General features: G+C 43.0%; 7 protein-coding genes and 3 long non-coding RNA genes across 28 annotated transcripts in view; 7 read left to right on the top strand and 3 right to left on the bottom strand.

The window, feature by feature from the left end:
- The window catches only part of LOC110498769 (rho GTPase-activating protein 44), a 117,334-nt gene extending 20,478 nt beyond the window's left edge, over positions 1-96,856 (top strand). The window contains exons 2-22 of one of the 3 annotated variants that reach the window (XM_036955936.1): positions 77,824-77,863; positions 79,283-79,402; positions 79,509-79,585; positions 80,015-80,126; positions 80,327-80,403; positions 81,345-81,456; positions 81,568-81,636; positions 81,900-81,981; positions 82,435-82,562; positions 82,657-82,768; positions 85,360-85,441; positions 85,605-85,685; positions 86,305-86,418; positions 86,676-86,767; positions 87,016-87,196; positions 88,597-88,617; positions 89,162-89,350; positions 93,057-93,175; positions 93,360-93,731; positions 94,016-94,067; positions 94,803-94,940. In XM_036955936.1, coding sequence (XP_036811831.1) covers positions 77,824-77,863; positions 79,283-79,402; positions 79,509-79,585; positions 80,015-80,126; positions 80,327-80,403; positions 81,345-81,456; positions 81,568-81,636; positions 81,900-81,981; positions 82,435-82,562; positions 82,657-82,768; positions 85,360-85,441; positions 85,605-85,685; positions 86,305-86,418; positions 86,676-86,767; positions 87,016-87,196; positions 88,597-88,617; positions 89,162-89,350; positions 93,057-93,175; positions 93,360-93,731; positions 94,016-94,023 — 2,188 coding nt within the window. In that variant the 3' untranslated portion in view covers positions 94,024-94,067; positions 94,803-94,940. Of the gene's footprint in view, positions 1-77,823; positions 77,864-79,282; positions 79,403-79,508; positions 79,586-80,014; positions 80,127-80,326; positions 80,404-81,344; positions 81,457-81,567; positions 81,637-81,899; positions 81,982-82,434; positions 82,563-82,656; positions 82,769-85,359; positions 85,442-85,604; positions 85,686-86,304; positions 86,419-86,675; positions 86,768-87,015; positions 87,197-88,596; positions 88,618-89,161; positions 89,351-93,056; positions 93,176-93,359; positions 93,732-94,015; positions 94,068-94,802 lie in introns of all 3 variants that reach the window. The other 2 variants (XM_036955934.1, XM_036955935.1) reach the window with 2 other exon arrangements.
- A 15,645-nt stretch (positions 96,857-112,501) lies between these two features.
- LOC110499142 (nuclear distribution protein nudE-like 1-A) lies at positions 112,502-133,958 on the top strand. Of its 7 annotated transcripts, XM_021576082.2 has the most exons (11): positions 112,844-113,045; positions 119,196-119,296; positions 122,066-122,219; positions 123,428-123,576; positions 126,673-126,809; positions 127,033-127,209; positions 131,401-131,489; positions 131,631-131,785; positions 132,163-132,197; positions 132,640-132,684; positions 133,403-133,958. In XM_021576082.2, the coding sequence occupies exons 2-11, from the start codon at positions 119,202-119,204 to the stop codon at positions 133,411-133,413; spliced, it is 1,047 nt and encodes a 348-aa protein (XP_021431757.2). In that variant the 5' UTR covers positions 112,844-113,045; positions 119,196-119,201; the 3' UTR covers positions 133,414-133,958. The 7 variants fall into 7 exon arrangements, with proteins under 7 accessions (XP_036811826.1, XP_036811827.1, XP_036811825.1 ...); XM_036955933.1 differs by lacking the exon at positions 132,640-132,684 and having other exon boundaries at positions 112,845-113,045; positions 133,406-133,958; XM_021576084.2 differs by lacking the exon at positions 132,640-132,684 and having other exon boundaries at positions 112,846-113,045.
- A 22,897-nt stretch (positions 133,959-156,855) lies between these two features.
- On the bottom strand, positions 156,856-159,208 carry LOC118942048. Of its 2 annotated transcripts, none has more exons than XR_005037953.1 (3): positions 159,070-159,208; positions 157,699-157,804; positions 156,856-157,421 (listed from the first exon to the last, which is right to left on the bottom strand). It is a non-coding gene; the product is annotated as an uncharacterized LOC118942048 (long non-coding RNA). The 2 variants fall into 2 exon arrangements; XR_005037954.1 differs by having other exon boundaries at positions 159,047-159,165.
- A 6-nt stretch (positions 159,209-159,214) lies between these two features.
- On the top strand, positions 159,215-173,831 carry LOC110499144 (chondroadherin). 2 transcript variants are annotated; one of them, XM_036955929.1, is made up of 4 exons: positions 159,215-160,263; positions 166,022-166,185; positions 166,324-166,470; positions 172,355-173,831. In XM_036955929.1, the coding sequence occupies exons 1-3, from the start codon at positions 159,478-159,480 to the stop codon at positions 166,463-166,465; spliced, it is 1,092 nt and encodes a 363-aa protein (XP_036811824.1). In that variant the 5' UTR covers positions 159,215-159,477; the 3' UTR covers positions 166,466-166,470; positions 172,355-173,831. The 2 variants fall into 2 exon arrangements, with proteins under 2 accessions (XP_036811824.1, XP_021431760.1); XM_021576085.2 differs by having other exon boundaries at positions 159,216-160,263; positions 172,512-173,831.
- Positions 173,832-184,456: 10,625 nt separating this feature from the next.
- On the bottom strand, positions 184,457-224,077 carry LOC110499145 (monocarboxylate transporter 6). 5 transcript variants are annotated; one of them, XM_036955927.1, is made up of 7 exons: positions 216,472-216,600; positions 216,283-216,369; positions 215,407-215,503; positions 208,186-208,640; positions 192,162-192,305; positions 187,096-187,926; positions 184,457-186,373 (listed from the first exon to the last, which is right to left on the bottom strand). In XM_036955927.1, the coding sequence occupies exons 4-7, from the start codon at positions 208,544-208,546 to the stop codon at positions 186,096-186,098; spliced, it is 1,614 nt and encodes a 537-aa protein (XP_036811822.1). In that variant the 5' UTR covers positions 208,547-208,640; positions 215,407-215,503; positions 216,283-216,369; positions 216,472-216,600; the 3' UTR covers positions 184,457-186,095. The 5 variants fall into 5 exon arrangements, with proteins under 5 accessions (XP_036811822.1, XP_021431762.1, XP_021431761.1 ...); XM_021576087.2 differs by lacking the exons at positions 216,283-216,369; positions 216,472-216,600 and adding an exon at positions 223,899-224,077; XM_021576086.2 differs by lacking the exons at positions 215,407-215,503; positions 216,283-216,369; positions 216,472-216,600 and adding an exon at positions 223,899-224,056.
- On the top strand, positions 223,146-229,797 carry LOC110499146. Of its 2 annotated transcripts, none has more exons than XR_002469922.2 (3): positions 223,146-223,609; positions 228,452-228,606; positions 228,717-229,797. It is a non-coding gene; the product is annotated as an uncharacterized LOC110499146 (long non-coding RNA). The 2 variants fall into 2 exon arrangements; XR_005037952.1 differs by lacking the exon at positions 223,146-223,609 and adding an exon at positions 226,971-227,047.
- A 50-nt stretch (positions 229,798-229,847) lies between these two features.
- On the top strand, positions 229,848-231,332 carry LOC110499150. The gene is made up of 3 exons (XR_002469923.2): positions 229,848-230,356; positions 230,527-230,586; positions 230,831-231,332. It is a non-coding gene; the product is annotated as an uncharacterized LOC110499150 (long non-coding RNA).
- A 445-nt stretch (positions 231,333-231,777) lies between these two features.
- On the bottom strand, positions 231,778-240,324 carry LOC110499149 (BTB/POZ domain-containing protein KCTD5). Its single transcript, XM_021576095.2, has 6 exons — positions 239,663-240,324; positions 239,275-239,383; positions 236,709-236,800; positions 236,362-236,457; positions 236,073-236,198; positions 231,778-235,499 (listed from the first exon to the last, which is right to left on the bottom strand). The coding sequence occupies exons 1-6, from the start codon at positions 240,014-240,016 to the stop codon at positions 235,470-235,472; spliced, it is 807 nt and encodes a 268-aa protein (XP_021431770.1). The 5' UTR covers positions 240,017-240,324; the 3' UTR covers positions 231,778-235,469.
- Positions 240,325-240,497: 173 nt separating this feature from the next.
- Positions 240,498-258,176, top strand: LOC110499147 (gamma-tubulin complex component 2). Of its 2 annotated transcripts, none has more exons than XM_021576091.2 (18): positions 240,498-240,603; positions 241,185-241,345; positions 241,464-241,592; positions 241,718-241,888; positions 242,153-242,312; positions 242,501-242,708; positions 242,879-243,078; positions 243,521-243,710; positions 243,874-244,019; positions 244,188-244,368; positions 244,466-244,646; positions 250,811-250,983; positions 252,786-252,914; positions 253,021-253,141; positions 253,456-253,599; positions 255,130-255,258; positions 255,529-255,692; positions 257,754-258,176. In XM_021576091.2, the coding sequence occupies exons 2-18, from the start codon at positions 241,196-241,198 to the stop codon at positions 257,827-257,829; spliced, it is 2,652 nt and encodes an 883-aa protein (XP_021431766.2). In that variant the 5' UTR covers positions 240,498-240,603; positions 241,185-241,195; the 3' UTR covers positions 257,830-258,176. The 2 variants fall into 2 exon arrangements, with proteins under 2 accessions (XP_021431766.2, XP_036811821.1); XM_036955926.1 differs by lacking the exon at positions 240,498-240,603 and adding an exon at positions 240,830-241,044.
- Positions 258,177-258,323: 147 nt separating this feature from the next.
- Positions 258,324-272,456, top strand: LOC110499148 (zinc metalloproteinase-disintegrin-like batroxstatin-2). Of its 3 annotated transcripts, none has more exons than XM_021576093.2 (23): positions 258,324-258,480; positions 258,790-258,896; positions 259,017-259,090; positions 259,176-259,254; positions 259,360-259,436; positions 259,857-260,055; positions 260,213-260,278; positions 261,017-261,079; positions 261,310-261,479; positions 261,707-261,931; positions 264,730-264,907; positions 266,551-266,640; positions 267,170-267,365; positions 267,660-267,762; positions 267,955-268,120; positions 268,221-268,301; positions 268,395-268,479; positions 268,618-268,738; positions 268,863-269,037; positions 270,899-270,946; positions 271,070-271,120; positions 271,248-271,319; positions 271,490-272,456. In XM_021576093.2, the coding sequence occupies exons 1-23, from the start codon at positions 258,435-258,437 to the stop codon at positions 271,547-271,549; spliced, it is 2,532 nt and encodes an 843-aa protein (XP_021431768.2). In that variant the 5' UTR covers positions 258,324-258,434; the 3' UTR covers positions 271,550-272,456. The 3 variants fall into 3 exon arrangements, with proteins under 3 accessions (XP_021431768.2, XP_021431767.2, XP_036811820.1); XM_021576092.2 differs by having other exon boundaries at positions 271,487-272,456; XM_036955925.1 differs by lacking the exons at positions 258,790-258,896; positions 259,017-259,090 and having other exon boundaries at positions 258,344-258,480; positions 271,487-272,456.
- Positions 272,457-288,358: the final 15,902 nt, after the last annotated feature.

Here is a 288,358-nt window from a genome sequence, read left to right as displayed (position 1 = left end):
TCAGCCATGAATGGTTGTGTAATACAGTGAGTGGATGTGCGGCAGAATCAAAATGACTTTACTTAAATATAGCAATTATGCAGAGGCAGTAGATTGCTATTACGAAACCATGATATGTCAACCTGTCTCTATTTTGTTGACATTCTATATTCACCACTGCTGCTTTATCTCTGAGAACCCTGAGGTAGGTCTAAACACTGTCTGGTAGTTGCAGTATTTTGGAAGTGGCTTCCTTTAGAACTTTTACTTATGGCTATCTCAGACCAGCATCACTCTTGAGTGGTAAATTGCTGCCAGTCAGTGACCCAGTGTAGAGTGCCTCAAAGGTAAGGGCTACTGAGCTGTTCCCTTGTGGCTGGAATGACTGTCTTGATAGTGGCCTGTAGGGAGAGAGAGAGAGAGAGAGAGAGATAGAGAGGCAGAGAAAGTTGGAGGGAGAGCGCGAGAGAGAGGGAATAAAGATATCAGTGTGAAAAGTGGCATTCTGGGAAGGGGAGTCCACTACAAAAGGCTGGCTAAGGGGGATGAAGCCTTGGCTCTCTGGTGGGAGTTACACTATCACAACACTTTTATTTATTTTATTTGACCTTTTATTTAACTAGGAAAGTCAGTTAAGAACAAATTCGTATTTACAATGATGACACTAGGGATGAGCAATAGAGGAGAGCGAGATAGAGAGGGATGGGAAATAGAGAGAGAGGGATCGTCTGAGGATGCCTGAAGGAAAACAGCAGTGGGCTGAAAGAAATCCTCCCCTTCATTTCCTGCCTCCCTCTCTGGAGCGTATGTCTCCCCTCAGTGCAGCATTAATTAACCCCTTCAATGAGTCGCTAGGTTTTGCTGTCGTATATCACTTTAATAGGCCCCAGAACACTCGCTCTCATTTCCGGACAGGAATTCCATGGCAACAGTTGATTCATTCGCATAGGAGGCCTCAGTAATGATGTAAAAATGTTGCATTCATGCGATATTTCGCATATTTTAACAACATTATCGACAGTATCAGCTGGGGGAAATCATCATCTATGAGCATACTTCTGATTTTTTTAGCATTTTTAGACAGCAGATGTTATCATCTTTCCTACCACAACAGATTATGTTCTTTAATGTAGGATATCATTTGAACAACAAAGTGGCTATTGTCTCTGTGTGAAATAGGCTGTTATGGACCTTGGAATATCTCTATTTTATATTCCATAATTTAAATCAATGCAGAATTTGATTTAAATAATGCTGGAATTGCGTTGAGGGGAGCAATGTGCAGGACTGGACTGTGTCTTTCCAGGCCTGCGAGTGAGTGTGCTAGCTGTGTTTTGCTGTGCAGAGATAGAAAACTTCTTCCTGAAATTAATCAGAGACTTACCTTCCCGGCAGGGGCTTCACACACCTTGTAAAGAACAGCATCATAGCTAATGCGCTAACTGAGCTCAGTTCTGCAACACAAAGTACTTCTTCATAATTAACTAACATAATTGGACAGCGCTGAGCGAGCAGAGCTAAGTGCCCCTTTAAAAAAAAAAATGCTAATCGACTCTTTTATTTTTTGGATTGTAATGCTATTAGATTGGACGCGGAGACACTGAAAACTAGGTCACCGACACCCTTTCAGACTCCACTGTCTCAGCTTTTCTTTTATTTCTCTTCCCTCCACTTTTTAATAACTCTGGGTCGAATACTAAAATAACTGCTCTTGTTTTGTCCTTTTTTTTATACATCCTCATCAGCATTGTATATTGCCCCACACAGAGTGAACTTCCAATTAGTGTCTTTAAATCAACATGGTGGCTAACTCCACACTGAATCCTGCAACAAGACAGGATAATTAATTGTCCATATTATAGCAACACTTTAGGCCATTTCCTTCAGTCTTATGACCAATACGCCCTCTAGTGGCCTCATGGGTGGAATGTTATTAGTATTTTTCATAATTTCATAATTAATCAACATTATAATTCTATGTCAAACAGTTTTGTTATATTTCAGTCTTTTGTGATGTATATAAAGTGCAATATTGGGATGCATATCTGACATGATACAGGTATCTTTGTTTTTAAAACCCATAACCATGTGTGTGAGGTGTGTACTTTTGTTTCAAAGACTACCAAGAAGCACTTTGTGACCCTGATTTAGCCGACTGCAGTAAAAGGCTAAAGAACCTAATTAGAACCTATTGTCTGTGACACTGTGTGCACCATGTTAATGACTTTCCTGTGTAAGAAACTGCCACCTCCTGTATTGTATTGGAGGAACAATGCAGTGGGTGACACTGACAGCCAGACAGACAGTTCAGGAGTGGGCGTGGCACACACACACCTACACACCCGTGACAAGTGACGACACCCACATCCTCTTACACTATCACAAGTAAACAGGTGTGCTCTTACAGGTAACCAGAGAGAGAGCAACATGACTTGGCTAAACCCTCACAGCCACCCTCGGTGTTTGTGAATTGTTGATGTTCCCTGCACCAGCAAGGCTCATGGACTTCAGTTGCCCTCTTTCTCTCTCTCCAAAAGTTTGTCTGCGAGCATCGCACAGCACCAATCATCCCTGCAACTCAGAGATTAAAGTCTTTGATGAAACATAAAGATGTTGCTCATGAAGTGATATGACATGATATGTCATTATAATGAGCCAGCGCACAACAGGAGCAATGTTAGCCCAGATTCGGGCTTCTTTCAAGCTCTAAAAGCCGTCTTCTACCCCGCTCAACAGCTTTTTACAAGGAGTGTGGGTCTTTGTTGCATCCCACTGCGAACAGTTTCAGATCAGATAGAGGTAGATGCAGGTTGAAGGGGAGATTTAACTCTTGCACTAACAGAGCTACCTGTTACCGCTCTATGTGATAGACTGGGTCATGGGTTAAAGGATGTCTTTGCACCCTAAGTGAACAAACAGGAACATACCAACAACAAAGCGTCAAATGAGACATATAGAGCGGTGAATGACGAACCTGGTGTGTGTGTGTGTGTGTTTGTGTGTGTGAATAACTAATTGCAGTGATGATCTCTGCCAGCTAAATCCCTGGTTCATTGATCTCTGGATAGCTAGCTGGTTGGAAATTGATACATGCCTTTTCCCCTGTGTCCACACTGGTTTTATAGCGGTGAATATCTTTGTCACAGAGTGATGATTTTAGCATGTACATCTTGGTGGGGCAAACTCCCCCAAAAATGTTTAGATGCATGCCAGCAAAGCCACTACACAACAACACTAAACAATACATTAATTGCACTATAACGCCGAAAGCGGTGCCCAAAAACTTTTATGGCCTACATAAAGCTGTCCCAACAGCAGAGCATTCTTTTCAGCACAAGAGTGAATCCTTACCACCACTACACCTGGTTATCAGCGGAGCCTTGTCTGGCAGCGAAACTATTTATTCAGCCTCATTTACTGCCTTTTTAAAAAACATAGCTGATATGGCTGACATGCTTAAACAAAGGAAGGCACATGGGCTACTAACAGCTTACTACACAACATACACTTAGTATTACTTTCTTAGCTACAGCATACATATCTCCCTGGCATATTACATAATTTATTCAGCAGCATATAATACATTCTTGGACTCACCTTGTTGTAATGTGCTCACTTGAACAGGAAGGTGGCGCGGCGGTCCTTCGTGGGCAAATTATGTCATCAGAGAAAGATTTATAATTCCGAGTTGGATGACTGTTCAAAATGTATATTCCCAGTCTGAGCTTGTTTATTCCCCGACTTCCCAGTTGCAATGCTTGCAGTTAGCCACTGTCACCGATTCCTTCCAAACCACTCATTGTTGAATTTGCGATTTCCAACTTGTTGTGTAATGTTTATGTCCAATGGCCGATGAGCACTGATACATTTTATCTATAATTTATCTTCATTATTTCTCTTCATGTGACAAGGATTAAAAAGGATTTGCCAGTAGATTGTCAACATGATTCATGATGATGACTGCTAGCTAAGATTTTGAAAGTAAGATGTTGTCATGATCCATCCAATCAAAGCTACTGTACATTTAACGTGATTTGACGTCATTTCATCTGTGGCTAATGACCTTGAGCCTTCTTGGAAGGGCACTACTAATGTAACTATATGGCAGGACCCAGAGAGGGCTAAAAAATGTTATGTCTACCCTTACTAAGGACTGGTGACGTAGTTTCCCCATGAGTGGCAGAACACTGAGCCAATCACAGCGCAACTCCTATTTTCTGATTTGTTTAACACTTTTTTGGTTACTACATGACTCCATATGTGTTAATTCATTGTTTTGATGTCTTCACTATTATTCTACAATGTAGAAAATAGTAAAAATTAAGAAAAGCCTTGACTGAGTAGGTGAGTCAACTTTTGACTATTACTGTACATGACACTGTCATAGATGTCCCAGTGTTTGTCAACAGGTATGCCGTGTGGTGTATATTTCTGCCTCAATATACAGTATTTGTGTAGCCTACATGTGTGCATAATGTGCCAAATCTTGATTTAGTGCATTATTATAGGGTAAGTGTTAGAATAAGCCGCCTCAATATTTGTAGCAAAAGGTGATAATATCTCATAGGAACTGATCCGTCATCAGTATTGAGGATACCAGTGTTTGAGAGACACCACACAGGATACCTGTTGACAATCTGTTGTAGGTACAATATTTAAGGGTATTTAAGGATAGGCCTTTCCGTGGTTTGTGCTGCAGACATTCTGCTCCCACTGAAGAAACCTGGGCCCAGTTTCCCAAAAATATCTTAAGGCTAAGTTCATCGTTATAACCTTCATAAGAGCATTGTCAAACCTCCAACCTCTTTCCCAAAACCATCATTACTAAAGTTGCACTTGAAAAATCTTGTTATTTAACGACAGCCTCAGACCACTCATAGAACAGTTACGTGCATCGTTAGATGCTTTTTTGCCCTATCATGTCACTTTATATACAGAAGATCTCCGCTAAACACAAACTCAAGATGCTTCTGTCTTTCTGTACTACCGATAACTTCATAATGAATCTGACAACAAATACAATGCCTTTGCAATTGTTACAAACAAGTGAAGGATATAAAGATGATTGTATTAAAGATAAATACAGTATAGGCTATATAGACCTACAGTTGAAGTCGGAAGTTTACATACACCTTAGCCGAATACATTTAAACTCAGTTGTTCACAATTCCTGACATAATAATTCCCTGTCTTAGGTCAGTTAGGAACACCACTTTATTTTAAGAATGTGAAATGTCAGAATAATAGTAGAGAGAAGGATTTATATCAGCTTTTATTTCTGTCATCACATTCCCAGTGGGTCAGAAGTTTACATACACTCAATTAGTATTTGGTAGCATTGCCTTAAAGTTGTTTAACTTGGGTCAATTTTTTGGGTAGCCTTCCACAAGCTTCCCACAATAAGTAGGGTGAATTTTGGCCCATTCCTCCTGACAGAGTTGATGTAACTGAGTCAGGTTTGTAAGCCTCGCACATACTTTTTCGGTTCTGCCCACAAATGTTCTATAGGATTGAGGTCAGGGCTTTATGATGGCCACTCCAATTCCTTGACTTTGTTGTCCTTAAGCCATTTTGCCACAACTTTGGAAGTATGCTTGGGGTTATTGTCTATTTGGAAGACCCATTTGTGACCAAGCTTTAACTTCCTGGCTGATGTTTTCAATATATCCACATCATTTTCCATTCTCATGACGCCATCTATTTTGTGAAGTGTACCAGTCCCTCCTGCAGCAAAGCACCCCCACAACATGATGCTGCCACACCCGTGCTTCACGGTTGGGATGGTGTTCTTCGGCTTGCAAGCCTCCCCCTTTTTCCTCCAAAAATAACGATGGTCATTATGGCTAAACAGTTCTATTTTTGTTTCATCAGACCAGAGGACATTTCTCAAATAAGTACAATCTTTGTCCCCATGTGCAGTTGCAAACCGTAGTCTGTTTTTCTATGGTGGTTTTCGAGCAGTGGCTTCTTCCTTGTGGAGTTATGTCGATATATGACTCGTTTTACTGTGGATATAGATACTTTTGTACCTGTTTCCTCCAGCATCTTCACAAGGTCATTTGCTGTTGTTCTGGGATTGATTTGCACTTTTCGCACCAAAGTACGTTCATCTCTAGGAGATAGAACGCGTCTCCTTCTTGAGTGGTATGACGGCTGATCCGTGATGCCATGATGTTTATACTTGCATACTATTGTTTGTACAGATGAACGTGGTACCTTCAGGCGTTTGAAAACCAGACTTGTGGAGGTCTACAATTTTCTTTCTGAGGTTGAAGGTAGGCCTTGAAATACATCCACAGGTACATCTCCTTATTTACTCAAATTATTTCAATTAGCCTATCAGAAGCTTCTAAAGCCATGACATAATTTTCTGGAATTTTCCGGAATTTTCCAAGCTGTTTAAAGGCACAGTCTACTTAGTGTATTTTACATTCTGACCCATTGGAATTGTGATACACTGAATTATACGTTAAATAATCTGTCTGTCAACAATTGTTGGAAAAATGTATTGTCATGCACAAAGTAGATTGCCAAAACTAGTTTGCTAACAAGAAATTTGTGGAGTGGTTGAAAAATGAGTTTTAATGACCTAAGTGTATGTAAACTTCCGACTTCAACTGTATATATTTAAATTATATTGTAAATAATTGACACATCCATATATCCTCAGTTTATTAGGTACACCACCCCGTTCACCACGCTCCTACAGACAAGTGGCCGTGGCTTGCTAAATAAAGCAGCCAGAAAGAAATAGAGTTATTCAGTTAATGTTCAATTGAATGTTAGAATTGGCAAAATGAATGACTTAAGAAACTGAGTGTGGTATGATTGTCGGTACCAATAGTGCCGGTTCCAGTATCTGAGAAACGGCTGGCCCCCTGGGCTTTTCACGCACAAGTGTCATGATGTTGCCCTCTTTGGGTACAGCGAGCACCATCCCCCTCTCTCTGACTTCTACACTCAGGCTGCTGCGACCTCAGGTCGTAAATTCCTGGAGGAGATTATCTCCTCATGGCCACAGTATAGAGAGAGTGAGTTTTCATTGAGAGAACAAAGGAATTTCTTCCACCTCACAGAACTTGAGATCCGAAAAATGTTTGTTCTGGAGAAGGTATAAAAGATTGGTGAAGAAACCAGCTACAAACTGATCCGTTTGGTACAATTTTGTGAAACTCATGGGAGACAATACGGCCACATTACCATAACGCTGTTTATACAATAACCTCAGATATGAGGCTTCCATCTAATTGTTGTACATGAATGATGAATGAGTGAGGATGATACTGTTTGTGAAATTGTGTAATGTTTTGAGTAGATGGCTGAATCTTTTAACCATACCATGTGGTTAAACTCTTAGACTATCAATACCGACAGAATAAGAACTTTGATATTAATTACTAGTCTGCAGCTAGGAATTCGGTATCATTGAACGCGAAGACCGACAACCACCGAAACATCTATCCTATAACGACATGAATGAATGTCACTCTGAACTATCGATTCTAACCACGACAGAGGGCAGACAGACTCTCCAACAGTAACAAACTTTTCAACAGAGATCCTGACCACACACTGAGCTTAAAAATATACTCTGCTCAAAAAAATAAAGGGAACACTTAAACAACACAATGTAACTCCAAGTCAATCACACTTCTGTGAAATCAAACTGTCCACTTAGGAAGCAACACTGATTGACAATACATTTCACATGCTGTTGTGCAAATGGAATAGACAACAGGTGGAAATTATAGGCAATTAGTAAGACACCCCCAATAAAGTGTGGTGACCACAGACCACTTCTCAGTTCCTATGCTTCCTGGCTGATGTTTTGGTCACTTTTGAATGCTGGCTGTTCTTTCATTCTGGTGGTAGCATGAGACGGAGTCTACAACCCACACAAGTGGCTCAGGTAGTGCAGCTCATCCAGGATGACACATCAATGCGAGCTGTGGCAAGAAGGTTTGCTGTGTCTGTCAGCGTAGTGTCCAGAGCATGGAGGCGCTACCAGGAGACAGGCCAGTACATCAGGAGACGTGGAGGAGGCCGTAGGAGGGGAACAACCCAGCAGCAGTACCACTACCTCCGCCTTTGTGCAAGGAGGAGCAGGAGGAGCACCGCCAGAGACCTGCAAAATGACCTCCAGCAGGCCTCAAATGTGCATGTGTCTGCTCAAACGGTCAGAAACAGACTCCATGAGGGTGGTATGAGGGCCCGACGTCCACAGGTGGGGGTTGTGCTTACAGCCCAACACCGTGCAGGACGTTTGGCATTTGCCAGAGAACACCAAGACTGGTAAATTCGTCACTGGCACCCTGTGCTCTTCACAGATGAAAGCAGGTTCACACTGAGCACATGTGACAGACGTGACAGTCTGGAGACGCCATGGAGAACGTTCTGCTGCCTGCAACATCCTCCAGCATGACCGGTTTGGTGGTGGGTCAGTCATGGTGTGGGGTGGCACTTCTTTGGGGGGCCGCACAGCCCTCCATGTGCTCACCAGAGGTAGCCTGACTGCCATTAGGTACCGAGATGAGATCCTCAGACCCCTTGTGAGACCATATGCTGGTGTGGTTGGCCCTGGGTTCCTCCTAATGCAAGACAATGCTAGACCTCATGTGGCTGGAGTGTGTCAGCAGTTCCTGCAAGAGGAAGGCATTGATGCTATGGACCGCCCGTTCCCCAGACCTGAATCCAATTGAGCACATCTGGGACATCATGTCTCGCTCCATCCACCAACGCCACGTTGCCCCACAGACTGTCCAGGAGTTGGCGGATGCTTTAGTCCAGGTCTGGGAGGAGATCCCTCAGGAGACCATCCGCCACCTCATCAGGAGCATGCCCAGGCGTTGTAGGGAGGTCATACAGGCACATGGAGGCCACACACACTACTGAGCCTCATTTTGACTTGTTTTAAGGACATTACATCAAAGTTGGATCAGCCTGTAGTGTGGTTTTCCACTTTAATTTTGAGTGTGACTCCAAATCCAGACCTCCATGGGTTGATAAATTTGATTACCATTGATCATTTTTGTGTGATTTTGTTGTCAGCACATTCAACTATGTAAAGAAAAAAGTATTTAATAAGAATATTTAATTCATTCAGATCTAGGATGTGTTATTTTAGTGTTCCCGTCATTTTTTTGGAGCAGTGTATATTGATTGCAATTGTTCCCGAATGAGTGAGCGTTCATGTCCAAAGGAATAGCATTTCAATTGTTATAATTATCAACTTTGTAGTGTCTCATCTCAGTTGACCCCCACTTCCCTTTTTGTCCACCAAGCCGCAATACCGGTTTATACCGATAGTAGAATACATTTGGTCTGTTGCCGAGATTTACGAAATCACTCCTAAGAGCCTGGACCCTCTCTTCATATTTCAAGACTGCATTAAGATATTGACTCAGAGATGGACCAAGTCCCGCTCAGGTTATACTTCCCATCCTTTCTGAGCGTTGTCGTCTTACTGTTGTCTATACTGGCAGCAGTGGTGGCAGTTGGTGCCATTTAAGATGAGGGAGGATAATCCTTTTTTTTATGAGCATGGGCTTAGTTCTATTACAGCATATTGGATGACGGTCATTCATATTCCATTCACCCAGCTCAATGTAACATCGAATGGTTTAGGCTACTCAAATTTTCCCTATACCCATAATTGGAGGCTCCTCAGAGGAGGAAGGGGAGGACCATCCTCCTCAGTGAAGTTCATAAAAATAAAAATGGTAAAACATTAAAGTTATCCTTTTTAGATTAAACTATTGTAAATATATTCACGTCACCAAATAATATGGTGTAGCCGGAGGACAGCTAGCTTCCATCCACCTCTCGGTAAATTGACTTCAATACAAAACCTAGGAGGCTCATGTTTCTCACCCGTTCCATAGACTTTACACAGTAATTATGACAACTTCCGGAGGACGTCTTCCAACCTATCAGAGCTCTTGCAGCATGAACTGACATGTTGCCCACCCAATCAAAGGATCAAAGAATGAATCTAGTACTGAAAGCATGAGTGCATAAAATGTGGTGAGTAGACAATAGTTGAACAGTTTTTAACAAATACATTTCTTCAACAATGAAGGAGAAGCAAATGAGAGACAGTGTCTTTTTTTCCACTTTCAGTTTCACTTAGCTAGCAAAGGCAGCCTTTAGCTTACTCAAACATCCTGCTCAAAGAGAGGGATGCTTTGTTAGCTAGCTGGCTATGACTATCCAACACAACACTGGAACTCTTCCAAGTCAAGGTAAGCTTTTGGTTTTACAAATCTATTGCCACCTGGGCCCGCCGTTGTAACTGCTAAACTGCTTACTGACTATACACTATACACTGTAACGTTACTGCATGATTGTAGCGGGTTTGCTAACACGTTAGTTCTATTAGCTATGTTGACTAGGTTATAACTTTACTTTAGCTAATATGGTGATAACGATGTAGGATGTGTGTAGCATTTATGATATCGTTTGGCTTGGAAAGTTTTTTTTGCCTATCACATACAGCTGATTGTGTTGTGCATTGAAGTCCACAAATTAAGGGAAAATGTGAGAAGGAGAGACCGCATAGATGCGAGTAAGAATACAACGTGGCTGCTATGAAAGTGAACTGTGTATACGGGTGATCGGGTGTATTCATTCCACCGATTCTGTTAAAATGTTTTTTTAACGGAATCAAAACAGAACGAAACGGGGATAAACATATCTGAATTTGTCCAATAGAAACTTGTTTGCAACTGTTGGACTAATGATTACAGTCAAGATTAGCTTGATGCAGGCAAGAGTGTGCAATTGAATGTGTTGAATGTGTCACTCTGTCCATGTGACACTGTCACCTCAAATTTCTCTCGACCTGTGTGCACCTAGGTTTTAAACTTTCGTACATAGGCTTGGTTGTATCAACCTCATGATGGGTATAGGGAAAATTTGAGTGTCATATAGTAGCCTAAACCTATCGATGTTACATTGTACTAGGTGAATGGAATATGAATTACAGTCTTCCAATATGTTATACTAGAAATAAGGTCATGCTCATGAAAATAAATTGTCCTACCTCATCTTTTTTTTCAAATCAAATCAAATTTTATTGGTTACATACACATATTTAGCAGATGTTATTGCGGGTGTAGCAGAATGCTTGTGTTCCTAGTTCCAACAGTGCATTAGTGTCTAACATTTCACAACAATACACAAATCTAAAAGTAAAAGGAATGGAATTAAAGAATATATAAATATTAGGATGAGCAATGTCGGAGTGGCATTGACTAAAATACAGTGGAATAGAATACAGTATATACATATGAGATAAGTAAAGCACTATGTAAACATTATTAGTGACTAGTGTTCCATTATTAATGTGGCCAGTGATTCCATGTCTATGTATATACACGGCAGCAGCCTCTAAGGTACAGGGTGGAGTAACCGGGTGGTACCCGGCTAGTGATGGCTGTTTAACAGTCTGATGGCCTTGAGATAGAAGCTGTTTTCAGTCTCTCGGTCCCAGCATTGATGCACCTGTACTGACCTCGCCTTCTGGATGATAGTGGGGTGAACAGGCTGTGGCTTGGTTGATATCCTTGATGATCTTTTTGACCTTCCTGTGACTGTGCTGTAGGTGTCCTGGAGGGCAGGCAGTGTGCCCCCGGTGATGCGTTGGGCCCTCTGGAGAGCCCTGTGGTTGCGGGTGGTGTTGTTGCCATGCCGTGATACAGCCTGACAGGATGCTCTCAGTTGTGCATCTGTAAAAGTTTGTGAGGATCTTAAGGGCCTGTAACGGCTTTCTTCTATCTCCTCCTCTGACGAAGAGGTGGAACAAGGATCGGACCAAAATGCAGCGTGTAGATTTCGATTCATGTTTAATGACAAAACACACTAAACACAAACACTACCAAAACAATAAACGTAACAAAAACTGAAACAGCCTATACTTGTGTAAACTAACAAAGACAGGAACAATGACACTAAGGACAATCACCCACCACAAACTCAAAGAATATGGCTGCCTAAATATGGTTCCCAATCAGAGACAACGATAAACACCTGCCTCTGATTGAGAACCACTTCAGACAGCCATAGACTTAACTAGAACACCCCACTAGCTACAATCCCCATATATACACACCACATACAAAATCCCATGCCACACCCTGGCCTGACCAAATAAATAAAGATAAACACAAAATACTTTGACCAGGGCGTGACAGAACCCCCCTACCCCTAAGGTGCGGACTCCCGAACGCACCTCAAAACCATAGGGAGGGTCCGGGTGGGCGTCTGTCCATGGTGGTGGCTCCGGCGCGGGACGTGGACCCCACTCAATCAATGTCTTAGTCCCCTCTCCTCGCGTCCTTGGATAGTCCACCCTCGCCGCCGACCATGGCCTAGTAGTCCTCACCCAGAACCCCACTGGACTGAGGGGCAGCTCGGGACTGAGGGGCAGCTCGGGACTGAGGGGCAGCTCGGGACTGAGGGGCAGCTCGGGACTGAGGGGCAGCTCGGGACTGAGGGGCAGCTCGGGAGTGAGAGGAAGCTCAGGCAGGTTGATGAATCTACCAGATCCTGGCTGGCTGGTGGTTTCGGCAGATCCTGGCTGACTGGCAGATCCTGGCTGACTGGCGGATCTGGCAGATCCTGGCCGACTGGCGGATCCTGGCCGACTGGTGGATCCTGGCCGACTGGCGGATCCTGGCCGACTGGCGGATCCTGGCCGACTGGCAGTTCTGGCAGATCCCGGCCGACTGGCGGATCTGGAAGAGTCTGGTTGACTGGCAGATCTGGAAGAGTCTGGTTGACTGGCAGATCTGGAAGAGTCTGGTTGACTGGCAGATCTGGAAGAGTCTGGTTGACTGGCAGATCTGGAAGAGTCTGGTTGACTGGCAGATCTGGAAGAGTCTGGTTGACTGGCAGATCTGGAAGAGTCTGGTTGACTGGCAGATCTGGAAGAGTCTGGTTGACTGGCAGATCTGGAAGAGTCTGGTTGACTGGCAGATCTGGAAGAGTCTGGTTGACTGGCAGATCTGGAAGAGTCTGGTTGACTGGCAGATCTGGAAGAGTCTGGTTGACTGGAAGAGTCTGGTTGACTGGCAGATCTGGAAGAGTCTGGTTGACTGGAAGAGTCTGGTCGACTGGCAGATCTGGAAGAGTCTGGTCGACTGGCAGATCTGGAAGAGTCTGGTCGACTGGCAGATCTGGAAGAGTCTGGTCGACTGGCAGATCTGGAAGAGTCTGGTCGACTGGCAGATCTGGAAGAGTCTGGTCGACTGGCAGATCTGGAAGAGTCTGGTCGACTGGCAGATCTGGAAGAGTCTGGTCGACTGGCAGATCTGGAAGAGTCTGGTCGACTGGCAGATCTGGAAGAGTCTGGTCGACTGGCAGATCTGGAAGAGTCTGGTCGACTGGCAGATCTGGAAGAGTCTGGTTGACTGGCAGATCTGGAAGCTCCATGCTGACTGGCTGCTCTGGTTGCTCCATGTTGACTGGCGGCTCTGGCTGCTCCATGCTGACTGGCGGCCCTGGCTGCTCCATGCTGACTGGCGGCCCTGGCTGCTCCATGCTGACTGGCGGCTCTGGCTGCTCCATGCTGACTGGCGGCTCTGGCTGCTCCATGCTGACTGGCGGCTCTGGCTGCTCCATGCAGACTGGCAGCTCCTTGCAGACTGGCAGCTCTGGCAGCTCCTTGCAGACTGGCAGCTTTGGCGGCATCCTTCAGACTGGCAGCTCTGGCGGCTCCTTGCAGACTGGCAGCTCCTTGCAGACTGGCAGCTCTGAACAGGCGGGAGACTCCGGCAGCGCTGTAGAGGAGGAAGGCTCTAACAGCACTAGACAGGCGGGAGACTCCGACAGCGCTGGAGAGTAGGAAGGCTCTGGAAGCGCTGGACAGGAAAGGCTCACTGTATGCCTGATGCGTGGTGCTGGCACTGGTGGTACTGGGCCGAGGACACGCACAGGAAGCCTGGTGCGGGGAGCTGCTACCGGAGGGCTGGGGTGTGGAGGTGGTACTGGGTAGACCGGACCGTGCAGGCGCACTGGAGCTCTTGAGCACCGAGCCTGCCCAACCTTACCTGGTTGAATGCTCACGGTCGCCCTGCCAGTGCGGCGAGGTGGAATAGCCCGCACTGGGCTATGCAGGCGAACCGGAGACACCGAGCGCAAGGCTGGTGCCATGTAAGCCGGCCCAAGGAGACGCACTGGGGACCAGATGCGTAGAGCCGGCTTCATGGCACTTGGCTCGATGCTCACTCTAGCCCGGCCGATACGCGGAGCTGGAATGTACCGCACCGGGCTATGCACCCGCACTGGAGACACCGTGCGCACCACAGCATAACATGGTGCCTGCCCGGTCTCTCTAGCCCCCCGGTAAGTACAGGGAGTTTGCGCAGGTCTCCTACTTGGCGTAGCCATACTCCCTGTTAGCCCCCCCCCCCCCCCCCCCCCAAGACATTTTTGGGGCTGACTCTCGGGCTTCCGTCCGCGCCGCCGTGCTTGCTTTGCCAACTCCATTCTCCGATAACCTTCCGCGCACTGCTCCATCGAATCCCAGGCGGGCTCCGGCACTCTCCCTGGGTCGACCGCCCACCTGTCTATCTCCTCCCAAGAAGTATAGTCCATACTGTCCTCCTCTTTGGGCTGCTCCTGTTGCCTCTTCTCCTGCTGCACCTTTGGGCGGCTACACTCCCCTGGTTTAGCCCAGGGTCCTCTCCCGTCAAGGATTTCCTCCCATGTCCAAAAATCCTTATTGCGCATCTCCTCTTTGGGCTGCTCCTGCCTGTTGACACGCTGCTTGGTCCTTTTGTGGTGGGTGATTCTGTAACTGCTTTCTTCTATCTCCTCCTCTGACGAAGAGGTGGAACAAGGATCGGACCAAAATGCAGCGTGTAGATTTCGATTCATGTTTAATGACAAAACACACTAAACACAAACACTACCAAAACAATAAACGTAACAAAAACTGAAACAGCCTATACTTGTGTAAACTAACAAAGACAGGAACAAGGACACTAAGGACAATCACCCACCACAAACTCAAAGAATATGGCTGCCTAAATATGGTTCCCAATCAGAGACAACGATAAACACCTGCCTCTGATTGAGAACCACTTCAGACAGCCATAGACTTAACTAGAACACCCCACTAGCTACAATCCCCATATATACACACCACATACACAAACCCATGCCACACCCTGGCCTGACCAAATAAATAAAGATAAACACAAAATACTTCGACCAGGGTGTGACAGGGCCAAGCCGAATTCCTTCAGCCTTCACCACATTGTCTGTGTTGGTGGACCATTTCAGATTGACAGTGACGTGTACGCCGAGGCACCTGAAGCTTTCCACCTTCTCAACTGCGGTCCCGTCGATGTGGATAGGGGCGTGCTCCCACTTCCTGAAGTCCGCGATCAGCTCCTTCATTTTGTTGAGGGAGAGGTTATTTGCCTGGCACCACTCCTCCAGGGCTCTCACCTCCTCCCTGTAGGCTGTCTTGTCATTGTTGGTAATGAGTCCTACTACTGTTGTGTCATCAAACTTGATGATTGAGTTGGAGGCGTGCGTGGCCACGCAGTCATGGTTGAACAGCGAGTAAAGGGGTCTGATCACGCACCCTTGTGGGGCCCCTGTGTTGAGGTTCAGTGAAGTGGAGGTGTTGTTTCCTACCTTCACCACCTGGGGACGGCCCGTCAGTTGCACAGGGCAGTGTTCAGACCCAGGGCCCCGAGCTTAATGATAACCTTGGAGGGTACTATAGTGTAGAAGGCTGAGCTCTAGTCAATTAACAGCATTCTTACGTAGGTATTCCTCTTGTCCGAAAGGGATAGGGCAGTGTGCAGTGAGATGGCGATTGCATCGTCTGTGGATCAATTGGTGTGGTAAGCAAATGGAAGTGGGTCTAGGGCAGTGGTCACCAACCACCATGCATGCCGAGACCTACCGCTCTGATTAACATGACAAAAAAATGTAAGCCTATGCAACAATAACCAATTAAAAACAGTACTGTAGCAATGAGGTTTGTGCAGAAAGCTATAGGCCCAATACATTATCACCGCATACTGGCTTTGTTTGAATTTGTCTGCCAATGCATTGTTGTTCGGGACATTTTTAAAAATTATATTTCAAAATTTGAGGTAAGCTATATGATCACACCCGTAATAGATCCATTGTTGTATTACTTGTGAGGCACAGGTGAGTATACTTTTAAATAATTAGCTTTTTATTTTACTGGGCTGATGGTGCCTGCATCTGATGGTCAGTCTCAGCAGAGGGAGAGAGCAGCAGACTGAGGGTCCGACTCTCAAAATCCCTTCGCTCTACCTTTCCTCCACTGACACTGACCAAAAAGGGACACCGTCTTCCAGCTGATGGTGAAACTCTAGTCACACCGCATTATTTCTGCTTCATGCACAAATTCATGTTGTTACTCTGAACAGAGAAAGAAAGTGAAATATTCCTTGATATTAAAAAAGACCCAAGACGCTATTAATGACAACAATGCAAGCCTATAGTTACACTTTCCTACTTATTCATTACTGCTGCACTGCTTGTTGTAGCGCTGTGTGGAAATAGGAAGAACGTGCATTTTATAGGTTATAAAAGTGTTGAATACAAAGTGTTGACAGTGCTGAGTAAGAACTTAAACATGAACTCACTCGTAAAAACAGCAGCTCTTTGCTGTATTCATGACAGTCTCTCTCTAGTTGCGGTTTTAAACATTTTGAAATCTCACAGTATCAATTTTGACGTAGCTTTCTTTTATGCCTGCTAAGTTACTGCAGACTCGGTCATCTGTGCCACCGGTGGCATAGTGCACTTAATTTCCTCTCCAGGCAGAGTTTGTACCTTCAGACACATGAAATGGCAACAGTTTGCCTACCCAGCGCAAAGGGCAGCTGAATTGGCTGCACCTACCACCAACAGTTCGAGACTAATAAAAAAAAATAGGAACACAAGCCTTTATCGTTGTTTTTTTTGGCGTTTGGCGATCGACTAGAAATTCCTTGGAGATCGACAAGTCGATCGCGATCAAGCGGTTGGTGACCACTGGTCTAGGTACGGTAGAGGTGATATGATTCTTAACTAGCCTCTCAAAGCATGATGACAGAAGTAAGTGCTGATAGTAATTTAGTTCAGTTACCTTTGCATTCTTGGGTACAGGAACAATGGTGGACATCTTGAAGCAAGTGGAGACAGCAGACTGGGATAGGGAGAGATTGAATATGTCCGTAAACACTCCAGCCAGCTGGTCTGCGGATGCTCTGAGGATGCGGCTAGGGATGCCGTCTGGGCCGGAAGCCTTACAAGGGATAACACTCTTAAATGTCGGCCACGGAGAAAGAGAGCCCACAGTCCTTAGGAGCGGGCCGTGTCGGTGGCACTGTGTTATTCTCAAAGCGGTCAAAGGTGTTTAGCTTGTCCGGGAGCAAGACGTCGGTGTCCGCGACGTGGCTGGTTTTAGCTTCATAATCCATGATTGTCTGTAGACTCTGCCACATATAGTACCAGTGTCTGTGTTCTTATGCCCGTCTTAATATTACATTTTTATTGGCCAGTCTGAGATATGGCTTTTTCTTTCCAACTCTGCCTAAAAGGCCAGCGTCCTGGAGTCTCTTCCCTGTTGACATTGAGTGTTTTGCGGGTATAACTGGTGTTTTGCGGGTACTATTTAATGAAGCTTCCAGTTAAGGACTTGTGAGGCATCTGTTTCTCAAACTAGACACTCTAATATACTTGTACTTTTGCTCAGTAATCGAACCCACAAATGCTGATGCTCCAGATACTCAACTAGTCCAAAGAAGACCAGTTTTATTGCTTCTTTAATCAGAACAACAGTTTTCAGCTGTGCTAACATAATTGCAAAAGGGTTTTCTAATGATAAATAAGTCTTTTAAAATGATCAACTTGGATTAGCCAATACAACGTGCCCTGGAACACAGGAGTGATGGTTGCTGATAATGGGCCTCTATACGCCTGCAGATATTCCATAAAAAATCTGCTGTTTCCAGCTACAATACTCATTTACAACATCAACAATGTCTACACTGTATTTCTGATCAATTTAATGTTATTCTAATGGGCAAGAAATGTGCTTTTCTTTCAAAAACAAGTTAATTTCTAAGTGACTTTTGAATGGTAGTGTATATGTATATTTTGTGTATATTTGTGTGGTATCGTACAGGGCGCATTTGAAAAATAGACCTTGGACTCAATATGTCTTCCCTAGTAAAATAAAAATATAAACAGTGGGGCCAAAAAGTATTTAGTCAGCCACCAATTGTGCAAGTTCTCCCACTTAAAAAGATGAGAGAGGCCTGTAATTTTCATCATATGTACACTTCAAGTATGACAGACATAATGAGGGAAAAAAATCCAGAAAATCACATGTAGGATTTTCTATGAATTTATTTGCAAATGATGGTGGAAAATAAGTATTTGGTCACCTACAAACAAGCAAGATTTCTGGCTCTCACAGACCTGTAACTTCTTCTTTAAGAGGCTCCTCTGTCCTCCACTCGTTACCTGTATTAATGGCACCTGTTTGAAGTTGTTATCAGTATAAAAGACACCTGTCCACAACCTCAAAACAGTCACACTCCAAACTCCACTATGGCCAAGACCAACGAGCTGTCAAAGGACACCAGAAACAAAATTGTAGACCTGCACCAGGCTGGGAAGACTGAATCTGCAATAGGTAAGCAGCTTGGTTTGAAGAAATCAACTGTAGGAGCAATTTATTAGGAAATGGAAGACATACAAGACCACTGATAATCTCCCTCGATTTGGGGCTCCACGCAAGAGCACAATTGGTGGCTGACAAAATACTTTTTTGCCCCACTGTATGTATATATATATATTGCGGCTTTCACCCAATCCCTGTTTATGTGACTGAATGATATCCCAAGGTGTAATTGGAAACGATCAATCGTGGCATGAAGCCATTGTCATTCCTTTGCTGAGCTGGCTGACCTTTCCAGATTGTAAATGGCATATTGTGGCGCTCTGGAAGAGGGAATGACGAGGAACAACATCTATGAAGTCACATATTAAAGGACCCCTATAGGAACTCTAAGAGAGGGTCATTGTAAAAGATGACTCCTACACACACGATTACCTCTGCGTGTTTACTGTTGATGTTTTGTTACATTGGTGACCTTTCCCAAGACAAGATGCAGTATTATTTTTACAATGGTGGAGGAAGAGTGACACTTGGCTAGTCTATAGTTATCAAGACCCTTCCTCACTCAGTTCCATCACACAAAGCAAGGATATGATGAGAGAACCAGGAATTCACTGTGATCTGATCTGATAAAGACACAGTGTGTGTCCAAAATGGCACCCTATTCCCTATAAAGTGCACTATGTTTGACCAGAACATTATGGAACCATATATAGGGAATAGGGTGCCATTTCAAACACAACCACAGTAACAATGCACACTGCTTTCCCATGCTATTGTGGAGGCAGAAAGGAATCATGATCAGCAGTGATACAATGAATATTTCAGCGTGATAGGATGGAATGTGGGTCGGAATGAGGTAGAGGCCTTGCAGGCAGCCAGAGCAGTGCAGCAGAGACTGTGTGCCATAAATATCCCTACTGTTTAACTGGTTCTGCTGTGCTTCATTAGAACTGTGTGTGTCTGCAGGGCTTGTGGTATAACGGGTACAAGTAAACCCAGAGGACCTCCACATTGCCTGGAGGGACCTTCTCTCTCTTCATCTGCAGTCTGTGCAGCAGCAACAAGGAATTCCTCTATGCCTGTATTCCTCTACTTCAGGCTTTGTGGGTTGCTGACTGATAAAGGAATACGTGTGCAGAGGAAGGGTGCGTGTGTGTGTGCGTGTGTGTGCTTGTTTGTGTGTGCGAATGCACAGAAAGAGTGTTCTTTGTACATAATGGCACATTTCGCCGCACTTTGTGGTTTGTGTGTGTCAGTCTCCTGCTCTAGTATATGCATGATGAGGCAATGTGCTTTTTTCAGTGTGAGTAATATAGATATGTGTTGTATCCATATGTGGGATTATGGGATAACAGCTCTCTGTTTGTGACCCATGTGGGTGGTGTGTTATACCAACACCTGTATCAGGGGAGTAACAGTGATGCTGGTCCCTGCAGACTGTGATATGAGAGAGGGAAAAAAGCTATGCACAAAATATTATAGATCTGCACACAAGAAGATGTAGCAAAGATATTTGTCACTGACAGGAGATGGTTTACACAGACATTTTGGCTTAGCTGAACACACATATTTTTAAAGTCTCAATACATCCCATTTATGTGTCTTACCTGTGTTAGTAGCCATTGTCTTGGCTGTCATGTACGACGGCAGCTATTATAACTCTCTGCCGGCTGTATTATCACAGAATGTAAGGCTGGATTCCCTTCCTGAGAATGTTGCCTGGTTGTTTCTCTGGAGGGCTTTCACAGTGGGCGTCACTCTCACCTGTCACAATGTTGTCCCTTTTTTTAAAGGCATGCATGTAGGAAAGTGCCTTGGTAACCAGACACACCTATAGTGAAGAGTACAACGAGTTGTTGCTACTTTATTGTGACCTTGACGCTGGTTGGTTCTCGTGTCACTTAACATTCACTGTTAGGCTCGGTCACTCACTTCATATATGCTTGTATACTCTGTGTGTGGTTTTGTCTATGTTATATGGTATTGTACATCTATCGTCAAAGACCCATTGTACCATAGTAAAGACATCCTCTGAGTCTCACGTCAACTGCAAATAAACAGCTGACGTTTTGTCCCAGTGCTTTTTATATTACTATTTTACAATCAGAGTGCACATTCCTCTGCACATTCCTCTGAACCTCCCAGTTCGTCTGTCTGTGTCGTTCCTCCTTGAGGTATTCCCCCCACCTCAATGAGGATCCAAGCTGTGTCTGATAGGAAGACCGGAGCCATTCCTGGACTACACACACACACATACACACACACACACACAAACTCTTGCTGAGTCAGGATAGAGAAACTCCCAGGATAGCCAGCTGTACACCATTATCCATCTGATCCCGTATTCTGAACATATTCTATACAGCCCTCCTAGAGATCTGTTAAAATGCAGGTTGTGTGTTTTTGTGTGGAGCCTGGCCACATAAAACAGACGTTTGCTATTTTACATAAATTGTTCTACCTGCATTTAGTATGATTTGTTATGTTACGTTAGAAATGGAATAATGGTCTGGTTCCTTAAGACAGAAATGAAAGTAGGGTGTTGGTCGGGGGAGATGGGTGGCATATACCACAACTGTCTAGTAATTTAGCTAACCCTTTTCCTAATTATCCTAACCTTTTACTTAAATTATCTTAACCTTTGTCGTTAGTTCTCTTAACCGTCAATGTAAATTATCCTAACCTTTGTCGTTATGACGCACAAGCAGCCTGGTCTCAGAAAATATACTATACGTCCTCCATGATGCATGATAAGTTTGTATGATGTTGTCAAATCAAATCAAAATGTTAACATTTTGTTACATTACAGCCTTATCCTGAAATGTGTTAAATCGTTTTTTCACATCATAAATCTACACACAATACCCCATAATGACAAAACAAAAACTGTTTTTATTTTATTTTTACCCTGTTTTCTCCCCAATTTCGTGGTATCCAATTGTTTTTTAGTAGCTACTATCTTGTCTCATCGCTACAACTCCCGTACGGGCTCGGGAGAGACGAAGGTTGAAAGTCATGCGTCCTCCGATACACAACCCAACCAAGCCGCACTGCTTCTTAACACTGCGAGCATCCAACCCGTAAGCCAGCCGCACCAATGTGTCGGAGGAAACACCGTGCACCTGGCAACCTTGGTTAGCGCGCACTGTGCCCGGCCCGCCACAGGAGTCGCTGGTGCGCGATGAGACAAGGACATCCCTACCGGCCAACCCCTCCCTAACCCAGGCGACGCTAGGCCAATTGTGCGTCGCCCCACGGACCTCCCGGTCGCGGCCGGTTACGACAGAGCCTGGGCACGAACCCAGAGTCTCTGATAGCACAGCTGGCGCTGCAGTACAGCGCCCTTAACCACTGCGCCACCCGGGATGCCCAAAAACATTTTTTTAAACAGAAATATCACATTGACATAAGTATTCAGACCCTTTACTCAGTACTTTGTTGAAGCACCTTTGGCAGTGATTACAGCCTCTAGTCTTTTTTAGGAATGAAGCTAAAAGCTTGGCACACCTGTATTTGGGGAGTTTCTCCCATTGTGCTCTGCAGGTCCTCAAGCTCTGTTAGGTTGGATGGGGAGCGTCGCTGCACAGCTATTTTCAGGTCTCTCCAGAGATGTTCGATCGGGTTCAAGTCCGGGCTCTGACTCGGCCACTCAAGGACATTCAAAGACTTTCCTCAAGGATCTCTCTGTACTTTGCTCCGTTCAGCTTTCCCTTGATCCTGACTAGTCTCCCAGTCCCTGCCACCAAAAAACATCCCCACAGCATGATGCTGCCACCACCATGCTACACCGTAGGGATGGTGCCAGGTTTCCTCCAGACATTCAGGCCAATCTTGGTTTCATCAGACCAGAGAATATTGTTTCTCATGGTCAGAGTCCTTTAGGTGCCTTTTGGCAAACTCCAAGTGAGCTGTCAAATGCCTTTACTGAGGACTTGTTTCCGTCTGGCCACTCTACCATAAAGGCCTGATTGGTGGAGTGCTGGTTGAGAGAATGCCAAGAGGCAAAAGGTGGCTATTTGAAGAACCTCAAATATAAAATATATTTAGATTTGTTTAACACTTTGTTGGTGACTACATACAGTTGTGATGTCTTATTATTATTATTATTATTATTATTATTATTATTATTATTATTATTATTATTATTCTACAATGTAAAAGATAGTAATAAAATAAAGAAAATCCCTTGAATGAGTAGGTGTTCTAAAATGTTTGACCAGTGGTGTATTTAGCAGATGTTATTGCGGGTATAGCGAAATACTTGTGTTCCTATCTCCTCCAACAGTGCAGTATTATCTAACAATTCACAACAATACACAAATCTAAGAGTAAAAGAATGGAATTAAGAAATATATAAATAGTAGGACGAACAATGTCAGAGTGGCATTTACTAAAATACAGTAGAATAGGATACATGTGCAATGAGTAAAGCAGTATGTAAACATTATTAAAGTGACTAGTGTTCCATTATTAAAGTGACCAGCGATTCCATGGAAACGTATGTACAGTCGTGGCCAAAAGTTTTGAGAATGATACAAATATTAATTTCCACAAAGTTTGCTGCTTTAGTCTTTAGTTATTTTTGTCAGGTGTTACTATGGAATTCTGAAGTATAATTACAAGCATTTCATGAGTGTCAAAGGCTTTTATTGACAATTACATGAAGTTGATGCAAAGAGTCAATATTTGCAGTGTTGACCCTTCTTTTTCAAGACCTCTGGAATCTGCCCTGGCATGCTGTCAATTAACTTCTGGGCGGGCAACATCCTGACTGATGGCAGCCCATTCTTGCATAATCAATGCTTAGAGTTTGTCAGAATTTGTGGGTGTTTGTTTATCCACCCGCCTCTTGAGGATTGACCACAAGTTCTCAATGGGATTAAAGTCTGGGGAGTTTCCTGGCCATGGACCCAAAATATCAATGTTTTGTTCCCCGAGCCACTTAGTTATCACTTTTGCCTTGTGGCAAGGTGCTCCATCATGCTGGAAAAGGCATTGTTCGTCACCAAACTGTTTCTGGATGGTTGGGAGAAGTTGCTCTCGGAGGATGTGTTGGTACCATTCTTTATTCATGGCTGTGTTCTTAGGCAAAATTGTGAGTGAGCCCACTCCCTTGGCTGAGAAGCAACCCCACACATGAATGGTCTCAGGATGCTTTACTGTTAGCATGACACAGGACTGACGGTAGGGCTCACCGTGTCTTCTCTGGACAAGCTTTTTTCCGGATGCCCCAAACAATCGGAAAGGGGATTCATCAGAGAAAATGACTTTACCCCAGTCCTCAGGAGTCCAATCCGTGTACCTTTTGCAGAATATCAGTCTGTCCCTGATGTTTTTCCAGGAGAGAAGTGGCTTCGTTGCTGCCCTTCTTGACACCAGGCCATCCTCCAAAAGTCTTCGCCTCACTGTGCGTGCAGATGCACTCGCACCTGCCTGCTGCCATTCCTGAGCAAGCTCTGTACGGGTGGTGCCCCGATCCCGCAGCTGAATCAACTTTAGGAGACGGTCCTGGCGCTTGCTGGACTTTCTTGGGTGCCCTGAAGCCTTCTTCACAACAATTGAACCGCTCTCCTTGAAGTTCTTGATGATCCGATAAATGGTTGATTTAGGTGCAATCTTACTGGCAGTAATATCCTTGCCTGTGAAGCCTTTTTGTGCAAAGCAATGATGATGGCACGTGTTTCCTTGCAGGTAACCATGATTGACAGAGGAAGAACAATGATTCCAAGCACCACCCTCCTTTTGAAGCTTCCAGTCAGTTATTCGAACTCAATCAGCATGACAGAGTGATCTCCAGCCTTGTCCTCGTCAACACTCACACCTGTGTTAACGAGAGAATCACTGACATGATGTCAGCTGGTCCTTTTGTGGCAGGGCTGCAATTCAGTGGAAATGTTTTTTGGGGATTCAGTTCATTTACATGGCAAAGAGGGACTTTGCAATTAATTAAAATTCATCTGATCACTCTTCATAACATTCTGGAGTATATGCAAATTAGCATCATACAAACTGAGGCAGCAGACTTTGTGAAAATTAATATTTGTGTCATTCTCAAAACTTTTGGCCAAGACTGTATATGGGGCAGCAGACTCTAAGGTGCAGGGTTGAGTAAGCGGATTCAGATAGAAGCTGTTTTTCAGTCTCTCGGTCCCAGCTTTAATGCACATATACTGACCCTGCCTTCTGGATGATAGCAGGGTGAACAGGCTGTGGCTCGGGTGGTTGATGACCTTGATGATCCTTTTGACCTTCCTGTGACATCGGGTGCTGTAAGTGTCCTGGAGGGCAGGCAGTGTGCCCCCGGTGATGCGTTGGGCAGACCGCACCACCCTCTGGAGAGCCCTGTGGTTGCGGGCAGTGCAGTTGCCGTACCAGGCGGTGATACAGCCTGACAGGATGTTCTCAATTGTGCAGCTGTTTCTTCAGCCTTCTTAGGTTGAAGAGGCTCTGTTGAGCCTTGTTCACCACCTTGTCTGTGTGGGTGGACCATTTCAGATTGTCAGTGATGTGTACGCTGAGGAACTTGAAGCTTTCCACCTTCTTCACTGCGGTCTCGTCAATGTAGATAGAGGAGTGCTCCCTCTGCTGTTTCCTGAAGTCCACAATCAGCTCCTTTGTTTTGTTGACGTTGAGGGAAAGGTTATATTCCTGGCACCACTCCGCCAGGGCCCTCATCTCCTCCCTGTAGGCTGTCTCGTCATTGTTGGTAATCAGGCCTACTACTGTTGTGTCGTCATCAAACTTGATGATTGAGTTGGAGGCGCGCGTGGCCACGCAGTCATGGGTGAACAGGGAGTACAGGAGGGGGCTGAACACGCACCCTTGTGGGGCCCAGCAAAGTGGTGTTTCCTACCTTCACCACTTGGGGGTGGCCCGTCAGGTTGTCCAGGACCCAGCTGCTCAGGTCGGGGTTCAGACCCAGGGCCCAGAGCTTAACTTCTTGCTCCTACTTGAGACGTCTGCGTCTCAAGTAGGCACCTACGCTAAATGCTAAATGTACTCGTTAAAACTCAAACGTTCATTAAAATATACATGTAGGGTATTGAATTAAAGCTACACTCGTTGTGAATCTAGCCAACAAGTCAGATTTTTAAAATGCTTTTCGGCGAAAGCATGAGAAGCTATTATCTGATAGCATGCAACACCCCAAAATGCCTGAAGGCGACGTAAACAAAAGAATTAGCGTAGCCGGCGCTACACAAAAACGCAGAAATAAAATATAAAACATTCATTACCTTTGATGATATTCTTTGTTGGCACTCCTATATGTCCCATAAACATCACAAATTGGTATTTTTCCCGATTAAATCCGTCCATGAATGCCCAAAATATCCATTTGTATCGAAAAAGGAGGGGGTAGGATAAAGAGGTTAATGGAGGGTACTATGGTGTTGTACGACCACTATTCCGTTTGCAATGTAATGTAACATATCATACTAAAATAGATAAGATTTTGCAACCATGGAGAGGGAAATACTTGTCTATTTATGGAAAAATGACATTGATGAACTCTTTGGTCCTATCACATTTTACTTACTTACTAATGGCATTGCCTACTCCAGATAATTTGTTTTTAAAATCATATGAGCAAAAAATATTTCATTTTATTTGGAATGCTAAGCAAGACAAAATTTATCGTGCCTATTTATATAATGTTGTTGAGTTTGGGGGGCTAAAATTATTAGATATTTAAACCTCTCACTAAAAGCTTCACTCAAACATAAATTATGCTTAAACCCAAAATGGTTCTCCAGTAGATTCTTAAGAAAAGCTCATCCTGTAAGACTGACAGCTCAGGACAGACTGGCGGCTCTGGCAGCTCAGGACAGACTGGTGGCTCTGGCAGCTCAGGACAGACGGGAGACTCTGGCAGCTCAGGACAGACGGGAGACTCTGGCAGCTCAGGACAGACGGGAGACTCTGGCAGCTCAGGACAGACGGGAGACTCTGGCAGCTCAGGACAGACGGGAGACTCTGGCAGCTCAGGACAGACGGGAGACTCTGGCAGCGCTGGAGAGGAGGAAGGCTCTGACAGCACTGGACAGGCGGGAGCACCTGTAGGGAGAAGACGGAGAGACAGCCTGGTGCGGGGGGCTGCCACCAGAGGGCTGGTACGTGGAGGTGGCACCGGACAGACCGGACCGTGAAGGCGCACTGGAGCGCTTGAGCACCGAGCCTGCCCAACCTTACCTGGTTGAATGCTCCCCGTAGTGTAAGGCTGGTACCATGTACACTGGCCCGAGGAGACGCACTGGAGACTAGAGCCGGCTTCATGGCACCTGGCTCGATGCCCACTCTAGCCCGGCCGATACGAGGAGCTGGAATGTACCGCACCGGGCTATGCACACGCACCGGAGACACCTTTCTTTAACAAGCCATACAAAGCTGGTTACAATTTCAGTTTTGTCCTCCAGAAAGAAAATATTACAGCAAATGTTATGGTTAAACTCAAATATATTGATTATTTAAAAACAATTCTTCATGGAAAAAATGTTTAAAAATTGTATTATATTTATTAATGATATTATGACTAGAAATGGAGGAGTTATGTCACATATGCAGTTATCAAAAATATATGGGAATATCTGCTCAATCCAAATTTACAACCCAAAAATGTAGGCGGCAGGTGGAAAAGGGATAAGGTAGGGAACTTGTTAAAGACACAAATTGGCTGAAAGGAACGGGCATAGTTTCATCTGAGGACAAAAATGTTGACAGCTGCGCCATACAGGTTGCAAAATAAATTTTCGATGCTATATATATATATATATATATATATATATATATATATATATATATATATGGGGCATACAACAATCTCAGCTCTGTAGATTTTATTGCGAAGAGATAATAGATCATTTATTCTGGTATTGTACCTATGTAGCTTGTTTCTGGTCACAGGTTCAGGAATGGTTAAAAAAAATCACAACATGCAGTTAAAATTAACCTTACAAATAGCAGTGTTGGGTGATTTGGAAAGCCATAGTCAGTCAATAAATAATATAATAATACTCGTAGGAAAGGTTTTCATCTTTAGCTCACAATCTGTGGATAATATTCAAGCTTTTCTGAAGGCTGTATGGATTACAGTGGGATTGTATCATTCCATCATCTAGTTTCCCAACCACCTCCCTGTGTAGTCTGTTATATATATATATTTTTTTTTTGTCACTGATCATATATATATAAATATAAATGTTTTTTTTTGTATTTTATTAGGATCCCCATTAGCTGTGGCAAAAGCAGCAGCTACTCTTCCTGGGGTCCACACAAAACATGAAACATAATACAGATTGACATAATACAGAACATCAATAGACAAGAACAGCTCAAGGACAGAACTACATAAAAAAAAAATTAAAGGCACACAAACTATCTAGGTCAAATAGGGGAGAGGCGTTGTGCTGCGAGGTGTTGCTTTATCTGTTTTTTGAAACCAGGTTTGCTGTTTATTTGAGCAATATGAGATGGAAGGACGTTCCATGCAATATGGGCTCTATATAATACTGTACGTTTTCTTGAACTAGTTCTGGATTTGGGGACTATGATACCCCTGTTGGCATGTCTGGTGGGATAAGTGTGTGTGTCAGAGCTGTGTTTAAGTTGACTATGCAAACAATTTGGGATTTTCAACACATTAACGTTTCTTATAAAAATAAGAAATTGTCTACCTCTAACCTAATCTCTCGTGGACAACGCACATAACATAAATAGTGATGTCGACAGACTGTGGGCATCAGGAATCTAGGAAAGACCCAGGTGCAGACTGTCGCGGGAACAATGTTTATTGTAGCAACAGGGGCAGGCAAAGACCGGTCAAGGCGGGCAGGGGTCGAAGATCCAGGGTAAGGTACAGGACAGCAGGCGGACTCAGGGTCAGGGGCAGGCAGAGGTCAAAAACCAGGACGAGGAAAACGAGGCTGGGAAACGAGAGGAGCTGACAGGAAAACGCTGGTTAGCTTGAACGAACAAGACGAACTGGCAACAAACAGACAGAGAACACAGGTATAAATACACAGGGTATAATTGGGAAGAGGTGCGACACCTGGAGGGGGGTGGAGACAAGCACAAGGATAGGTGAAGCAGATCAGGGCGTGACAGTCGGATGCGACAACAAATGAGGAACTTTGTTCCGTACACATTTTTTGTCACTGATCATTTGGACAAATCACGATTTTGCAGGTGCTTGCATCTTTTGGGACATTTGGCCCATAGACTTGCCCGAAACTGGCTGAGAATTTTCATTTAGAGGGGTGGAGACTTCGCTAGTCTCGTTAGTGTCTTTTCTTATGTGTGTCCAAGATTACCTGTAGCCTAGTCCCGTTTGTGCTCCCGTTTCTTGTCAACTCCTAATGGGCATTGTCACGCCAATTTGTTTTTTAACTAGGTTTGTTTCCCTCTACCTAGCCAACCGTATTCATGGGTCGCACCTCCGTCACTCGGTCACGTCACAACATTGTTATGAACGTTCTCAAGCCGCTCTCCACGATTCTAATGCGATTCTAATGATGATTTGAAAAAAGTTGCATGAAAGGCATGAGCTCTGCTTTGTTTTTTGCGCAGGCTCCACACACTTCTTCAGTCTCTCATTCACAATTTGACATGCACTTGATAATGCCTCGAATTTCCCGGTGGCATTCCCTTTGTGTGGCCGTAATGCCACCTAAAAAAATCCATACCTTTTACGTGCAGTGGCCGCTGTGCCCTTGGGCTGAATATAATAATTATAATTATCTTCTCTCGGCTGCGCGCTCAGAAGCACCTCTCACTCACATGACTCTCTCAGATAGCTCAATTCTTATTAGCCAATGCCCGCCACATGATCGGGTCTATCTCACAGGCTACAAGTGAAGACAGACACATCGGGGACACAACTGCGCGCATATTGAAATGCTGTATTTGGCATACCCCGACGGTATGTGTGAAATTCGATTTGATTTAAAATGGAACATTGTCATGCACCTGTCTTGAAACATGGGCAGAAGAAAAAAATACACTGCTGCTACTCCCTGTTTGTTTGTTATCTATGCATAGTCACTTCTCCCCCACCTACATGTACAGATTACCTCAACTAGCCTGTACCCCCGCACACTGACTCTGTACCGGTACCCCCTGTATATAGCCTCATTATTCTTATTGTGTTACTTTTTATTATTACTTTTTATTTTAGTCTACTTGGTAAATAGTTTCTTCGTCTTGAACTGCACTGTTGGTTAAGGGCTTGTAAGTAAGCATTTCACAGTAAATTCTACACTTGTTGAATTCGGCGCATGTGACAAATAAAGTTTGATTTGATTTTTTCCGTGGTTCATTTTCATAGCAGTCAGGTAGGCTATACTCCTGTTGTAAAGAGAAGCAATGTGCTTAATATTAGGAACGTTGAGAAATAAATATAGTAGACCTAGTCTATAGAAAGCTGAGCACATGGGCTCTCATGAAGTGTTTGATTAGATTTGCAATTACATTTGCATTGATGTCAGAGTGATTAGTGGGACAATAGTGCTGAGTACCAGGCAGTTTGGTTGGCTACTAATGACCAAGAACAGAATCAGAACTTGGAGAAGCCTAATTACTGTGGCTAAATGGTCACGTGGAATTTGACTGCCGTCATGACTCGTGACCGCCGGTGTGGCAGTAATACCGTCAACGTAACAGCCCTAGTCTCCCCTCAATCTTAGCTAGCTAGCTAATGTTATACTGCATCTAAAGTCAATCATGCAATATCACAATGATGACAAACGGTGTTCGCAACTAATTATTTACCTTCTTTAGAAAGGGCATTGTATTTCCAATCCACTGTAATGCACTTTTGATGAAATCATCTTCTGCGACAAATGGCAATGCATTGATGCATCTTGTGATGAAACGTGCAACCCATAAATAGGCTAGTGTTGGTTAGAATATATTACAAAATCAATATGTTTTTAAATGTAAGATTGTCATTCACTAGCTGTATGAGTATTCATCCAGGAATGTGAGCTGTGTTTGTTTGAGTAACAGTCTGGGGCCCAGAACTGACTCTCCAGCCTCAGATTTTAGAAAAACAACAAATGTCGGTATATACACTGCTCAAAAAAATAAAGGGAACACTAAAATAACACATCCTAGATCTGAATGAATGAAATATTCTTATTAAATATTTTTTTCTTTACATAGTTGAATGTGCTGACAACAAAATCACACAAAAATGATCAATGGAAATCAAATGTATCAACCCATGGAGGTCTGGATTTGGAGTCACACTCAAAATTAAAGTGGAAAACCACACTACAGGCTGATCCAACTTTGATGTAATGTCCTTAAAACAAGTCAAAATGAGGCTCAGTAGTGTGTGTGGCCTCCCTACAACGCCTGGGCATGCTCCTGATGAGGTGGCGGATGGTCTCCTGAGGGATCTCCTCCCAGACCTGGACTAAAGCATCCGCCAACTCCTGGACAGTCTGTGGTGCAACGTGGCGTTGGTGGATGGAGCGAGACATGACGTCCCAGATGTGCTCAATTGGATTCAGGTCTGGAGAACGGGCGGGCCAGTCCATAGCATCAATGCCTTCCTCTTGTAGGAACTGCTGACACACTCTAGCCACATGAGGTCTAGCATTGTCTTGCATTAGGAGGAACCCAGGGCCAACCGCACCAGCATATGGTCTCACAAGGGGTCTGAGGATCTCATCTCGGTACCTAATAGCAGTCAGGCTACCTCTGGCGAGCACATGGAGGGCTGTGCTGCCCCCCAAAGAAATGCCACCCCACACCATGACTGACCCACCGCCAAACCGGTCATGCTATAGGATGTTGCAGGCAGCAGAACGTTCTCCACGGTGTCTCCAGACTCTGTCACGTCTGTCACATGTGCTCAGTGTGAACCTGCTTTCATCTGTGAAGAGCACAGGGTGCCAGTGGCAAATTTGCCAATCTTGGTGTTCTCTGGCAAATGCCAAACGTCCTGCACGGTGTTGGGCTGTAAGCACAACCCCCACCTGTGGACGTCGGGCCCTCATGGAGTCAGTTTCTGACCGTTTGAGCAGACACATGCACATTTGTGGCCTGCTGGAGGTCATTTTGCAGGGCTCTGGCAGTGCTCCTCCTGCTCCTCCTTGCACAAAGGCAGAGGTAGCGGTCCTGCTGCTTGGTTGTTGCCCTCCTACGGCCTCCTCCACGTCTTCTGATGTACTGGCCTGTCTCCTGGTAGCGCCTCCATGCTCTGGACACTACGCTGACAGACACAGCAAACCTTCTTGCCACAGCTCGCATTGATGTGCCATCCTGGATGAACTGCACTACCTGAGCCACTTTTGTGGGTTGTAGACTCCGTCTCATGCTACTACTAGAGTGAAAGCACTGCCAGCATTCAAAAGTGACCAAAACATCAGCCAGGAAGCATAGGAACTGAGAAGTGGTCTGTGGTCACCACCCTTTATTGGGGGTGTCTTGCTAATTGCCTATAATTTCCACCTGTTGTCTATTCCATTTGCACAACAGCATGTGAAATTTATTGTCAATCAGTGTTGCTTCCTAAGTGGACAGTTTGATTTCACAGAAGTGTGATTGACTTGGAGTTACATTGTTTAAGTGTTCCCTTTATTTTTTTGAGCAGTGTATAAGTAAGTGTCTTATACAGTGGGGCAAAAAAGTATTTAGTCAGCCACCAATTGTGCAAGTTCTCCCACTTAAAAAGATGAGAGAGGCCTGTAATTTTCATCATAGGTACAACTTCAACTATGACAGACAAAATGAGAAAAAAAATCCAGAAAATCACATTTGTAGGATTTTTAATGAATTTATTTGCAAATTATGGTGGAAAATAAGTATTTGGTCAATAAAAAAAGTTTATCTCATTACTTTGTTATATACCCTTTGTTGGCAATGACAGAGGTCAAACATTTTCTGTAAGTCTTCACAAGGTTTTCACACACTGTTGCTGGTATTTTGGCCCATTCCTCCATGCAGATCTCCTCTTAGAGCAGTGATGTTTTGGGGCTGTTGCTGGGCAACATGGACTTTCAACTCCCTCCAAAGATTTTCTATGGGGTTGAGATTTGGAGACTGGCTAGGCCACTCCAGGACCTTGAAATGCTTCTTACGAAGCCACTCCTTCAATGCCCTTGCTGATGGAAGGTTTTCACTCAAAATCTCACGATACATGGTCCCATTCATTCTTTCCTTTACACGGATCAGTTGTCCTGGCCCCTTTGCAGAAAAACAGCCCCAAAGCATGATGTTTCCACCCCCATGCTTGACAGTAGGTATGGTGTTCTTTGGATGCAACTCAGCATTCTTTGTCCTCCAAACACGACGAGTTGAGTTTTTACCAAAAAGTTATATTTTGGTTTCATCTGACCACCTCTGCAGGTCATTCAGTAGGTCCCCCCGTGTGGTTCTGGGATTTTTGCTCACCGTTCTTGTGATCATTTTGACCCTACGGGGTGAGATCTGGGAGCCCCAGATTGAGGGAGATTATCAGTGGTCTCTCAGGCCTCTCATCTTTTTAAGTGGGAGAACTTGCACAATTGGTGGCTGACTAAATACTTTTTTGCCCCACTGTATCGGCTGAAAGCTTAAATTCTTGTTAATATAACTGTACTGTCCAATTTACAGTAGCCATTACTGCGAAAAAATGCCATGCTATTGTTTGAGGAGAGCTCCTAACAACAAAACACTTTTTCACCCCGATAGGTTTGATAAATTCACCTCTGAAGGTGAAATGTGTACTTACATTCTGAAATCTCGCTCTGATTTATCATCCAAAGGGTCCCAGAGATAACATGAAGTGTCGTTTTGTTAGATAAAATCCTTTTTCGTATCCTAAAAAGATCCATATAGCATGCACAATCAATTTTTTTATTTCCACTCGTTCAATTTGCAAAGAAAGAAATCTGTGAAAATGTCACCCTAAACATTGTTTCAACCAGTCAAATCGCATTCCTCAGAGATCCTAGAACGTAACAAGACTTCACTATATCATTAGGGGTGTAGTATATCCTATAGGACACCATATTTGATCAGAGAGCAACGTCTTCATGGCACGCCGAAGCCACGGGCGGTCTTCATTTGATCGGCTGTCTCTTTGTCAAATAAGCACCAATCGGTGTCAAACAAAGCTAGCTAGGGCTTTATGGGAGTGAACCCTGTGTCTGTCACAAATTGTAGGTGTTAAAGTGGCAAAGAGGATGGACTTGTCCTGATTGACATATTTCAGATGTGTTATACTCCCACGCCTCCCTCTTCCTCCATGTTCTCTCCCAGAGTGTGTAAGGTATCACCATGTATGGGAGTTAGGCTAGGTTCAGAGTTTTTGTGAGAGACAGAGACTGCAATGGTCTTTGTTCAGTGTTGGTCTATAGCTTCTGGATCCTAGCACAATGTGCTAACTCCTCGCTAACCACAGAGCACTGGTAGTGTGGGATCTACCCCTGCAGCCATAGCACCCAACTCACTTGAGCTGCAGGTGGGTGAGTGACAGCCAACAGCCTGGCAGGTTATATAAGCCTGCTGGGGCAGAGCACCATACAAATGCATCACTGTAAACCTGTCAGTAGTATGTCATACAAATCAGAGTACAGATGCCTGCAGCATTGAAGGTCCACAAGAACACAGTGGCCTCCATTATTGAATGGAAGAAGTTTGGAACCACCAAGACTCTTCCTAGAGCTGGCCGCCCGGCCAAACCGAGCAATCGGGGGAGTAGGGCCTTGGTCAGGGAGGTGACCAAGAACTTGATGGTCACTCTGACAGAGCTATAGAGTTCCTCTGTGGAGATGGGAGAACCTTCCAGAAGGACAACCATCTCTGCAGCACTCCACCAATCAGGCCTTTATGGTAGAGTGGCCAGACTGAAGCCACTCCTCAGTAAAAGGACCAAGAACTGTCTGCACATGACAGCCCACTTGATGTTTGCCAAAAGGCACCTAAAGACTCTCAGGCAATGAGAAACAATCATCTCTGGTCTGAAGAAATTAAGATTGAACTCTTTGGCCTGAATGCCAAGCGTAACAACTGGAGGAAACCTGGCGCCATTCGTACGGTGATTCATGGTAGTGGCAGCATCATGCTGTGGGTATGTTTTTCAACAGCGGGGACTGTGAGACTAGTCATGATCGAGGGAAAGATGAACAGAGCAAAGTACAGAGAGATCCTTGTTGAAAACATGCTTCAGAGTGCTCAGGACCTCAGACTGGGGTTAAGGTTCACCTTCCAACAGGACAACGACCCTAAGCAGACAGCCAAGACAAAGCAGGAATGGCTTCGTGACAAGTCTCTGAATGTCCTTGAGTGGCCCAGCCAGATCCCGGACTTAAACCCAATCAAACATCTCTGGAGAGACCTGAAAATACCTGTGCAGCGACACTTCCCATCCAACCTGACAGAACTTGAGAGGATCTGCAGAGAAGAATGGGAGAAACTTCCCAAATACAGGTGTGCCAAGCTTGTAGCATCATACCCAAGAAGACTCAGGGCTGTAATTACTGCCAAAGGTGCTTCAACAAAGTACTGAGTAAAGGGTGTGAATACTTATGTAAATGTGATATTTAAGTTTTTTATATATAATAAATTAGCAAAAATGTCTAACAACCTGTTTTTGCTTCATCATGATGGGGTATTGTATGTAGATTGATGATAATTTTTTTTTATTTTTAATACATTTTAGAATAAGGCTGTAACGTAACAAAATGTGGAAAAAGTCAAGGGGTCTGAATACTTTCTTAAGGCATTGTATACTGTGATCAGTGTCCCGACCTTCCAGCGGCCTGCAACATTTTCTCTGTCCCTCTTATCGTTCTCAGGAGCACAACAAACAAGAACCCTCCCTTAGAAACAGCACAAGTTGATACATTTCCCGTCATTTCAATCCTGTCTGCATAATTGTTTGCTCTGACCTATCCACTTTCATTACTATGCACTGAAATATGTCCATGTAGATTTGAAGACGCTTTGGTGCCGCATTCTCAGTCTGCACTGTAGTGAACTCTTGTAACTTGGGATGGGTTTTTAGGGTGTTCATCTCCTCTTACTTTCCTCCTCTTCCTCCCGGCACAGCTATTAGTCATTCTTTCTGCTCAGTCTCTTGTTCTGTATGAGAACTTGGCAGTGTCTGAGCCTCCCCATGCTCCTGCTGTGAAGAGTCCAAATAACTGTCCCCACACAGGGTGCCAGAGTTCCTCTCTCTGTCAACAAAAGACAACACAACACTGGGGGGAGAGTTGGAGAAACAGGGGATGAGAGAGAAAGGAAGAAAAAGGGAGAGACATAAATAGGGAAGGAGAGAGAGAAAGGAAAAGACAAGGAATGGAGAAAAAAAGAGAGGGAGTGTGTGAGAGAGTGACGTAGGATAGAGGAGAGAAACAAAGGGAAAGAGTATAGGTCCATTTGCCAAATGTGTGATTCTTCAGAATAACACCATTGGCTCTGGTTCAGGCCTGATTGGGGAGTGAGAATTGAGTAGTAGCGAATCTGTAAAAACTGTCCAATGAACCATTGGTGTTGTTAGATGCAAAACAGTCCTCTGACCAGACGTTCACTACTCTGGGGAAGCATTCCCTGTTTTTATGCTCCTTGTACCATATTGACATATGGTAGTTAATAGCAGTTACGTCCTTACACTCTGCCCTCCATCACAACTACACAGTACCAAACATACCCACCAATATGCTACTGTGGGCCTCTGCTATGTTTTATCAGTGTTGAAATATTGATGCTACAAGAGCATGAAGCATTAATGTTTCAGCGACACTCATCTTGTAGCAGCATAGCAACGCTACCTCCTGAGACCTCTGTTGCCCGTCTCATCATGGCTCTGGGCTAACCTTTGAACCATAATTGTGAGTTACTGTAGGTAAACCACTTTCATTGTTTTGAGTAGCTCTCTGTAAAATGGCGACCCCCTTGGAGAGTGAAGTACGCCAGTAGACTTTTCCGATGTTGCTCATCTTTCGGGTTAACACAAGAGGCTTTAAGTTTGGCTTGGCTATGAGTGCCGCATGTGTTTATCAAGCTTTTTGAAATGGGGGGGGTACATTATTGTGATATACAGTTGAAGTCGGAAGTTTACATACACTTAGGTTGGAGTCATTAAAACTTGTTTTTCAAGCACTCTACAAATTTCTTGTTAACAAACTATAGTTTTGGCAGCTCAGTTAGGACATCTACTTTGTGCATGATAAGTAATTTTTCCAACAATTGTTTACAGATATGTTATTTTTCTTATAATTCACTGTATCACAATTTCAATGGGTCAGAAGTTTACACACACTAAGTTGCCTGTGTCACGCACTGACCTTAGTTCCTTTTTATGTCTCTATTTTGGTTTGGTCGGGGCGTGAGTTGGGGTGGGCATTCTATGTTGTGTTTCTATGTTTTCTGTTCTATGTGTTTGGCCTGGTATGGTTCCCAATCAGAGGCAGCTGTCTATCGTTGTCTCTGATTGAGTACCGTACTTAGGTAGCCTTTTCCCACCTGGTGTTTGTGGGTAGTTGTTTTGTGTTTTCACCTTTCAGGACTGTTTCGATTTTCATTTCTTACGTTCACTTTGCTATTTGGAATTTTTGTGTTCTGTTATAATAAATAATCATGGACACTTACCACGCTGCTTTTTGGTCCGATCCTTCCTACTCCTCATCCGATAAAGATGAAGATCGTTACAGCCTGTGCCTTTACACAGCTTGGAAAATTCTATGAAATGATCTCGTGGCTTTAGAAGCTTCTGATAGGCTAATTGACATAATTTGAGTCAATTGGAGGTGTACCTGTGGATGTATTTCAAGGCCTACCTTCAAACTCGGTGCCTCTTTGCCTCGACATCATGGGAAAATCAAAAGAAATCAGCCAAGACAATAGAAAAATAATTGTAGACCTCCACAAGTCTGGTTAATACATGGGAGCAATTTCCAAACGCCTGAAGTTACCACGTTCAAAGTATCTATTTCCACAGTAAAACGAGTCCTATATCGACATAACCTGAAAGGCCACTCAGCAAGGAAGAAGCAATTGCTCCAAAACCGCCAATAAAAAGCAAGACTTCGGTTTGCAACTGCACATAGGGACAAAGATCGTACTTTTTGGAGAAATGTCCTCTGGTCTGATGAAACAAAAATAGAACTGTTTGGCCATAATGACTATCGTTATGTTTGGAGGAAAAGGGTGAGGCTTGCAAGCCGAAGAACACCATCCCAACCGTGAAGCATGGGGGTGGCAGCATCATGTTGTGGGGGCTTTGCTGCAGGAGGGACTGGTGCACTTCACAAAATAGATGCTATCATGAGGATAAAATTATGTGGATATATTGAAGCAACATCTCAAGATATCAGTCAGGACATTAAAGCTTGGTCGCAAATGGGTCTTCCAAATGGACAATGACCCCAAGCATACTTCCAAAGTTCTGGCTAAATGGCTTAAGGACAACAAAGTCAAGGTATTGGAGTGGCTATCTCAAAGCCCTGACCTCAATCCCATTGAAAATTTGTGGGCAGAACTGAAAAAGCGTGTGCGAGCAAGGAGGCCTACAAACCTGACTCAGTTACACCAGCTCTGTCAGGAGGAATGGGCCAAAATTCACCCAATTTATTGTGGGAAGCTTGTGGAAGGCTACCTGAAACGTTTGACCCAAGTTAAACAATTTTAAGGCAATGCTACCAAATACTAATTGAGTGAATGTAAACTTCTGACCACTGGGAATGTGATGAAAGAAATAAAAGCTGAAATGAATCATTCTCTCTTGCTATTATTCTGACATTTCACATTCTTCAAATGAAGTGGTGATCCTAGCTGACCTAAGACAGGGAATTTTTACAAGGATTAAATGTCAGGAATTGTGAAAAACTGAGACTAAATGTATTTGGCTAAGGTGTATGTAAACTTCCGACTTCAACTGTAGTTGTTGGAATGAAGGTTTTGTTTACAAAGCTTATCCCATAAATTTGAGGACAGCAAGTGACTTTTTCCAGCCATGTTATTATCAAAGGATTTTCAGTGTCTCAGACTACTTTAGAAGACATCTGCTAGTGACAGCCTGCAGTTTATGTATCTGATTATTTATCCAGTTGTGTGTTTGTTGAAATAGAAAGTACAGCCAGGCCCAAAGGACATCCACTGAGATTAACACTAACACACACTGCAGCACACACACACAGACTTACATATACTTAGATTTCAGCATACAAAGACACCTAGTACAAGTATGAAGACTCAATTAAGATTTTTTTATTCCTCCCACTCACACACATACACACATTGCAGCACATAACCTTGAAGTTAGTGAAGAGATGTATTTTGTATTTTATTCTGGATACTTAAACAGACAGCTCAGGGATTTCAACATGTCAATACCTCTCACAAAGACAAGCAGTGACACAGTCACTGCTTTGAGCCAGGAGAGATTGACATGCATATTATTAATATTGGCTCTCCGTGTATATTTAAGAGCCAGCTGTACTGCTCTGTTCTGGGCCAATTGTATTTTTTTATGTCTGTCCTTTTTGGGGGAGGGGGGGGGATTTCTAGCTGCCCTATATTTTCCCACTGTGCTATAAAATATCAGAATATTTCTATTCTCAAATTCTTTACAGATTGTAAATAGAGACCGACCAGCTCGATTCGGTCATGTCACGCCCTGACCTTAGAGATCCTTATTATTCTCTGTTTGGTTAGTCAGGGTGTGACTCGGGTGGGAAATTCTATGTTTTCTGTTTCTTTGTTTTTGGCCGAGTGTGGTTCCCAATCAGAGGCAGCTTGTATTCCTCTTTGATTTAGGGTTGCACAAACAACATGCTGATTTAGGTCTACACCATCACTGGCATTATGGTCAATGCAGCACATGCATTGATCATAACAGGCTGTATAACTAATTATGTTTGCTCTGACTCTGTACATTTATTAGCTAGCTACCTGGCGATTAGCATTATCGGCTAACAAGATTTAGGCCCAACTTGCTCAGAAAAGACAAACTAGCTGTTTGCGGATGTAAGCAACACAAACTAATAGTGTAATTATAGAACACTACTGGATTTATATGAAGAAGCCAAGTGAAAACAGCATTGTTATCATCAACATTGTTGCATGTGCTGCATTGACCATGTAGACTGAACACACACACACACACACAACCACAAGCTCATATGTTCAACGTTTGTTCCATCCCCGAGCCCAACTCAGGAGAAGACTTGATATGTGAATGCGTATACAGTTTGGCTGTTTAAGAAGGAATGTGAAATTGAGCAGGAATGGGAAGATTTGATTGACCAATATCTAGTACTAGCTGAGGGACTTCAGATACCCCCCTCACCCCCAACACCCACACAGGCTGGCCCCTCATTAAGGCCAATCTTCCGAAGCACCTCTGTGAAGTCATACCATTTAATTATTCTGTGACTCCCTCCCCATGGGTTACTGCAGCCAGTGTTGCCAGCACTGCCGCGCCCTGAGTGGGGGTACTCCACCTGTATGCCCACCGACTAGGTACGAGGTCGTCAAGGTTCTCATTAGCAGCTTTGAGAAAATCCTTGTATATTATGCTTACCCATCCGGGGGCTATGGCTTTTGGACCTAGCCTGCCAGGCAGGCTCAGACTCTTGAGGGGGCGGTGCTGCTTTAGTGGGTCTCTAACCACGTTCACCTTTCTGTCATGGCTGTGTAGGCTACTTGCCTATAACGGATAAGGACTTCTCCTTTGTGGGTGGGTCACTCATGTGGGTGTCTAGGATATAGGGTTGGCACTGTTCCATCATGATAGGACAAAAATAAACAAACAATGTATATTGTTCTGTCAGGCAACAGTAACTAAACAGAAAACAAGATCCCACAACCTAATGGTGGGAAAAAGGGCTACCTAAGTATGATCCCCAATCAGAGACAACGATAGACAGCTGTCTCTGATTGGGAACCACACTCGGCCAAAAACAAAGAAACAGAAAACATAGAATTTCCCACCCGAGTCACACCCTGACTAACCAAACAGAGAATAATAAGGATCTCTAAGGTCAGGGCGTGACATGACCGAATCGAGCTGGTCGGTCTCTATTTACAATCTGTAAAGAATTTGAGAATAGAAATATTCTGATCTTTTATAGCACAGTGGGAAAATATAGGGCAGCTAGAAATCCCCCCCCCCCCCAAAAGGACAGACATAAGCAAAATACAATTGGCCCAGAACAATTTTTTTAAATGTAAATCTTTATCCGTCTTTGTGCTACTTGACCATATGACTGGGCAGTAGTCCAGGTGTGACAAAACTAGGGTCTGTAGTACTTGTTTTGTTGATAGCGATCTCAAGAAAGCAGAGGGGCACTTTATTATGGACAGACCTTTCCTGATCTTAGCTACCGTTGCAATATGTTTTGACCATGACAGTTTACAATCCAGGGTTACACCAAGCAGTTTAGTCTCCTCAACTTGCTCAATTTCCATATTATTCAATTCAATATTTAGTTGAGGTTTAGGGTTTAGTGAATGATTTGTCCCAAGTACAATGCTTTTAGTTTGTGAAATATTTAGGACTATCTTATTTCTTGCCACCCATTCTGAAACTGACTGCCGCTCTTTGTTAAGTGTTGCAGTGATTTCACTTGCTGTGGTAGCTGACGTGTACAAGTGTTGAGTCATCAGCATACATAGACACACATGCTTTACTCAGTGCCAGGTCATTAGTAAAGATTGAAAAAAGTAAGGGGCCTGGACAGCTGCCCTTGGGAATGCTTGACTCTACCTGAATTATGTTGGAGAGGCTTCCATTAAAGAACACCCTCTGTGTTCTGTCAGACAGTTAACTCTTGATCCACTATATAGCAGGGGATGTAAAGCCATAACACATACGTTTTTCCAGCGATAATGTCAAAAGCTGCACTGAAGTCAAAACAGCTCCCACAATGTTATCATCAATTTCTCTCAGCTGATCATCAGTCATTTGTGTAAGTGCCATAAATGTTGAATGCAATTCCCTATAAGCGTGCTGTAAGTCTGTTGTTAATTTGTTTACTGTGAAATAGCATTTTATCTGGTCAAAGTTTACTAAGGGTTGATAACAGGTGGATTGGTTGGCTGTTTGAGCCAGCAAAGGTTGTTTTTCTTTTCATGGGTAGTGGAATGACTTTTGCTTCCCTTCACACCTGAGGGCGCATGCTTTCCTGTAGGCTTATATTTAAGAGATGGCAAATATGAGTGGCAATATAGTCCGATATCTTCATCAGTAATTTTCCACCCAAGTTGTCAGACCCAGGTGTGTGTTCTGTATGTGTGTGTGTGTGTGTGTGTGTGTGTTTGTGTGACAGATCTCAGCTCAGTAGGTGTTGACAAATGAATGCTTGGCCTCCATCTAGCTCTACCACCACCGTGTTCCTCCAACAGAGGAGGAAGAGTTAACTCTTGTTAACTTTAAAACTGCATTCATCATCAGATGACATCTACACATTACAGTTTTATCCACCCCGACCGTTGTGGAACATTGTGCTACCATGGCAACCCATCCCCCACATCCCACCTCCATTGCTGCAGAGTGAAGCATGCTGGGTAATCTACATTCACCTGGAAGGACTCTCTTGGGGGAAGCTTCAGTCCTTGAACCAATGGCCCTCCTCCTCAATAGACCATACTTTAATGTAAGAAGCAGAGTTACAAGGGGAAACACAAATCTACTAGCGTGAATAACAGTTTAGCTAACATTTCACTCCTTTACTCCGAGTGGAATGTTGGCTAAACAGCCTGGTACACGGCTACAAATCTACAGCGTGATGACATTTACAGTTACGTTTACCAGTGTGGGGCATGAACAAATGCATGACTATCTGTCTCTTATATCAGTCCTTAGGCCTAGCAGAGTCACTGATTTTTGTCATTGCCTGCTGCTTGTTCAAGCTACAGGGAGCACACATGACATGATTACTGCTTTATTGAGTGCTGTGTGCCTGTGGCAGGCAGGTGGGGGAAATCCAGTGTGTAATTGAATGGTGTTATGAAGAGCCATTTTATTTGGCTCAATGTGACTCTTCTCAAACAGGGCTTTTATTGGTTGAGTCATGCCATGATGTCATGAAGCAAAAGGGCGGTGGCTTGTGATATCAGACCATGCAGTGCGTACATAAATCTAGAGAAAGAAAGTTGTTTTTGGAGACTGCTAATACTATCCTCCCATTTTGATTTTCATTTTGATAGGAAAATCACTCCATAAACTGTTGTAAACTGTCTCTCAATTTGTTATTGTGATGTGGCAGCCTGAGTTGCTCTTGGAATTGTGCTGTTATGTCAAATTTTGTAACTCTTCAGCTTTCGACCAACCAGGTTGTTAATGTAAAAGTGTCTGTTACCAGTGACTTACAGTTGAAGTCAGAAGTTTACATACACTTAACTCGTTTTTCAACCACTCCGCAAATGTCTTGTTAACAAACTATAGTTTTGGCAAGTTGGTTAGAACATCTACTTTGTGCATGACACAAGTAATTTTTCCAACAATTGGTTACAGACAAATTATTTCACTGTATCACAATTCCAGTGGGTCAGAAGTTTACATACACTAAGTTGACTGTGCCTTTAAACAGCTTGGAAAATTCCAGAAAAGGATGTCATGGCTTTAGAAGCTTCTGATAGGCTAATTTAGATAATTTGAGTCAATTGGAGGGGTACCTGTGGATGTATTTCAAGGCCTACCTCCAAACTCCATGCCTCTTTGCTTGACATCATGGGAAAATCAAAAGAAATCATCGTAGACCTCAGAAAAAATGGTAGACCTCCAAGTCTGGTTCATCCTTGGGAGCAATTTCCAAACGCCTAAAGGTACCACGTTCATCTGTACAAACAATAGTACGCAAGTATAAACACCATGGGACCACACAGCCATCATACCGCTCAGGAAGGAGACGCGTTCTGTCTCCTAGAGATGAATGTACTTTGGTGCGAAAAGTGCAAATCAAACCCAGAACAACAGCAAAGGACCTTGTGAAGATTCTGGAGGAAACAGGTACAAAAGTATCTATATCCTCAGTAAAACGAGGACCTGAAAGGCCGTTCAGCAAGGAAGAAGCCACTGCTCCAAAACCGCCAGAAAAAAAGCCAGACTACAGTTTGCAACTGCACATGGGGACAAAGATCGTGCTTTTTGGAGAAATGTCCTCTGGTCTGATGAAACAAAAATAGAACTGTTTGTCCAAAATGACCATCGTTATGTTTGGAGGAAAAAGGGCGAGGCTTGCAAGCCGAAGAACACCATCCCAACGGTGAAGCACACAAGTGGCAGCATTATGTTGTTGGGGTGCTTTGCTGCAGGAGGGACTGGTGCACTTCACAAAATAGATGGCATCATCGGGCTGGAAAATTGTGGATATGTTGAAGCAACATATCAAAACATCAGTCAGGAAGTTAAAGCTTGGTCGCAAATGGGTCTTCCAAATGGACAATGACCCCAAGCATACTTCCAAAGTTGTGGCAAAATGGCTTAAGGACAACAAAGTCAAGGTATTGGAGTGGTCATCACAAAGCCCTGAGCTCAATCCTATAGAAAATTTGTGGGCAGAACTGAAAAAGAGTGAGAGCAAGGAGGCCTACAAACCTGTCTCAGTTACACTAGCTCTGTCAGGAGGAATGGGCCAAAATTCACCCAATTTATTGTTGAAAGCTTGTGGAAGGCTACCTGAAACGTTTGACCCAAGTTAAACAATTTAAAGGCAATGCTACCAAATACTAATTGAGTGTATGTAAACTTCTGACCCACTGGGAATGTGATGAATGAAATAAAGCTGAAATAAATCATTCTCTCTACTATTTTTCTGACATTTCACATTCTTAAAATAAAGTGGTGATCCTATCTGACCTAAGACAGGGATTTTTTACTTGGATTAAATGTAAGGAAAAACTGAGTTTACATGTATTTGGCTAAGGTGTATGTAAACTTCCGACTTCAACTGTGGTCTGTGGTACGCCTGTGAGCGTACCACAGAGGCTAACCAGGGACCAGAGAGGAAATGGAATTATGGGAGCCCTGGCTGGGCTGACTTGGCCTTGGGCCTTATCCGGTACCCACTGTATCCTACACACACACACATACACATACATACCCCTCTAGAGGTAAGCAGTACCTTAAATACGCCATAGTGCTTATCTGCTTTTTTTTTTAAATCGCAATAAAGAAAGCCAGGATTTATCCCCCCACACACCATACTGCCGTAGGGGTCCCGGCGCTTAACAACGTTAGTAACGGATTTATCTCCCATTCATAGCTGACCTGTCCCTATTTAATGCTGAGGAAAGCCATTAACTAGTGATTTGATGTGATCCTGACAGCACGCTAGCAAGCTTCAATTAATTCATTAAGAGCTGCTACTTAGCTTTTAGCATCCTCCCATAGGCATGCACTGCACAAAGGGCATCACCATCCACGATCAGTAGCCTTTAGCCACTGTAGCCAAGGATAGGACATCCCTTGGTCCTTGAGGCTGATTGAGATGAAGTACTTGGCAGATTAATTAATATTTGATGAGGGTAGTCATCTTCTGTGTGTGATGTGTTTAAAGGGCCATTTAAGGTGGCTGGTCCACCGCCTGAACGAGAGATGGAGGGTCAGGGACCCATGTAGGGTTGAATGGCGGGAACCCAGTTACCATTTACCGGGATTTGCCGCCCAAAACCACTCCCTTTTGCCGGGATAAATAACTGAGAGAAACTGGTAAATTACAATCAATTATTTATATAAACAGCATGGCGTGAAATGGAACTGATAAATTATATGCAACGTCTAAATCTGGCTTCTCTACGGCCTCTGCGTGATGAATCAACTCTCAGGGTGGGGACAGACAGCTCATCTCAGTATGGAGCGCAGATCACAATGCATGTAGACCTATCATCTCATAATGATCATTTGTTTTTCTTTGACAGGTAGGCCTAGATTTGCTGTAGAATATCCTGTGCTACAGTAGCCTAATATAAAGACTTAATGTGTGTCTAATGTACCCATCTCCATCTGGCTTTCAGGGGTCACCTTGTTTTTAATTGTAAAGATGATTTAATATTTTATTGCAGCTGCAGAGTTTTAAAACTGCTTATCTGCAACGCACTGGGCGTAGTGGGTGCGGAATCAGGTGCAGGAGGCAGAAGGTACAGAATAGCGCATTATTACGCACAGGAAAAATAGTACTCGCCAAGATACTGGGCGCACATGCACAAATGCCCAAAACCAGGACCTAACCAGTCCGGAGGGAAAACCCAAAAAACAACAAGCACTACCACACAATAACACAGTGGGAAAGAAATAAGCCTGCACAAAGACCAGGCGGGCCTACCGGCTTAAATAGCCCAACTAAAACCTAAACCAGAAACAGGTGTTACTAATCAGACATAAACAACAGAAAAGGGAAAAAGGATTGGTGGCAACTACTAGGCCGGTGACAACGACCGCCGAGCGCCATCCGAACAGGAAGAGGAGCCACCTTCGTTAGGAGTCGTGACACTATCACTCGAATATCATTACTTTAAATCTGTGCACGCATGAGCAGTCTCTCGCAGTCTTTCTCTCTCTCCATCAACTCCATTCAAATTGCATCCAAAATAGATTATCCTGTTCTAGATTGATATATAGTCCTATATGTAGATGTCCTAGCAGTATTAGGCTTTTATTTAGCTAATTAATAATGGGTTATGCATAATAAGCTTCTAATTTATAGCCTGTGTCTCTTGCAAGCACCTGTGCTCCGCTGGCCTCTCCTTACAAAATGCTCCTTGGCTAGAATAGCTTGCTGGACATTATTATTTATTTTTGCATGTCTTATACCAATAGACTTCGAAGAGGGACGCAAGCTATTTTTTCCTGAATGTTAAATACAGCAGCCAATAGAACTCACAGGTAGTTTGAAAGAAGAGTGAACGCATGATGGCGGTAGACTATAGCAGTTATTATTATAACTATGTATTTAAATAAAAACACATTTAAGGGGTAGATTAGCTGTGAAGGTTTTCCTCCTCTTTGTCTGAAGAGGAGAGGCGAGAAGGATCGGAGGACCAATATGCGGCGTGATAAGTGTCCATGGTTCTTTTAATAAGAAATACTCAACATGAACACAGCTGATACAAAAACAATACACCAAAACAGTACCGTGTGGTGAAAAACACAGACACGGAAACAAACACCCACAAACAAACAGTGAAAGCCAGGCTACCTAAGTATGATTCTCAATCAGAGACAACTAATGACACCTGCCTCTGAGAACCATACTAGGCCGAAACATAGAAATCCCAAAATCATAGAAAAACAAACATAGACTGCCCACCCCAACTCACGCCCTGACCATATTAATAATGACAAAACAAAGGAAATAAAGGTCAGAACGTGACAGTACCCCCCATCTAGCAGCGCTGGAGAGTAGTAAGGCTCTGGCAGCGCTGGACAGGCGGGAGCACCTCTAGGGCTGAGACGGAGAGACAGCCTGGTGCGGGGAGCTGCCACCGGAGGGCTGGTGCGTGGAGGTGGTACTGGATAGACCGGACCGTGCAGGCGCTCTGGAGCTCTTGAGCAACGAGCCTGCCCAACATTACCTGGTTGAATGCTCCTGGTTGCCCTGCCAGTGCGGCGAGGTGGAATAGCCCGCACTGGGCTGTGCTGGCGAACCGGGGACACCATGCGTAAGGCTGGTGCCATGTACGCCGGCCCAAGGAGACGCACTGGAGACCAGATGCGTAGAGCCGGCTTCATGGCACCTGGCTCGATGCCCACTCTAGCCCGGCCGATACGAGGAGCTGGTATGTACCGCACTGGGCTATGCACCCGCACTGGGGACAAAAGCATAGACTGCCCACCCCAACTCACACCCTGATCATACTAAATAATGACAAAACAAAGGAAATAAAGGTCAGAATGTGACATTCGCTGTAATATTGCAAATAGATTGTAGCTTCCATCAATGTATTTGCCTGCGTCATTTCCAATCCCACACATATATATATATATATATATATGTATGTATGTATGTATGTATGTATTTATCCTCTTTATTGATATTTTACTGCTGCTCTTTAATTATTTGTTACTTTTATTTGAGATTTTTTTACTTATCTATTTTTTTACTTATTTTTATTTATTTTTTACTTTATTTTTCTTAAAACTGCATTGTTGGTTAAGGGCTTGTAAGTAAGCATTTCACTGTAAGGTTGTATTCGGCGTATGTGACAAATCAAATTTGATTTGATTTACTGAATATAGTATATATACACATCTAAAATATATTTTCCTTTATTATTTTCCACCAACCCTACCACCCCTTCCCTAATTGGAGTAAACTAATGAACAACAACACTTAGGCTCCTACTTCCAGCTTATACGTACTACATACATTTTACGGACACAGTCAAGAGATGGAAATGGTCGCCTCGCTTCGAGTCTTTAGCAAACTATGAAGTATTTTGTTTTTTTATCTATTATTTCTTGTTGTTACCCCAGGAAATCTTAAGTCTTATTACATACAGCCGGGTAGAATTATTGGATATAAGAGCCATGTCAACTTACCAACATTACGACCAGGAATATGATTTTCCCGAAGTGGATCCTCTGTTTGGATCACCACCCAGGACAATGGATCTAATCCCAGAAGCCGACCCAAAACAACGGTGCCGCAGAAAGGGCAGACGGAGCGGCCTCCTGGTCAGGCTCCGTAGACGTGCACATCGCCCACCGCTCCAGAGTACACTACTCGCCAATATCCAGTCTCTTGACCACAAGGTAGACGAAATTCGAGCATCAGAGATTGTAACATCCTCTGTCTCACGGAAACATGGCTCTCTCGGGTTATGTTGTCGGAATCGGTTCAGCCACCTTTCCTTCTCCATGCATCGCGCGACAGAAATAAACACCTCTCTGGGAAGAGGAAGGGTGGGGGTGTATGCTTCATGATTAATGACTCGTGTTGTAATCATAACAAGATGCAGGAACTCAAGTCCTTCTGCTCACCCAACCTAGAATTCCTTACAATCAAATGCCGACCATATTACCTCCCAAGAGAATTCTTATCAGTTATCTTTACAGCTTTGTACATTCCCCCTCAAGCAGACGCCCTCAAGGAACTTCAATGGATGTACCAGTGACTAGAACCATTCAACCAATGCTGGTCTGACCAATCGGAATCCACACTTCAAGATTGTTTTGATCACGTGGACTGGGATATGTTCTGGTCAGCCTCAGAGAACAACATCGATCTATACACTGACTCGGTGAGTGAGTTTATAAGGAAGTGCATTGGAGATGTTGTACCCTCTGTGACTATTAAAACCTAACCTAACCAGAAACCGTGGATGGATGGCGACATTTGTGCAAAACTGAAAGCGCAAACCACCGCATTTAACCATGGACAGAGGTCTGGGAATATGGCTGAATATAATCAGTGTAGTTATTCCCTCCGCAAGGCAATCAAACAAGCGAAATGCCGGTACAAGGACAAAGTGGAGTCGCAACGGCTCAGACACGAGACATATGTGGCAGGGTCTACAGGAAATCATGGACTACAAAACGAAACCAGCCACGTCATGGACACCGACGTCACACTTCCAGACAAACTAAACACCTTCTTTGCCCACTTTGAGGATTATACAGTGCACCCCCCCCCCCCCCCCCTCCTTCTCCGTGGCTGACATGAGTAGAACATTTAAACGTGTTAACCCTGTCTGGGCTGCAGGCCCAGACGGCATCCCTAGCCGCGTCCTCAGAGCAGAGCAACCAGGCTGGTGTGTTTACGGACATATTCAATCGCTCCCTATCCCAGTCTGCTGTCCCCACATGCTTCAAGATGGCCACCATTGTTCCTGTACCCAAGGATGCAAAGATAACTGAACTAAATGACTAACGGGGCATAGCACTCACTTCTGTCATCATCAAGTGCTTTGAGAGACTAGTCAAGGATCATATCACCTCCACCTTACCGGCCACCTTAGACCCACTCCAGTTTGCATACCGCATACAGGTCCACAGACAATGCAATCGCCATCACACTGCACACTGACCTATCCCATTCGGACAAGAGGAATACTTATGTAAGAATGCTGTTCATTGACTACAGCTCAGCATTCAACACCATAGTACCCTCCAAGCTCATCATCAAGCTGGAGGCCCTGGGTCTCAACCCCACCCTGTGCAATTTGGTCCCGGACTTTCTGACAGGCCGCCCCCAGGTGGTGAAGGTAGGAAACAACATCTCCGCTTCGCTGACCCTCAACACTGGGGCCCCACAAGGGTGCGTGCTCAGCCCCCTCCTGTACTCCCTGTTCAGCCAAGACTGCCTGGCCATGCACGCCTCCAACTCAATCATCAAGTTTGTAGATGACACGACAGTAGTGGGCTTGACTACCAACGAGACAGCCTACAGGGAGGAGGTGAGGGCACTTGGAGTGTGGTGTCAGGAAAACAACCTCTCACTCAACGTCAACAAATCAAAGGAGATGATCGTGGACTTCAGGAAACATCAGAGGGAGCACCCCCCTATCCACATCAAAGGGACAGCAGTGGAGAAGGTGGAACGTTTTAAGTTCCTCAGGGTACACATCACAGATAAACTGAAATGGTGGGTGGTACGGGTGGAGGGTGGTGGAGGGTGGTACGGTCTTCCCAAAAAATACCTGCCCTCCAGGACACCTACAGCACCCGATGTCACAGGAAAACCAAAACGATCATTAAGGACAACAATCACCCGAGCCACTGTCTGTTCGCACCGTTACCATCCAGAAGGCGAGGTCAGTACAGGTGCATCAAAGCTGGGACCGAGAGACTGAAAAACAGCTTCTGTCTCAAGGCCATCAGGCTAAACAGCAATCACTAACTCAGAGAGGCTGCTGCCTACATTGAGACCCAATCACTGGCCACTTTAATAAATGGATCACAAGTCACTTTAAACAATGCCACTTTAAATAATGCCACTTTAATAGTGATTTACATATCTTACATTACTTATATCATATGTATATACTGTCTTTTATACCATCTATTGCACCTTGCCTATGCCGTTAGGCCATCTCTCATCCATATATTTAAATGGACATATTCTCATTCACCCTTTTTAGATTTGTGTGTATTATGTAGTTGTTGGGGAATTGTTAGATTTACTTGTTAGATATTACTGCACTGTCGGAACAAGAAGCACAAGCACTTTGCTACACTTGCATTAACATCTGCTAACCATTTGTATGTGACCAATAAAATTTGATTTGATTTATCTGTTTTACAATAGTTATCTTTTGCTTGTTTTTACTCATATCCTTCCACTACCCTCAACCCCTCCCACCTGTTTCTAAAGACCATTCTATTTGCCATATATTTTTAACTGTGCTGTTTCAGAAAAGTTCTGAACCTATGTTAATTTTACAGACACAGTATATTTGACATTAGTTGTCTTGTTATTGTTCCCACCCTTCAGCTACACTCAACCCCTCCCATCTATCTCAACACTATCCATATTGGATTTCCGTTTTGCCATATATTTTTCAACTGTGCTTGATGTTTCACAAATATCTGAACCTTTCTTTCAGATTGTAAATTAAAGATAAACAATTTTGCTGAAAGTATTGTTATATTATTGATCGATTGACTATGACTTTTCAAATCACCCAGTATTGCTATCTGTATCCAGGTAAATGTTGCAATTCTTCAGCCATTCCTGGATCTGGTACCAAAAACAAGCTACATATGAACAGTAACAAAACAAATGATCAAATTATTTTTTTCTCTTAGCAGAATCTAAAAGAGCTGGGATGGTTTTTGTATAATAATTTAAATTGAAACATTTTAAGTTTTAAATCCAGCGTCGCTTTGCTTATCAGTTCATAAACCATGTGCCATGGAATCGGTAGATCGAAAATCTCTTCCCAACTATTTTGCAATCTCTATGGCACAGCTGTAGATGCTTTGGTCCTTAAATTAAACGGGTATACTTTTTTAGTTATCAATCTTTTCTTTAACCAATTTTGGTCTTTAAACATTTTTTCACAAGATAATTTTTTAAAATCAATTAGTATATTTGAGTTTAACCACAATATATATTGTATTATTTGTTCTGTATTTTCTGCTGGATTACACCGAAATTGCAACCAAATTTCTGTAGCTTGTTTTAAAAATAGCGATATTTCATTTTTGAATAACGGAAAGTGGGAGGTTGTAATCTGAATAGAGGGGAAAATGCCAGTCTTGAACATTCTATCGCAGTTCTTTATTCAGACCCATAAACATTCAATCTTCGTGAAGAGAAGGGAATGCCTTCTGCATCTAATTCTAGTCCTATGTTATTCAAGGATGTCATTAGAGTGATTTAAGATATAGTCAACAAAACGCATTTAATTTTACTGTTGAAAGCAAGGAAGGAATGAAGTAACAAGAGAGAGAAAGAGGAGGTAGGCTAATAACATTAGCGGAAATATTATGAAAGGTACATCTGCGTCAGCCTACTAATTATAGTAGGCCCTATTATATTTCTATATTAAAATACAATTCACTATCCTATTCTTGTAACTTTGTAGGCCGCATGTGCTGCTCCAGAATCACATGTTCTCTTCTGCTTTATCATGGTTTGAACGATGTGCGTATTTCCAGTCCATATAATACAGTACAATACAGTACAGTAATACAGTTAACATTCAAAAGGATTAACCTACTGGAGCTGGTTTCATTTATTCACCCTAGAGAACATATAGCTAGCTACATCTATGCTTAGGGTGACCAGACGTCCCCGTTTCCCAAGGACAGTCCCTGTTTTTGGTGGCCTGTCCCCGGATGGATCTGTCCACGGAAATGTCCCCATTTTTAACTGTGCGCAAAGTGAAATAATATTATACGTGACAAGACCGGGCAGCAGAGCCTACCGGTTGATGTCTCAATCGTGTTGTGCTTGTTTTGTCCAGCAGAGGGGGCTGTTCGCTATATCAGCTTCATTCACTCTTCTTCTAACTACTTGCTCGCGCTAGTTTTAAAGAAAACTCAGCCAGAAGCTAGCAAGTGTCAAGTGAATCCACAACATCACCACAAACAAACAAACAAACTTACACTTGTTTGAGATACTAGCTAATGATGTTATAATGTCACAATTTATTATATAGATAGATGCTCTAAGGTTTTAAATAGGTTATGCTAGCTAATATTAGCTATGTCTACTAGGTTAGCCAGCTACTGTCATGGTAGCTAGTTAAAAAAATGTTCACATGTAAACATGCAGTGGACTGGCTATTTTGAAAATATGATTATATTAAATTAATAGAAGGAATGAAGCAACAATGCTAGCTAATATTAGCAATATCGACTAAGTTATCTAGCTAGGTTAGCCAGCTACTGTCATGGTAGCTAGGTTAAAAAACGTTCACATGTAAACATGCAGTGGGCGGGCTATTTTGAAAATATGATTATATTAAATTAATGCACAATTAATTATGAGAATATTTATTTGTAGATTACAATTTTAATGGTTTGGCATTATAAGTAGTGTGAAAATATATTGACATTTTCATGGATAACATTAGCATAATGAAGAGTGAAAGAGATAGAGGAGGAAAGGTAAAGATATGATTACAGAGCCTGCCAATTTATTATTGCAAACCATTTTTTTAAATATATAAATAAAAATACAAAAATGAGGCAAGCAATGGGAATCTGTTAACCAAAGTATTTTATCTAATAGTGTACTATTTATTATTAAAGATTGGAGAAGGAGAAAAAAAAATAAGGGAGTAAAGAGTGAAGCGAGGAGAGTGGAAGAGTGAGGTGGAAAGGTAAAGAGAAGGAAAGGAATAAAGAGCAGGAAGATGAGTGGAGAAAGATTGGAGGAGAAGAAAAAGTTAAGAGAGTAAGAAGAGTGACACAAGGAGAGGGGAAGAAGAGCAGAGAGAGGAGGTGCAATGGCTCTTTCCAAGAAACGGAAATGCCATTTTAATGACAACGTGATGAGAGAATTTCCATTTATACGCTCAGGTCAAGACGATAGAATGGTTAACTGCACCCTTTGTAATTCCTCTTTTTCAATTGGCAGTGGGGGAAGAACGGCAGTGGTAGAACATCAACAGACGAAAAAGCATAAAGTCTGTCTGATTGCCCGTGTTGGTATGCCCTCTGTCACCACATTCTTCAAAAAGGTAGAGCCTTCCCAAGAAGAATATGATTTAGGTGTGCAGTCTTTGCATACCACACTATGCGACACAATCATAGTTACAGATCTGTGGACTGCACAGCACAACTGACACAAAAGCTTTATGAGCCGAAGTTTACATGTGCTAGGACAAAATGTGAAGCCACAGTGAGTAACGTGTTAGCACTATGGGCAACTACTTTGGTAACACAGGACCAAGACCAGGTTGAATTTGTGTCCCTGTCCATTGATGCGTCCAATCATGGACATGTAAAGCTGCTGCCAGTAGTAGTCAGATATTGTAAGATACAGTATATGGTGGCAACACATCTGTGGAAACAATACTGCATGATTTTGTTGAATTGAAAGGAGAAACAGCAGAGGAGATTGCAGCTGAGGTCCTGGTGGTCATCCAAAAATGTAACCTGCAAAACAAAGTCGTGACATTCTCTGCCGACAACACAAATACCAACTTTGGAGGACTGAATAGGCTGGGGAGGGTCAATGTCCATACCAAAGTTAAAAATGCTCTGCAGCGGGAGGTGATTGGCTTAGGTTGTCCTGCCCACATCATTCATAACACGGCCAGAACAGCTTTGGATATGACTCCCCTTGATGTTGAGTACCTGCTCACAGGATATTTTCATATTTTCACCGTCAGAATAGAAGACTGAAGAGCTTTTGTGAGTTTGTTGGCCAGGAGTACCATAACATTTTAGGACACAGCAATGTTCGCTGGCTGTCCATGCTCCCTGCTCTAGAAAGAGTGCTGAAAAGGTATGTGCCATTGTAATCCTTTTTTTTTTCTAAAGATAAATGCCCTGTTGTCCTGTGAGCAATGTTCAAAGATCCACTGACTGAACTTTGGCTGGCCTTTGTCCATGGAAACTTGACCATATTCAGTGGCATGAGCAAGATGCTTGAATGCCAGGACCGCTGTGCTGTGGAGTCAGCTGCTATTCTGAGAAACATTGAAGCAAAATTAACTGCAAGATGTGATGACAACTTCATTCCAGTTTTAGTCAGAGGACTTCTGAGAGAGCTAGAGAAAATGGAGCATTGTCTAAAGGGAGCTTTCTCAAAACATCCCAATCATTCTTCACTACGGCTGTGAACTACTTGCAAGCATGGGGAAAGCACACAGATAATCTAAAATATTTACATTGACTCCTTTTAAAAAGGCAACCTCTCTCTCACTCACTCACTCACTCACTCACTCACTCACTCACTCACTCACTCACACACTCTCACACACACACACACACACACACACGGAATTCCAGCAGTGATGTCAGAAACTGCTGCAGTGTTCAGTGTTTGATGCTAGTCCCTAACTGCTGTAATGGAACCTATGCAGATCTCGCTGACTGACGCCCTGATGCAGCGCTTTAATTGTACAGCATTCCAGTTTTTTTAAACACCTGTAATTGCCATTTCCTGCAATCTAGAGCAAAAAATTGCCTTATATAATAACAAAAAGTTATATATAGTGCGGAAAGTATTCAGACTCTTTGACTTTTTCCACATTGTGTTACGTTATAAAATTTAGGGGGGGGGAAATCCTCAGCGGGTTGAGAGTTTCAAGTTCCTTGGTGTCCACGTCACCAACGAACTATCATGGTCCAAACACACCAAACAGTCGTGAAGAGGGCACGACAATACCTTTTCCCCCTCAGGAGACTGAAAAGATTTGGCATGGGTCCCCAGATCCAGAAGACAGCACTATTTGGTAAAAGACCAAGTCCATATATTGGCATGAACAGCTCAAATAAGCAAAGAGAAACGATAGTCCGTCATTACTTTAAGACATGAAGGTCAGTCAATCCGGAACATTTCAAGAACTTTGAAAGTTTCTTCAAGTGCAGTTGCAAAAACCATCAAGCGCTATGATGAAACTGGCTCTCATGAGGACCGCCACAGGAAAGGAAGACCCAGAGTAACCTCTGCTGCAGAGGATAAGTTCATTAGAGTTAAATGCATCTCAGAAATTGCAGCCGAAATGAATGCTTCACAGAGTTCAAGTAAAAGACACATCTCAACATCAACTGTTCAGAGGAGACTGTGTGAATCAGGCCTTCATGGCCGAATTGCTGCAAAGAAACTACCACTAAAGGACACCAATAAGAAGAAGAGATTTCCTTGGGCCAGAAACACGAGCAATGGACATTAAACTGGTGGAAATTTGTTCTTTGGTCTGATGAGTCAAAATTAGAATTTTTTGGTCGATCTCTGCATGTGTAGTTCCAACCGTGAAGGAGGAGGCGGTGCGATGGTGTGGGGGTGCTTTGCTGGTGACACTGTCTGTGATTTATTTACAATTCAAGGCACACTTAATCAGCATGGCTACCACAGCATTCTGCAGCGATATGCCATCCCATCTGGTTTGCGTTTAGTTGGACTATCATTTGTTTTCAACAGGACAATGGCCCAACACACCTCCAGGCTGTGTAAGAGCTATTTGATCAAGAAGGAGAGTGATGGAGTGCTGCATCAAATGACCTGGCCTCCACAATCACCCGACCTCAACCCAATTGAGATGGTTTGGGATGAGTTGGCCCGCAGAGTGAAGAAAAAGCAGCCAACAAGTGCTCAGCATATGTGGGAACTCCTTCAAGACTTGGAAAAGCATTCCAGGTGATGCTGGTTGAGAGAATGCCAAGACTGTGCAAAGCTGTCATCCAAGCAAAGGGTGGCTACTTTGTAGAAAATAAAGAATAACCCCTGAAGGTGTGTCCAAATTCTTGACTGGTACTGCATATATAATTTGTAAAAATGTATTATTATTTTTATTGTGGCGCAACCAATCCACAAGGTGGCCCAGCTCCTCTCTTACATTCTTTAGCGAGAACCCTGGTATTAACTAACAGATTAAAAAGTACAAAAGCCTATATGGCCAAGACCAGAGTCATATAACCTGAGTTTACAAAACATTTAGGAACACTTTCCTAATATTGAGTTGCACCCCTTTTTTGTCCTCAGAACAGCCTCAATTCGTCTGGGCATGGACTCTACAAGTTGTCGACAGCGTTCCCCAGGGTGGCCCATGTTGACTCGAATGTTTTCAATTGGTGGACAATTCTTGATATACACAGGAAACTGTTGTGTGTGAAAAACACAGCAGCGTTGCAGTTCTTGACACACTCAAACCAGTGCGCCTGATACCTACTACCATACCCCGTTCAAAGACGCTTAAATATTTAGTCTTGCCCATTCACCCTCTGACTGGCATACATACACAATCCATGTCTCAATTGTCTTAAGGCTTAAAAATTCTTCTTTAACCTGTCTCCTCCCCTACATCTACACTGATTGAAGTGGATTTAACAAGTGACATCAGTAAGGGATCATAGCTTTCTCCTGGATTCACCTGGTCAGTCTATGTCATGGAAAGATGTTTCGTATACTCAGTGTGTACAGGGCCAATGCGATTTCTGTCTGATCGTTCCGAGAGCGCTACTTTCTCCTCCGTAGCCGTTGCTAAGTGAAAATCAACACTGTTTATTTCGGATAGTTTTCAAAACTTATGAAGATACCACGAGAAAGCAGATATGCAATTTGTTGACACCACAACACAGTACATACATGGATACACATACAGTGCCTTGCGAAAGTATTCGGCCCCCTTGAACTTTGCGACCTTTTGCCACATTTCAGGCTTCAAACATAAAGATATAAAACTGTATTTGTTTGTGAAGAATCAACAACAAGTGGGACACAATCATGAAGTGGAACGACATTTATTGGATATTTCAAACTTTTTTAACAAATCAAAAACTGAACAATTGGGCGTGCAAAATTATTCAGCCCCCTTAAGTTAATACTTTGTAGCGCCACCTTTTGCTGCGATTACAGCTGTAAGTCACTTGGGGTATGTCTCTATCAGTTTTGTACATCGAGAGACTGACATTTTTTCCCATTCCTCCTTGCAAAACAGCTCGAGCTCAGTGAGGTTGGATGGAGAGCATTTGTGAACAGCAGTTTTCAGTTCTTTCCACAGATTCTCGATTGGATTCAGGTCTGGACTTTGACTTGGCCATTCTAACACCTGGATATGTTTATTTTTGAACCATTCCATTGTAGATTTTGCTTTATGTTCTGGATCATTGTCTTGTTGGAAGACAAATCTCCGTCCCAGTCTCAGGTCTTTTGCAGACTCCATCAGGTTTTCTTCCAGAATGGTCCTGTATTTGGCTCCATCCATCTTCCCATCAATTTTAACCATCTTCCCTGTCCCTGCTGAAGAAAAGCAGGCCCAAACCATGATGCTGCCACCACCATGTTTGACAGTGGGGATGGTGTGTTGCTTTTACGCCAAACATAACGTTTTGCATTGTTGCCAAAAAGTTCAATTTTGGTTTCATCTGACCAGAGCACCTTCTTCCACGTTTGGTGTGTCTCCCAGGTGGCTTGTGGCAAACTTTAACCAACACTTTTTATGGACATCTTTAAGAAATGGCTTTCTTCTTGCCACTCCTCCATAAAGGCCAGATATATACGACTGATTGTTGTCCTATGGACAGAGTCTCCCACCTCAGCTGTAGATCTCTGCAGTTCATCCAGAGTGATCATGGGCCTCTTGGCTGCATCTCTGATCAGTCTTCTCCTTGTATGAGCTGAAAGTTTAGAGGGACGGCCAGGTCTTGGTAGATTTGCAGTGGTCTGATACTCCTTCCATTTTATTATCGCTTGCACAGTGCTCCTTGGGATGTTTAAAGCTTGGGAAATCTTTTTGTATCCAAATCCGGCTTTAAACTTCTTCACAACAGTATCTCGGACCTGCCTGGTGTGTTCCTTGTTCTTCATGATGCTCTCTGCGCTTTTAACGGACCTCTGAGACTATCACAGTGCAGGTGCATTTATACGGAGACTTGATTACACACAGGTGGATTGTATTTATCATCATTAGTCATTTAGGTCAACATTGGATCATTCAGAGATCCTCACTGAACCTCTGGAGAGAGTTTGCTGCACTGAAAGTAAAGGGGCTGAATAATTTTGCACGCCCAATTTTTCAGTTTTTGATTTGTTAAAAAAGTTTGAAATATCCAATAAATGTCGTTCCACTTCATGATCGTGTCCCACTTGTTGTTGATTCTTCACAAAAAATACAGTTTTTATATCTTTATGTTTGAAGCCTGAAATGTGGCAAAAGGTCGCAAAGTTCAAGGGGGCCGAATACTTTCGCAAGGCACTGTATATCCATAATGCCAATCAATAAAAATGTCTGTTAAATTCGCTGTGTTGTTTTGCTTGTTTTACAGCGGGACATTTCATAGGGAAGTGTTGGAGGCACTCTCGTATTGTTACATCACCAACATTTTGAGAATAAGGCGCTAACATGGTAGTCATTCTAAAACCTGGCCAAACTCTCTCTATGGCTCTAGTCAAGACTAGGCTGATTCTCTTTTTCTTTTTGATAAACTCTATAGTATACAGTCTTTATATTCTTACAACTGGAATAGTTCTATTAGTTACTGGCTACTTCCAAATGTAATCGAACCACCTGTCTCCACCTGAAATGGTCAGAGCTGTCAGTCTCTGTAACAAAAGTGTTGGTACTGTAACAATAATTGATGAAAAAGTCAATTCAGGTTTCCATAGAGAAGCCTACATGTTCCTCCCCAGCCTCTCACGCCTCAGCTGTGATCCCCATACTACACTAACTATAAGGGCCAAGTCCCCATAAAACGAACGTCAGCAAAATAGACACCCGATATTCTGCTTTCTCTACTCCATCCTGTCTCTATATCCCCTTCTCTCTCAGCCCTCTCTCTATTCTTTCTCCTTCCTTCCTCGTTCAATTCCACCTGGAACCACCTTATGACTGGTGTTTTTTCAATGATGACCATTCTCTTTGCACATCTGTAGTGTGTGTGTGTGTGTGTGTGTGTGTGTGTGTGTGTGTGTGTTGGCTGGCTAAATATGTGCTAGGGAACAAAAAACATGTCTGCAGAGAGAACTAGAGCTCAGACGATAACAAAGCAGCAGCCATGTGGAATCTGTTGCTCTGAGGAGGCGGTGTTGGATTTCTCAGCCTCTATCCCTCTGTGTCATGTATGTGTAGGCCATGCAGGTGTACAGTAGTATTTCAAGTAGTTTTTGGCCTACAGATGGACATTTTGGCCCCATTTTATTTTCTCTGTAAGTCTTTGTGTGCCTGTTGCATGATCCCACAGGGCACACACTGGTTGAATCAACGTTGTTTCAGTGTAATTTTATCAACATATTGTGACGTGGAATCAACTTGGAATATACATAGGATTTTTGTTTAGAGTCATCAACCAGTACTGTTTTCATCTAATTTCAAGCAGCATTGTAAACATTGAAATTAGGGGTAAAACTTCAACTTAAATACTGTACATTGACTTGACATGATTAATAGGTTGTTACATCAATCTAATTTCAAAATAATCATCAGAACTATGTATACATTAAAATTGCGTTACAAATTCCACATAGAAAGATTTTTTTTTTTAAATATCATTTTTATTCAACGTACTATGTATTGGGGTGGTTGGAATTATGTTGAATTTCTGATTTGATTAGACTGAGTGTTTTATTTGACCTTGTTTCAATGTTGATAGTAAAATGGTATGTTTGAATCAACGTCATTGTTTCAACATCATGCTATCAACCTAAATAAAGAGGTGTATCGAAATAAAATGTGAAGCCACAGTCTAATGATTCTGCCTGAACAGTGACTCCTACTGGTGTCTGAAATGTAATGCACATCAGTGAGAATGAGTCTACCATCCAAATGCCTTCCTCTACTGTCTGCGCTCTGCTTAGCTTTGGAAACAAGCTGTGTTTGTTTCAGCTGAGTTATCATGTCAACACATTTAGACATTGATCAGCTTCCATACTCATGTGTAAATTACCTAAATTATATTGAATAGTTGAAAGTAACTCCTCTGACTTTTCTTACACAAGCTGTATGTGAAAGTAAATTCGGAGTGAGGTTGGTTTATGTAGGCTACATTGACATCTGATTTGCCCAACAAAGGGCAACATCATTTCAACGTGTAGCTAGGCATACTATCATTCACCCATGGTTGATTGGATCATTGAAAGTATCTACCATTAGCCCTATAAATTGGATATTGTCTTGTATATGAAGGATGGTCAGTGGATTTTAAATGTTATTAATATGTTGGATTCACATCTCATCTCAACTACAAATCTTTCAAGTTTGATTTGATTTAGTGCTATTCTTTAACTTAGATTTTTGGTTGAGATGGAGAAGTGAATTCAACATATCAATTAATCATTTGTAAAAAAATAAATAAAAAAAAACTGGATATTGAATTGTGAACACAACCAAACATTTGAAGGAGATGTGTCTTCTGCTTCGATAGTATACAGTGCCTTCAGAAAGTTCACACCCCTTGACTTTTTCCACATTTTATTGTGTTACAGCCCAAATGTAAAATATATATTTTTTGTCACTGGCCTACACACAATCCCGCCTAATGTAAAAGTGGAATTATGTTTTTTGACATATTTACCAATTAATAAAAAATGAAAAGCTGAAATGTCTTGAGTCAACAAGTATTCAACCGCTATGTTATGGCAAGCCTAAATAAGTTCAGGAGTAAACATTTGCTTAACAAGTCACATAATAAACTCAGCAAAAAAAGAAACTTTTTTCAGGACCCTGTCTTTCAAAGATAATTCGTAAAAATCCAAATATCTTCATTGTAAAGGGTTTCCCAACACTGTTTCCCATGCTTGTTCAACGAACCATAAACAATTAATGAACATGCACCTATGGAACGGTCATTAAGACACTAACAGCTTACAGACGGTAGGCAATTAAGGTCACAGTTATGAAAACTTAAGACACTAAAGAGGCCTTTCTACTGACTCTGAAAAACACCAAAATAAAGATGCCCAGGACCCCTGCTCATCTGCGTGAATGTGCCTTAGGCATGCTGCAAGGAGGCATGAGTGTTACTGTGAGACACCTAAGACGACACTACAGGGAAACAGGACGGACAGCTGATCGTCCTGGCAGTGGCAGACTACGTGTAACAACACCTGCACAGGATCGGTACATCCGAACATCACACCTGCAGGACAGGTACAGGATGGAAACAACTGCCCGAGTTACACCAGGAATGCACAATCCCTCCATCAGTGCTCAGACTGTCTGCAATAGGCGGAGAGAAGCTGGACTGAGGGCTTGGAGGCCTGTTGTAAGGGCAGGTCCTCACCAGACATCAAAGGCAACAATGTCGCCTATGGGCACAAACCCATCGTTACTGGACCAGGCAGGACTGGCAAAAAGTGCTCTTCACTGACGAGTCGCGGTTTTGTCTCACCGGGGGTGATGGTCGGATTCATGTTTATCGTCGAAGGAATGAGCGTTACACTGAGGCCTGTTCTCTGGAGTGGGATCGATTTGGAGGTGGAGGGTCCGTCATGGAGCGGTGTGTCACAGTATCATCAGACTGAGCTTGTTGTCATTGCAGGCAATCTCAATGCTGTGCGTTAGAGGGAAGACATCCTCCTCCCTCATGTGGTACCCATCCTGACATGACCCTCCAGCATGACAATGCCACCAGCCATACTGCTCGTTCTGTGTGTGATTTCCTGCAAGACAGGAATGTCAGTGTTCTGCCATGGCCAGCGAAGATCTCAATCCCACTGAGCACGCCTGGGACCTGTTGGATCGGAGGGTGAGGGCTAGGGCCATTCCCCCCAGAAATGACTGGGAACTTGCAGGTGCCTTGGTGGAAGAGTGGGGTAACATCTCACGGCAAGAACGGGCAATTCTGGTGCAGTCCTTGAGGAGGAGATGCACTAAAGTACTTAATGCAGCTGGTGGCCACATCAGATACTGACTGTTACTTTTGATTTTGACCCCCCCTTTGTTCAGGAACACATTATTCAATTTCTGTTAGTCACATGTCTGTGGAACTTGTTCAGTTTATGTCTCAGTTGTTGAATCTTGTTATGTTCATACAAATATTTACACATGTTAAGTTTGCTGAAAATAAACGCAGTTGACAGTGAGAGGACGTTTCTTTTTTTGCTGAGTTTAGGTTCCATGGACTCACTCTTGCATGGACTCACATAATTTTTTGAATGACTACCTCATCTCTGTACCCCACACATACAATTGTCAGTAAGGTCCCTCAGTCGAGCAGTGAATTTCAAACACTGATTCAACCACAAAACCAGGGTTTTCCAATGCCTTGCAAAAAAAGGGCAGCTATTGGAAGAAGCAAACATTGAATATCCCTTTGAGCATAGTGAAGGTAGTAATTATACTTTGGATGGTGTATCAATACGCCCAGTCACAAAAATATAAAAGAGTCTTTCCTAACGCTGTTGCCAGAGAGGAAGGAAACCGCTCAGGGATTTTACCGTGAGGCCAATGTTGACTTTAAAACAGTTACAGGATTTATTGGCTGTGATAGGAGAAAACTGAGGATGAGTCAACAATATCGTAGTTACTCCACAATACTAACCTAATTGACAGAGTGAAAAGAAGGAAGTCTGTATAGCAGGGGTGTGGAACTCATTCCACGGAGGGCCTAGTGCAGGATTTGCCAACTAGGTTTGGCCCCGGGCCAAATTTTTTCTGAGCTAATAGTCAGTGGGCCAGAACATAATTAGTATATAATATAGCACAATGAATTGGCCTACACTACAAATTAAACATGTTTTTAACACATCTGATTAGTACATAATAAACTCAGTGACAATAACATAATAATAACATAAAATCACCATGTCTCAATTATTATTTTTGTCTATTTCTATGTGCATTGATCGGTGGGGAAAAACAGGTCTACGTAGCTTACTGTAGGCTACACTATTGTTTTTAACATCAACATTCGTTCAGAACAATTAGCCTGATAGCAAGAGAAAATGTTGTATCAAAAGAAAGGTGGATAATGAAAATCGAAGTTTCAGGGAAGAATATACAGAGAGGTGTGTGTTCATCTTACCATCTTTTCCCAATGCCAAGCCAGTGTGTCTTATGACTCTAAGCATGGAACTTTCAAAGTGGACTTCCCGCCCCAGAGAGGCCAGACACAGAAACATTGAAGCGTTAGCTGCAAGCTACACACAGTTTTTTGGGCTGACAAATTCTGTCACTTAAACAGGTTAAATTTGCAGTTACAAGGAAGAAGGAAAACAGTTGTGGACATGGTGGAAAAACTTGAGGCCTTTACTAGGAAGCTTGAGTTGTTTGGTTTGGACTTGTCATCTGGAAGGCTACTGCACACTGAAGAACGACAGGCAGAGGGATCAGACAACTTCTCCACCAGATCTGAATACTACAGCATGCCCAAGGATATCATTGTGTTTGTACATGATCCTCTCACAGTCCACCTAGGTGGAGAATTATCCTCCCTTGCCAAGAAAACAATACCCTCGCTGGATGAGGCTGCAATTCAAACTGAGCTGATTGAATTCCAGACATCGAGCCACTTCAAATCAAACTTTATTTGTCACATGCGCCGAAAACCACAAGTGTAGACTTTACCATGAAATGCTTACTTACAAGCCCTTAACCAACAGTGCAGTTCAAGAAGAGTTAAGAACATGTTTACCAAGTAGACTAAAATAAAAAGTAATGATAAAAAGTAACACAATCAAAATAATGAGGCTATATACAGGGGGCACCAGTACCGAGTCAGTGTGCGGGGGTACAGGTTAGTTGAGGCAATTTGTACATGTAGGTAGGGGTGAAGTGACTATGCATAGATAATAAAAAGCGAGTAGCAGCAGTGTACAAAAGGGAGGGCGGGGGGGTCAGTGTAAATTGTCCAGTGGCGATTTTATTAATTGTTCAACAGTCTTATGGCTTGGGGCTAGAAGCTGTTGAGGAGCCTTTTGGTCCTCCGGTATCGCTTGCCGTGCGGTAGCAGAGAAAACAGCCCATAAAATTGTGACTGGAGTCTCTGACAATTTTATGGGCTTTCTTCTGACACCGCCTATTATATAGGTCCTGGATGGCAGGAAGCTTGGCCCCAGTAATGTACTGGGCTGTTCGCACTACCCTCTGTAGCGTCAGATGCCGAGCAGTTGCTCTTGGCCATGGTCTTGGCCAAGAGGTCTTGGTCATTGTGGGGAGGTTGGGGTCTGTTTGATTGAGTGTGTGGACAGGTGTCTTTTATACAGGTAACGAGTTCAAACAGGTGCAGTTACAGTGCCTTGCAAAAGTATTCGGCCCCCTTGAACTTTGCGACCTTTTGCCACATTTCAGGCTTCAAACATAAAGATATAAAACTGTATTTTTTTGTGAAGAATCAACAACAAGTGGGACACAATCATGAAGTGGAACGACATTTATTGGATATTTAAAACTTTTTTAACAAATCAAAAACTGAAAAATTGGGCGTGCAAAATTATTCAGCCCCTTTACTTTCAGTGCAGCAAACTCTCTCCAGAAGTTCAGTGAGGATCTCTGAATGATCCAATGTTGACCTAAATGACTAATGATGATAAATACAATCCACCTGTGTGTAATCAAGTCTCCGTATAAATGCACCTGCACTGTGATAGTCTCAGAGGTCCGTTAACAGCGCAGAGAGCATCATGAAGAACAAGGAACACACCAGGTAGGTCCGAGATACTGTTGTGAAGAAGTGTAAAGCCGGATTTGGATACAAAAAGATTTCCCAAGCTTTAAACATCCCAAGAAGCACTGTGCAAGCGATAATATTGAAATGGAAGGAGTATCAGACCACTGCAAATCTACCAAGACCTGGCTGTCCCTCTAAACTTTCAGCTCATACAAGGAGAAGACTGATCAGAGATGCAGCCAAGAGGCCCATGATCACTCTGGATGAACTGCAGAGATCTACAGCTGAGGTGGGAGACTCTGTCCATAGGACAACAATCAGTCGTATATTGCACAAATCTGGCCTTTATGGAAGAGTGGCAAGAAGAAAGCCATTTCTTAAAGATATCCATAGAAAGTGTTGTTTAAAGTTTGCCACAAGCCACCTGGGAGACACACCAAACATGTGTAAGAAAGTGCTCTGGTCAGATGAAACCAAAATTGAACTTTTTGGCAACAATGCAAAACGTTATGTTTGGCGTAAAAGCAACACAGCTCATCACCCTGAACACACCATCCCCACTGTCAAACCTGGTGGTGGCAGCATCATGGTTTGGGCCTGCTTTTCTTCAGCAGGGACAGGGAAGATGGTTAAAATTGATGGGAAGATGGATGGAGCCAAATACAGGACCATTCTGGAAGAAAACCTGATGGAGTCTGCAAAAGACCTGAGACTGGGACGGAGATTTGTCTTCCAACAAGACAATGATCCAAAACATAAAGCAAAATCTACAATGGAATGGTTCAAAAATAAACATATCCAGGTGTTAGAATGGCCAAGTCAAAGTCCAGACCTGAATCCAATCGAGAATCTGTGGAAAGAACTGAAAACTGCTGTTCACAAATGCTCTCCATCCAACCTCACTGAGCTCGAGCTGTTTTGTAAGGAGGAATGGGAAAAAAATTCAGTCTCTCGATGTGCAAAACTGATAGAGACATACCCCAAGCGACTTACAGCTGTAATCGCAGCAAAAGGTGGCGCTACAAGGTATTAACTTAAGGGTGCTGAATAATTTTGCACGCCCAATTTTTCAGTTTTTGATTTGTTAAAAAAGTTTGAAATATCCAATAAATGTTGTTCCACTTCATGATTGTGTCCCACTTGTTGTTGATTCTTCACAAAAAAATACAGTTTTATATCTTTATGTTTGAAGTCTGAAATGTGGCAAAAGGTCGCAAAGTTCAAGGGGGCCGAATACTTTCGCAAGGCACTGTAATACAGGTAATGAGTGGAGAACAGGAGGGCTTCTTAAAGAAAAACTAACAGGTCTGTGAGAGCCGGAATTCTTACTGGTTGGTAGGTGATCAAATACTTATGGCATGCAATAAAATGCAAATTAATTACTTAAAAATCATACAATGTTACAGACCTCTACATGCTTTGTAAGTAGGAAAATCTGCAAAATCGGTAGTGTATCAAATACTTGTTCTCCCCACTGTAGGTGTTCCTTTTCTCCAAGTGAGAAAGGGCAGTGTGGAGTGCAATTGAGATTGCGTCATCTGTGGATCTGTTGGGGCGGTATGCGAATTGGAGTGGGTCTAGGGTGTCCGGGAGGCTGCTATTGTTGTGAGCCATGACCAGCCATGCCGGAGTCGCTTCTTCACTGTTGACGTTGAGACTGGTGTTTTGCGGGTACTATTTAATGAAGCTGCCAGTTGAGGACTTGTGAGGTGTCTGTTTCTCAAATTAGACACTCTAATGACACTCTACTTGTCCTCTTGCTCAGTTGTGCAATTCTGGTTAGAGCCAGTTTGCGCTGTTCTGTGAAGGGAGTAGTACGAGATCTTCAGTTTCTTGGCAATTTCTCGCATGGAATAGCCTTAATTTCTCAGAACAAGAATAGACTGATGAGTTTTAGAAGAAAGTTTTTCTGGACGTTTTGATTCTGTAATCGAACCCACAAATGCTGATGCTCCAGATACTCAACTAGTCTAAAGAAGGCCAGTTTTATTGCTTCTTTAATCGGAACAACAGTTTTCAGTTGTGCTAACATAATTGCTAAAGGGTTTTCTAATGATCAATTAGCTTTATAAAATGATCAACTTGGACTAGCTAACACAACGTGCCATTGGAACACAGGAGTAATGGTTGCTGATAATGAGCCTGTGTATGCCTATGTCAATATTCTATTAAAAATCAGCTGTTTCCAGCTACAATAGTCATTTACAACATTAACAATGTCTACACTGTATTTCTGATCAATTTTATGTTATTTTAATGGACAAAAAATTGCTTTTCTTTCAAAAACAAGGACATTTCTAAGTGAACCCAAACTTTTGAATGGTAGTGTATATTTTGTTATTGTGAAGGATGCTGTTAAGCCTCATAGCCTACCTCAGCCAGTTAAGTTAAGTAAATTTTTAGCCTGAATACAAAGTGTTATGTTTGGGGAAAATCCAATGCTACCCATTAATGAGTACCACTCTCCATATTTTCAAGCATATTGGTGGCTGCATCATGTCATGGGTATGTTTGTAATTGTTAAGGACTGAGGAGTTTTTCAAGATAAAAATAATAAATTAAATGGAGCTAAGTATAGGCAAAATCCTAGAGGATAACCTGGTTCAGTCTGCTTTCCACCAGACACTGGGAAATGAATTCACCTTTCAGCAGGACAATTTGCTTACCAAGAAGTTGCTTACCAAGTTGCTTACCAAGAAGACAGTGAATGTTCCTGAGTGGCCCAGTCACAGTTTTGACTTAAATCATCTTAAAAATCAATGGCAAGACCTGGAAATGGGTGTCTAGCAATGATCAGCAACCAATTTGACAGAGCTTGAAGAATTTTGAAAAGAATATTGGGCAAATGTTGCACAATCCAGGTGCGGAAAAATAATATTTAATACATTTTGAATTCAGACTGTAACACAACAACATTTGGATACAGTGGAGGCTGCTGAGGGGACGATGGCTCATAATAATGGCTAGAATGGTGTTAATGGAATGGTATCAAACACATCAAAGATGTGGTTTCCATGTGGTTGGTAGCACTCCATGGACTCCATTCCAGCCATTATTATGAGCCGTCCTCCCACCAGCAACCTCCTTTTCAAAGAGTATCTTAAATATCCCACTCCCCCCTCCTAGCTCTGAATTTGCTGATAGCTACTTTACTGAGGAAAATGTACTTACTATGCCTGTGATATGTGGTTGTCCCACCTAGCTATCTTAAGATGAATGCACTAACTGTAAGTCGCTCAGCATAAGAGCATCTGTTAAATTACTAAAATGTAAAATGTATGAATAATTTCTGAAGGAACTGTATATACTGTAGCTTATATTATGAATAACATATACATGTATAAAAGACAATATCCAAAGGTAAAAGTTTATTATAAATATCATGAATTTTGCATCCTATTTATAGGGGGAATGGTAACTACTGCTCAACTTCCAAAGGTCCAATCAACCATAGACGAATGATAGTATACCTAGCTTCACGTTGAAATTAGGTCCTTCACATATCAGCTTGTGTAAGAGAAGTTAAAAGAGTTACTTTCAACTATTCAATGTTATTTAGGGGTCCTACGCAAATGAGTGTGGAAGCTGATCAATGTCTAAATGTGTTGACATGACACCTCAGCTGAAAACAAACACAGCTTGTCTCCAAAGTTAATGAGGGGTACATAGAGGTAGGCATCTGGACGGTAGACTTGTTCTCATTGAAGTGCATTACCCCTAATACACCAGTAGGAGTCACTGTTCAAGCAGGAATCATTGGACTGTGGCTTCACATTTTTTTTAATATACCTCTTATTTCAGGTTGATAGCATGGCATTGAAACAATGACGTTGATTCAGACCATTTTCATATTAACATTGGAACAAGGTCAAATAAAATATATCTAATCAAATATGAAATTCAACATAATTTCAACCACCCAGTAAATATTGAATTTATATTCATCTTATGATGAAATTAGATTGATGTAACAGCCTAGTCTGGTTAAGTTAATTAAGTTTTACCCTAATTTCAATATTTACCATGATGCTAGAAATGAGATGAAAACAGTACTGGATGGTGACTTTTTTTTTTTTTGTTCTTTCCATGTTGATTCCAGAGAGGGGCACGTCTGTCAGGATAACTCAACTCCTATTTCTCTTATGCAGTGGTTCGCCTGTAGACTGAAAGGAATCTACCTGACACCAAATTATTAAAAGTGTCCTCTTATGGGGACAGCCGAAGAATAACCCTTTTTTGAATAACCCTTTTTGGTTCCAGGTAGAAGATATGCACCATATCCTGACAAATTCTTAATCTTTTAGACATACAGTGCCTTGCGAAAGTATTCGGCCCCCTTGAACTTTGCGACCTTTGCCACATTTCAGGCTTCAAACATAAAGATATAAAACTGTATTTTTTTGTGAAGAATCAACTTTAACCATCTTCCCTGTCCCTGCTGAAGAAAAGCAGGCCCAAACCATGATGCTGCCACAACCATGTTTGACAGTGGGGATGGTGTGTTCAGGGTGATGAGCTGTGTTGCTTTTACGCCAAACATAACGTTTTGCATTGTTGCCAAAAAGTTCAATTTTGGTTTCATCTGACCAGAGCACCTTCTTCCACATGTTTGGTGTGTCTCCCAGGTGGCTTGTGGCAAACTTTAAACAACACTTTTTATGGATATCTTTAAGAAATGGCTTTCTTCTTGCCACTCTTCCAGATTTGTGCAATATACGACTGATTGTTGTCCTATGGACAGAGTCTCCCACCTCAGCTGTAGATCTCTGCAGTTCATCCAGAGTGATCATGGGCCTCTTGGCTGCATCTCTGATCAGTCTTCTCCTTGTATGAGCTGAAAGTTTAGAGGGACGGCCAGGTCTTGGTAGATTTGCAGTGGTCTGATACTCCTTCCATTTCAATATTATTGCTTGCATAGTGCTCCTTGGGATGTTTAAAGCTTGGGAAATCTTTTTGTATCCAAATCCGGCTTTAAACTTCTTCACAACAGTATATCGGACCTGCCTGGTGTGTTCCTTGTTCTTCATGATGCTCTCTGCGCTTTTAACGGACCTCTGAGACTATCACAGTGCAGGTGCATTTATACGGAGACTTGATTACACACAGGTGGATTGTATTTATCATCATTAGTCATTTAGGTCAACATTGTATCATTCAGAGATCCTCACTGAACTTTTGGAGAGAGTTTGCTGCACTGAAAGTAAAGGGGCTGAATAATTTTGCACGCCCAATTTTTCAGTTTTTGATTTGTTAAAAAAGTTTGAAATATCCAATAAATGTCGTTCCACTTCATGATTGTGTCCCACTTGTTGTTGATTCTTCACAAAAAAATACAGTTTTATATCTTTATGTTTGAAGCCTGAAATGTGGCAAAAGGTCGCAAAGTTCAAGGGGGCCGAATACTTTCGCAAGGCACTGTATTTTTGACGCTTGACGCATTGCAAGTCCCGCCTTTCCCATCTCCTCATTGGTTTTTAGGAGCAAATACCCACGTGGGTGATTGAAAATGAATTGAGGTCCACACTCCAGTCAAGAGAACTGTAGCCTTCTGTTCAGACCTACACTGACTGTAGGTCTATAACCTCTCACCTAGCCTTAATATTAACTCATGCACAATTAAGCATTTCTTGCTGTAAAATTATACACCAAATGTAGGCTAAATTTTGACTCGGGAACAGGAGAAATATAATTTATTTCTTTCAGCATCTTGAGAGAATGCCAATGCACAGTTAGATGCCATCTGTAGAGGTGCTATCTTTATCAGCATCATAAAAGCTGATAGACTGATAGTAGCTGAAAGCTGATAGGATTTAAACCACGTAAAATATGCATCCAAGCCAAACTGGAATCTTATCAGAAACATGTTGGGTCTTTTTCACAGCTTTCTATTTTCTTACAACCGGTCAAACTGATGTCATTTGGACATTTTGCGCAGAAAATCTCCCATTCTTTCAGAGGTAGGCTATTACATTTTCTCCCCGGTCCCTAAAAGTCTTTGCTCCGCAAAAGATGCAGAGATGACAGAGAACTTTTACCAATGTCAACTAGATTGAAGCATTCATTCGATTTATGACATTACTCTGGTGAGCAAGGGTTAATTTAGGCTTCCAGGGAAACATCACGACAGAAGAGAAGCTGCATGTATCTAATTATAGACAAGTTGACTAACAAATAGCCTACCAAAATCTTGGAAATTCTGAGCAAACGTATCTAAATCAGGCCAAAATAAATCCTGCACCCCCTGTCAAAAAGTCGTTCCTCCGTCTGACTGTAGCCTACTGTGCATTTTCTATTAGAGTATTTAGAGCAGCCTCAGACCCTACCTGGAAAATGACTGTCAGTGTGTGTAACTGTGTGAGCAAAAGAGAGAGAGAGTTCCAATGTTGGCCGTCACAACAATTTACTTATTTGTAATGCACTCATTAAACCGTTCCTGTGTTTGTATGAGGGAGTCATTAACTCACGGTTTAATTAATACGCTGGAGTAAATCTCATTCAAAATCCCGTCCGTCTAATGGCTCAGGGATTGAATCCAAGAATAGAGGGACCCCGCCAGATCCATATATATACCGTTCTGGTACCCACTGATATGCCCTCAGGTTTACATCCAAGAAGAAGTACAGAAATGATTGAGGATTGTTTATAAATGGAGTTACATTGACACTGTACTATAATGTACTCTTCACGCACCCACTCACCCTACCCCTACACACCTTCACCCACTAACACACAGCTTTATTTGCTAAGTGTTGAAGTGTATACTGCAGAAGACCTAAGCAGAAGACATAGGGAGCTACACGCTGCTACTCTTAGCCAGAGGTGGGACCAAGTCATTGTTTTAAGTCACAAGTAATTCTCAAGTCTTAACACTCAAGTCCCAAATCAAGACAGGCAAGTCCGAGTCAAGTCTCAAGTCAAGACCGTCAAGTATCAAGTCAAGTCTCAAGTCCTAAACTTTGAGTTTCGAGTCCTAATCAAATCATAATGTGCTTTTCACCAAATGTAATACAATTTCATATTTTTAACAAGAGTAATAGTTAGTATGTTACATTTATGCAAATCATGAATGCTTTAAAAAATATCTCTATATTTATTACTTTCCAAATAAATGTTATATTTCCATGGAAAAACATGGGTAGCCATGAGAAAGACCCCCCCCCAATAGTGATCGACTATCGAGGATCGCTATGGGGCGCACTGTGTGTGTGGTTACAGTAGGCTAACATATGTCAATGGCTTTAGGAACAGCAGTAACATCAGGCAGGATTTAGGCTACCAACTGCCTAGCCAGTTGTAGCTCAATCTTGGGTGCAATGATCATGTTCCCGCACTGACTGACTGTGTGGAGGCTCATTGATTTAACGTTATGTTGCCTACATGCTACACTAGTAAAGTTATAAATTATATAGCTGTCGGCTATATTAGCCACGACTTACCGTTCTTTGTGCAGCTTCAAATGTTGAACAAAGTTGGAAATTGTTGCAAGTTGCAATCCATCTTCTGTTGATACAGCATCGTCTTTATATCCGAAAATAATATTTTTTTCTTTCCAAGGGCTCCATCTGAATTCACCCACCGACGTTCCTTTGCACTGCCACTTTTTCTCAGCTGGCACAATTTGATTGGCTGCTGTTCGACTCATACTGTAATCCGTTAAAAAAAGAGTTGATGCGCTGCACACTTGTTAATAGCATAATTTTTTATATTTGGGCTTGGTGAGGGTATCAAGTGAGGTTGAGTCAAAAGGCTCAAGTCCAAGTCAAGTCATGAGTCATTGGTGTTAAAGTCAAAGTCGAGTTGCAAGTCGAGTTATGTGACTCGAGTCCACACCTCTGCTCTTAGCACAGAAAGGCTGCTGAAGATGGAATAAAGACCAAGTCTCCGCTCCAGCCTCTCCTGTTAGTCATCACCTAGATCAGTGCTTCCAAAATCCAGTCCTCAAGTACCCCCAACAGTACGCATTTTTGTTGTAGCCCCGGACAAACACATCTGATTCAACTTGTCAACTAATCATCAAGCCCTCAATTAGTTCAATCAGGTGAGTTTGTCTGGGGCTACAACAAAAATGTGTGCTGTTGGGGCTACTCGAGAACTGTTGTTGGGAAACACTGATCAAGATCAATACCCAGGGCCTGGCGAGCTAAGAATAGAAACAGCCTAAGTTATAGAACCGCTGCCATAGGAGTTGAACAATATAAATGAGCAGTAGTCCCATCCATCAGATCTAGATCTATGCTTGGCCTCTCATCACCCTCATTGTGAGTTGCAGCTGATCCCTCTGCAGAAATACAAGGCCTTTCTGTTTTTCTCTGCCTGTTCTCTACTATTATGTTCTATTCCTGTCAAGGCACGGATACAGAGAGCCAGAGAGAGGAGCTGTTAGAGGGGGTGGAAGTGAGGGAATAGGTGAGAGAGTGAAAGGAACTGACAGTCAGGTCTCATTCTTGCCCCCCCCCCCCCCTTCCTTCTGACTCTCTCGCTCTCTCTTTCCCAATCTCTGTCTCGTTTCTGTCATTGCCCGAAACCAGTCAGTGTGCTGTCACGGCCGTCCTCCTCTTCATCCGAAGAGGAGAGACGAGATGGATCTGAGGACCAATACGCGGCGTGGTAAGTGTCCATGGCAAATCTTTAATCAAGAAAAACTGAACACTATACAAACGAGTAACAAAAACAATAAACCAAATACGACCGTGAAGCTACAAAATGAGACCTGTGCTGAAACAAGCCATCAACATAGACAATCACCCACAAACAAACAGTGCAACCCAGGCTACCTAAGTATGATTCTCAATCAGAGACAACTAATGACACCTGCCTCTGATTGAGAACCATACTAGGCCGAAAACATAGAAATGCCCCAAAACATAGAAAAACAAACATAGACTGCCCACCCAACTCACGCCCTGACCATACTAAATAAATACAAAACAACGGAAATAAAGGTCAGAACGTGACAGTACCCCCCCCCCCAAAGGTGCGGACTCCGGCCGCAAAACCTTGACCTATAGGGGAGGGTCTGGGTGGGCGTCTGTCCGCGGCTCTGGCGCGGGACGCGGACCCCACCTCATCATTGTCTTAGTCCGCCTTATTGTCCGCCTCCGTGGCTTTCTCAGCATGACCACCCCTCTCAATGACCCCACTGGACAGAGGGGCAGCTCGGGACAGAGGGACAGCTGCTCGGGACAGAGGGACAGCTGCTCGGGACAGAGAGACAGCTGCTCGGGACAGAGAGACAGCTGCTCGGGACAGAGAGACAGCTGCTCGGGACAGAGAGACAGCTGCTCGGGACAGAGAGACAGCTGCTCTGGGCAGAGGGGCTCCGGCAGCGGCGCCGGACAGGCGGGAGGCTCCGGCAGCGGCGCCGGACAGGCGGGAGGCTCCGGCAGAGGCGTCGGACAGGCGGGAGGCTCCGGCAGAGGCGCCGGACAGGCGGGAGGCTCCGGCAGAGGCGCCGGACAGGCGGGAGGCTCCGGCAGAGGCGCCGGACAGGCGGGAGGCTCCGGCAGAGGCGCCGGACAGGCGGGAGGCTCCGGCAGAGGCGCCGGACAGGCGGGAGGCTCCGGCAGAGGCGCCGGACAGGCGGGAGGCTCCGGCAGCGGCGCCGGACAGGCGGGAGGCTCCGGCAGCGGCGCCGGACAGGCGGGAGACTCCGGCAGCGGCGCCGGACAGGCGGGAGACTCCGGCAGCGGCGCCGGACAGGCGGGAGACTCCGGCAGCGGCGCCGGACAGGCGGGAGACTCCGGCAGCGGCGCCGGACAGGCGGGAGACTCCGGCAGCGGCGCCGGACAGGCGGGAGACTCCGGCAGCGGCGCCGGACAGGCGGGAGACTCCGGCAGCGGCGCCGGACCGGCGGGAGACTCCGGCAGCGGCGCCGGACAGACAGGACCACCTGCAGGGAGGAGACAGAGAGACAGCCTGGTGCGTGGGGCTGCCACAGGTACCACCAGGCTGGGGAGCCCTTCAGGAGGCTTGGGGTTAGGAGGAGGCACCTGAAGGACCGGGCTGTGGGGGAGCACTGGAGCTCTGGTGCGCAACCTTGGCACCACCTCCCCAGGCTGGATAACCACTCTAGCCCGGACCGTCCAGAGTGCAGGCACAGGTTGAACCGGGCTGTGGGTAAGCACGGGAGATCTAGTGCTTACTACACGCACCTCTCCCTTCGGCTCCATTCCCACATTCGCCCGGCACGAGCGGAGCGCAGGCAGAGGACGCACTGCACCCTCCCAGCGCCCCGGAGACACAGCACGCAGAGCCGGCGCAGGATACCCTGGACCAAAACTGCGTACCGGCGACCAGACCCGCTGAGCAGGCACCATACGCCCTGGCTCGATGCCCGCACTCGCATGACACTCTCGGGGGGCTGTCCTATAGCGCACCGGGCTATGGACACGTACTGGCGACACCGTGCGCTTAACCGCATAACACGGTGCCTGCCCAGTATCGCGCTGCTTATAATAAGCACGAGGGGTGAGCGCAGGTCTGCTACCTGGCTTAGCTCCACCCCTCGTGTGCCCCCCCCCAAAAAATTTTTTGGGGCTGTCTCTCGTACCTGTCGCACTGCCGTGCTGCCTCCTCATATCGCCGCCGCTCAGCTTTCGCTGCCTCCAGCTCTGCTTTGGGGCGGCGATATTCCCCAGCCTGTGCCCAGGGTCCCTCTCCGTTCAGTATCTCCTCCCATGTCCAGGAGTCCTGTGATACCGGCCGCTGTTGTTGTTGCTGCTGCTGCTGCTGTCGTCGCTGTTTTCTACCACGCCGCTTGGTCCTTGGTTGGTGGGTGATTCTGTCACGGCCGTCCTCCTCTTCATCCGAAGAGGAGAGACGAGATGGATCTGAGAACCATACTTAGGTAGCCTGGGTTTCACTGTGTGTTTGTGGGTGATTGTTCCTGTCACTGTGTTTGGTGTCACAGGATAGGACTGTTTTGCGTTTTCACATTTCTTGTTTTTGTTAGTTTGTTCATGTGTAGCGATTTATTAAAACATGAATAACCACCACGCTGCGCTTTGGTCCGCTTCTCTTCCTCCTACAGACGAACGCCCTTACATGTGCACATGTTTCCTCCCACACTCTGTGGGTATGTGGAAGAAAAGGCTGCAGGTATCTAGGAGCAGGGCTTCACGCAGGAAATGCAATTCTCAGTAAGTTTCTATAGCCACTGGCATTCAAGGGTTAGGATGGAGTGCTTTCTCAATTGCTTGTTGGAGAAGGTAGGGGTTGATAGTGACATAGTTAACATGATCTGTGCGGTTTGGAGTGAACTAGAGTTAACTGTGATTTTGTATTAGTTAGCCTTTGCACGAATGATATCTGTGAGACCAATACATCACTTGTATTGATAGTAACAAAAATGTATTTGTAAAGCGCGTACATTACACATAATGTGTCCATTTTGGGCAAATAATACCTCAGTGCTTTACCCTAACTGCCATGTTACTAGTGTTTACTTTTACATTAAGTACGACTCTGCTGTTAAACCGTTTTGGACAAGAGTAGGCAGGGGTCAAGATCCTATCTCCATCCATTCTATTGTTTTTGGAGTCTCTCCCTTTTCACACATGTATTTGGGTTTTATGAGATACCCCGTGAGAGCCTTCGTGCCCAAACCCATGCAGCGTGATAAATGCAAAATATTTGGTCATGTGTCAAGTGGATGTAGACGGGAGGGGTATTATATGCCAGCTGAACCTAAATGCTGGAATTGTGGTGGTGAACAAGCACCCGAATCTCTGAAGTGTCCTGTTAGGGTGAAGGAGACGGAGGTGGTAAGAATAAGGGGTGTCCAGTATGTCTCCTATACGGAGGTGGTGAGAAGAGTGGCAGAAAGGAGTGAAGTTGAAAAAGAATGGCAGTAGGGCGTATAGACACCAGATGATATTCCTTGTCAACAGAGGGATCCTGACATTTTGCATGTAAAGAAGGCGGACTTTGTAGCGTTTACTGTATTGGTTATCAACTGCACAGCACAAACGGAGAATCAGCACAAACAAGGAATCCTGTCGATGAATGCTCCGTCCTCACAGGCATCTTAGCCTGTTCAGGAATGTAATTTGAACTGTGAGTGACTGAAGGAGTGGGATGGTTTTCATATTATTTTGTATGATAAAGTATACATTCATGCTCATCCTAGTGATCTTAGCAACCTCATTCTACCAAAGTAACTGACAAAATGGCAACTTAGCTAAAGTAAACCAAAGAACTATGTTTGTTGTACAGTATTGAGCAATATTCTGTGACAGTGAGTGATGAGGGAGTGGGTGACGTAATATGTCAGATTTCTATTCACTACACACCATAAATGTCCCAAATGGAGCTTGGCCTAGTTTGTTCTATAAGGCAGCCAAATGGCTGTTACTCAGAAGAATGTTACATTTTTTTCTTTAGCACACTCTTTAGTAAAGTTAACCTTCCTGTTATATGGTCAGGTCAAGGGATTATCAGGGAAATGAATTTTCCAAATGAAAATGTTCTCTAATTACGTTGATTCATCGGTACGTGCATACATTTACCAATTCCCACGATAACTTGTAATATAATGTCTCCCCAAATTCCCCATTCCACCCTAATCGTCTCTGTTTCTTCATCTTCATCGCAGAGCTGAAAAAACAGAAGTATTAAGCGAAGACCTTCTACAAGTAAGAAATGAGTAAAAATGTAATTTTGTGTGTGTGCATTTATGTGTGTGTTTGTATGCTTATAAAGGCCTAATATACAGTACCTGTCAAAAGTTTGGACACACCTACTCATTCAATGGTTTTTCTTTATTTGTACTATTTTCTACATTGTAGAATAATAGTGAAGACATCAAAATGACATAACATGACATAACACATATGGAATCATGTAGTAACCAAAAAAGTGTTAAACAAATGTTATATTTATATATTTTATATTTGAGATTCTTCAAAGTAGCCACCCTTTGCCTTGGTGACAGCTTTGCACAGTCTTTGCATTCTCTAAACCAACTTCACCTGGAATGCTTTTCCAACGGTCTTGAAGGAGTTCCCACATATGCTGAGCACTTGTTGGCTGCTTTTCCTTCACTCTGCCGTCCAAATCATCCCCAACCATCTCAATTGGGTTGAGGTTGGGTGATTGTGGAGGCAGATCATCTGATGCAGCACTCCATCACTCTCCTTCTTGGTCAAATAGCCCTTACATAGCCTGGAGGTGTGATGGGTCATTGTCCTGTTAAAAAACAAATGATAGTCCCACTAAGCGATAACCAGATGGGATGGCGTATCGCTGCAGAAAGCTGTGGTAGCCATGCTGGTTAAGTGTGCCTTGAATTCTAAATAAATCACAGACAGTGTCACCAGCAAAACACCCCCACACCATCATACCTCCTCCTTCGTGCTTCACGGTGGGAACCACACATGCAGAGATCATCGCATCACCTACTCTGCATCTCTACAACGTAGAAATAGTAAAAATAAAGACAAGTCTTGAATGAGTAGTTTTGTCCAAACATTTGCTGATACTGTAGGTCTAGGACATGCCTGTTTGCTGTGTGTGTGTGTGTGTGTGTGTGTGTGTGTGTGTGTGTGTGTGTGTGTGTGTGTGTGTGTGTGTGAACTGCAAGTAGGTCATACCTCTATCCTGAATGTGAAACTCTATCCCTAAGAGTATGCTATGTGTGAAATGAGTGTTGAATTCCCCAAGGCAAAATTCATCAGCAATGGGAGACAAAGTCTGAACATCCCCTCTGATTTACTGAGGGAGCCTGGTTGCCGTCTCTGTTCAGCTATTTCATTCCAGTTCTTGCCACTCCTGTCATTTGGCAAACGGCAGGATTGGAATGTTATGTTAGCTAAAAAGGCTGGTGCCCAGACTAGGCTACTGGCTATAATTGCTACAGATGAATAAAGTTGTCAAGGGATGTGACATCGGTTCCACTGGATGTATTTCGGGTGAGTGTAGGTGTGTAGGGAACACTTAAGTCTCAAAGAGCACACTTACTTGGCACACTTCAGATTACCTGTATGTGTGTGTGTGTGTGTGTCTGTAGAGAGATGCCCAGCTTACTGAGCCCTATCCTACTGTCTGTCCATCAGGTGGAGAAGCGGCTGGAGCTGGTCAAGCAGGTGTCCCACAGCACCCACAAGAAGCTGACCGCCTGTCTGCAGGGCCAACAGGGGGTGGATGTGGAGAAGAGATCTGTCAGATCGCCCTCTGTGAGTCTGCCTGTCTGCCTGTATTTTTCCCTTTCCTTCTTGTAATGCTGACATTGATATGACAGTAGAGTGTGGTACATGTTCTCCTGTTCTATTTTCTGTGTAGAAAAAGCTACCCCTCACAACACTAGCACAATGTCTGGTGGAGGGAGCAGCAGTGTTGGGCGACGACTCGCTACTGGGGTGAGTGCACACACAAACAGACACAAATACACTAACACACATACATTAATCTCCTTAATTACAGAATGATCATCTGCCACACCCGTCATGGGATTTTTTTTAAGTGTGCTGACATGGAAAACGTGGCAGTGTCACCCAGTGAACCAGGCCCGATTCATGATCATGACACATGATCAACAGCAGAGCGATTATTACGGTCATTGCTAGTGAAGACTGAGCTCTTGTCAAATGAATGACTTTATTGTATTGCATCAGCAAATTTTAACAGCATATAACACTTTTATCCATTATTGTGAAGGTGTGGACTTTGCCATAGTGATAGCACATACAGTAATACCACACAATTTCTAGTGAAATTAGGTCTGGTCTCGTTTTGTGTTCTAATTGGCTATGTGCTATTTTCTCTGGCCTCTCATTGGCCGGTTGCAGGAAGATGCTGAAGCTGTGTGGTGAGACACAGGAGAAGATGGCTCTGGAGCTCATCCTGTTTGAGTTCACCATTGAGAGAGACGTGGTGGAACCCCTATACGAACTGGCAGAGGTACTTACTGTAGACCATAACAACCATCATCTGTACCACGGTCATGAACGTCACCACTGCAAATATATCTCACCTACAAAGCTACACAAGCTGTGAGAACATGATTCCTATGACAATGCCCGTGTGTCTCTATCCAATCTCTCACACTATAGAACAAACCAGAGTAAAGTGTCTTTGTTTTGTGATGTGATTTTACTCAGGTGGAAATCCCCAACATCCAGAAACAAAGGAAACATTTAGCAAAACTGGTTTTGGACATGGACTCGGCACGCACAAGGTACGAGCTGCTGACTGACAGTGTGTCTGTGTCAGTATGTGAGGAGTCTCTGTGTGATTTTCAAGGTGCTTTTGTTGTGTGTATCTGTGTGTAAAAAAGGATTTGTGATTTGCCCGTCGTTTCCAAAACAGAGAGAAACTCAGTCCTCTGTGAACGGACCTCTATACAGCGTTCCACATGAACGTCACTGTTTGATCGGCCATATTTTACAGTGAGGATCTAGGCGTGGCCACATTCTCCACCCTTCAAATACTCACCTCATCATACCCCTTCACCTTATTAATATACACCTCACATTGGCTCTCCACCTCACCATGGCTCTCCACCTCACCTTGGCTCTCCACCTCACCTTGGCTCTCCACCTCACCTTGGCTCTCCACCTCACCTTGGCTCTCCATGGATCTTCTTTCCTTTACCAGGATTTCCTTTTACAGTCACACTTCCAGCATAACTCAGTATCTCTCCAATGCCCTTCCCGTATTCAGGACTGTGGCTCAAGGATAGACTGCAACCACAGGGCCTCTGTGCTGAGTCTGACCCATACACATTACACACACATTAGGGGCCAAGACATTGGGGAAATGTAATGCATTTTCCTCACAGAGCTCCTGCAGTTTCTTCTGCTGACCCAAATGTGTGTCAAGTTTTTTCCCCATCACCCTGCTGTGTGCATTGAGCTCCCCTGGCAGCAGTGGACATTATCTCTGCTCTGTGACTCAGACCTCTCAGACACATACAAATAAACCAGAGAGAGAGGGGGAGAGATACTATGGACAAGTGGGTAGTATAGAGAGGAGAGAGAGGAAGGCAGACAGATAGACAGACACAGACAGACTGGAAAGTGAACAAGTGCATAACGATAGAGAATTGGGAAGCAGCGGATGTCTATATGTTTGCATAGGATGTGTAACCCCCCCTCTTTCTTCCCCTCCACCCCTCAGGTTCCACCAGTCCTCCAAGTCTGGTATGTCCAGCAACGTGCAGCCAGGGGCCAAGGGCGAGCACCTCAGGGAAGAGATGGAAGAGGCAGCCAATCGAATGGAGATCTGTCGAGTCAGTCTACATCTCCTTTTCCTCGCTCTCGTTCTCTTTCTAACGCTCCTCAATATGTTTTCTCTGAAATTGCTGTTTATTTTCTGAAGTTATTCTTTTGTATTTTTCCAGGATCAATTATCAGCAGACATGTACAATTTTGTGGCCAAAGAAATTGACTATGCAAGCTACTTTCAGACAGTAAGGACTGAACGGTCTCTCTAATAGCACTCACTATGTCTTCATTGAGGTACAAACAGGGACATAGAAAATACACTAATCTCTCTATTTCCCGTCTCTCTCTCTCTCTTTCTCTCTCTCTCTTTCTCTCTCTCTCTTTCTCTCTCTCTCTTACTCTCTATATCTCTCTTACTCTCTTACTCTCTCTCTCTCTCTCTCTTACTCTCTCTCTCTCTCTCTCTCTCTCTCTCTCTCTCTCTCTCTCTTTCTCTCTCTCTGTGTAGTTGATAGAGGTGCAGGCAGAGTACCACAGGAAGTCGTTAGAGCTCCTTCAGAATATTCTGCCTCAGATCAAAGCCCACCAGGGTGAGTCTGTCTGCCCAGTGCCCACCCGGCCCTCACTCATTATTACACACACATTATGCCATCTCTGTCCTCATTCAACCCTGCAGTAGGAGCACTGATGCACATCTTCTCTCTATTCATCATGGTTGGTCAATTCCGTTTAAATTTAGTCAGTTCTGGAGATGAATAGAAATTACATTTGTGAATTTGAATTTGAAAAGGGCAATTTTGTTTTTTTAATGAAGACGTATCAATTCATGAATGGAATTTCTGTAGTTTAAATAGAACTGAACCCAACACCGATATTCACAATGCACCCATATCTGTGGTTGCAGTATGCTTTTCGTAAACTTTTTATGTATAATTTAAAGTCAATAGGGACTGCTCAGAAGCTATATATGTATGAGGCAACCTTAATAATAATCCGATTAACCTGCTGTGTAACCTTGGTGCTGTGTGTGTTGGGGTTGACAGAGACCTGGGTGGAGAAGCCGTGCTATGGGAAACCCTTAGAGGAGCACCTTGCCCTCAGCGGGCGGGACATTGCCTTCCCCGTCGAAGCCTGTGTCACCATGCTGCTGGAGTGTGGCATGCAGGAAGAGGTCAGTGTGTATTCCACACTATCAGTATGTCTTCCCATTACCAAGTGACAACATACTGATTAGCCTAATCTCCTGTGTCCCTGTCCCATTCCAGGGCCTGTTCAGAGTGGCGCCCTCGGCCTCCAAACTGAAGAAGCTCAAGGCGTCTCTAGACTGTGGGGTGATGGACGTGCAGGAGTACTCTGCAGACCCTCACGCCATCGCAGGTGAGTTGGCAACCCAACACCCCCAAATACCTCACTTAATTTCACTCTGCACTGTATTATCATGGCCCCTGACATTGTCACGGAGATCGTTCCGAATCCTGCCCCTAGTCCGTTCGGGTTATCAAGGGCTCCATGTCAACCTAAGAACTTAGACTTAGGTCTTGTCTTATACACAGCCTTCTTATGATCCTGGCTGTGTGAGTACCTGTGAATACACAGACCCTGAGTTAGCCTTGAAAAGAATCCTCTCTGAATCCTTTTCCATGTTCATTTCTATTGATTCCATGTCAACCAGGTTGATACACAGAACCAGCACCAAAAGGAAAGCCCATTTGCAACCCTCTCCTGAGGGGAGAGTAGTACCAAGGCGGATTCATGTCCCACGTCACCCAGTTTAAACACAGCAGAATCAAGTCAACAGCATAGCGCTTTCTAACAAAGTGAATAACATTTTTTAAATGTTTTATTGTCACATACACCGGATAGGTGCAGTGACATCTATTGTTTTACAGGGTCAGCAATAGTAAAGATGCTCCCTGGGAGGGATTCAAACTGCTTTGCATTTAATGTGTTTATCGAGTGCAGATAGACACACACTGCCATGCCTACACATAAAGTTGAAGTCGGAAGTTTACATACACTTAGTCATTAAAACCCGTTTTTCAACCACTCCACACATTTCTTGTTAACAAACTATAGTTTTGGCAAGTTGGTTAGGACATCTACTTTGTGCATGACACAAGTAATTTTTCCAACAATTGTTTACAGACAGATTATTTCACTTATAATTCACTGTATCACAATTCCAGTGGGTCTGAAGTTTACATACACTAAGTTGACTGTGCCTTTAAACAGCTTGGAAAATTCCAGAAAATTATGTCATGGCTTTAGAAGCTTCTGATAGCTCAAATGATGTCAATTAGCCTAATTGGAGGTGTACCTGTGGATGTATTTCAAGGCCTAGCTTCAAACGCAGTGCCTCTTTGCTTGACATCATGGGAAAATCAAAAGAAATCAGCCAAGACCTCCGAAAAAAATGGTAGACCTCCACAAGTCTGGTTCATCCTTGGGAGCAATTTCCAAACGCCTGAAGGTACCACGTTGATCTGTACAAACAATAGTACGCAAGTATAAACACCATGAGACCACGCAGCCGTCATACCGCTCAGGAAGGAGACTGTTCTGTCTCCTAGAGATGAACATAGCAAAAGACCTTGTGACGATGCTGGAGGAAACAGGTTCAAAAGTATCTATATCCACAGTAAAACGAGTCCTATATCAACATAACCTGAAAGGCCGCTCAGCAAGGAAGAAGCCACTGCTCCAAAACCGCCATAAAAAAGCCAGACTACGGTTTGCAACTGCACATGGGGACAACGATCATACTTTTTGGAGAAATGCCTTCTGGTCTGATGAAACAAAAATCTAACTGTTTGGCCATAATGACCATCGTTATGCTTGGAGAAAAAAGGGTGAGGCTTGCAAGCCGAGGAACACCATCCTAACTGTGAAGCATGGGGGTGGCAGCATCATGTTGTGGGGGTGCTTTGCTGCAGGAGGGACTGGTGCACTTCACAAAATAGTTGGCATCATGAAGATGAAAAATTATGTGGTTATATTGAAGCAACATCTCAAGACATCAGGAAGTTAAAGCTTGGTCGCAAATGGGTCTTCCAAATTGGACAATGATCCCAAGCATACATCCAAAGTTGTGGCAAAATGGCTTAAGGACAACAAAGTCAAGGTATTGGAGTGGTCATCACGAAACCCTGACCTCAAGCCTATATACAATTTCTGGACAGAACTGAAAATGCATGTGCGAGCAAGGAGGCCTACAAACCTGACTCAGTTATACCAGCTCTGTCAGGAGGAATGGGCCAAAATTCACCCAATTTATTGTGGGAAGCTTATGGAAGGCTACCTGAAATGTTTGACCCAAGTTAAACAATTTAAAGGCAATGCTACCAAATACTAATTGAGTGTATGTAAACTTCTGACCCACTGGGAATGTGATGAAAGAAGTAAAAGCTGAAATAAATCATTCTCCCTACTATTATTCTGACATTTCACATTCTTAAAATAAAGTGGTCATCTAACTGACCACCACTGAACTGACACCACCACTGACACCACTGAACTGGCACAACATTTTTACTATGATTAAATGTCAGGAATTGTGAAAAACTGAGTTTAAATGTATTTGGCTCAGGTGTATGTAGTCTTCTGACTTTAACTATACACTCTACAGACAGAATGGTGGCACAGCTGTTGTGGTTTCCTCTGTACCGTCAGAATGCAAGGGACATCCTGAAGTCCTGGTCCATCCTTCACATAAAATACATCCCCAGGAGAAATAGTTGCATTAGAGACCTACATCCCCCCCCTCTCCATCTTTCTGTGTCTGTGTGTTTTATGAAGTGTTTCATCCTTTGGCACTGACGTCTTTAGGCCTGACGTCTTTAGGCCCATTTTACAATTTCTTACTCTATTACTCCAAGCTCTCCCTCTCATTTTCAAAATACACACCACCCTCAACCTCTCTGTTTATCCATCTAACTTTCACTCACCCTCCTATTGTCTCATCCCAACAGGTGCTTTGAAATCCTACCTACGGGAACTCCCTGAGCCACTGATGACCTTTGAACTTTATGATGAATGGATCCAAGCTTCTAAGTCCGTATCAGTTTGTAATGGTGCCGCCATTAGTTGATGTTTATTCATTGTGTTTGATTCCTACTCTATGCTGCTGATTCTTTATTTACTTGAAAAGTATGAGATCATTGGATGTGGGGTTTCTCTTTCACGCTAAGCTGTTATTTTATGGTTTGTCTGGCAGCATTCAAGACCAGGACAAGAGACTCCAAGCCCTCCTCACAGCCTGCGAGAAGCTACCCCTGGCCAATGGCAACAACTTCAAGTGAGTCGCCCTATCTGTGTTTAGCTTTTTCTCTGTCCCGCACCCATTTCACTCTCTGGTCTTTCTTGGCACTTGCCTGACCATTAAATGATTTCCGTTTCAATCACCTTTCACTGTTTCTATCCTTCGCTACTCATTTCACATCAGCAGTTGCACTGAACTGGTGAAGAGTTCATCATAGCCTTCAAGCAGCCAGAACTGGGTGTGCTTTCTGTGTTTTTCTGTGTTGGCTGCTTGATCAAGGATAGCATCATGGAATATTGGTTGCAGGAGCTTGACGTATGATCAAAAGGAGGGAGTAGAGGGTGTACGTACGGGTGAAACAGAAATCCAAAGGCTGACAGACTCCGGTGCTTGTCAGTGTCATCATTGAATCTCACTTAATGGGCTTATTTTTAGGTTGTCTTCTTTTTCGAACACCTGTCAAACCTGTCCTTGTCATAGCCCAATTGAAATGAGCTGCCTGGGGTTCTGTCTGAACAATCGGCTCATCTTAGATGAGCCAGAAAACAACAATCTGTAGGATTCTGAGATTTGTCAGCCAATGCAGTATACAGTACATGAATGATCATGATCGAAAAAAACAAACGTATTGTTAGTTTAATTGTTTCTTTTTCAGGTATTTAATCAAATTCCTCGCCAAGTTAGATGACTACCAGGATGACAATAAAATGACTCCTGGGAATATTGCAATAGTCTTGGGTCCCAACCTGCTGTGGACAACGCAGGAAGGGTAGGACTTTACCTATCTTTAACACACTATTTAATCATACCATTGAGACTATACATCAAGTACCTTTTTTAAAAAGCATTTCCTGGCCATTGATAGTGACTTAAAGAGATAAAACGGTCCAAATTAAATAATACTCATATCTCCAAGGTTCAAGTTGATAATTGCCAGTGCTGAACAATTGCATTGAATTCACTGTCTGGCAATCGCTCTTCATCAAATTAAAACTCCACCATATCTCTTCCTCTCCCTCCATCCAGGAACATTACAGAGATGATGACCACTGTGTCCCTGCAGATTGTAGGCATCATTGAGCCCATCATCCAGCACGCTGACTGGTTCTTCCCTGGAGGTGAGAGAGGACACTGTCTGTTCAGCCTCTGTAAGCCACGACCGCCTATAATGTAATGTCCCTGTATCACCCTCTGTATGTGGGTAAATGAAAACCGGCACCTGCTCGTACATATACAGTATGACAGTCAGTCATCTTAAGGGGCCGTAAGGGACCTATTCACAATTTTAAGAATCAGTTCTTATAACGGGATACATGTTTATTGTCACAAAAGTAATCGCCTCACCTATCGCTTTCCTCTCTCTCAGAGATTGAGTTTAATGTCACAGGAAACTACGGCAGCCCGGTCCACACCAACCACAACGCCAACTACAGCTCCATGCCCTCTCCGGATATGGACCATTCCGATCGCAAGCACAATGACCAGAGCCGACGTCCGCTCAGTGTGGCCACTGACAATATGATGCTAGAGTTCTATAAGAAGGATGGGTAAGAAGAACCGACTCGTGTTGTACCTGTCTTGCCCTACCTTTTCCATCTCTCTTAAATCCCTCTTTCTGAAGTCAACTACCTAACCGCCTGTCTTCCCTTCATGTTCTTGCTGAACATTCTTAACTGGAACATGAACCATTGGACAACAAAGATTACTAGTGGTATTGGTTATTGCTGTAGAGTTCAGAATTAAGGATAGTTACAACAATGGGACTTTTGAGGTATGGATGAGCCGATGAAAGCTGATGGCTTGATCGACTAGTGAGAGGTTTGAGTGTTTTGTGAAAGCTATATGCCTTTAGTTATAGCATCATGCCACCTTTCCATGTCAATAGTTTTTGTTTCTATAATAATATAACTCTGTACACCCAGTGAAAAGGAGAGCTTAGTAAAGAGTTCAGTCTGGGTGTGAGAGGGGTGGAGAGAATGTCACTCAATTATTCTTCATCTTGGGTGAGAGCGACAGATAGAAATGCACTAAGACAGACAGACAGAACAGGGAGCTCAGAGAAATATGTTGGTCTATGGTGGTGCAGTAAGCAGTCTTGTGCTGTACGGAGGATTTGTTTCAAGTCAATCATGTTTTCTCTCTCTCTTTTCAAATTACCTCCCTGTTCAGCAGACGTCTGAGCCCCTCAGCTCATGGGCCACGTAAACCCAGCTAATTAAACTTGGCGAGGACTGTGTTGGGACCAATCAATAGAGCGCTGCTCTCATTAGAAACACACGCCCCTCCAGATAGAGCAGGAAGATCAGGACAAGGAGCATTCGGCCCCCTAGTACAAACTGAGACCAATGAGGAAGTAGCATTCCCAGATTTGATGTCCAAATTCAAATCCATACCTCTGTTATGGTTTTATTCATTCTGGACCTTTCTCTAAAGCACTGTGGGAGATGTCATGCCATGCCCTTGACTGTTTCTTTGCTTGGTGTGTGAGATTGTCATTGATTCCAAAAATATCTGAATATTACCTAGCCTTTAACCATCAATGGTTGTACATTGTTTTTTAAAGTAAACAAGCACATTGACCACTGCTGCAAGTAACTTCCTGTATGTTGGTGTTATTTTGGGGTATTTATTACGTCGGTGGGGAAACGTTGCCCTAATTGGTTAACTGGCTCACTTGTAGGACATGATTGGAGCTCATTTGGGAAGGAATATCTTCACCCCTCAAATCCCTCACCTCATTACTCTCAGCATGACTTCCATCCCGCATAACCTCCTGCAATCCAAGCCTGAAGGCTCGACCTGGTGATCCTCCATCTTGGGATCCGAACCCTGACCCGACTGCTCCCCCAGTTGCTTTGATATACACTACATGTCGTGATGCTTTGAATCAATTAACAGAGGTTCTCATGATCCTTACCTTTTATTGTGATGTTTTTGTCCTACCAAGCAGCGTTAGGAAAATTCAAAGGTACTGTACTTACTCTGTTCTTCTCTCTGTTTACTCTTGTCTGAACTGCCTGTGCAAAGAAAGCCTCTCTCTGTCGTCATGTGTCTGTCAGTATTCCAGTATTCCAGTCATGATTATTCTATCGTCCAAATGACACACTTGTAATCCTATAGTTCAGCGTTCCCTACAGAGTGCTGTTGACAGACAGTGCTGTCAACTATCTGTTGTCAAGTTTCTGTGTGTACAATGTTATCACACAGTGCGGTTTATTTACTTAAAATGCATCTTTGCAATTGCTGGCATTAGATGTACTCGTCTGATTTGCTTTGACAAGTACTAATGGCAATAACAGGTGCCAACAGTTGTTTGTCACACAGTGACCAACCATACATACACCCACACTGTGACACATTATTACAAATGTCTCCTTTCCCTAGTGTTTCTATGCATATTGTTCGGTAAGGAGTGTCCTGACGATTGTGAGTACTACAGGATGAGGCTCCCCGGGCTTGGCTGACCTCTGACCACTGTATTTGATTGACTGTGTGTCTCTGTCCCACTGCAGCATGGGGGTCAGGGTGATGGACACTTCTTGGGTGTCGCGCAGGGGCTCGTCGTCAGTGCGTAAAACCTCCTCCACGCCCCCGAGTATGCAACCCCCCCTCCCTCCCTCAGACGCTCTCATACCTGAGCAGGGGGAGCTCTCTGCGTCCCCCTCACCAACACCTCCTCCCGCTGGCAGCGACCGTGCCAGGTAAGGCTGTTGTGCCCCCCCTCTCCAATTTACCCCAATCCTCGCGTCCTGAAACTGACATCGACAAGGTGTTGTCTACTTTTTCTGTTTACGTCTTCTAATTCTCTTTCCCATGCATCGTCTTCACCTTTCTGTGAACCAACGCCCAGTTTCATCTCAAACTTGGTTTGACCTTGTGTGATGTTGTTTTCATTGTGGTTGATTGTCCTTGTGTTTGATCTTCAGAGTTTCTAGAGCCCTTTGAAGAAACTTTTGTGCTTGTTTAGTTTCATATACAGGTTGTACCAGAGGGTTGTTTTTCGGTAGAAGGACATAAAGTATTTGTTTTTTAGTTTTTCAGATAGCACTTTTTTTATCCATTACTCATAAAATTGTAACAATGTGAGCAAGAAAAGGCTCACCTCATCACAGAGGTAGCTTGCCATGTACATGTTTTTCCTTTCTAACTATCAGAACAGGTTTCATTAACACTGATCATGGACTAAAGGAGCCAAACGGTACTCCTTATAGTCCAAGGGCAATTACACGTTCTGCTTAAAGACGATTTGTCTCTGGAAGCCAAAACAGCCAAAAACTCCATCTAAACTTGAATCGATTCTCAATTGCGGAACGGTCTTAGAAACATAAATCCCTCTACTTTCATGTCACATCAAAATAATTTCACAAATGCAAAATACATACTGTTTTAACTGGTTTTAACACAGTTGCAGCCCGACAGTATTTTTCAGTGACAACACGTTTGTGGCTTCAGTCTTCCGTTTACACACAAGTGTTCGGAGATGCAGAAAGCTTATTAGCACACCCCTCTGTCTTTCGTCTGTTTTCCGTAAACAAGCGATGTCACATGGAAATATGGCAGTGTGGGAACTCTAACCCTATAAAGGTGTAATTTAACCTTTTGTTTTTTGAAAAACTTTCTTTCTGATATGTTTCCTGAACCGTACCACGAGTGATGCGTGTCAATGTTTAGAGCAACCATTGGGGGCTCGTAACAAAAATTCCCCGGTCACGGCCTCCCGAGTGGCGCAGAGGTCTAAGGCACTGGTGCTTGAGGCATCACTACAGACCCTAGTTCAATCGCAGGCTGTGTCACACCCGGCCGAGACCGGGAGACCCATGAGGCGGTGCACAATAGGCCCAGCGTCGTCCGGGTTAGGGGAGGGTTTGGCCGGCCGAGATTTCCTTGTCCCATCGTGCTCTAGCGACTCCTTGTGGCGGGCCGGGCGCCTGCAAGCTGATTTAGTTCGCCAGCTGGATGGTGCTTCCTCCGACACATTGGTGCGGTTTGCTTCTGGGTTAAGCGAGCAGTGTTTCAAGAAGCAGTGCGGCTTGGCAGGGTGGTGTTTCGGAGGATGCATTGCTCTCGATCTTCACCTCTCCTGAGTCCGTAGGGGAGTTGCAGCGATGGGACAATTGGATTACACGAAATGGGGAGAAAAAGGGGTAAAAATATATATAATAATAAAAAATATATATAATAGTAATAATTCCTGTTCAGAAGATACGATCGTCAATAGGCGCTAAGGCAGTTAGCGTCTATGAATGGGGTATGCTCATGTAAGATGGGGGAAAAAAAATCTTGCATTTGTCAAGCAGTTTTAGGATTTGTGCTGAATGAATATACTGTATGGCATGGCCTGTATTAATGTTTTTCCTTTGCTCTTTTTTCTTTTCAATTTTTGTATTTCCTTAGACCACTCTCCTCACCCTCTTAATACGTCTCTGTTCAACGTTGGTTGACTAATTCCTTCCCTGATACAAAAACCCGCACTTGTTCTCCTTCACACTTAACTGCACTGGTTATTGAGTGTTCACGAACATGCCAGAATGGCCCACTGGACTTCCTCACATACAGTATAATTCTTTATACAATGCTTTTCGTTCCACAACAAGAACGTGCCAATATTGGCCTCTTCCTGACTCAGAACAATTCAATTCCCTGTGAAATCATTTACATTTTTATCATTGCAGCTCCGATGATGCGTCATCCACTTGGTCGGACTCCTGTTATGCCTACCCCTCTCCGGAGGAGGAGAGGCCCCCTCCCCCTTACCCCTCTTCTTCCTCTTCTTCCTATTGCTACCCACCTCCTCACCATTTCTACCCCCGAGCACCGCAGTGCGCGCGCCCTGTCGCCCCCGGTCCCGAGTCCGTGCCCCCCGGGCCGTCTCCCCCACCTCCCCCACGCTGGTCTAACTACAGCCCTCACCCACTGCCCCTCTCCTCGTGCCCCTCTCCCTCTCCCTCCCCACAGCAGCTTGATATTAACTCTAACCCCAAGCCCAGCTCCCTGCACCTGCCCAAACAGAATTCCCTGGCCGAAGCTCTGCATGCGTCCCCACCGTCAGAAACTAACGTCTCCCCCCTCTACATCAAAACCCCCCTCGTGCTAACCCGACACGACCCGTCCCTCGTTCCCCAGACCCCTAACTTTCCCCTGTCCACACCTCTACCGTGGGCCGCCTGTGCCTGTAGCCGAGAGAGAGGAGCCAAGCTGACTGGGTAAATACTATGCCACATCGTCCGGCCACTCCTAGAACCTGGATACAAACTCAGTCTTCGTAACACACACAAGCCTGAGTGGCTCATAATGACAAGATGAGAGAGGGATATTGGGAGACAAACGGGAGAGTGAGAGAGAGGGAGCTGCCTCCAATATGCCAACATCTTGTTTTATACATTTTGTTAATTTTCTCATTCTGTTCTATTGGAGCGTTTTAGTACCTTATTTTATAGGAGGATGTTGCCAAGCAACAAACAATATTCAAAGCTCTCAGCGATAGCAGAATATAGTGGGTGTTAATGAGTCATTTTAGTGGGCCCAGTTGGCCTTGGAAGGTAGTTGGCTAGTTTGGTTTTTGAATAGGAATTGGATTTAGAGTGACTAAGTGAAAAATATGGATGGGCTGGGCATGATTCCTAACCAATCATTGGCTTTACATCAACAGCCATAAGGAATGCCTCATTGGATAGCTCCACCCCAACTCCAAATCCCTCCAGTCCCGATCACCCATCCTCATCTGCTGTCAATAGGAGGGGGAATTTGGGGCTGGGAGAGCTGTCACTCCCATCCTATTATAATCTGGTTAGGTTTTTTCCTTCAAGCTCTGTACCCATTGGCATTCTGGCTGCATAGTGCCATAAAAGGCAACAAAAATCTATTAAGCCTACAGGCTTGGGCTTGGATTTTGGGGGGTTTATGCTCCACTGCAATATAGCTGGTAGTGCGTATACTTGCAGTTGTGAAAGTGGTCACTCAGATTATTTGACGTTGAACTACAGGGATTTTCATTCCTATGGATGTCATGACATGTGCAGGAATAAGGTCAATATATTCATCCTGATTGGCAATTGTTAGCTACATGGCGTTCACTGCTTACTGACAGGCAGTGAACACGGACACACACAGTCTCACACACACAGTCTCACACACACACACACACACACACACACACACACACACAGTCTCACACACACACACACACACACACACACACACACACACACACACACAGCCTCTCACACACACACACACACACACACACACACACGCACACACACACACACACACACACACACACACACACACACACACACACACACACACACACACACACACACACACACACACACACACACACAACCTGAAGAAGATGCTATGAAAAAATGACATATTGTTGTTCATATATCCTTTTCGCCTCCCCAGTACTCTGATGAACAAGGAGCTCTCTCCAGTGATTGGACAGAAGGGCTTCCAGGGAACAGCACCCTCTGGTGGGCCATCACAGCCCTCTTCTGAACATAGCCCTCACACCCTGAGAAGAGGTACTGATGGAAGAAGGTTGTGTGTGTGTCTGTGTGTGCGTGCGGGCGGGCGTGCGTATGCATGTTGAGAGAGACTGTGCTATGTACAAAGCAGCCAGAGTGTTTTGTTTTGGCTTGTCACCTCTCAATTACAATCTGTGTTGCTTTTCTCTCACACTTGGCATTCTGTCTGGTCTCTCCACAGCTAAAAAGCTGGCCCCCATCCCACCTAAGCACTACTCTCAGTCTGGGGGAATGTCTGACCAGTCCACAGGTCAGCCCTCTCCAGTCAGCCTGTCCCCCACCCCTCCTAGTACCCCTTCCCCGTATGGCTTTGGCTACCCTCAGGGCTACGCCACCATCGGCTCTCCTGGACAGGCCCAGACCGCCACCCTCTCCTCCCCTCCCTCGCTAGCCGGCACCCTCACCAAGGCCAGGCCCACTCCCAAGCCTCCCAGGCAGAGGCCCAGCCTGCCCCCACCGCAGCCCCCCAGCACCCCTGGCTCCAGCCCCCAACCCCTGGAGCACAGTGGTGTCCTGCTGGATGGATTGTCTCCTGGGGAGAGCATGTCCACAGGTAAATGCTTCAATGCAGTTTCTACACACTAGGAGCCCGCTTATACACTCTCATCTCTGGTAAAGGTGGAGCGTCTCATTCTCCAGTGTGCCTGACAACATTTTAATCATAGAAGGAATTTAATAGGATCTCTGTGGTTTTAATGTGAACTCTTTTCTGTCATTTTTTAAATGACTGATACTTTTTGTGTAAAACTGCAGGGAACAGGTTCAAAGATTCTAATCAATATCTCTTGTTCTTCCATATTTTTCATTATTTTGTCTACTATTATCGTCTGCCTACAGCGGTATGAGGCGAATGGTTCAATATGGGCTAAATGTGAAAGGGCCTTTTAGGGTAAGCAGGAATTCCAGTACTGTACTCACCCTCCCGCCCCTCCAACCAACAAACCGTCCGCCATCCTGGCTCACTGTGGAGCTGCATGGCTCCAGCTCTCTGTATATACCTGTATACATGACGTCTCATATGTATATATCTATATATCTCTGAATTGTCCAGTCCACCACTAACCAATTTCGTTGCCCTTTGCATGGTGGCTGAGACTGGCGCGATGCATGGCTTGTGGATATGTCTGAAAGACCGTCCACTGACTCCACTTCACACAGAAGATTGACGTCATTTTACTATCCCAAGAAGCTTTCTTTACTGTTCTTCTCCCGAAACCATGCCACATCCCACCGCTGTCCCCTTGCTTACACTCTGCAAAGTCACCCCCCCCCACACACACACACTTCCTGTTGTCCACTCACTGGTTGTTGTCCATTTCAAGTGTTACACAATGGATGTCATCATTCTCACATGACTGTGAGATCAAAGACAAAGTATTAATGTTTGTGGTGACTGCACTGGACACTGTTGGGGAATTGTTGTTATCCACACCTCGAACAAGTGTTCTTTCTTCACATGAAATTTTCAGTATTACAAACCTACCCCGAGCACCTCCCTGCTGTGTGTAATGCATCATTCAGCATTGACTTAATCATGTCTGGGAACAGACTTATTCTAAGCAACCCTTATTTTCTCTATCTCTTATTTTCTTTTCTCTTCTCATGTTGATCTTTGACCACTCAGACTCTTTCTGCAACCTGGATATCCCCATCATCAACGTGGAACTGGATGGCATCTTCGATGAGCCTAAGATGGTCCCCTACGGGAACTCAGTGGCGGTGGTCCAGCCTACCCCCAAGACAGAGTCAGAGGAAGAGTCTGAGAGCACGATACTATGACATCACAAGTTTTCACCCCCAGCCCTACTATTCCAGCCTGTTCCCAGGACCCGTTCTCTGACCTTTGACCCAATGGGACTCACTCCAGACCACACCTCCACCCATAGAGACCAAACACCGGGTTCAGCCCTGTAAAACAAAGTTAATCTTATAACCTGAAATATATATGAATACAGAAAATACATACAGTATATCCACATCCAGAGAGTTTCTCTCTGAGACTGTGGGGGGAGGAACTTTTGATACACAGAATCGGACACAATGCTTTGTTTTTATGTTGACTGGATTCCTTTGATTCTGTCTGTGGTGCATTCAATTTTAAGAATTTTCTTTTTCAACAATAGTGTTTATTTTTCTTTCCTTTTGGCTTATTTGAGTCATTTGTAATATTGCCTCTAACTTCACATACAAGACATGAAAACGATTTGCTCGGTGGAATGGATTCTACTCTTGTGAGTGTAGTAGTAAAGGAAAGGGACAGTAGATTTCTGATTTCCTCTCCCTGTCACCAAGTCTATAGCATTCCTTTTGATGCCATCCTAAACCATTCCTCGTACTTTGAGATCACTGGCAACCCCTTGTTCCTTCCTGGCTGAATGTGTGTTTGTGAATTGTGTGATGTGTTTGGAAATGCGCTGCATCATTAAGTGGCGAGTTCTGCCATAGAAAATATATATGGTACTGCAAGACCAGTTTGAGTTTGAATCCCCAATCACACTCTTCAAAGGGAGATTAAGATTGCATTTGGCTGTTAGACGGGAAGTTAAATCTGGGTAATATAGTATTTACTATTTAAAATGACTGTTTATACTGTCCATTTCAGAGTATATTATATTAACAGTGAGATATTATATGTGTCATATAATATAAGAATACAACCATAGGTATACAGATATAGAATTATAAATACGGTATACAGATATTCTATAGTATAGCATGTACTTAATTGTACATTATCATAGGAGAGGCTGTAGGGAATGGGACATAGAAACATAACAAACAGAATAATTCTATATAAAAGGAATGGAATGCTGAAAAGTGAGTATGATTGGAATGTGCAGGGTGGGACTATACCTCCTCTCTGCACTCAGCCTCAGCTTCTTTAACGAGCGCCCTGAGAGCCTTATCTGGCAAGAGCCTGTCACTGGGGAGCCTGCTCAGCTGTTTGAAAGCCAATATTGAAAACTTTTTTGTTAGAGCAAGTGTGTATATGAGTGCGGTCCTGTATGTGTGGGTGTTATCCGGAATATAGATACATTTCTAGAACGTGCTAGATACACGCTAGATACACGCTAGAACGTGTGTTTATATTCTATCACACAGGGAATAAGAATAGGCTCTCATTGAAAATATACGCCGGTTGCTGTTTCAGTCCCCTATACCCCATCTTTAGTAAGAGGAATCCACCATATAAAGGATTTGATGATGAGGAATGTGATACTTTGTGCTGAAAGTATTTATACCGATGATTACGGTGCAGAGGAGTATGATTGACATCCACAACACATAATAGCAATGTTCCAAACTGATGATCCAGTGATGAGGTTCAAAGGTGAGGGGCCCGCCCATGACCAACACAAACCTATGGTCTCCTTAGAAACTTTCCATCCATAACACTGATTAGTGTTTGGAAGCCACAACAAACGCTGCTCTTTCATGCACTTACGTTCAAGTGCTATATATTTTATCCATCACAACACTATTGTAAATACTGAAGCCTCTGTGTATGTGTGTATATAAAAAGGCGAGAGGATGAAATATATACAGTACCATGTAAACGTTTGGACAAATCACTCATTCAAGGGCTTTTCTTTATTTGACTATTTTCTACATTGTAGAATAATAGTGAAGACCTCAAAACTATGAAATAGCACATATGGAATAATGTAGTAACCAAAAAAGTGTTAAACAAATCAAATTATCCTCCCTTTGCCTTGATGACAGCTTTGCACACTCTTGGAAAGAATGTAAAATCTAAAATGTATTTTGATTTGTTTAACACTTTATTGGTTACTACATGATTACAAAGTAGGTAGTAGGAGTAGGCTGGTACTGTATATATTTCATCCTCTCGCCTTTTTATATACACACATGTATACAGTTGAAGTCAGAAGTTTACATACACCTTAGCCAAATACATTTAAACTCAGTTTTTCACAATTCCTGACATTTAATCCTAGTGAAAATTCCCTGTCTTAGGTCGGTTAGGATCACCACTTTATTTTAAGAATGTGAAATGTCAGAATAATAGTAGAGAATGATTTATTTCAGCTTTTATTTCTTTCATCACATTCCCAGTGGGTCAGAAGTTTACATACACTCAATTGGTCAATTTAAATTGTTTAACTTGGGTCAAACGTTTCAGGTAGCCTTCCACAAGCTTCCCACAATAGTTTGGGTGAATTTTGGCCCATTCCTCCTGACAGAGCTGAGTCAGGTTTGTAGGCCTCCTTGCTCGCACACACTTTTTCAGTTCTGCCCACAAATTGCACTGTATATAGGCTTGAGGTCAGGGCTTTGTGATGGCCACTCCAATACCTTGACTTTGTTGTCCTTAAGCCATTTTGCCGCAACTTTGGAAGTATGCTTGCGGTCATTGTCCATTTGGAAGACCCATTTGCGACCAAGCTTTAACTTCCTGACTGATGTCTTGAGATGTTGCTTCAATATATCCACATAATTTTCTACCTCATGATGCCATCTAGTTTGTGAAGTGCACCAGTCCCTCCTGCAGCAAAGCACCCCCACAACATGATGCTGCCACCCCGTGCTTCATGGTTGGGATGGTGTTCTTCGGCTTGCAAGCCTCCCCCTTTTTCCTCCAAACATAACGATGGTCATTATGGCCAAACAGTTCTATTTTTGCTTCATCAGACCAGGGGACATTTCTCCAAAAAGCATGATCTTTCTTTGTCCCCATATGCACTTGCAAACCGTAGTCTGGCTTTTTTGCTCCCAAGGATGAATCAGACTTGTGGAGATGAATCAGACTTGTGGAGATGAATCAGACTTGTGGAGGTCAATTAGCCTATCAGAAGCTTCTATAGTTATGACTTAATTTTCTTGAATTTTCCAAGCTGTTTAAAGGCACAGTCAACTTAGTGTATGTAAAGTTCTGACCCACTGGAATTGTGATACAGTGTATTTATTATAAGTGAAATTATCTGTCTGTAAACAATTGTTGGAAAAATTACTTGTGTCATGTACAAAGTAGATGTCCTAACCGACTTGTCAAAACTATAGTTTGTTAACAAGAAATTTGGGGAGTGGTTGAAAAATGAGTTTTGATGACTCCAACCTAAGTCTATGTAAACTTCGGACTTCAACTGTATATATGAAGATGTGAAAAATATAAATATTTATTTAAAGTATGTGTATACAGTGGGGCAAAAAAGTATTTAGTCAGCCACCAATTGTGCAAGTTCTCCCACTTACAAAGATGAGAGAGGCCTGTAATTTTCATCATAGGTACACTTCAACTATGACAGACAAAAGAAAATAAAATCCAGAAAATCACATTGTAGGATTTTTAATGAATTTATTTGCAAATTATGGTGGAAAATAAGTATTTGGTCACCTATAAACAAGCAAGATTTCTGGCTCTCACAGACCTGTAACTTCTTCTTTAAGGGGCTCCTCTGTCCTCCACTCGTTACCTGTATTAATGGCACCTGTTTGAAGTTGTTATCAGTATAAAAGACACCTGTCCACAACCTCAAACAGTAACACTCCAAACTCCACTATGGCCAAGACCAAAGAGCTGTCAAAGGACACCAGAAACAAAATTGTAGACCTGCACCAGACTGGGAAGACTGAATCTGCAATAGGAAAGCAGTTTGGTTTGAAGAAATCAACTGTGGGAGCAATTATTAGGAAATGGAAGACATACAAGACCACTGATAATCTCCCTCGATCTGGGGCTCCACGCAAGATCTCACCCCGTGGGGTCAAAATTATCACAAGAACGGTGAGCAAAAATCCCAGAACCACACGGGGGGACCTAGTGAATGACCTGCAGAGAGCTGGGACCAAAGTAACAAAGCCTACCATCAGTAACACACTACGCCGCCAGGGACTCAAATCCTGCAGTGCAAGACGTGTCCCCCTGTTTAAGCCAGTACATGTCCAGGCCCGTCTGAAGTTTGCTAGAGAGCATTTGGATGAGCCAGAAGAAGATTGGGAGAATGTCATATGGTCAGATGATACCAAAATATAACTTTTTGGTAAAAACTCAACTCATCGTGTTTGGAGGACAAAGAATGCTGAGTTGCATCCAAAGAACACCATAGCTACTGTGAAGCATGGGGGTGGAAACATCATGCTTTGGGGCTGTTTTTCTGCAAAGGGACCAGGACAACTAATCCGTGTAAAGGAAAAAATGAATGGGGCCATGTATCGTGAGATTTTGAGTGAAACCCTCCTTCCATCAGCAAGGGCATTGAAGATGAAACGTGGCTGGGTCTTTCAGCATGACAATGATCCCAAACACACCGCCCGGGCAACGAAGAAGTGGCTTCGTAAGAAGCATTTCAAGGTCCTGGAGTGGCCTAGCCAGTCTCCAGATCTCAACCCCATAGAAAATCTTTGGAGGGAGTTGAAAGTCCGTGTTGCCCAGCAACAGCCCCAAAACGTCACTGCTCTAGAGGAGATCTGCATGGAGGAATGGGCCAAAATACTAGCAACAGTGTGTGAAAACCTTGTGAAGACTTACAGAAAACATTTGACCTCTGTCATTGCCAACAAAGGGTATATAACAAAGTATTGAGATAAACTTTTGTTATTGACCAAATACTTTTTTTTGTTTCTCATTTTGTCTGTCATAGTTGAAGTGTACCTATGATGAAAATTACAGGCCTCTCTCATCTTTTTAAGTGGGAGAACTTGCACAATTGGTGGCTGACTAAATACTTTTTTGCCCCACTGTATATACACAGTGAAGGAAAAAAGTATTTGATCCCCTGCTGATTTTGTACGTTTGCCCACTGACAAAGAAATGATCAGTCTATAATTTTAATGGTAGGTTTATTTGAACAGTGAGAGATAGAATAACAAAAAACAGAAAAACAAATGTCAAATATGTTATAAATTGATTTGCATTTTAATGAGGGAAATAAGTATTTGACCCCCTCTCAATCAGAAATATTTCTGGCTAACAGGTGTCTTTTATACAGGTAACGAGATGAGATTAGGAGCACACTCTTAAAACTTCTTGACGCTACCCATCCCTGTCGCGGGATCATTTTCGTCAGCAACCGCTGAATAGCATAGCGCCACAGTCAAATAATATTACTAAAAAATATTCATATTCATGAAATCACAAGTGCAATATTGCAAAACACAGTTTAGCCTTTTGTTAATCCAACTGTCGTCTCAGATTTTGAAATTATGCATTACAGCGAAAGCAATCCAAGCGTTTGTAAGTTTATCGATAGCCTAGCATGCTTGGTGAGAAGGTGACAACAGTTGGTGCGATTATTCGCAAATGGAAGAAACACAAAAGAACTGTCAATCTACCTCGGCCTGGGGCTCCATGCAAGATCTCACCTCGTGGAGTTGCAATGATCATGAGAACTGTGAGGAATCAGCCCAGAACTACATCTTGCAATGGAGGATCTTGTCAATGATCTCAAGGCAGCTGGGACCATAGTCACCAAGAAAACAATTAGTAACACACCGTGAAGGACTGAAATCCTGCAGCGCCCGCAAGGAATCCCCCTGCTCAAGAAAGCACATATACATGCCCGTCTAAAGTTTGCCAATGAACATCTGAATGATTCAGAGGACAAACTGGGTGAAAGTGTTGTCAGATGAGACCAAAATAGAGCTCTTTGATATCAACTCAACTCGCCGTGTTTGGAGGAGGAGGAATGCTGCCTATGACCCCAAGAACACAATCCCCACCGTCAAACATGGAGGTGGAAACATTATACTTTGGGCGGGGTTTTCTGCTAAGGGGACAGGATAACTTCACCGCATCAAAGGGACGATGGACGGGACCATGTACCGTCAAATCTTGGGTGAGGACCTCCTTCCCTCAGCCAGGGCATTGAAAATGGGTCGTGGATGGGTATTCCAGCATGACAATGACACAAAACACACGGCCAAGGCAACAAAGGAGTGGCTCAAGAAGAAGCACATTAAGGTCCTGGAGTGGCCTAGCCAGTCTCCAGACCTTAATCCCATAGAAAATCTGTGGAGGGAGCTGAAGGTTCGAGTTGCCAAACGTCAGCCTCCAAACCTTAATGACTTGGAGAAGATCTGCAAAGAGGAGTGGGACAAAGTCCCTCCTGAGATGTGTGCAAACCTGGTGGCCAACTACAAGAAACGTCTGACCTCTGTGATTGCCAACAAGGGTTTTGCCACCAAGTACTAAGTCATGTTTTGCAGAGGGGTCAAATACTTATTTCCCTCATTAAAATGCAAATCAATTTATAACATTTTTTACATGCGTCTTTCTGGATTTTTTTGTTGTTATTCTGTCTCTCACTCAAATAAACCTACCATTAAAAATTATAGACGGATAATTTCTTTGTCAGTGGGCAAACATACAAAATCAGCAGGGGATCAAATACTCACAAGCTTTATACAGTACAGTAATTGTACTAGCAGTGACATAGTTTCAAGGTTAAATCTATTTTAGAGGAATGTTAGATTAAAAGTGCCGAGTCATCAGCCTAGAGCTTAATGATACAGTATGTCTAAACGGAAAGTGCTGCATCACAGTGTGCAGCAAGTCTCCACTAGTCCATAAGCCTGACCAGTAGAGCTATTATAAGGGATGTTCTCATGATTGTCAATTGGTAAGTAAAACGAGGACCGCCATCCCTCGAGGCTAAAACCAGTTGAGTCAACATAGTTTCCTAGTTATTCCAACCTTACAGTACAGAGTATATTCCCCAGTGGAGAATACTAATATTATCCGCTGAAAGTAATACAGTTCACCCAATGCTTACTAGACAGTTCCAGAACAAAAAGTTTGAATTTCTAAACGATAAAACAAAGTGCAATTACAGTATTTATGAACAGAGAAACCTCAAAGATTAAGAGGGTCCCATGTTTTTTTTACTGTTTATACTGATGTTTTTTTGCTTTTGTCTTAATTCTGCCTGTAGTGATGCAACAAATGCTAATCATGCCATATTATTTTGAGGAATTCAAAAAATATATAATATAGACAAAATTGCATTTACATTATTGAAAGCTGTTCTTACAATTTGGATGTGCTGAAGTGAATGGCCAGTTCTGTGTCTATCTAGACGTTTGTCGGTGGTGATAATATGCTGTTCTGTGGCTGTTCTGTTCATGAGTAATGGTTTGTACATATTGATTGAAAACACAACTTTATTAACATCGGAAATCCTGTCTATCAAGGGCAGTAGTTGGTGAGAGAGATTCCACAGAATATTTCCACTGTTACATTTTTTTTTAAAACATGCCCTTTGAGTTACTGTAAGATAAAAACATGTTTTTTCAATGAATAGGAGGAATGTACTAGTGACTATTTGGACTGTTTGCCTCAGGTTGCTTTAAGGGGGAATTCTCTGTGTTGTGGATGTAGTTTTAACAGGGTGGACAGGTGTTTGGCCGTGATGTGAACAGGCTTGGGGATTATGACTAGACATTGTTCTATGTGTGAAAATCAGCAGCATGATTTTTCATCATGCTTGTGAAATTTGTCTTATCTTTGGTCCTATTTACCTGTGCGTGTCATATTTATTTTTATATGTGAAAAGAAAAAAGAGCCTTGCAATGCAGGTAGAATTGTTCCGTTTTGCCCTATGATCAGTTTATCAGTCCACAGTTCTTGTATTGCATTTTGCTCCTACTTCCATCCTGTCAATCAACTATTCACTCAGCAGAGTCAAATAAATATGATGGAGGCTACTGTACATCTAAGCATGACTTAATAATTGCCAAACTGAATTACTTTATGCAACTTGGAGACAATATAGCATCTAACTTTTAGCTTTTTTGCCTAATGAGTCAAGACAGAATGACACTGAATGGATGACTTGTATTTATTTTTGTCTGTAAACATGGAATGTTATTCTCTGAGGATAACCTTTATATCGGCATAAATCAATCCAATTATCCATCAGATGAACAAATCCTGATTTATATTAGGCAAAACAAAGATAGACCTTTTTTATTGGTCAATCAGGCAAGCCTGAAAAAGTGTGAGATATAACACACCTGGTTTGCCTGTATAAACATTTGCAAATGATGACACAGTGGTGCATGCAGCTATTGTTTGGTAAGCAAGTACATCTTCATGAATGTGTTTGCATAGTTATGTTCAAATAATACATTTATACAAGGGGGCCAAAATAAAAGGGAAGGTTTGATGATCCAGAGACATTGTTTTTAGATATAAAAAGGCCCTAATGTACTGCGGTGACATTGGGGACACTGAAATATGACATGCCCTCTCCCAGTCAGAGCAGAACACTTGCTGTGGACAGGTACTGTAAGATTGGAAACAATCCTCGTCAGAATGTTAAAACTATTAAAAACATTTTTTTGTATGATTTGGGTTTGGTGTGTATTTAATCATGCCTTGTGAGTATGGTGTGTGTGGCAGTATGTTAACAGGAAAGAAAATGCATCCATAAGCCTGACCAGTAGAGCTACAGTGCCTTGCGAAAGTATTCGGCCCCCTTGAACTTTGCGAGCTTTTGCCACATTTCAGGCTTCAAACATAAAGATATAAAACTGTATTTTTTTTGTGAAGAATCAATAACAAGTGGGACACAATCATGAAGTGGAACGACATTTATTGGATATTTCAAACTTTTTTAACAAATCAAAAACGGAAAAATTGGGCGTGCAAAATTATTCAGCCCCCTTAAGTTAATACTTTGTAGCGCCACCTTTTGCTGCGATTACAGCTGTAAGTCGCTTGGGGTATGTCTCTATCAGTTTTGCACATCGAGAGACTGAATTTTTTTCCCATTCCTCCTTGCAAAACAGCTCGAGCTCAGTGAGGTTGGATGGAGAGCATTTGTGAACAGCAGTTTTCAGTTCTTTCCACAGATTCTCGATTGGATTCAGGTCTGGACTTTGACTTGGCCATTCTAACACCTTGATATGTTTATTTTTGAACCATTCCATTGTAGATTTTGCTTAATGTTTTGGATCATTGTCTTGTTGGAAGACAAATCTCCGTCCCAGTCTCAGGTCTTTTGCAGACTCCATCAGGTTTTCTTCCAGAATGGTCCTGTATTTGGCTCCATCCATCTTCCCATCAATTTTAACCATCTTCCCTGTCCCTGCTGAAGAAAAGCAGGCCCAAACCATGATGCTGCCACCACCATGTTTGACAGTGGGGATGGTGTGTTCAGCTGTGTTGCTTTTACGCCAAACATAACGTTTTGCATTGTTGCCAAAAAGTTCAATTTTGGTTTCATCTGACCAGAGCAGATGAGAGTTTGCTGGAGAGTTTCTCTGGAGAGAGTTTGCTGCACTGAAAGTAAAGGGGCTGAATAATTTTGCACGCCCAATTTTTCATTTTTTGATTTGTTAAAAAAGTTTGAAATATCCAATAAATGTCGTTCCACTTCATGATTGTGTCCCACTTGTTGTTGATTCTTCACAAAAAATACAGTTTTATATCTTTATGTTTGAAGCCTGAAATGTGGCAAAAGGTCGCAAAGTTCAAGGGGGTCGAATACTTTCGCAAGGCACTGTAGTTAAGACATGTACAATGTGCCTGCATTCCACATTTCGTGTAAATTGGTCCTTCATGGGAAGATTTTTGAAGTATTTTTAGCATATTTTAGCATATTAGCATATGTTATTTTCTCACATTCTTTAGTGACTATTGTGATGAGTCCAAAGTCCAAATTTGGAGTGAATCTGACTTTCATGAGGAGAAGATTTTTCATTATTATTTTAATTAGACTTGGGTATGTAATTTTAGGCGGAAATTGAAAAACATCCGATCCTTAAGAGGTTGCATTAGCATTACATAGTCAAAAAAGGGAATTGTTAACACTTTCCTTATATCACTTTCCTTAACATGGTTCAACCAATCTATGCTTGAGTTATTTGACCATGTCAAATAATAATAATAACTCAGACAATAACAACAGGTATTCACAGGTACGCTGTGAACCCCAAATTATATGCACAGCATAACCTCAGAATCTCTGTGGTACACAGCAATATATTGTGCCGGAATCAAAATATCCTTCATTCAGAGAGAATCCTTTCAAAGTCATTCAGGTCAAAAGTGAGATGATGCATGCAATGTTAGACTTGTGCATTGGTTTGATGTGACATGCTGACAGACCCATACCTTTGACCTTTTGGGCCAAACACTAAACCGCTTCCAAACACGTGCCCTTTGAACAATCACAGAACATACAGCATGTGGTAATGTATAGGTATCAAAGTTATCAGGTAATGTGACCCATGTAACAATCTGAGAGCCATTGACTTTCATTGGCAATTTGTTCAATTAATTAATGTACTGGAACTTCATATAACTTATTAAATTCACTGAATTCAAATGGAGTTAACCAGCCCTGTTGATGAGTGTGTAAAGTCCTGCTCACCAGAGTCCATGAGGATGTGGCAAAGGGTGTGTTAGGCCCGCAGGTACACTCTTAGAAAAAAAGGTGCTATCTAGAACCCTAAAAGGGTTATTCTGCTGCCCCATAGGAGAACCCTTTGAATATTTTTTGGTTCCATTTTAGAACCCTTTCCACAAATGGTTCTACATGGAACCCAAAACGGTTCTACCTGGAACCAAAAAGGGTTATCCTATGGGGACAGCCAGAGAACCCTTTTGGAACCCTTTTTTCTAAGAGTGTACTGCTTGGGGCTTAGAAGTTCTCCTCTGGACAGGTGCTGGACCAGAACGTCCGGAGGAACTATCATCTCTGGTATCTCAACCAACACAAACCCGGGGGCATCTTTGAACCCTGTACCCATAGAGAGATGATGGAGGCACCAAAACAAGTGGTCAGTCAGTGATAAGGGATTCCAAATTTAAATCTATAGTAGGCCTAATTTCTTCCAAAATTAGCATGTGGCTGATAACTATCTATCATTAGATCTTCCCCACAATGAACCCAAGACGGGATTGGATAAGTCTGTCTCTATAGTTTGACCACCAGTGGCAATGTTGCAATTGATGACTCACCTTGGTTGCTTTGAGGAGGTGGTTTCCCAGTGCTGACCAGTGTTTCTGTGTCCTCCTCCTCGTCATCAGCCTGTCCCTACTCGAAGCCCCTCCCACCCTGGGCTGCACGTTCAGCACCTTGCAGCTCTACTGCTGAAACATCCTGTTGGGAATGTAATGTGACATCACCAGGACCCTGGGCGCCTCGATCAAGACGCTGCATGACGATGACAGGGACCATGACAACATCAAGACAGCATGTCAAACACTGTTTATGGCCAAGTTTTAGTCAAGCTATAATGACTTTGGTTGGTCTGTCAACAGAATGCACATGCTTGACCCTCTGAATTTAGTGCCAGAACAGATATAACTATGATATATTGATTCAAATTTGCATGAAGTAAGATACTATGCCAGTGTGGCCGTTCCTGCATGTTTCTCAGATCCTGCAGCAGAGACACACGAATCTCGCTGGAAGACTAGAAGAGAAACAAAAAGAATGGTAATGATTGAAAATCCCATATCATTATCCTAATCAATGGTAAGATGGGCCATAGAGGTTTTACTTGTATTCAAGTAATTGACAGATTTGCATATAATTATTGCTATGGGTTTCATTAAAAGGTATTACTGGCTAATCTTGGCTACCTCAATGATATGAAGCATGTTGGGTACAGCAAAAGCAGGCTTGTGATAGTGTCACCTTGGTAATACCTCTGCAAGCACTGGCTCAGCTCCTTGTAGTCTACTGCACAACCAAAGGAGAAAGAATGTAAGGTTAATTGCGTAACCCTGGTTCTACGATAACAGAGTCAATAAGCTTTATTGCATGCATTATATTCCGTTTTTTAGTTTAGAGTGTCTTCAATCTGTGGGAGACAAAAGGCCTACCCCATAATGTCCTTTCTTCTCATTTGCAGACTTAGGTGTGACAGCCATAAAGTGGCCCATAACAAGGAACTTGTTAGAGTAACCCCAATAAGGATCATTCAAATTGGAGTAACTGTTGAAGGCTTTTTCTAACAAGAGGAAGTTGTAGAGGAAGTATGTCTCAACCTCAGAGACTCATAAACACATTATAAAGAATTTTGAACATTGATTTTGATTTGACATATCAGCTATAAACAAAACCGTGCTTATGAGGAGGAAGAGAAACCTGCAGCAATGTACAGGGAAGACTTCTATCAGTGAAAGAGTGATGCCTTCTAATCTGCCCTGGGATGCACACCCTCTTTGTCCTAAAAGCTCTTAAATGTGTTCTACAGTAGCGTTTGGCTGACCTCCCAGGTCTCTCCTGTCGGTGAGTTGCTGGGGGAGGCTGGCAACGACCATCAACCGGTGTAACAGGAACTTCTGGAGAGGCAGAAAATAATGGTATTAAGGTATCTGATGAGTGGGAGAACAGGTGTCAAGAAATTAGAAATAGCAGTAGGTCTATTGGCCCTACTTAAAGACTTAAGGCTACAAGCCTAGCTAACTCTAGATTGCGTGGGTTGGATTGGGAATGTGCTAATGATAGGTAAATCCATCTGTTGATTTAGGTATGTTCTTTTGTCTCAACTGATTAAATAAACCATTTATATATTTTTTTAAGAATGGTGACATCAACATCCACCCACTGACCCATCACACAAACAATCAAAGAACAATCACTGACATATTCAAATACTGTCACAGAATAGTCCAATATTATTTAGAAATGTAACCTGAGAGGTTATGACAAATCATATAATACCTTTGTAAATGGCATGCACACACATGGTCAACCAATAAACATCCTATAGTTCTCAGACACTCTTTATGGAGTTTATAAGCTGTTCAAATCTTATACATCAGTTTAAATTGCAGTACATTGCAAACAAATTGGACTCTCAGATAGCATTGAACCTGACTATTGAATATAGTTCCTGTTGTCCTACCAGACAATAAACCCCCTGCCAAAAAACTGTTCAGCCAACTCTGACTTTAGCCTACAGCGCATTGCTATATTTGCGGGTTAGGGTCAGGTGCCGGCCTCAGATTTTCACTTTATCACATATAGTTGGGCGGTTGCAAATGGGCTATTAGCAATTGCGGGTGGGTGTGGGTGAACCCATGCACCACTACTATGGCTCACAACAGTGTGCTATGAGTTTGTATGGAGAACACCCATTTCATGCACTGAAAAGTTCATTTTTCCAGCACTGCAGCACAATCTGCCAGCACAAACCTTTCTAAGGGCCCTCTAGCCCTGTGGGATTACTCCAATTTTGCAAACAGCAATTTTTGACATTAGTTGTTTGGACTTGTTACTAAGCAACATTTGTGTGGACTGGGGATTTGGAAAGAGGGGGAGTGAGTGAAAAGAGGCAGGGATATGCACCTGTGTGTGAGCTGGATGCAAGAGTTTTTATTTTTTTAACATTTTATTTAAGCTTTATTTAACTAGGCAAGTCAGTTATTAAGAACAAATTCTTATTTACAATGACGGCATACCCCGGCCAAACCCGGATGACGCTGGGCCAATTGTGCACTGCCCTATGGGACTCCCAATCACAGCCGGATGTGATCCAGCCTGGATTCGAACCAGGGACTGTAGTGACACCTCTTGCACAAGCCGAAGGCACTTGCTTATAATACAGTATTTAACAATAAAGCATATAATACAGTCTATAATAAACAGCCTATAATAAACAGACGTGTCCAGTGAATAAGTTAGCACAAAAAAATCCCCCAGAATGTTATACATGAATAGGAGAGTATATGACTAGATCACCCCCAAAAATCAACCAATTAATTCACCACTCAACAACAATATATAATTCTGGTTCGAGATAGGTTATTGTTACGTTCTCAGTCAAACACTGTAGTAGCTTAAACATAATGTCACACCCTGACCATAGTTTACTTTGTATATTTCTATGTTGTGGTTGGTCAGGGTGTGATCTGAGTGGGCATTCTATGTTTCATGTCTAGTTTGTCTAGTTCTATGTTCGGCCTGATATGGTTCTCAATCAGAGGCAGGTGTTCGTCATTGTCTCTGATTGGGAACCATATTTAGGTAGCCTGGGTTTCACTGTGTGTTTGTGGGTGATTGTTCCTGTTTTTTGTGTTTGCACCAGACAGGGCTGTTTTGAGTTCTCACGTTTCTTGTTTTTTTCCCGTTAGTTTGTTCATGTATAGTGTCGTCAATAAATACAATGAACAACCACCACGCTGCGCTTTGGTCCGCCTCTACTTCACAGGAAGAGAATCGTTACAGAATCACCCACCACAACAGGACCAAGCGGTGTGGTAATGGGCAAAGGAAAAAGCAGCAGCAGGAGCAGCGCGAGGAGGTATGGACATGGGAGGACGAATTAGACGGTAAAGGACCTTGGGCTCAGCCAGGAGAGTATCGCCGCCCCAAGGAAGAACGGGAGGTGGCGAAAGCGGAGAGGCGCTGGTATGAGGAGGCAGCGCGGCGTCGTGGATGGAAGCCCGGGAGTCAGCCCCAAAAATTTCTTGGGGGGGGGGCTAACAGGGAGTATGGCTACGCCAGGTAGGAGACCTGAGCCAACTTCCTGTGGTTACCGGTGGGCTAGAGAGACCGGGCAGGCACCGTGTTATGCTGTGGAGCGCACGGTGTCCCCAGTGCGGGTGCACAGCCCGGTGCGGTACATTCCAGCTCCGCGTATCGGCCGGGCTAGAGTGGGCATCGAGCCAAGTGCCATGAAGCCGGCTCTACGCATCTGGTCTCCAGTGCGTCTCCTTGGGCCGGCTTACATGGCACCAGCCTTGCGCACGATGTCCCCGGTTCGCCTGCATAGCCCAGTGCGGGCTATTCCACCTCGCCGCACTGGCAGGGCGACCGGGACCATTCAACCGGGTAAGGTTGGGCAGGCTCGGTGCTCAAGAGCTCCAGTGCGCCTGCACGGCCCGGTCTATCCGTCACCACCTCCACACCCCAGCCCTCCGGTGGCAGCTCCCCGTACCAGGCTGTCTCTCCGGCCCATCCGTCCAGAGCCTTCCTCCTCTCCAGCGCTGCCGGAGCCTCCCGCCTGTCCGGCGCCTCTGCCGGAGCCTCCCGCCTGTCCGGCGCCTCTGCCGGAGCCTCCCGCCTGTCCGGCGCCTCTGCCGGAGCCTCCCGCCTGTCCGGCGCCTCTGCCGGAGCCTCCCGCCTGTCCGCCTCCCGCCTGTCCGGCGCCTCTGCCGGAGCCTCCCGCCTGTCCGGCGCCTCTGCCGGAGCCTCCCGCCTGTCCGGCGCCTCTGCCGGAGCCTCCCGCCTGTCCGGCGCCTCTGCCGGAGCCTCCCGCCTGCCCGGCGCCTCTGCCGGAGCCTCCCGCCTGCCCGGCGCCTCTGCCGGAGCCTCCCGCCTGCCCGGCGCCTCTGCCGGAGCCTCCCGCCTGCCCGGCGCCTCTGCCGGAGCCTCCCGCCTGTCCGGCGCCTCTGCCGGAGCCTCCCGCCTGTCCGGCGCCTCTGCCGGAGCCTCCCGCCTGCCCGGCGCCTCTGCCGGAGCCTCCCGCCTGCCCGGCGCCTCTGCCGGAGCCTCCCGCCTGCCCGGCGCCTCTGCCGGAGCCTCCCGCCTGCCCGGCGCCTCTGCCGGAGCCTCCCGCCTGCCCGGCGCCTCTGCCGGAGCCTCCCGCCTGCCCGGCGCCTCTGCCGGAGCCTCCCGCCTGCCCGGCGCCTCTGCCGGAGCCTCCCGCCTGCCCGGCGCCTCTGCCGGAGCCTCCCGCCTGCCCGGCGCCTCTGCCGGAGCCTCCCGCCTGCCCGGCGCCTCTGCCGGAGCCTCCCGCCTGCCCGGCGCCTCTGCCGGAGCCTCCCGCCTGCCCGGCGCCTCTGCCGGAGCCTCCCGCCTGCCCGGCGCCTCTGCCGGAGCCTCCCGTCTGCCCGGCGCCGCCAGCGCCGCCCGTCTGCCCGGCGCCGCCCGTCTGCCCAGCGCCGCCAGCGCCGCCCGTCTGCCAGGGGCCGCCAGCGCCGCCCGCCTGCCAGGGGCCGCCAGCGCCGCCAGTCAGCCAGGGGCCGCCAGCGCCGCCAGTCAGCCAGGGGCCGCCAGCGACGCCAGTCAGCCAGGGGCCGCCAGTGCCGCCAGTCAGCCCAGCGCCAGCGCCGCCAGTCAACCAGGGGCCGCCAGTCAGCCAGGGGCCGCCAGTCAGCCAGGGGCCGCCAGTGCCGCCAGTCAGCCAGGGGCCGCTAGAGCCCCTCTGTCCCGAGCAGCTGTCCCTCTGTCCCGAGCAGCTGTCCCTCTGTCCCGAGCTGTCTCTTAGGAGGGTCACCTATCTAGGGACGCTAAGGAGGTGGACAAAGACTATTATGGAGTGGGGTCCACGTCCAGCGCCAGAGCCGCCTCCGCGGACAGATGCCCACCCAGACCCTCCCCTATAGGTTCAGGTTTTGCGGCCGGAGTCCGCACCTTGGGGGGGGGGGTACTGTCACACCCTGACCATAGTTTACTTTGTATATTTCTATGTTGTGGTTGGTCAGGGTGTGATCTGAGTGGGCATTCTATGTTTCATGTCTAGTTTGTCTAGTTCTATGTTCGGCCTGATATGGTTCTCAATCAGAGGCAGGTGTTCGTCATTGTCTCTGATTGGGAACCATATTTAGGTAGCCTGGGTTTCACTGTGTGTTTGTGGGTGATTGTTCCTGTTTTTTGTGTTTGCACCAGACAGGGCTGTTTTGAGTTCTCACGTTTCTTGTTTTTTTCCCGTTAGTTTGTTCATGTATAGTGTCGTCAATAAATACAATGAACAACCACCACGCTGCGCTTTGGTCCGCCTCTACTTCACAGGAAGAGAATCGTTACACATAATCAATCATATAGAACACTGAGCTATATATTAACTGGTAGGCTATAGAACCGTGTAATTCGAAAAACTATTAAAAAAAAAACACTCTCTGCGATTTAAAATGACCATAAAAGCAGGCTAGCATAAGGAGAGTAAATAAATAATAATAAAGTAACTGGATAGATGGGCCAATATATTATCAAATTTGGAGCAGCTTTTGACCACCAGATGATGCTAAAAATCTATTTTGATGCACTTGCTCTGCTCTAGTGCGTGTCTTGTCCTTGAATGATGAAGGCTGCGCGTGTGTACCAGCCTACACGTAGCATCAACAGTTTCTTCCCAACAGAGTAGTGATGGAAAGTTCTATGGAGGTAAAATATTGACTTCATTACACAATCATGTAAAGTATGAGTTGCACCTGTAGACTGAGTTTTGTAGTTATTTTGAGAATAAATGCAACACTTGGAAGCGTGATGTGTGAATAAATACAACACTTGCAAACATGTATAAATGTATAAACATGTATAAATACAACACTTGCAAACATATGTGAATAAATTCAATATGATTTGCAAGCACGCAACTACATTTCAGAATGAATACAACTCATTGAGTAAACTTGCGACTCGTGAATCTTCTTCTGTGAATCAAAACTACATTTGCCGATGTCGAATCTGTGCACTCAAGAGTTTTGGCACACATTTTGCGACTAATCTGTGCCAAAAGTTTAGCAGTTAAAAACAAAAATCTGCAAGCAAGCACCGAAGGAAAGACATGAGCTCTGGTGGACAGGACATTTTCTTCTGACCAATCAGGTGAGGTGTTGACATTTTTTAACGTGCTTTCACGTTTTACTCGTGTTCTGTTTTTAATCATAATATTCAATAATCAATTATCAGGTGTAAACGTGTATTTTTCTTCTCTATGCTCATGATCTATTTCCCTGCGCGCATATGACAGAGGAGCGTGTATTAATCCTGCTGTAGGACTGACTCATTGCTGCCAGCACTTAACAGTTACAATAGGTCAAACAACCCCCTAATATGAACGAGTCACTCAGAAAAACGAATCAGGACTCTCGAGTCAGAAAAAAAGAGTCGTTCAAAAAGAACGAATCGTTAGGGAACTGCAAATCACTACAGAGAACCACCGAGAGGACAGCTATGGACTGAAAACCATCGAAAGGGGCAATACACCGACTGGAAATGTTCAAGTACGTCGCAATATGTATGTATGTATGACATTGTGTTGGAATTTTACACAATGTAATCGTTGTCTTTATTATCGCAAAATGCAAGAAAATACAATTCCTTCGAATTGATGCGGGTAGCTACCAGTAAGTAGCTAGCTAGTTAACGTTAGCCAAGCGTCGCCCCGTGTGGCTATAGCGACTCGAGACCGGGCATGTTTGACAGCTGACAGTTTGGTTTTGACAGTTCGTTTTGGCGTACTATCTTGTGACTAATGACAGCAAACTAAATGGCAATGCTGTACTTTATTTGTTATAGATGGATAGATTTGTGAAGTATTATTTTTCCACATGCCAGATGGCCTTGAAATGGGCTTGTCATGTCAGTGTTTTTTTCTGGCAGCAGATGTTCTTCACGTTAAGGATTCCTGTTAGAGATGATGATGATGCAACAATGAGATCATGATGTAGCTAGCTAACGCGTTACCTTCAGTACGAGCCAGTATATTATTCTTTACTATTCTTCTGCACCACATTTTGTGATATCATTTTTGCCAGAGAGGAGAATTTCTCCTTTTCCCACCTAAATAATTCAGTGGTAATCGAAAACGTGTCAGGCACTGCATGCATCTTTCTGTCATGTGGGCTTAATATTATAATGAGTAGTGGCCTTAAAGTAAAAGCTACATTACCTCTTTCTTTCCTCTCCAACTCCCTTCTCTCAGTCCTAGGGTTGCAAAGGTTCAGAAACTTTTATGGTAAATTCTGGAAAATGTCCATGGGAAGTTAAGCCCTGGAATTTGGGGAATTGTGCATACATTCATCAAAAGTTAGCTTATAAGAGTGAATCTTTTTTGTGGGATACACATAAGGCAATTCTAGGTCTTGTGGCATATTTTGGTTAAACTATCCCCATTTCCAATGGAATTGCTACCCTCTGCATGCACAGTGCATTCTTCCATCACATGTGCAGTGCACTCATCCATCATATGTACAGCTGATACTCAAGATCTTGCACACTAAGGAGATGCTATTGAGCTCACGCTACTACACTGTCTGAGCCAAGGACTACATGCTTTCTGGTAAGTTTTGATGGTAATACTGGGAGGGGCGAATATATTTTATGACATAATGTTTTGCTAATTAGTAAATAGTAGCCTACAGCAAGTGTTTTAAATAATTTCTAACTTAACCAATCTCTGCTAGTTAGTTTTTGCTACCATGTGGGTTTTAGCTTGCTTGAGTCTGCCAACTGAGGAGTATTAATTCACCAGTTTCCAAACATGTTTCATTTTAAAACATTTATCTTACAAAGGAGTTGTTTAATCTAACTGCTTAACTATTTATCTGTACATGGAATTGTGTTAGTTTTTTTTTACTCATTTGTTTTCTCATCTTTACAGGAAAATGCCACGGGCACTATCTAATGTGTGGAGACATGTCACTGCAGCTCATGTAGAAGGAAAAGCTGTGTACATTTGCAAATACTGTGCCAAATCATATGTGAAGAATGCAACAAAGAGTCCCTCTACTTCTATTCGAGGGGAAAATGATGAATCAGACACCTTATCGATAGCAACAGCACATGGTCCTCCTGAAATCTGAAGTGTTTTTGACTCAATGGAGGAACGTAGTCAGAGAAATACTGATGAATGTCTTGCTCAAGCTGTGTATGCAACTGGTTCACCTCTGATGCTCACAGGGAATTTGTATTGGAAGATATTTCTTAATGTTCTTCGCCCAGCATACACCCCTCCAACCAGACATTCTTTATCTTCTCATTTGCTGGATGCAGAGTTCCGGTGAAGGTCAAGCAAATCATAGAGAAAGCAGACTGTATTGCAATCATCTCTGATGGTGATCGAATGTTTGTGGGCAAGGAATAATTAACTACATCCATCCCTCAACCAGTATTCTACAAGAGCACAGACACAAGGGACAACAGAAGCACCGGTTTCTACATTGCAGATGAGCTAAAGGCAGTCATCAATGACCATGAACCACAGAAGGTATTTGCAATGGCGACAGACAATGCTGCGAACTTGAAGGCTGCTTGGTCTGAAGTGGAGGAGTCCTACCCTCACATCACACCCATTGGCTGTGCTGCTCATGCATTGAATCTGCTCCTCAAGGACATTATGGCACTGAAAATAAGAGAGCCAAGGAATTGGTTAGGTACAGTGCCTTGCGAAAGTATTCGGCCCCCTTGAACTTTACGACCTTTTGCCACATTTCAGGCTTCAAACATAAAGATATAAAACTGTATTTTTTTGTGAAGAATCAACAACAAGTGGGACACAATCATGAAGTGGAACAACATTTATTGGATATTTCAAACTTTTTTAACAAATCAAAAACTGAAAAATTGGGCGTGCAAAATTATTCAGCCCCCTTAAGTTAATACCTTGTAGCGCCACCTTTTGCTGCGATTACAGCTGTAAGTCGCTTGGGGTATGTCTCTATCAGTTTTGCACATCGAGAGACTGAATTTTTTTCCCATTCCTCCTTGCAAAACAGCTCGAGCTCAGTGAGGTTGGATGGAGAGCATTTGTGAACAGCAGTTTTCAGTTCTTTCCACAGATTCTCGATTGGATTCAGGTCTGGACTTTGACTTGGCCATTCTAACACCTGGATATGTTTATTTTTGAACCATTCCATTGTAGATTTTGCTTTATGTTTTGGATCATTGTCTTGTTGGAAGACAAATCTCAGTCCCAGTCTCAGGTCTTTTGCAGACTCCATCAGGTTTTCTTCCAGAATGGTCCTGTATTTGGCTCCATCCATCTTCCCATCAATTTTAACCATCTTCCCTGTCCCTGCTGAAGAAAAGCAGGCCCAAACCATGATGCTGACACCACCATGTTTGACAGTGGGGATGGTGTGTTCAGCTGTGTTGCTTTTACGCCAAACATAACGTTTTGCATTGTTGCCAAAAAGTTCAATTTTGGTTTCATCTGACCTGAGCTCCTTCTTCCACATGTTTGGTGTGTCTCCCAGGTGGCTTGTGGCAAACTTTAAACAACATTTTTTATGGATATCTTTAAGAAATGGCTTTCTTCTTGCCACTCTTCCATAAAGGCCAGATTTGAGCAATATACGACTGATTGTTGTCCTATGGACAGAGTCTCCCACCTCAGCTGTAGATCTCTGCAGTTCATCCAGAGTGATCATGGGCCTCTTGGCTGCATCTCTGATCAGTCTTCTCCTTGTATGAGCTGAAAGTTTAGAGGGACGGCCAGGTCTTGGTAGATTTACAGTGGTCTGATACTCCTTCCATTTCAATATTATCCCTTGCACAGTGCTCCTTGGGATGTTTAAAGCTTGGGAAATCTTTTTGTATCCAAATCCGGCTTTAAACTTCGTCACAACAGTATCTCGGACCTGCCTGGTGTGTTCCTTGTTCTTCATGATGCTCTCTGCGCTTTTAACGGACCTCTGAGACTATCACAGTGCAGGTGCATTTATACGGAGACTTGATTACACACAGGTGGATTGTATTTATCATCATTAGTCATTTAGGTCAACATTGGATCATTCAGAGATCCTCACTGAACTTCTGGAGAGAGTTTGCTGCACTGAAAGTAAAGGGGCTGAATAATTTTGCACGCCCAATTTTTCAGTTTTTGATTTGTTAAAAAAGTTTGAAATATCCAATAAATGTCGTTCCACTTCATGATTGTGTCCCACTTGTTGTTGATTCTTCACAAAAAAATACAGTTTTATATCTTTATGTTTGAAGCCTGAAATGTGGCAAAAGGTCGCAAAGTTCAAGGGGGCCGAATACTTTCGCAAGGCACTGTATGTGAAGGGTCAAGCGTCATGTCTGGAGGAATCTTGGCACCATCATGCTGTGGGGATGTTTTTCTGTGGCAGGGACTGGAGATTAGTCAGGATTGAGTGAAAGATGAACGGAGCAAAGTACAGAGATCCTTGATGAAAACCTGCTCCAGAGCACTCAGGACTTCAGACTGGGACGAAGGTTCATCTTCCGACAGGACAATGACCCTAAGTACACAGCCAAGACAACGCAGGAGTAGCTTTTTCTGAATGTCCTTGAGTGGCACAGCCAGAGCCCAGATTTGAACCCAATCGAACATATCTGGAGAGACATGAAAGTAGCTGGGCAGAGACGTTCCCCATCCAACCTGACAGAGGTTGAGAGGATCTGCAGAGAAGAATGGGAGAAACTCCCTAAATACAGATGTGCTTCAAGAAAGTACTTCAAGAAAGTACTGTCTTCACTTGTAGCCTGTGAGAAAGATCTGATCACGTGATGGAGAGCCATGTGAGTGAGAGGCGCTTCGGAGCACGCAGCACTTAGGAAGAATGGAACAACCGGCCGCTGGCCGCAAAAGGCATAGATTTTTTTTAGGGTGCCGCACACAGGGGATGCCGCCTGGAAATTCCAGTCATTATTAAGTGCTTGTCAAATTGTGAATGAGAGACTGATGAAGTGTTTACATACAGCCTGCACAAAAAACTAAGCAGAGCTCATGCCTTTCAAATCATGATTACTCGCATCATACAGCCTTACAATGTATTCAATTCTAAACATATAGCCCAACGTTTGTAGAACTCTAAATGAAGCACATAGGAGTACCTATTTCTTTGTTAACCGCTCAACACAGAATAGCCGCATGTGCGCACTCCCTCAAATTATTTGAAGAAAATATCCTTTCTTTTTTATTCAGCTTTGTTCAATTGTATTCTACATTATAAAATAATGCCACAGAATTCTAACCAAATCTTGTCTGCTAAATGAACTAGTGTAGCCCACAGCCATATGACATAGCCAGATCAGGACCTTAAATAAAGGACAACTCAGAGTATGCTATTCTGTTCTTCTGAAATAGACTACATTTTCTTCATTAATGTTTCTTTAGACCTGTCTAAAATAAACAATGTATTTATTGTGAAGGTGTAGGCTTTATTACATGGATTTATTAGACTTGTAGATGTTCCAAAGGTCTGTATCAGTAGGTTGTGTGTGGAAGCCAGGAGATGCTAAATGTGTTTGTAAGTTACCGTGAGACCGACGGTTATTTACTTGATAATCACCGGCTGACGAAATTTCATGACCGCCACAGCCCTACTCCTGGCCACACTTCTTTTTTTTTTTTTTTTTTCTTCCTCCAGGGAAATTAGAATGTCTCGTTTTTTACTGCAACCTATTTCCAATTTTTTACATTTGAATCTAGAGAGTTATCTGGAACTTAATACTGCAACAGCAGTTGACACAGCAGATCTCTATGTATAGGCTAACACATCGCTTTTTAATTTCTGTTTCCTCTTTCCAGGAAACTCAAATATGCGTTGTTACATCCCTTTTTTCTGTGCTAGGGGAAATGAATACAGTTATTTTAATAATCGACCCTGTTTGAGGCTATGGACTCAGACGTGCCCTTTGATTAGTTCCCAGAAAAATAATTGATCTACAGATTTCTGCGTCCTGATGGGACCTGATGCTACAGCCCAGGAGTTGATGTCGGTCTTATTAGGCGATAGATCTAAGCTAGATAGGCTAACGCTTGCAGTCCTGGGAGTCCAACACTAACTGGCCTGGAAAGTTCAAGAGCTAGGCAACCTGCGGAAGAGCCAACTGCTGTGGCTTTGGCATACAGTGCATAATAAATTATTACTAGATAAGAGTTGAAATTGCTGAGTTGAAAATCATTCCAGTGTGTTTTGTGACTATACAGAAGAGAGGGCTCGAGAGAGGACGAGCGGGGGCACACATCCATTACGCATAAATACACCCTATGGCACTCTGCTGCAACTGTACAAAAATAGCTTGAGAGGATGTTGAGAAGGTATTGATTGGAGAGGACAGAGGACAGGTCATTCTGTCATTATGTTCATTATGTTTCTAATGAAGAATGTCCTGTGTCACTGATGGATGCCCTGTGTACTCTACTGTGGTCCTATTCCTTTTTGGAAACATGTTTAATGTACCATATTTGCTCTGGTGGTTGTTCGTCTATATGAAGATAATGTATTTCCACTCAACTTTTTCAACCCAACAGTGCTACTGATAATTGTTTGTTTGTACAGTGCTTCTGTTTGGGGTTTTAGGCTGGGTTTCTGTACAGCACTTTGAGATATCAGCTGATGTAAGAAGGGCTATATAAATACATTTGATCTGTGTAATATAAATTGTTTCTGTTGATTTTCCAGATCTAAATGTATATCATGAACACAGATATGATTCCAAAATTCACCTCGAAAGACGAGGAGATTGACTTCTGGAAGACTCTTTCCCTCAAGTACCAGAAAAAGTAAGATATGCACAAATCATGCCTTTTATGGTACATTCATGCTATATCTAAGATCATCAGGCTTCTTTTACTTGAATTTACCAGAAACTCAAAGTATGACAATATGTTGGAATCCTGTGGTTTCACTGTGTGCATGGTAACCGAGCAGCACTATATATATATATATATATATATATATATATATATATATATATATATATATATATATATATATATATATATATATATATCTGTACTTTAAAATCCTGAGTACTTCTGAAAGGAAATTCCCCAGCCAGAATTGTTACATTGACCTCATAGCCTAGCTCTCCTCACTCTTTCGTTTTTAAGAGCATTAATGAATGACCGATATAGTTTAACCTGTGAAAGTCCTTTATGTAAGACCATGTTAGGAATGTCCTTCAATACTCCTTTATACTTCCAAAGGGACAGATCTGGTTTCACATTATAAAGTTTCTTAAGGCCTCCCCGAGTGGCGCAGCGATTTAAGGCACTGCATCGCAGTGCTCGAGGCGGCACTACAGACCCGGGTTCTATCCCAGGCTGTGTCACAACCGGCCGTGAACGGGAGTCCCATAGGCGGAGCACAATTGGCCCAACGTCATCCTGGTTAGGGGAGGGTTTGGCCGGGGAGACTTTACTTGGCTCATTGCGCTCTAGCAACTCCTTGTGGTGGGCTGAGCACCTGCCGGCTGATTTCGGTCATCAGTTGAACAGTGTTTTCTCCGACACTTTGGTGCAGCTGGCTTCCGGGTTAAGCAGGCAGGTGTTAAGAAGCGCGGTTTGATGGGTTATGTTTCGGAGGACGTATTACTTGACCTTCGCCTCTCCCGAGCCTGTTGGGGAGTTGCAGCGATGAGACAAGATCGCTATTGGGTATGACGAAATTGGGGAGAAAAAGGGGGAAAAATACCAAAAAATATACCTGAAGTCTACACTGAATGGGGGAAAAATACCAAAAAATATACCTGAAGTCTACACTGAATTTAATAGCGGTCTTAGATTTATGTTTTCTTTTCCCATCTGTGCGAGACTGGCAGTGGGCGACAGACTCTATTTCTCTCAATGAACATCGTCATCGCACGGCACAGGCGCACTGCTATTTTGATACAAAAGACTGCTGATAAGATCGCAGTGGACAACAGATTCCCCTAGCGCTGGGTGTAACTACACACTGTTATATGAGGCTCTTTGGACATTTACACCCAATGGGAATCAAAGCCACTCCCCTTTGTATCGCTCAATAAATGTGTGTTTAAGATTGTCATGAATTTGGTAGTGAAGCAGCTCCTTAATATCAACAATAGATGCTCTTGCTTGAGGATTCCCCTAAACACTGTTGCAAAAATAGTTTGCCAATAAAAGGATGCTCGGGTTCCCTGACAGCTCAGGGATATCCGAAAGGGACATTCACCTCTTGGGCAAAACAAGCAGTTCAAAGACCGCCGAGGGTGCTGATGCTGCGTTTGGAACTAACCACAGATGGAGGAAGTGGTGACCTGCTGGGGTTTTAAAGTTAAAGAGCCCACTTGGCTTTCCCCTTCAAAACACCACTGCCCCCAGGGTAGCAACACAGGACAGACAGCCCATAGCAGGAAGGTAGGTGCTGTTTCCAGGCCCCCCTTCCACCATGTCCCACCGGTCACATGCCTGTAGCGTGCAATGCCGATGGCCCCTGGACACATTTTTAGAGCAGCTGTGTGTCCATGGCTTTAGCGGGCGGCAGACACTTACTTACATAACCCCATTCAACCCAACCCCCACCCTGAAACGCTACCCTGTCCTGGCCACATGCCCACAGTAAACAACCCAACCTTTTGGTTGTTTATATAATATCTACTTTTGCTCTGGGTAGCAGACAGACAGTCTGTTGCCGTTTGAGAGGCCAGGGTGGACAAGTGATGCAATGTGGTGTTAGGAAAGTCAGAGGGTTCTTTGATTGGCTGGATCACGATCAAGCGTAACCGTGCAAATCCTGTGTGGGCTTTGTGAAGCGGCCAGGATCGGCGCTTTCAATTTCCACTGTTTAAATGGCCTGAAGACAGTGTATGTTTAAGTACCTACTGTATGTCATGTAGGATTTTCATGTTATTAGATAAACAAAGATTGGTCATCTATGGGTTGCTAGTTCCTGTTACTGTCTACAAAACAGGATACGCTTTGACTTTAAGAAGTCTTGTAGATCGTAGATACCATTCATCATAGAAGGCTGTAACAACATGATTTTGTGATTTCTATTTTTAAAGATATGCTCCGGAACTTTGGTGAATACTGAGTATGTTTTAAACCTCCCAATATGAGCAGAATTACTGTCTTACTGCAATTAGCCTAGCCACAAAATCCCTAGTTTGAAAGCGACTGTTTCTCTGGAAGCTGTGCGGCGCCATTTTCCCCCATGTGGTCCTAACCATGTCCTCCGGTGGTATCTGCCCTGTCCTAGCAATTTGAGTTCAACCAATGAGCTTCAGCCCCTCACCATATGAGTGACAGCTAGCAAAAGTCACATCATGCACCCGCAGCAGAGCGAGAGGGCAATGATGTGGTGCACATAGCTGCACATGTGTGACGTTGTACTCAATTTTCAGGGACCACTTTTGGCTCGTGAGCTCTACTTTCAGAACTACTGGTTAAAAAGTATACAAAAGTACAGGAGAGTTTCTTTAAGTCTTATATACTTAACCTGGGTACTTTCATTTCATAGTAAAAACCAAATAAATACTAATGGACTGTTGTACTAACCATGTCCTCCGGTGGTATCTGCCCTGTCAGTTGCCAGGAGGCCCAGGAGGAGCTGCTGGAGTTTCAGGAGGGCAGCAGAGAGCTGGAGGTAGAGCTGGAGACCCAGCTGGGCCAGGCCGAGCACCGCACGAGAGTCCTGCACTCTGAAAACAGCAGGCTCAAGAAAGAGGTGGACTCACTCAAGGTACACAAGAGGGACACAATACACTAGATCGGCTCAAGTAAAAAAAATACGTATTGTTATTGGAATGTGAGTTTACTGCATGAAGAAAATATTTTAGAGGCGCCTTTAGCATTCATGCTCCTCTTTTGACAACCTAAGAAACACTCCATACCCTTGACATGATAAACTATTGATGACTATTTGAAGCTGCCTTATATCATCATGGCTTGTTTTTTATTGCGGTCTCCAGGGAGGAGGCACGTTTCGTTAGCATGTGTCAGTATTCCAACCTAATAGAAGTTCTTAATGACGTATCAGGCATGTTCAACAGTAAAGGAGACAGAGTTCTTAGACAGAAATCGTATCAGTCAGGCAGACAAGGAACTCTCTTTCCCAATCTTGCTCTGATCACTACTATGGGGAATCGGCACCTATGTTTTACTGCCCCTCGACATCCTGTTATATCCAGCTGTGGTTAATTTGCATGAAACTCATCATTCTCATACACAATGCATCAGCAGCACATTCATTCTCATGCCGTAATTAGCGCTGGGATGAGTGTGGCTCCCTTGTCCATGTTCACATTACGACTCGAGCCATGCGAGTCACCCCACCGGTGATGGTGAGATTGTCTTCTGTTCTGCTTTTTTTTCAACTGTCTGGTGTTTATTCCAGGCAATAAACAATTATTGCTTTCATGCATTTGTTTATGGAAAATACCACAGCAATGACTGGTTCTCTCATTCTGATGCCAGAGACTGTGTCTGAGACTGTGTCTGAGACTGTGTCTGTCACCTTGAGTAACGCCTTGTTATGAGCTACTTGACGTAGGCTAGATTGTATGTGCTGATGAATATGTAGTTAATGTAAAATGGCATTTCAGGACAAAGCAGGATTTGTCTGGCCCAGGTTAGTGGTTAATTGATTCAGACGTGACATATCCAGAAGATATAGGTCAGAAAGACTGGCAGACCCAGACAAATTTTGGAGCTGACCTCCAGGAGAAGATAAAGGCTCACATCATCATCCCATACCCTGAGAACGCTGGAGTAAACGGATCACAACGGAGTGCTCTGTAAAATAGATGACCGAATGTAGGTTACCACGGTGGTTCCCTCCACTTGTTTGGGTATGCGTGTGACTGCGAGGTCTTAGGAAAATAAAGCTTTAACGTCCTATTTAAAATGGTCCCCCCCTCCTCTTCTCTCTCCATCTCTTGACCCCCCCAGGAAAAACTGGAGCAGCAGTATGCCCAGAGCTACAAACAGATCAACATGCTGGAGGATGACCTGGGACAGACCAGGGGCATAAAGGAGAAGCTCCACAAATACGTGCGGGAGCTAGAGCAGTCCAACGACGACCTAGAAAGAGCTAAGAGGTCAGCTAAGAGACCAGACCACTAAACAGTATCTAACAGACAGATACTGGATACAGCATTAGAAGAGGAGCTGTAGAAGTCGTCATAACATGATATTTACTGTATACTTCAGGATTTTTGTTTTGGATGAAAAAGGCAATAGTAGAGACAATATCTACCAGTAGTACTAATTTAACAGTTGATGGAAAAGTATTCATCCTCTTTCAGAACACAAACTCATACATTAACACCATGCAGAGAGGTGCTGATGAATGCTGGAGGCTGAGATGCTTGTTGCATGTTTTCTAATTCATTCCCCACTGTGCTCTTCATTGGGAGTAATCAGATGACTGATGGAAAATCCCCATTCCAATTAAAACATGCCTCTGGCCCAAATGGGTCTGATTGCTGTAAATTCCCCGACCAGTTTATTAGGTACACCACCCCGTTCACGAAATTGGATCGCTCCTACAGACAGTGAGTCTCGTGGCCGTGGCTTGCTATATAAAGCAGGCAGACGGGCATCAAGGCATTAGTTTACTGTTTGATTAAACGTTAGAATGGGCAAACGAGTGACCTAAGCAACTGAGCGTGCTATGATCGTCAGTGCCAGACGCGCCGGATCCAGTATCTCAGAAACGGCCACCCTCCTGGGCATTTCACGCACTACATTGTCTATGGTTTACCGAGAAACAACCAGTCAGCGGCAGTCCTGTGGGCAAAAGGAGCTTGTTAATGAGAGTAGTGTTGTCACGAAACCAACATTTTACTAACGATACCAGGCCAAGTATTACAATGCCAAGTAATTTCGTAATACCACAGGGGGAAAATTCAGTGGCCTCATGTCCTGTTCGACAATTGTTCCCGTTTTCTAAACGTTATGTGCATGTGCTACACAAAAAAACCTGTCACTGATATTCACACTTCTACTCATTACAACACATATAGCATTTAACTTCACACTGTATAATTCAATACTGCATAGAATGGCATGGACCCATGCCAAATCTTTTTAGTTTCCTGAGGGGGAATAGGCTTTGTCGTGCCCTCTTCACAACTGTCTTGGTGTGTTTAGACCATTCTAGTTTGTTGGTGACGTGGACACCAAGGAACTTGACGCTCTCAACCTGCTCCACTACAGCCCCGTTGATGAGAATGGGGGCGTGCTCGGTCCTCCTTTTCCTGTAGTCCACAATCATCTCCTTAGTCTTGGTTACATTGAGGGATAGGATGTTATTCTGGCACCACCCGGCCAAGTCTCTGACCTCCTCCCTAAAGGCTGTCTCGTCGTTGTCGGTGATCAGGCCTACCATTTTTGTGTCGTCTGCAAACTTAATGATGGTGTTGGAGTCGTGCCTGGCCATGCAGTCGTAAGGTGAACAGGGAGTACAGGAGAGGACTGAGCACGCACCTCTGAGGGGCTCCAGTGCTGAGGATCAGCGTGGCACCTAATGATCTGCATGTCATTGTGGCAATAAGTGGAAAACGCTGCATGAAATCTTCTTTACTCTTCAGTTGGAACACACACACTCCCTTCCTTACACACTCTCTCTTATAAACACACACACACCACACTTTGATATAGTTTAGGCTTACATTAGGCCTATATGAATCCTTTGAAATACATCTCATGAGTAGCAGACCCTTTTCCTTTCTTCCAGTGCCAATCAAATTAGCCTAGACCTACTGTCAAGTTACCAGGTTGTTCCCCAGCTAGGTAAAATTACTGATTTACTGTTGTTCTTTATCAAACCAGTAATTATCACCTCAGGGTTGGTTTTAAAATGATATCGCGCAGGAAGAAAAAAAGGTAGCTCCGGTTGTATGGCTCATATTTCTTAAATAATTTGAACTAGGGAAGAGCTGTTTTCTTTGATGTAAAGCTGCCAGCATGCCTGTTGAAAAGCTGTTTTTCCTCTCTGGCACTGCTGCATGACAGTGAACTTGCAAGGCTGACACAGACTGGTTATATCTGGGATGAAATTATATAAAATGTATCAACTTTGCTTGCTCCAATGTATGAAATGTAAAAATGTAACAACAGTAGACTGATCAGTATCTGAATCCCTGCTCTCCTTCACAGATAAATTATATTTTTAAAAACTGATGGAGGAATAGACGAGCAGGAAGAATAGGCTGGAGAGAAGCTAGTGAGGGCTGGAAGGGGATGGGGCTGGCTGATTACGCTGCCACACGTGATACGCGCTTGAAAGTTACATTATTTGAACTGGCGAATGCTAGTTGCTGTTGCTCAAAGTTTTACTGAATTTATAAGCAAAGTGTCAGTATCATATGAAATGGTATTATAAAATGTTGGTATCATAAGTATCGTGACTTTTTGGTACTGTGATGTTGTACAGTGTTATGTGGTATTGTGCGTAGATTGATGAGGAAATACATTTTTTTTTAAAGAATAATTTAGAATAAGGCTATAACGTAACAATGTGGAAAAAGTCTAGGGGTCTGAATACATTCCGAATGCACTGTATATGCTCCCAACTCAGTGCCATACCCTGGTTCAAGCGTTCATGATGTATGTAGACAATCAGTGCAACCAATGAACATAGCATAGGTCATTCTAATTAGAGTTAATAAGGGATTAAAAAGTTTAACTGTTTAAAAAAACAATAGCTTACAGCATGTTGAATATATGGGACTATTTACATCATATTTCAAAATGAATCATTATTGTATGATACATGATATTAACATAAGTCATTGTTTCATTTCATTTTTGTTTCATTGATTTCATTTCATGTAATCTTTTGGTTCAAACAATGCTTATTAAGCATCATCGACATGGAATGGAATATGATATGTGCAAGCTGGTAAGCTGTGGAAAGAATATGTCCTTTCAGCAAACATGTTAATTGAAATGCTAATTTAGCACTGACCTCTGTTAACCAAGAACAAAAATCATGCATAATTTAGTCAGAGGCTCGATTTATGTTTGCACAGTTTGTCCACAGGAGATTAATTTAGCACTAAATAACAGTAATGCATCACGGTGAAACACGGGTATCAGTGTATGTTTCAGCATGTGCCTTTGTGTGCAGAAGCAAAGAGTCCACTGAACAGTGTTTTCCTTTGAATTAAATTATTTATTTATTTCTGCAGGGCTACAATTGTGTCCCTGGAGGACTTTGAGCAGCGTCTGAACCATGCTATCGAGAGGAACGCCTTCCTGGAGAGCGAGCTGGATGAGAAGGAATTCGTCCTGGTCTCAGTGCAGAGATTGAAAGATGAGGCCAGAGGTGCTTATTGATCCGTTTTGACTCATTCGAAAATTAGCTGTTCCCTTTTCTCTTTCATCTTCTCAGTGATATGTGTGAAATGAATAGAACCCATGTACTCACAGCATTAGCATTGCTTACAGCCACAAATTATTGTTGGGAGAGACTATCACACCATTAACCTCAATCTGATTGTCTGGTCTGATTTAGCCTTAAATAGTCTGTCTGTCTGCTTGTCTGTCAGACCTGCGTCAGGAGCTTGCTGTCCGAGAGCGAAATACGGACGTAACCAGGATGTCGGCGCCCACCTCGCCCACCCAGGAGGACAATGACAAGATGGATTACTCTGTCCAGGCCTCACTGTCTCTCCCCGCAACGCCGCTCGCGAAGAGTCTGGACAATGCCTTCGCCAACCCCACAGGTACCCTTTTGCTCTGACCTCAACACTGTCTCCTTTTTTTTATGTGAAGTATACTGTATGTCAATGACTGTTCTATTGGCGAACGTACAATCACTGGATAACAAAATGGACGAGCTCCGTTCGAGACTATCCTATAAATGGGACCTGAAGAACTATAATATCCACGTTTCTCGGAGTCGTGGCTGAACAAGGACATGGATAAGATACCCTATACAGTGGGGCAAAAAAGTATTTAGTCAGCCACCAATTGTGCAAGTTCTCCCACTTAAAAAGATGAGGCCTGTAATTTTCGTCATAGATCCAAAAAAATCCAGAAAATCACATTGTAAGATTTTTTATGAATTTATTTGCAAATAATGGTGGAAAATAAGTATTTGGTCAATAACAAAAGTTTTTCAATACTTTGTTATATACCCTTTGTTGGCAATGACAGAGGTCAAACGTTTTCTTCACGAGGTTTTCACACACGGTTGCTGGTATTTTGGCCCATTCCTCCATGCAGATCTCCTCTAGAGCAGTGATGTTTTGGGGCTGTTGCTGGGCAACACGGACTTTCAACTCCCTCCAAAGATTTTCTATGGGGTTGAGATCTGGAGACTGGCTAGGCCACTCCAGGACCTTGAAATGCTTCTTACAAAGCCACTCCTTCGTTGCCCGTGCGGTGTGTTCGGGATCATTGTCATGCTGAAAGACCCAGCCACGTTTCATCTTCAATGCCTTCACGATACATGGCCCCATTCATTCTTTGCTTTACACGGATCAGTCGTCCTGGGCCCTTTGCAGAAAAACAGCCCCAAAGCATGATGTTTCCACCCCCATGCTTCACAGTAGGTATGGTGTTCTTTGGATGCAACTCAGCATTCTATGTCCTCCAAACACGACGAGTTGAGATTTTACCAAAAAGTTATATTTTGGTTTCATCTGACCATATGACATTCTCCCAATCTTCTTCTGGATCATCCAAATGCTCTCTCGCAAACTTCAGACGGCCTGGACATGTACTGGCTTAAGCAGGGGGACACGTCTGGCACTGCAGGATTTGAGTCCCTGGCGGCGTAGTGTGTTACTGATGGTAGGCTTTGTTACTTTGGTCCCAGCTCTCTGCAGGTCATTCACTAGGTCCCCCCGTGTGGTTCTGGGATTTTTGCTCACCGTTCTTGTGATCATTTTGACCCCACGGGGTGAGATCTTGCATGGATCCCCAGATCGAGGGAGATTATCAGTGGTCTTGTATGTCTTCCATTTCCTAATAATTGCTCCCACAGTTGATTTCTTCAAACCAAGCTGCTTACCTATTGCAGATTCAGTCTTCCCAGCCTGGTGCAGGTCTACAATTTTGTTTCTGGTGTCCTTTGACAGCTCTTTGGTCTTGGCCATAGTGGAGTTTGGAGTGTGACTGTTTTGAGGTTGTGGCCAGGTGTCTTTTCATACTGATAACAAGTTCAAACAGGTGCCATTAATACAGGTAACGAGTGGAGGACAGAGGAGCCCCTTAAAGAAGAAGTTACAGGTCTGTGAGAGCCCCTCCTGTACTCTCTTTTCACCCATGAATGTGTGGCCGCGCATGACTCCAACACTATTCTTAAGTTTCCCGATGACACAACGGTGGGAGGCCTGATCACCAAAGACAGTTGGGCAGCCTATAGGGAGGAGATCAGAGATGCCAGGACAACAACCTCTTCCTCAACGTCAGCAACACAAAGGAGCTGATCGTGGGCTACTGATCGCTGGAGAAATGGGAGGAAGGAATGTACATGAATAATGGTCTGCATGCCATTGTGGCAGTCAGGGGAAAACGCTGCATGAAACCTTCTCTTACTCTCCACCAGCGCACACACTCTCCTTCCCTTACACACACACACACTCCGTCTCCCTCTCTCTCATAAACACACACACACCACTCTCTCTCTCTTCCAGGATTCTGGCCTTCTAGGCAGAGTTCTTCTGTCCAGTGTCTGTGTTCTTTTTCCCATCTACTTTTTATTGGCCAGTCTGAGATATGGCTTTTTCTTTGCAACTCTGCCTAGAAGGCCAGCATCCCGGAGTCGCATCTTCACTGTTGACGTTGAGACTGGTGTTTTGCGGGTACTATTTAATGAAGCTGCCAGTTGAGGACTTGTGAGGCATCTGTTTCTCAAGCCAAACACTCTAATGTACTTGTCCTCTTGCTCAGTTGTGCACCGGGCCTCCCCCTCCTCTTTCTATTCTGGCTAGAGCCAGTTTGCGCTGTTCTGTGAAGGGAGTAGTACAAAGCGTTGTACGAGATCTTCAGTTTCTTGGCAATTTCTCGCATGGAATAGCCTTCATTTCTCAGAACTGACGAATAGAATAGACTGACGAGTTTCAGAAGAAAGTTCTTTGTTGCTGGCCATTTTGAGCATGTAATCGAACCCACAAATGCTGATGTTCCAGATACTCAACTAGTCTAAAGGCCAGTTTTGTTGCTTCTTTAATCAGAATAACATTTTTCAGCTGTGCTAACATAATTGCAAAAGGGTTTTCTAATGCTCAATTGGCCTTTTAAAATGATAAACTTGGATTAGCTAACACAACGTGCCATTGGAATACAGGAGTGATGGTTGCTGATAACAGGCCTAACAAATCAATCAAAATATATTTGAGATTTTTGATTCTTCAAAGTAGCCACCCTTTGCCTTGATGACAGCTTTGCACACTCTTGGCATTCTCTCAACCAGCTTCACCTGGAAGTTTTGAAGGAGTTCCCACATATGCTAAGCACTTATCTGCTGCTTTTCCTTCGCTCTGCGGTCCAACTCGTCCCAAACCATCTCCATTGGGTTGAGGTCAGTTGGTTGTGGAGTCCAGGTCATCTGATGCAGCACTCCATCACTCTCCTTCTTGGTCAAATAGCCCTTACACATCCTGGAGGTGTGTTGGGTCATTGTCCTGTTGAAAACAAATTGTAGTCCCACTAAGCGCAAACCAGATGGGATGGCGTATCATTGCAGAATGCTGTGGTAGCCATGTTGGTTAAGTGTGCCTTAAATTCTAAATAAATAATTGACAGTGTAACCAGAAAGCACCATCACACCACCGCCATGCTTCACGGTAGGAACCACACATGCAGAGATCTTCCTTTCACCTACTCTGCGTCTCACAAAGACACGGCAGTTGGAACCAAAAATCTTACATTTGGACTCATCAAAGGATAGATTTCCGCCGGTCTAATGTCCATTGCTTGTGTTTCTTGGCCCAGGCAACTCTCTTCTTCTTATTGGTGTCCTTTTAGTAGTTGCTTCTTTGCAGCAATTCAACCATGAAGGCTTGATTCACGCAGTCTCCTCCGAACAGTTGATGTTGAGATGTGCCTGTTACTTGAACTCTGAAGCGTTTATTTGGCTGGTAACGCTAATGAACTTATCCTCTGCAGCAGAGGTAACTTTGGGTCTTCCTTTCTTGTGGCAGTCCTCATGAGAGCCCTTGATGGTTTTTGCGACTGCACTTGAAGAAATGTTCCGCATTGACTGACCTTCATGTCCTAAAGTAATGATGGACTGTCATTTCTCTTTGCTTATTTGAGCTGTTCTTGCCATAATATGGACTTGGTATTTTACCAAATAGGACTATATTCTGTATACTACCTGTACCTTGTCATAACACAACTGTTTGGCTCAAACGCATTTAGAAGGAAAGAAATTCCACAAATTAACATTTAAGGCACACCTGTTAATTGAAATGAATTCCAGGTGACTATCTCATGAAGCTGGTTGAGAGAATGCCAAGTGTGCAAAGCTGTCATCAAGGCAAAGGGTAGCTACTTTGAAGAATCTCAAATATAAAATATATTTTGATTTGTTTCACACTTTTTGGGGGGGTTAGTACATGATTCCATATGTGTTATTTCATAGTTTTGATGTCTTTGCTATTATTCTACAAAGTAGAATTATTATTTTTTTAATTAAGAAAAACCCTTGATTGAGTAGGTGTGTTCAAACTTTTGACTGGTACTATATGACTTGGTACTGGTACCCATATAGCCAAGTTATCCTTAGTCATTGTGTATTTATTATTACGTGTTCTACTTTTCTAATATTTTGCTATTTTCTTTCTCTCTGCATTGTTAGGAAAGGTCCGTAAATAAGCATTTCACTGTTAGTCTACACTTGTTGTTTACAAAGCATGTGACTAATAAAATGTGATTTTGATTTGTATATTGTATTCATTTTACAGAGTTGTCCAATGGCCTTGGTAACTCACTGACTCCCTCTGCTAGAATATCAGCCCTCAACATCGTCAGTGACTTGCTACAGAAAGTGGGGGTGAGACATACATTTTTCTATTTGCACACATTCGCTATTCACTGTATACTCTGGTACACTAAGACGATATCTTATACTATATATCAACCTCTTGCTAATAGTGGAACGTCTATCTTTTTGCGTTCTCTACATCCATCTCAGGCTCTGGAGTCTAAGCTGACAGCCTGCAGGAACTTTGCCAAGGACCAGAAAGCCAGGAACTCTTATGCCATCACGGAAAACGGGAACGTGATCAACTGCAACACAGCCAAGTTCTCCCATATACTCCACACGACGTCGTCATACTACGACAAAACGTAAGTCGAAGCCAGATTCAACTACACCCTCTCTGACTCACACACACACACACATTACTCATTTGTGAGGTACAGGAGATTGAAGATATGTTTTTCAGAGAAAGCCACTTTGTAAAGGACAACATTTCTTAGATGTCAAATCTTTGTTTTGGTTATAAGCCTAATGCATTAGTCATTTTCTCGATGTATTGTTTGCTGTGTTAAGACCCCTCTGGCTTTACAGTTAGATTTCTTAATGATGATGTTGATCCATTTGACAGTAGAAATGTGTATTTGAAATGTTTGTTTAGTGTTGGGAGTACATGGAAGTGTGTTGACGTTGGAGGAGTTATGGAGGTTGACAAGGTCTCTCAGACCCTTGTGTTTTTCCCCAGCAGGAGAGAGAGGGTCATATTCCCTGCATTAATTCTGGGTAATAATCTTCCTCCTCTCATGATGTGTGGGTCACCTGCATGCTGTTTGATTAACAAGCCTCCCTACTTTTCTCTTATAGCGCTGGGGTAGACTCACTCACTGTGGGGCTAGATATCTGCTCTGGGTGGCAGAACATTTCTCTGCTTCTTAACACTGCTGTACAGTAGATATATCTCCTTCCCATTGAATATATCTGTATCTGGTGTGTTGGTAGCTTTCATGGTCTTTGGATCAATAATCATTTTGGGGGGATATTGATTCTCAGTTTTGTGGTGTTTAGGAGAAAGCATGTACTGTAGTGCAATGGAAAGTTGGTTGTGGTACACTTTTTGAATTTTGTGCTCAATTATTGTCAATTAACTACAAACTACTGGATGTGAACAATACATTTTTGCAGCTGATTCTAAAGTAAAAAGTAACCTTTTCCTGTTCTTATGTAGCCGGTGCTGTCCTTCTGTTTTTCCTTATTGAGGTTGTCTTTCAAGGTATGAATACTATGTCCCCTGTAGAAGTGGTGTGACTGTGTGTAGAGGTTATAGTGCCATGGTGTTGTTTCTACTGTGTGAGGAACTATAGATATGAGCTTGACCTGAGCATGTTGAGCAGGACATGCTCACAAGGACACGGTTTGAGTTTCACCGCAGGGAGGAGCAGAGAAGTTATAAATATAGCTCTTTACTAAAGAGCACACTCACCACTGTGCCATACTATTCATATTACTAGCTAGCTAAATAGATAAGAAGGAATCGGATTCCAGACACGGGTGTTTGAAATGGAATACATTAATACACAACACACCTTTTTAGAATTTTTTTTTTTTAAGGAGTGGGGCAGTCCCACTCCTTTCGTAATTTTTTTTAGCTCTATTGTAGAGAGATTACAGTGGAAAGATGGGGGAGCCAAAGGGCAGTGGGCCGGATTCGAACCCATGCCGACTCTGGAATTCACTTTTTTTATATGGTCAAAACTAACAAACTCCACTAGGTATTAAAAGAGAGGGGAGGGAGCATGTGTATGGTTTTACATTTGACTGGCAATACCTAGCTATTAGGCTAGGCAGACTTTATGTTTACTATGCTAATATACCTGTTTTACCACCCCATAATATGAATCCAGCAAGGTTCATTTTGTAAGTAGCAATAAGTGAGATGTTGCCTAACCGTCAGTAGACCAGACTAACCCATGTTGTGTTTGTGTTTACAGCAGGGCGGTGAATGGCCTGGACCCTGGCACACTGACAGCCATCACAGCACCCCCCTCTCCCTCCCCCCCTGACCTACTGCCTCTCATTGTGTGACGGTGACAGACAGTACCACTGCCAAGCCCCCCCCCCCCAACACCTACCTTCTGCCAATGGACAAGACTGTCTTAAAACAGAAAGCATTGTGTTGACTTTCAAATGAGGACATAAAAATGGCCCGCACGATTAAACACTTTTCACATACTGTAATACTGGCCCCTCTTTGCAGTCACTACATATTAACAGGCTATCTTTGTGTCATTCTGACCCTTTAGTGCTTGTGGGACTATTATAGAGGAAACGGCGAGGGATTCAAATATACATTGAGTGTACAAAACATTAAGAACACTTCCTAATATTCAGTTTTACCCCCTCCCTTTTGCCCTCAGAACAGCCACAATTCGTCAGGGCATGGACTCTACAAGGTGTCGAAAGCATTAAACAGGGATTCTGGCCCATGTTGACTCCAATGCTTCCCAGAGTTGTCAAGTTGGCTGGATGTCCTTTGGGTGGTGGACCATTCTTGATACACACGGGAAACTGTTGAGTGTGAAAAACCCAGCAGGGTTGCAGTTCTTGACACAAACCGGTGCGCCTGGCACCTACTACCATACTCCATTCAAAGGCACTTAAATCTTGTCTTCCCATTCACCCTCTGAATGGCACACATACACAACCAATGTGTCACTTTTCTCGAGGCTTAAAAAAAGGAATTTAACCCTTCATCTACACTGATTTGAAGTGGATTTAACAAGTGACATCAGTAAGGGATCATAGCTTTCACCTGAATTCTTTCACCTGAATTCACCTGGTCAGTCTGTCGTGGAAGGAGCGGGTGTTCATAATGTTTTGTACACTCCGTATATTTTATTTAACTGTTACGATTTGTCAGTGCGTGGCAAGTGATACTGTAGCAGGTGAGAGACTATAGATTAGCCAGAGTCAGAAGAAATAAGATGCACATGTCTGTATTACTGTATCTAGCAACTTTGCCTCAGGCTGTGGAGAGACCCTATCTCCTGCAACTTTCCATCTGTTATTTTCCATTTATGAATGGAAAACTACGGTTAATGACTTGGCAGCTGGCACAGCGGTGTAGATGTGTTTAATAGCCTGGAATGATCGTTCACCACATGGACCTGCTCCTAACAGGCTGACATATTGCCCATCAATAATTGATGGTGGTTTAAATATCCCAACCGCATCTGCCTTTCTGACCTTGAGTTTAATTCCAGTAACCATTTGAAGAATCTAATATTTTACAGTTTTGTTTGTGTGTCTGTGTTAAAATTGAATGGAAACCGTAAACATGTGTTGGCTTAAACATGTTCAGAAGGGATGATGAAGGAAATCCTTCTTGTCTTGTTGTGGTGAGTATTCTGGGCTTCCTGCCCTGTTAACCATATGGTGCACAGTATTGGTCATATTGATCACATATTTAAAGTTGTCCACTTGAGTGGTGTTGTCATGGTGTTTTAGACCACTTTTGCCAGTTTTCAGTTTGGGGATTTTAACTGAAAGTTTTTCTTAATTTTCAGTGTTATCTTATTGAGGAAGAAAAAAATTGTTTATACAGTGTATTCGAAAAGTATTCAGACCCCTTGACATTTTCCACATTTTGTTACGTTACAGCCTTAATCTAAAAGGGATTCAATGTTTTTTTTTTCCTCATCAATACCCCATAATGACTAAGGAAAAACAGGTTTTTAGAGGTTTAAAAAAAATGAAACATAAAATAAAAAATGAAATCACATTTGCCCAAGTATTCAGACCCTTTATTCAGTACTTTGTTGAAGCAGCGATTACAGCCTTGAGTCTTCTTTGGTATGAAGCTACAACCTTGGCACACCTGTATTTGGGGAGTTTCTCCCATTTGCTGCAGATCCTCTCAAGCTCTGTCAGGTTGGATGGGAAACGTCGCTGCCCAGCTACTTTCAGGTTTCTCCAGAGATGTTAGATCAGGTTCAAGTCCGGGCTCTGGCTAGGCCACTCAAGGACATTCAGAGACTTGTTCCAAAGTCACTCCTGCGTTGTCTGGCTAGGTGCTTAGGGTTGTTGTCCTGTTGTGCTCTGGAGCAGGTTTTCATCCAGGGTCTCTCTGTACTCCATTCATCTTTACCTCAATCCTGAGTAGTCTCCCAGTCCCTGCCGCTGAAAAACAACCTAACAGCATGATGCTGCCACCAACATGCTTCACCGTAGGGATGGTGCGAGGTTTCCTCCAAACATGACACTTGGCATTCAGGCCAAAGAGTTCAATCTTGGTTTCATCAGACCAGAGAATCTTGTTTCTCATGGTCTGGGAGTCCTTTAGGTGCCTTTTGGAAAACCAAGTGGGCTGTCATGTGCCTTTTACTGAGGAGTGTCTTCCGTCTGGCCACTCTACCATAAAGGCCTGATTGGTGGAGTGCTGCAGAGATGGGAGAACCTTCCAGAAGGACAACCATCTCCACAGAGGAACTCTGGAGCTCTGTCACATTGACCATCGGGGTCACCTCCCTGATCAAGGCCCTTCTCCCTCAATTGCTCAGTTTGGCCGGGCAGCCAGCTCTAGGAAGTCTTGGTGGTTCCAAACTTCTTCCATTTAAGAGTGATGGCCACTGTGTTCATGGGGACCTTCAATGCTGCAGACATTTTTTGTTATCTTTCCCCAGATCTGTGCCTCGACACAATCCTGTCTCGGAGCTCTACGGAATATTCCTTTGACCTCGTGGCTTGGTTTTTGCTCTGACATGCACTGTGGGATCTTTATATAGACAGGTCTGTGCCTTTCCAAATCATGTCCAATCAATTGAATTTTACCACAGGTGAACTCCAATCAAGTTGTAGAAACATCTCAAGGATGATCAATGGAAACAGGATGCACCTGAGCTCAATTGAGTCTCATAGCAAAGAGTCTGAATACTTATGTAAATAAGGTTTCTGTTCTTTTTATTTTTTTATACATTTGCAAAAAAATCTAAAAACCTGTTTTATGCTTTGTCATGGGATATTGTGTGTAGCTTTGAGGATTTTTTTTTATTTTTTTTATCCATTTTAGAATAGACTAACGTAACAATGTGGAAAAAGTCACGGGGTCTGAATACTTTCCGAATGCACTGTATATCACACAATTGTGTGTTGGCAACCTATATTTGAAGTAAGTAGCACTTCATCCTGTGCAAGTATTTTCCCCTTATTTTCACATTTATTTTATCAGTTTTATTCAATTGCAATATTGCCTGTTTGTATGTTTTAATGTACATAGTTTTGTTAATTTATTTCAGATTTATTTTATGGGATGATTTTAGATTCAAATAAACATGTTGATTATACATCAGTCTATTAGTCATATGTCATGATGTATGATCAGTTGTCTTCAAATGTTGAGAAAATAAAAAATATATAAAGCCAACTATAAATCAACTTCAGGGAGTCCACAATCCAAATAACAGAAATTCAATCCTAGCGTCTTATGACGAGCTAAATACAGATTGTATATTGGAGTTTTCCTTTGATCTAGGCCAGGTTTCAATCCGATCCACACTATAGTGTCGGACGAAAATGTGCCTTTTAATTATATTTAATACAGCTGTTGACTGTCGAGTCAGTCTGTTGGTTCCAGACTTGGTGCATCGGTACCGCTTGCTGTGCGGTAGCAGAGAGAACCGTCTATGACTTGGGTGTCTCATCATTCTTAAATGGAAGAAGTTTGGAACCACCAAGACCTAGAGCTGGCTGCCTGACTAAACTGACCAATCGGAGGAGAAGGGCTTTGGTCAGGGAGGTGAGAAGAATGGGAGAAACTCCCCAAGTATAGGTGTGCCAAGCTTGTAGTGTCATACCCAAGAAGACAGGAGGTTGTAATCGCTGCCAAAGGTGCTTCAACCAAGTACTGAGTAAAAAAATATTTCCGAATGCACTGTAAATTCGGAAATAATTTAGACCCCTTGACTTGTTCAACATTTGGTTATTTTACAGCCTTATTCTAAAATTAATTTAAAACTATATAATAATTCTCATCAATCTACACACAATACCCCATAATGACAAAGCAAAAACAGGTTTTTAGAAATTTTAGCAAATAAAAAATCTAAACATTTACTGAAATATCACATTTAAGTCTTCAGATATTTTACTCAGTACTTGGTTGAAGCACCTGTAACTGTGATGCATCCGGTTGGCGTTTCCACTCATTAACAAATATGGTAATGATAGGAAGCCCAGTGGCCGGCAGTGTTAGGAAATGGGGCGTGATGGATTTTGACCTACATTCTGCCAATTTTCTCATCGATGAAACATTTGATCTCCATACAGTTTTCTGTTTCCAAAACTACAATCAGTAACAAACAGAGTGGACTACTTTTAGTAGACTTTACCCTTTGCCAAAGTTTATTTGCCCTTGTTTAGAAGGAGTGCAAGGGCGAATTGAGTCATTGCACACACACACATTTCCGAGAGCAAATACATGCTAGAACGCGCTCTGCCCACATTGCTTGTTTTACCCGCTATGATGAATTAGTTCCCGTTGGAAACGTCAGGCTCTGGTCTATCTTGCTATGACTACAGTCCACCTGACTGTGCTGCTGCTCCAGTTTCAACTATTCTGCCTTATTATTATTCGACCATGCTGGTCATTTATGAACATTTGAACATCTTGACCATGTTTTGTTATAATCTCCACCCGGCACAGCCAGAAGAGGACTGGCCACCCCACATAGCCTGGTTCCTCTCTAGGTTTCTTCCTAGGTTTTGGCCTTTCTAGGGAGTTTTTCCTAGCCACCGTGCTTCTACACCTGCATTGCTTGCTGTTTGGGGTTTTAGGCTGGGTTTCTGTACAGCACTTTGAGATATCAGCTGATGTACGAAGGGCTATATAAATAAATTTGATTTGATTTGATTAAAATGGGGGAAGCCCTCAAAGGCGCTGCCCTATGGCTTGAACCAGGGTCCGCTGCCTCGCCAACACACATGACCGCCCGATTGACAACTGTCATATATACATATATTCATACACATAGCTCATATATTATACAGCGCCAAACTTATCCGCTTGACTCAAGTCATTGCACGTATCCCTGCCCAAACAGGAACGAACACATATACCCAACCATAAACTGCCCCTCTCAGTTCTCTTATCTCACGACCCCAGGACACACACAGACATTCCATCGCACGAACACACACACCCAGCCATAAAACTGCCCCTCTCAGTTCCCCCTACCTCACGATCCCCTGACACACAAATACCTTCTTGCATAAACACACACACTTCATCCCCCCTCTACTGGTCGGGTGCCCAGAGCAGAAGACTCTGCTGTGCACCAATGGGGCTCCTGCTCTGGCTAGAGCAGGTCCGCCTCCAACCCTTCGGGACCATTCAGAAGGCGACACGACAAGACTCTACCTACATTATTCCATGTATAAAAACTGCTGTAACCTTTGTCTAAGCCCCTTTTTCAGCTAACTCCTTCTGAGCTATATGAATCAGGTCTGTGCACGTTAAACTGCAGGACAAGATATCTTTTGACTCAATAAACTGCCTTTTTGTTACAACTGAAATCCACTCTGTCCAGCGTCCATGATTTGGTCTCACTCTCCTGTAATTCAATCATCAACAAAACTTGGTAGCAGAGGATGGTTTACCCAATCTGAATTCGATCTAGGACAAGTTGATGTGAGAGGAGACAAATCATTGGGTGCAAACCAAACGGAAGAGTGACCTCTCGCTAGGAGACGTCGGCCATTCAACTTGCCTCAGGGAACTGATCAGAGCGCTCGACATAAAAGGTAAGCAGAGCCTGTTAAATCAAAATCTGCATATTGTATCTTAGCCTACAACCAAATTTTGATCAGTAGTACTGAGGGTGAGTATGAATTGTTGCTAAAATTGCTACTAAACTGTTGAAGGCATAGGTCAGAAGATATCTTGTGCATAATATAACTTTTTATGATTTGTTAATGTGTTGACCAAATGAATAATTGATGAGCTGAAATCTGCATAGAAAACCGTCCTGTTGATCAGGTTGTGTATGAAGTGAAGCTGAATAACTGGTTAACTGAATCTGCATGTAAAATATCCTATTAAATAAGTGGTATACTGTTTAATTGGTTATGTTAGAGGTGTAGTTAACAGATAATTAACTGAATTTGCATGTAAAAGATCCTATTAAATAAGTGGTATATTGTTTAATTGGTTGTGTTAGAGGTGTAGTTAATTAATAGATCGACTGAATCTGCATGTAAAAGATCCTATTAAATAAGTTGTAGACTGTTTAATTGGTTATGTTAGAGGTGTAGTCGAATAGATATAGTACATGTAAATTTGGCGTTCCACAAGACAGAGATCGGGAATGTGACCATTGCACATCAAACTATAATTAATATAACCAGATTTGACATTCCGCAAATTTGTTGTGCCCAATTCAGACAAAACATTTGTTGGGGAATGATTGCCATACTGTGAATACATAAACGATGTAAAATTGACGGCTTCTGAGCCCAAATACTGCCCATACCAGCCGCCGAGCTGTGATTTAACCCAGCCGCCGCTGGTTGATATCTTCCTTTTTCTGCTGTTGGTATTCCCCAAGATGTTAATATTATTCTGATAATTGTTACACACCCGCCTAAATTTACTGATATATTGTTCCAAAAGGAAATTACTGAATTATTTCTAGAAAGTACTTAAATAAGCCGCCGAGCCTTTGACTTTTGATTGACAGCCGCCGAGTTAAACACTGACTTTTCGTTTTCCAATTTCAATTGGTAGTTCCTAAAGTACTAAAATTATTCTGACAATTGTTATAGAACCGCTTGAATTTACTAATATATTGTTCCAAAAGGAAATCGACGAATCATTTCTAGAAAATCACTAAATAAATCGCTGAACAAATTCAAATAAAATACCGGAGAAACACACACGTGGCTGGCGTCACATACTGATAACCCCCTTTGTATGCGAGGGTGGGGTTGGAAGAGATAAGTCTGTGCCGACACCGCAAATACATCCCTGGTTTCGACCAGGGACGGGCTAAGCATACAACGATAGAAATAAACACCACATAGTAAGGATTGAATATACCTAAATAACACATTATACACATTATCAGACGAACTAGATAAAATGTCTGCAGCCACCACGCCCAAACTCAAATTCAATGAATATTTAGATCAGAGTATGATTGATAGAGCGGGAGGGAAAGAACAGTATAGTAAAGTGAAGAAAGTGTGGGAACGGATCAAATTAAAATGGACACAAGCAGGTTACTTTAGCGGGGGACCTCCTACAGGGGGGAAACTCCAATCTATGCAGGAAGAGCTAGAGGACGCAGTAGAAGAAGCAAGAGCGAGTGAGACGGAGAGGAACAAGATACACATGTTCCGAAAAGAAGGCACTAGAGAGAGAGAGAGAGAGCAGAAGCAGAGCTAAAGATAGGGACATGGGCGATAGAGGAGAGTAGGGGAGTGCAACCGCAGAAGAAACCAGACATAATGGGCGTGGTCTCTGCAACGTTAGCAGATACCAAAGCTCCACACAATTATTCTCCCACAGCCCCCCAAGCTGACAACACCAACACGGCGTCTGCTCCTCCCTCTCTATACCCAGAGATACCAATAGAGGTGGCCCAACCTCCACCATATTCAATGGGGCACAATCAACGTGGCCCGTCTCACAACCCGTTCAAAGGCAACCCTTTCCTCACCAGGACCCAGCCCGCAATACAGGCCCCAGTCCTAAGCATACAGGCAGGCCAGCTCAATGGGGCTATGAGCTTCGGAATAACAGGAGGGCAGATAGAGTGAGAGCCACTCCCCACCACCAGCACTCCACATCCAGGGAACACCTCCCAGAAGCGAGAACACCAATGCAAGGAAGGAGCCTTCCCCGGAAACTCTGCCGGTTCCCTCCTGATAGATCTCGGAGGCTCGGTAGGCTCTGGAGCTACAGGTGAGCGTTTCCTACCTCAGCCACGAGAGTCAGGCAACAGAAGATGATGAGGACAGCAACAGAAAGACACCCACCAGTTCAGAAATAGACTGTGAAATACAACACTTAAGGAGAGAATTAAGTGAATCAATAGCCCAAGCGAAGGGCCTGATGAATAATGAAGGCAGAGGGATGGGTGAGTACCACATCGAAGGCATGATGAAGGGAAAGGTGACTGACATGACCGACACACAGGGGGCGACCGCCACCCGGAAGTCTGCCAGGGTGGCTGGACTAAGATCTAAAGGAGTGACCACCAGAGAAGACTGGGACCTGGAACGGGGTGGAGCCAGCATGTATCCCCTACGCCCAGCAGCTGATCCACGCTACGTAGAGTACCAACCCTGGAAAATGACTGACCTGACCACACTGATGGAACAGATGCCCAGCCTACATGGAGGAGCCTCCGCATGGCTACACCAGCTGCAGACTCTGACCTCCGGTCTGGATCTCCGCCTAGGAGACATGAAAGCACTACTAGCCAGAGCCACCAACCATGGGACCATGAACGGCAGCATGACAGCAGCCGACCTCAGAGACCAGCCACCCACTCTGCCCCTAGATCGTTTCAGGACCATTTTATGGGATGAACTGCGCAGATCTTACCCTACTGAAGGGAACTATGCCACTCTGTCCTCCTTCACTATCAGGACGTGGAGGAGCACCAGGGAGAGGAAGAGGAGGACCCCCACCTCTACACTACAGCCCACCAGAACCTAGCTATATGCAGCAGGAACAGCCGGAATACAACCACCCAGGATCCAGCCACATGCAGCAACAGCAAGATATGGCAGGGAACGCTATGTCCTGGCAATGAAGATGTCCCCCACCCGCTGCAGGAGAAGGGAGCCAACTTACTGAAGAAAAAAAAAAGTTTTTATTTTTATTTTTTACCCAATACCAATGAACCTCCTCGCACCCGGATCATCAACAGGTTTTGCACAACTGACAACAGATCTATCTGCGGTTGGATGTTTCTGTAAAAGACGAATTCACCTCATCCGTCCTTTTCCAGAAACAAGAGGGGGAGGAAGCAGAAAGGAAGCAGAACAAAGAACCAAGAACAAAGGACTGGTGAAACTAAAGACCCTTCAAAAGGTCTCGCACATCTGGTGGCACCCTCAAATTAAAGTAATGACTGACTTATTTTGCGACGTAATGACTGACTTATTTTGTGACAAATGCAGCATCTGTGGCAGACAACCCGAAGAAACCATATCAAACATACCTAATGCATATTTTCAGGACAGTAGCATAAAACGCTATCTCTTAGTTATGGTAGATAGGTGTCCAAATGGTTAGAAGCAATACCAACAGCAAGAGAGAATGCTAGGTCAGTCATTAAGTGGCTACAAACCAAACTAATACCCAGGTATATTGACAGTGGCTCACATTTCAGTAACAAACACCTAAGACAGGTGGAAGAAAGATTTGGCATAACCCACAGATTTGGATCTGTGTACAGGCCCCAATCTCAAAGTCTGGTAGAACGTCAAACCAAAATTTGAAAGCTAAGATAGCTAAAGTGTGTGCAGGTTCTAAGTTGACATGGGTTGAAGTCCTGCCTCTGGCGTTGATGGCCATGAGAGCCTGACCAGGAGCAGGCACCCATCTCTCTCCTCATGAGATAATGACTGGAAGAGTCATGCCTGGTCCACCAAGGGAGGGAGGTCATATGCCCGCCCTTGATGTACAACAAATTGTAATGTCTGATTATGTGAAAAAACTGACGGTTCTCTCTGCAGCACTCTCTACCCAGGTTCACAAGGTCCAGGAGGGGGAGCTGCCGGGGGACACTCCAACACTGAAGGTAAATGTTGGTGACTGGGTGAGGGTTAAAGTCCACAAGAGAAAGTGGCTGGAACCCAGTTGGACTGGACCGTACGAAGTGAAGGAGGTTACTTCACACTCAGTCCAGGTCAAAGGTAAATCAGGCGCACCTTGGCACCACCTTACACATTGCACCCCAGCCCCAACTCCTTCCAGAACACTGACTGAAGTCAGAGCTGATTTGAACAGCCTAAATTTGATTCCAAATGAAGAAATTCCTGACTCAGGTGATGGGGCATCAAACCCCTCTAACCCTGATAAAGGAACCTCGCCCAGTTAAAGGGATATTTCTCTCTCCCTGGGCAAGGCTAGGAATATCTGAACCACTGTTTGTGATATTCCTACTGATATTTGGAGTAACCCTAGGCACTCTCACATGGTTAATAGAACAACAAACACATACTAAAGCATCAACCCCTCTCACCCCAACCCCTATCCCTGATAACATTCCTAGCACCACTCCCTTCAATCTCACACACACCAAACGTAGCACTACACCTACAGACCCACCATGCACACCAGACAAGGTTAGAAGCACCACCTTATGTATACCCACGAATGCAACCACCACCATTGCACTACCTTGGGGGACATGGGGAGACGAGAGGATTAGGAAGGGACTGACGGCTCTTTCATACACCAGGTATGACTGGTACATGACAAAAGGGAAAACCTATGACGAATGGACCTGGCAAAATCTGGTGGCTGAGACTGGTTATGACTGGTCAAGCTGTTCCTCTGGTCAGACAGTTCTTGAATGGAGGAGCAGATTGTCTCTGACCAGGACCAGTACCGGTCTCCAATTAATTATCCGGGCCCAACCCAGTAAGGTCTGTCAGGATTTTTGGGTCGCTCCAAATGTAGGCTCTACTGAGATAAAGGTATTTTGGCAAGTACAAATCTGCTCTGTGGAAAAGGGTCAGCCCACAGCGATTACTGTAGGAGATGACATAAGCAAGACTGTCTCTGTAGCTCAGGGGACAGGAGTCTGGGGTCCTGTAACTATGATTTCCACTCCCACCTCCCCTGATGACACAATACACACTACCACTGGAATTTCTGGGTTTTCCAATAATTGGCTCTTATTGGCTGAACAAGCAGCCAACACAACCTTGCAAAGCTGTGTTGTGTGCATGGGAGCCAGGCCTCTGCTTCGCATAGTGCCGGCAGTACTGACTGATGACTGCCTACTGCCCCTTATGAATAAAGACAACCCACCCGCCAATTGCTCACAATGGGACACGGTTTATCCAGTAGTCTCCGATATTGCTAAGAAACCCACATTTTCCTCTAAGGTGGCTAAGGCTAATTTCACATGCATCAACATGACAGGTGGAGGACGGTCTCTGGGACAACTCCCTGCAAGTTGGTGTACTCACACTCATGTCATTACAAGTTCTTTTAAACCGGTGTCCAGAGCTGACGTATGGTGGTGGTGTGGGGGGACTGAGCTGTTTGACGGACTTCCCCGGTACACCACTGGAGTTTGTACGCTTGTTAACCTTCTGCTGCCAATCTCTGTTTACCCCATAGGCGTCCAAGATCTGCTCACCCGCATACAAGCCCCTGGGTCCTGAAATTTGGCCTACCAGGACCAAGCGCATGGTGGGCCCTTCAGCTGGGGACCCAACTTACGTTGATGCAATTGGCGTCCCCAGATGAGTATAAACTCATTGACCAAGTGGCTGCAGGCTTTGAATCATCTATTTGTTGGTGGTGTACAGTTAACAAGAATGTAGATTGTATTAACTACATTCATTTCAATGTACAAAAACTAGGCAATTGGACTCAGCAAGGATTTGAGGCTGTACATGGACAACTGGCAGCAACATCATTGATGGCTTTTCAAAATAGAATTGCTGTTGACATGTAGTCTTACCGTTGCCCTAGAGGGTCTTCGCACACTTAATGGTAAGATGAAGCACCACTCCGGAGTTGACACCTCTATGTGAGACTCCTGGATGGATGCGTTTGGTAACTATAAGACCCTGATCTCCTCTGTCCTAGTGTCTGTAGCTGTTTTTGTGGCTATCCTAACCCTGTGCGGTTGTTGCTGTATTCCTTGCGCACGCACATTAGCCACTAGAGTGATCACCACTGCCATTACCCCATTGCCCAGCAACCAGACCCACATGTACCCGCTTTTGACGGTTGATGACCCTGATGAGGCGTTTCCACCTTTTCAGGAACCCCTCTTCCTGACTACTCCTCTTGGCCACTCCAGGTGTAGCACTTGGAGTGGCCTCCTTTTTGTCCTTGCTTATTTACCTCGCTTCGCTGCATACTTGAGGGGGCTTCTTGTTTTCGTTATATCCTCCTTCTCGTTTCTGCTATAGTTTTCACGTCTTAAAAGATGTGAAGAGGGGGATTTGTCATATATACATATATTCATACACATAGCTCATATATTATACAGCGCCAAACTTATCCGCTTGACTCAAGTCATTGCACGTATCCCTGCCCAAACAGGAACGAACACATATACCCAACCATAAACTGACCCTTTCAGTTCTCTTATCTCACGACCCCAGGACACACACAGACATTCCATCGCACGAACACACACACCCAGCCATAAAACTGCCCCTCTCAGTTCCCCCTACCTCACAATCCCCTGACACACAAATACCTTCTTGCATAAACACACACACTTCATTCCCCCTCTACTGGTCGGGTGCCCAGAGCAGAAGACTCTGCTGTGCACCAATGGGGCTCCTGCTCTGGCTAGAGCAGGTCCGCCTCCAACCCTTCGGGACCATTCAGAAGGCGACACGACAAGACTCTACCTACATTATTCCATGTATAAAAACTGCTGTAACCTTTGTCTAAGCCCCTTTTTCAGCTAACTCCTTCTGAGCTATATGAATCAGGTCCGTGCACGTTAAACTGCAGGACAAGATATCTTTTGACTCAATAAACTGCCTTTTTGTTACAACTGAAATCCACTCTGTCCAGCGTCCATGATTTGGTCTCATTCTCCTGTAATTCAATCATCAACACAACGTACAAGTACAAACCAATTCGATAGCTTGAAATGTTGCCAATGGTGCTAACTGTGGAGTGAGCAAGGTCGAAGGACCCCACTTGGACCTTCTCCATTGCGGTTTGAAGAAGTGAGGAGAGACTGTGCAAGGAAACGAGGGAAGATGCATTGAGAAAGAGTAAGATTAAATAATGAAATTGCCGTTAAGTGTAAACTCTACCCACTGACTGTTCAGTCACATTTGTTCTGCCCTCAAAACAGTTCTGACGAAAGCATTTCGCTACACCCGCAATAACATCTGCAAAACACGTGTATGTGCCAAATATAATTTGATTTGACTAGGAACAAGACTGAATGAGAAACTCCACGGAGCCTTAAATCCACACTGCCACCTGGTGGATGACCTTTGTACATGTAAATGAAATAAAACTACACGAAAACTATTCCAAATAGTTTCTTTCTAAATTAGGATGTAGATTCATATTATTTTATATGTAGAAGGGATCACACAAAATAATTCCCCCCAACATTATCGTGTGTTCATTCAAACAGAAAGGAAACCAGCAATCGCATACATTGGCAGTGACAATGATCTAAACCAATCTATTTTAAAAGTAGTCCATCTGCCCATCTAATCCAGTTTAACCACTGTCAAAAAATCAGGGGACCTCAAATTGTTATTTAAGAGTCTAGACGAAATGTTCAGGATTCTACATGTTTCGAAGCTATGCATGAAACATGTAGAATCATGATCATTTTGTCTAGACTCTTAAATTTCCATTTGAGGTCCCCTGTTATTTTGACATAGCTGGCAAGAAAATAACGAACCAATGGTGTGAACAACACAGAAATTCCCTTCCAATTATTGGCATTTAATCACATTCATATCACAAGTTTCTAAATGAGTTGCATATACTGAAACAGTCCCTCTCCAGTGGGTAGAACTAACAGGAGAAGATAATTCATTCTGGGTGCACATTATGTTTTGCCTGCGTTTACAGTTGGTTTCTTCACAGCTGTAACTTATTATCATACGGAGGAAAAGGGTCCAAAACAATATGCTTTGCTCATTTAACAAGTCTAGTAGTGATGTTTCAGCAGCCAGCAGCAAACGTTTTAAATTCTACCCACAACCCAAATACCTTATTGCCTTTCTTTGACAATGATTTAAAGGGCCATGAAACACTTCAGTTAGGTGAACTTTCCACATTGAAAACCTTCACAATAACGATGCTCTTGACATTACTTTTTGCTCACTGTACATTTGTTTGTTGGAAGATTCCCTCACCACAAAAGGCCTGTATGGCACAACCCCCAGTCCCCCACCAAAGGGAGGTTGTCATTTTGTCTTCCTAGCCCAGTGTCTGTTATGACCATTGGGTCATCATGCCTTCTTCTCTGCAAGCGCCTCCATCCAGAGCTTTATTTTAATGTTTTATTTTATTGAACCTTTAACTAGGCAAGTCAGTTAAGAACAAATTCATATTTACAATGACAGCCTACACCGGCCAAACCCGGATGACACTGGGCCAATTGTGTGCCGCCCTATGGGATTCCCAATCATGGCTGGTTGTGATACAGAGGTGGGACCAAGTCACTATTATTTGAGTCACAAGCAATTCTCAAGTCACAAGATCTGAATCTCAAGTCGAGTCCCAAGTAGAACGGGTCGAGACTCGAGTCAAGTCCTGTGCATTCTAAAAGCAAGTCAAGTCTCAAGTCAAGTAACATATATATATATATATATATATATATATATATATATACTTGTTCAACTACAAATCTTTGTCTATTTATTGCGGCTACCAGGCAGCCATTTCATGATTTTGTCTACATATTTTGATTAGCCTATGTAATTGTTAAATAGGGACCTTGTAACAGTCATAAGGGCATGAAATCAGCAGAAGGCAAGGCAGGTTGACGTGCTCAGTGTAGATTTATTTACAGGCCTTGGTGCTCCAAATGGTGATAGTGCCATATCATACAACATATACAATTACATGTATCAAATATACACAGACAATATCTCAAAATAAATAGTTTTATAACAAAAATATAAACCCAACACGTAAAGTTTTGGTCCCATGTTCCATGAGCTGAAATGAAAAATCTCTGACATTTTCCACATGCACAAAATGCTTATTTCTCTCAAATTTGGTGCAAAAATGTGTTTATATTCCTGTTAGTGAGCATTTCTAATTTGCCAATATAATCCATTCACCTGACAGGTGTGGCATATCAAGGAGCTGATTAAACAGCATGTCATTACAACACCTTGTGTTGGGAACAATAAAAGGCCACTTTAAAATGTGCAGTTTTGTTACGCAATGCCACATATGTTTCAAGTTTTGAGGGAGCATGCAATTGTTATGCTGACTGCAGGAATGTCCACCAGAGCTGTTGCCAGAGAATTTAATGTTAATGAATTTCTCTACCATAAGCTGCCTGCAATGTAGTTTTAGAGAATTTGGCAGTACGTCCAACTGGGCTCACAACCGCAGACCACGTGTAACCACGCCAGCCCAGAACCTCCACATCAGGCTTTTCACCTGTGGGATTGTCTGAGGGAGGGAGGACACATTCAAGGGTTTTTCTTTATTTGTACTATTTTCTATATTGTAGAATAATAGTGAAGACATCAAAACTATGAAATAACACATTAAATCATGTAGGAACCATAAAAGTGTTAAACAAATCAAAATATTATTCAAAGTAGCCACCCTTTGCCTTGACAGCTTTGCACACTCTTGGCATTCTCTCAACCAGCTTCATGAGGTTATCACCTGTAATGCATTTCAATTAACAGGTGTGCCTTGTTAAGTTCATTTGTGGAATTTCTTTCCTTCTTAATGCGTTTGAGCCAATCAGTTGGGTTGTGACAAGGTAGGGGTGGTATACAGAAGATAGCCCTATTTGGTAAAAGACAAAGTCCATATTATGGCAAGAACAGCTCAAATAAAGCAAAGAGAAACGACAGTCCATCATTACTTTAAGACATGAAGGTCAGTCAATCTGGCTCTCATGACGACTGCCACAAGACAGGAAGATCAAGAGTTACCTCTGCTGCAGACGTTGAGTTCATAAAAGTTAACTGCCCCTCAGATTGCAGCCCAAATACAGTGCCTTGCGAAAGTATTCGGCCCCCTTGAACTTTGCGACCTTTTGCCACATTTCAGGCTTCAAACATAAAAATATAAAACTGTATTTTTTTGTGAAGAATCAACAACAAGTGGGACACAATCATGAAGTGGAACGACATTTATTGGATATTTCAAACTTTTTTAACAAATCAAAAAATGAAAAATTGGGCGTGCAAAATTATTCAGCCCCTTTACTGTCAGTGCAGCAAACTCTCTCCAGAAGTTCAGTGAGGATCTCTGAATGATCCAATGTTGACCTAAATGACTAATGAGGATAAATACAATCCACCTGTGTGTAATCAAGTCTCCGTATAAATGCACCTGCACTGTGATAGTCTCAGAGGTCCGTTAAAAGCGCAGAGAGCATCATGAAGAACAAGGAACACACCAGGCAGGTCCGAGATACTGTTGTGAAGAAGTTTAAAGCCGGATTTGGAAACAAAATGATTTCCCAAGCTTTAAACATCCCAAGGAGCACTGTGCAAGCGATAATATTGAAATGGAAGGAGTATCAGACCACTGCAAATCTACCAAGACCTGGCCCTCCCTCTAAACTTTCAGCTCATACAAGGAGAAGACTGATCAGAGATGCAGCCAAGAGGCCCATGATAACTCTGGATGAACTGCAGAGATCTACAGCTGAGGTGGGAGACTCTGTCCATAGGACAACAATCAGTCGTATATTGCACAAATCTGGCCTTTATGGAAGAGTGGCAAGAACAAAGCCATTTCTTAAAGATATCCATAAAAAGGGTCGTTTAAAGTTTGCCACAAGCCACCTGGGAGACACACCAAACATGTGGAAGAAGGTGCTCTGGTCAGATGAAACCAAAATTGAACTTTTTGGCAACAATGCAAAACGTTATGTTTGGCGTAAAAGCAACACAGCTGAACACACCATCCCCACTGTCAAACATGGTGGTGGCAGCATCATGGTTTGGGCCTGCTTTTCTTCAGCAGGGACAGGGAAGATGGTTAAAATTGATGGGAAGATGGATGGAGCCAAATACAGGACCATTCTGGAAGAAAACCTGATGGAGTCTGCAAAAGACCTGAGACTGGGACGGAGATTTGTCTTCCAACAAGACAATGATCCAAAACATAAAGCAAAATCTACAATGGAATGGTTCAAAAATAAACATATCCAGGTGTTAGAATGGCCAAGTCAAAGTCCAGACCTGAATCCAATCGAGAATCTGTGGAAAGAACTGAAAACTGCTGTTCACAAATGCTCTCCATCCAACCTCACTGAGCTCGAGCTGTTTTGCAAGGAGGAATGGGAAAACATTTCAGTCTCTCGATGTGCAAAACTGATAGAGACATACCCCAAGCGACTTACAGCTGTAATCGCAGCAAAAGGTGGCGCTACAAAGTATTAACTTAAGGGGGCTGAATAATTTTGCACGCCCAATTTTTCAGTTTTTGATTTGTTAAAAAAGTTTGAAATATCCAATAAATGTCGTTCCACTTCATGATTGTGTCCCACTTGTTGTTGATTCTTCACAAAAAAATACAGTTTTATATCTTTATGTTTGAAGCCTGAAATGTGGCAAAAGGTCGCAAAGTTCAAGGGGGCCGAATACTTTCGCAAGGCACTGTAAATGCTTCACAGAGTTTGGTTCCCAACGGGAAGCATGGAGGAGGAGGTGTAATGCTGGTGACACTGTGATTTTTTTTCTCCAACAGGACAATGACCCAAAACACACCTCCAGGCTGTGTAAGGGCTATTTGACCAAGAAGGAGAGTGATGCAGTGTTGCATCAGATGACCTGGCCTCCACAATCATCCGACATCAACCCAATTGAGATGGTTTGGGATGAGTTGGACCGCAGAGTGAAGGAAAAGCAGCCAACAAGTGCTCAGCATATGTGGGAACTCCTTCAAGACTGTTGGAAAAGCATTCCTCATGAAGCTGGTTGAGAGAATGCCAAGAGTGTGCAAAGCTGTCAACAAGGCAAAGAGTGGCTACTTTAAAGAATCTCAAATATAAAACATATTTTGACTTGTTTCACACTTTTATGGTTACTACATGATTCAATATGTGTTATTTCATAGTTTGTCTTCACTAATATTCTTCAATGTAGAAAATAGTAAAAATAAAGAAAACCCGTTGAATGAGTAGGTGTGTCCAAACTTTTGACATGTACTGTGTGTATATATGTTTTTTTAAGAGCAGAAAAAAAATCCTCCTCAGCAAATCATCCTGTTGTCCCGCATTTGGGTATCATAAATGTTCCTCCCTATTTACGACAGACAGTTGATGTTGTTTCATGGTAGACAACAACCACGGGCCACGAAATTTTGCCAAATGTTCTCGTCCCACTAGTATTTTGCAAAAACATGGGAAACATCTATAGTGACCTCCCCCACTGAGGTATAATAACGGTACCTCTCCAAGCATGCAAAAGCTGCACTTACAGTGACTTTATCCAGATACGCCCCCTTCATCACGAAATACATTGGTTAAAACGATTTAATCTTGTGATAGTTTATTTAAACTATTTAAATGATAAAGCATACACATTAATATAGTTGCCACCTATTCACCAATAAAGTAAAACACAGTAATATCCTCCTCCACAAAACCATTAAAGGGGCAATCAGCAGTTGCTACATACATTTATGGACTTAGAAATTAATTATTTGTACCCATTGATTCTTGAAGAATATAACTTAGAAATTGCCTCATGAGCTTAGTTCAACTGTCGTACCTCATCAGAACCCCAAAACATACACTTGTTTCCCTCCAACATTTGTAAACAAAGAAAATGTAAACACTATAGCCTCAAAACATGGTTAAAACTATAATTTGTGTATCATGGTTGGTCAGTCCTTGCATCCATAGCGCTATGAATTTGAGAGTGGTTCCATTTCCCCAGCACCATCCATTATCTTTTCACCGAACCAGGGGCGGGGAACGGCTTTGTTATTGTTTCAACTGCTGATTGCCACTTTAAGGATGTGAAGGGAAACAATTCTAAGACAGACCAATGCATCCCAAGCATCCAGCAACAACACCTAAGTGAAAAATTCAAAGATTAATGTTTAATTTATCTGGAATGAACGTTTGTCATTGTAAATAAATTAGTCAATCGTTTACTCATAGTACCTGTGACATGATGTCGGGAAAAGGACGTTCTGTGACGAGATCGGTTCACTGAGTTTCGGGACACAGACAGTGACGGTACGTTTCTAGCTTAGTTATACAGGCGGCCATGTGGTTAATAGAATGTGTAAATATTGGTGTAACTACAAGAAAGAGCAAGTGTTGGCAAACTTCGCCTACAATCCGAGGAACCTGGAGGACCTGAGAACCCTTCAGGTGACTGAACTCTTCTTGGACATGCTCACAGAGGAGAATGAGAATGGCTGAGTATGGCACAAGTGACACATGTTGTGATAAATATAGAGAGAATGTTTAAATGATACATACCGTTGAAGTGGGAAGTTTACATACACCTTAGCCAAATACATTTAAACTCAGTTTTTCACAATTCCTGATATTTAATCCTGGTAAAAATTCCCTTTTTAGGATCACCACTTTATTTTAAGAATGTGAAATGTCAGAATAATAGTTGAGAGAATTATTTCAGCTTTTGTTTCTTTCATCACATTCCCAGTGGGTCAGTAGTTTACATACACTCAATTAGTATTTGGTAGCGTTGCTTTTAAATGATTTAACTTGGGTTAAACGTTTCAGGTAGCCGTCCACAAGCTTCCCACAATAGGTTGGGTGAATTTTGGCCCATTCCTCCTGACAGAGCTGGTGTAACTAAGTCAGGTTTGTAGGCCTCCTTGCTCGCACACACCTTTTCAGTTCTGCCCACAAATGTTCTATAGGATGAGGTCAGGGCTTTGTGATGCCCACTCCAATACCTTGACTTTGTTGTCCTTAAGCCATTTTGCCACAACTTTGTCCATTTGGAAGAACCATTTGCGACCAAGCTTTAATATATCCACATAATTTTTCATCCTCATGATGCCATCTATTTTGTGAAGTGCACCAGTCCCCCCTGCAGCAAAACACCCCCACAACATGATGCTGTCACCCCCGTGCTTCACGGTTGGGATGGTGTTCTTCGGCTTGCAAGGCTTCCCCTTTTTCCTCCAAACATCAGATCAGAGGACATTTCTCCAAAAAGTACGATCTTTGTCCCCATGTGCAGTTGCAAACCGTAGTCTGGCTTTTTTATGGCGGTTTTGGAGCAGTGGCTTCTTCCTTGCTGAGCGACCTTTCAGATTATGTCGATATAGTACTAGTTTTACTGTGGATATAGATACTTTTGTACCTGTTTCCTCCAGCAAGTTTCTTTAATGTTGTTCTGGGATTGATTGGCACTTTTCCCACCAAAGTATGTTCATCTCTAGGAGACAGCGCGTCTCCTTCCTGAGCGGTATGATGGCTACGTGGTCCCATGGTGTTTATACTTCCGTACTATTGTTTGTACAGATCTACGTGGTACCTTCAGGCATTTGGAAATTGCTCCCAAGGATGAACTAGACTTGTGGAGGTCTACAGTTTGTTTTCTGAGGTCTTGGCTGATTTCTTTTGATTTTCCCATGATGTCAAGCAAAGAGGCAATGAGTTTGAAGGTAGGCCTTGAAATACAACCTCCGATTGACTCACATTATGTCAATTAGCCTATCGGAAGCTTCTAAAGCCATGAAATCCTTTTCTGGAATTTTCCAAGCTGTTTAAAGGCACAGTCAACTTAGTGTATGTAAACTTCTGACCCACTGGAATTGTGATACAGTGAATTATAAGTGAAATAATCTGTCTGTAAACAATTGTTGGAAACATTACTTGTGTCATGCACAAAGTAGATGTCCTAACCGACTTGCCAAAACTATCGTTTGTTAACAGAAGATTTGTGGAGTGGTTGAAAAACGAGTTTTATTCACTGCAACCTAAGTGTGTGTAAACTTCCGACTTCAACTGTATCTACATACCTTAGTCCAGATGTTCAAAAGGGGAGGAGAGCGCATATATGCGAGAAGGAATTATACAACGATCTCGCTGCTTTGAAAGTGAACTGTGTTTGCGTGTGATCAGGGGTGTATTAATTTCGTCGATTCTGTTGAAAAATGTTTCTTAAACAGGAGCAAACGAAACGGGGCTAAACATACCTGAATTTGTCCAATAGAAACTCTCGTTTGTAACTGTTGGACTAATGATTACACGCTAGATCAGCTCGATGCAGGCGAGAGTGTGCAAGGCGGAATTGAATGCGTCAATGTGTGCCACCTTGATTACAAAAATGTATCTTGACCTGTGCACCTATGTTGTAAACTTTCATATGCTAGGTTGTAGCAACCTCATGATGGGTATGGAGATGTGCCTGGATAGTTGAAATTATATTATGCTCTTTATGAGAGGGACAGAGAATCACATAGAATCACACATTATGCAGGAGTTCGTAGCAAACATACTTTCCAAGATTTAAAATTGCTTTACACTTCAATGCCACATGAGGGAGACCAGTACCACTGGTTTGCTTTGCCACATTGAAGGCTGTGAAGTGAACTGGCTCTGTTGCTCTCAGCTACTGACAATATAGACTTTAGACTCTTCATCCCAGTTAGTCATTGCTGATTTAGAGATGACATAAGCTATTATGTCCCTTTGATTGGATTTACTCAGCATGTTCAAGGGGATTGGATTAAGCAAGGCACTGCACAGAATCAGTGATCTACAAATCACAATGTATCCCAAACAGCTTCTGAAGAATAGCCTTGTTAGTGGTCCTCTGGAATGTGGGGGTTGTCTGAATATCAAAGGTACTGCAGTGTCATACTGACTGGGTGGTTTGGGCTGTTCTGGTGCTCCACATCCAAGTTCTGGTGATATTGTTGGCTTGGTCATAGTCAAAAGTGTTCATAAAATATATTTTGGATCAATCAATATCACCAAAGCTGGTTAATATTGGGCCAAAATCTCCAGCAGTCATGTCTGTGATCCAGTACTTTGCTGGTCAGTGACATACAGTATTGACATACAGTATGGTCCCAAAGAAAAGTCTCTGCATTCAGTAAACAAATCTCAATATTTGTCAAACTCAATGCCTTCCTGAGATACACCCACATGTATTTTCCATTTGATTTTCAAGTATTTGACTAACCCTCAGCAGGCCTCGAAGGCACCTGTGATCTTTTTGGCCCTCTGATCTGTTCCAGGGCAGGGTCTGGGTCTCTCATCTAGAAGAATTGCAGACCTGACTCAGACAAGTGTCATGTGCAGAGCATATGTATTGTGGAAAAAATGAACCTGAGAGGAAATCCTAACCAGCTGTATGTCTGCATGCCTCTATAGGAATGTTCGAGAGGTGTCCCACAGGCTTAACAGCCGTCCACCTTCCACTGAGATCAATGGAAAAGCAAAAAACGTCTGTCCTCCCAATAAAAACATACACCTACGCCTGACATTTAATGGTGCAGTTTGTTTTATTTTAAGAAAATATTTAGATCCCTTCACTTTTTTCACATTTTGTTACAGCCTTATTCTAAAATGGATTAGTCTACACACAATACCCATAATGCCAAAGTGAGAACAGGTTCTTTAGAAGGTATTCAGACCCTTTGCTATGAGACTTGATTGGAGTCCACCTAAGGTAAATTAAATTGATTGGACATGATTTGGAAAGGCACACACCTGTCTATACAAGGTCCCACAGTTGTCAGTGCATGTCAGAGAAAAAAACAAGCCTTTGAGGTCTAAGGAATTGTCTGTAGACCTCAGAGACAGGATTGTGTCGAGGCACAGATCTGGGGAAGGGTACCAAACATTTCTGTAGCATTGAAGGTCCCAAGAACACAGTGGCCTCCATCATTCTGAAATGGAAGTGGTTTGGAACCACCAAGATTCTTCCTAGGGCTGGCCACCCGGCCAAACTGAGCAATTGGGGAGTAGGGCCTTGGTCAGGGAGGTGACCAAGGACCCGATGGTCACTCTGACAGAGAAGCAGAGTTCCTCTGTGGAGATAGGAGAACCTTCCAGAAGGTCAATCATCTTTGTAGCACTCCACCAGTCAGGCCTTAATGGTCGAAGGAAGCCATGCTGAATGGTAGAAGGAAGCCTTAATGGTGGCCAGAAGGAAGCCTCTCCTCAGTAAAAGGCACATGACAGCCCGCTTGGAGTTTGCCAAAAGTTACCTAAATGACTCTCAGACCATGAGTAACAAGATTCTCTGGTCTGACAAAACCAAGATTGAACCCTTTGGCCTTGAATGCCAAGCGTCATGTCTGGAGGAAACCAGGCACAGCTCATCACCTGGCCAATACCATCTGTAACGGTGAAGCATAGTTCTGTGGGGAAGAATGGGAGAAACTCCCCAAATACAGGTGTGTCAAGCTTGTAGCGTCATACCCAATAAGACTCGAGGCTGCAATCGCTGCCAAAGGTTCTTCGACAAAGTAGAGTAGAGAGTCTGAATACTTATGTAAATGTAATATTTAAGTTTTTTTTTATACATTTGCTAACATTTCTTGAAACCTGTTTTTGCTTTGTCATTATGGGGTATTGTGTGTAGAAAAAAACGATTTAATACATTTTAGAATAAGATTAGCATTAGGAGAAAGTGAAAGGGTCTGAATACTTTCCGAATGCACTGTAAAAAGGCAGGTAGAGGTCCTTCAACTCTCAACTCTTGGTCCCTAGAGATTTGGTAACATGGCTAAAAAAGTGTAAAACCTTTATTTGGTGTAAAAAGCAGCTTGTCACAGTCACAGATTGATGAGGTGATTTTCAAGGCTGTCACAAGATAATCAGGGTTGGTCCTAAAAATAGTGCAAAATCATTTGGCTGTCAGTGTTTAGCTGACGGTGCTGTGTAAGGCACTTTGCTGTACATGGCCTCCCTTTCCTGTTAACCTGTGCCTGCTAAAACATAACATTGGTCCAACGGGTTCTGCAAAAATGTTGGTACAATTGAGCTCAACACAATGGCCTTGATTCTTTGGTGATGCACTCGTCTGTCTTGGCAACGGCCTTCCCAGTACTCCAGCATCATACAGTAGTCCCTGGAGAGGCTTGAGCTCTCCAGAGCCAGGGTCAACTACCTTAGCCTGAGAAACAGCAGTGGTAAGAACAACAGGGTTAGGGTCTACTCTACTCTACTGCAATCATTTACCACATGGTAATAAAATCATGCTCTCAGCAGTTCTATGTTTGTGGATAAGACATGTACATGTGTAGGCATGCTTAATAGACATAGCTTTGAAGAAAGGCATTTCACTGTACTCGTGCACGTGACAATACAACTTTACAATATACAAGAAGTATATTTAAGTTTAAGAAATTCAAACATATGCACATAAATTGACTCAGATGGATGAGACGTACCTCTAAGTTATTGGTAATGCATCCAAGTTTGTGACTTTCTCACCAAGTTGTCTCATGGGAAGCCACAGAATGTCACGGGTCTGTTCTCCATAGTTCCATAGACAATCTGTCAATCAAAAAATAAACCACACAATTAAACATACAGTATCACCACACCACTATTCATGACTATCTACAACCCTGTCAAAAGTGATATTATTTGCAGAGGTAGTCGGATAAGGTGACTGAGGGGCATGGAAAAGGATGCCTGTATGCCAGTGCCCACTGTCTGGTGGAGAGTTCCCTGTCAGCGCTGCACTTCACAGTTCACACACCGGGCCCAGCTGAGTCAGCTAAGAGCAGGAGGGGAATCAGCAGGCCAGGGCATGGGAGCTCAGTGAGGTGTCACTGTTTACATCCCTGAGTGAGTCTTCCTGATAACCTTTTCTTGATAACTGCTTTTAAATTGACACATTTTAACTAGGTCAACTTGTAAATAGAGTGAAGTGAACACAAAAACTTGGCATCTGGACCAACAGAGTCACCATCGGTAACAGCCTTTGAAGCGCTTGCTAGATGATTGATCTGCTGCCACATGAGCCCATCCCTCTGGGGGTGAAATGTTCAACTCACAGGTGTAAGTCCAGTAGTGATAGAGTGGCTGATTAGGATCATGACTGGTGAACAAAGAAGCATTGCAGGAGCTGTTTGGGGATGGGGACGGTGAGAAATTCACTTGGACAGCCAGGAGAAAGATGTTCCCGATAAACCGCTAGATTTGTTGAGTAAACTCAAGATTTCACTTATCATGAGAGTGTCCATCGGATTCATAAACGCACCCATTGTTGTGAATTGAAAAGGAGTCCAGCCTCTTGCCAACCATCTGGGGACGATTACGGGCTCCTTTTCCTCCGACCACAGACTGAAAAACAATAGACATCTGGAACCCTAAACACTGCCACCTTAACCTCTTACCTGCCGTCTGACTGCACACTCACTAACTCACTCAGGCAAATATTTTAGAAATGACTGACAATGACCACGACCAGTGGAGGGCTCCTTATCTACCCAACAAAAACCCTGGTAACCTGTACAGGTATACAGACCATTGCGACTGTATAGTGGCAGTCAAAAGTGCCTGAACCACCAAGACACTGTATTTGATTTCTTCTTGAGAGTGCAATGTTTACACAATTGTTCTGCTTATATTACTAAAATGACCAAGTATTAACTAGAGATTGTTTGCGTGCTTAACATATCAAGCAACAGAAAAGTATGCACGCACACAAACTATTTGCTTAAATGTCTCATGCAGAAGATCTGAAAGCTTTTTACAAAGTTTAACCAGAAGTTAGTAAAATTGACTGACTATGGTCAGTGGAAGATCCCGACCTGTCCTCCTGCATGTGCAGGGTTAAACTGTCATAGACACTTGACTTCCTCTTGCAGCCCCGCGGTCTCCACGTAACACCCTGGCAAGCCCTTCTCAATTTTTTCCTTAAATAAATGTTATAAATAGTGCTGTGTTCTGTTGACTGCCGTTCCATCCTCTCAAAGCCCGGAGTGAATCTTTTTTGCACTGCCCTCCTCTCTCAGTCACGTCCACTCTCACTCTCCCCCTCTTTCACACCATTCACCTCTTGCCTTCCCTCTCTGAATCCTTCTGCTCTCTCTTTCTATCTCCCTGAGGCTTTCTGGAGGAATTTCTAGCTTAGAGTGCCTGTCAAGCAGTAAGAAGAAGCTCTCAAGAAGACAGAAGACAGACCAGGTGGAGAGACTGAGCAGAGTAGTGGCGTCAGTATGCCGTGTGTGAGCTTCCTGTTGGTGGGGACTTGCCTGCTGGTCCTCGGCCCGGCTGTTTGGGGCGCCCCCAGCCAGTGCCCGGCTCAGTGTCACTGCCATGGGGACCTGCAGCATGTCATCTGTGACAACGTGGGGCTGAAGAAGATCCCGCAGGTGTCCGAGGCCACCCGTCTGCTCAACCTGCAAAGGAACAACCTGGGCAGCCTGCCCACTGGCTCCTTCGCCAGCAGCAAGGGTCTCATCTCGTTGCACATGCAGCACTGCCAGCTCCATGAGATTGGCGGCCAGGCCTTCAAGGGACTCAAAAAGCTAATCTACCTCTACCTGTCCAACAACGAGATCACCAGCATCAAGCCAGGTGCCTTCGAGGACCTCACCGAGCTCACTTACCTCTACCTGGATGGCAACCGCATCAGCGACCTGCCCAAGGGAATCTTCTCACCCATGATCAACCTGTTCATCCTGCAGCTCAATGACAACAAGCTGCGTGACATCAAGCCAGGCACCTTCGCCGGAGCCAAAGACCTGCGCTGGCTGCACATGAGTGGCAATGAGATGAACTCGCTGCAGCCGGGCTCTCTGGACGATGTGGAGAACCTGGCCATCCTGCACCTGGACAGGAACAGGCTGTCCACCTATCCTGGCCTGGCCATGAGCAAGCTGAGAGTGGTGGAGGAACTGAGCCTGGCCAAGAACCCCCTGAGGAGCATCCCCGACAACGCCTTCCAGAGCTTCGGACGCTACATGGAGAAGCTGAACCTGGATGGCATGGGGCTGGAAAAGGTCAGTCTCATATTGTTAAGGGGAGGGGGGTACTTTTATGGCTGCTCAAATAACTTATTGAGTTGGGAAGGGTGAGAGTTTGGCAATTGAGAGTTTAAGACAGGGCTGCCCAACCCTCTTCCTGGAGATCTACTGTCCTGTAGGTTTTCAGTCCAACCCTAATTTTTCATATCTGAATCAGATAGTTAAGGTCTTGTTGACAGGCAGCTAATTAGCAGAATCAGTTGTGTTAAATTAGGGTTGGACTGAAAACCCACTGGACGGTAGATCTCCAGGAAAAGGGTTGGGCAGCCCTGGTTTAAGAGTAGGGCAATGCAATAGTAGGATGGCGTAGAAGCAGTATATGATTCTATTACTATGAGAGAGCATTGCAAGTTTAATTTCATGCAACACAGGTCTCAACGATTAGAGGCACCATGATATAAAAAGCTATATTCTTGTCCTAAAAATTCTAGCAGCCCTGCGGATTAGGGAGGCTTGTTGTTTGTTTGTTTTGGTTCTGGCTTGCCATATTTCATTTGCTTATGTACATGTACATTCTGGCTTGACACTGGCCAACTCCCCATTTTCCAGTAGTCAAAAGTTGTTTCTCTTCTCCCAGTTCCGTGGTCACATACCGTAGGCCAAGGGCAGGTGGTAATGGGAGGTGGTTAAGCCGATCTCTACCATTCATCATATTTTGACTGACCTTTCAGGTTTACGAGAGTGTGGGATACGAAGACAATATTTATGCTTTGGTTGTTGTGCTTTCTCCCCATCTGTCTCATTGTATGGTAATAAAATCCTTATGATGACATCCACCCATATGGGAAGCACCCATATGGGATGAAAGCAGGCCACACGTGGTCAGGATGAGACCAGCGGGATCTCTGTGTCTGGTTGTTGAAAAACATTCTACTTGTGATGTGCCACTGTACTGTAGATGCCTTGCTTAAAATAGTTTTTTTTTCTGCTACCCTGATAGCGGAATCATTAACCAGGTTTCCATCCAACCATTTGATGTGGATAAATTAACTAGTGCACGAAAAAGTTATGATCGGGCCTGACGGAAATATGAAATGCCGGTACAATTCGTTCGATATGGTGGGATCTTTTTGTTTGTAAAATGAATTATGCGATAAATGGTGGTGTAAATATTATATCGAAATCAATTTGGAGTCACGCAATGATATATTGCATGGTCTTCCCACTACGAAATCGGGAAAGGGGCTCCCAAGTAGCGTAGCTGTAAGGCACTGCATGTCAGTGCTAGTGTCGTCTCTACCCACACCCTGGTTCAAATACAGGCTGTATCACAACCGGCCGTGATTGGGAGTCCCATAGGGCGGCGCACAATTGGCCCAGTGTCGTCCGGGTTTGGCCGGTGTAGGCCATCATTGTAAATAGGAATTTGTTCTTAACCGACTTGCCAATTTAAATAAAGGTTAAGTAAAAAAAAAAGTTAAAAAATTGCAGTTTATTAGGCTACAGATGAAATAAGTTGTGGTGAAAGTGATAAGCTTGATGCTCCTTTCCAATAAATATCAATAACATCATCAGAAAATAACACATTGAGTCCTGCCAGTTGATATTACAAAAGGTATCCCACAGGGATCGATTTTAGGTCCTGTACATTTTACTGTCTATATAAACAATGTTGGTATATCTGCAAAATCAATTAACATAAACCTGTATGCAGATGACACTGTTGTGTGCCTTCATTGCTTTGCCGAAAGCCTTTGTTGAATTGAAATTGGTACTTAATGCAGTACCAAGTATATATGTTATTCTCCAAACCACTTAAAAATGTATCTGATGATTTATGTACATTGTATGGTGCCCTCATTGATCATGTCCCTGCATCTGGATTGATGAAAAGCTATCTTTCAAAAAGCATGTTGATGAGCTACAGTAGTTAAGAATTAAAATGGGCTTATTTTATATGAATAGGTCATGCCTTTCATTAAATAACACAAAACAAATCATTCAGTCAACATTCATACTGGTTATAAACTATGGGGATATTGTCTATATGAATGTAGCTGCTACTGTATTGAAGCCATTGGGCGCAGTTTATCATAGCGCACTACACTTTATTTCAGGCAATAGGTTCTGTACACATCACTATACTCTGTATCAGAAAGTAGGCTGGCCCTCTTTAAAATCTTATAGATCGATGCATTGCACTCTTTCTTTATAACGCCTCCTGCATAAACTTCCGTCGTACGTTACTTCATTGTTAACTTAGACGTACGAGATACCAGACCCGGTCTCAGGGATGGCGAACTCTGGAGATCCCTTCCATCTCTATTGAGTTAGGTCGATCTGCTTTTAGTTTTTTTGCACCTTGCTCTCCAAGGCTCTAGGGCAATTCAAAAGGCTGATTGAGGACCTTTTTACTGAACAATGTGTTTATTTTCTATGGTTGTGTTTTGCTTTTAGTGTATTGATGTGTATTATTAATGTGTATAGTGTATATTGATGTTTTTGATGTGTATTGATGTGTATGCAGGGTTCATCTGAGAAAGAGACTTGGTCTCAGCATGACTCCCGGTTGGGAAATAAAAACACACAAAAAAAACAGTTGATTGTGTTCTTTGATCCTGATTGCTCTGCTTGGGGTATGGTGTGGTGAAAAGAGAGCATCTTTCAAAAGGTTATTATAGTTTTGTGTTATTTCTATTCATTTTTCGATATTTATTTGAATTCAGTTTATAGTTCCAGTATGTTTTCAGACCTGATTTGCTAGTTTTATTTAGTAAAAATATTTCTATATAGTTTTTATATTATTTAGTTGCAGTGTTGGACACAATTCATTGCCTGGGAGGCTGGGGTTTTCAAGCTACTGAATCTAGCGGGTAAATATGGCTAGGAGACGGTGATGTTACAAATAGGCCTAGCTTGTGCATCACTATCCCTAGCTAACATGGAAACAATCTGCTAGGTAGCTAACTTGATTGTTCTTACATGTACTAAGTTAAAAAGCATTGGATTGGTGTAAACATGGGCGAGAGAGTCCCCTTTCACCATATGTTTTGCACCAGTCTCTGCGCTATTCCTTTTAAATCTAGGGCTCTATTCAACGCTTCAGCGTTAGAGATTCTGCGATTGAAATTTTAAGGTAATTTCCGATTGAGCTGACATACAGTATGCAGCGGTTACCGTGAATGGTGTCTCTGCTAAAGTGGAAACATTGCCTTTAACTTTTAATCACGCTGTAAAGCTGATCTTATGTGATGTGGATTTAACAGAACCCCTAATCTATGACCTTATGTATTACTGCCCCCTCAGATGCAAGATGTGACCCCCCCCATACAAAAATACAACAAAATGTAGCAACCCCATTAGATCTAGAAAACCCCATTAGATCTAGAAAAAAAACTAAAATGTAGCATAATTCATAATGGTTTTATTTAACTTTTCTTTGGAGGCAAACATAGTTTCAGTATAGTGTTCGTTTTTCAAATGGGTTAATTATTTTCTATCAGTTTACAACATCTTTTTTTCTTGATTAGTTTTCGTTTTAGTTGACTCTGCATCTGAGATTGTGTGGGTCTGGAGTTTTGCACAGTGGTAGAGAGCATTGGTGTTTTAGTATTGTGTAGCTCCATTCCCACATGTAGTTGGTTGGTGGACAGTTGGTGTTGAAGATTGGATGTCCAATCTAGCTTTGTGAGGACAAGAAGTGGAGTTGGAGTGCTGAGGTCCCTGCTCTTTACATTAAGGAAATACATGGGAATGTACATCAAACATACAAACAATCAAACAATCACCTAGTAGCATCATAACAAACCGCTGGTATGGACCAAACTCTTCAGCATGTAATGTAAACCCAAACACACCATCACATAGGGGTTCCCCAAGGCACATACGGATAGCCCAAGATATCATTGACGCAGTGATTGATCATTCCTGAGGTTCACGTTGGTGTTTGAGGTGGGTGACTGCCTCATTACACTTAAGTGCAGTCTGAAGAGGCTTTTAAGATCTGGCTAGTTTCCATCCTTTGGGAGTCACTATTTACAAATAGAGTGATGCATAGATGTCCCCTATAATCGCTCCAGTCTATGGCAGAGAAGTTTGAACTATCATACAGACACCCCAAGGCTAAAGAGTTCATGGAACAACAGCAGGCATCACTGGAAATTCTTTCCTATCTAGAGATAACACAGCCAACCCTTCATCTAGTAACTCATAGCGTAACAATGTAAAATGTAACGAGGTTGCACGATCGCTATCTCCCTCGGCTGACCAACCCCAATCCAGGCCTGAGTGGAGAGATGAGAAGACCTCGAGAGAGAGACTCCGATGAGAGCTTTTCTGCCTAATTCCCAATGAACCCGTTATAACTCCATATACTGATGGAGGGACTACCTTGCTGCATACATTCCAAACTCAGAGTTTATTCAATACTAGAAGTGAATCTAATATTTGAGTGCACAGTATCCATGCTACAGTATGAAGACATGTCTCTGGCAGACTGTATTCCTGTGAGTTAGAGTGAGGGGAAAGCAGCGGGAGATGTTGAGGTTTTTGGGGTGGCGGGGGACATGGTTATTTTTAAGGTGTTTTGTTTTTGCTTGGCCATATCCAAGCATGTCCCAGCCTAATTTTTACACAAGTGTTATTTTCAGCTTTGTGCATTTTTTTGCCCTCAGCACGAGGATCCTGCAAACAGGTCAGTAAGGTTTAGGAGAGAGGTAAATAGAGGCAGGGTGTTCCGTGGCCCATGAAGGACAGGTATTTTTAGCTTGTACATCGCCCCTGAGTTGAATGGACAATTGGGCCCTTTGCAAGCCTTCCTGGCAGAGGAGTGGCTCCGAGAGAGAGAGAGAGAGAGAGAGAGAGAGAGAGAGAGAGAGAGAGAGAGAGAGAAACCTGACCATGATGGAAGTCATCCATCTTCCATTGCCTCAAATTACCAGAAACATCCACCTCGGGCGCTCGCGAACCTCCGCAGTGGAAATTTCCAAAAAGATGCCTCAATCAATAGCTTCATCTCTTATAGACATACATAACTCATCCCCCCCAAAGCAAAGTCCACCCTCCTCTCACAGCTGCCCCCAGACCTCCTTCCTTCCCTCTCTCCTCCTGCTAGAAGGCTAAGAGCCAAACTTGACATGGTGAGCATCAGTTCATCTTGCACCTCTGTGAAGTTTTTAGCGGCCTCACAAACACATATGAAGTTTAGGAGAAGAGAGGGGTGAGACAGTCAAGTTTACATAAGCACCGCTGCAGGAACCAGTTATGAGTGGAGGCTTTCATGACAGAGTGACTCTGTTGTAGGAAGAAAAAAAAAAGGATTCCCTCTACCAAACATCTCGGTCTGCCTTCTGACAGATATTAAGGATGAGGTCTAACTGCAAGGGTAGAACAAATTCTACATCCATCTATCAGCAGGCTTGGTGTGATCTCAATGCCCTGTGAGAGTGTCTCAGTTGGTAGAGCATGGCGTTTACAATACAAGGGTTGTGTGTTCGATTCCCATGGGGGACCAGTACGAAAATGTATGCACTCACTACTGTAAGTCGCTTTGGAGAAAAGCTTCTGCTAAATGAAAGGGGAGATTTACCTGACATATTGGTTGATTTTAGGGACTTCAATAGTTAAATTCAGGGATGTCAAATGAGCCGTGGGAAGCTATTATACATGCAATAAATTACTTTTGGATTTGAAGGACAAGACTGTTCTTGGTTATGTTTTGAATATCTTGTCAAAGTCTATCTTTTCAAATGAAACTAAAAAGCCTCTTATACTGTGTCTGTATCTCTGCCTCTAGTTCTCTGACGCTGCGTTCAATGGAGTGACGGCCATCAAGTCTCTGCACCTGGACAACAACAAGCTCAAGTCCCTCCCCAACAGCCTGGAGTTCACCACTATCACCAACCTCACGCTCTCCAACAACCCCTGGAGCTGCACCTGCATGCTTGCCCCTCTGCGCAAGTAAGGAGCTCATATTTAACCTGGCTAACAAGACAAACGTGGTAGCCATAATGTACCACACTTTTCCTCCAGTAATTGGAAAATGTCCTCTCCTTTTCCGAGACCCTGTGTCTAATTCTCTCTGTTTCCCCCCACTAGGTGGATGGACTCTAGCCGCCAGCGCCCTGATGCGCTCTGTGCATCTCCATCCTCACAGAGAGGAAAACAGATCAGAGACAGTTCTGCCTTCAGCAGCTGCAAAGTCAAGACAAAGAGAGCCAAGAAGGGCACGCGCCATTAAAAGAGGTAATCTGACTGTCGATGACTCTCCAAATTACAAAACTAGTCCGCAAATAGGAAAGTAAACCTCAGTTAAGTGAATTTATGAGCTGAAGCTAGCAAGCTTCCCACTGGACACAAACTGGTTGAATCAACATTGTTTCAATGTAATTTGTCATCGTATTGTGTAGTGGAATTCATGTGGGAAATACATTGGATTTGAAAAAGGTCTTCAACCTAAACTGTTGTTTTGAGGGTGAAATTTCAAGCACAGCATTGTCATCAAGTTAACCAAATTTCAACATAGAAAACCCTATAAAATATGTTGAATTTGTACCATTAAAACCATGCCAGATCTTCAACGTTATATCCACTATCAGAAAAATACTATGGGCTGGGCAGCACCTCCTGGATAATTGATTTATCTACAGCTACCCTATGGCCTCCCATCCAGGGTTTTAACCAAGCACAGCCCAGCTATGATATTTTCTGGCTATTACCAATGTGCTATTGTGAGAATGATAGTTGAGAGATCTCCACTTAAAAATAAAATAAATTTGACCAGCCCCGAGTGAAGCAGCAGTCTAAGGCACTGCATCGCAGTGCTGATGTGCCACTACAGCCTCGGGTTTGATCCCAGGCTGTGTCACAGACGGCCATGACCGGAAGCCCCATGGGGTGGTGTACAATTGGCAAGGTGTCGTTAGCGGAGGGTTTGGCCGGGGGGGATTTTCTTGGTTCATCGTGCTCTAGCGACTGCTTGTGGCGGCCGGGTGCCTGCAAGCTGAACTTGGTTGTCAGTTGGATGGTGTTTTCGCCGACACATTGGTGCAGCTGGCTTCCGGGTTAAGCAAGCAGTGTGTTAAGAAGCAGCGCGGCTTGGCAGGTCATGTTTCATAGGACGTATGAGTCTCGACCTTCACCTCTCCCTAGTCCTTGAAGTGATGAGACAAGATCGTATCACGAAATTGGTGAGAAAAAGTAATTCCAAAGGGTAGGTTTAACAGAGCAAATGAAATGTGACCATACTTTAACACTCAGTGCCTTGAGAAAATATTCATACCCCTTGACTTATTCCACATTTTGTTTTGTTACAGCCGGAATTCAAAATGGATTAAATCAACAACAAAAAAATCTCAGCCATCTATACTTAATACCCCATTATGACAAAGTGAAAACATGTTTGTAGAAAATGTTTGCTAATTTATTGAATATGAAACGCAGAAATATCTTATTTATACAAGTATTCACACCCCCGAGTCAATACTTCGTAGAAGCATCTTTGGCAGCAATTACAGCTGTGAGTCTTTCTGGGTAAGTCTCTAAAAAGCCTTCCACACTTGGATTGTGTAACATTTGCCCATTATGTTTTAAAAAAATCAAATAAATCAAGCTCTGTCAAATTGGTTGTTGATCATTGCTAGACAACCATTTTCAGGTTTTGCCATAGATTATTTAAGTAGATTTAAGTCAAAACTGTATCTCGGCCACTCAGGGACATTCACTGTCTTCTTGGTAAGCAACTCCAGAGTGGGCCTTAGGCTTTAGGTTATTGTCTTGCTAAAAGGTGAATTAATCTCCCAGTGCCTGGTGGAAGGCAGACTGAGTCAGGATTTCCTCTAGGATTATGCATGTGCTTAGCTCCATTCTGTTTATTTTTTATCCTGTAAAACTCCCCAGTCCTTAACAATTATAAGCATTACCCATAACATGATGCAGCCACCACTATTCTTGAAAATATGGAGAATGGTACTCCGTAATGTGTTGTGTTGGGTTTGCCCCAAACATAACACTTTGTATTCAGGACAGAAATATATTGTTTTGCCACATTTTTTGCAATATTACTGTACTTTACTTGTTGCAAACAGGATTCATGTTTTGGAGTGTTTTTATTCTGTACAAGCTTCCTTATTTTCAATCCGTCAATTAGGTTAGTATTGTAGAGTAACTACAATATTGTTGAGCCATCCTCAGTTTTCTCCTATCACAGCCATTAAACTCTGTAACTGTTTTAAAGTCACCATTGTTGAAATCCCTGAGCGGTTTCCTTCCTCTCCGTCAACGGAGTTAGGAAGCACACCTGTGTCTTTGTAGTGACTGTGTGTATTGATACACCATCCAAAGTGTCATTAATCACTATGCTCACAGGGATATTCAATATCTGCTTTTTTTTTTCATTTTTATCCATCTACAAATAGGTGCCATTGGCAAACCTCCCTGTTCTTGGTGGTTGAATCTGTGCACTGCTTGACTGAGGGACTTCACAGATAATTGTATATGTGGGGTACAGAGATGAGGTAGTCATCCACGAATCATGTTAAACACTATTATTGCACACAGAGTCCATGCAACTTATAAAGCAAATGTTCACTCCTGAACTTATTTAGGCTTGCCATAACAAACAGGTTGAATACTTTGAAAAACATAATTCCATAATTGACATTATGGGGGTGTTGTGTTTAGGCCAGTGACAAAAAAAATCTACATTTAATACATTTTAAATTCAGGCACTAAGACAAGACAATGTGGAAAGGTCAAGAGGTGTGAATACTTCCTGAAGGCACTGTATATCATCAATCATGCTATTTAGGCATATATATCATTTGCAACCCTAACAGCTATTGTTTAAATTCAACCCCGAATTCAACAAAAAAAGACAACACAATAGACTTACGATTTCAGGCGCTTGCTGATTTAAAATGGTATGATATTATATTTAGTGATGCTGAATTCTATTTGGTTGTCAACGCAACCAAATACCAACATTTGCAGGGGATGCATCTTCTGCTTGGAAAGTTTCATCTGTGCCACTGGACTTAGTCTGGCTTTAATTCCAGTTGGCCTACAAATGAATAATTCATAGGTTGGATTCACTCCTCTATCCAACCAAAAAAATCAAAGTTAAAGAATAGGACTAAATTAAATCAAACTTTATTTAATGTTGCACTGAGCAGAAATCACTGCCCCATTCCCGGGTTGCTAAATCTCTAATAATTTGCCTAATTTCAGTTTGTGTGACAAAATAAACTAGTATAGTGTAGAGAACTATTGTACCATCTAAACCGCTGTGAAATATTTTTTCCACAATCAAAAATATTGTTGTTTCAGCTGTTTGAAGCTGGTGTACAAACAAAAATTAAGAATGGGAAGCATAGAAATAGCTTATATAGAACTGATCTACTGCTTTCGACTTGCTTTCAAGTTGAATGATAGATTTATAACTCACATTTCTATGTGATTTTGGTCACGTTGCCTAAAAATGTACATTTGACACTTTAAAGTGCATTTAAAGTTTGATTTAGTCCTATTCTTAAATTTTATTTTGAGATGAAGACTTGAATCCAACATATCAATTATTAACTTGTCAACAAACTGAAATTAAAGCCATACTAAATCAGTGGCACAGATGGAACTATCCAAGCAGAAGATAAATCTCCTTCAAATGTTGTTTGGTTGCGTTGACAACCAATACAATTCAATATCACTTTTGAAATACAATAAATAACCTATTAACTTGTCAACAAGGTAATAAATTATATGTTGGATTCAACCAAAAAGGAAAGTTAAAGAATGGAATTAAGCCAGTGGCTTAGATGGAACTTTCCAAGCAGTAGATACATCACCTTTAAATGTTGATATTTGGTTGTGTTGTCAACCAAACAATTCAATATTACTTTTGTAATACAGTAAATAGTATCTTACAAACTAATGTAAAATTGAACCTTAAAATGAGTCACACATCCATGGCCACATTTGAGGTTACTGTAACTATACATTTATTCTATTGTAATCATATAAAGCATGTATGTTCAAGATAGCATGCGTACAGTAGGTCGTCACAGGTCTGTGGAGATCTTCACAATTACTGTAATAATCTGCTCAGAATCTTGACTGCCATTGATCACTTGCAATATGCACTTTCAATGTAATCTCAACTGCAATCCAGGTCATTTGGTTCTGCTATAAAACGAAGCACAATGATAACAAATGAATCTGTTGTATAAATAAACCTAACATCTGACATTGTATTACCATTTGAACTTTGCTGTGCTTTTAATGGGTTGAAAGCGCAGTGATAGACATTTGAATTGACAACTAAACCAAAAATCAGACATTGTTTTTCCTTTGGAATTTGGTTGTGCTTTTAGAAATTCAATTTACGTTTGATATGTAAATGTAAAGACATTTGAGAGTAAAGACATTTGAGTGAGTGAATGTACAGGGCATTAGGAAAGTATTCAACCCCCTTGTTCTAAAATGGATTAAATCGTTTTTCCCCCTCATCAACCTACACACAATACCCCATAATGACAAAGCAAAAACAGTGTTTAGACATTTTTGCAAATGTATATGTAACTGAAATATTACATTATATATAAGTATTCAGACCCTTTACTCACTACTTTGTTGAAGCACCTTTGGCAGCGATTACAGCCTCGAGTCTTCTTGGGTATGACGCTACAAGCTTGGCACACCTGTATTTGGGGAGTTTCTCCCATTCTTCTCTGCAGATCCTCTCAAGCTCTGTCAGGTTGGATGGGGAGCGTCGCTTCACAGCTATTTTCAGGTCTCTCCAAAGATGTTAGATCGGGTTCATTCAAGGACATTTAGAGACTCGTCCCGAATCCACTCCTGCATTGTCTTGGCTGTGTGCTTAGGGTCATTGTCCTGTTGGAAGGTAATAATTTGCCCCAGTCTGAGCGCTCTGGAGGAGGTTTTCCTCAAGGATCTGTCCGTACTTTGCACTGTTCATCTTTCCCTTGATCCTGAAAAGTCTCCCATTCCCTGCCGTTGAAAAACATCCCCACAGCATGATGCTGCCACCACCATGCTTCACCATAGGGATGGTGCCATGTTTCCTCCAGACATGACCATTGGCACTTAGGCCAAAGAGTTCAATATTGGTTTCATCAGACCAGAGAATCTTGTTTCTTCTGGCAAACTCCAAGCGGGCTGTCATGTGCCTTTTACTGAGGAGTGGCTTCCACCTGGACACTCTACCATAAAGGCCTGATTGGTTTAGTGCTGCAGAGATGGTTGTCCTTTTGGAAGGTTCTCCCATCTCCACAGAGGAACTCTGGAGCTCTGTCAGAGTGACCATCGGGTTCTTGGTTGCCTCCCTGACCAAGGCCCTTCTCCCCAATTGATCAGTTTCGCCAGGCGAGCAGCACTAGGAAGAGTCTTGGCGGTTCCAAACTTCTTCCACTTAAGAATGATGGAGGCCATTGTGTTCTTGGGGACCTTCAATGCTGCGGAAATGTTTTGGTACCATTCACCAGATCTGTGCCTCTACACAATCCTGTTTCGGAGTTCTACGGACAATTCCTTCGACTTCATGGCTTGGTTTTTGTTCTTATAGACAGACAGGTGTGTGCCTTTCCAAATCATGTCCAATCAATTGAATTTATTGCAGGTGGACTGTTTTTGCTTTGCCATTATGGGGTAATGTGTGTAGATTGATGAGGATTTTTTTATTTAATACATTTTTTAAAAAGTCACACAATGTGGAAAAAGGGAAGGGGTCTGAATACTTTCTGAATGCACAGTAGGTTGAAATCTTATTGATCAATGTTTCAACCAAATATTACCCAATTATCCATACTGAAATGACGTGGTGTGCCCACCGGGTTATGAGTTTCTCAGTATCAGACCTGCGAGAGTTTAAAGTCATGAATTTACCGAAGTACATCTTGACAAAGGGTTTTGATTGTGATACACATTTCACATTTTTGCTGGTCCCTTTCAGGCTTCAATGCTTTCCTCACAGCTTGTATTCATATGAAGGAGGGAATTTGTGTGTGTAGGACACAAAATGACTTTGGCTTGAGACAGTAGCACTTAATGTCAGGGGGTGGTTTGGGACCTGCCTAGCTTGACGTTCATCTTTCCCTTTCCCTCTTCCTTCCCTCAGAACTCTCTGTCTGCTCGTCAGAGTCTGTCCCCTGCTGTTCTTTTTCCATCTTGGCCTTGGTGTCCTGTCCAGAACAGAACAGTGTGTCCCGGTCATGGCGTTGACCAGTAGGAGGGCAGACTGTTTGATTTGGCTGCTGATGTTTGTCTTTCTACAGGAGACGCTGCCTGAGGGGAAAGGCCTGTCCAGGTGACGGGCTCTGTACGTGTGCAGAGAAAGAAAGAAAGAAAGAAAGCAACTCTAACTGCTACTTCAAGACTGTCCATACTCACTATCTGTCAAATCTCAATTTCACATGTACACACAGGAAGTGATACATGACACAAACACATGCACACAAAAAACACAAACAGAAAACCAAAAGGCTTTACACGAAGCAGACTCAAGAAAACACTTGTACACAAGTGGAAGAATTGTGTGGTTCAGTTAAAAGACAACATTCACACAACCCACACACACACACAACATACACACAACCTTTATCAATACAAACACACACCTTTCTTTCATCCCACTCTCTTTTCAACGGCTGAGGAATTTGTCAAGCATCCTACAACCAACACATAGACAAACAGCCATGTTGACTCTCCTCGACGCCAGCTTTACACCTTCACACCTTCAGCTTTACACCTTCACCTTTCAGGACCCTGCCGCCTACTGCCACAGCAATGGCCTACATAATTCCCCAACTATGGGTCACTCCGTTGGTCATGTCTCGCTGTCTCGCTTCTCCTGTGAGAAATTCTCTGTCAGACTGAGAAAACATCCTGAAAGGACTGTGACCATAAAACGGACGTCGACGTAGCGTGACCCCTCTCAAACTCTGACCAAAGGTAAACGATACATCACAGCGCAGGCGGCTGAGGACTTTTTCTGAAAGGGTTTATGAGACAACGGAGCGATGGCAGGTCAAAGTTGAGAAGGAACAGTCAGAGACGACATGAACAAAGAGAGGACTCCAGTTCTCCAGCAGTATCTTTCGTTTAACGAATGAATACATACAAAAGACAATCTCCCTAGAGATACAAAGATACTTTATTCTTACATGAATTAAGTTTAAAAGGGTTTGCAATGCATTTAAATATGTTATCACAGGGGGAAATGGTGTACAGTTCAAAATGGATATGAGAAAAGGTGGCAGAGTTGTCATGTCTTTGACTAAATAAGTAATATACTAAATATTTTGCCTTTTCCATCCACCCTGCTGTGGCAATGCTTCATTTGTTAGCGGACACGCCCAGACACTCTGTGTTACATTTCATTTAAAGTAATTGATTGACATTGAAAAAATATATTTTTTACTGCTAAGTCAATGGATTGTCCATAAGCATCATATAAGCATAAGCATACTCTGCGAGTATCATAACTCTTAAGATTTGGCTCTTCTTTTTTATGTATATTGAACATCATAAAATGTATTTTTTTGACTTTTGGAGGTGAACAACTCACATCCAATAAACATTTAAGAAATAAAGATGTAACCTTGTCTGTCTTGATTCCATTTTCAACTACTGTGCGTTAACAGATTAAGACATTAACAGAGAGACAATATCATAGGGATAGCCAACCTTGCTCCTGGCGAGCTACAGGGTTTGCAAGCTTTTGTCCCAGCGTAACACTAATACACCCGATTCAGCTAATCAAAATCGTAATCTGTAGCTTATTAGTAGAAGCATGTGTGTTAGTGCTGGGCTAAAACAAACACATGCAGTAGAGTCGGCCAACAACCCTGCAATGATGAATCTGGAGGGACATTTGCATATTAAAATGTCTCCCTCTAACGAAAAAATATATTAACTGCGCCCTGCAGTGACGGTCCTGAAGGGCCAGCTCACAGCTCGTTTTGAGCCTTCCCTGCTAACCAGGGACTGACTCAGGACAGGGAAACCATGTGAGTGAACGCTCTGGACAATCACGTATATCCAAAAAATCAATTAACTTAAAGTAATCAATTAACTTAAGAAAAACATTACTCACTAAGAGTTCCTTAACGCCCATGGTAGAAATTACTTTCACTATTTCAGGTGGACACAGGGAACCAGCCATGATGCCTAAAATGCAGAAACAAACTAACTAACATCTAAGACTAATTATCAATTACCAAATCATCTAATTACCAAATCCTCTACCAATCATCTAATTGCTATCATCAATTCCAAGATTCCAATACCGGTCCTCTAGGACCCCCCGAGAATGCAGAATTTCATCCCAATCAATCACCATCCTAACTAATGTTCAATACATTTGATTTCAAGAATATGATTAGAACAGAAACCAGTTAAACATGATCTCTTACCTCCCTCCACTGACGACAAGTCGAACTTGGCCAAGTCAGGCTGGCCCAGCATGTCGATGTACATTGTAGGATTGCCGTAGACAAAGGTATACCTGGGGGGGTGGAAGAGTGGAAAAACTTGATTGAGGCACAACACACAACCTACACCATGGTTTACTGTCCCAGACACGCCTCAACCGTGTAGCATAGGGAATCATGCCAGCTCTATTGAAGATATTTCTATCTGAAATGTTCAAAGTGTTGTACCCTCCAGAACCTGATGCAGTTTTTTTGTGGGGATTGTGCTTTGACCATCACGCAATGTAACTGATAGTTGAGAATTCATCAAAAGAAGAAAGCAGTGTGGTCAAACCTGGCACTCTTGACAGATCCTGGGATAGCAGTGTCCATCTTTGGACAGCTCTATCTGAGAATGCCACAGTACTTCTGGGTCTTAAACTGGGTCGGGCACATAATGGCATTGCATCCCACCTGGGTCAAAACCAGCAAAGAAGAGAATATTACATTCACCTGCTTGCATTACAACTGCGTAACACTTATTACCACCAATGAACATCAACATCATTATCATCATCATAAAATGTTTCAAAAGCAATCAGCGGCCCATCCTACTTAAGCGCACCACACCCAGTACTGTTCTCATTGAACAAAATATATGACATGAAATGACTGCCAACTCAAATGACCCACCTTCCTCGAAGCAAACTGAAACTCCTGCACCTGATAGGTTGGGTTAACAGACGTCTGTCAGAGAGAACAAAACATAACCACTGAAAACATATTCTTTAATGTACCCAGGAAGAGGGTGCAAAAACGAACACTTTTCCCACATTAAGATTCCTCCTTTACGTGCCATCAGTGTCAGTGCACACCAGTATGATGCCAGCCTTGGCTGTGGCAAACTAGAACAGGACCCACTCATGTGTTGGGTCCCCACATGCCCAGTCTGTCCCCCCTCTTCAGTCCCAGGGCCAGGATGCCTGCAGCAGCCTGGTCCACCTGAGCCATAAGGGAGCACAGTCAATGCATAACTGGACACTAGAAAGTGATTCATAGATTCACAACAGCATTGATGAAAGAGACAGGGGAATGGAAAGAGACAGTTGAGTGAAATAATACTTATAAAGCAGGGATGGGCCGCAGGCCGGCCCCCCTTTTGTAGGCTCGCAGATAAAAAATAAATAAATATACAGTACCAGTCAAACGCTTGGATACCTACTCATTCAAGGGTTTTAATTTAACTATCTTCTACATTGTAGAATAATAGTGAAGACAACAAAACTACAGTTGTGTTGTGAAAAGGCAGGGGTGGTATACAGAAGATTGCCCTATTTGGTAAAATACCAAGTCCATATTATGGCAAGAACAGGTCAAATAAGCAAAGAGAAATGACAGTCCATTGTTAATTTAAGACATGAAGGTCAGTCAATTTGGAAAATTTCAAGAACTTTTAAAGTTTCTTCAAGTGCAGTTGCAAAAAACATCAAGCGCTATGATGAAGCTGGCTCTCATGAGGACTGCTACAGGAAAGGAAAACCCAGAGTTACTGCAGAGGATAAGTTCATTAGAGTTATCAGCCTCAGAAATTGCAGCCCAAATAAATTCTTCACAGAGTTCAAGTACAATGAACACATCTCAACATCAACTGTTCAGAGGACACTACGGGAATCAGGCCTTCATGGTGGAATTTCTGCAATGAAACCACTACTAAAGGTAGTGTTTTCTTTTTCTTATGTATTATTTTTTACATTGTTGGCCCAGAAAATCTTAAGTGTTATTATATACAGCCGGGAAGAACTATTGGATATCTTAGCGAAGTTAACTTGATAGTACTACGACCAGGAATACGACTTTCCAGAAGCGGATCCCTTTGTCCGAACCACCCAGGGTATTTGAACTGATTCCAGAGGCTGACCCAAAACAACGCTGCCGGAGAAGAGGTAGACTGTGCGGTCTTCTGGGGCGCGCTCACCACACACCGCTTCCGAGTATATTACTCTCTAATGTCCAGTTTCTAGATAACAAGGTTGACAAAATTAGGGCAAGGGTTGCTTTCCAGAGAGACGTCAGGGATTGGTTCTCTCGGGATATGCTGTCGGAGTCGATACAGCCACCTGGATTTTTTTGTGCATTATGTCGACAGGACATCTCTCCGGGAAGAAGGGCGGGGGTGTATGTTTCATGATTAACGTGATGTAATTGTAACAACATACAAGAACTCAAGTTCTTTTGTTCACCTGACCAAGAATTCCTTACAATCAAATGCCCCTCAAGCCGATACCATGACGGCCCCCAAGGAACTTCAATGGACTTTATGCAAACTGGAAACCATATATCCCAATGCTGCATTTGATGTAGCTGGGGATTTTAACAAAGCAAATTTGAGAACATGGCTACCTAAATTCTATCAGCATATTGACTGTAGCACTCTCGCTGGAAAAACGCTGGATCACTACTACTCTAACTTCCGCAATGCATACAAGGCCCTCCCCCGCCCTCCTTTGGGCAAATCTGACCACGACTCCATGTTGCTCTTCCCTTCCTACAGGCAGAAACTCAAACAGGATGTACCCGTGCTAAGGACTATTCAAAGCTGGTCTGACCAATCGGAATCAAAACTTCAAGATTGTTTTGATCACGCGGACTGGGACATGTTCCGGGTAGCCTTAGAGAACAATATCGACATATACGCTGATTCGGTGAGAGAGTTTATTAGCAAGTGTATAGGAGATGTACCTACTGTGACTATTAAAACCTACCCTTACCAGAAAACTTGGATAGATGGCGGCATTCGTGTAAAACTGAAAGTGCAAACCACCGCATTTAAGAATGGAAAGGTGACTGGGAATATGGCCGAATACAAACAGCGTAGTTATTCCCTCCGCAAGGCAATCAAAGTGAAATGTCAGTATAGAGACAAAGTTTAGTCGCAATTTAAAGGCTCAGACACGAGACGTATGTGGTAGCGTCTACAGACAATCACGGACTACAAGGGAAAACAAGCCATGTCACGGACACCGACGTCTTGCTTCCAGACAAACTAAACACCTTTAACCGCTTTGAGGATACAGTGCCATAGACGCGGCCCGCTACCATGGACTGTGGGCTCTCCTTCGCCGTGGCCGACGTGAGTAAGACATTTAAACGTGATAACCCTCGTAAGGCGGCATCCCTAGCTGCATCTTCAGAGCATGCGCAGACCAGCTGGCTGGTGTTTACAGACATGTACAATCTTTCCCTATCCCTGTCTGCTGTCCACATATAATTCAAGATGGCCACCATTGTTCCTGTACTAAGCAAGGCAAAGGTAACTGAACTAAACAACTATCCGTAAGCACTCACTTCTGTCATCATGAAGTGCGTCGAGAGACTAGTCAAGGATCATATCACATCCACCTTACCTGACACCCTAGATCCACTTCAATTTGCTTAACGCCCCAATAGGTCCACAGACGATGCAATCGCCATCACACTGCACACTGCCCTACCCCATCCCCATCCTGTACTCCCTGTTCACCCATGACTGCGCGGCCATGCACGCCTCCAACTCAATCATCAATCTTGCAGACGTCACAACAGCAGTAGGCTTGATTACCAACAACAACGAGATGGCCTACGGGGAGGAGGTGAGGGCACTCGGAGTGTGGTGTCAGGAAAACAACCTCCAGAAGGCGAGGTCAGTCTGTACTGTGCATCAAAGCTGGGACCGAGGGACTGAAAAACAGCTTCTATCTCAAGGCCACCAGACTGCTAAACAGCCATCACTAACCTAGAGAGGCTGCTGCCTAAATACATAGGACACTTTAATAAATGGATCACTAGTCACTTTAATAACGCCCCTTTAAGAATGTTTACATATCTTGCATTACTCATCTCATATGTACACTACCATTCACCATTCATTTGTTCACTGCTTGTTTGTGAAAGAAAAGCACATTTTTTGTCCATTAAAATAACATAAAATTGATCAGAAATACAGTATAGACATTGTTAATGTTGTAAATGACTAATTGTTGCTGGAAACGGCAGATTTTTTATGGAATATCTACAGAGGCGTACAGACACCCATTATCAGCAACCAATGCCACGTTGTGTTAGCTAATCCAAGTTTATAATTTTCAAAGGCTAATTGGTCATTAGAAAACCCTTATGCAGTTATGTTAGCACAGCTGAAAACTGTTGTTCTGATTAAAGAAGCAATAAAACTGGCCTTCTTTAGACTAGTTGAGTATCTGGAGCATCAGTATTTGTGGGTTCGATTACAGGCTCAAAATGGATCAAAATGGCCAGAAGCAAAGAACTTTCTTTCAGTCTATTCTTGTTCTGAGAAATTGAGACTATTCCATGCGAGAAATTGCCAAGAAACTGAAGCTCTCGTACAACGCTGTGTACTACTCCCTTCACAGAACAGCACAAACTTGCTCTAACCAGAATAGAAAGAGGAGTGGGAGGCCCCGGTGCACAACTGAGCAAGAGGACAAGTACATTAGTGTCTAGTTTGAGAAACAGTCCTCAACTGGCAGCTTCATTAAATAGTACCAGCAAAACACCAGTCTCAACGTCAACAGTGTAGAGGCGACTCTGGGATGCTGGCCTTCTAGGCAGAGTTGCAAAGAAAAAGCCATATCTCAGACTGGCCAATAAAAAGAAAAGATTAAGATGGGAAAAAGATTAGACACTGGACAGAGGAAGACTGGAAAAAAGTGTTATGGACAGACTAATCTAAGTTCGAGGTGTTCGGATCAGAAAGAAGAACATTCGTGAGACGCCGGAAAAATGAAAAGATGCTGGAGGAGTGCTGTCAAGCATGGTGGAGGCAATATGATGGTCTGAGGGTGCTTTGGTGGTGGGAAAGTGGGAGATTTGTACAGGGTAAAAGGGATCTTGCAACGCCATGCCCTGTGGTCAACGCTTATTTGGAGCCAATTTCCTCCTACAACAGGACAATGACCCAAAGCACAGCTCCAAACTATGCAATAACTATTTAGGGATGAAGCAGTCAGCTGGTATTCTGTCTATAATGAAGTGGCCAGCACAGTCACCGGATCTCAACCCTATTGAGCTTTTGTGGGAGCTGCTTGACCGTATGGTACGTAAAAAGTGCCCATCAAGCTAAACCAACTTGTGGGAGGTGCTTCAGGAAGCATGGGGTGAACATTTTTCAGATTACCTCAACAAATTGACAACTAAAAGGGCAAAGGTCTGCAAGGCTGTAATTGCTGCAAATGGAGGATTCTTTGACGAAAGCAAAGTTTGAAGGACACAATTATTTTTTCAATTATAAATCATTATTTATAACCTTGTCAACATCTTGACTATATTTCCTATTCATATTGCAACTCATTTCGTGTTCGTTTTCAAGGAAAATAAGGGCATTTCTAAGTGACCCCAAACTTTTGAACGGTAGTGTATATATTGTATTTTATACCATCTATTGCATCTTGCCTATACCGGTCTGTCATTGCTCATCCAAATTTTATTTAGTGTGGTTCCCACCGTGAAGCATGGAGGAGGTGTGATGGTGTTGGGGTGATTTGCTGGTGACACTGTCTGTGATTTATTTAGAATTCAAGGCACACTTAACCACCATGGCTACCACACCATTCTGCAGCGATATGCCACCCCATCTGGTTTGCGCTTAGTGGGACTATCATTTGGTTATCAACAGGACAATGACCCAACACACCTCCAGGCTGTTTAAGGGCTATTTGACCACGAAGGAGAGTGATGGAGTGCTGCATCAGATTACCTGGCTTCCAGAATCACCCTACCTCAACCCAATCAAGATGGTTTGGGATGAGTTGGACCGCAGAGTGAAGGAAAAGCAGCCAACAAGTGCTCAGCGTATGTAGGAACACCTTCAGGACTGTTGGAAAAGCCTTCCAGGTGAAGCTAGTTGAGAGAATGCCAAGAGTGTGCAAAGCTGTCAAGGCCAAGGGTGGCTACTTTGAAGAATCTAAAATATATTTGGATTTCTTTAACACTTTTTTGGTAACTAAATAAAGGTAAAATAAAATAAAATAACTACATGTTTCCATGTGTTATTTCATGTTTTGATGTTTTCACTATTCTACAATGTAGAAAATAATAAAATGATAAACTCTTGAATCGTAGGTGTGTCCCAACTTTGACTGGTAATGCAGATTTGGATATTTTATGTTGTATTTTATCCCCTTTAACTCCCCAATTTCAATCTTGCGTTATCATTGCAACTCCCTAAAGGGCTCGGGTGGCAAAGGTCGAGTCATGTGTACTCTGAAACAATGACCCGCCAAACCACACTTCTACACCTGCATTGCTTGCTGTTTGGGGTTTTAGGCTGGGTTTCTGTACAGCACTTTGAGATATCAGCTGATGTACGAAGGGCTATATAAATAAATTTGATTTGATTTGATGATTTTAACAACAATCCGCTTAACCCGTAAGCCAGCTGCACCAATGTGTCAGAGGAAACACTGTTCAACTGACGACAGATATCAGCCTGCAGGCGCCCGGCCCGCCACAAGGAGTCGCTCGAGCGCAATGAGCCAAGTAAAAAGCACCCCCGTACAAATCCTCCCCTATCACGGAAAACGCTGGACCAATTGTGCGTCGCCCTATGGGACACCCGATCACAGCAGGTTGTAATAAAGCCGGGAATGAACCCAGTTGACCTGCGATGCAGTGCCTTAGACTGCTGCGCCACCCACAAATTCACATTTCTATGAATTTGGTCGGGTCGGCCAAAAAGTTGCTTATTGCACCTGTGCATCAATCTAAGTAGCATAATAAAAAAATCCCCATCAAAATCCGTCAGTTTTAGCAGAGAAGAAGAGGTAGAGAAAGACCCATCTCGGCAGGTGCAGTTTTTGTTGTTGTTTGGCCCACCGAGCAAGGAGTATTTGTATGGAGGTCAATGAGAGAGTCGAATTTGGTAAACCCCAAAAAATGTATGGCTTATTTGCTACATGAGGTTTATTTGATTGAATATAAGTTTCGTAATGCTTAAGTTGTTACGAGTGCACTGATATAAGTAGAACACGTGACATCCCGGCTACTTTAAGAAAAAACACTTAATATCGGAGTTGTCTCGAGATGGCTACGCATATTCATGTCATGAGGCTAGTAGCATAACAGCTCTCTCCCTTGAATACCAGCGGTTGACATAAACAACCCGTATCGAATACTCAAAAATAAATTACAATAATGAGATGTATCAACCAATCCAAAGAAATGATAGGTGGGAGCTAGACAGCCCACCTTGCCGCTTCGTGGACGACTCCCATTTTTAGGGCGGAGAGACTTTGGTTTAAGCTAGAGATATATGTTTTGCATGGGCTGAGTCTCAATCCACCACATCCGCCTATGTGGCCTACAAACTAATATGACCACTATGGAAAGACTACTCTCACGATGGTGTTCTCTGTTTTGGTCTACGACCCCCGCGGGACTTGCCCTGGTTAGGGCACACCGGACACCACTGAAGCCCCTCCTGGCCGGCTGGGACAGATCCACAGCTATCTCCGGCGAAGCCGCAGAAAGGTGTGTGGCCACCACCTCCATGGGTTCAGGCTCTGATTCAGAACGGTCAACGAAGGAGGGAGAGAGTCGATGGGGGTGCCGATGCTCCCGAAGTTTATTCAGATGGATGGCCATCGCAATGAGTGAGTCCAAGGTTAGATTTGGCATGCCAAGATGACACTGTCTGGACTTCTTCGCCCAATCCTTTTATGAAAATGGTGCAGACCGCCGGCTCGTTCCATACGCTGGATGCGGCAACTATCTGAAAGGTGAGCGCGTACTCCGCCGTGGTCTGGCCATCCTGCCGTAGTTGGAGTAGGCACTCAACCCCCTCTCTGCCCTCCAGTGGATAGTCGAAGACCCCCCTGAGTCCCTCATAGGAACCCAGCTCCTCCTCTCCCTGATGGCCATAGCCCACTCCAACGCCCATCCGGTCAGCATGGAAATAACCATGGCAACCTTGGACCACTCAGTGGTGGGGGCTGATACAGTGCCTTGCGAAAGTATTCGGCCCCCTTGAACTTTGCGACCTTTTGCCACATTTCAGGCTTCAAACATAAAGATATAAAACTGTATTTTTTGTGAAGAATCAACAACAAGTGGGACACAATCATGAAGTGGAACGACATTTATTGGACATTTCAAACTTTTTTAACAAATCAAAAACTGAAAAATTGGGCGTGCAAAATTATTCAGCCCCTTTACTTTCAGTGCAGCAAACTCTCTCCAGAAGTTCAGTGAGGATCTCTGAATGATCCAATGTTGACCTAAATGACTAATGATGATAAATACAATCCACCTGTGTGTAATCAAGTCTCCGTATAAATGCACCTGCACTGTGATAGTCTCAGAGGTCCGTTAAAAGCGCAGAGAGCATCATGAAGAACAAAGAACACACCAGGCAGGTCCGAGATACTGTTGTGAAGAAGTTTAAAGACGGATTTGGATACAAAAAGATTTCCCAAGCTTTAAACATCCCAAGGAGCACTGTGCAAGCGATAATATTGAAATGGAAGGAGTATCAGACCACTGAAAATCTACCAAGAACTGGCCGTCCCTCTAAACTTTCAGCTCATACAAGGAGAAGACTGATCAGAGATGCAGCCAAGAGGCCCATGATCACTCTGGATGAACTGCAGAGATCTACAGCTGAGGTGGGAGACTCTGTCCATAGGACAACAATCAGTCGTATATTGCACAAATCTGGCCTTTATGGAAGAGTGGCAAGAAGAAAGCAATTTCTTAAAGATATCCATAAAAAGTGTTGTTTAAAGTTTGCCACAAGCCACCTGGGAGACACACCAAACATGTGGAAGAAGGTGCTCTGGTCAGATGAAACCAAAATGTAACTTTTTGGCAACAATGCAAAACGTTATGTTTGGCGTAAAAGCAACACAGCTCATCACCCTGAACACACCATCCCCACTGTCAAACATGGTGGTGGCAGCATCATGGTTTGGGCCTGCTTTTCTTCAGCAGGGACAGGGAAGATGGTTAAAATTTATGGGAAGATGGATGGAGCCAAATACAGGACCATTCTGGAAGAAAACCTGATGGAGTCTGCAAAAGACCTGAGACTGGGACGGAGATTTGTCTTCCAACAAGACAATGATCCAAAACATAAAGCAAAATCTACAATGGAATGGTTCAAAATAAACATATCCAGGTGTTAGAATGGCCAAGTCAAAGTCCAGACCTGAATCCAATCGAGAATCTGTGGAAAGAACTGAAAACTGCTGTTCACAAATGCTCTCCATCCAACCTCACTGAGCTCGAGCTGTTTTGCAAGGAGGAATGGGAAAAAATGTCAGTCTCTCGATGTGCAAAACTGATAGAGACATACCCCAAGCGACTTACAGCTGTAATCGCAGCAAAAGGTGGCGCTACAAAGTATTAACTTAAGGGGGCTGAATAATTTTGCACGCCCAATTTTTCAGTTTTTGATTTGTTAAAAAAGTTTGAAATTTCCAATAAATGTCATTCCACTTCATGATTGTGTCCCACTTGTTGTTGATTCTTCACAAAAAAATACAGTTTTATATGTTTGAAGCCTGAAATGTGGCAAAAGGTCGCAAAGTTCAAGGGGGCCGAATACTTTCGCAAGGCACTGTATTTGATGAGTGAAATATAGGAAGTACTGGAGTAGGAAGCGGAGGACCTCTTCCATAGCCATCCCCAGTTGTGCCAACTGGTCGTGGTGTTGGCGAAATAGGTATCTCTATTCGCTGACCATCTGGGAAATTAACTGCTGCTTCCATTTGGTGAGGTAGTATTCTGTAACGTAGACGCAAGGAGTCAGGAAGCAGGTGCAGTTAGTGAGTTTAATAACAACAACCATGGACCAATACAAAACAAGACCAGTGTTTGACATGGAAACACAAACAATACTACCTGATGACTAGCAACAAAAGAGTTCTATATGAAGGGTAAGTAATCAGGGAGTACTGAAGTCCAGGTGTGACAGATGAGACACAGGTATGCGTAATTGTGGTTGCCAAGTATGCGTGAAGATGGGTTGCCAGGACCGGTGGTTAGTAGACCATCGACATCGAACACCAGAGGGAAGGAGCGGGAGTAGATGTGACAAATAATAGCCAATTTTGCCATTGCCACTTGCCAATCTACATTTCCTGATGAGAAACGATTAATCACCCTTTTAAACACACAATAAAAAACATGTTTTTTATAGGATTACATTTATTATAATTTCCATAATTATTTTATATAAATAATGTATTGAATCACATGAAGAAGAAAAAAATAATTATTTGGCCCCAGTGCAAGAAACAATAGCCCTTTATATAAAAATATATATTCATATTCCTATTGCAAGGGAGCCATAGCTTTAAGCAGGGTTTCCCAAACTCGGTCCTGGGGCCCCCTCTGGGTCCACGTTTTGTTTTTTTCCCCCAGCACTACACAGCTGATTCAAATAATCAACTCATCATCGAGTTTTGATTATTTGAATCAACTGTGTAGTGCTTGGGCAAAAAAACAAACGTGCACCCAGGGGAGGGGCCCAGTAACGAGTTTGGGAAACCCTGGCCTAAAGTATGTTGCCACATATGCGACTGTATGTTCCTTAGAGTAATCTTGTGATGAATTACAGTCCATACTTGAAATACTCATAGGTAGAGTAGTAACATAAATCTCTAACAGCTACAGTACTTGCTTCAGTCTTTGACAATGGAAAGCACCCATGTCCTAGTGACTCATCCTGTACTTTTACACAAGCCATTCTCAGTAGGCTACTGATAGTTGTCTAACTAATTAACATATCAAGACATGAAAATAATCATAAACAAATGTGTTTAGGGCCAAAAAATGTAAGATTCCTTGAGATTAAGAGTTTGACATTGGTATGCTCAATCAATGATATCAGTCATTGATATTGAAATAAACTGGTACAGTACTTATCATTCAGTTGAGGTTTCTTCTGGTGTAGTATGTATAGGAAATTGAATATGTTTATTTTGCTTGATTGTCTGTACAAAGGCCCTGTGTCTTTTGCACAGTCATTGCTTTTTGAAGGGTGGTGAGTGATTCTTAAGGTGGCATGTCTTCTTGTACGTGCAACAGGGTGTGAGGGAAAAGGCACTGGTTTAAGGTTTATGGCATGTGTGAAAAAGTACTGCATTCAATCACCAGTAACAGTATTTTCTAGTCTGCATAAACAGTGTAGACTGTAATAACAATGAATAATCCACGTCTATACTATATGTAATATTCACCCATTGGATGAAATACTCAACCCCTTTGCAATCAATACTCTAACAGTCAAGAGTGTGTATACTATGATTAAATGGAATGTCAGAACAGATTGGGATATAAATTATCATACACTTCTACTTTAATATTAGCAACACAGGATATACAATCGATATACAGAATCGCGGGAAGTACACATCTGTGAGTTTGGTTTGTGTGTTTGGACAGTGACGATGTTCACAGGCGGGTGACGTCCCCCGTCTCGGAGTCTGGGGCCTTGTCTTTGTCCCCCTCTGTGGGCACACTGCGGTACTGGCACTGGGGGATCAAATTGTTACCACTGGCAGGCTTTGGTGGGGGGACCTGGGGTGGCACCTGCTGCCCCTTTAGCGCCCTCCTGTCCCTTCTGTCCAGCCAGTAGAAAGACACCATGAGGAATACAGCCGATGAGGCAACAGTGGCACTGCAGACAAAGAAGACGTAGAAATACTCCCCTGTTCTGTCCACCAGGATTCCTGCAACGGCAACAACATAAACATCTTCAACAACAACAATAACAGGAGCCAATCTCAGCATTAGCAGGGCCCTAGCAGTGCATGAAAGACAGATCATGATGACATAACGAGATAACTACACCAATAACATACAGTATTGCCATGGCACAGGCAAACTCAGCCAACCACATAAGCAGTACAAATAAAACTTAGCTCAAATGTCAGGTATGCAGCCTAAAATAGCTCTGAAATAAGAGAGCCCCCCTGTCTATTTCAGTCGTCCCCCCCCCCCCCCCCCTCCCCAGGAAACACAGAGCCCAGACCTACACTGTGGGCTGAACATTACATTCTAATTCAAGTCAGATGTGTACTTCCCGCGATTACTTATTCAGAGACCCCCCCGCAACATGCACACACAGGCACGAGCACACAGGCATGTACGGATGTGTACACACACACACACACACACAATCTGTTTCCCTTGGAAACACATGATTGGTTGGATGACCATGGAATCCAAGCAACAGGATATGCTGCTTGCCTTCGACCACAGCGTTGTGTGTGTTGTTATTTGTAGATAAGGGTTTTGTTGGCATGTCTAGCACTCCAAGTTACACTACAGCACTTATTTGATTCATTAAATATAAAATGTAATTATTAATTGAATAGTAAATCTTCTCGGGGAGGCAGACACACAGTACACACACACACACACACACACCATGCCTCAGTGAGTTCGGTACCTGCGAGCGGGGGACCGATCAGCAGCGTGACACTCTCCATGATGGCGAGCAGGCCCAGGGCAGCGGGGAATCGACTCATGTCCAACGTATCCATGAGGACGGTGAACATCAGCGAGCCCACCACGCTCATGGACAGGCCGTAGGTCACCACGTACGCCAGCAGCACGGGGAAGCTGGCATCGATGCAGCAGATACTATTACTCAGCCCATTCACCAGCAGAGCAGCAGAGAACACATAGGTGTGGCACCCCTTGAACCAGGGCAGGCTGAAGAGCAGGCCGATAGGAGGCCGCACCACGATGTTAACGATACCCAGGATGGAGAGGAGGAGGGCGGCCTGGCTCTGCTCCATGTCGTGGGCCGTGGCGTAGGGAACCAAGTAGATCAGCGGCACCACGAAGCCTAGCATCATCCAGGTGATGCCCACAGCATACATACGGTAGCGCAGGTTGTTACATAAGAGATCAAAGGCCATGTGACGACGCAGGGCAGTCATCAGACCGGCCCACAAGGCCCTCATTCTCCCCTTTAGCTTCTCCTCCTTCAGCTGAAGAGGCCTGTGGTTTATCAGGGGCTGGCCACGGTGTCTGGGGCCCCCCAGGGGCCTCATCACAGCTCCGCATACGCAGCAGTTAAGCAAGACAGCCCCCAGCACCAGGAAACTCCCACGCCAGCCCAGCTCAGTGTGGAGGTAGTTGCCCAGGAGGGGCAGAGTGCACAGGCCCAGAGCCGTGCCCGTGGACGACATGGCGTTGGCGAAAGCCCGTCGCCGTACAAAATAGTGCCCGAGGATAGTCACTGCAGGCTGGAAGCTGAAGCAGAATCCAAGTCCTATCAAACAAGAAGACAATGAGTAAGGCACATGGCTGAATGCATGGGAGGTTGCCCCCATCCACTGATACAGGGTCAGATTTTTTCACCTGCCCTAATAATCATGGGAAGAATTGGAATGTAGGGTTATCTGATTCTAGATCTGTGGTTAGGGGTTAACTGCTGTTGTGTGGAGGAGGATGGGGAGGACTATCCTCCTCAGTGAATTTCAAAAAAATGTAAATAGTGCAATATTGAAAAACGTTATCCTTTTTAGATAATCCTGCACTAAATATTTGCACGTCACCAAATAATTAATTAAAACACACTGTTTTGCAATGAAGGTCTACAGTAACCTCAACAGCACTCTGTAGGGCAGCACCATGGTGTAGCCGGAGGACAGTTAGTTTCCGTCCTCCACTGTGTACATTGACTTCAATATAAAACATAGGAGGCTCATGGTTCCCACCCCCTTCCATAGACTTACACAGTAATTATGACAACTTCCGGAGGACGTCCAAAACCTATCAGAGATATTGCAGCATGAACTGACATTTTGTCCAGCCAATCAAATGATTTGAGAATTAATCTAGTACTGAAAGCATAATAATAAGCTAATTTATTGCCACCGGGGCCTGCCGGTGTAACTACTAAACTGCTTGCTCACTGTACTGCATGATTGTAGCGGGTTACTAACACGTTAGTTGTAGTAGCTATGTTGACTATGACATTACTAACATAATGTTAGCTAATATGGTGACAACGATGTAGGCTGTGTGTAGCAGTTAGCGGTTATGATATGAAGGTTTGGCTTGGAAAGGTTTTTTTTGCCTGGTCACAGACAGCTGACGTGTTGTGCACTGAAGTCCACAAGCGAAGGGAAAAGGTGAGAGGAGGAGAGCACATAGATGCGAGAAGGAATTATACAACAAGCAACATTTTTATTCTATTTGGATGTGGCTGAACTGTGTTTGCGTGTGATCAGGGGGTTATTCATTCCGCTATTCTGTTTAAAAAAATGTTTTTTTAACAGAAGCAAATGGAACAAAACGGGGATAAACATACCTGAATTTGACTAATGATTACACCCTCGATCAGCTAGAGGAAGGCAAGAGTGTGCAAAGCGATATTGAATGTGTCACTGTCTGTGACCTTGATCACTCTCCTTTTTCTCTCGACCTGTGCACCTTGTAAACGTTCATTCATAGGCTAGGTTGTAGAAACCTCATGATGGGTATAGGGCAAATTCTAGTATCATGTAGTAGCCTAAACCTTTCGATGTTACATTGAGCTGGGTGAATGGAATATACAGTGCATTCGGAAAGTATTCAGACCCCTTGATGTTTTTCACATTTTGTTTCGTTACAGCCTTATTCTAAAATGTATTAAATAGTTCCCCCCCCCCCCCATCAATCTACACACAATACCAAAACAAAAACAAGTATTTAGACATTTTTGTATAAATGTATAAAGGAAATAAATACATTAAAAAAAAATTATATATATATATATATATATATATATATATATATATATATATATATATATATATATATATATATATATATATATATATATATATATATATATATATATATATATATATATACCCAGTATATCACAAACGTGAGTACACGTCTCACATTTTTGTAAATATTTGAGTATATCTTTTCATGTGACAACACTGAAGAAATGACACTTTGCTACAATGTAAAAGTAGTGAGTGTACAGCTTGTATAACAGTGTAAATTTGTCCCCTCAAAATAACTCAACACACAGCCATTAATGTCTAAACCGCTGGCAACAAAAGTGAGTATACCCCTAAGGGAAAATGTCCAAATTGGGCCCAATTAGCCATTTCCTCTCCCCGGTGTCATGTGACTCATTAGTGTTACAAGGTCTCAGGTGTGAATGGGGAGCAGGTGTGTTAAATTTGGTGTCATCGCTTTCACACTCCCTCATACTGACTGGTCACTGGAAGTTCAACATGGCACCTCATGGCAAAGAACTCTCTGAGGATCTGAAAAAAATAATTGTTGCTCTACATAAAGATGGCCTGGGCTATAAGAAGATTGCCAAGACCCTGAAACTGAGCTGCAGCACGGTGGCCAAGACCATACAGCGGTTTAACTGGACAGGTTCCACTCAGAACAGGCCTCGCCATGGTCGACCAAAGAAGTTGAGTGCACGTGCTCAGCGTCATATCCAGAGGTTGTCTTTGGGAAATAGACGTATGAGTGCTGCCAGCATTGCTGCAGAGGTTGAAGGGGTGGGGGGTCAGCCTGTCAGTGCTCAGACCATACGCCGTACATTGCACCAAATTGGTCTGCATGGCTGTCGTTCCAGAAGGAAGCCTCTTCTAAAGATGATGCACAAGAAAGCCCGCAAACAGTTTGCTGAAGACAAGCAGACTAAGGACATGGAATACTGGAACCATGTCCTGTGGTCTGATGAGACCAAGATAAACTTATTTGGTTCAAATGGTGTCAAGTGTGTGTGGCGGCAACCAGGTGAGGAGTACAAAGACAAGTGTGTCTTGCCTACAGTCAATCATGGTGGTGGGAGTGCCATGGTCTGGGGCTGCATGAGTGCTGCCGGCACTGGGGAGCTACAGTTCATTGAGGGAACCATGAATGCCAACATGTACTGTGACATACTGAAGCAGAGCATGATCCCCTCCCTTCAGAGACTGGGCCGCAGGGCAGTATTCCAACATGATAACGACCCCAAACACACCTCCAAGACGACCACTGCCTTGCTAAAGAAGCTGAGGGTAAAGGTGATGGACTGGTCAAGCATGTCTCCAGACCTAAACCCTATTGAGCATCTGTGGGGCATCCTCAAATGGAAGGTGGAGGAGTGCAAGGTCTCTAACATCCACCAGCTCTGTGATGTCGTCAGGAGTGGAAGAGGACTCCAGTGGCAACCTGTGAAGCTCTGGTGAACTCCATGCCCAAGAGGGTTAAGGCAGTGCTGGAAAATGATGGTGGCCACACAATATATTGACACTTTGGGCCCAATTTGGACATTTTCACTTAGGGGTGTACTCACTTTTGTTACCAGCGGTTTAGACATTAATGGCTGTGTGTTGAGTTATTTGGGGGGGACAGCAAATTTACACTGTTATACAAGCTGTACACTCACTACTTTACATTGTAGCAAGGTGTCATTTGTTCAGTGTTGTCACATGAAAATATATACTCAAATATTTACAAAAATGTGAGGGGTGTACTCACTTTTGTGATATACTGTATATATATATATATATCACATTTACATATGTATTCAGACCCTTTACCCACTACTTTGTTGAAGTGCCTTTGGCAGCGATCACAGCCTCAAGACTTCTTGGGTATGATGCTACAATCTTGGCACACTTTCTTCTCTGCAGATCCTCTCAAGCTCTGTCAGGTTGGATGGGGAGCGTCGCTGCACAGCTATTTTCAGGTCTCTCCAGAGATGTTAGATCGGGTTCAAGTCCGATGCTGTCACCACCATGCTTCACCGTAGCGATGGTGCCAGGTTTCCTCTAGACGTGACTCTTGGCATTCAGGCCAAAGAGTTCAATCTTGGTTTCATCGGACCAGAGAATATTGTATCTCATGGTCTGAGAGTCCTTTAGGTGCCTTTTGGCAAACTCCAAGCAGACTGTCATGTGCCTTTTACTGAGAAGTGGCTACCATCTGGCTACTCTTCTACCATAAAGACCTGATTGGTGGAGTGCTGCAGAGATGGTTGTCCTTCTGGAAGGTTCTCCCATCTCCACAGAGGAACTCTGGAGCTCTGTCAGAGTGACCATCGGGTTCTTGGTCACCTATCTGACCAAAGCCCTTCTCCCCTGATTGATCAGTTTGGCCAGGCGGCCAGCTCTAGGAAGAGTCTTGGTGGATCCAAATTTGGTGGAGGCCACTCTGTTCTTGGGGACATTTTTTGTTACCCTTCCCTAGATCTGTGCCTTGACACAATCCTGTCTCGGAGCTCTACGGACAATTTCTTTGACCTCATGGCTTGGTTTTTGCTCTGACATGCACTGTCAACCATGGGACCTTATATAGATTGTAATGAGACTAACGTAACAAGATTTGGAAAAATGGAAGGGGTCTGAATACTTTACGAATGCACTGTATATGACAATCATCCAATATGCTGTAATAGGACATGCTCATAAAAAAAATAATCGTCCTCCCTCATCTTAAACGTCTCCGACCGCCACTGATGTGGAGTGACTCCGTGTGTGTATGTGGGAGCGCAGTGACCTGTGATAATCCCAGCTGTGACGTAGAGCTCAGTGATGGTGTGGGTGAACGAGCTGGCCACCATTCCAAGCCCACTCAGGACCCCGCCCAGCATCACCGTCGCCCGGCAACCAAACCTCTCCACCAATACACTGCAGAATGGACCTAAAGGAGATTAAACACACAAAAACCTAAAAGAAAGTAGGTCGTTCCACCTCAAAAAGCACACGGAAGAGGATTGACACCCACTATATCAGTTTGTTCAGTTTTTTTCTAACAATGAATTAGACATGAGTTATCCAAAGGAATGGTCGAAAGCCACCATGGACCCCACACACCTCATGCCAATCCCACCCCAACAACGAGGATATAGTATCAGTTCTCTGTGTTTCATTAGTAGTATGGAGCTGCAGCCTGGAATATTGTTTCTTCATCCTATGTAATATATTCCCAGTGAATTTGGTGATGTTTTTTCCCCCTGTTCAGAGAAAAACATAAACTTAACAAGTTAAGTCCCATCCTACATCCTGATATTACCAGATTCTGACCATTAGATTGTGGTGTTACTGCTATTAGGTGAAAAACGTTGGAAGACCCCCCTCAATGTTAATGAGATAGTTCACCCAAATTACAAAATTACACGAGTTTCCTTACCCTGTAAGCAGGCTATGACAGCAACCCATGGTTTGGTTTGGTTGGCCACTGTTTGAAATGCTAACTTTTTAGAATTTGTGGCACAAATCCAATGCAAGTCAATGGTACCTATATTAGCATTTTCAAGCATTTTCAAATCATCTTAAATTATTTTTAAAAAACGTATTGTGTAACTCAATTATGTTACTTCTAGATGATTTGAACATGATTACAGCTGTCTTTTTGGGCAAGTCTCTAAGAGCTTTGCACACCTGGATTGTACAATATTTGCCCATTATTCTTTTTACAATTCTTCAAGCTCTGTCAAGTTGATTGTTGATCATTGCTAGAAAGCCATTTCAAGTCTTGCCATAGATTTTCAAGCCGATTTAAGTCAAAACTGTAACAAGGCCACTGAGAAACATTCAATGTCTTCTTGCTAAGCAACTCCAGTGTAGATTTGGCCTTGTGTTTTAGGTTATTGCTCTGCTGAAAGGGGAATTTGTCTCTCAGTGTCTGTTGGAAAGCAGACTGAAGCAGGATTTCCTCCAGGAATGATTATAGCTGTATTCTGTGTCTTTTTAATCCTAAAAAAACTCACTAGTCCTTGCCGATGACAAGCATACCTATAACATGATGCAGCTATACCACCAAGAAGGATGCATGTTTTGGAATAATTTTATTCTGTACAGGCTTTCTTCCTTTCACTCTGCCGTTTAGGTTAATATTGTGGAGTAATGTTGTTGATCCATCCTCAGTTCTCGTATGACAACCATTCAACTCGGTTTCAAAAGGATGCCTGTATCTTTATAGTGACTGGGTGTATTGATACACCATCCAAAGCCTAATTAATAACTTCACCATGCTCAAAGGGATATTCAGCATCTGCTTCATTTTTAAAATGTTTTTTTTTATACACATACCAAAAAAAAAGAATTTGCCTGCACCACAGATGGCTATATCAGTCTGCTAATAAAATATATAGTAAAGGCCCAGTACTTTTGTGAAAAAACATTTACATTTTTTATTTTTATTTTTTATTATTTAGATATATTTTCATTTCTGATTTTTCAGGGGAAGCTGCAGCACCATTAGCACCCATACTTCCTGCGGCTATGTGTCTATGTTCAGTTGTTGGGAATTAGTATTTAAACAAGCATTGGCAGCAATATCAGCAATATGGAGTTCTCAGTAAGATGCCCAGTTAGATATTGTAGAGATATACTTAGTCGAGCCATGTGGTGCACCAAAGGGAACTTAAGTGTAATAAGTAGTAAAAACTGATTTGATAGATGGCAAGTACACCCTGACATCGCGCCGTCACTTTAAAATGTATGCCAAACAATTGCTTTTTCCCCCTTTACAAACCATACAACTCTATGCACAAGGACAGCTTTTAAAAATATCCACCGAAAAATATACAAACATTTATTTAGTGGAAGAACTGTGCAAACTTTGGTAACGGAATTACAGTCAAATCTCCCTCGGTTTTTAATGCGAAAACGTTTTCCTAAAACGGTTAAATATGCTTCGAATTAAGACAAAATACAGTACTAGTCAAAAGTTTGGACACACCCACTCATTTATTTTTGCTATTTTCTTCAAAGTAACCACCCTTTGCCTTGATGACAGCTTTGCTCACTCTTGGCATTCTGTCAACCAGCTTCCTGAGGAATGCTTTTCCAAATGGTCTTGAAGGAGTTCCCACATATGCTGAGCATTTGTTGTTATCTTTTCCTTCACTCTGCGGTCCAACTCATTCCAAACCATCTCAATTGGGTTGAGCTCGGGTGATTGTGGAGGCCAGGTCATCTGATGCAGCACCATCACTCTCCTTCTTGATCAAATAGCCGTACACAGTCTGGAGGTGTGTTTTGGGTCATTGTCCTGTTGAAATACAAATGATAGTCCCACTAAACGCAAACCAAATGGGATGGCGTATTGCTGCAGAATACTGTGGTAGCCATGCTGGTTAAGTGTGCCTTGAATTCTAAATAACTCACTGACAGTGTAACCAGCAAAGGACCCTAACACTATCACACCTCCTCCTCCATGCTTCACGGTGGGAACCACACATGCAGAGATCAGCCGTTCACCTACTCTGCGTCTCATAAAGACACGGCGGTTGGAACCAAAAATCTCAGATTTGGACTCTAGACCAAAGGACAAATTTCCACCTGTATAATGTCCATTGCTTGTGTTTGTTGGCCCAAGCAAGTCTCTTCTTCTTATTGGTGTCCTTTAGTAGTAGTTTCTTTGCAGCAATTCGACCTGATTCCCGCAGTCTCCTCTGAAAAGTTGATGTTGAGATGTGTCTGTTACTTGAACTCTGAAGCATTTATTTGAGCTGCAATTTCTGAGGATAGTAACTCTAATGAACTTATCCTCTGCAGCAAAGGTAACTCTGGGTCTTCCTTCCCTGTGGCGGTCCTCATGAGAGCCAGCTTCATCATAGCACTATATGGCTTTTTGCAACTGCACTTGAAGAAATTTTCTGAACTTTCGGGACAAATTCTGAATATTTTCCGGATTGACTGACCTTCATGTCTTAAAGTAATGATGGACTGTTGTTTCTCTTTGCTTATTTGAGCTGTTCTTGCCATAAAATGGACTTGGTATTTTACCGAATAGGGTTAGATCTTTTGCATACCACCCCTACCTAGTTGATTGGCTCAAATGCATTTAGAAGGAAAGAAATTCCACTAATTAACTTTTAACAAGGCACACCTGTTAATTTAAATGCATTCCAGGTGACTATCTCATGAAGCTGGTTGAGAGAATGCCAAGAGTGTGCAAAGCCGTCATCAATGCAAAGGCTGGCTACTGTGAATAATCTTTTTAACACTTTGATGGTTCCTACATGATTCCACGTGTTATTTCATAGTTTTGATGTCTTCGCTGTAGAATGTAGACAATAGAAAAATAAAGAAAAACCCAAGAAAGAGTAGGTGTGTCCAAACTGTATATTTTCGTTATTAAACTACAGTAAGTGAAGTGGATATACACCTGGTAATAGAATTACAGTAATCGAATTACATCATGGGTCCCTGATCTCTACTACACAGAAATGCATAATTATGGTTATACAGTTGAAGTAGGAAGTTTACATACACTAAAACTTGTTTTTCAACCACTCCACAAATTTCTTGTTAACAAACTATAGTTTTGGCCTCCCGGGTGGCGCAGTGGTTAAGGGCGCTGTACTGCAGCGCCAGCTGTGCCATCAGAGTCCCTGGGTTCGCGCCCAGGCTCTGTCGTAACCGGCCGCGACCGGGAGGTCCGTGGGGCGACGCACAATTGGCCTAGTGTCGCCCGGGTTAGGGAGGGATTGGTCGGTAGGGATGTCCTTGTCTCATCGCCACCCCTGTGGCGGGCCGGGCGCAGTGCGCCCTAACCAAGGTTGCCAGGTGCACAGTGTTTCCTCCGACACATTGGTGCGGCTGGCTTCCGGGTTGGATGCGCGCTGTGTTAAGAAGCAGTGCGGCTTGGTTGGGTTGTGTATCGGAGGACGCATGACTTTCAACCTTCGTCTCTCCCGAGCCCGTACGGGAGTTGTAGCGATGAGACAAGATAGTAGCTACTACAACAATTGGATACCACGAAATTGGGGAGAAAAAAATTCAATATTTTTTTAAATATATATTTTTTTAAATATCGTTTTGCCAAGTCGGTTAGGACATCTACTTTGTGCAAGACACAAGTAGTCTATTCAACAATTGTTTACAGACAGATTATTTCACTTATACAGTGGGCTCCAAAATTACTGGCACCCCTGACTGGCAATGCACAAACAATACTCAAACAAATAAACAATATAATTAGAGACAAACTCAAAATACCAACATGTGAAAAATACTGTACTTTATTAATGTTTCAATGGAACCCAACAAAATCATTTATTGATTAAATTAAAAATCAATATCTTCCAAATCAAGGTTTCACAATTAATGGCACCCTTAAATATTTTTGTAAATAACATCTACCAAAATTAAACCAGGAATTAAATTCCACTTATTTAAGTTTATCTAAGTGTTAAGGAACTATTTTGAGCCATTATATCACTTCCTTTTATACTAGGGTATAAAAATGAGGAACACGCATGGAAATATCCTTTTGTCATGCAACACCATGAAGAAAACAAAAGAACTGGCAGTTCAAAAGAGACAGATGGTCATAGACCTTCATAAATCTGGTAATGGCTACAAGAAGATCCACAAATGATTGAATATACCACTGAGCACTGTCAGGGCGGGTAGAGTACGCAAATGCATTTTGCCCCCCAGGATAGAGAGGAGGATAGTGAGAGAAGCAACAAAACCCCCAGAATCACTGTGAAAGAATTGCAGGTCTTGGTGGCGTCTTGGAGTCACCAGGTTTAAAAAAGCACCATCAGATGCCACCACCTCCACAGGCTCTTTGGAAGGGTTGCCAGAAGAAAGCCCTTAATGACTCCAAGACACAGACGCAAGCGCTTGGAGTTAGCCAAACGTCATTTAAATTATGATCGGAAGAAGGTGCTCTGGTCAGATGAGACCAAAATGTAACGTTTTGGTCAGATACAGCATCGGCATGTTTGGCGTCGAAACAGAGATGCATACAAGGAGAGGGGTCGAAACAGAGATGCATACAAGGAGAGGCACCGCATACTCACGGTGAAATATGGTGTGTGGGTCAGTGATGTTTTGGGGCTGTTTTAATTCCAGAGGTCCAGAGGCACTGGTTAAGATTGATGGCATAATGAATTCCACCAAGTACCAGGCACTTTTGGCTGACAATCTGGTTGCCTCTGCCAGAAGGCTGGGACTTGGCCAAATGTGGACTTTCCAACAAGACAATGACCCAAAACATACCTCAAGATCCACACAGAAATGGTTTTGAGGCAACAAAATCAATGTTCTGCCATGGCCATCTCAGTCACCGGACCTCAATCCAATCGAAAACCTGTGGGCTGAGTTGAAGAAACCCAAGATTGTGAAAGATTTTGAAAGTATCTGCATAGAGGAATGGTCCAAAATCCCTCCAAATGTGTTCCTTAACCTTGTCAAACATTACGGGAAAAGACTCCATGCTGTTATCCTTGCCAGAGATGGTTGCACTAAGTACTGAATGAGGAGTGCCAATTATTATGAAACCTTGATTTTGGTGAAATGTATTTTGTATTAAATAATTGTATGATTTTGGTGGGTTCCATTGAAACATTAATAAAGTAAAGTATTTCTCACATGTTGGTATTTTGAGTTTGTCTATAATTATATTGTTTATATATTTTTAAGTATTGTAATTTTGGAGCCCACTGTAATTCACTGAATCACAATTGCAGTGGGCCAGAAGTTTATATACACTAAAGTTGACTGTGCCTTTAAACAGCTTGGAAAATTCCAGAAAATTATGTAAGGGCTTTAGAAGCTTCTGTTAGCCTAATTGACATCATTTGAGTCTTGCATTTGAGGCTTGCACGCTGAAGAACACCATCCCAACCGTGAAGCACGGGGGTGGCAGCATCATGTTGTGGGGGTGCTTTGCTGCAGGAGAGACTGGTGCACTTCACAAAATAGGTGGCATGAGGGAGGAAATTTATTTGGATATATTGAAGCAACATCTCAAGACATAAGTCAGGAAGTTAAAGCTTGGTCGCAAATGGGTCTTCCAAATGGACAATGACCCAAAGCATACTTCCACAGTTGTTGCAAAATGGCTTAAGGACAACAAAGTCAAGGTATTGGAGTGGCCATCACAAAGCCCTGACCTCAATCGTATAGAACATTTGAAGGCAGAACTGAAAAGGTGTGTGCGAGCAAGGTGGCCTATAAAACCTGACTCAGTTACACCAGCTCTGTCAGGAGGAATGGGCCAAAATTCACCCAACTTATAGTGGGAAGGCTACCCAAAACGTTTGATCCAAGTTAAACAATTTAAAGGCAATGCTACCAAATACTAATTGAGTGTATGTAAACTTCTGACCCACTGGGAATGTGATGAAAGAAATCAAATCTGAAATAAATGTTATTTATTTTTTATTTCACCTTTATTTAACCAGGTAGTCCAGTTGAGAACAAGTTCTCATTTACAACTGCGACCTGACCAAGATAAAGTAAAGCAGTGTGACAAAAACAACAACAGAGTTACACATAAACAAACGTACAGTCAATAACACAAAATAAAAAATCTATGTACAATGTTGGCAAATGTAGAAGAGTAGGGAAGTAGGCAATAAATAGGCCATAGAGGCAAAAAATAATTACAATTTAGCATTAATACTGGAGTGATAGATGTACAGATGATGAGTGTGCAAGTAGAGATACTGGGGTGCAAAAGAGCAAGAGGGTAAGTAATAATATGGAGATGAGGTAGTTGGGTGTGCTATTTACAGATTGGCTGTGTACAGGTACAGTGATCGGTAAGCTGCTCTGACAGCTGATGCTTAAAGTTAGAGAGGAAGATAAGACTCGAGCTTCAGAGATTTTTCCAATTCGTTCCAGTCATTGGCAGCAGAGAACTGGAAGGAAAGGCAGCCAAAGTACAGTGGGGCAAAAAAGTATTTAGTCAGCCACCAATTGTGCAAGTTCTCCCACTTAAAAATACGAGAGAGGCCTGTAATTGTCATCATAGGTACACTTCAACTATGAAAGCCAAAATGAGAAAAAAAATCCAGAAAATCACATTGTAGGATTTTTTATGTATTTATTAGCAAATTATGGTGGAAAATAAGTATTTGGTCACCTACAAACAAGCAAGATTTCTGGCTCTCACAGACCTGTAACTTCTTCTTTAAGAGGCTCCTCTGTCCTCCACTCGTTACCTGTATTAATGGCACCTGTTTGAACTTGTTATCAGTATAAAAGACACCTGTTCACAACCTCAAACAGTCACACTCCAAACTCCACTATGGCCAAGACCAAAGAGCTGTCAAAGGACACCAGAAACAAAATTGTAGACCTGCACCAGGCTGGGAAGACTGAATCTGCAATAGGTAAGCAGCTTGATTTGAAAAAATCAACTGTGGGAGCATTTATTAGGAAATGGAAGACATACAAGACCACTGATAATCTCCCTCGATCTGGGGCGCCACGCAAGATCTCACCCCGTAGGGTCAAAATGATCACAAGAAAAATCCCAGAACCACACGGGGGGACCTAGTGAATGACCTGCAGAGAGCTGGGACCAAAGTAACAAAGCCTACCATCAGTAACACACTACGCCGCCAGGGACTCAAATCCTGCAGTGCCAGACGTGTCCCCCTGCTTAAGCCAGTACATGTCCAAGCCTGTCTGAAGTTTGCTAGAGAACATTTGGATGATCCAGAAGAAGATTGGGAGAATGTCATATGGTCAGATGAAACCAAAATATAACTTTTTGGTAAAAACTCAACTTGTCGTGTTTGGAGGACAAAGAATGCTGAGTTGCATCCAAAGAACATCATACCTACTGTGAAGCATGGAGGTGGAAACATCATGCTTTGGGGCTGTTTTTCTGCAAAGGGACCAGGACGACTGATCCGTGTAAAGGAAAGAATGAATGGGGCCATGTATCGTGAGATTTTGAGTGAAGACCTCCTTCCATCAGCAAGGGCATTGAAGATGAAACATGGCTGGGTCTTTCAGCATGACAATGATCCCAAACACACCGCCCGGGCAACGAAGGAGTGGCTTCGTAAGAAGCATTTCAAGGTCCTGGAGTGGCCTAGCCAGTCTCCAGATCTCAACCCATAGAAAATCTTTGGAGGGAGTTGAAAGTCCGTGTTGCCCAGCAACAGCCCCAAAACATCACTGCTCTAGAGGAGATCTGCAAGGAGGAATGGGCCAAAATACCAGCAACAGTTTGTGAAAACCTTGTGAAGACTTACAGAAAACGTTATTATTTTCCACCATCATTTGCAAATAAATACAAAAAAAATCCTACAATGTGATATTCTGGATGTTTTTTCCTCATTTTGTCTGTCATAGTTGAAGTGTACAGTGCCTTGCAAAAGTATTTGGCCCCCTTGAACTTTGCGACCGTTAAAAGCGCAGAGAGCATCATGAAGAACAAGGAACACACCAGGCAGGTCCGATATACTGTTGTGAAGAAGTTTAAAGCCGGATTTGGATACAAAAAGATTTCCCAAGCTTTAAACATCCCAAGGAGCACTGTGCAAGCGATAATATTTAAATGGAAGGAGTATCAGACCACTGCAAATCTACCAAGACCTGGCCGTCCCTCTAAACTTTCAGCTCATACAAGGAGAAGACTGATCAGAGATGCAGCCAAGAGGCCCATGATCACTCTGGATGAACTGCAGAGATCTACAGCTGAGGTGGGAGACTCTGTCCATAGGACAACAATCAGTCGTATATTGCACAAATCTGGCCTTTATGGAAGAGTGGCAAGAAGAAAGCCATTTCTTAAAGATATCCATAAAAGTGTTGGTTAAAGTTTGCCACAAGCCACCTGGGAGACACACCAAACATGTGGAAGAAGGTGCTCTGGTCAGATGAAACCAAAATTGAACTTTTGGCAACAATGCAAAACGTTATGTTTGGCGTAAAAGCAACACACCATCCCCACTGTCAAACATGGTGGTGGCAGCATCATGGTTTGGGCCTGCTTTTCTTCAGCAGGGACAGGGAAGATGGTTAAAATTGATGGGAAGATGGATGGAGCCAAATACAGGACCATTCTGGAAGAAAACCTGATGGAGTCTGCAAAAGACCTGAGACTGGGACGGAGATTTGTCTTCCAACAAGACAATGATCCAAAACATAAAGCAAAATCTACAATGGAATGGTTCAAAAATAAACATATCCAGGTGTTAGAATGGCCAAGTCAAAGTCCAGACCTGAATCCAATCGAGAATCTGTGGAAAGAACTGAAAACTGCTGTTCACAAATGCTCTCCATCCAACCTCACTGAGCTCGAGCTGTTTTGCAAGGAGGAATGGGAAAAAAATTCAGTCTCTCGATGTGCAAAACTGATAGAGACATACCCCAAGCGACTTACAGCTGTAATCGCAGCAAAAGGTGGCGCTACAAAGTATTAACTTAAGGGGGCTGAATAATTTTGCACGCCCAATTTTTCAGTTTTTGATTTGTTAAAAAAGTTTGAAATATCCAATAAATGTCGTTCCACTTCATGATTGTGTCCCACTTGTTGTTGATTCTTCACAAAAAAATACAGTTTTATATATTTATGTTTGAAGCCTGATATGTGGCAAAAGGTTGCAAAGTTCAAGGGGGTCGAATACTTTCGCAAGGCACTGTACCTATGATGAAAATTACAGGCCTCTCTCATATTTTTAAGTGGGAGAACTTGCACAATTGGTGGCTGACTAAATACTTTTTTGCCCCACTGTAAGTGTTGGCTTTGGGGATGACCAGTGCAATATACCTGCTGGAGCACGTGCTATTTGTGGGTGTTGCTATGGTGACCAGTGAGCTGAGATAAGGTGGGGCTTTACCTATCAAAGACTTATAGATGACCTGGAGCCAGTGGGTTTGGCAACGAATATGTAGCGAGAGCCAGCCAACGAGAGCATACAGGTCGCAGAGGTGGGTAGTATATGGGCCTTTGGTGACAAAACGGATGGCACTGTGATAGACTACATACAATTTGCTGAGTAGAGTGTTGGGGGGTATTTTGTAAATGACATCGCAGAAGTCAAGGATCAGTAGGATAGTCAATTTTATGAGGGTATGTTTGGCGTCATGAGTCGAGGAGGCTTTGTTGCGAAATAGGAAGCAAATTCTAGATTTAATTTTGGATTGGAGATGCTTAATGTGAGTCTGGAAGGAGAGTGTACAGTCTAACCAGACACCAGGGTACTGGTAGTTGTCCACATATTCTAGGCCAGAACCGTCCAGAGTAGTGATGTTAGTCAGGCGGGGGGGTGCGGGCAGCAATCGGTTGAAGAGAATGCACTTAGTTTTACTAGCATTTAAAAGCAGTTGGAGGCCACGGAAGGAGTGGTGTAAGCTTGTTTGTAGGTTTGTTAGCAGTGTCCAAATAAGTGCCAGATGTATACAGAATGGTGTCGTCTGCATAGAGGTGGATCAGAGAATTACCAGCAGCAAGAGCGACATCATTGATATATACAGAGAAAAGAGTCGGTCCGAGAATTGAACCCTGTGGCACCCCCATAGAGACTGCCAGAGGTCTGGACAACAGGCCCTCCGATTTGACACACTGAACTCTGAGAAATCATTCTCTCTACTCTTATTCTGAGATTTCGCATTCTTAAAATAAAGTGGTGATCCTAACTGACCTAAGACAGGGACAATTGTGAAAAACTGAGTTCAAATGTATTTGGCTAAGGTGTATGTAAACTTCCAACTTCAACTGTATCTATGCCTTCAATTCCCCAAAATATAACTTTCATTGAACACCCAATTTGATATGCTCCATGTTGGTGCTCATGGGTCCTTTTCGATGGAAATGCCCACCAGCTTACTGATTTCTCCACACATTGCTCAGAAGTTAATCTTCTAACTCAGCAACTTAATTAAATGCTGGTGATTCTTTGTTGTTGCTTTGAAGCAGTTGACACACACACACACACACTTTTCCAGATGTTAAGGGCTTGAAATCCACACAGAAACAGACCGACCCCCTGTGACTGAACACAGGAAGGCAGCTCATGTGGCGCTACACATCATTGGTGTGTAAGGGTGAAACACAATCCCTTGAAATCCCCCTTATCAAATAAACAAACAGGGGCTGTGTTGACTCTCATACACACTTTCCATGGGTTTTGTGTGTGCGGCCGTGTTTAACTATACTTGTGGGGACCAGAAGTCCCCACAAGAATAGTAAACAAACAAAAATTTGACCAACTGGTGACACTTTGTTCGTCCCCACAAATGCTCTTTCTAGGGGGTTTAGGGTTAAGGTTAGGTTTTGGGGTTAGGGTTAAGATACGGGTTAGGTTTATAGGTTAGGGAAAATAGGATTTTGAATGGGACTGAATTTTGTGTCCCCACAAGGTTAGTTATACAAGACTGTGTGTCTGATCTGACTAGTCACTTTGAGACCGCAAACCTCTGCACTCACTGTAGTAAATCAAATGTTTGCACAATGAATGATCATGTGTCATATACACTGAACAAAAATATAAACAACATGTAAAGTGTTGGTCCCATGTTTCATGAGCTGAAATGAAACATCCTAGAAATTTTCCTTATGCACAAAAAGCTTATTTCTCTCAAATTTTGTGCACAAATTTGTTTAAATCCCTTTTCGTGAGCATTTCTCCTTTGCACTTGATAATCCATCCACCTGACAGGTGTGGCATATCAAGAAGCTGGTTAAACGGCATGATCATTACACAGGTGCACCTTGTGCTGGGGACAATAAAAGACCACTTTAAAATGGGCAGTTTTGTCACACAATGCCACAGATGTTTCAAGTTTTCAGGGATTGTGCAATTGGCATGCTGACTGCAGGAATGCCCACCAGAGATGTTGTCAGAGAATGTAATGTTTATTTCGTTTTAGAGAATTTGGCAGTACGTCCAACCCGCCTCACAACCACAGACCATATGTAACCACCCCAGCCCAGGACCTCCACATCCGGCTTCTTCACCTGCGGGATCGTTTGAATGGGGGAGGGGTGCTGAGGAGTGTTTCTGTCTTTAATATATCCCTTTTGTGGGGAAAAAAACTCATTCTGATTGGTTGGGCCCTGGCTCCCCAATGGTTGGGCCTGGATCCCAAGTGGGTAGGCCTATGCCCTCCCAGGCCCACCCATGGCTGCACCCCTGCCCAGTCATGTGAAATCCATAGATTAGGGCCCAATTTATTTATTTATATTGACTGATTTCCTTATATGAACTGTAATTCATTAAACTCTTTGAAATTGTTGAAATTGCATGTTGCATTTATAATTTTTGTTCAGTGTCGTTCAAGAGTGAAACAAATACACAAAGTGACATCTCATAAAAACACATTTATCAGCTGCCCCACTCTGTCTCTCTAACAAATACTGCAAATAAAAGATATTGGAAAGAAAATCATCCATATGGTCTGATATAATATTTCCTGATGGACAAACACTCCACCTTGGTCTTAAAGGTCATGAACAATCAAAAGCATGATTTCCATTAAATGTGATGAATTTAATTTAATTTTGATGAAACCAGGTCAGAGTATGATGACCAAAGTATGAAAAATGACTACTGCCTCTACATTGACAAAGTTTGATCATAAAGTTATTGGTCCCCTCCCCCGTGGCAAACAACTGGATTCAGCAAGCAGGGTTATTAAGAGGATAAGGTGACATCACCCTAAGTCTCATTTTAATACACCAATGGTAAGAGGCATTCTGCGCTCTTTTAAAGGTTCTTACTACTAAATAGTGTCTGTTCCAGGTGCGTAGGAGTCCAAATAAGAATACTGGAAGAGATGGGGGACCCATACACTGTCAAAAAATATATATAAATCCAAAACTGAGGCTTAAATGCAAAATAAAGATGTTTATTACCTTATCAAACACTTCCTCACATGCAGCTCTTCTAATGTCATATATAGTATATTGCCTGTTCTTGGTGTTCGATACCGCTATCTAGTGGTATCTCTAGCTCCCTACTCTTACAATCCTGTGTTATTTATTCTGAGGAAATGTTCACATAGTATATGTAAAAGCAATAATTGAGGATATCTCTCAGTCCGCTTTAGTATATAATCTATGTCATGCATTCTATTCTACTAGGCACTAACTCATAGATGTTATGTGTATTCTTGCTTGATCATGTGACATGCAATTATCCTTGAAATAGAAGCCAAATGTGTGTGCCGACATTCACATCGATGATGACCTAAAGCCAAAACGTGTGTTTTGTTTTTACCTTTCATTTATGATTTTTTGGGGCACCATGATGTTTTATTAATAAACACCTTTATTTTCCATTTAAGCCTACATTTTGTATTTATTTTTGACAGTGTGCATTCGCCATCTCTTCCAATACACCAATGGTTACATGATATTCTCTTACCTAATTTAAATAAGTACTGTCTCGTAACCAACTTCGGAGAATGCGTGATTGCGGAGGGGTATGGTTTATATAGCTAGATAGCAATTGTAATGGTGCCAGAATTTGACTGTAGGGTGTCAGCAAATATAGATAACAGTTTACACTATTAATCTATGGCAAAGATACTTATATGTCTCCTCTGTGTCTGGTGTCAGCTAGTTAATGGCTGGCTAGGTCAACGGCCAGCATGGAACAAATGGGGGAAGGGTCGTTCAAAACTCTGAAGCAATTGGCATGTCAACACATCCGTCAGTGCTGCTGGGAACCGCATCAGAAGAGACAAGAAATTAGCTTGAGATGATTTTACTGCAAAACTGCTCACTGCATTGAAGTTTCTTCACATAGGCATTTCAAACAAATGTCAGTCAAGGCGAGCTCATGAATATAAGCTCCCTGCCCACTCAGCCTGTCTTTTCAAACTTCCTGGTAGTTAGCCATGAGATAAATTAATTTTAACCAAAAAAATTGCATTAATTTGGGTGATATTTTAGTCACAAATGGAAACTTTTACATGCGAATCAGAATGACTGTTTAGGACCTTTAGAGTCTCTTTGAACTGCTAGTCTGCTGAGTGGTTTAGAAGTTCTGCTTTAAGTGTTTTAAATGGAAGGACGTCTGTACCATGTTTAGACTGGCTCGGCCACTGAAACACCTACATTAATAGTCTTATACTGTACTACACTTACTGTCAGTGATCATTGAACTTACTTTGAGCACATTTCCCTGCATGCATACAGTGGGGCAAAAAAGGATTTAGTCAGCCACCAATTGTGCAAGTTCTCACACTTAAAAAGATGAGAGAGGCCTGTAATTTTCATCATAGGTACACTTCAACTATGACAGACAAAATGAGGGAAAAAAATCCAGAGAATCACATTGTAGGATTTTTTATGAATTTATTATATGGTGGAAAATAAGTATTTGGTCAATAACAAAAGTTTCTCAATACTTTGTTATATACCCTTTGTTGGCAATGACAGAGGTCAAACGTTTTCTGTAAGTCTTCACAAGGTTTTCACACACTGTTGCTGGTATTTTGGCCCATTCCTCCATGCAGATCTCCTCTAGAGCAGTGATGTTTTGGGGCTGTTGCTGGGCAACACAGACTTTCAACTCCCTCCAAAGATTTTCTATGGGGTTGAGATCTGGAGACTGGCTAGGCCACTACAGGACCTTGAAATGCTTCTTACGAAGCCACTCCTCTGTTGCCCGGGCGGTGTGTTTGGGATCATTGTCATGCTGAAAGACCAAGCCACGTTTCATCTTCAATGCCTTTGCTGATGGAAGGAGGTTTTCACTCAAAATCTCACGATACATGGCCCCATTCATTCTTTCCTTTACACTGATCAGTCGTCCTGGTCCCTTTGCAGAAAAACAGCCCCAAAGCATGATGTTTCCACCCCCATGCTTCACAGTAGGTATGATGTTCTTTGGATGCAACTCAGCATTCTTTGTCCTCCAAACACGACAAGTTGAGTTTTTACCAAAAAGTTATATTTTGGTTTCACCTGACCATATGACATTCTCCCAATCTTCTTCTGGATCATCCAAATGCTCTCTAGCAAACTTCCGACGGGCCTGGACATGTACTGGCTTAAGCAGGGGGACACGTCTGGCACTGCAGGATTTGAGTCCCTGGCGGCGTAGTGTGTTACTGATGGTAGGCTTCGTTACTTTGGTCCCAGCTCTCTACAGGTCATTCACTAGGTCCCCCCGTGTGGTTCTGGGATTTTTGCTCACCTTTCTTGTGATCATTTTGACCCCACGGGGTGAGATCTTGCATGGATCCCCAGATCGAGGGAGATTATCAGTGGTCTTGTATGTCTTCCATTTCCTAATAATTGCTCCCACAGTTGATTTCTTCAAATCAAGCTGCTTACCTATTGCAGATTCAGTCTTCCCAGCCTGGTGCAGGTCTACAATTTTGTTTCTGGTGTCCTGACAGCTCTTTGGTCTTGGCCATAGTGGAGTTTGGAGTGTGACTGTTTGAGGTTGTGGACAGGTGTCTTTTATACTGATAACAAGTTCAAACAGGTGCCATTAATACAGGTAACGAGTGGAGGACAGAGGAGCCTCTTAAAGAAGTAGTTACAGGTCTGTGAGAGCCAGAAATCTTGCTTGTTTGTAGGTGACCAAATACTTATTTTCCACCATAATTTGCAAATAAATTCATTAAAAATCCTACAATGTGATTTTCTGGATTTTTTTCTCATTTTGTCTGTCATAGTTGAAGTGTACCTATGATGAAAATTACAGGCCTCTCTCATCTTTTTAAGTGTGAGAACTTGCACAATTGGTGGCTGACTAAATACATTTTTGCCCCACTGTATATGAATGTGTCACTGCAAAAAGAACCCTGAAAAGAATCCTGCTTAAATCTATGGAAACTAGGATGTGACTCGACTACAATACCTCCAGCATGAAGCACCGATGTCATTATAGAAGGCACCCAGGAGGTCTCTTGGTTGCTGGCCTGGAACTCTGTTTGTAGGTCCGTGTAGAAGATGCCCATGCAGGAGGGGAAGGCCAGAGTCAAGGCGAGCACCAGGATGGTGGCCACCAGCACCACCCAGCCCCAACCCCCGTCAGGTGCAGTGACGGTCCCATCCATAGCCAGAGGGTTTATGGGTTCAGATTTGCCATTCTCCACCTCCTCAGAGTCCATGATCTCGCCATTCTTCTGCTCCATGCTGGGTGCCTGCTCCGGGGCCTTGCTCTCCATCTGGAAGCTGTCACAGTCCCCTGCCACCTTGTTGCCATTCCTCCGGTTCATACTCTTCTCAGATGCTGAGGCAATGCCCTAGTAGTTTGCCAGGGTGGATGACACTCACTAGTATATTCCATCTCACCATGTCTCTCCTTCTCACCTGTGAATGGGGAGAGGGGTATGGGATTATAATGATGACAGAACTATGAGTTTTTATTTTCATTTTGTGGTTGCAATTACGATTTGCAAATGTGTAATTTAATTTTGCAAGCTTGTATCATGATTTGTGAATAAATGTAACAATCGCAAACTTTTTACTTGAACACATTTCATACATTTTGCAAGGATAATTTATTTCCATAATTATTACAATTCCATTTACGACAATTAATATTCTGCTGTGAATTAAAAATACACACTCTTGAGTTATGTCACCGTGACGCACAAAGAGAGTCATACATTTGTAAGGAAGGAAAAGTGTTTTGAAAATTGAGGGCAGAATCTTTAAATCCTGACCAATCAGTTCCCTCTGTCAAAACCAATATTGGCTGGATTGTTCCATCGATCAAATCCCAAGCAACCTGGACGACATGATGTGATGGAGGAAGAGGGAGGCGAGTTCTATAGAATTTGCTTTCACAGTTTGTATGAAGTGATGTTATGATCTTGTTCATCGCTATAACGTTAATTACACCCCCCACGTGCATTCATGCATTGGCTAGCCAACTACCCTTAGCTAGGTTTGTAGTTCCCGTACCTAGGGTAAATTAACACTGTGTGAATTCAGATGCATTGGGTAGCTAACGTTCGTGACTGGTTTTCAAAATCATCATCAAATTGAAGTCCCCCCCCCCCCCCCCAAGTTCATCCATGCATTGGTTAGCCAGATACCGTTAACTAAAGATAGCAAGACAATTTACAGTACAGTGGCATCCATAGAGCTGTAATCATTTCAGCAACACTTGTGGCATCTTGGTTTTAGCGAGCTAGCTAACTACCTACTGCACATTACAGCCATGCAACCTGTATACAGCAACACTTAAGCAATAGAGTGAAACAGTCCATTAGAGGCAGTAGGTTATTTCTAAGACATTATTCAAGAATACATGGGTAAATATTTGATGGACAAAAACATAAGTGAACTGTATGCTTAGCTAATTGTGTTTTTCTATTGTCAGAACATTCTGAAAGACCAGCTCCGGGAGAGGTTGCAGTCCAGGTTGCAGCAAGCCATCATACAACCCTTGATCTGGATTACCTGGAATTCCTGTTCAATAATGAGCATATCCTCATTGAATCCTTTGCCGATCAGGTTGATTTCCCTCCAATGATCACAGAGACATTGAGAGATTAATCAAATCTTGTCAAAGCTGAAATTGAGGCTCGCCCAACGACATCAATTCAGTTTGAGGCAGTTGTTGGGGTAACAGGCAGCCAAAAACTTGTCATTCAAAGAGAAGTGAAGAATATGCTCAAAACTTACCTTCCGGTACCATGCATTGCAGAGTTATTGGGGGTCTCCAAGTGTACCATATTTAGAAGGCATGAATTATGGTTTACCTGTGGGGGTTATACAGTACTATTTGTGATGAAGAGCTCAACAACACTGACAACCATCAAATCCCAGATGCTGGCTATCATATGGTCAAGGGACAGTTGGTGTCAATGGGCTTCCATGTTCAGTGGTGGAGATTGAGAGTGTCAATACATCATGTGGATGCAGCTGAGATCCTGCCTCACCTTGCCAGGCTTGGATGTGTGGTGCGACAAAGTTATTCAGTGCAAAGCCCCCTTTCCTTGGTACACACGGACACCAATCATAAACTAATCAGGTAACCTGAGAAGAAAGCAGAAAAATACTAAGCGCACACTTCCAACAACAAAACAAGTTAAAGTCAAGCAGTCATTTGAAAGAGTAAGAACATTTCAGCGAGACAACGCAAAGGCGAAATCCATTAACGCCAAGATAATGGAATTCATTGCCCTTGACAATCAACCGTTCTCGGTTGTGGATGATGTTGGCTTTCACCGACTGGTCGAGCACCTTGAGCCCCGGTACACACTACCAAGTAGGTGCTATTTTTCAGATGTTGCCCTACCAGAGTCACACAGTATTGTTGAAAATCACATCTATGAGCTACTTGCTATGGGCATCACTGACATTGGGACCAGCGAAGTCAGCCCCATGAGCATGCAGAGTCTGACAGCACAGTGGGTGGATGAGGATTTCATACTGAGGAAAGCTGCATTGCATGCTCAAGAATGTGCTGGTTCTCATACCGCTGCTGCCATTTCAATGGCATTTGAAAACATGTTTGAAACATGAACACATTCCTAGCGCCATTCGAACAACTGACTCGGGAAATAAGCTAATCAACTGCGTCTGCAGCAGACGTGATACCCTCTGTCATGGCATTGAAACGCCTGCTCAACAAAACTGCCAACACAGACCATGGGGTTAAAACTTACAAAAGTACTCGAGGCTGTGAACAAGCGATTCTGTGACATTCTCTCTGAGCCTCTTTACTGGGTCGCCACCATGCTTAATGCTAGGTACAAGGACTGCTACTTTGATGCAGATAAGAAAACAGGATTAACGTAAAATGTTATAAAGTGAGGGAAAAAAGTATTTGATCCCCTGCTGATTTTGTACGTTTGCCCACTGACAAAGAAATTATCAGTCTCCTTGGAGAGCTCTTTGGTCTTGGCCATGGTGGAGAGTTTGGAATCTGATTGATTGCTTCTGTGGACAGGTGTCTTTTATACAGTTAACAAACTGAGATTAGGAGCACTCCCTTTAAGAGTGTGCTCCTAATCTCAGCTCATTACCTGTATAAAAGACACCTGGGAGCCAGAAATCTTTCTGATTGAGAGGGGGTCAAATACTTATTTCCCTCATTAAAATGCAAATCAATTTATAACATTTTTTGACATGCGCTATTCTGTCTCTCACTGTTCAAATAAACCTATCATTAAAATGATAGACTGATCATTTCTTTGTCAGTGGGCAAACGTACGAAATCAGCAGGGGATCAAATACTTTTTTCCCTCAACGGACACAGTGACAGTGCGCACCGTGAAAGAAAGGCCACAGTCAGATATAGCTGAAACTTCACAGCTTGACATGTATGATGAAATCCTGGTTGAGACAGAACAAATGAACAACGAAACAGCAAGTAAGTGAAAGAAATAGGTTTTGATTATGTTTTACTGGTAATGGGGACATACGAAAACGCAAACAAAATTAACTTTTTGGTCAGTGTGGTGTGTGTAACCTTTGTTTAACTAGGCAAGTCAGTTAAGAACAAATTCTTATTTACAATGATGGCCAAACCCGGACGACACTGGGCCAATTGTGCACCGCCCTATAGGACTCCCAATCACGGCCGGATTGTGATACAGCCTGGATTCGAACCAGGGACTGCTAGTTCTGTGTGTGTGTGAACTATTTAACTGTACTAGAATGCTTAAACGGACGCAAAGTTTTTAAATATCGGTATCGTTTTTTTTGGCAAGGATAATATCGGATATCGGTCAAATATGTAAATTGGTGCATCCCTAGTCTATACCCACTTATTTTTCAGAGGGAATTGCGTATACTCCTTTTTTAAATACCAACATGTTACAAGCAGGCCACCATAGTGTTCATGGGCACAGAGACTAAGGTAACCTGCCTAAAGGACTACCGCCCCGTAGCACTCACGTCTGTAGCCATGAAATGCTTTGAAAGGCTGGTCATGACTCACGTCAACACCATCATCCCAGAAACCCTAGACCCACTCCAATTTGCATACCACCCCAACAGATGATGCAATCTCTATTGCACTCCACATTGCCCTTTCCCACCTGAACAAAAGGAACACCTACGTAAGAATGCAATTCATTGACTACAGCTCAGCGTTCAACACCATAGTGCCCTCAAAGCTCATTACTAAGCGAAGGACCCTGGGACTAAACACCTCTCTCTGCAACTGGATCCCAGACATCCTCACGGGTAGGTAACAACACATCTGCCACGTTTATCCTCAACACGGGGGCCCCTCAGGGGTGCATGCTCAGTCCCCTCCTGTACTCTCTGTTCACCCATAACTGCATGGCCAGGCACGACTCCAACCGCATTAAGTTTGCCGACGACACAACAGTGGTAGGCCTGATCACCGACAACGATGAGACAACTTATAGGGAAGTTGTTATCCTGGCCGTGTGGTGCCAGGATAACAACCTCTCCCTCAACATGATCAAGACAAAGGAGAAGATTGTGGACTACAGGAAAAGTGGACCGAGCATGCCCCCATTCTCATTGATGGGGCTGTAGTGGAGCTGGTTGAGAGCTTCAAGTTCCTTGGTGTCCACGTCACCAACAAACAATCATGGTCCAAACACACAAAGCCTATTCCCTTTAATGCCTTTAGCTGCTAGACAATGGAGTAAAGTTTAAAGAAAACCAATAGAACAGGAGAACGCATGAGTAAATAATTGTGAAACAATTGCCTCCATGTTTCTATGATGGGATTTTGGCTATAGGCTACTTTCAAGCAAGCTAAGACATGCATAATGAAGTAAACGTACAAGTTACAAACATTTAAGGAACAGGAAAAAAATAGCGACGCTAATGAGCTAAGGGAGAGAACAGGAAAGGAGGGGTAGAGGACAATTGTTTAGCTGCTCTGGTGTGGGGTGAGACTTCTAGCACTCAGAGTAACCGATAGAAACAGAGACTCCAGACTGGTAGTAGGCCAATTCACATGTCCATTCATGCATCTGATGTACAGTTACAGTCCAGGGCAACTTCTAGTCTAGTCAGACACGCTGTTTGTGAACAATGAAATATGATTTCAAATACTATAATTTGCAAGCCCTTACAAAACTCTTTGAAGAATGTATATTTGGTGTGTTTAGAGTAGTAGCCTAAACATAGTTAGTTATTTTTTTCAAGATCATCAATGCAATGTCATGATTTTACATTTATCAACACCATGAGTGTTTTCTGTCTACCGGTATATACAGATTCTGTACTTGGATGCAGCTACCAACAACAGGGCATCAACGGCTTTAAACTTTTTCAGTCCACGGTGTGCAATCAAGGCATGTCTTTTTATCAGACAAATGAAACATATATCACCATTAATACAGCTGTGACAGTAATAACAAAACCCCAAAAAATAGGTATCACATCAATGTAAAACTCTACTTACCACTTCTACATAAATATTTTTTATTTATTTAACTAGGCAAGTCAGTTAAGAACAAATTCTTATTTTCAATGACGGCCTAAGAACAGTGGGTTAACTGCCTGTTCAGGGGCAGAATGACAGATTTGTACCTTGTCAGCTCGGGGGTTTGCACTTGCAACCTTCAGGTTACCAGTCCAACGCTCTAACCACTAGGCTAACATGCATAGAATGTTTTTAATAGCCATCTTGCAACATCCTTTGTTGATTTAGCTGTCTTCCACCTGTGTGTGCACAATGAGGAAAAGTCCTTGGGTGCATTTGTTTCCAAGTGAAATGTTTACTTCATGTTCCCTTCCCTCGTTTTGTTACTATCACACCTGCTTCTGAAGTCAGAGTTTTGATGTGCCACATAAAAGGTAAACCATGTGCTACAGATAACATTAATAAATTGGATATGCTAACAATCCTGTACTTTGTCAGAGTTGAACATCTATGGCGTGATGTCTGGGTTGCAGTCACCTGTATCTACTATTTGCTTCACACCCTTGAATAAAATGGACTTCTTGACATCTGAAAACACACTGCACCTCTTCTGGTCTACACTTTGTTTCTCCCACACCTCCAAGCAGCCCTCAAAACCTTTGTTGCAGGCTGGAAAAATCATCATCTACGGACAGAGACAAATCGCAGTCCAGAGCAGCTTTAGCTATGGGATAAAGTCAAAACCCAATTTGAGGAAGACAATCTTGAGGTGATTGATTTGCTTTTTGTAAATGATTGTCATTTTTTATGTCTGCCTTTTCAATATGATACTCCCTTTTGTGTCCAATGCACAGGAAACAGTCAAACCATAAGCAACACTTGTACGTGTTAAGCAATAGAGCTCGCCAGCTCGCCAGCTTGTAGTTCTAAAAACCAGAAATTAGTTACCTGGTTTGTTTAGCCATTGTACAACATGAATGGGGAAAGATTAGGGTTTGTGGATAAATACCGAAAATAAGGTCACAGGTTAATACAGGCTTAGGAGATCTAACACATTTTGTTCTATGAGATATCCGTCAGTTAACATGACCATTCTGAAACCTTGTGCTTTAAAAAAAAATCATTACATAAATGCTTTAAGAATTTGTTCTTAACTGACTTGCCTAGTTAAAAAAAAAATACTAATAATGTTTAACACCTGCAGCAATCATATTCATGAATGAAATCCTCCAACAGGCCCTTAATATCAGGAATCAGTCACAAGTACCCCTGGTGCACTGTTAAATTATTTATCCATTGAAACAAAAATAGTAATTCAAAGGAGAATAAAGTTCAGTAGGTCAGTGTCACAGAATGCCATAAACAAGTGATAAGTAAACATTATGCAATTTTACAGACTTAAAATGATCCATCTGCAGTTGCTACATTCATTGGGCTTGCAAATTAATGATTTTTGGTACCCATGGATTCTTGGATTCTAACTATAAACACCTCATTAATTCAACTCTTACACCGTCAGAAATCAAAATATAAACTTGTTTTATTCCAATTCTTGTAAACAAAGTAATGTAAACAAACACTACAAAGTAATGTAAACAAACACTATATTGCCTCAAAACATGGTTAAAACTATAATTTTGATATGGATGGTCAGTCCTTGCATACATAGCTCGGTCTACGTATTTGAAAGAGGTTATATTACTCGACCCATCCCTCATCTTTTTACCGAAACTGAACTGAACTTTTGATCATGTGGCATTAGGTTGTTACCTCAGGACTGCACACAACATCTGCCACGCCGGGGAACATGAGTGGAACCACATCCACGTCGCAAATATTTCATTTGTCAAATGGTTCTTGCCAGGATCTGCAAAACAGACAAACGATTAGACATTTCAAACATAACCCAATGTCACAAAACTGAAATAAAAGCAGGAATAAGGGTACATAACTAAATTGAAAAACTAAGCTAGGGTAACGGTCACTATTGTTCAGATAACAATCTCTGGAAAAGGTTGATTAACACATGCTGTAGTAGACGGTAGAATAGCCATTTGCTGTTCTCGGCTGTGACCTCAGGGATGTCCCACATGTCAGCCAAACACCCGATTACAGCCTTTTGGTCATCAGACAGCTCAGCAGCACATGTCAAAAGTGACTTATTTTTCACTTCAATTTGTATAGCTAATACATCCATCCTGCTGATATCACTACATCTTTATTGTAATACATACAAGCTCAATCGTTTTCCGTTACTCAACATAATCAGATGTGTCACGTATCTCCAGAAATGCTGATGTACCTGCACTCAGGAACACATTATTTTCAAATGATCAATGCAGTGTTTATTGTTACATGAATGATCGGTTTGAAGCTCAGTGTCACCATGTGAGAAAACTATAGGCTCAAAATTCAAAAAGGCCCACACACCTGAGCAATCCTGTTGCCGATAACAATGAGATCTGGAAAGAAATGAGAAACCCACACACTGATCTTGCTAGTATCACTTTATTAAAAGCTTACGTGTCAGCCTATTGGCCTTCACCGGAGGCAGACACGTAAAATGTTGTAAAATAAAACTAGCAGTGTGCGGATTTGTCCTTTCAAGAGAACTGTAGCCTAAAATAATATAATTGATCAACATACCACAGTTCATGTGGAAGCCTGTTTGCAACGTATGCACAGCGAAACTTATGAAGTCTTGACTGACCCAGTCTCCGAAGGCAGCATCCCCTATAACACAAGTAGGTTTTGAAATAGGTTCAAACAGTTTGTCAGACATTGCAGAACTGACGAGTCCAAAAAAATACATGCAACTGACACGTTGCAGTCTACCTTCTAATACGCAGCAAAGGGTGCTAGCGCAATCGACTTTATGGGACTGGTAAAAGCAGATTATCAACGTTTCTCTGTCCTAAACACTGCCACGAATGTCCATGGTGAAACTTAGAGCTTTTTCTTGCTCCTGGAGTAACATCCTCCTGAAGCGCACAGCTGCCCTCGAAGGATGACCTGTCGGTTTTCCATTCTGAAAAAAAAAAGACAAACCATAGGGAAATAATTCATGTGTTTAAAAAAGGTACAGGGGAAGAATGTGAATCTGAGACTAAAGTGCCAAGGTTAAGTAAAATAAATGCAATATTACAGCTCTTTGAGATCAGGATAATCAATGATCAGTAAAGGATAATACATCATCCTTGGATAATGCAAGACCCATGTACAGGTAACCAGTGCATTCGGAAAGTATTCAGACCCCTTGACTTTTCCCACATTGTTACGTTACAGCCTTGTTCTCAAATGGATTAAATAAATACAAATCTCCACACAATACCCCATAATATTTTTTTAGTTGCACATTTATTCAAACTAAAAAACTGAAATATCACATTTACATAAATATTCAGACCCTTTACTCAGTACTTTGTTGAAGCACCTTTGGCAGCGATTACAGCCTACAAGCTTGGCACACCTGTATTTGGGGAGTTTCTGACATTCTTCTCTGCAGATCCTCTCAAGCTCAGTCAGGTTGGAAGGGGAGTGTCTCTGCACAGCTACTTTTAGGTCTTTCTATAGGATGTTCGATCGGGTTCAAATCCGGCCACTCAAGGACATCATTGTGCTGTTGGAAGGTGAAACTTCATCCAGGTCTGAGGTCCTGAGTGCTCTGGAGCAGGTTTTCATCAAGGATCTCACTGTACTTCGCTCCGTTCATCTTTCCCTCGATCCTGACTAGTCCCCCAGTACATGCCGCTAAAAAAAACATACCCATGATGCTGCCACCACCATGCTTCACTGTAAGGATGGTGGCAGGTTTCCTCCAGATGTGACACTTGACGTTCAGGCCAAAATCTTGGATTCATCAGTCAAGAGAATCTGGTTTCTCATGATGTGAGAGTCTTTAGGTGCCTTTTGACAAACTCCAAGTGGGCTGTCATGTGCCTTATTCTGAGGAGTGGCTTCTGTCTGGCCACACTACCATAAAGGCCTCATTGGTGGAGTGCTGCAGAGATGGGAGAATCTTCCGGAAGGACAACCATCTCCACAGAGGAACTCTGGAGCTTGGTCAGAGTGACCATTGGGTTCTTGGTCACCTCTCTGACCAAGGCCCTTTTCCCAAAATTGCTCTGTTTTGCCATGCTGCCAGCTCTAGGAAGAGTCTTGGTGGTTCCAAACTTCTTCCATTGAAGAATGATGGAGGCCACAGTGTTTTTGGAGACCTTCAATGCTGCAGAATTTTGGGGTACCCTTCCCCAGATCTGTGCCGAAACTATCCCGTCTTGGAGTTCTACAGACAATTCCTTTGACCTCATGGCATCGTTTTTGCTCTGACATGCACTGACAACTGTGTGCCTTTCCAAATCATGTCCAATCTTTTGAATTTACCACAGGTGGACTCCAATCAAGTTGTAGAAACAGCTCAAGGATGATCAATGGAAACAGGATGCACCTGAGCTCAATTTCAGGTCTGAATACTTATGTAATTAAGATATACATTTTTAATACATTTGCTAAAATGTCCCGACCCCCCAAAATAAAAAAAAATGGGTATTTTATGTAGATTGAGGGGAAAAAACATTTTCATCCATTTTAGAATAAGGCTGTAATGTAACAAAATGTGGAAAAAGGGAAGGCGTCTGAATACTTTCTGAATGCATGGTACATTTAACGTCAGCCTACATACAAATATATAATTTCCTCTATTGCTCTCTGTAACTACCTTGGACAGGATGTAACCACTACAGACTTTACTGGTTTGAACTCTTTAGTAGTAAAATATTATCCATGGTAGCGACAATAGAATAAGCAATACTATCATTGACACTGGGGTCATGTTAAGAGTTCAGAAATCTGCATTTTCAACCATTTCAACTGCGTTTTATATTAAAAGTCAATAGGTTTTTTGGCTTCAATAAAGTGACCAGGGACATGTAACTATAGTACTTTCATTCCCGTTTGTGAATTCTCCTCCGAGTGAAGCACAAAAATGTGTCTGAATGCCAAGCATAAATAACATTAAGAAACATTTTACATCTGCATTTACAAAACGCAGCAAGATATTTCTTATGCGTTCTTTTTTTTCTGCGTAAAAAACACAGAATTTTGTGTTAACGTGACAAGACATGCACCCCTACATCAGTTTAGTCACATCGTGCTTAAAGACATAACTGTGAAACAAAACAGTTAAAACCAAACCAGGCTCTGGTGCTTTGTGTGATGGCCCAGCTACACACTCTTCAGAGGCACTCCCCTCCTTGGGCACCCCCTTCAAGGATTTTGACACCTCTGTGGACAATCTTTCGAACAAACAAATAATATGTATTTAAACAAAGCATGTCATGAAATTCCTAGTTTTCCATATTTATGAGATACATTGTCCTTTGCTTTCAAACTTTCACCTCAGATCAGTCATGCTGTTTACGTAATAAAAAGCCTAATTGAAATAGAAACCGATCAGATTATCAATATGTCAGTGTCATTAAGAGCTGTACCTTTCGCCACAGAAACATTCATGATGTTGTATGAAATCTCTTGAGAATTATTTTCCACATATTGGAGAGCAGTCCTGAAAGAGGAAGGGGTTGGTTTTGAAAAAATGTAATTGCTGTTAGTTTGTAAAATGTCTCAGCTAATAGGAATTGTTGGTGGTTAGTTAATTAGACCAGAACTTTTACTATTAGATATGCTGTGTTTCAAACAACGCTGTGATCATAGGTAAGAGACAACATGAACACATGTAATGTAATAAAAATGATGAACAATGACATTTAACTCAGGGTTCTATGCTCTAGAATGAGAGATAGATAGTGTTGCCCACAGTCTATGTTTGCATAATTCTCCTGTAAAAGTTACTGCATACAAACATGAAGATTAGCTAGATCTGGTATCATCTAGGGATGACAAATCAGACTCACCAATTAGCCATCTTTTATTCATACGTGACATTTTGAAAACATATAGCTAACTAGCTAAAGCCACAATTTAGCTGACGTAAATTACCACTGTGGTGGGGTAGGATCTGGCTAAAGATAATCTAACTTGTTAATGACAAATAACTAGCTAGTTAGCTAACGGGAGCTGACGAGCCAATGGATGAACTTGGGGGATGTATCTAACTATAGGGATGAACATTATACAGTGCTAAGGTTACACACATGATCGTATACAAAGGTGATAACATCACTTCATACAAACTGTGAAAGCCAACTTTCCAGAACTCACCTACGGTCGAGCGCCTGCCATCTTCCTCCATCAGGTCGTCCTGGTCAGCTCTTGTTGTTGCATGCGGTTTGGTTGATGGAACAAGACAGCCAATGATATTGTTTTTGACAGAGGGAACTGATTGGTCAGGTGTTGAAGGTCCTGCCCCCAATTTTTTCCTTGTGAAACACTGTCTATAAATGTACGAATCTCTGGGTGTGTGACAGTATCGACAGAAATCTGAGAACGCGTAGATTCAAAATCTGCAAGTGTGTTCACAGCAGAATATTCATGGTCATAAATGGAACTTTTATAATTCTGAAAATAAATGATCCTTGCCAATTTGATAAAATGTGTTCAAGTGTCAAGTCACAAGTTTGCGATAGTTGTTACATTTATTCACACATCAAGCGTGCGAAATTAAGATTACAGATTTGCAAATCGTAATTGCAACCACAAATCTAAAATACAAACTCACTTAATGCTGTCATCATTATAGGATGGCGAGCAACATGGCGCCGACAGAGATGGTCGCCTCGCTTCGAGTCCTTAGGAAACTATGCAGTATTTTTTTATTTGTATATATTATTTCTTACATTGTTACACCAGGAAATCTTAAGTCTTATGACATACAGCCGGGAAGACCAATTGGATATAAGAGCAACATCAACTTACCATCATTACGACCAGGAATACGACTTTCCCAAAGCGAATCCTCTGTTTGGACCACCACCCAATGGATCTAATCCTAGAAGCCGACCCAAAACAACAGCGCCGCAGAAGGAGCAGACGGAGCGGCCTTGTCAGGCTCCATAGACGTGCACATCGCCCACCTCTTCCGACTATACTACTCGCCAATGTCCAGTCTCTTGATAACAAGGTAGACTAAATTCGAGCAACGGTTGCCTCCAGAGACACATCAGAAATTGTAACATTCTCTGTTTCACAGAAACATGGCTCTCTCGGGATATGTTTTCGGGATCGGTTCAGCCAGCAGGCTTCTCCATGCATCGTGCCGCCATAAATAAACACCTCTCTGGGAAGAGGATGGGCGGGGGTGTATGCTTATGATTACACCATGAGTCGTTAATCATTAACAACATACAGGAACTCAAGTCCTTCTGCTCACCCGACCTAGAATTCCTTACAATCAAATGCCGGCCATATTTACCTCCCAAGAGAAATCTCGTCAGTTATCGTCACAGCTGTGTACATTCCCCCTCAAGCAGATACCAAGATGGCCCTCAAGGAACTTCACTGGACTCTATGTAAACTGGAAACCATATATCCTGAGGCTGCATTTATCGTAGCTGTGGATTTTAACAAAGAATTTAGGTAGCCTTGTTCTCAAATTTGCTATCATCATATTGATTGCACTACACGTGGGGGTAATACACTTGATCACTGCTAGTCTAACTTCCGTGATACATACAAAGCCCTCCCCCACCCTCCCTTCGGGAAATCTTATAAACAGAAACTCAAACAGGATGTACCATTCAACGCTGGTCTGACCACACTTCAAGATTGTTTTGATCACGCGAACTGGGATATGTTTTGGTCAGCCTCAGAGAACAACATCGATCTATACGCTGACACGGTGAATGAGTTTATAAGGAAGTGCATTGGAGAAGTTGTACCCACTGTAACTATTAAAACCATGGATGGATGGCAGCATTCACACAAAACTGAAAAGCGCAAACCACCGCTTTAACCATGGAAAGAGGTCTGGGAATATGGCTGAATATAAACAGTGTAGTGATTCCCTCCGCAAGGCAATCAAACAAGCGAAATGCCGGTACAAGGACAAAGTGTAGTCGAAATTACACAGCTCAGACATGTGGCAGGAAATCACGGACTACAAAAAGAAAACCAGCCATGTCACGGACACCAATGTCACACTTCCAGACAAACTAAACACCTTCTTTGCCCGCTTTGAGGATAATACAGTGCCCCCGTCGTGGCTCGCTAACAAGGACTGCCTAAATCCTCAAGCTTGCAGACGACAACAGTAGTAGGCTTGATTACCAACAACGACGAGACAGCCTACAGGGAAGAGGTGAGGGCACTCGGAGTGTGGTGTCAGGAAAACAACATCTCACTCAACGTCAACAAAACAAAGGAGATGTTTGTGGACTTCAGAAAACAGCAGGGGGAGCACCCCCCTATCCACATCAAAGGGACAGCAGTGGAGAAGGTGGAAAGAATTAAGTTCCTCTGCGTACACATCACAGACAAACTGAAATGGTCCACCCACACAGACAGTGTGGTGAAGAAGGCGCAGCAGCGCTTCTTCAACCTCGGGAGGCTGAAGAAATTTGGCTTGTGACCCAAAACCCTTACCAACTTTTACAGATGGGGCAGCATGTTGCCTAGGGTTAGAGCGTTGGACTAGTAACAAAGGTTGCAAGATCAAATCCCCAAGCTGACAAGGTAAAAAATCTGTTGTTCTGCCCCTGAACAAGGCAGTTAACCCACTGTTCCTAGGTCATTATGGAAAATAAGAATTTGTTCTGAACTGACTTGCCTAGTTAAATAACGGTAAAAAAAATAAAGATACACAATCGAGAGCATCCTGTCAGGCTGTATCACGGCAACTGCACCGCTCTCAACCGCAAGGCTCTCCAGAGGGTGGTGCGGTCTGCACAACACATTACAGGGGAAAACTGCCTGCCCTCCACACCTACAGCACCCGATGTCACAGGAAGGCCATCAAGGACAACAACCACCCGAGCCACTGCCTGTTCACACAGCTATCATCCAAAAGGTGATGTCAGTACAGGTGAATCAAAGCTAGAGGCCATCAGACTGCTAAACAGCAATCACTAACTCAGACAGGCTGCTGCATAGATTGAGACCCAATCACTGGCCACTTTAATAAATGTATCACTAGTCACTTTAATAATGTTTACATTTCTTACATTATGTATATACTGTATTTTATACAATCTACTGCACATGCCTATGCCGCTCATCCATATATGTACATATTCTCATTCACCCCTTTAGATTTGTGTGTATTAGGTAGTTGTTGGGGAACTGTTAGATTACTTGTTAGATGTTACTGCACTGTCGGAACTAGAAGCACAAGCATTTCGCTGCTAACCATGTGTATGCAACAAATCAATTTTGATTTGATTATAATCCCAAAGAATTCCCCTGTTGTTGACTGTTCATGAAGGGGGAAGGGAGTAGGATATATGGCACATATTGGCATGTGCTTGAGAAAGTCTACAAATTCGAATGAATGGCCTACTGTGCAAGACCTTTTCCAGTGAAGATTTATGGATGTAATCTTTGTTTAGTGGCACAAATTCACATTGCGACTATGCGCAATTAGCCTTAAATATTTCCAAACATTGCCTATAATTTGCATTTAGGCGCACATTCATAACAGGATGAGAAGCATGTAACTCAGCTGTCATTTATCCCATTCTAAAATTTAAATGTGTGAGTTGTTGGCTAATCTTCAAAGACTGGTGCCATGGTCCAATTTGGGCATGTGCGACATCATCATCCAATTCAATTTTCAGTAGCAATTTGTTTTCTGGTCCCTTTGGCACTCTAGTAGCATATCCACGTGGCATGCCAATATCAATATATTTGATATTAGAAATCTTAACTGTAGGAGATCAAAATCAAGGGTCAAGTAAGACCTAGACTTCGATCCATCCAAACCATTGACCGCATGCGAACACCAAATTACAGAGCGGCTATTTTGAATCAATGTACAGCAACAGCACTCGAGAACACAACTCGTCGACTAGGATCTACGGCGGTGAGAAAACAGTTTGCCTGCCCTATAGTCTACTGTCTGTTATTATTGTTGAAGATTATCTTCTTGGCTCAAATAGCCTACTTCCCGTCAAAAAATACATAGGTTACATTTAGTTTAATTTACGTCCGGTCTCATAATAAAAACACTGACATAATAGGAAAGCAACACAATTAGCCTATTGTTTTTCAGTTGACTGTCACATTGCTCAGCAAATTAAGGTCGGCTAGAAAGGCTTGTTTACCTTACACATAAACACATTGGCAAGCCACCCATAACGCAAATTTCTTACCTTTTGAGGTTAAGTATTATTACTGACGGTCATTACTTCGCTTCGACCATTTTTAGCCTTTCTACCACATCATACACAAACCAGCTGGAACTCCTAGCCTCTGCCTTGGAGTAACAATATCGCGTTCTCGGTGGGGTGGGAGGAAACAGGATGTAAGAGCCTTGATGCGGTTATGTTCATCACAGATTGCATTACGAATAGTCATATTTTGGTCCGTTGGTACTGTCAATTCAGACCAGTCTGTCGTGGACATGAGGGGTAGAAAAATCTGCTTGATTATGACATTTTTTTTTTAATAGAGTGGTCAAAGAAATTGCAATGTGAGGCGTACTTCCTTGTATGATGGACGGTTTATTTTCTCTGAGCTGAACTAGCAGTCATATTTAGCTAGCAGTCATATTTACAGCACAGTTTATCCGATTTGGCATTACTGTACAAGCCGCTTCTATGAGGGATCAAACCTGCCATAATTAGAAATAATTGAATAAATGCACACATAAATAAACAAATATATGAATAAATACATATACATAAATAAATGCACGCATAAAAAATATTAATTGATACATGGATAAATGATGCAAACATACATAGATACATACTTATTTAAATAATTAATCCCACTTTCATTTTATTCATTTATATTATTTCTGTATTTCTTCCTCCAATATGTTAATTAAGGGGTGTCAAACAAACGTATGTGGGTGGTATCTAACACACCATTGGTTGATCAATGCCACGGCGCATTTGCCTGGGGTGCGTTCAGTTTTGAAACAGTGCTGTACTGAATGACCAGTTGAAAAACTGTGATTATGGTGACCCAGAGGCCAATTGTCTATGTTGTGCTGCACCAGGAGTCTCTGTTATCACCTGAACTCTGGTGAAGTCCTTAGGCAACTTCCTCCAAATTGTAAAACATGTATGGGTTCACCTCTGTGTCCCTTGTAGCAGCTAGCTGACACAAGTTTTTGATGCATGCCTCCACACCATAAAACAGGTAATCTGTAGAGGCGTTGTTTGTGTTAGACAGCACTGTGAAGTCTCTGGCTACCGCTCGCCTGATTGCAGCCATACTTGCCAGAAAAACTGGGCTAATGTAGCTATCTACGGGTTGTACATCTCTCTTTTTGGACCATCTGAGCCAGGCAAAAGCAAGACGTTGCACAGTGACATTGATCAACCAATGGTGTCCACCCACAGACGTTTGATTGACAAATATATAAATGAATGAAATATATAAATGAATATATAAATGAATGAAAGTGTGAATATTTAGACGATTCAAAGATCAATCATTTAATACATACAAATATGTGGAGAAAAAGGAATGAACTTTGGTCACTATTTTTGTATTTCATTTATTTATGTGTGCATTTATTGATTTATAAATGTTTCTATTTAGAGTGCATTTGGAAAGTATTCAGACCCCTTTACTTTTTCAAAATTTTTTTTAAAATTACAGCCTTATTCTAAAATTGATTAAATCAATTGTTTTCCTCATCAATCTACACACATATTGACAAAGTGAAAAGTGAAAAACCTTATTTACATAAGAATTCAGACCCTTTGCTATGACACTCGAAACTGAGCTCTGGTGCATCATGTTTCCATTGATCATACTTGAGATGTTTCTACAACTTGATTGGAGTCAACCTGTGGTAAATTCAATTGATTGGAATACATTTTTATTAGCTTTTTTTAACCTTTATTTAAAACAATCAAGTCAGTTAAGAACAAATTCTTATGTACAATGACATCCTACAATAATTTGGAAAGGCTCTATAAGGTCCCACAGTTGACTGTATATGTCAGAGCAAAAACCAAGCCATGAGGGCGAAGGAATTGTTCGTAGAGCTCTGAGACAGGATTGTATTGAGGCACAGATTTGGGGAAGGGTACCAACAAATGTCTGCAGCATTGAAGGTCCCCAAGAACACAGTGACCTCCATCATTCTTAAATGGAAGAAGTTTTGAACGCCCAAGACTCTTCCTAGAGCTGGCCGCCTGGCCAAACTGAGCAATCAGGGGCCTTGGTCAGGGAGGTGACCAAGAATCCGATGGTCACTCTTACAGAGCTCCAGAGTTCCTCTGTGGAGTTGGGAGAACCTTCCAGAAGGACACCCATCTCTGCAGCACTCCACCAATTAGGCCTTTATGGTAGAGTGGCCAGACGGAAGCCACTCCTCAGTAAAAGGCACATTACAGCCCACTTGGAATTTGCCAAAAGGCACCTAAAAGACTCTCAGACCATGAGAAACAAGATTCTCTTGTCTGATGAAACCAAGATGGAACTCTTTGGCCTGAATGCCAAGTGTCATGTCTGGAGGAAACCTGGCACCATCCGTACAGTGAAGCATGATGGTGGCAGCAACATGCTGTGGGGATGTCTTTCAGCGGCAGGGAAGGCGGGTCTAGGCAGTATCGAGGGAAAGATGAACGGAGCAACGTACAGAGAGATCCTTGATGAAAACCTGCTCCAGAGCACTCAGGACCTCAGACTGGGAGCGAAGTTTCACCTTCCAACATGACAATGACCCTAAGCACACAACAAGACAATGCAGGAGTGGCTTCGGGAGAAGTCTCTGAATGTCCTTGAGTGTCCCAGCCAGAGCCAGGACTTGAACCCAATCAAACATCTCTGGAGAGACTTGAAAATAGCTTTGCAGCGACACTCCCCATCCAACATGAAAGAGCTTGAGAGGATTTGCAGAGAAGAATGGGAGAAACTCACCGAATACAGGTTTGCCAAGCTTGTAGCATCATACCCAAGAAGACTCGAGGCTGTAATCGCTGCCAAAGGTGCTTCAACAAAGTACTGAGTAAAGGGTCTGAATACTTATGTGAATTTGACATCTGTTTTTTTATTTGTAATACATTTGCACACAAAAAATCTAAACCTGTTTTTGCTTTGTCATTATGGGTTATTGTGTGTAGATTGATGAGGGGAAAAAACAATGTAATCAATTTTAGAATAAGGCTGTAACTTAACAAAATGTTGAATAAGTCAAGGGGTCTGAATACTTTCCAAATGTACTGTATATGTGGATTTATTAACATAATAATTTATTTCTAATTATGGCAGGTTTGGTCCTCCATAGAGTTGAACCCTAGTTCTCAACAATTTGGACCACAACTTCACCAGAGTTCAGGTGATAACATAGAGTCCAGGGGCTTCATTTATCAACCATGAGATTATAGGATTTGTGTGCAGTATATTATTGGGAGTTTTTTGGTAACAAAAACACCCTCATTTCTTGTATGATTTGGAATGTTGGAACTGGGCCATGTCAGTTTCGAAAAGAATGTGCAATGGCAAATTTGACCACATTTCTATTGAGGTGTGGGCAAAATATTTTAATATTTTGCATTGACTCTTTCTGAAAATGCATGCCGCATTTTTTTTATTTGCATAAAAATATAACGAGTGCCAAAAACACTGGCCCCTTACAAAAAAGTCCTACAGCAATGGAATTCAACCTTTTGTGATGGATTGTGCAGGTGACAAAATTCTGCAGGAAAAGTGACTCCTGCGGGAGTATGACTTCTTGTGCAAAAATTCCTGCACAAACATGAACATTCCTGCAGGTATCATGCAGGACTGAACCCTGCAGGATTTTGATATTCATACAGGATATGGCAATACCTGCAGGGCCAAGTACATTCCTGCAGCAATCTTGCAGAACCAAAAACTGCAGGATTTTGATATTCCTACAGGATTTGAGATACAGTATGTTGTAACAACAGAGAAAATAGACTTTTGAAATATAATGCAATATCAGACATTTAAACTCAGCAGATGGGAAATGTAATAAATTACAATGTTCAAATGCAATAAATATAGTATATGCTTTTTTAATTTGATAGATACCAACACAATTGATAATGGTTTCAGTAAGCCCACAGTTCAGTCAATGTAATAATGCATTCATATATCATGCTGCCAGTTTAAGAAACACCCTCATTGATATACACTCTGAATAAATAAATAAATACAATGTAAAAAAACAACAACTTGTATACAGTTAAGTTAAGCAGAGAGGTGCAGAGGGCTGCCTTAATTGACATCCATGTCATCGGAACCCGGGGAACAGTGGGTTAACTGCCTTGATCAGGGGCAGAATGACAGATTTTTACATGGTCAGCTCAGGGATTTGATCCAGCAATCTTTCGGTTACTGGCCCAATGCTCCTACCCGCCAGGCTACCTACTACTACTACCCTTTGTAATGATTACTCCATGCTAATAGAGTGGCAGGAGGAGCCATACAAATTTGATATTGTACCTCACAACAAAATGCTCAAAGCGAGGGAAATAGTGCATGTTGTGTGGGAGGACGAGAGTTCTCCTGCCAAAGTGATTGAAACAAGTGGTAGGTTTCACTCTGTCTGTAACTTATGTGACATCGGTTCTCTCTCACATGTCTGTCTGGCTGGTTGTCCTATGTCTGTGGCTAATGTTTGCATGGATATGTTAAACTGGTGTCTCTTATATTATCGCAATGCTTAAGTAATGTTTGCCTAATTGTTGCTGTCTATCAACTCCCACTTTTATAGAGCACAAAGACAAATTGATGAGGAAATTACTCAAACTAGAGGCACCTAAGAGTCAAAGGAAGGACGAGGAAGCCAAACGCAAAAGGCAAACACCGACCAAGCGCTCATACACTCTCCTCAGCACTGAAACCAATCAGGCAAAGAAGACGAGAAAGGTAGGCCCAAGAGTTTTTATTCTTATGCAGATACTTAAATGTAATAATTCAATTGCTCTCTCAATATCTAGGAGCTTCTATTTTCTCACGTTAAACTTTTGACTGATTAGGTTGCTGACGGGACAAGGGATCTTCTCCTTATGGAGAAGATCACAGAAAGGGAAAATAAGGCTAAGGAAGAGGAGGAAGAGGATATGAAGGCTCTTAAAAAAAGAGGTGAAACAGTTGAAGGTCCAAAACCAGGAACTGAAAACCCTGAACATTGTCTCTGCAGAGAGGTATGTATTGCTATAGGCATGTTTGTGTTGTTATTAAGGAATCATCTGAATGTCTCTCTCTTCTGTCTGTCTCTCGCTCCTTTCATATGATTGAATTGAAAAGAGGTTTATTTGTATCTGTTTTTCAATCTCATGAGTAGCCTTGCTTCTAAAACTTGAAGCTGTGCCCCAGCTTCTACCCTCTCAGGTCACTGCCCAACCACTTACAAAGGTAAGTGCTTAATTAGCCATTCAGAAATTGTACTTGTCATCTTTCAACGTTGAACAGTGCTAAGATATTAGTGTATGATTATGTTAACATTTATACAGCCAGGACCATCGGCAGAGGGGATTACCCCTTTGGGCATCAGTAATGCCATGCTGCGGGCCTGCGGTAGAGGTGGCACCTCCAAGCACAACCATGGTTAAAGAGCTGGCTGTGGCTTTTTGGGAGACAGGTGATTGCTACCTATAGATTATCTGCAAAAATTGGAAATGCCAATAAAGGGACTTCAGCAAAGCCGGCCCTTGATGAGGGAAAAGTCAAACTGATAATTGGTATGGGAAACATTTAGATCCTAATGCAGCACTAGAAAGTGATTTCCAGTGGCAAAACCCATATATTAACTCATAAAATGTTTTACTTTTGACCCGATTTGGATTTCTAGGAACTGTGCAAAACAAGTTTCCAGATATACCCCCCAAATTCATCCGAGCAGCACTAAGGGAGAAGATGAACGATGAGCATAAACTTCACATCAAGTATAGGTTTACATACTTTCTTGTCATGTATAGGTGTGTTTTCAGTGTTAATATACACATTTCTTCTGTGTTTTCAGACAAAAAATGCTTACATGGCCATTGTTTCCCTTAACCCCAAATTACCCCTTTTATTCAGTTATAGTATAACCCCTCCTATACTCCGCGTCCTACATTTTCCGGGGAGGGGGGGAGGGGGGGGGGTCAGCTTTTTTACTTTTTCATCTGGAACGGAGCCTTTTGTGGAACGCTCCATAACACCTGAGCTTTGTTGTTTTGTGACTTTAATGAGGCCATTTGCATGGTTCGGACCAATGAGATGCGTTTTTTAAATTTTAGGATAGAGAGAAAAGATGATCAATATTTAATAAAAAGGAAGTTGTCTTCAGTGTTTAATCGTGCATAGGCTAATCCTTACTCATGTGACTGAGTTGACAGCCTAGTAGTAATACCGCATATATGGGCTTAATAACGATGTTTAACAACGATCAAGTTTGTTTCTGTTCCAAGTATGATCCCTTTCATTGAGTTGGATTCATGATAACAAGTAACCGTTAGGTCATACTTACTATTTCCTTTGTCACAGTTCCTCATGCACACACACAAAGCGTTTCTGCTGTTACATCCTGTGAACTCTGCCCCTCTCATCTCTTTCCCCAGTTAGGAACGAGCCTATGAACAACAGTGAGACTGACAAACGCAGGCAGCAGCACTGGACAGCCATGCAGGCGAAGGTAACACAACACACAGTTTCAGCTGTTATATATACTGAATCCTCTGTCCCTCTCATTTCTCCCCTTTCCTAACTAGTTAAAATGGAGCCAAACGCACACACAGAGAGTTTCTGCTGTTACATCCTGTGAACTCTTCCCCTCTTATCTCTCTGCTGTCCTCCCCGATTAAGACAGGGCCTTTAAACAACAGTGAGACGGACTACCACAGAAGGCAGCCATTGCCAGCAAAGGTAACACCACAGTGTCAGCCTCTCATTTCTCCCTTTTAAAACAGAGCCTAACACAAATGTATACTCACAGATGTTGGTGTACCAGCCATATTAAAACCAACTATCACCAAGTTTACCATTGCAGACATCTCTTTCCCTTCACACCAATACACATAAGCGGTTCATGTGATGTCACCATTACTCACTCTTGTTACAAAATATGCTTCTACCATATTTATTCAATCTCATTTTCTTTTTCTCCTAGGAATCATATTTTATGCAGTGCTGGTGAAATGGACAATCAGACATGTCAGCTGTTGTTTCATTGGATGTCGTGGAATTTGTCCATTCTTTTGAAATAATGTGGATTGTCCTGCATGTCCAGGCCTGCTCTGAAATTAAATAGGTATGATATCAGGCTCCTATTGCACAGCAATACTGTAGCCTACCCATACTGTAAAATATTTGTTATATTTACAGGTCTATTTTACTTTCGAGCATGGTTGGCTATTGAATGAGTGATGTTAAGTACACATATTTTCCCAGGTTTTTAAGTCCGGCCCCCCCATTAAATCAAGTTAAGGAGGAAACCAATGTCTTTGCAGCCTGAATGGAGGATGTTTTATGTACGAACCGGACGCGGGGGTTAGGAGTGTATTGCACAAGGCCAGACAATGTAAACCTTGGCGAACCGTTGGGTTTGGCGGAACCATTGGGGCTAGTAGACAGCTGTACAAAACACAAGTTACACACACATTTTAAAACACAGACACATTTTATGATTAAAAACCGGACTGGATTTTGTTAAAAATGTTACATTTAAAGAAACTGCATTGGTAGACAAAATTCCAAAATATAAAATAAATAAAAGCAAAAAGGACATCAGACAAAAAGTTCTCTTTCTCCACAGTCTCCATTGACAATAATCACATTTGACATTAATACTGTTGATAAATTAATACAGTTAAAATAACTGTTAATAGTTGACATTTTCAGTACGTCTAAATGTGTATGTGTGTATGTTTATAAATGCATGCAGGTGTTACAGATTAACTATGGCAGAATGAGCCAGGATTCAAATGATCCTTTTCATTTTGCTCGTGGAGTTTTAGTTTGAGTTGATCCTAAATCCAAGGTTGGGGTATGCAGTTTTGTTCAGTTTTCATTTGACAAAGAGTGTATGTTAATTTGAGGTTAACTTTAAGCTAGTTCTTTTTTTTTTTTTTTAGCTAGACCTACTGTTAAATTGACATGACAGGATACAAAAACAACATAAAAACAAAGCATGATTAGAGAATACTTCTAGTTGCAGACCCACTGTTCCACACAAAAAATCTACACCTAACACAGAGCCATGCCTTCCCTATGCTCTCCAACCATGCACCAAATACACTTGCACTAACACAGAGGTCAGACAAATTCCAGTACATAACAATCTCTAGTACAATGCATGCTCTCATGTTTTTACGTGCCAGAATGAGAGTATTTTTTTGCAGATTTGTTAAAATTGCACAAATATCTGAATAGTACAGTGATGGGGGAACACTTTCTTTTTTTGCAATGATCGTTTTTATCCGAATAAAAAGTTCCCTTTCAAAATCGGATGAATCAATCTGCAAGTATAAACAAAACAAATAAATGTCAAAAGGAGACATTTGGGTACACTGAACGTAAAAATAAGTGCTTCAAAAGTGAATGCAAACAATACAGTAAAACAACTGTCAGTATAGTTATCATGGCATCAAAATAAACAGCATAAATTGCCTTAAACATGCAATTCAAGAGAGAAAGCCAAATAAACGTGGCTTATGCAGTCGCCGTTTTTCCAAAAGAAAAAAGCACTGCTGGTTTTTACTAAGATATACTGGGGCACTGCTTTGATTACAACTACGGTCTCCTTTTCTCTGCCTCGGTTGTGGGATAAACTTACAAAGCCAACCACACCTACAGTCTACACACATTTCAGGAAAGAAAACCGGAAGAATGCAGCGACAGGCAAAGGTTCAGGAGCTACAGGGGTCAATACGGGAGGCTTGGTTCAAAAGTATTGGCATTAAAAGAAAAGGAGTTAAGTTTGATAATCTGCATTATACATGAACAAACAGGCCTTAGTCTTGACGACAGAATAGACTCGTAAAGGTCTATTCCAGGGGGCTTTTTCCTCTCACTGACTAATAATGGGAGATTGAACCAACCGAGGACCACTCAATGCGAGTCCCTCTGTGTCTTGTAGATTTTCATTTCCGATATGAGCCTCATAAACCACGGGGGAGGGGGGGACAACTGTGCACAACACAGGTCAAAGGCACAACACTGGACACGACAAAGGGAAATAGAACAACCTCTGGGAGCTTTGAAAAAGGCCCAAAGAGGAGAAGGTGTCTCTCTATCAGACAGTCAGGCATTCTTCTAGCAGCACAGTCTGTGCACTACTGCACTTTTGTCCCAGTTTCGTAGTAGAATTGCACAACATCCACTCCAAGAGGAGAAATAAAAGTCATAGCAACATTGTCAGAGCTCTAGAGTCTGATAAAACAGTCATGGAGCATGACAACAGCACAGGTAATTATTTGTGTGTTTTAAGCCGAACGCATTCTTAAATCATGCTGATATAACATAATTGCACCAAATATTCATTATACACAGGAAAAGGTGTATGGATTTTGTGACGCCAGTAAAACAAAAATGATGTGATATTGGTTACCTGTGGGGTACTTCTTTTAAGTACACAGTCAGATTGACCGAATAAATTGAACTTTTCAGAAGTATTACAAATGGGGTAATGCCAGGATTTACTCCTGGGACAATGATATGTGAATAATAAGAGGTATACTCCAGACAAGCTAGGTACCCATCACTGTTGGTTGGCACAGAGGGATGTGACACTGTGAGAAACAAGGTATAATTTCCTTATTTTCCCCCAATGTAACAAATCGAAAGCTGAAGTCACATCCATGCAGAATTTTCAGTACCCAATGTTCCTGTGGTTACGTCTACTCTATAAAAAGATCCAAACGTATGCATTTAAAACATTCCTTTCAGCATACTCTAGAATTAACACAGTAAATACTGCAAAATGTTAAGCAAAGCTGTTAACTGAATGTACACCAAGGTGTGTAACAGGCAAATGCAGAGTGAGTGGCATTTGGCATGAAAATTAAATGCCAGAGGCATTGCCAGAGGGAAAAGGGGCCCTAGGCTTTGAGGCATCATACAGATGGATACAAGTCCAACAGGGTCACAAGACCACTGTATAGGACACATACCATCTTTCGATGTCAAATAAAAGCTTATTCAATAACCCGTCTCTTTAATCTCCGATTACAATTCTAAGATATGCAAGAGAACATAATAGTATATCTGCGAGAAGGATCATTTGAAAGGGTTATAGGTAACAAAAAAAATCTACTTAGAAGTTGTGTCGCTGAAAAACGGGGTCGCTGATCATAATTTTAATAATTGATGAATAGCAGAGGCACTACATACACAAACGTACACCTTTGTCATTGGGGGAAACACCTCAGGAAAATTGGTTTAGGAGTGATATTTCCTCGCTCAACGGAATAGAACTCACCATACTACACAAATATAACAACTATGAAACAGAAATGAATAACTACATCATTTGCATTCATTTTTTTTCTCCATATAATTTCATTATATATAGATTTATATTCCTCACATGCCTGACAATTGTGTACATGTGTGTGTGGTTTAGTCTTTTAAGTTGTGTGTTTTCTTTTGCACGGAAACATCCTTAGTACGGCTGTAAGAAAATATGTGCCCTCCTGGTGAGAAAGGACTTTGACCCGAGCCAAAAATAAAATGTGTGTGATGGATGCTCAGCAGTGGAAGTCACTGATGAACTACGGTGGGGTGGAGCCTCTGTTAGACAAGGGTCTGTATCTCCCCACTATCGTCTGGTCTTATTGGGCAAGAGTTGCTGTGAGACCAGGACTGACTGCACAAGAAGACCAAAAGAGAGATGCTGTAGAACAGGGGTGTTCAAATTTTACCCAACGAGGTCCGGACTACTGCTGGCTTTCTGTTCTACCTGATTATTAATTGCACCCACCTGGTGTCCCAGGTTAAAAATCAGTCCACGATTAGAGGGGAAGAAAAACAAAAAAAAGCAGTAGAACTGGCTTTGAGGTCCAGATTTGAATTTGAGGGCTGTAGAATATTCCTGTGACTTACTTCTCTGTCCTTAGCCCCACCTCTCGGCTTTCAGCCTCCCAAGCAACTATGAACTGTCTTAGCGCTCCAGCTGTGGAGATGTAAGGACTAGGAGTGGAGGTCAGAGGGTGAGCTATGTTGCTTACAGCATCCTCTCACCCAATAGGTGAATCTTCAGGGTTGTAGAAGGGGGCAGGTCACAGTCAGTAGATTTTTCGGCTTTCTTTTTTTGTCCTTTTAAAGTCCTGAGGAGATTTCCACCAAGTCAACAAAGCCAGACAGAAAAGGAAACGCCTCCCCATTAGCTGTGTGATCACCTGAATGAGGACAGTGACAATGATTTAGCTCTGTGTGGATGTACTATGGACAAGATGGGGGCTATGATCAGGGGCAAAACCGGAATCTTCAAAATCAAACTTATGACAAAAAGTATTACATTTAATAATAAATACTCTATTGTCATCTCTTCAGAATCCCTCAAAATGTTCACACGAATATAACTGAGAATAAGAAATGGCAATGGGGTTATGTTGTAGCACTGTAGGCGAGGAGGATGGGAACCCCCCCCCCCCACTGTGGAAAGGCACACCAAGAGGAGGGAGAGGTGAAAGGAGGAGTCGGGCTGGTGGTGGAAGGGGTAAAGATATGAACCATGGCTGAGGTGGTGCAGGAGACGTCTGGAAATGTCACATGAGCTGAGAAGGGTGAGCTCAGGCCTGGGAGTCTCTTTACATCCGTGAACCTCTCTCCTGGAGGATCTGTAGGGAGAGAAAACGTGTCAGTCTAGATCCAGCAACAGTATATACACCTCAATCCAAAATGAATGGGAGAGATAGGCACTGGCTAATCTCTCACGGACAGAAGCACGTAATATAAATGGTATCGTAGCATTTGTCAACCGACTGTGGGATGCGACGATGCTCAGGTGTTTTCGTCACTGATCATTTGGACAAATCACAGTTTCGCAGGTGTTCGCATCTTTCGAATTTAGGAAGGAGAGGGGACTTTTTGCCCATAGACTTGCAGAGGGGAGTGGAGCTACAGGTCTGCTTCCATTCCTCGTTCTTAGATCTTTTTCTAACACATCTGCCCCCAGAACCTAATCGAGCATCTGACATAATTATGCAAGACTTTAGTTCTGGGTTTCCGAGATTAGACACCGGCTAATTTCATGATCTTATTTGAAGGAAACAATGCAGCTCAATCTACACATTAGACCACTTTTGAAGTCGGAAACGCCTGAAAAACTTTGATGTTACACCTACAAGCGAGAATCTTCTGACTTCATGCCCAACACATGAGTTCCAGACACTCTCAAATGCTGATCTCACCTTGGCCTTCTCAGTGGGCTCGATAACAATGCCGTTAGTGGAGTTGTTGAGCTCCCGGGAAACCACACACAGGAATTCAGCCTGGTCCTCATTGCCATAGTTATAGGACGAGCCGATGCTTATGAGCTGTGAGGGGAAATGGGAAAGGGTAAGTGGGATTGTAAATTAGCTTAAAAGTCATCTTCACATGAAATTTTAGGCAAAGTTTGAGATTTCAAAAATAACCAGACTTACCACCAATGACCTATGGATTTAAAGACAAGTGTGACATGAGGACTATTAGGCCCACCTGCTCAAACTTCCAGCCATCTGACATTGTGGACACCATCTGGGTGAGTTCCTCCTCTTGGCACTGCAGCACCCGGTACACATGCTTCACTGGGCCCTAAGAGAAAAACAGACACTACAATAAAAGCCACCTGTACACATTAGGGTTAACTTGCCAGTAAATGTTTAGCTTTTGAACAGTGCCATGTGTGCGAGTGTGTCAGTATACACACTAACAGACTTGTAAACACACTCATCCTCTGACATTTTAGTGTTTGGTTTAGCATGTGTTATTTCACAACAGCAATGGCATCGTCCATCCCGGTCCAAGGCCTTTCCATTCATCATGTCTGCATTTCCCTGACATACCTGAGATGTCCTGTTCTCGTTGTCCCGTATCCTCTCCTTGACCAGCCTTACTAGTGATGCAATATTGTAGAACTCTGCCTCCTCAAGGACACCTGAGAGATACAACCAGTAGTTTAGTCACATGATGTAGAACTAAGAACAGATATAGCCCTTGGTTCACTCCTGACCTGACTGCCCTCAACCAGCACAAAAACATCCTGTGGCGGACTGCACTAGTATGGAATAGTCCCCGCGATATGCAACTTTTCAAGGAAGTCATGAACCAATACAAGCAAAGGCTAGCTTTTTCAAACAGAAATTTGCATCCTGTAGCTCTAACGCCAAAAAGTTTTGGGATACTAAAGTCCATGGAGAATAAGAGCACCTCCTCCCAGCTGCCCACTGCACTGAGGCTAGGAAACACTGTCACCACCGATAAATCCACGATAATCAAGAATCTCAACAAGCATTTCTCTACGGCTGGCCATGCTTTCCTCCTGGCTACCCCAACCCCGGCCAACAACTCCGCACCCCCCATAGCCACTTGTCGAAGCCTCCCCAGCTTCTCCTTCACCCAAATCCAGATAGCAGATGTTCTGAAAGTGCTGCAAAACCTGGAAGCACACAAATCAGCTGGGCTAGACAATCTGGACCCTCTCTTTCTAAAATGATCCGCTGTCATTGTTGCAACCCCTATCTGTTCAAACTCTTTCATATCGTCTGAGATCCCTAAAGATTGGAAAGCTGCCATCCCCCTCTTCAAAGGGGGTGACACTCTAGACCCAAACTGTTATAGACCTATATCCAGCCTGCCCTGTCTTTCTAAAGTCTTCGAAAGCCAAGTTAATAAACAGATCACTGACCATTTTGAATCCCACCGTACCTTCTCCGCTGTGCAATCCGGTTTTTGAGCTGGTCACGGGTGCACCTCAGCCACGCTCAAGGTACTAAACGATATCATAACCGCCATCGAAAAAAGACAGTACTGTGCAGCAGTCTTCATCGACCTGGCCAAGGCCTTCGACTCTGTCAATCACCGTATTCTTATCGGCAGACTCAACAGCCTTGGTTTCTCAAATTACTGCCTGGCCTGGTTCACCAACTACTTCTCAGACAGAGTTCAGTGTGTCAAATCGGAGGGCCTGTTGTCCGGACCTCTGGCAGTCTCTATGGGGGTACCACAGGGTTCAATTCTCGGGCTGACTCTTTTCTCTGTATATATCAACAATGTCGCTCTTGCTGCGGGTGATTCCCTGATCCACCTCTACGCAGACGACACCATTCTGTAAACATCTGGCCCTTCATTGGACACTGTGTTAACTAACCTCCAAACGAGCTTCAATGCCATACAACCCTCCTTCTGTGGCCTCCAACTGCTCTTAAACGCTAGTAAAACCAAATACAGCTCTTCAACCATTCGCTGTCCGCACCCGCCCGCCCGAATAGCATCACCACCATGGACGGTTCCGACCTAGAATATGTGGACAACTACAAATACCTAGGTGTCTGGCTAGACTGTAAACTTTCCTTCCAGACTCATATTAAACATCTCCAATCCAAAATTAAATCTAGAATAGGCTTCCTATTTCGCAACAAAGCCTCCTTCACTCATGCCGCCAAACACACCCTCGTAAAACTGACTATCCTACCGATCCTTGACAATGTCATTTACAAAATAGCTTCCAACACACTACTCAGCAAACTGGATGCAGTCTATCACAGTACCATCCGTTTTGTCACCAAAGCCCCTTATACCACCCACCACTGCGACCTGTATGCTCTAGTCGGCTGGCCCTCGCTACATATTCGTTGCCAGACCCACTGGCTCCAGGTCATCTATAAGTCTATGCTAGGTAAAGCACCGCCTTATCTCAGCTCACTGGTCACGATAACAACACCCACGCGTAGCACGCACTCCAGCAGGTATATCTCACTGGTCATCCCCAAAGCCAACACCTCCTTTGGCCGCCTTTCCTTCCAGTTCTCTGCTGCCAATGACTGGAACAAATAGCAAAAATCGCTGAAGCTGGAGACTTATATTTCCCTCACTTACTTTAAACATCAGCTATCTGATCGCAGCAGCTGTACATAGACCATCTGTAAATAGCCCACCCAATCTACCTACCTCATCCCTGTATTGTTTTTATTTACTTTTCTGCTCTTTTGCACACCAGCATTTCTACTTGCACATCACCATCTGCTCATCTATCCCTCCAGTGTTAATTTTCTAAATTGTAATTACTTCACTACTATGGCCTATTTATTGCCTTACCTCCTCATGCCATTTGCACACATTGTATATAGACCTTTTTTTCTTCTATTGTGTTATTGACTGTACGCTTGTTTATTCCATGTGTAACTCTGTGTTGTTGTTTGTGTCGCACTGCTTTGCTTTATCTTGGGCAGGTCGCAGTTGTAAATGAGAACTTGTGTTCTCAACTAGCTTACCTGGTTAAATAAAAGGTTTTTTTTTTGTTGTTTTGTTTAAATGATACTAACCATTGGACAATTTTATTTATTCTAAATAAAGCATGGTGTGTGACAGGGATTGTATTTTACACTTTGGGGACCATTTATACAGTCTTACCTTCCTCTGCCAGGTTCTTGTCCATGATCAGTTTCCCATGCCGCAGGTAATTCAGAATGGGGCCAAAGTATGTGGGGTCCCTGTCGATTAGGTAAGCACCCGTCTCATCCTAGGATATTTATAAAAGTGTGTATTACATATTTGAGTGTCAGATAAAGGCTTCTCTGGTGCTTCTTCACATGCACATAAAATAATGCATTATTGTAAAATGGCTGAGCATTACACTTTAATGAGTGTTACAATTGTCTAACATTTTAACTAGGCATTTTAAAGTGTTTGGGTGTCATCTCGTGCGTGATGAGCGGCAGTGCATTATGAATGCTACATTGATGCACCTTGATTCATGATAGAACGTTATGCCAAAAAATATTATTATAGAATATGTTACCTTGTCAGAGTCCAAATCCGGATCTTCTTGACACAATCGGTACAGGAACGATTTGGGGTCCCTGCACAATGTCTGTTTGGTTGTGACAAAATAGGTTCCACCGACATTTAGGCAAACCCAGCGGGATTCTGGCTTCTCGGCTTGCTCCGATGGGGAACTGAGGTTGCTCTTCATTGGGAACCCAAACACCGCTCTACTAGTACTCGACACCCCAGGACTGGTAGGCAAGCTACTCCGCGGTGAAACCATGAGAGTGGGCGAAGCAGCCAGCCGAACAGAGCCTCGGACATCACGGTGCTCGGTTTGTTCTATTGTGGCAGTAACACTCTGCTCCACAACATGCAATTCGGCCATATTTTCTTCGTCAAAAAACACCACTATTATTACACTTCAGGGTAACAATAATGCTTATCGATTTGTAAACACAACGGGGCTCTTTTTCCCCAACAAGGTGGCTGGCATTAGGGCGTTGCTACACACATTCGATAAATTCCAAACATAAATACCCTAAACGAGACATCGATATTACTTAGTTGAAATAAACTATATATGTTTGACACGTCGCTTGCAATCTTTTCCTAAAACAAATGGGTCATTCTTGTTTATTCAAACGTTAACAGAAGAGGGTATTCTTTCCGGGTTGTAACGTCGTTACTGTATACTTCCGGTATGTCGTAACTCCAAAATAAGAGTTAATGAATAAATATACATGTTATTCTGCTTGCTGTCGGTCATACAATAGAGATTTAAAATTACAAATGTGTTCTCTGTTGGAGATGTTGTAAATCTCTTTATACGAAGTACTTTTAATTAAAGCATTTTATATCTAAACTTTTATTATGAAAAATCTTATACCGAGTACACGTTGTGTTGCTACCATTGGTTGCCACTTGCAGGTAGTTGGCGTGGCGGTAACTGCTTGTAGTCAACAGAGGCTTCAGGTAATGTGCTACACAGCTAGCTAGCGATCCATGTTGCATGCTGTTAATCATGCTGCCATTGCTAAGATTCCGTTCATTAGCTAACCAGGGAGCTAGATAGTTAAAAGCTCTATTTTCAGACCCTACTTTAAATTTAACGTAACTAGCTCCCGAGTGGCGTAGCGGTATAAGGATAATGCATCTCAGTGTTAGAGGCGTCACTACAGACACTGGTTCGATCCCGGGCTGTATCACAACCGGCCGTGATCGGGAGTCCCATAAGGCGGCGCACAATTGGCCCAGAGTCTTCTCAGGTGCCCCCTGTGGATAGGGCAAGTACCCCCAGGGTTCCTAGTACCACTGGTTGGGAACCGCACTGTACTAGGGCACCCGCTAGAATCTCAAACAATACAAGTCTTGTCCCTATGCAGCCAGAGAAGTTGCAACATCAGGACTGTGGTGGTAGATTGCAATTTACCACATTCATTTACACATTTGCATGCTTCAACTATGAACTGCCAGTATGACATTATTCAACCGATTGGTTGTTAGAGAGTTGACAGAGGTTTGATTATTGACTCTCACTACCTTTCTAATTTCAGCTGCTTGAGCCATGAGTGAGTTTCGGATACACCATGATGTCAATGAGCTGCTCAGTCTGCTTCATGTGCGAGGAGGTGATGGGGCAGAAGTGTTTATTGATCTACTGCAGAAGAACAGGACACCTTACATCACCACAACAGTGTCTGCACACAGTGCAAAGGTGATTGATGGGGAAGTTATTGGCAAATGTTTCATAGGATGATGATCTTCCTATGCGTTTCCTACAGATGATTAAACTTTCATTAAACTTTCAACGTTGATTCAACTTTCATTCACAGGTCAAAATAGCAGAGTATTCAAAGACGCCAGAGGACTTCCTAAGGAAATATGATGAGCTCAAGTCAAAAAATGTCCGCAACCTGGACCCACTGGTCTACCTCCTATCAAAGCTTAGTGAGGATAAAGAGGTAATCACTTACATTTTACATCTAATGTTGTTCAGATGCCGACAACTGCACTGTTCAAATGTCAAGTACAGTACAGTATTATGTTATGTCCCAATAACATTGTGTTGTGCGTTGATCTTCTCCAGATCCTCCAATGTCTGCAACAGAATGCCAAAGAAAGGTCTGAAGTGTCTGCTAATGCGACAACAAGTACAACCTTTGCTATCCCTCCAACCAGCACTAAGATGTCAATGCAGGAACTTGAAGAGCTGCGCAAGAAGCTGGGGAATGTCACTGCCAGCTCCAATGTGCCCCAGGTGTGTACTCGTGTCATTTTAAGGTTAATTTTGATTAGGGCCAGGATATTGTCTTCCTGACCAGGAAAGGCCTGATGCCCTATTATAGTCTATTACATATTTTCACTATTACTAGGTCAGGTCATGTATTCAGGAAAAAGTCCTGGCCCGCATGTGACTACCTCAAGTGAGCCGGACCAATTTGTTTTGAAAAGGCTAGAGTTGAATACATCTCAAAGTTCTACTACTCCCCCCCCCCCCCCCCCCCCCCCTCCATGTTTGCAGTCTGCTGAAATCACACGAAAGATGCTGAGGGACAGACACAACAAAAAGAACCCCACTCAGCCCAACCCGGTGTTTCCCAATTGGGTGTATGACCGTCCTGCTCTGAATGGGGACTTCATCACCGGTGCCACAGCAGCAGGAGACCCAGCAGTGGCCATTGGTATGAATGCTCCTCATATCTCACTTTGACACATTTTGATTGACTTCATGAAATTCCTGCATAGTTACACTGACTGAGTGGCTGCTCATTTTCATGTAATAACAAAATCTGTGAAAATGTACCTGGTATGTTTAGCGATTATGAGGATGAGCACACCACAAATAATCTCTTTGGTATTTTATGATCAGGTACAATGCCCCTGCCAGCCCAGGAGCAGGCGTTGGTGGATGATTTGCTCTTTGTGCTGGTCGGTGTGGACGGCAGAGACATCACGGCCCAGCCTGTCCTCGGGAGGCAGAATCGCTCCTTCATCGTTGACCCAACCCTTGACATGTCCATCAAGGAGCTGGTCAATAGGGTACTACCAGTTGCCTCATACTACTCTACTATAGCACGGTGAGTGAACTTTAAGGTTAAGCAGCTATATTTCCCTTTATTGTCTCATTTGCTAGACTCAAATGTAGATCCTTACACCATCTGGAGATGTATCAAAGGAAAATGTGCATTGTGTTGTCAAATCATTTGGATTTTCTGGCATAACATTTTGGCTGTGTTATGTCTGGCAGCTTCACTGAGGAGAAGTCGTCTTTTGAGTACGGCCAGGTGAACCACGCCCTGACGGCAGCCATGAGGACCCTGATGAAGGAGTATCTGATCCTGGTGACCCAGCTAGAGCACCTCCACAGGCAGGGCATGCTCTCCCTGCAGAAGCTCTGGTTCTACATCCAGCCCACCATGAGGACCATGGAGATCCTAGCCTTCATTGGTAAAGCCTTCATGATCAAACAATAAAACATCTATATACAGTGGGGCAAAAAAGTATTTCGTCAGCCACCAATTGTGCAAGTTCAAGCCTCTCTCATCTTTTTAAGTGGCTGACTAAATACTTTTTTGCCCCACTGTATGTTCCATATGGATCATATATTCGATCATACAATATAATGTCGTTGGTAGATATATTTGCGTTGCTTTTTGGGTGCACTTTTGGACATTCAATTGTATTATGCTTAGACTGACCTGTCAGTGGTGTTATGCCGGTCTTGTTTTATGGTCTATGATGATTTGGTGATGGTTGTGTGTGTGGTATGGTCATTAAGGTATGTTGTTGCAGACTGCCCAAAGTAAAAAGTACTCATAGTATAAAAAAAATGTCTCCAAAGGTTATTGATGTCTATTTAATCAGTGGGTGTCATGTTCTGTTTTCAAAGCCTCCTCGGTGGACAAAGGAGACTGCATGGGTGGGTCGACGTTGAGCCTCCTTCACGATCGTACCTTCAACTACACTGGAGACAGTCAGGCCCAGGAACTCTGCCTCTACCTCACGAAAGCAGCTAGTGTCCCTTACTTTGAGATACTGGAGAAATGGATCTATAGAGGCATCATCAAGGACCCTTACAGGTACAGTCTTTTGTCGCTCAACTCATTTACCACAGTTCTTACATTGAATCACATCAGTACTTTTCTACTGGGTCACAGGCTTGGACATGACTTAAGACACAATTTAGATTTCAGACAATGAGTTAGTTCAGCACATCTTTGGTGATTTATTTTGTCTTCATAGTGAATTCATGGTTGAAGAGCACGAGCTACAGAAAGAGAAGATCCAGGAGGACTACAACGACAAGTATTGGGATCAGCGGTACACAATCGTACAGCACAGAATTCCATCCTTTCTTCAGAAAATGGCAGACAAAATTTTGAGTACAGGTAAGACGCATCATACTATTTGGATCAGATTTGTTCCGATCACTTTTTAGTGTATCCTGACAATGCCCAGTGCAATTCACTGTGTTCCTTTGAAAAACTAATAGTATCAAGTTCTTGATCATTTTCTGAGTTGTTTGAGTTGGTTTTTCTTCTCGTCCTCTTCTATAGGTAAATATCTCAATGTGGTGAGAGAGTGTGGCCGGGACGTGACTTGTCCGGATGCTAAAGAGGTCCTTTACACTCTCAAGGAGAGAGCCTACGTGGAGCAGATAGAAAAATCCTACTACTACGCCAGTAAGGTCCTCCTTGACTTCCTGATGGAGGAGAAGGAGCTGGTCGCACGCCTTAGGTAAACAACAACAAAACTATAAATAGGTCAATAAAGTCTGATGGGTTTTTCGAATTTGGTATGTTCTGTTATATGCTAAGAGATGTATTCTCCCTAGGTCAATCAAGCACTACTTCTTGATGGACAAGGGAGATTTCTTTGTCCATTTCATGGACCTGACGGAAGAGGAGCTCAAAAAGCCAGTTGATGACATTGTCCCTCCCAGACTGGAGGCCTTGCTAGAGCTGGCTCTGAGGATGAGTACTGCTAACACAGACCCATTCAAAGATGACCTGAAGGTAAATATGCTAGAGTACCAGTCTGTAATTTATGCTATTTTGATTACAACAGCACTATCTAGTGGTTATTAAGGATAGGAGCCTAATTCCTTATTCATTCCGGTTCATGACCTAAAATACATACTGTACACATTATGTTTTGAAATATTATTTCATGCATGCATTATGATGAATGAATAGGCTCATGTAACCTTCCCAAAATAAGTACTTGAAGAAAGTTCGCATTGTCTGAGCATATAGCTTACAGTACTTGAAGAAAGTTTGAGAGTGACGGTCTGGGTAAGGTAGCGCTCCAGTCCTCCCTGTCATAATAAGCAGGACATGGAAATCGTATCACAGTATATCCCAGAGAAATATAAGTGCAGTCAATGTAAGTAACATAAAGTATGTTCCTTTAACTGTTAACTCAGATTGTATTGTCAGCAATAATCACATGCCCATAGAATTGATTTCTATTCTTTGCACTGAAACCGTCTACCTTAGGAAGAAGCTCACTATGGGCAGCCCATTCAGTATAATTGGCTCAAATGTGAATGTCACTGACATCTCTACCTCACATCTGCCTCTCAGGGTAGCACTAAAAACAAGCAGAAAAACAAGCAGAAGCCCTTATAGTTAAAAGAAAAAAAAGTATTATTGTTTAAATGTTTTTAGCAAATATTTTCTTACTTAACCAATAATGCAGAGTTTTTTTTTTTAAGGGCTAAGCATTTCATGGTAAGGTTGTACCTGTTGTATTTGGCCCATGTGACAAATCAAATTTGATTTGAAAATTACTAAAAATAGCCCATGTTAACATGTATTCTGAGGAACAAGGTTCATGAAATTGACAACTTACTAACATCAGAAAACATTTATATTCTGTAGTAGCTATACATGGTTCTAGAATATATAGAAAAGAGAGAAACGCAAATGGGTGAGGTGTTGCTATGTATGTCGAATCATACTCCTGTTGTGCTCCTCTCTCAGCCTCTGTCAGATGACGGAGAAGTAATATGGCTACAGGTTCATCTGCCTCCTATTCTGGTAGGAAGTTGCTATAGACCACCGAGTGCTAAAAGTCTGTATTTGGACTAGATGTTTGAAATGCTCAATAATGTATGTGATATCAACAGGTCTATTTTTTGGGTGGCCTAAATATTGACTGGTTGTCATCAAGCTGTCAACTCAAAAAGAAGCTTCAATCTGTAACCGATGCCAGCAATCCGGTTCATGTTATCAGTCAACCTACCAGGGTATTTACAAACAGAATAGGAACTGAATCATCTACGTGTATTGATCAGATCTTTACTAATGCTGCAGAAATCTGCTCTAGAGCAGTATCCACACCCATCAGATGTAGTCATAATATAATAGCCATATCTATAAAAACCAAAGTTCCAAAGATTGGACCTAAAATTGTGTAATGATGATTCCTATGTCGAAGATGTGAAAAATATTTGTTGGTCTGATGTATGTGATGAGGAACAACCTGATGCCACATATGAATCATTTATGAAACGGCTTCTTCCGGTTTCTAATAGGCATGTGCCCATCAAGAAACTGTTAGAACTGCCAAATCCCCATTAATATAGTGCATTCGGAAAGTATTCAGATCTCTTGACTTTTCCCACATTTTGTTACGTTACAGACTTATTCTAAAATAGATTAAATAGTTTTTCCCCCCTCAATCTACAAACAATACCCAATAATGACAAAGCCAAAACAGGTTTTAGAAATTTTTGCAAATGTATTAAAACAAAAAAACATATCACATTTGCATAAGCATTCATACCCTTTACTCAGTACTTTGTTGAAGCATCTTTGGCAGTGATTACAGCCTTGAGTCTTCTTGGTACAACGCTACAAGCGTTGGCACACCTGTATTTGGGGAGTTTCTCCCATTATTCTCTGCAGATCCTCTCTAGCTCTGTCAGGTTGGATGGGGAGCATCGCTGCACAGCTATTTTCAGGTCTCTCCAGAGATATTAGATCGGGTTCAAGTCCTGGCTCTGGCTGGGCCACTCAAGGACATTGAGAGACTTGTCCTGAAGCCACTCCTGCGTTGTCTTGGCTGTGTGCTTAGGGTCGTTGTCCTGTTGGAAGGTAAACCTTCACCCCAGTCTGAGGTCTTGAGCACTCTGAAGCATGTTTTCAACAAGGAAAAGGGGACTGTCTTAAACAGTTAAAACAAAGGGAACGTTTTGGGATTTACAAACTACAGGCCACTATGTATCCTGGTTTAAATGAAGATATGGATTTACAAACTACAGGCCACTAAGTACCCTGGTTTAAATGAAGATATGGATTTCTCACCCTTCCTGTAGGGTCGTGATAGGTCCATTTGCTGTCATCTAGTGGACATTTTGCTCAATTGCCCTCAGCTATGTTTAGACTGTTGTTGTTCATGTTTGCTGTGTTCTAGTGACTATGGAATATATTTATTTCTTATTCTTGACACTTCTCCCAGTCATATTTAAGGTTAGAACTACCTTTCTATGTGTTCTGATACTTCTAGCTTGGAGTTGTATATTTATGATAACATAGCTACAGTATTTAACTTTTTAATGTGTATAGTATTGCTTACTAGGTGTGTCCAATCAATTTTGTAACCACTCCCTCTTCTAATTAGGGCTAATTGGAAAAGCTGTTCAAAAGCGGACATTGTACTATTTCTATTATTATTACTATTATTATTATTTCTTGGCCATGCAGCCAAAATGTGTCAGATAAAAAAAGAAAAAACTTGGTTTCTATTGAACATACAAATAAAGGCATTTTAATTAATTATATGAAGTGCCTTGGTCCTCCTTTCTTTATGAAATAACACATATGGAATCATGTAGTAACCAAAAAAAGTGTATATATTTCAGTTTCTTCAAAGTAGCCACCCTTTGCCTTGATGACAGTTTTGTACATTCTTAGCATTCTTTCAACCAGCTTCATGAGGTAGTCCTGGAATGCATTTCAATGAACAGGTGTGCCTGGTTAAAATTGAATTCGTGGAATTTCTTTCCTTCTAAATACGTTCAGTTGTGACGAAAAAAAGTGTTTCCTTTAACCTTTATTTAACTAGGCAAGTCGGTTAAGAACATTCTTATTTACAATGACGACCTACACCGGCCAAACCCGGACAACGCTGGGCCAATTGTGCGCCGCCCTATGGGACTCCCAATCACGGCCGGTTGTGATACAGCCTGGATTCGAACCATGGTTTCTGTAGTGATGCCTCTAGTCCATTTAATGGCAAGAACAGATCAAATTAGCAAAGAGAAACAACAGTCCATCTACTTTAAGGCATGAAGGTCGCAAAAAACCTTCAAGTGCTATGATGAAACTGGCTCTCATGAGGACTGCCACAGGAAAGAAAGACCTAGAGTTACCTCTGCTGCAGAGGATAGGTTCGTTAGAGTTAACTGCACCTCAGACCAAATAAATGCTTCACGGTGTTCAAGTAACAGACACATCTTAACATCAACTGTTCAGAGGAGACTGTGTGAATCAGGCCTTCATGCTCAAATTGCTGCAAAGAAACCACTACTAAAGGGCACCGATAAGAAGAAGAGACATGCTTGGGCCAAGAAACGTGAGCAAAGGACATTAAACCAGTGTAAATCTGTCCTTTGGTCTGATGAGTCCAACTGTGAGATTTTTGGTTCCAACCGCCATGTCTTTGTGAGATGCAGAGTAGGTGAACAGATGATCTTGCATTTGTGGTTCCCACTGTGAAGCATGGAGGAAGAGGTGTGATGGTGTGGAGGTGCTTTGCTGGTGGCAGCATGGCTACCACAGCATTCAGCAGCATACACCATCCCATCTGGTTTGGGCTTAGTGGGACATTTTGTTTTTCAACAAGGGCTATTTGACCACGAAGGAGAGTGAAGGAGTGCTGCATCAGATGACCTGTCCTCCACAGTCACCCGACCTCAACCCAATTGAGATGGATTGGGATGAGTTGGACCACAGAGTGAAGGAAAAGCAGCCAACAAGTGTACAGCATATGTGGGAACTCCTTCAAGACTGTTGGAAAAGCATTCCTCATGAGGTTGGTTGAGAGAATGTGCAAAGCTGTCAAGGCGAAAGTGTGGCTACTTTGAAGAATATAAAATATATTTTGATTTGTTTAACCTTTTTTGGTTACTACATGATTCCATATGTGTTATTTCATAGTTTTAATGTATTCACTATTATTCTACGTTGTAAAAATAAAGAAAAACCTTTCAATGAGTAGGTGTGTCCAAACTCACATGCGCCGAATATATATACCGTGAAATGCTTACTTACACGCCCTTAACCAATAATGCAATTTTTTTTTAAGTAAGAAATGTGATATTTCATTTATTTGTTTATTTTCAGACATTTGCAAAAAATGTCTGTACCTTAAGTTCAATTCTAGGCATAAAAGCCAACTCCGCTCCATCAATCAGGCAGGTGCCTTCATTGAGGCACATGGCTTGTTCATAACAAAACCCTATAATATTGCCAACCACTTTAATAACGTTTTTGTTGAGAAGATTAGCAATCTTAGGCATGACATGCAAACATCAACCGCTGAGCTTTCATATTCATACATAACGGACCAAATAATGAAAGACAAGCACTGTAGTTTATGAGTTCCACAAAGTGGGAGTGGAAGAGGTGCATTTTTTTTGTTGTTGCTATCTATAAATAAGGACAGGCCAACTGGTACCAACAACCTGGATGGTAAATTGCTGAGGTTGGTAGCGGAATACATTGCGACTCCTGTTTGCCACATCGTCACTGTAAAGCTTAGAAGATGGTGTGTGCCCTCAGGCCTGGAGGGAGGCAAAGGTCATTCCGCTGCTCAAGAATATCAGAGGTTCAAACAGCCTGTTACCGGCACTTGGGAAACTTTTGGAAATAATTGTGTTTGAACAGATACAAAATTATTTTACAGAAAACAAACCAATGACAGACTTTCAGCATGCTTATAAGGAAGGGCACTCAACATGCTCGGGACTGACACAAATTATTTGTTGAAAGTAATTGATAGATGATTGTGGGAGCTGTTAGACTTCAGTGCAGCTTTTGAGATCATTGATCATAACCTGTTGCTGAAAAAACATAGGTATTATGGATTTGTATCCTTTCAATTATGGATTGAGAGTTGGATGGTGTACAGCCAGGCAGCCGTCTTTGGCCATTATTGTTTTTCATTTTTACTAATGACCTTCCACTGACCTTGAATAAAGCCTGTGTGTCAGTCTATGTACGCTGACGACTCAACAGTATATATGTTGGCTATTACACTAAAATAAATAAATGTACCCATTTACATTGAGCTCCAGTCAGTTTTAGAATGGGTAACTAGGCTGGTGCTAAATATTAAAAATGAAAGACATCGTTTTTGGGACAAATCACTCGTTCAACCCTAAACCAACATCTAGATCTATTATTGAATAATGTGGGGATTGAGCCAAGTTGAGGAGACTAAACTGCTGGGTGAAACCCTAGATAGCAAGCGGTCATGGTGAAAACATACAGACTCAATGGTTGCTAAAATGGGAAGAGGTCTGTCCGTGATAAGGCGTTGCTCTGCTTTCTTGACGTCTCAGTCGACCAGACAGGTCCTACAGGCCGTAGTTTTGTTGCACCTGGACTACTGCCCAGTTGTGTGGTCATGCGGCAAAGAGCGACATGGATAAATTGCAGTTGGTCCAGAACAGAGCAGCACGTATTGCACTTAATGTCCAGGGAGTGTGAATGTCAGTAACGTGCATGTCAATCGCTCCTGGCTTAAAAGTTGAGAGATTGACTGCATCACTATTGATCTTTGTGTGAGGTGTTGATGTGTTGAAGGTACCAAACTGTCTGTTCAAGCAGTTGGCACAGTGTTATGTATATTATGTTATTATATTATGTATTTTATTTGTGTTGGGTAATTGGGGATACCAATAAAAAATATGAAATAATTACAGCAGCTGGGAACACTGTTGACTACTTTAAGGAGAACCTAAAGTCATTTATGATCTTGTTATTCAAATGGCGTCATTGCTGTTTACCGCATTAGATGCGGTATAGATGCACTTTAGCACAGTAATAGAAAATTGCTGAAGGGCAGAATTGCAAATGTCTATAGGCTATACATATAAAAGACTATATGACTGTTTTGGGAGGGGCTTCACACTGAACTCATCCATCCACCCTCTGTTCCTGTTTCCCAGATTGACCTAATGCCTCATGACGTGATCACCCAGCTGCTGCGGGTGCTGGCCATTGAGACCAAGCAGGAGAAGGCCATCATCAATGCCGACCCCACCGAGGTGGCCCTCAGCGGCCTGGAGGCCTTCTCCTTCGACTACATCGTCAAGTGGCCGCTGTCGCTCATTATCAACAGGTAGGTACACTGGGGCTATATCCAAGGCCAGGTCTCCCTTGGGTAAGAGGTCTTCGGACCTCAGTATGACCTGGTTAAAAGAAGGTGAAAAAGGGATAAAAAAAAGTTGTATAAAGTTTTATGCCCTAATGATAGCTTCTCAATCTATTGAGAAACCCCCCTCGGGGATCCAAAACCAGGGCGTGCCAAATGCCAATACTATAATCATGTGTTCTGAATTTGTATATACACTGCTCAAAAATAAAGGGAACACTTAAACAACACAATGTAACTCCAATCAATCACACTTCTGTGAAATCGAACTGTCCACTTAGGAAGCAACACTGATTGACAATAAATTTCACATGCTGTTGTGCAAATGGAATAGACAACAGGTGGAAATTATAGGCAATTAGCAAGACACCCCCAATAAAGGAGTGGTTCTGCAGGTGGGGACCACAGACCACTTCTCAGTTCCTATGCTTCCTGGCTGATGTTTTGGTCACTTTTGAATGCTGGCGTTGCTTTCACTCTAGTGGTAGCATGAGACGGAGTCTACAACCCACACAAGTGGCTCAGGTAGTGCAGCTCATCCAGGATGGCACATCAATGCGAGCTGTGGCAAGAAGGCTTGCTGTGTCTGTCAGCGTAGTGTCCAGAGCATGGAGGCGCTACCAGGAGACAGGGCAGTACATCAGGAGACGTGGAGGAGGCCGTAGGAGGGCAACAACCCAGCAGCAGGACCGCTACCTCCGCCTTTGTGCAAGGAGGAGCAGGAGGAGCACTGCCAGAGCCCTGCAAAATGACCTCCAGCAGGCCACAAATGTGCATGTCTGCTCAAACAGTCAGAAACAGACTCCATGAGGGTGGTATGAGGGCCCGACGTCCACAGGTGGGGGTTGTGCTTAGAGCCCAACACCGTGCAGGACGTTTGGCATTTGCCAGAGAACACCAAGATTGGCAAATTCGCCACTGGCGCCCTGTGCTCTTCACAGATGAAAGCAGGTTCACACTGAGCACATGTGACAGACGTAACAGTCTGGAGACGCCGTGGAGAACGTTCTGCTGCCTGCAACATCCTCCAGCATGACCGGTTTGGCGGTGGGTCAGTCATGGTGTGGGGTGGCATTTCTTTGGGGGGCCGCACAGCCCTCCATGTGCTCGCCAGAGGTAGCCTGACTGCCATTAGGTACCGAGATGAGATCCTCAGACCCCTTGTGAGACCATATGCTGGTGCGGTTGGTCCTGGGTTCCTCCTAATGCAAGACAATATGGCTGGAGTGTGTCAGCAGTTCCTGCAAGAGGAAGGCATTGATGCTATGGACTGGCCCGCCCGTTCCCCAGACCTGAATCCAATTGAGCACATCTGGGACATCATGTCTCGCTCCATCCACCAACGCCACAGACTGTCCAGGAAATGGCTGATACTTTAGTCCAGGTCTGGGAGGAGATCCCTCAGGAGACCATCCGCCACCTCATCAGGAGCATGCCCAGGCGTTGTAGGGAGGCCATACAGGCACGTGGAGGCCACACACACTACTGAGCCTCATTTTGACTTGTTTTAAGAACATTACATCAAAGTTGGATCAGCCTGTAGTGTGGTTTTCCACTTTAATTTTGAGTGTGACTCCAAATCCAGACCTCCATGGGTTGATAAATTTGATTTCCCTTGATAATTTTTGTGTGATTTTGTTGTCAGCACATTCAACTATGTAAAGAAAAAAGTATTTAATAATAATATTTCATTCATTCAGATCTAGGATGTGTTATTTTAGGGTTCCCTTTATTTTTTTGAGCAGTGTATATATTTTTTTATTTTTCAGGAAAGCGCTGACAAGATACCAAATGCTGTTCCGGCACATTTTTTACTGCAAACATGTCGAGAGGCTGTTGTGCAACGTGTGGATCAGCAACAAAACAGCCAAGCAGCACGCCTTGCACAGAGCCAAGTGGTGAGTTGACAAAACTCCTTCATTTAACTTCCTTGTTTGTTTCTCTAGTGCCAGCTTCCTAATATCAAGTTCTGATATGAGCTATCTGGTTTCCTCCTCCCTGTAGGTTTGCAACAGCGTTTGCCTTGAGACAGCGCATGCTGAACTTTGTACAGAACATCCAGTACTACATGATGTTTGAAGTCATGGAGCCCACCTGGCATATCATGGAGAAGAACTTGAAATCTGTGAGTGGATTGTAACCAAGGCTGCTTTTCACCTTGATAGCATTCAGTGCTATAATGTGTTAGCCTATAGTTGTGTCTATCGTAATTGTTCTGTGCATGTTGTAGTAGTGGCATCCGTTACAAATGTCAGCCGTGAGACTTTACTTTGCTTTGACCCAAGATTGTTGTGGTCAAACGTTTTTTCCAGTCCCAATTACATTTATTTTCATTGCTCCTAATAACTGCATGCTGTGGCTTAGTGCACACTGTCGTAACAGTCCCAAGCACTGCATTGATCAGGAATATCTTAATATAGGCCATCTTGTCTTCCCCAGGCCTCCAACATAGACGACGTGCTGTGTCATCACATCAGCTTCCTGGACAACTGCCTGAAGGACTGCATGCTGACCAACCCAGAGCTGCTTAAGATCTTTTCCAAGCTCATGTCCGTGTGTGTCATGTTCACCAACTGCATGCAGGTGCGTGGATGTGGAACGCAACTACAAAACCGTGAACGTCAAGGCAGCTTGTTTTAGCTTACATGTAGTGTTTTTGAATGTTTGGATTGACGTGCATCTCATGCACATTAGATAATCTGACTGCAGTATTATGATATGTAGCCTAATATCTCCCCCCCAGTGTTCAGTGTATGACTTTACAGTGTCTCTCACTGGTGATCCTTATTAAATGTGTGTCTACAGTATATTCGGAAAGTATTCAGACCCCTTGACTTTTTCCACACTTTGTTAAGTTACATACTTATTCTAATTTTGATTAAATTAATTGTTTTCCTCATCAATCTACACACAATACCCCATAATGACAAAGCGAAAACAGGTTATTGGAAATGTATTTAAAAAATAAAAAAAACAGAAGAACCTTATTTACATAAGTATTCAGACTATGAGATTCGAAATTGAGGTCAGGTGCATCCTGTTTCCGTCGATCATCCTTGAGATGTATCTACAACTTGGAGTCCACCTGTGGTAAATTCAATTGATTGGGCATGATTTGGAAAGGCACACACTCAGGGACGTGACCAAGAACCCGATGGTCACTATGACAAAGCTCCAGAGTTCTTCTGTGGAGTTGGGAGAACCTTCCAGAAGGACAACCATCTCTGCAGCACTCCATCAATGAGGCCTTTACGGTAGAGTGGCCAGGCAGAAGCCACTTCTCAGTAAAAGGCACATGACAGCCTGCTTGGAGTTGCCAAGAGGCACCTACAGGACTCTCGGACCATGATGAACCGGATTCTCTTGTCTGATGTAACCAAGATTGAACTCTTTGGCCTGAATGTCAAGCGTCACGTCTGGAAGAAACCTGGCACCATCCCTACGGTGAAGCATGGTAGTGGCAACATCATGCTGTGGGGATGTTTTTCAGTGGCAGGTACTGGTAGACTATTTAAGATTGATGGAAAGATTAACGGAGCAAAGTATAGAGAGATGCTTGATGAAAACCTGCTCCAGAGCACTCAGGACCTCAGACTGGGGCGAAGGTTCACCTTCCAATAGGTGAACCTTCACCTGTTGGGACAAGTCTCTGAATGTCCTTGAGTGGCCCAGCCAGAGCCCGGACTTGAACCCGATCAAACGTCTCTGGAGAGACCTGAAAATAGCTGTGCAGTGACTCTCCCCATCCAACCTGACAGAGCTTGAGAGGATCTGCAGAGAACAATGGGATAAACTCCCCAAACACCAGCGTGCCAAGCTTGTAGCATCATACCCAAGAAGACTCAGGGCTGTAATCGCTGCCAAAGGTGCTTCAACAAAGTACTGAGTGAAGAAGGGTATGAATACTTATGTAAATGTGATATTTCAGGGTTTTTTTTGTTAATACATTTGCAAAAAATTCTAAAAACGTGTTTTTGCTTTGTCATAATCGGGTATTGTGTGTAGATTGATGAGGGGGGAAAAAATGATTTTCTACATTTTAGAATAAGGCTGTAACGTAACAAAATGTGGAAAAAGTCAAGGGGTTTGAATACTTTGTATTTCCTGGTGTAGCGCTTCACCCGGAGCATGAAGCTGGACCGGGAGTTGAACCGGCTGTCTCTGGAGCATGGCACCATGGAGGGTCCTCCCACCCAGAGCGAACGCACCGAGGAGCAAGAGAAGAAGAGACTCACCTCCAAGGTAACTACACACATACTAATTTACAGCAGATACTCACTAACCAACTTGTAGCAGTGTTTTCAAAGGTTAAACATGTATGAAAATCTGTGTTTTATATGCGTATGTTATATAGAACAACAACCAAATACAGTAGTATTGTAATGATGGCAATTAGTATTTGAGACAGAATAGAAATGCTATCTATCAAATATAGCATGATTTATGATGTGATATGCTATGCTATTCCCCAACCAGCAAGTGTCTTACCTATGTGGTTTCCCACGTTGTCAGTTTCTAGCGGAGCACGTGGACACCCTGCAGTCATACTCATGCTTCGAAGCCACCGTCAGCAAGTTTGACAGCAACTTCAGTACACTGCTCCTGGACCTGCTGGACAAGCTCAGCGTCTACAGCACCAACGACTGTGAGCACAGCATGATAAACATCATCTACAGGTGGGTCTACTGCACAGTGCTCGGTTTCTGATAGCGATGGAATCTAGACTTACACTTATTTTGGCCGAAGATGTAACATGAGTTTCGCAAAAACACCCCGCAGAGAGAACGTTCACTAAGTGCGTCATTGGAGCATGTCTCGATACTGATGGGAACGAAAGAAAGGCGTCGCTGCGCTCGGATCAGCTTTCTCCATTCACGTCTTACCTTAACATTTATAATTATTCCACACTACTGACGACAGATCAGCTCCTATAGATATATTATCACCCATCTGGCTGCAAATATTGAGGTGGCTTATTCTAATGCTTAGCCTACCCTATAATAATGCACTGACTAAATTTGGTACATCATGTTACACTTGAAAATAAAAGAGAGCCGCACACTCTAGGAGCTCAGATGCAAAAATTGAATGTCCAACGTTTCGACAGCCAAGCTGTCTTCATCAGGGTATAATCAAACACTGCAGGATGACTCATTTATATAGTGTCAAAAGACACAGGTGTCTGTAATCATGGCCAAGTGTGGCCTAATATCATTGGTTAATTATCAAATATTAAAATGGCATACAAAGAACAGCATACAAAAAAACAACAGATCAACAGCATACAATCATAGATTCATTTTAAACTACACAAGCTTACAAACAATTACAATGGCAAAGTCGCAATAATCACAAGAATGGCTTGTAGGAGAATATAACACTAGATCTGGTAGAAGAAAATACAAAGAAGAAACCAACCGTTTTTATTTTTATTTTACCACCATCTTTGAAATCCAACAGAAAGGTCCCACTTCCAGCCATCACTCTGGTTGTAATTCCAATGGTGTCCACAAGATGGCAGCAGTGTATGTGCAAAGTTTCTTGAAGTATGAGCGAACTACATGACATTTAGTGTGAAGTCACCCAGGTACATTTGGGCAAATCGTGAAGGAGACATTTGCATTCATATGACATTTTTCTGCAAAAATATCATAAACTGTATACTTGGACTTTGATTTAGCTTTTCCAGTATTAGTAGCCATATTATAAGTTCAACATTTGCAAAACAACCAGATTTCGTAACTTTCATAATTCTGAATATGTCCAAAAGGAAAAGGCATGCTGTCACACAAGGTTAGCAGCTACATTTTGCGACACATACAGAGTTTCTCATTGGCTATCTAGCTAGCTTTGTTTGACCCCGATTTTGACAAAGTTAGAGTCGATCAAGTGAAGACCACCCGCGTCATCGGAGTGCCATGAAGGCGTCGCTCTCTGACCAAATTTGGTGTCCTATAGGATATACTACACCCCTAATGATATAGTGAAGTCTAGTTACGTTCTAGGATCTCTGAGGAATACATACAAACGTGATTTGACTGGTTGAAACAACGTTTAGGATTAGATTTTCACAGATTCCTTTCTTCTTTTTTTCATTTTTTTTTTAAATTGAACGAGTGGAAATACAAAATCGATCGTGAATTCTATATAGACCTTTTTAGGATATGAAAAAGGATTTTATCTAACAAAACGTCACTTCATGTTATCTCTGGGACTATTTTGGATGATAAATCAGAGCAAGTTTTCAGAATGTATATACACATTTCACCTTCAGAGGTGAATTTATCAAACCTATTGCAGTGAAAAAAGTGTTTTGTTGTTTGGAGCTCTCCTCAAACAATAGCATGGCATTTTTCCGCACTAATAGCTACTGTAAATTGGACAGTGCAGTTATATTAACAATAATTTAAGCTTTCAGCCGATATAAGACGCTTGACCTCATTGGTGTGCATCGTGTGATTCTAACCAATTATTTGTAGGCATTGCCTACTAATTGTCTAATAATTGGATGATGCCATTGGAAAAACACCTTTTCACATATGTTGATATTGGGATGGTGCTGGAGATGACGAATATGAAGTGATTTTCTTTATTTCCCTTTAAGATGCTTTGGGGAAGAAGGGCCCAGGACCAGAGTTGGGAACCCCTGGCCTATAGATCCTAGTTAGTTGCTTAAATGGATAGGCTTAGCTATAGTTATAATCCTAGTCAAAACTGATTTGAACTTGATTCCATAGGTTGGATTTCAACGGGTTCTACACAGAGCGCCTTGAGAGGATGGCTATAGAGAGAAGTCAGAAGGCTGCTGCATAGCACTGTTTTATGTGAGTGTTCATGATGGTCACCCACTCTATAAGTATTTATTTCTCCTACTCATGCCCATATCAAAAACCAACTTCAAAGACGACATTCCTCTCCACATCAAACATGAAGCTGTCAAACATACAGCTGTTTAGTGTTTTATTCAAGAAACTATCACCATAGATTTGACTATATGGTGTTTTCCCCTTTATGGGCATAGGAATAAATAATCATGAACTGTATGAATTTCTCTCAGAAGAATTTAAAGAAAACCTGGACCTCTATATGGGTAACTTGTTTTTTACCTTGTGAAAATTGTTTTTGTGTTTTATTGTTCAATAAAAAAAATATGAAATTTCCCCAAGCATTCTCTTTGTGCTCTTTGTTTACAGAATTCAAACATTCCTAGGTAACAGTAAACAGTATTAATAATCTGGACCGGTTTTCCGGTAAAATGTGATGTCATGATTGCTACACGCAACGGCTGCCCTTTGCTGATAACGTAGGCTACATAACGGAGAGGAGGGACTGGTACCTTAGAGAGCTGCTTAATGTCTGTGTTCAGTATCCGTGCAATACAGCACACTTGAGAAACTCAGGGATATTACGCTCCAGCCATGCGATACACTCTATATATATTCCTGTTATGCATCATCTATTGTGGTAAGTTTAACATATATAATTATGGTTTAATATGTACTATCTGAAGTTTTTTTAAATATAAAATAATGGGCTAATTATGAACAATTGAATGAAATACAAAAATGTGTATTCTGCTGTACAGTACTGTATTTATAAGGACCTAATTAGCACATCTGTTAGGATAATAACGCAATTTGACATATATAACATTGCAATGTTTAGAACTCGTTTGATGCTCGTCGTATGATCAATGTCTAGACTTTAAATGAATAGCAATTACTATAAGAAAGAGATAAACGTTATAATAGGTCTGGATGTCTGTTCTTTTAGTTGTACTGGTCAAGGGCGCACGGACATTAGATCACGTGGAGCGCTACGACGTCGTCCGACCTCAGAGACTGACTGGTCGGGTCAAAATAAACATTTTCTCAAACCAGGTGCTTACATCCCGTTATCTTTTCTCTATAACTATAACTCCTGTAAATTAGGGAAATACAGTATTTCAAATCCCCAATAAAGAGGAGAACAGCGTTTCATTGTCGACATCTTACCTATAGGTTTATCCTGATGGGCTACAATATGTATTAACCATTTCTGGAGAGAACCACACAATTCATCTTGACAAAAATAGGTACATTATTTTAACCATCCACTAATTACTAGATGTGTTTTGGTAGCAAGTTTAGTAGCAGTTATTTTAATTGTTCTTTTCATAGGCAACTTATTGGGAGGCATTACACTGAAACGAACTATTCCGAAGATGGAAAGCGGGTGACAACATTTCCAAATTATGAGGTATCGGAGCCATTAAATATAGTAGCCCAGATTTGTGTCACTTTGTTTTGTTTCATTCAAGAGAAGCTCTAAACCAATACTTGTACTAATTTAAACTTCCTTTAGGACCACTGCTATTATCATGGTCATATTCAAGGCATTGAAGATTCATCTGTTAGTGTTGGAATCTGTTCTGGCATTAGGTAAGTGAGTATTTCTGCATATTTCCTGTTTTCTATTGGCAGTTTCTGAACTTTCTGAACTAGTTGGCAATCAATAGATTTCTCAGGAAATCAAACTTCTCGTTTGAGAAATTCAACATTGCTATATTTCCACATATGTGTAATTCAAATCACTAAGACATTTGTGGTTGAAATTATTTTTGAAAGCGGTCTTAGACATTTAGAAATGTACCTGTCTTTTATGATGTAGCCTCTGCTGGCATTTCACCTACAAGACAATGATTAGAGTTGCTATACTGAATAGCTTACTGCCTTTGATGTTGATTATTCATACTATATCATATAATTGGAGTAACAATGCTATTTTAATTGGGGAGAAACCGATTGTCCGTGCCTTGCAATTCCACACTCAGTAAACCGCTCACTGATGTGTCTTTCCAGTGGCTTTGTGAGGGCTGAGCAGAAGGTCTACTTGATTGAGCCTTTAGGAGACTCTGCCGATGGGGAGCATGCTCTGTACAGGCAGGAGCACCTCAGAACCAACAAGGCCAGCTGTGGTCACTCCAACGACAGCACGGTCTATGACCACGACCAGGGCCCGGCTTCCAGACTCTCGGGCCTCTTCAAGTCCAAAGGCTGGGTATGCAGTTACTTACTACTGCTTCCTTTTGTTACTTAGTTGCAACAATACACATCCAAAAATAGTGTTCAGGGTTCATGTTTTCTACTAGTTGTATTTATCTTGTAAGGTGAGTCCAGTGTTTTCTTATCTCCCTTTTTTTATTATTTTATTTTAGAAAAGTAAACCCATCACTGGACCTCAAAGATTTGTGGAGATGTATCTGGTGGCTGACTACACAGAGGTATATTATGTATCAACATAGATTTTATAGTTTGAAATGTTCCATTTGCCCTCAAATTTTGTGCACAAAGTGATTTACATCCCTGTTAGTGAGCATTTCTCCTTTGCCAAGATAATCCATCCACATGGCATATCAAGAAGCTGATTTAAACAGCACGATCATTACACAGGTGCGCTTTGTGCTGGGGATAATAAAAGGCCACCCTAAAATGGGTAGTTTTGTCACACAACACAATACCACAGATGTCTCAAGTTTTGAGGGAGTGTGCAGTTGGCACGCTGACTGCAGGAATGTCCACCAGAACGGATGCCAGAGAATTGAAGGTTAAATTCTCTATCATAAACCGCTCCAACGTAGTTTTAGAGAATTTGGCAGTACATCCGACCGGCCTCACAACAGCAGACCATGTGTAACCACGTCAGCCCAGGACCTCCACATCCAGCTTCTTCACCTGCAGGATCGTCTGAAACCAGTCACCAGGACAACTGATGAAACTGAGGAGTATTTCTGTCTGTAATAAAGCCCTTTTGTGGGTGGGCTTGGCTCCCAAGTGGGTGGGCCTGTGTCCTCCCAGGCCCCCACTCATGTCTGCGCCCCTGCCCAGTCATGTGAAAACCGTAGACTACTGAATTTATTTCAATTGTCTGATTTCCTTATATGTAACTATAACTCAGTAAAATGGTTGCATGTTGCATTTATATTTTTGTTCAGTGTATGTATTTTAATTTTATTTTTCAGTACAAAATATTTGGAAGCGAAACCAAAACTCGGATGCTGGAAATTGCCAATCATGTTGATAAGGTACCTTTTCAAGGAAGTCATCTACTTGTGTGTCGTTTTGTATGTGTGTATGTGAATGGCTGCATAAGCATAGAGATTCACCGGTCCAGGCTCTAGTTATAGGCACTTTATTGAATTGCTTACTGTTTATAATCCGAGTTTAGGGCCAGGAGTTTTCCCACCTAGCTCTAGTACGTGTATCTTATATTCACGAAGGAGTTATTGAAAAGATCGCCGTCTCTGCTTCCTAGTTGTATCAGCCATTGAACATCCGGGTCATGTTGGTGGGGTTGGAGATGTGGACTACCAGGGATCACATTGATGTCACAGCCAGTCCTGAGAACACCCTGGATAGGTTTCTCCAGTGGCGTCAAGACGACCTTCTAAAGAGGGTAAAGCATGACAATGCCCAGTTTGTCACGTGAGTAATTAGCCTTATCTTTATTTTTTGTGTTGATGAAAGGAACTGGATTGCAATTAATCACAATTTTCCCATGACATTATTGTTTGATATTATGTACTGTAAAAAATGTAAATATAAAATGTTGTTTTTAATGCATAAAATTAGAACAATGGACAAATGTCTCGTTTTTTAGAACGATGAACAAATTCTAAAGCTTTTCCCCAACATTTTGTTGTTTTTAACAGTGGTAAAGATTTCTTGGGCGATACTGTCGGACTGGCAAATAAACTTGCCATGTGCACTGGAAGTTCAGGTGCAGTCAACCAGGACCACAATAGAAACCCATTTGGCATTGCCTCGACCATCGCTCATGAGATGGGCCACAACCTGGGCATGTCCCATGATACTTCAGGCTGCACCTGTGGGACATCGCTGTACAACGACAACTGTGTCATGGCAGATCGGCTCAGGTAAAGACAAAAACACTCATACATTACACAATTACTCACAAAATTCAATCCAATTTTATTTGTCACATACACATGGTTAGCAGATGTTAATGCGAGTGTAGCAAAATGCTTGTGCTTCTAGTTCCGACAATGCAGTAATAACCAACGAGTAATCTAACCTAACAATTCCACAACTACTACCTTATACACTCAAGTGTAAAGGGATAAAGAATATGTACATAAAGAGATATGAATGTGTGACGGTACAGAACGGCATAGGGAAGATGCAGTAGATGGTATAGAGTACAGTATATACATATGAGATGAGTAATGTAGGTGTTACTGTAATTTAATTTATGCCAATGTGCTTTCATCAATTGAAAGCCCTTAATCTATTTTATGAGAATTCCTAAAATGTATTGTTTGCATAAAATAGACGCAGACCAGTCTTTCAATAATAGGTAATATAATTTATTCTCGGAGCTCGCTCCCACTTAATCACGTGCAGCAGTTTATATACAGATCATGACGTCATTTCATTGCTTTAACAGAATCCCCTCCTCTCGACCGGGACAAAGTAAGGTGAAAAGTTCATTCTAACTTACTAACACACTCCCAGATAACTTTTGACCCCTCAACATTATCGATCACCACTGAACTGACAGTTTTAATTAACAGAAAACCCAGGGATGCACTCACTGCCTTATCTAAAAACCCCAGAGCTAAGTTTCTGTAGGTTCAACGTTAGGTTAACGACATTATTTGTTTACACAGTCCCCAACCCATTCGTTTCTTCCTAGTTGGGATGGTGTTCATTAACTTTTATTACTCCTTGTCCTGTCTCACAATCCCACCTTATGAACTCATATAGTTAATCAGATATAATAAAATAAGTTTACTTAGTTACAGTTACATTTAAAATGATTTGTTCAGTCATATTAATCATAATTTCCTAACAGTAGGGTATATAAACATTATATTAAGTGGCATTGTTTAAAGTGGCTGGTGATACATGTATTACATAAAGATGGCAAAATGCAGTCGATGATATAGAGTACAGTATATACATATACATATGAGATGAGTAATGTAGGGTATGTAAACATTATATTAAGTGGCATTGTTTAAAGTGGCTAGTGATACATTTTTACATCAATTTCCATCAATTTCCATTATTAAAGAGGCTGGAGTTGAGTCTGCATGTTGGCAGCAGCCACTCAATGTTAATGGTGGCTGTTTAACAGTCTGATGGCCTTGAGATAGAAGCTGTTTTTCAGTCTCTCGGTCCCTGCTTTGATGCACCTGTACTGACCTCGCCTTCTGGATGATAGCGGGGTGAACAGGCAGTGGCTCGGGTGGTTGTTATCCTTGATGATCTTTATGGCCTTCCTGTGACATCGGGTGGTGTAGGTGTCCTGGAGGGCAGGTAGTTTGCCCCCGGTGATGTGTTGTGCAGACCTCACTACCCTCTGGAGAGCCTTAAGGTTGTGGGTGGAGCAGTTGCCGTACCAGGCGGTGATACAGCCCGACAGGATGCTCTCGATTGTGCATCTGTAGAAGTTTGTGAGTGCTTTTGGTAACAAGCCAAATTTCTTCAGTCTCCTGAGGTTGAAGAGGCACTGCTGCGCCTTCTTCACAACGCTGTCTGTGTGGGTGGACCAATTCAGTTTGTCCGTGATGTGTACGCCGAGGAACTTAAAACTTACTACCCTCTCCACTACTGTCCCATCGATGTGGATAGGGGGGTGCTCCCTCTGCTGTTTCCTGAAGTCCACGATCATCTCCTTTGTTTTGTTGACATTGAATGAGAGGTTATTTTCCTGACACCACACTCCGAGGGCCCTCACCTCCTCCCTGTAGGCCGTCTCGTCGTTGTTGGTAATCAAGCCTACCACTGTAGTGTCGTCCGCAAACTTGATGATTGAGTTGGAGGCGTGCATGGCCACGCAGTCGTGGGTGAACAGGGAGTACAGGAGAGGGCTCAGAACGCACCCTTGTGGGGCCCCAGTGTTGAGGATCAGCAGGGTGGAGATGTTGTTACCTACCCTCACCACCTGGGGGTCGCCGTAAGGAAGTCCAGTACCCAGTTGCACAGGGCGGCGTCGAGACCCAGGGTCTCGAGCTTGATGACGAGTTTGGAGGGTACTATGGTGTTAAATGCTGAGCTGTAGTCAATGAACAGCATTCTCACATAGGTATTCCTCTTGTCCAGATGGGTTAGTGCAGTGTGGTTGCGATTGCGTCGTCTGTGGACCTATTGGGGCGGTAAGCAAATTGGAGTGGGTCAAGGGTGTCAGGTAGGGTGGAGGTGATATGGTCCTTGACTAGTCTCTCAAAGCACTTCATGATGACAGAAGTGAGTGCTACGGGGCGGTAGTTGTTTAGCTTTCTTGGGAACAGGAACAATGGTGGCCCTCTTGAAGCATGTGGGAACAGCAGACTGGAATAAGGATTGATTGAATATGTCCGTAAACACACCAGCCAGCTGGTCTGCGCATGCTCTGAGGACGCGGCTGGGGATGCCGTCTGGGCCTGCAGCCTTGCGAGGGTTAACACGTTTAAATGTTTTACTCAAGTCGGCTGCAGTGAAGGAGAGCCCGCAGGTTTTGGTAGCGGGCCATGTCAGTGGCACTGTATTGTCTTCAAAGCGAGCAAAAAAGTTATTTAGTCTGCCTGGGAGCAAGACATCCTGGTCCGCGACACATTGACACACTGAGGCATTTCCTATGTTATTATGTTAGTCATTCTAAAGGGAGCCATCATTTTCTGTGTTATTATGTTAGTCATTCTAAAGTGAGCTATCATTCCCACACCTTCAGGTCAGTGTACCCAGAGCTGTTCAGTGGCTGCAGTCAGGAGCAGCTGAGTGACTTCCTGGAGAGAGCCAATCCCAGCTGTCTGCAGGACACACCCAGCTCTGACAAGCTGTATGTGGGGCCTGCCTGTGGCAATGGCTTCCTGGACCCTGGAGAGGAGTGTGACTGTGGAACTGTAGAGGTTAGTCAGGCTCCATGTACAGTACCAGTCAAAAGTTTGGACACACCTACTCATTGCAGGGTTTTTCTTTATTTGTACAATTTTCTACATTGTAGAATAATAGTCAAGACATCAAAACTATGAAATAACACATGGAATCATGTAGTAACCAGAAAAGTGTTAAACAAATAAAAATATATTTGAGATTTGAGATTCTTCAAAGTAGCCGCCTTGAACACAGCTTTGCACACTCTTGGCATTCTCTCAACCAGCTTCATGAATGCATTTCAATTAACAAGTGTGTCTTGTTAAAAGTTCATTTGTGGAATTTCTTTCCTTCGTAATGCGTTTGAGACAATCAGTTGTGTTGTGACAAGGTAGGGGTGGTATACAAAAGATAACCCTATTTAGTAAAATACCAAGTCAAATAAGCAAAGATAAACAACAGTCCATCATTACTTTAAGACATGATGGTCAATCAATCCAGAAAACGTCAAGAACTCTTCAAGTGCAGTTGCAAAAACCATCAAGCGCTATGATGAAACTGGCTCTAATGAGGACCGCCACAGGAAAGGAAGACCCAGAGTTACTTCTGCTGCAGAGGATAAGTTCATTAGAGTTAACTCCACCTCAGATTGCAGCCCAAATAAATGCTTCACAGAGTTCCAGTAACATACACATCTCAACATAAACTGTTCAGAGGAGACTGGGTGAATCAGGCCTTCATGGTCCAATTGCTTCAAAGAAACCACTACTAAAGGACACCAATGAGAAGAAAAGATTAATGGACATTAGACCGGTTGAAATCTGTCCTTTGGTCTGAAGGGTCCAAATTTGAGATTTTTGGTTCCAACCTCCGTGTCTTTGTGAGATGCAGAGTAGGTGAACGAATGATCTCCGCATGTGTGGTTCCCACCGTGAAGCATGGAGGAGGGGGTGTGGGGGTGCTTTGCTAGTGACTCTGTCTGTGATTTATTTAGAATTCCAGGCACACTTAACCAGCATGGCTACCACAACACTCAGCAGCATACGCCATCCCATCTGGTTTGTGCTTAGTGGGACTATCATTTGTTTTTCAACAGGACAATGACCCAACACACCTCAAGGCTGTGTAAGGGCTATTTGACTATAGAGAGTGATGGAGTGCTGCATCAGAGGACCAGGTCTCTGCAGTCACCCGACCTCAACCCAATTGAGATGGTTTGGGATGAGTTGGACCTCAGAGTGAAGGAAAAGCAGCCAACAACTGCTCAGCATATGTGGGAACTCCTTCAAGACTGTTGCAAAAGCATTCCTCATGAAGCTGGTTGAGAGAATGCCAAGACTGTGCAAAGCTGTCGTCAAGGCAAAGTGTGGCTACTTTGAAAAATATAAAACCCTTGAAAGTCCAAACTTTTGACTGGTACTGTATGTACACTGCCATTGATTATATTGTCTTACACTATTCCTCTGACTCAATCAAAGGTTTGGCTTTGTTATAAGGATGACAAACATTTTCAAACGCATATGAAAGGGAGACAAAATATACACATGCATGAATGCTTTGCACCTTAAATGACATTTTTTGGGTGACTGACTTTTATAAATAATTCATTTGACAGTGGTAAGATGAAATAGTTATTTTGTCTTTTGTCTCGGACTGGTGTGTCTTTTGTCCCTCCCAGGAGTGTAAGAATCCCTGCTGTGACCCCACAACCTGTCGCCTCACTGAGGGATCCAGCTGTGATCATGGAACATGCTGCGAAAACTGCCAAGTAAGTGCATTTTTGATCTTTATGTAAAACCATATTCAAATCTGGGTGCTTTATTAAACGTATGATTGAATGACTCAGACCAGCTGGTAACGTCCATCTCTGATCTCTCTCTGCTCACCACGACTCAGACAGACACACCCAACCAACTGCAACTAATAACCACCAGCAACAAAAAAAGAACATAGCCATAAGAGAAGTAGGGTTCGGCTCTATAAAGAACAGATGGGTGGATTGAGAAACCAGGGTTGGGATACTAGCAATAATGTGTTTCCCTGTACTGTACAGTCCATATCCTTCCTCCTTCCAAAATGACAGTCAGGGGACTGTAAGAAGCGGGCCTAGTCAGTCATCAAATAAAATCTGTACTGTATGAACCACCAGACTTGGCATCTAACCAAGAATCATACACTTTGCTGTAGTAGTAGTGTCCGATTTTTAGCAGACATTTATGTTAGCTGTATTAGTTATTAATCTGTTAGGAAGTTACTTACTCAACCACTGAACTATTTGTTCTCCATTCAACCTTCAGCTTAAACAGGCAACCAGTTTGTGTAGAGCAGCTTCCAGTGATTGTGACCTGGCAGAGTATTGCACTGGAACTTCAGAGCATTGCCCAGAAGATACCTTTAAAATGAACGGGAAACCTTGCAACTATAGTCTGGGGTACTGCTACAATGGGCAATGCCCAACACTTCAGCAACACTGCAAGAGACTATGGGGACCAGGTACTTGTCTTTACTGTTTTAAGTACATAGCCAATGATGTTTCTTATCAATTATATATTAATTTACACTACACTAGTTATGACATAGCGCAACCATCCATAACTGTATGATGTTATTTCATTAACACAAAGCAGAACCCTTCCAGAAACAAAATAGGCCTAGATATAATCTCATTCAGTTAGTGCAAGTTAAACGTCATATTGTGATTTGTGCAATGATGATAATCTGCAGTAAGGATTCCTGTCATATCCTGTGGAACCAAGAATCATAACTCTCATCTCTCTTATCTTCTAGCGGCACAAGTAGGCACGGATTCCTGCTTTAATCTAAACCTCGGTGGCATTGAAGGTGCCCACTGCGGAAGGACCAAATATGGCTTTGTGCGTTGCACACCACAGTATGTCCACTCCCATCTGTCACATTGACTTCCTGTGTTTTGACATTTCCATTTCCTGACATTTCACTTCACAATATGATCACACAATGTTCCTCCCAAGGCAATTTACAAATAATAGAAAACAGCTATTACAATACTTCCGTAAGTTTGTGTTGTTAAGAAAGACATTATCATATTATTTTCTTCTCCTAGGAATATAAAATGTGGAACGCTATTTTGCTCGGGAGGGGATGAGTATCCCATCACTGGGCAGAAGGCCTCCTATACAATGAGGGGAACATGCAACATAGCAGTGGACCAGGATAAGACAAGAGCCCTCGACATGGTCCCAACAGGAACCAAATGTGGAATGAATGAGGTAAGACTGTTTCTGAAATCCAAATCATCCCTTGAGAGGGCCTTATTGGAATTCATATGAGTGTGCAAATGAAGTGAACAATTCATCTTTGTTTCCATAGGTTTGCTATGATCACAAATGCCAAGATGTCAAAGTCTATGGTCAAACGGAGGACTGTTCATCAAAATGCCACAACAATGGGGTGAGTGCATTGATTGTTGATTTTGAGTTGTTAGTAAACTTCCGCTAGAATTGTTTGAACATTGTCATCACAATCATGGCTCTCTTTTGTTAGGTGTGCAACAACAAGGGACAGTGCCACTGTAACCCAGGTTGGGCTCCACCCTACTGTGACGTCAAGTATTCAGACTTGCCTCAAGGTATGCCTCATTCACTCTGTTGTGACATGCATTGTGGTTTATGTATTTCATATCATGTGTTACATTTTGTAAAGGTAAACCTGAACAGTTGATAAAAATGGACATCTTTTAATGATTAGTAATGTTTTGGTTTTGCAGACCAATTTGGGGTGGTAGCTGGTGTCTCTGCAGCAATAGCTGTCTTGTTGCTGCTCACTTTCCTGGTTGCAGGACTGATGTGCTGCAAGAAGGACAAAAGAGAGAACTACATTTCCAAAAGGTGAGTTTTTTCCGCCAACGTATTCTTTTTTTAGCTTTTTGTGAATGCCTCTTCAGTTGTCATTTCAAATGATTTGGTACACAATCAACATATTGATGTGTTAAGTATTGATCTGTATTTGAAGGAAAGTCCACTCTGCTCCGGGCCAGTTGAACCCAATGTTCCAGGAGCGGAGTGGGAAGGGTAATCCTCTTAGCAAGCCCCCCCAAATCAGCCAACCCACCTTCATGGAGTCATCTGCAACACAAGCCTGTATCCCTCTGTTTGTCACTGTGGTCCCTTCCAGGCCCCCTCCACAGGTGAGCTACATTACCACAACATTATCTCAACATTACCACTAGTCCAGGCAGATTGATAAAGGCCTTATGTGGAGTCATTTGTAGTATCATGTTACACATAACATACATATGCAGTTGAAGTCGGAAGTTTACATACAATTAGGTTGGAGTCATTAAAACTCATTTTTCAACCACTCCACAAATTTCTTGTTAACAAACTATATTTTTAGCAAGTCGGTTAGGACATCTACTTTGTGCATGACACAAGTCATTTTTCCAACAATTGTTTAAAGACAGATTATTTCACTTAAAATTCACTGTATCACAATTCCAGTGGGTCAGAAGTTTACATACACTTAGTTGACTGTGCCTTTAAACAAGTTGGAAAATTCCATATAATTATGTCATGGCTTTAGAAGCTTCTGATAGGCTAATTGACATCATTTGAGTCAATTGGAGGTGTACCTGTGGATGTATTTCAAGGCCTCTTTGCTTGACATCATGGGAAAATCAAAAGAAATCAGCCAAGACCTCAGAAAACAAATAGTAGAATTCCACAAGTCGGGTTCATCCTTGGGAGCAATTTCTGAAGGTACCACGTTCATCTGTACAAACAATAGTACGCAAGTATAAACACCATGGGACCACGCAGCCGTCATACCGCTCAGGAAGGAGACGCGTTCTGTCTCCTAGAGATGAACTTACTTTGGTGCGAAAAGTGCAAATCAATCCCAGAACAACAGCAAAGGACCTTGTGAAGATGCTGGAGGAAACAGGTACAAAAGTATCTATATCCACAGTAAAACGAGTCCTATATCGACATAACCTGAAAGGCCGCACAACAAGGATGAAGCCACTGCTCCAAAATCGCCATAAAAAAGCCAGACTAAGGTTTGTAACTGCACATGGGAACAAAGATCGTACTTTTTGGAGAAATGTCCTCTGATCTGATGAAACAAAAATAGAACTGTTTGGCCATAATGACCATCATTATCTTTAGAGGAAAAAGGGGGAGGCTTGCACGCTGAAGAATACCATCCCAACCGTGAAGCACGGGGGTGGCAGCATCATGTTGTGGGGGTGCTTTGCTGCAGGAGGGACTGGTGCACTTCACAAAATAGATGGCGTCATTGGGAGGAAAATTATTTGGATATATTGAAGCAACATCTCAAGACATCAGTCAGGAAGTTAAAGCTTGGTCGCAAATGGGTCTTCCAAATGGACAATGACCCCAAGCATACTTCCAAAGTTGTGGCAAAATGGCTTAAGGACAACTAAATCGAGGTATTGGAGTGGCCATCACAAAGCCCTGACCAAAATTGGTGGGTAGAACTGAAACAGCGTGTGTGAGGAAGGAGGCCTACAAAACTGACTCAGTTACACCATGTCTGTCAGGAGGAATGGGCCGAAATTCACCCAACTTATTGTGGGAAGCTTGTGGAAGGCTACCCAAAATTTCTGACCCAAGTTAAACAATTTAAAGGCAATGCTATCAAATACCAATTGAGTGTATGTAAACTTCTGACCCACTGGGAATGTGATGAAAGAAATAAAAGCTCAAATAAATCCTATCTACTATTATTCTGACATTTCACATTCTTATAATAAAGTGGTGATCCTAACTTACCTAAGACAGGGAATTTTTACTAGGATTAAATGTCAGGAATTGTGAAAAACTGAGTTTAAATGTATTTGGCTAAGGTCTATGTAAACTTCAACTGTATGTAGTTCCTATGTAATATATAATAATATCAACAAGAATTTAAACAGTTGCTGAACTGATAGAGATACCCACTTTACTTTAGGCAGGCTATGTTTTGAGTAGATATTTAGAAAGGAAAATAAATGCAGACTAAGCGGAGAACAATATTTTGTCTTCCAGCCACCAAAGAGCTTGCCTGCAGTGCTGCCACAGTCTTGCATTGAACCGGTGAGCTATGTCAATTGAAATACTGAAACATATCATGTTACTAAACTCAGGAATCTTAGAAACGTACTGTATACTGACGCACCAAACTTGTGCAAACATTTTCTTTATTCTATTTTTTATCAGACTAAACCCCTACCTCCATCAAAGCCTTTGCCGACTCTGAGTAGCACACCGGTAAGTCATTTCAGCCATTACAGTTAATAGCATGTTGACATTTAATAACTGTATAACAATTAACTACATGGTCTCTACACAGTCTTATCATGAACTCATTATCAATTGGTGTATATTGTTCTGTTAGAAAATCAAGCATGTTGTCCCAGTGCCACCAGTCAAGGCCACAGCACCAATGGTACCCATTAAATACCCACAAGTAAGTGTTCATTTAACACACTTATTGTAGTCATGTCTTTTGTCTCCTAAAATCATGACATAGCACGAAAGTAAAATAAAAAAATGACTTTGTTGGTAATTCCTTATGAAACCAGAATTGAAGGGCATGTTTCAAGATGGCCGTCTAACTGATCCCTGTGTGTTCAGCAGACCTCAGGAGGAGCAAGCCACAAGATTGCACTGAAGCCTCCCCCCATGCCACGTCAATGATGACTACTGCATGTAGCAATATGTTGACTCATAGGAAGACAGACCTTTGATGAGCCCAGTTCTTGTTTCAGACTCTAGGAGGTCCTGAATGACCGAGCCTAATATGCATCTGTGGAGAATGTCTTTGAAAACTCAACATCAACATAGTGATGTCTCAGAATGTGCTTTTCAACCACTGTGGAAAAGTGGTTTGGAAAATGCTGGAACAGATTGCTGGTGCATTTCTCATGCAGTGTTTTTATTTCTTCAATTATTGTATGTAAAAAAACAAACATGTTACAGTAGACCATTCCCTTTGACATGAACCTTTGGCAGTTTCACTCGTTTTTATAGGTTGCCTCTGTTTGCACTTTTTACAAGGGAGAGAGCGTAATTCTACTTTGGAATTCTTGTACTTATGAATGTTAATTTACTGTTTCATGATCTCAAGCCAGTGTGCCTTTAAAAAAATAAGTATTACATTGATGTTAGTTCTTTTTTCAAGATATTACAAATGAATGGTACATGTGAGAGGTACAGTGCCTTCAGAAAGTATTCACACCTCTTGACTTTTTCCACATGTTGTTGTTACAAAGTGGGATATAAATGGATTTAATTGTCATTTAATGTCAACGATCTACACAAATCTAATGTCAAAGTGGAATATCTTGATTTAGATAAGTATTAAACCTCCTGAGTCAATACATGTTAGAATCACCTTTTGCAGCGACTACAGCTGTGAGTCTTTCTGGGTGATTTTAAGGGACAGATTTTGACCCGAGTTAAGCACATAAATGGAACGTAATTCCCTTTTCTGCACTTTTCTCTATGCGTATTCTGACCTTGAACTTAAGCAGGAGAATAGCATGCTATTCACCTGCTATTCAGTTTGGGTAGACATTGAATAAATTACTTAATTCCCTAATAATTCCACCCCCTTTACATGCGAGGAAACCATGAATAATGTCTAGCAAACCTACCGGTTCCTAGTGGATGGAAATAACACTATTCTCTCCATGCACTATAATTTACAACTTGACAACAGCTATTGATAAGTGCTACAGAAATGAGTAATCTGTTTGGATAAGAGAATTGTACAAACAAAAATATAAATGCAACATGAAACAATTTCAAAGATTTTACAGTTCATATAAGGAAATCAGTCAATTTAAATAAATTAATTAGGTCCTAGTCTATAGATTCCACATGACTGGGAATAGAGATATGCATCAGTTGGTCAAGGATACCTTGGAAAAAACGTAGGGTCGTTTAGATGAATGGCACGACAATGGGCCTCAGGATAGCTTATGCCTGCCCATACCATAACCCCAATGCCACTCTGTTCACAATGTTGACACTACCAGGACAAGTTAACCGGAAATAACCACGTTGCCTGGGTACCACCAACATGTTCCTGACCAGTGAACTTGACAAAGAAGCCAGTTACAGCTTTTCGTGTGGTAAGCAGCAACAATCGAACTAGAACAAGCCTAAGAATTAAATTATAGTCCTTACTGTGAAGGAGAAGAACACTTCCTATGCCCCTTTCCTGAGTTTAAGCAGCTCTCGAGGGAGAAGGTCAGCGATTGGTATCAGTTAAAGGCCTTTGCTGGAGGTGTTCCCCCTCCCATGCAACACCTTCAAGGAGTTACACCTCACCGTGCTACATGAGGTCATACCGCAAGAGCACAGGAACGTCCTTATGGTCAGCACCGACACAGCCGAGACGGGGTTCCTATATCTTGACCGCCCAAACCGCTCACCACGAGTGACATTAAAAGTGGTCACTCATCCTACATCATGGTGAGGAGGCGATGGAGACATTCTTGATGACAGCTCTGAACGATCCATTCTCCCTGCTGCTGCCTACTGCCTTGGGTTACAGTAGAGGGTGAACCAGAGGTACTGAGCCTTTGAACTATAAGTTCAACTATAAGTTCCGCCAAGTAAGCGGAACTTCTGTGTCATTCACCATATACCCTGAAGGAGACTGTTGCATCAAGTCCAAAATGCTTTCACAACAGGCAGTCTCAGCCTAGCCGAGCACACCTCCCCCTGACATGCTTCAGAGGAGGAACCCACATCTGAAGGCCTTGCCGCTTCCACAGATCCACAGGGCACAGCCTCTATTGCTCATAGGGTCTTACCATCCACCTCTGCTGGTTCCCATCAATCCAGTCCATATTGGCCCTCTGGGAGGCCCTGTCACTGTCCAGCTTGGTTGGGTTGTGCAGTACCCGGCAAGCCTGATGCCACGTACAGACGTCCAGCAATGCCTATTCTCTACCATTGTTTCCCCAGCCACTGAACTCCTGATGAATGTAGAAAAGCTATGGCAAGTGGACACATTCCTCTATCTAGACGAAAAGGAAGTCATACGTTCCAAACAAGATCAGTTTGCCTTGAATCTACTGGAAGAAAAGACCACAATAATCTTTGGGGGGGGGTCCAGAGATATGCAAAGCCTCTACTCAGGGCCCCCAAGAGCCCACAGCTTCATGCTACAAAACGAGCAGTGATGCCTTCCATTCGTGGCACTGAGCGTCGGTTGCTAAGGAATCTGAGGCTGGCCGAAGTCCACCATCAGGAGATCTAAAAGCTGGTAACCTCAGGCTATGTCTCCAAACTCACTCCTGATGCTGAGGAAGGATCCCTGGCATTCTGGTACCTGCTACACCACCTTGTTGAGCAACACACCGGCAAATGCAGACTAGTGTTCAACTGCTCCTATCAGCACACCAGTCAGATCCTGAACGAATGCCTCCTACCAGGACCAACACTTGGCCCTTCCCTGCTCTGAATGCTCCTCAGGTTTGGGCAACACACAGTGGCTATAAGCAGCCATGTCAAAGGCATGTTGCACCAGGTGTGCCTTCTTCCCTCCGACAAGCCACTCCTCAGGTTCATTTGGAGGGTTTTGGACTGAAAAGCAGAGCCCAGCACCTATGAATGGCAGGTCCAACCCTTCGGAACGACGTGTTGTCCTTGCTTTGCCATCTATGCCCTCCAGAATCATGCTCCATGATGGCAACACTTATGTTTAGGAGTCGTGCAACCCTTCTATGTGGACAACTGTCTCATGTCTACCCACGGAGACAGAGGGAAAGTCATTGGCGGACAGGCTGTACTGCTGCCTCTTAGTCGGGGGGTTTCGAGTTCAGGCAATGGGCCAGTAACAAACCCTCTTTTGTGGAACACCTTCCTCCAGAGTGAGGTCTGAGAGCAGTGAGCTATGGCTCTCTTAGACCACCATCGATCCACAAGAACCAGCTCTGGGACTGCGCAAGAGCTGTCAGCCAGACACCCTCGGCTACAAACAACGAGCTGTCCAAAGAGAAGATAAACCAACTCTGAGGGTCATTTACACAAGACTGGCCAGCTAATATGATCCCTTAGGCTACATAATCCCTTTCACAACCCAGGCAAAGGTTCTTGTACAGGACCTCTGGCGCAGCATGATGGGCTGGGAAGACCCCATACAGCCGGACTTCCTAATGGACAGAAGGCAGACATGGGAAAATTAGTTCTCAGACCTCTCCAACATAACCATGCCCTGATGCTATATGCCCCTACGGGAAGACAACCAGATGGTAGAATGTGAACTGCACACTTTATGTGACTCATCAGAGCGAGTCTATGGGACAGTAGCTTCTCTCTGTACCCAGGACTCCCAAGGCCACATCTGTCTCCAAACAGTCAGCTCACTCTCTCACCTGAGTTCAACCTGGCTCCTGGTGAAGAGGACCCTCCAAAGCCTCTTTCTGTGATGTGAAGGCCAATTCCACCTTATCCTCCAGTGACGGGGGTCAGATCTTCAGTGTTTCCGACAGATGGCAAACCATACCTCCTTCCTCCAATTGCCATTCAGGCAAGTCACCCTACTCCAGAACCACCTCTTGGTGCTCTATGGGGTGACAGTACCACTCCCATTCATCATCCTGCCTGATCAGAACCAGTCACTCTGAACTTGCTCCTCATGAGGTGGCACGACAGCTCGCTGCCTCAAGCTATCTATACTGACAGTAGCCAAGTCCTGGCTGAACACTTCTAGGAAAACATCAGAATTTACCTCAGACCGGTAGCCTGTATGATTCCCTTGCCTGAGATCAAGGATGACCCAGATTAAACCAGGCTGCTTGAAGAGACTTTCAGCAGCAAGAGCAAAACCAGTAGAGACCACTTTTGGGGGCGGCTGTTTAAAAAAAATTAGTTAACAAAAAAGTGAAATTCAAAAGGAGAATTAACTCTAACTTTTAATTGCTGGCACACCTGAGCCATGGAGATGTACAGGGATCCCAATGTATCAGTCTTCAATGGTGTTGCCCATGTTATACAGGCTTTTGGGCACTAGAGACCTCGATCCTCTGAGCGTACCTGCAACATATTCACTAGATAAATACTTTCGTTTTTTTAGTTCAGTGCCAAACAATCCAAAAGGGGTCCAGATGCAACATCATCTCTCAGAGCAGTCATCTCTCAGGGTCTCTAGGCGACTAGGCGCATCCAAGAAAAGCAGGCAGTGACCAGGCACCAAAGAGCAATGAAACAGGGTTTCGACAAGGCACACAGGGTGAAGAAGTCAATCATCCAAGTGTCAGACTGGGTCTGAGCCAGACGGCCTCAGCGGTGCAACAGAATGGCCTCATTCTGATCGGACCCCTTGCAGGTCAGTCGACATCTGGAGCTCGCCACCTTCATGCTGATAAATGGATCACGCTGGCACACCAGCCCCCCCAGAAAAGTCCCTGCCCCTCAAATAATACAAATGCCCACAAAACGGACATAGAGGCCAGATACACCACCTGATGGACCTCCTCCACTCCTATCACCACCTGAGCCCGAGCCACTTTGGGCTCCCCAAGGGCCAGAGCCACAAACAGTTGCGACTGAAGAACGGCCTATGCCGGCACGAACTCAACCTGCTCACCTTGGAGGACTACTTAACCTCCTTTCATTCGTATGCTCTGTTAGGTGTTTTAGCTAACCTCCAGATGAAATGGACTGAACTGTCTAGTTTGGAGACTCTTTGTTTACATCTTCTGTTCAAGGGCTAATGTTTTTTTCTTACAGGTGCAGTTGAAGTAGAATGTTTACATACACCTCAGCCAAATACATTTAAACTCAGTTTTTCACAATTCCTGACATTTAATCGTGTCTTAGGTCAGTTAGGATCACAACTTTATTTTAAGAATGTGAAATGTCAGAATAATAGTAGAGTGATTCTACACATGCATTGCTTGCTGTTTGGGGTTTAGGCTGGGTTTATGTAAATGATTTGAGATATTAGCTGATCTAAGAAGGGCTATATAAATACATTTGATTTGATTTATTTCAGCTTTTATTTCTTTCATCACATTCCCAGTGGGTCAGAAGTTTACATACACTCAATTAGTATTTGGTAGCATTGAGATGTTGCTTCAATTTAGCCACATTTTATTCCTCGTGATGCCATCTATTTTGTGAAGTGCACCAGTCCCTCCTGCAGCAGCACCCCCACAACATGTTGCTGCCACCCCCGTGCTTCACAGTTGGGATGGTGTTCTTTGGCTTGCAAGCATTCCCCTTTTCCCTCCAAACATAGCGATGGTCATTATGGCCAAACAGTTCTATTTTTGTTTCATCAGACCAGTGGACATTTCTCCAAAAAGTGGTTGCAAGTTCAAACCCCTGAACTGACAAGGTACAAATCTGTACCTCTTCAACCTCAGGAGGCAAAAAAAATTGGCCCTCAAAGTTTTTTAAAATTTTTTTTTTTAAAATTTTACCCCTTTTTCTCCCCAATTTCGTGGTATCCAACTGTTGTAGTAGCTACTATCTTGTCTCATCGCTACAACTCCCGTACGGGCTCGGGAGAGACGAAGGTTGAAAGTCATGCGTCCTCCGATACACAACCCAACCAAGCCGCACTGCTTCTTAACACAGCACGCATCCAACCCGGAAGCCAGCTGCACCAATGCGCCGGAGGAAACACCGTGCACCTGGCCACCTTGGTTAGCGCACACTGCGCCCCGACAGGAGTCGCTGGTGCGCGATAAGACCCCTACCGACCAAGCCCTCCCTAACCCGGGCGACGCTAGGCCAATTGTGCGTCGCCCCACAGACCTCCCGGTCGCGGCCGGTTACGACAGAGCCTGGGCGCGAACCCCTGTACTGGCGCTGCAGTACAGCGCCCTTAACCACTGCGCCACCCGGGAGGCCACCCTCACCAAGTTTTACAGATTGAAAGCATGCTGTCGGGCTGTATCACCGCCTGGTACGGCAACTGCACAACCGCAAGGCTCTCCAGAGGGTGGTGCGGTCTGCCCAATGCATTACCGGGGGCAAACTGGGGTGGCAGGTAGTGTAGTGGTTAGAGAGTTGGACTAGTAACCGAAAGATTGCAAAATCGAATCCCCGAGCTGACAAGGTAAAAATGTCATTCTGCCCCTGAACAAGGCAATTAACCCACTGTTCCTAGGCCGTCATTGAAAATAATAATTTGTTCTTAACTGACTTGACTAGTTAAATAAAGGTTAAAAAAATAAAACTACCCAACCTCCAGGACACCTACAGCACCCAATGTCACAGGAAGGCCAAAAGGGTAATCAAGGACATCAACCAACCGAGCCACTGCCTGTTCTCTCCGCTATCATCCCGAGGGCGAGGTCAGTACAGGTGCATCAAAGCTGGGACCGAGAAACTGAAAAACAGCTTCTATCTCAAGGACATTAGACTGTTAAACAGCCATCACTAGCACATCAGAGGCTGCTGCCTATGGGAATCACTGGCCACTTTAAGGAATGGAACACTAGTCACTTTGTTTGTTTACATATCTTGCATTACTCATCTCATATGTAAATACTGTTTGTCTATTCTATTCTACTGTATCTTAGTTCGTTCCGCTCTGACATCGCTCGTCCATACAATTGAAGTCGGAAGTTTATATACAATTAAAACTCATTTTTCAAACACTCCACAAATTTCTTGTTAACAAACTATAGTTTTGGCAAGTCAGTTAGGACATCTACTTTGTGCATGACACAAGTAATTTTTCCAAAAATTATTTAGACATATTATTTCACTGTATCACAATTCCAGTGGATCAGAACTTTACATACACGAAGTTGACTGTGACTTTAAACAGCTTGGAAAATTCCAGAAAATTATGTAATGGCTTTGGAAGCTTCTGATAGGCTAATTGACATGATTTGAGTCAATTGGAGGTGTACCTGTGGATGTATTTCAGGGCCTACTTTCAAACTCAGTGCCTCTTTGCTTGACATCATGGGAAAATCAAAAGAACTCAGCCAAGACCTCAGAAAAAAAAAGTAGAATTCCGGTTCATCCTTGGGAGCAATTTCCAAATGCCTGAAGGTACCACGTTCATCTGTACAAACAATAGTACGCAAGTATAGACACCATAGGACCAAACAGCCGTCATGCCAGTCAGGAAGGAGACACGTTCTGTCTCCTAAAGATGAACGTACTTTGGTGTGAAAAGTGCAAATCAGTCCCAGAACAACAGCAAAGGACCATGTGAAGATGCTGGAGGATACAGGTATAAAAGTATCCATATCCACAGTAAAACGAGTCCTATATCGGCATGGCCGCTCAACAAGGATGAAGCCACTGCTCCAAAACCACCATAAAAAAGCCAGACTACGGTTTGCAACTGCATATGGGAGCAAAGATCATACTTTTTGGAGAAATGTCCTCTGGTCTGATGAAACAAAAATAGAACTGTTTGGCCATAATGACCATCGTTATGTTTGGAGAAAAAAGAGGGAGGCTTGCAAGCCGAAGCACACCATCCCAACCGTGAAGTACAATGGACAAGCATACTTCCAAAGTTATGGCAAAATGGCTTAAGGACAATAAAGTCAAGGTATTGGAGTGGCCATCACAAAGCCCTGACCTCAATCCTATATAAAATGTTGTGGGCAGAACTGAAAAAGCGTGTGCGAGTAAGGAGGCCTACAAAACTGACTCAGTTACACCAGCTCTGTCAGGAGGAATGGGCCAAAATTCACCCAACTTATTGTGGGAAGTTTGTGGAAGGCAACCAGAAACGTTTGACCCAAGTTAAACAATTTAAAGGCAATGCTACCAAATACTAATTCAGTGCATGTAAACTTCTAACCCACTAGGAATGTAATGAAAGAAATAAAAGCTGAAATAAATAATTCTCTACTATTATTGACATTTCACATTCTTAAAATAAAGTGGTGATCCTAACTGACCTAAAACAGGGAATTGTTACTCAGATTAAATATCAGGAACTGTGGAAAACTGAGTTTAAATGTATTTGGCTAAGGTGTATGTGGGTGATTCTGCAACTTCGGGAAATGAAAATGTATTGAAACACTATTTTACCAGTATTATAATCATCTTTGATTTGTCTAGAAATAATATCTGATAATGGCTGCGTGTTACGCACGCCTCTATGAAGAGGGAACGCAACACCCTGCTACAACTAAACTCTCTGTGAAGTGAAAGAGGTATGGACTGTAGGTGCGAGTAAGGATGACAACAGACAGAATGTGGTACCGTTTACAAGGACTTTATTCCTTTACACGGTAATATGGGGAAAAGGGGCTGGACGGAACCAAAGCAAAGAAAGTAAATCTCAAAGCCCCCCCCTCTCCTATCTTACCTGCCTACCCACTACTTACCTAATTTAGCACCACCTGGTGCCCTAACCAAAATACAGGGGGTGGTCCGCCCAGGTCTTACCTAGTGTGCCTAGACAGTGAATATACTACGGGTATATGTATGCCCGCGGGCCTCTTGCCTAAACTCTCCCAAAGTGCCTTCCACTTCCCCCCTGGGAACAAATGAAACAGGATATTAAACAATTTCACAAACAAAGGACATCAAATAAGCTCTACCTGAGCAACAAACTCACAAAACATACCAACAACGAACTCCCAGCAAAAATCTCTCTCAGCAATCCCTACCTCCAAATCTCTCTATCACAATCAATCGCTCTGCAATGACGTCCCAGCAAATCTCTATCACAAACAAATCGCTCTGCAATGACCTCCCAGCAAAATCTCTCAGCAATCCCTACCTCCAAAATCTCTCTCCTGAACAGAACAATGGCTTTTATATAGCTTCAGAATGAATGTAACTGGAGACAGCTGTGTCTTGACGAGGGGGCGGGGTCAGCTCTCCAATTAGCCCTGGAGTCAACCAATCAGCTGCTTGAGGGATTTCAGGAAGCCATTTCCTGAAATAAAACACATGCAAATACACAAACTACAACACAAACTGGGGAACGTAACACGCCCACCACAAAAATTGCAAACCTAGTTTTGCAATAACAAAAGCCATCGCTTCCCCAGTTAGTAAACCCGTGATAGAGCGTCAGCAACCACATTCGCCGAGCCCTTCACATAAGCTATCTGTACATTATATCCTTGTACAATCAGAGCCCACCGCATAAGGCGGCGGTTCTGGTTGTACATTTGCTTCAAGAACACCAATGGATTATGGTCCGTGAAGACCATAACAGGCAAGGCACTGGAGCCCACATATACCTCAAAGAACTGTAAGGCAAGCAATAAAGCCAGCGTCTCTTGTTCAATTGTAGAGTATCTTGACTGACACGAGTTGAACTTACGGGAGAAGAAACTGACGGGCCGATCCACTCCGTCTTCATCTTCCTGTAAGAGAACCGCACCCACCCCCACTATACTAGCATCTACTTCCAACTTAAAAGGTTTGTCAAAGTTGGGGGCGGCAAGCACTGGGGCACTACAAAGTAGCGCTTTAGCGGACTCAAAAGCGTAGTTACAGTCCTTGGACCACTTGAATGGTACCTTGGGACTAAGCAGAGATGAAAGGGGAGTTACTACCGTAGATAAATTCTTACAGAAGGTACGATAGTACCCTACCATCCCCAGGAATCTGCGCAACTGGCGGCGAGTAGTGGGAGCAGGAAAAGCAACAATTGCTTCTACTTTGCCAGTTACTGGGCGCACTTGACCTTGTCCCACTTGTTTACCTAAGTAAGTCACTGTAGCCTTCCCAAACTCACACTTGGCCAAATTGAGGGTTAAAGAAGCATTCTCCAACCGCTGAAACACACTTTTCAAAGTGGAGAGATGATCAGACCAAGTAGACGAATGAATCACCACATCGTCAAGGTAAGCAGTACAATTTGGCAGATCTGCAAACACAATGTTAACTAGCCACTGAAAAGTAGCAGGTGCATTACACATGCCAAAGGGCATCACAGTGTATTGTACAAAGTTCTGGCGTAACAAAAGCCGATATGTCAGAAGCTCGAGAGGTCAGAGGCACCTGCCAATAACCTTTTAGCAAATCTAACTTACTAACGTAAGCAGCAGAGCCAATTCTATCAATACAGTCATCTAAGCGAGGTAGAGGAAAAGAATCAGACTTTGTAACTGCATTTACGCGACGATAGTCCGTACATAAGCGGGATGTACCGTCAGGCTTAGGAACAAGAATACATGGGGAACTCCAGGAGCTGTTACTGTGTTTTGCCATGTCATTCTGTAATAAATAAGCTACCTCACTTTTCATTACCTCCCTTTTCTTAGCATTAACCCGGTACGGATGCTGACGTATAGGAACAGCGTTCCCCACATCCACGTCTTGTTCCAAGATGGATGTGCGACTTGGAATGTCCTGAAACACACTGAGAAAACTGTTTATCAATAGGATAAGATCCTTCGTTTGATCATTATCCAAATGTTCCATTTGAGAGGGTAACTTCTTCAGCATCTCTGAATTACAGAGGCGTTCACCTTGCTGTAACGTATGGCGTAACTCCAACCCGTCCTCCTTATCCAGGTCCCAGCCAGGCTTCAGCACCACCGCAGCCACACTGGAGACGGTAGGCTTACTTGAGGAGCTGTCGGGAGATTCACGCACATATGTTTTCAGCATGTTAACATGACACACACGGGAAGAACGCCTTCGATCTGGTGTCTTTATCACATAATTGGTGTCATTGAGTTTCTTTTCCACCAGATATGGTCCAGAAAAACATGCTGACAGAGATGAGCCAGGGATTGGCAACAAAACTAAAACTTGATCCCCTGGTGCAAATGAACGGCCAACAGCCTTTTTGTCATAATGCAACTTCATGCGTTTTTGAGACGAGGAGAGAGACTTTTGGGCTAATGCACATGCGGCGCGCAGTCTCTCCCGCATCTTACTGACATATTCCATCACATTTTTAGGGGCGCTACTGGGTGTAGGAGATAAGATATGCTCCTTCAAAACTTTAAGCAGACCCCGTGGGGTGTGTCCAAACACAAGGTCAGCAGGGCTGAACCCTAAGGACTCTTGTATCGTTTCCCTTATAGCAAATAGGACAAAAGGCACCCCCTCATCCCAATCAGTACTGGTATCCATACAATACTTGCGTAGCATTGCCTTCAGCGTCTGATGCCAGCGTTCTAGAGCCCCTTGACTCTCTGGATGATACGGACTGGAGACCTGATGGGAAATACACAATGTCTTTAACACATTTGAACACAGTTTAGACATGAAGTTGGATCCCTGATCAGTTTGGATTACTTTAGGGAGTCCAAACGTAGAGAAGAACTTCACTTGTGCCTTCACCACAGTCTTAGCCGTTATAGTACAGAGAGGAATAGCCTCTGGGTATCGAGTAGCACTGCACATTGTTAGTAGGAACTGATTACCTGACCTGGTTTTCGGCAATGGACCTACACAATCAATTATCACTCTTTCAAACGGTTCCCCCACCACAGGAATCGGGCAGAGTGGCGCTCGTGGAACTGTTTGATTCACTTTCCCAGTGAGTTGACATATGTGACATGTTTTACAAAATTGGACCACGTCAGACTTCAAACCTGGCCAGAAGAAATGACGAAAGACCCGGTTATAAGTCTTTGTGATCCCCAAGTGTCCAGACCACGCCTGGTCATGGGCGAGTGACAGCACCTGCTGTCGGAACGGTGTAGGAACAACCACTTGACACACTTCACTCCAGTCATTAATGGTGTCATGAGATGCCCATTTACGCATCAAAACTCCTGCTTCCATAAAGTAGGTGGTCTCTCTAGTTTTAGCTTCCTCAATGGAAATTACCAAAGCAAAACACTTGCGAAGACTGGTGTCTTCTTTTTGACATTCAATCACCTTCTCGGGGGTGACAGACAAAAGAATGTCATGTAATTGGGGCACAATTTCGTTTTCCCCTGCCTTAGTTTTTACGGGGGTAAAAACTGTCGGCATTGCAGAAGGCATACTCGGTGCATTGTCTTCTACCTCAACATTCTCAAAAATGGAACTAGCCAAATCCACCACATCTCCTAGCTTGCGAGATTGTGCCCTCGTTAACACACAAGCAGGAAAAACATGTGGAAATGCTTGAACCAATTTCTCATCTGTAGTTCTGATTTCTGGATTGTCTACTACCTCTAACACAGGAATGACATTACCACCAGCAATATCATTCCCTAGTAGCAATGTGACTCCTTTTACTGGCAGTGTAGATACTACACCAACACGGAAACGTTCTTATACCAAGTCTGACACTAAGTGGACCCAGTGTAATGGTACAGGTACGGTTTTTGTCTCTATCCCCTGTAATATGACATGTGAGCCACAATACGTTTCAGGAGACCAGGGTAAAGCATCAGTAATGATTACTGACTGCGCCGCCCCAGTGTCTCGTAGGATTTGGATAGGCCTTTGATCAGCTTGTTCTCCTGTTAAGGAAACATAACCGGCAGAGATAAATGAAGCATAGACAGGATCCGGTTTCTCAAATGCTGAATCAATAACTCGATCCAATGGACGAGCCAAAGACTTGACTAAACCCAAACTTTTCATTTTTGGGGACGGTGACTGGGACTGTTGCGGTTTATTTTTCAAAACTGGGCAGTCCGCAATCACGTGACCCTTTTGGTGACAGTAAAAACATTCACGGATTTCACGAAAAGGCTTAGGGTTGTCAGAGGAAAAGCGACCTGAACGAGGAACTGATGACGTAATCGTCCGATCCTTCAAAACGCGGAGCACCAAAGACAGTCTTGTGTGTCAAAGCGTACTCATCTGCCAACACTGCTGCTTGGGCCAATGTCGCCACTTTCTGTTCATTTAAATGAACTACAATTCTATCTGGGAGGATGCCTTTAAAGTCCTCCAACAACATCAACTCCTTAATATCAGCAAAGGTGTTAGCTTTAGCGACTAAACAGAGACTCTTTGTCCCTAGCAAATTCAACAAATGTACGGTGAGATGTTTTTTTGTGGTTCCTGAAGCGCTGTCTATAAGCTTCAGGCACCAACTCATAAGCCCGCAACACGGTAGTTTTAACTGTATCGTAGTGTAAACTGTCTTCCAGGGAGAGAGCAGCTACTACTTCCTGGGCTTTCCCAGACAATTTACATTGTAACAGGAGCGGCCAAACCTCGAGTGGCCAATGCAGCGCAGCGGCCACACACTCAAATGCAGAGAAATAAGAATCAACTTCCGACTCTCGGAATGGAGGGAATAAAGCTATGTTTTTACTCACATCGAAGTGGGTTTGACGATGAGCAGCTTGTAAAGTCGCACTGGAGCGAGCGTCTAGCTCCAGTTGTCGGATCCTCACCTCCTTGTCAGCTTCTATTTTCCTAATTTCAAGTTCAAAATTCATCTGTCTCTCTTTATCTTTTTGCTCCATTTCTAACCGAGCCAGCCTCACCTTCAGCCTAGCAGTTCCATCTGAACGACCCGAAGCAGAAGACAAAAGATCGAATCGGGGCAATGTAAAGGGGGTATGAGGAACCCCTTCCTCCGCCCTGTCCGCCGACTTGGCATCGGAAGGTCTACCCGTCTCCTCTCCTTGCAATGAGAGAATCCGTTCTCTCACTAAACCCTCCCTGACTAGCAACAAAAGCTCAGCCTTTAGGGCTTTCTCAGGGAAAACAAATCCATAATGGTCAGCAATAGCTATAAGGTCTACTTTACGAAACCTACCCAAACAATCAATAGAGGGCGCTTCAAAAAACTTGGAGATGGCTGAGGCAGCCATCTTATACAATGCAGTCTCCTGAACACACTAACTAAACAAGTCATCCAAACTCACAACCTACCATCACACCTCAATCACTAACCACAGAGAGCTCAGAGCAGCAGGGTCCGGTGGGTTTAATGGAAAGATCCCGGATGAGCCCCCATTATGTTACGCACGCCTCTATGAAGAGGGAACGCAACACCCTGCTACAACTAAACTCTGTGAAGTGAAAGAGGTATGGACTGTAGGTGCGAGTAAGGATGACAACAGACAGAATGTGGTACCGTTTACAAGGACTTTATTCCTTTACACGGTAATATGGGGAAAGGGGGCTGGACGGAACCAAAGCAAAGAAAGTAAATCTCAAAGCCCCCCCCTCTCCTATCTTACCCGCCTACCCACTACTTACCTAATTTAGCACCACCTGGTGCCCTAACCAAAATACAGGGGGTGGTCCGCCCAGGTCTTACCTAGTGTGCCTAGACAGTGAATATACTACGGGTACAGTGCCTTGCGAAAGTATTCGGACCCCTTGAACTTTGCGACCTTTTGCCACATTTCAGGCGTCAAACATAAAGATATAAAACTGTATTTTTTTGTGAAGAATAAACAACAAGTGGGACACAATCATGAAGTGGAACGACATTTATTGGATATTTCAAACTTTTTTAACAAATCAAAAACTGAAAAATTGGGCGTGCAAAATTATTCAGCCCCCTTAAGTTAATACTTTGTAGCGCCACCTTTTGCTGCGATTACAGCTGTAAGTCGCTTGGGGTATGTCTATCAGTTTTGCACATCGAGAGACGGAAATTTTTTCCCATTCCTCCTTGCAAAACAGCTCGAGCTCAGTGAGGTTGGATGGAGAGCATTTGTGAACAGCAGTTTTCAGTTCTTTCCACAGATTCTCGATTGGATTCAGGTCTGGACTTTGACTTGGCCATTCTAACACCTGGATATGTTTATTTTTGAACCATTCCATTGTAGATTTTGCTTTATGTTTTGGATCATTGTCTTGTTGGAAGACAAATCTCCGTCCCAGTCTCAGGTCTTTTGCAGACTCCATCAGGTTTTCTTCCAGAATGGTCCTGTATTTGGCTCCATCCATCTTCCCATCAATTTTAACCATCTTCCCTGTCCCTGCTGAAGAAAAGCAGGCCCAAACCATGATGCTGCCACCACCATGTTTGACAGTGGGGATGGTGTGTTCAGGGTGATGAGCTGTGTTGCTTTTACGCCAAACATAACGTTTTGCATTGTTGCCAAAAAGTTCAATTTTGGTTTCATCTGACCAGAGCACCTTCTTCCACATGTTTGGTGTGTCTCGTGGCAAACTTTAAACGACACTTTTTATGGATATCTTTAAGAAATGGCTTTCTTCTTGCCACTCTTCCATAAAGGCCAGATTTGTGCAATATACGACTGATTGTTGTCCTATGGACAGAGTCTCCCACCTCAGCTGTAGATCTCTGCAGTTCATCCAGAGTGATCATGGGCCTCTTGGCTGCATCTCTGATCAGTCTTCTCCTTGTATGAGCTGAAGGTTTAGAGGGACGGCCAGGTCTTGGTAGATTTGCAGTGGTCTGATACTCCTTCCATTTCAATATTATCGCTTGCACAGTGCTCCTTGGGATGTTTAAAGCTTGGGAAATCTTTTTGTATCCAAATCCGGCTTTAAACTTCTTCACAACAGTATCTCGGACCTGCCTGGTGTGTTCCTTGTTCTTCATGATGCTCTCTGCGCTTTTAACGGACCTCTGAGACTATCACAGTGCAGGTGCATTTATACGGAGACTTGATTACACACAGGTGGATTGTATTTATCATCATTAGTCATTTAGGTCAACATTGGATCATTCAGTGATCCTCACTGAACTTCTGGAGAGAGTTTGCTGCACTGAAAGTAAAGGGGCTGAATAATTTTGCAAGCCCAATTTTTCAGTTTTTGATTTGTTAAAAAAGTTTGAAATATCCAATAAATGTCGTTCCACTTAATGATTGTGTCCCACTTGTTGTTGATTCTTCACAAAAAATTACAGTTTTATATCTTTATGTTTGAAGCCTGAAATGTGGCAAAAGGTCAAAGTTCAAGGGGGCCAAATACTTTCGCAAGGCACTGTATATGTATGCCCGCGGGCCTCTTGCCTAAACACTCCCAAGGTGCCTTCCCCTTCCCCCCTGGGAACAAATGAAACAGGATATTAAACAATTTCACAAACTAACAAAGGACATCAAATAAGCTCTACCTGAGCAACAAACTCACAAAACATACCAACAACGAACTCCCAGCAAAAATCTCTCTCAGCAATCCCTACCTACAAATCTCTCTATCACAATCAATCGCTCTGCAATGACCTCCCAGCAAAATCTCTCTCAGCAATCCCTACCTCCAAAATCTCTCTCTCCTGAACAGAACACTGGCTTTTATATAGCTTCAGAATGAATGTAACTGGAGACAGCTGTGTCTTGACGAGGGGGCGGGGTCCGCTCTCCAATTAGCCCTGGAGTCGACCAATCAGCTGCTTGAGGGATTTCAGGAAGCCATTTCCTGAAATAAAACACATGCAAATACACAAACTACAACACAAACTGGGGAACGTAACACTGCGATCGTACTATTCAGGAATGGATATATTTGTCGTTTTTCTCAGACAGCCATAGACAAATGTCAGTTCCATCACATCATTAAACATCCATTTTAGTTAAATGAATTATCATACAATTATTTTACAACACATTTCTTATAGATTTGTACTTTAACTTGCATTAAATATTATTTTTAAAGGTATTCCTAAAATGAATAATTCAACACAATGCTTGAATGTATAAACTTGCCTTTGTGTGA

This window comes from Oncorhynchus mykiss, chromosome 20 (genome assembly GCF_013265735.2).
Source record: "Oncorhynchus mykiss isolate Arlee chromosome 20, USDA_OmykA_1.1, whole genome shotgun sequence".
NCBI classification, from domain to species: Eukaryota; Metazoa; Chordata; class Actinopteri; order Salmoniformes; family Salmonidae; genus Oncorhynchus; species Oncorhynchus mykiss.
The sequence above is the reverse complement of the archived record's forward strand: the minus strand, read 5'-3'. Positions and strand labels throughout refer to the sequence as shown.

What these genes read in the sequence shown, in the direction of transcription:
- LOC110499142 (XM_036955931.1), top strand. Translation starts at nt 119,202, where the DNA reads ATGTATATCATGAACACAGATATGATTCCAAAATTCACCTCGAAAGAC. An exon ending in ATTGAAAGATGAGGCCAGAG is followed by an intron (nt 126,810 to 127,032) that starts GTGCTTATTGAT and finishes CTTGTCTGTCAG; the next exon opens with ACCTGCGTCAGGAGCTTGCT. An exon ending in TCGTCATACTACGACAAAAC is followed by an intron (nt 131,786 to 133,402) that starts GTAAGTCGAAGC and finishes TTGTGTTTACAG; the next exon opens with CAGGGCGGTGAATGGCCTGG.
- LOC110499144 (XM_036955929.1), top strand. Translation starts at nt 159,478, where the DNA reads ATGCCGTGTGTGAGCTTCCTGTTGGTGGGGACTTGCCTGCTGGTCCTC. An exon ending in ATGGCATGGGGCTGGAAAAG is followed by an intron (nt 160,264 to 166,021) that starts GTCAGTCTCATA and finishes CTCTGCCTCTAG; the next exon opens with TTCTCTGACGCTGCGTTCAA. An exon ending in ATGCTTGCCCCTCTGCGCAA is followed by an intron (nt 166,186 to 166,323) that starts GTAAGGAGCTCA and finishes TCCCCCCACTAG; the next exon opens with GTGGATGGACTCTAGCCGCC.
- LOC110499145 (XM_021576087.2), bottom strand. Translation starts at nt 208,546, where the DNA reads ATGAACCGGAGGAATGGCAACAAGGTGGCAGGGGACTGTGACAGCTTC. An exon ending in CACAGCTGGGATTATCACAG is followed by an intron (nt 187,927 to 192,161) that starts GTCACTGCGCTC and finishes CTTGTTTGATAG; the next exon opens with GACTTGGATTCTGCTTCAGC. An exon ending in GATCGGTCCCCCGCTCGCAG is followed by an intron (nt 186,374 to 187,095) that starts GTACCGAACTCA and finishes TTGCCGTTGCAG; the next exon opens with GAATCCTGGTGGACAGAACA.
- LOC110499149 (XM_021576095.2), bottom strand. Translation starts at nt 240,016, where the DNA reads ATGGCCGAATTGCATGTTGTGGAGCAGAGTGTTACTGCCACAATAGAA. An exon ending in ACGAGAACAGGACATCTCAG is followed by an intron (nt 236,458 to 236,708) that starts GTATGTCAGGGA and finishes TTTTTCTCTTAG; the next exon opens with GGCCCAGTGAAGCATGTGTA. An exon ending in AGCCCACTGAGAAGGCCAAG is followed by an intron (nt 235,500 to 236,072) that starts GTGAGATCAGCA and finishes CTCTCCCTACAG; the next exon opens with ATCCTCCAGGAGAGAGGTTC.
- LOC110499147 (XM_021576091.2), top strand. Translation starts at nt 241,196, where the DNA reads ATGAGTGAGTTTCGGATACACCATGATGTCAATGAGCTGCTCAGTCTG. An exon ending in AGACAAAATTTTGAGTACAG is followed by an intron (nt 244,020 to 244,187) that starts GTAAGACGCATC and finishes CCTCTTCTATAG; the next exon opens with GTAAATATCTCAATGTGGTG. An exon ending in GCCTTGCACAGAGCCAAGTG is followed by an intron (nt 252,915 to 253,020) that starts GTGAGTTGACAA and finishes TCCTCCCTGTAG; the next exon opens with GTTTGCAACAGCGTTTGCCT.
- LOC110499148 (XM_021576092.2), top strand. Translation starts at nt 258,435, where the DNA reads ATGCGATACACTCTATATATATTCCTGTTATGCATCATCTATTGTG. An exon ending in CAACATTTCCAAATTATGAG is followed by an intron (nt 259,255 to 259,359) that starts GTATCGGAGCCA and finishes AACTTCCTTTAG; the next exon opens with GACCACTGCTATTATCATGG. An exon ending in CCAAATGTGGAATGAATGAG is followed by an intron (nt 268,121 to 268,220) that starts GTAAGACTGTTT and finishes TTGTTTCCATAG; the next exon opens with GTTTGCTATGATCACAAATG.